This window comes from Crotalus tigris, unplaced genomic scaffold, assembly GCF_016545835.1.
Source record: "Crotalus tigris isolate CLP2741 ecotype Arizona unplaced genomic scaffold, ASM1654583v1 scf7180000018970.2248101, whole genome shotgun sequence".
NCBI classification, from domain to species: Eukaryota; Metazoa; Chordata; class Lepidosauria; order Squamata; family Viperidae; genus Crotalus; species Crotalus tigris.
Window position 1 is genome coordinate 582,342 of NW_024097302.1, and position 288,358 is coordinate 870,699.

At 36.8% G+C, this 288,358-nt stretch overlaps 1 protein-coding gene and 3 long non-coding RNA genes across 20 annotated transcripts; 2 read left to right on the forward strand and 2 right to left on the reverse strand.

Moving 5' to 3' along the window:
* Nucleotides 1–10,211: 10,211 nt before the first annotated feature.
* MBNL1 (muscleblind like splicing regulator 1) lies at nt 10,212–205,311 on the reverse strand. Of its 17 annotated transcripts, none has more exons than XM_039357996.1 (13): nt 204,870–204,966; nt 167,712–168,691; nt 64,963–65,133; nt 62,087–62,179; nt 41,415–41,480; nt 41,086–41,286; nt 28,736–28,993; nt 26,216–26,269; nt 24,895–25,048; nt 21,438–21,473; nt 20,579–20,673; nt 15,283–15,357; nt 10,212–13,868 (listed from the first exon to the last, which is right to left on the reverse strand). In XM_039357996.1, exons 2-12 carry the CDS (start codon nt 167,883–167,885, stop codon nt 15,301–15,303), a joined length of 1,359 nt encoding a protein of 452 aa, XP_039213930.1. In that variant the 5' UTR covers nt 167,886–168,691; nt 204,870–204,966; the 3' UTR covers nt 10,212–13,868; nt 15,283–15,300. The 17 variants fall into 17 exon arrangements, with proteins under 17 accessions (XP_039213930.1, XP_039213931.1, XP_039213933.1 ...); XM_039357997.1 differs by lacking the exon at nt 204,870–204,966 and adding an exon at nt 168,831–169,260; XM_039357999.1 differs by lacking the exons at nt 167,712–168,691; nt 204,870–204,966 and adding an exon at nt 205,070–205,311.
* LOC120314678 lies at nt 150,001–158,281 on the forward strand. The gene is made up of 3 exons (XR_005558499.1): nt 150,001–150,052; nt 150,422–150,503; nt 152,905–158,281. It is a non-coding gene; the product is annotated as an uncharacterized LOC120314678 (long non-coding RNA).
* Nucleotides 205,312–215,552: 10,241 nt separating the features above from the next.
* Nucleotides 215,553–231,256, forward strand: LOC120314676. Its single transcript, XR_005558497.1, has 3 exons — nt 215,553–215,893; nt 229,906–230,008; nt 230,327–231,256. It is a non-coding gene; the product is annotated as an uncharacterized LOC120314676 (long non-coding RNA).
* Nucleotides 231,257–252,897: 21,641 nt separating this feature from the next.
* On the reverse strand, nt 252,898–257,129 carry LOC120314677. Its single transcript, XR_005558498.1, has 2 exons — nt 256,130–257,129; nt 252,898–253,438 (listed from the first exon to the last, which is right to left on the reverse strand). It is a non-coding gene; the product is annotated as an uncharacterized LOC120314677 (long non-coding RNA).
* Nucleotides 257,130–288,358: the final 31,229 nt, after the last annotated feature.

Here is a 288,358-nt window from a genome sequence, read left to right on the forward strand (position 1 = left end):
AATCCAGATTGAGCATCAGTCTGGCCAACCTATTGCAATCTGGACCGGAATGTCTGAAGTTGGCTTCAGAATCAGACAAAAATTGTTGTAAAATCATCCAAAATAATGAAGGAACTGGGACATCTCCGCTATGAGGAAAGACTGCAGTAATTGAGGTTTTTCCTTTGAGATGTGCGCAAGAGGTGGGGAGACAAGATTAAAGTATATAAAACCGCACATGACACAGATAAGAGAGAAAGTTATCTACCTCTCTCACAGTGTTATGACTTGGGGTCATGGACTGAAATTAAATGCAAGGACTGATGGAAGGAAATGTTTTTTACTTAGCAAACTGAGGAATTTGATGCTGGAAATTGTGGCAACTGGAGCCAATTAGAGTGGTTTAAAGGAGAACAAGACAACTTGACAGAGAATCAGGTTTTCAAAGACTACGGATATTGAGGGCCGCATTGTATCCCCAAATTCCTAGGAAGCAGCCCTTTCAGACTGGGAAGCAATGATGGATGGAGCCATTACCCTCCCTCCAATCTTGAGAATGATGCAAATACAACAAGCTGCCAGTTGCATGATGCAAAATGATAATCAGGCCTCTGGCCTGATCTGAGTTTTCCCCTCTGTTTTCTTGCAGTCTATCTCAATTCTGTGTTGGGGCCTGCAATACAGTTTCATGCATTTTTGATCAAAAGCTATAGGAAACCATCAGTTTTCAGCAATTGTTCAATTTCAGTGGTTTGATCAAAAAGGGCTGTAGAGAGTTGCATTGTACCTGTTCTACATGAAAGATCACTGAGGAACCTCACACAAAGTGAACACCGAGTTAAAGATATTTCTATGACAGTGGATAATTAACCTTATCCACAGGGAATTCCTATTAATTGCCCTCAGTTTTCTATTCAAACCATTCTAATTTCATTCTAAATGATCTTTCTCCTCATTCATTTCTTGTTTGCTGTATCATGGGGCTTGTGATATGTGACACACATTGTGTAGTCTTTCTCTGTGAGTGTTTGAGTGCCAGGCAGTAACAAAGGTAATGGCCACCTTTTGGTATGTCAATCTTTGACAACTAAAATGGGGACCTGACACAACTGCTGAGCAGATGGTGCCAAATCTGCTTTCTTCCTCCTGAGCTGGAGGTGAATTACCTCGAAAGAAACAATTCCACATCCAATTATGAGTCGCCAGGGATATGTGTGTCAAACCTGTTAGCTGCTTCACTGCATTTCCTGGCTCTAAGAGGTCAGCTGCAGGTACTGAAGTCAGTCAAGTGTCATTATATGTCTGCTGGAAGATCCAATTATCTAGGTTTATTTTGGTATGCTTTGATTTTTTAATAAAGTCATTTTGAGGCAACATGAAGAATCTACATTCAGGGCCCAGCATCCCTTTGTGTAATCTACAGAACACTCTCTGATTATCATTGCTGATAATACAATTCCCTCCAACTGTGAAGCAGAGAAAATACTTAAAAGGGGCTTACACTACAGTGTAAGGGGCTTTGTAAAGATCAAAGAAATACCTTAACATTCCCCTTACTGCTCCCTAAAAAGTCCTGCATGAAAAAGTGATAAATATCATGTACCTTGAGGGTCACCTCCATCAATGTTCTGTAGGGTCTTGGGTGATACTAAAGGTTGCACCCTCATTCAAGAGGTTGTCCTCTCCATTTGGAATAGTTCTTTGGCTGTTCAGGATTTTTTTTTTTTCAGTCTGAGATATGGGTGCCTCTATTCTTGCTATGTCTTTAATGTATTTTTTATTTACTGTTCCTTGGAAATGTCAATGATTGAACATATGCAACTCAATTCAAACATATGCAGTTCAACAATTGTGACTGCCCAGTTTTAAGCTGACAGATTATTTTTTCATAGGCCTTAGAGCTATGTAAGAGTAAACTCTTGAAAGTTCTCCAAGACTAATTTTATTACATTCTTCGAACAAAGTCTTACCCTTTGGTTATTAATTGCATACTATTGTTTTGACAGCCAAAGGTAGTTTTTCATATTGAGCTGTTTGATGCCTGTTTCCTATTGTGAGCAGGTGTTTGTTTTTCTATTGTTTTATAATTAGTTTTTAAAATTTGGAATGAACCATCCTTTGAGGGATATTATATAGTCCTGTGTACATTAAACTTAAATATACTATATTAAATACAATTTGGATTATATCTTCATATCATTTGTGTCTATTTGTATACCATCCAGTGAGGGAGATGGGCTGTTTATAAATGTGATATAAAAAATAAAATAATAAATAAAAGCAATGCTAAACCCAGACACCCCTTCAAAGCCCCACCTAGCTATGTTAGAATGCTTTTCTCCAAAGAGAGATATATGACAATATCTGAATATATAGAATAATAACAGTAGTAATAATATTTTAACATTTTAGCAATGTGCCTGCTACTATCCCACTAGTGAGGGCATATTCTGGAGTAGTGGTTAAAGCATTAGGCTAGAAACCAGGAGCATGTGAGGTCTAGTTCCACCTTAGAGACACAAAGTCACATGGCTGACCTAAGGCCAGTCTTTCTCAGTTCTAGGAAGCAGGCAATGGCAAACACTTTTGAAATCTTGCCAATAAAATTGCACAGACTAGTCCAAGGAAATTATTAAGAGTTAAGACTGATCGAAAGAGAGCACACATACACATACACATACACATACACACATTATTTGAATGATTGTGAACTGCGTGAATTGTGAAAAGAGGCTGCAGTTAAGTGCTGTCTAGACCAAGTAAAAAAAACTGGGGACTAGAAGGGAAAGTAGCATGGAAGGCAGCATAACTATTCAAAATAAAGGAGGTTTGGACTGTATTTATCTCTTATTTGTTTCAATGATTTTGCTGTCCCAGTCATAGACTGTGTGTGGCTCACAATAAAATAAAGCATCATGCAACCTACAGTAAAAATCAATATAACTGAGAACATAACATTATAAAAATCAGTACAATCATCAAACACAGTCACTCAGTATCATGGATATCATAACACATTCTGCTCCATCTGTTTAACAAAGACCTTGTGGTCTTCATCTTTTTTTTCCTGCAGAGAGGTGATTTTTTTTAATTTCTGAGAGGGAAAATATAGGATAGGGCTGAAGTGGCCACTGAAAAGTGGCCACTCTGAGCTCCTGTTGTGCAGCCTGGAGAGACCCAGAAGTGTTTCTTCATGGTCCAGATATATAATAAGAAAATTCTGTTACTTGGGAAAGATGGTCTTGCAAATGATGGACTTTAAAAATAAATAAATAAATGGCTTTGCAATTAATGGCTGGCCCTTTGAACTGCATCCCAAAATCTATTGGCAGCAAATGTACTGTAGCACTTCAGTATAGATATTATTTTGCTATATTTATTTTGTACTGTTAGCAGGTACGTTCCTGTATGAGAGAGGAAGCAGACCACCTTTCTTTGAAAGAAAAATTTATCAGTCCTTACATTCACTCATCCATTCCCTTCCTGGAAACTCAAAAGGGGCTATAAGGATCCAGCCCACAGGTGGCTGCACTTATACTATAGAGCTCCCTGGCCACTTCCTCCTATTTCAAATATTCAAACTACTATAGATGACATACAAGATATTGCAAAAGTCGTATTCGTGGAATTTGTTTTTGATGAGTTCAGATCTGAGCAAATGGGAGATGCAGATCATCTTAAACAGGCTATTGCACCGCATATGTCTTTCTCTCCACTGAGGGAGAACTGGACCTTACTTGTGCTGTATGCAAGAAATACAAATTTGATAAACTTTGTTTATATACCAATTCATTTCTAGTAGTGCTCCCATGATTTAGCAGCAGTACTGGGGAGTTTTGAAAAAGATGTCCCTTTAGAGTAACAGAGTTGGAAGAACTTTGGAGGTCTTCTAGTCCAACTCCTTCTTAAAAAGCTCCAGTGTTGGAGCATTCAGAACTTCTGGAGGCAAGTTGTTCCACTGATTAATTGTTCTGTCAGGAAATTTCTCCTTAGTTCCAGGTTGCTTCTCTCCTTGATTAGTTTCCATTCATTGCTTCTTGTCCTGCCTTCAGGTGCTTTGGACAGTACCTTGACCCACCCACCCCCTTCTTTGTGGCAGCCCCTTAGATATTGGAACACTGCTATCATGTCACCCCTAGTTCTTATTTTCATTAAAATAGACAAACCAAATTTCTACAAATTGTTCTTTGTATGTGTTTTGGCCTCCTTCTCAATACATCTATGCATTCTATTCCTCTGGTTTCCATCTAACATTATTATTCCTTTCTCCCCCCCCCCTTCCCACCAGCATACACTACCTGGAACTTGCTCTGCTATTAGCAGAACTGCAGCATCTTCCAACATTTTTAAGCTCACAGAAATGACTGGGAGTGCTGCAGGCTGAAGAAACAATTATTCCCAACCTTTTGATTTCCCCTGAGTGCTTCTGGCCCCAAGTCACTCCTAGGAGCAGTCTGGCAAAAACAAATACACACATGCTGGGTTTGACTGCAGGCTCACTGCACAGTATACCTGACTTCCTTTGTGGGGAAAAAAAAGATGTTCAAGACTATGAAAACCTATAGTTACACATGGAGCAGGTCTCCATGGGTACAGTATTTCTGTATATGTGGATACATACATATACATGCACACACATGTACAGATGGCCCTGACAATTCAATTTCAAAAATCAAAACAATATATAAGGACTCAATATTTGAAATTAATATGGCTTTTTTGACTTTATTGGGGAAAAACAGATGAAGACTGCCTTGGCTCCTTAGCTTTTAGATGCATGTAGATGCTTGGTCGTTCATATGGCTTCCCATCCAGGGCCCTGTGAAACCGGAGAATAAGCACAGAAAGCCCACTATGATGCATGCCATATACAAATAGTACATCAAATATAAATATCACAGGGACAGTTTTCAAGGCAATAAACAATACATTACTGACATTAGAAAGAACATCAGGCAGTGTGTCTTATATCAAATCACCTACTTTTCAGATCAGTCTTTCATCTGAAAGTATCTTAGCTAAATATCTATTCTGATTTAAAGGAGGGTGAGATGTTGCCATCAACAAAAATTTGAATAGCACAATAAGCAGGCATGGATATCTTGAGGTATGGTTTTCCCATTATATTGGATATAGTGTTCTGAAAAAAAATTAAAGCAATTAACTCTTTGTATACAAGCATGGATTTTAATGAGCTTACCTCTTCCTTTGTTGGTTCTTATTTTGAAGAAGCATAAATAGGTTTAAATATTGCCATGGCAGTCCAAATTTCTTAAATCAAGGATTTCCACGAATACATCATTTTCTTCTTGATAAGCAGTTTTATCTCTCTTATTCAAATAATGTATTTCTAATTCTCACCATATTCCAATACTGACATCTGCTGGAGCAGTGTGTTGCATCAAGTCACTCTTCAATGTTAGTGTGAATGTGCTTATGTTTTAAGGCAATGTATCTGTCTATGTGTGTGGGTATGAAATACAGGGAGGAGAAAACATAACTATTGTACCTCATTACATTTTTTTAAGAAAGCACTTTCAGACAATTTAACTTTATATCTAGATTCAGATATATAAAATCAAAATATAATGTGGATTGTTTATGAAAGAAAACACAAGAAAAAGATTCTCAGGGATGGAAGAAGCTGGTTAACATAGTCTGGACTTCAAATATAAACAGGCCTAGTTAAGACGTGGGTGAGAGATGAGGGCTATCAACTAGAAAATCAGAAAGCATTCTGAAAAGCAACAGCAAGCAATTTCAGTACTGTTGGTCCCCAAACAGTAGGCTTATAATCACCAGAAATTTAACAGAAACAGAAAATACGACCGTCTGGTGAATATTCATGGAATGAATACTGGGAAGATGTTTGTTTTAAATTTCAATTTTACATCTATCCAGTAAAGAGCAAAACTAGGATTGCTGTATGTAATAAACTGTTTCCTGTGTACAGTGTCACCTTGTATACTTTTGTTACAGTTGGGAAGTTTATATTGGAAATGAAAAACCAAATCAAACTAAGTTTTTTTAAAAAAAAAACATTTAGCTGTAAAGAGTTCTATTGTATTTTTCTTGATGTACCCGTTTACCAGTGTTTATTTTAGTATTTTTTTACATGATTAGATTAGAACATAACAGTAATAGGTAACTTTAGGCTCTTCTCTAAAAATCTGTTAGAACAGATTCTGGCCAATGATAATAGTTTATGACTGAAATAAACAAATAAGACAATAGTTTTAAAAGGAAAGATTTCTGTTTATTGCTCTAACAGAACATAATCTTCCATGTGTTTATTCAGATATTATGATATATTCCTAACAATATAATACTGTGCTCAGTAGAGAATGCTTCTCAGTATGTTTTGAAATCCCAGCCCTGATATAAATGGATGGTGTTGCAGAAATAAATAATATTAGCACACAATTCTGTTATCATGGGAACAAGAATAAATTGTTTATAGTGTATTGTTTATTTATCAGCTGCCTTAATTGCTGAAACAATATATGATGATATACAAAGACAGGAAACAATTTAAAACAGACATAAACATAGCTATCACTAAGAAAAATATAGATCAATCACATCTGGGGGGAGCGAAGAGGGCTGGGTGACAAAAATGGTAAAACAGAAATCTCCAAGTATGATCACAATTTATCATGTCTTAGGGTCAATTGAAAAAGCCAAGTCTTCAAAGCTTTCTGGAAGAAGAGGGTGAGAGCCATGGAAACTTCAGGGGAATTCGTTCAAAGGGCACAGGTTGGTTTTATGGCTTGCCATTCTGGTTTTAAAGCCAGATTACTTTTATAGTTAAAGCAAATATAAATTCTAAAGCTCAGTAAAGCTAAACAATTGATTGATGCACTATTTGGATATTGTCACACATGGCTCATAGCACAATAAGCTCAATGAAAGATGGGCATCTTTTATTTTACCTTAACTGGGGTAAAATTTTCAAGCTAGTCTCAATATTTGAAGACTTAATGGTTGCTTTCAACTTGGCAAGGAAGTGATTTGCCATTTTCTTCAGGATTTTAACTTTTTAAAAAGACTTCTCAATCTAGTGGATGAAGAGGAGCCTCCAGGAGTAAACAGAATTAAAATTAAAGATATTTAAGATGGAAATGAAGTCAGGTAACATAGGAAGGAGTATTTTAGATCTGTATGTGTATGTATGTATGTTAGTGATATATTGAAGATTAGAATTAAAACATATATTAGTACTCAAAAACATGTGAAAATGACTGCGTATTAATAGCATTCTTTCCCACTTTATCACTATGAAAAATGGCAGAAGAAACATAAAACCTGAATCAAGTAAGAATGAGATAGCTATTATTTGTGCATCATAAAAGAAGAGGAAGCATCAAGACTAAATGGATGATGAATGTGAATTGAATACAAAAGTAATTAGTCTGAAAATTGAGGTAGTTTTAATGCTATAGAAATGATTGACTTGAGAAACAAATATAGGTAGTCCTTATTTACTGACAGTAATTGAGACTGGTGATTCCAAGGTGTGATGTCATGTGATCATGCCAACTTAAAACAGCTGTTCTGCCAGTTCCAGTTGTCATTGTTAGGCAAATCTCACAGTGCTCTGTGGTCACGATTATCATTTGAGACCTCCTGTAGGCTGCCCATTGACTTTGCTTGTTGGAAGCCAGCCTGTGAAGGTTGCAAATGGCGATTACATGACTGTAGGACACTGCCAAGTACTTGAATTATGACCATGTGAGTGCAGGGATACTGTGACAGTCACCATGATGAGGACTCATTGTAAGTGCCCATTGTTCAGTACCATTGTAACTTTATACATTTGCTGAATGAGTGGATATTAAGTAAGAACTGTCTGTATATGAAGGAAAATCGAACTGCTTAAGAGGAAGTCTAAGAAAATCATGGCTGGGTCAGGGTCAGAATAATATCAACAAAACAAGGTGAAAAGTACAAAAAGTAATATATGAAGAGGTGTATAGACTGATTCCTATAGTTGTTATTTAACATTGTTTGTGTGCGTACGTGCATACAGTTGTTAGTGAAGCAATGGTACAGTGGTTATATGTAAATACTGGGTGCAGACTGGATGAAAGGGAGATAGCAATGAGCCATTTAATGTATCTGGTAACTTATCTTTGACTTATCAGTTCATTTAATGACCGTTCAAAATAGCAAACAACACTGAAAAAAGTGATTTATGTCTGTTTTTCAGTTATGACCTTTGCAGCATTCCCCATTATCATATGATCAAAATCCATGTTTGGCAACTGGTTCATACTTATGATCACTGCTGTATCCCAAGGTCATGTGATCACCTTTTGCAACCTTTTGATAAGCAAAATCAATGGGGAAGCCAGATTCACTTTAACAACCATAACTTATCAACTGCAGTGATTCATTTAATAACTGTGGCAAGAAATGTCGTAAAATGGAGCAAAACTCACTTAACAAATGTCTCACTTGACAGAAATTTGGGGCTCAATTGTGGTAAATCAAGGACCACCTATACAGGTAGTCCTTGACTTGCTACCTTTCATTTAATGACTGTTCAAAGTTATAACACTATAAATTGTAACTTATGACCATTTTTCTCACTTATGATCATTGCAACATCCCCTTAGTCACATGATCAAAATTCAGACACTTGGCAACTAGCTCATATTTATGAAGGTTGTAATGTCCCAGGCCATGTGATCACCTTTTGCAATTTCTGGTGGGCAAAGTCAAGGCGGGAAGAAGTCAGATTTAATTTGCAACAGTGTTACTAACTTAAACACCTTCAGTGATTCACTTAACAATAAGTCAAGAAATCTAAGTTTGGGCAAAAACTACTTAAAAACTGGAAATTTGGGGGTCAATTGTGGTCGTATGTTGAGGACTATTTGTACTTACATACTATGAGAATATAGCCACAGGTTAACTCATATACAGGGCTTATAAAGAAGCAGCACATTAATCTTTTCTAGTAGAAGAACCAGAAAGGAATGATTTCACTTTTATCTGTTGCTTTTGAGCACTCTCAAAATCTAATAAGGACTCAGTAGATTTTGAGATTTCAAGGAGAACCATAGAGCAGAACAAATATGTTCTATTGAGCAAATGGGTTTATGCTTGCTAACATTGGATCCTACCTGGTTCTTCCCTTTTACCCAAGAAAAGTGGTATTTATTCTTTTATTCACCAGAAGCAGGTAATAGAAAGAAATAGAGATAAATCAAAATGGTTTGAAATCTGAAGTTGGGGAGTCTCATAAAAACAAATTGTTGAAAACTTTGAGGCTGTTTAAAACTTGAAGTAGCTATTTGCATCAAGTCTTCTCTTTTTCCTTTACTTTATTTACAGATAAAGTACAGGTATAAAAGAACTTACAGAGTGTTAAAACTGTGTTTCCAACCTTCAATTGGATGGACTAGTGCATCATATCTATCTATCTATCTATCTGTCTGTCTGTCTGTCTGTCTGTCTGTCTGTCTGTCTGTCTATCTCATGGTTCAAGATTCATAGGGTAACAATTTTTGAATCTATGTACCTCAGATGGGCTTACAGAATATGTCCAAAATCTAGGACCCACAACTCCTATGGTTTGAAATTTGGCAAAGTTGTGGTCATATGATCATTTCCAACACACTCTACTACCTCCTACAAGGAAAGTCAATGGGGAAATTGGCAAGACATCTGAAGTCACTCCTGCTCCCAGTGGTTTTTCACCCACTTATGGTCACTGTGTTTCTCTGTAAGGGTAAGGAAATCTCTCTGAAACAATGACCCAATGGGTCACAGATTGTCTAGTAATAAATAATTCATGTTATCATTGTGTTTAAAGTTCTACAGAACTAAGAGACCACAATTTTATGGCAATATTTTATGAACATTCACGAGTTCACTAGAGCTCCTGTATCACCTCCACGGGTCTCAAGATCAGTTCATACACTTGGGTTCACACAAGGGTATTGCAACACACTATCATGAGTAATAATGAACTTGCCAGTGAACTCAGTCCTACTCAGAAACAGAATTGACTATGAGTAATTGAGAGACATGTGTGGTTCTTCACTATGTGAGTGTTAACATCATATTTGTAGATGCCTATACCAAAACCTAGACATCAGCCTTTACATAGTGAGCTGTACCAATAGAGATGGTGCCCTCCCTTGCCCCAACCACAAGTGAGAATGACAGTAAAGAAACCCTCTTCTCCCAAACTTGAAAACAGAAAAAAAGATAATTAAAAGAAATTTTATTAGGGCAATTTAACTTTATTTTTTTTTTCATACAGCTATAGCAGTAATAATAAAATAAGCTTAAAAACAAATTGCAGCCCAGGACAGAATACATAAGTAGGAGCAACTACCAAGCAAATTTAAGTCTGTGATTACATAATAGTAAAAACCAAGCACACCTGTCCTTTCAGCAGATGAAAGTTATAGGGTTGCAAGGAAGTGCAACATGTACTAATTCATCAATATGAATTATGAGACAGAATAGATCCAATCATTGGTTCCCTCCCCCCTCACTTTGGCTTCATGTAGTACATGGTTTGTCAAGTGCTTTAGATTAAAAATGGTAAATTTGAAAGGGTATTTGTTTTTCACCTGCTAAAAGAACTGATCACTACAGCAATAAAAATAATTACATAACAACTACAGCTATGATGGTTTTGTTTTGGTTTGCCTGTTGACATTTTTAAACTTTAGTGTGCATGTGAAAGTCAATATCGCTTTCTCTGTGTATGTGTGTGTGTTTACGCTAGTGTGTGAATAATAAAACTACTGAAAGTTTTCAGAAACTGGTTTGAATAGAATATATATTTTATATCTATTTATATTTTCTTTTTCTTTCTCTCTCTCTCTCCTTGATACTTGAAACATGCAGTAGTTGTTTTGAGTAATGTAAGACATATTAGATCCATGATTTACCTTTAATGGTTGGAAGTACCTGTTTTTCTGAAATTTCATTTTTAAAAAAATAATTTTTATTTTTCTTGTCTCATCAGAAATGATCTTCAGGCAGATTTAGACCAGTGCAGCTTTTGTTAGTCATGAGAAGGATGGCCAATCTTTCCAGCTGAAAGAATCCTGGCAAACTAGAAGCTGTTCACATAAAGCAAAGCCACTTTTTCAAAGGGGTATGGAGTGCTAATTCTGTGCCACTTTTTTGCAAGCAATTTTGTTCAGCCTGTCATTTTTATAAGCCTTAACAAAACTCCTTGTATTTATAGACATTTTTATTCAAAATAAGATCTTACTATTATACAGGTTTCTCTCTTTATTTTTATTTGACTATATACAGAAGTGCAAAAGGTCAACCTTCTCTCTCTATACTTTCCCACATGCTAAATTGCAGCATAATCATCCCTCAAGAGTATGCACAAGCACTCACACTTATTATAATTCTTGTTATACGTAAACTTTTTGAGTATTTGGATTATCAACAAAAAGTCCCTTGATCTACTGATTATGCAGCTTATTTATAAGAAGGCCTGATATTCAGGGATTTCAAAAAATATTTAAACAATATTTTAACATTTGAAATGGATACAGTAGAAAATAAATTTTATTCTAATATCTAAGAACTAGATTTTTTCTTTTATAATTAATTACAAACAAAATAAATCATCAAAATATTACTCAGTTGTCTGCCAGGATCATTTCAATAGCAACAACTTAACTTCTTACTTAACAATGATTATATAAGATATCCATATAAAAGATCTTTGTTCTTTTAATGAAAACTAGACAAGAACTAACAATGACTGATATTCTTACATTGTAATATTAAATCAGTAAAATATAAATCATTTAGTTAACAAGAATACGTATATTCATGACACTACAAGTAAATTCAAAACTGCATATGCTATGAAGAAAAAATATTTTTAATTTTTTTTCATATTTTGAAAAAAATGCATCAGTAAAATCTAATAAAACAAAATTCTATAAACTTAAATGGCATTCATCTGGTAATAGAAAATGAAAATGATCTAATAAATGTATGAAATTAAAAACTACCATTTTAACAAGGAAAAATAAGTCATATTCTCTAAAAGTAAGTAAACTACAATAACATGTGAAGTCACCTATACTTTCTTAACACGATTGAAATTACATTGGTATGGGTTTTAACCCGTAATGTAATAATCTAAGGCTTTAATAGATGTACAGTACAATCAGTAAAATCAACACATCATTCTTTTTTTTTTTAACTAGAAAGCATCTCTCAAGCATAAAAACTTGCAAGTAAACTTGGAAGTATGGAGAATTCTAGAACCGAACCCTCACCTCTCCCATTCTACGCGACGCTACCAGAGACCTGGCCCCCACCTTGAGCTTTGCTGAACAGAGCAAAATATATCCTTTACTAACTGCAACATCCAAACCACACAAAGGATTTCCTTTGGATGAATCCATCTTAAAAACTTGAATGCACATCTATTTTTGTTTCAATTTGTAAAGGCTTTCTAAGGCTATAAAGCAGTTAAATCTCAACAGAAGAAATCACATATAAAACTCACCCGATATTTAACCCACCCAGCACCTACTCTAATTAACATTTTCATTGATCGTTGATTATTTTGGTTTTCTTTTTAATCAGGCATCTGATGTCAGTGCTTTTTCCATGATTAGAGTCACATATTTTTTTAAGTGTGTGACTTTGAAGTGATGCATTGGATCAGAAAAGCAAAACCCATCTCCTTCAACACATTTAGAGTCACTTGGACTTTTGACAGAGGTTAGAAAATTGAAGCAAAATAAAATTATTTAGACTTTTTCTAATATTGTCTCAGAAATGGCTCTTCCCTTTTTAAAATATTGTTTGTTATACAGTATACTTTGCAAAAACTATTGCAACTATAATGGTTTATAATAATTTATAGGTTTATATATCCAGTATGTGTAGGAATGATCCATATATATCCACTCTTATTTTTGCTTTAAAAAAATAACAAAAAAATGTGCTGTCTATTATTAACTGAGGTGGCCATTTCTGAGACAGCTTTGGTTTGAAACGGAAGGGTGCCCTTTGACTGATTACCTACTAGCAAAACAAGCAAAAATGTGGCTCTTAAAGTAACACTGAAGAAATAATACTCTACTTTGATTACAGTCTATGGCACTTCATGAAAATCTTTAACAACATGGTACTTAAAGCCATTGATGTGCTTTAAAAATATACACAGTTGTGGTTTTACTTGGCACATTCATCTCTGTCAGATACCTCTTTTACCACTTCTTACAATCTATTACATTTAAAAATATTACTCTTAAAACAAAAAAGGAAAAAATTATACTGTGCATGCACGGTCTCTTCTATAATGGCAATTTTAAATACAAGGTGCACCTTTTGTTATTTGTAAACCTTGAGATAATAAACTTACTTTAAAAATTATATCTTGGTCTACAGACGTACCAATACATTATAGATCTATGGCTACATCACAGTCTGTCTTTTCAAAATGACGTACATGATTATGTAGGAAAAGAGTCTACCAATGCATACGTCAGCTTGGTATGCATTGCATACTTGTGTGCTAGAAAAGATGGACAATGCTGTAGTCTTTACACTAACATTCTCCAACCTGATGCCCTTTAGCTTTCTTGGGTCTATAACTTCCAGGATTTATAGATCAACACAAATGGAGGGCATCAAGTTAGGGAAGGTTGTTTTAGACGATATGATCACCTCAGCACAAATATCTATTCAATGTACAAAGTATATAGGCAACAGTGTGCAGTGAATTTCCAAGTTGTCATTTCATCTTGTTAACATGCAATATGTGGATGTCTTACTGCTGAGGAAATTTGGGTGCTGTTATTTTACGGTATATACATTATGGCTAATGACCTGTCCTGATTCTTCACTCAACCACGCTGTCCTCTTCTCTGTCATATGATCTAGAAAAACAAGATTTTTTTAAAAAATATATCTTAAACAAGTAGTATATTAATGATTCAATCTAACAGAAATATTCAGTCAGAAGCCACTTATTTATATAAACATATATGTAAAAGCCCTTTGTGAAGACCATGTCCCCTTGAGAATGCTGGGAAAAATAGAAGAAAGGCCATCGGCAAGATAGATAGACTCAATTAAATACAGGGGGGAATGTTGAAAGACCTGAAGGACCAAGAGAGGACAGATCATTCTACATAAGTCATTTTACTTAGTTGCTAAAAGTCAAGACACATAATCAATTTAAAATATCCTTCTGAATAGTTTATGAGTTTATGATTATTTCCCCCAGCTAAAACTAAATTAGCAGTGAAGATATGAACTTTATATTACTTGTGACTAACTGCAACAACATCTACGTAATATTTCATTACGAAACATTGATGAATTCCATTTCTTCATATGTTGCTATAAAAATGCAATGGGGACAGATGGGCCATGGCTGACTATATACATGATGATCAACCACGGATCATTATGGTATGTCATTTATCCATGCATTAAAATTTTACATTGAGTGTTTAAAAAAAATCTTTCAGAGTACTTATTGATGTACTCTGGATACTGGGCCAATTAAAAATAAAATTTAAAGCATCATTCCATAATAGTATTTCTTAAGAACATAAAAAAAATCCCTCTTTGTAACCAATAAACATGTTCTTTAAGGAAACTTCTAGCCTCGGATTTCTGATTTGTTTGGTCTTGTCTATCAGAACCTTGAAACCCTCCTGATCAAATCAAATGGCTTTTCCCCCCCTTCCTGCATTATGAGCAGGACATGAATAAAATATCTATTTTCTGTTGCTGGCTAGCAAACATTATTGAGGCTCACATGACTATTGTAACCAGCAGGAATAAATAGCAAAATTCTCACTAGATTTGTCTAATGCTGTTTTAAAATTCCTTTGTCAACAAATTCCATAGTATATTCTTTCAGATTGCATGGATGAATCAAGGATATATTTCCTTCATTTGCATAAAACTGTTCATAAAAAATTAGGGCTAAACTCATATATAGATATATTTACCACAAATGCAGATGTATTGATGTTTGAGTAAGCATATAAAATAATATCAAGGAACAACACTTTAACCTCCTATACTTTCTGAGATGTCAACTGTTAATATTACAAGTATTTTTGTATCACTGAACTCAACCTGAGTCTTGGCAGTTTATAGAAAATATAAAAGATAAATTTAAATTTGAAAATATTTAATAGAAGAATTTAATGCAACAGACATCCAACTAGTGAAACACAAAGATACATATACAATCAACAATCATGTACAAGGACAATGGAATGCAAATCTTCTCAAAAGTATCAAAATACAATAGTATGCATTTGAGATACTTACTGTTTGATGATTAAGTGTCTACATCTGTGTAACATACTTGTGGCTAGTCAGATGTTCGGCAGATATTATGGGAATCTATTAAAAATATAAACTTTAATTGATATAATAATACATCAAATGAAAAACTGCAGAGCTATGTATCATGTAATATATGTTAACAGAAACATAGCTAGCAATTAAAATGAGAACATTCAGCTAAGTAGGAGATCAACCATTTTTGGCTGTTTAAAAGAAACAGTTAAACATTTACAGTTAAACATTCATGCAGTTCGGTCATTTCAAACACTCTTTTTGTTGGCCTACACAGAGATTATAAGAACTAGGGTTGTTTTAGTTTTCTGATTTTAACAGTTGCCTTCAGAAGCAAACTCTTGTCCTGTGCATTTTGCCTATTCAATGCAAAATTGAGATTATTATTATTGTAAAAATAACTGATGTCATTGACTGTTTAAAAAGAACGGAAATTCAAGTGAAGGGCTCAGCAGAATACAGCACTGGGACCTTGAACTACACCACGTTTCACACATTTTCTTTAGGGGTTGGTTAGAAAATCTAAATATTTGGCTATCCATAAGAACAGTTTCTTTTGTTGCATAAATTATCTGTTTAGTAATTAGAGCAATCAAGAAAAATCCTGCTGTAACAATACTTAAAGAATAGCATCAATTACCGTATATGCCGCCGTATTAGGCGACCCGGCGTATAAGACGACCCCCGTCTTTATAGCCGGGCCGCATTCCTAGAACATCGTCTTATACGCCGGAAACTACCAGTGTTTCCGGTGTATAAGACGACTCGGCGTATAAGACGACCCCCGTCTTTGGCGCCGATTTCAGCACTCGCGGAAGTCATCTTATACGCCGGCATTTACAGTATATCAGTCACCATAACAGAAGTTCTAAATTTCATCCTGCCCAACTGCCAACAAACATTTTTAACAATAAAAATTGCTTTATTTGGTGGTTGTATTTAATCAAGAACTGACTACTTTCAAAATGTATCTGTTTTGAAAGTACTTTGGGCAGAAGGCAAGCACTTTACCTTGCTAATTTCCTGTGATTGATCTAGAGGGGAATCTGTTATAAGTAGTAGATGTTCTTCCTCCAATTTCAATGGAGTGTGTGGATTATATTGCAAATCTTTTCATTGTAAAACAGCATATATATATGAATATTATAATACCTATGAATATTATAATGCCTGCTTGTATGTGTGTGTAGACACACACACACACACACACACACACACACACACACACACACACAAAACACATAGATTTCTCCAGGAGCTATTATAATATTCATATAGAAATAAATATAAGCTCTCAGTTTCTTGAGAAGATAATAGTTCACGAGCATTTACATCAAAAAGTTAAATGTCAAACAAGTTCAGATAGGATAAAAAACAATACATTCATAAAAGAGAGGCTCAGATCAGCTTCTACTGCATGATTTACTTACTTCCTGTTGGCTTCTAGTACTAGAGCACAGAAGTTCCAAAAGTAAACAAAATCTTCTAATTCAGCCCAATCCATAATATTCTTTAACTATATTCCATAGAAGCCTTCACCAATTTGACTCCAATACTGTCCAGATATGCTGGGTGTAATTCCCCAAATCCCCAGCAAGTAGAATTGGAATCCCCCAAAATCTGAAAGGTTCCAGATTGGGGAAGACTAATCTATACATTTCTAAATTCTCTTTTTGCACATAAATGTGTCCCAAGTGTAATGAAGCTTCTCATACCATTGGTTTGCTACTGCAGCAGAAAGAGATGTTGCATCCAGCTGTCTAGAAGCTTCAAGAGTAGTGCTGTCAAAACAGACCAAGGAGCTTCAGCGCCAGTCAGTAAAGAGGAAGGGGGCCAGGTCTCAAGTACTTATGCATGCATGAACATTGCATTTTGTGGCACTGCATTATGTCAGCATTGCTCATGTATTATATACATATATTGCTTATATATGTATATACAAAGAATAGGCTACAAAACTTGACTGGAGCGCATTATGAGGTTCCAGAGAGATATGCATGAAATGATCAAATTGTACAACAAAAACAAAACCTCCAGAATCTGTGTGGGAGAAGCCCTTGAAAAAATATGGAAAAAATATTCAGAATCATCTGTACAAAGAGACGGGGGAAAAGGAAAGAGGAATTTTCCTCCATCCTTCCCTCCCTTCTTTCCTTTCTCTCAGAAAAATAACATGTCTGATGACTAAACTTTTCATTATTAATGCCTAATGAATACATCCAGGACTCTTTTGTATACTATGTTAGTCACTCTTTTCTTTGCCGTAAATTAAACATCAAATTGCTATATTGTAAAGAAGATAGCACTTTTGTTTTTAAATCTTACTATTCAAAGATATCTGGAATGTGCTTTTACCTTGACCCCTTTGTTATTGGCATTATGTAAAATCACAATTAATGTGAAAACGTGTTATCTTGGTTTACCCAAAATGGAAAAGGGTTATCCTGACTTATCTAAAATGGAAAGTAGATATATCTACTTTATATATGAAAACAAGACAATCTGATGGTTGCTCTCTGTCAACTGTTTAGCCATCAAGATAAAACTTTGATTCATTTAACAATGATTCATTGGCCTCAGAAAAAGTGACTTACAACCTGTACCTGCATTTATGATTACCACACCACTCCCTATGGTCATTGGCTCACAATTTGGGTGCTTGGTAACTGGCTCACATTTACAACTGGCTGTGTCTCGAGGTCATGTGATCACTATTTGCAACCTTTTTTGCTGATTTCCAGCAAAAAAAAAATGCTCATTGAGAAAGCTGAATTCACTAAAGTGCCATCATCATCATCATCATCAAGTTGGAAGGGACCTTGGAGGTCATCTAGTCCAACCCCCTGCTCAGGCAGGAAACCCTATACCATTTCAGACAAATGGCTGTACAGTTTCTTCTTAAAAACTTCCAGTGTTGGAGCATTCACAGCTTCTGGAGGCAGGTTTTTCCACTGATTAATTGTTCTAACTGTCAGAAAATTTCTCCTTAGTTCTCGATTGTTGTAAAATAGGATTCAATTGGACTTATGACTACAATGACTTATGATGGAAATTCCAGTTGAATGGAATGTGTTTGTTAAGTTGAGGACTAATTATATCCAATTAATCAGTCCCTCCCAAATTCCTGCTCAGTATCGATGTTCCAAAACATCTTAGGGCGACAGTTTGGGCCAAGAAACTTGTATTATAGCGTGAGCTGTAAGCTATCCTGTGTCATAAGTAAAAATGTGTAATAAGATCATAACAGGCAATCTGGGCAATTAGGAGGCTGATGGAATTATTTTTACTTGTTTGTGGATTGTCTTTCCTATTTTCCAGCAGAATTCTGAAAATGAAATTGAAACCTTTTATGAGGGGGTGAGTGGGCACTACAATGTTTTATGATATTTCAATAGACCATGCCTTTTCCCATACATAAAGGGAACGAAGGAACTACTTATATAGTATGATTTTAGGACTGAGCTTGTAAATTCTCATATACTTCTTATCAGGTGGCAGTGTGCTTAAAAACACACAGAGAGAAAGCTTTTCTGTCTTTGTACTCCTTCAGTGCTGCATCTGAATAATTATCTTCTTGACGTCATTGAGGAACTTCTCTTCTTAGCTTACATTCCTTACATTTGTACGGAGGTAAACCAGGGACCTGTGTTCAGATGTACCACTTAATAAACCAAGAAAGATGAAACTTTTCTTGCTTGTTTGCTGCTTTGTTGATGAAAGAAGCCAACCAAGAGCTAATATACTGGCTTATTCTGACATGAAAACTAGTTCAATATCTAGTATGGTCCTAAGGTATAGTAGGAATACACCCAGTAGAATTTTCACAAACTTTCTTCTTTTGTAGGTTATATCAAGTTCAGAATCTTTATATTAATTTTATCAGCCTGACTTTCTAAATACATTCATCTATCATTTAACTCCAATTCTCCTTTTGGAGATAAAATTTGGAAATTAATTCACTTAAGCCTGATTCCCACCCACCCACTCTGATTTTTAAGGAAATAGATGTTAATGGTATCAAATTCTTCCTCACTGCCTGGTATTGGTTAGATGAAGATGGGGAACCACAGGACCCCAAAATACTACTTAAATACAACTGCCAGCAGCTGTAACCAGCATGACCATGATTGGGGATGCTGGGCATTATGTCAACAGTAAGATGATTAGAGATTCCTACTCATTCAGATATTGATTTCTTGTACGTGGTGTTCTTTATCATTTTAGCGCCTCAAGTTCAAAGATTCTAGTATATTAACTTTAATGCTCTGGAAGCTTAAAATTAAAGAGTTGTAAATTTGAGATCTGGCCTACTAAGTGGATAATAGCAGCATTCAGAATTCCAAAACGTAATACTTTCTAGTTAAGTTCAACAATTCTATCATCACCACTCAGCATTTATGCAATCTGGAGAACAGCATGTAGGAAGACTGTTCTCAAATATTTATTTACTTTCTTGTCATGTGTTTCTCTGATGACCTCAGCCAAGCTAGAGCCTTTCTGCTTCGGCAATCATTTTGTAGAAAATAATACTGGGCTACTTTAAAGGGATGGCATTTGTAGCTTAAGTATACAGCATACATTTAGAACATCCTTTAGTGCTTTGTGTTATATCAAGCTTGTTTTACCATCGACTCCAGAACAGCCTCCAAAAATTGCCACTGAAATATAATTTTAATACAAAATGTATGTACAGAATGTATTTATGTATATGTATATGACTATGTATGTATGTATATAAATGTCTGTGTGTATACCTATTTAATTTAATTTAAATTAAATCTTTATTAAACTAAACCAAATTTAGTTTTTTTTCCCCTTGGCTCTGTCTATTTCTTTCTTCTGAGTCTGCCTACTCTTTCCTTCCCCAATTTGCCATTCTAGATTAGATATTGCCTTGGCTTGCAAAAAGTTAACTATTCCACATAGAAAAAAAATGTGATCTTATATCCTCATCTTTTGTTTCTATACATCTGTTCTTGTAACAGTGAACGTGGAAGTGGGGGGCAAAGGCATAAGATCTATCACATGTTGATCAATTCAGGAAAGTCTTATTATTGGAGAGCAGGGAGAGAAGCCCAATTAAGCTATGCTGCAAATCTAAAGAGAATGTGTAGGCCAACAAGAAGTATAAACCAACAAACAAAACAACAATAAAAAACCACAACCAAACCAAAATAATAATAATAATAATAAAAGAAATCCCCATGCTCCTTAAAAGCACCGATTCTGAGTTATGTTTAAGAAACAAAGCTGTAAATTAGCAAACCTGGTTGGCTGTGGCAGTTGCAGCGAAGGGGACGCTTGTGGCAGATGTTGTTGCTGCAGACACAGTGGCGGGCGTAGCGCCGTGCACCATGGGAACTTTTGGAAGGAAAACCATATAAGCAAACATACAGAAGAGTGAAGCAGTATGGGAAACCATGGCAAGAGGTGGTAAAATGGTAAAGTATGGTATTTATATCAGCAGAATAGCCATGGGGCGAGGTAGCGCCACCAGCGAAAAGGACATGCAACCACAGCGCAAAGCAGGGCAACATTCCAGAGAGCAGGTTGGAAGACAAGGTAAAAGACAAAAGGAAAGGAGAAAAGGGAAGGGAAAAATGCTCATTACCACTGAATAACCAAAGTCAATACAATAAAGTTCAACTATTTCATTTTAGACCCAAGAAACTACAAACAGCACTCTCTTTAATAGTTTGAAAATCTTAGGATAACCATATTCCCAATCCCTCCCATTATAACTTCTGATATTATTAGAATCTGCTGAAATAAAATTCTAATTCTGCATTTCTTGCATAAAATGTGTAACTGGCTTTTTCTGTTTTAAACACAAAATAATTTTCTAAAACACTGGAACTCAAAGTCCAGTCAAAATCCACCAGAGCTGATAAAAAGGGACGCGGAAAATGTGGCACAGAACAACTTGATAATGGTAGGAAGTAAATGGCTTCTAAGTAAATTGTGTCAATTAAATAAAGCAAATGCATTTAATTGACAAGTGTTAGTGCAAGGGAAGAAAAATGGTTTTTCACAGTAACTCTAAGTTAAAACCTAGTAGTGGATTTTGAAAGTCTGTGAGCTGCTAAACAGGTTTAAGATAATCAAGAAACAAAGCTGGCACCTACCAACACTTGTAGCGGGTGTCATGCACAATATTGAGCCTGCCCATCATGCATTGCAACAGGAAGGTGGATTTGCAAAGGGAAAAGAATTAAAACAACCCATCACACGTGTAATTAGGAAAATCTCATTTGAACAAAGAAGGAAAAATTGGTTATTATGGGAAAACAGTGGCATGTAATCAACAGCACAATCAAATCAAACAGCAAAGTGGTGGTAATTAGAACTAGACTTACATGAGCAGGGCAAGGAGAAAGCAGACTGAACTGTGTGTTGGTATTTTGATTAAAATGAACTACTAAGTTAAAAGTAGACACTAATAATGTAAGGAGAGGTTTCAGTTGTCCAATTTTGACATTTACTCATATATTGTTTTATATTAAATTTGATTTACAGGTACTTTTTATATGCTAATTCATGACTAATGTGGATGCAGAAAAAAGCAACACTGTAGTAGTGCCACATTAAGCTTTGTGTTTTGTGTGCTGCCTGCATCCCACAGATGGGGCTTGTTTGTGCAGACCGGTTGCTGGCATGCCGTGGACTGGTACCGGTCCACAGACTGGGAGTTGTGGACCCCTGTCCTAGAGAACTAACAGCTATCAAGATCTTGTTCCAGTGCCTAAGAGTTGTTGGGATTTGTTTGAAAACCAATAGGCTCAGATTTAACCCGAGAAAGACTAAGTGATTATGAAAGAGGAAGGTTCTCCTTCCAGTTCTAGGGAACTTTTAATCTTTGACTGTGAATGGGGTTGTATCTGGAAATTTCCTGAAATTCCAGGTCCTGCTGAGCCAGGAAGGAAATTACATGCAACAAGCTCAATGTATGCGCCAAGATTAAGAGGTCTTCCTTTGTAATGCTATATATGAAAGACCTTGGGAAACTGGGCCAAGAAATGCTACCAAGGAAACAGTCAGATAAAAAAAACCAGCTAGATAGTGGGTAGGAGAAGAGGCCCAGAAGAGCCCTTCCTAATTTCTTAGGCTGTAAATGAGACTTGTATTTTCAGACTTGCAAAGTTTTGTTATTGTAGCTTTATAATAGAGTAGAAAAAGCTCATTTGGTTGTGTTTCCACTATGGTCTACCTACTAAGACTGACATCAATTTTCTTTACAGTCATTCATGGCTTGGTTATCTCCCAGAACACCTCTACTGTAACACTCTGCAGATGTTGCTCTTGAAGACTACTCAGGAGGTGTATTTGGTTCACAATGAAGCAGTTTGCTATTCCCATGTATCATCTTGCTATGTGAACTGCAATGGTTTCCAGCTGGCTTCTGAGAGCAAATTAAAGTGCTGATTACCTTTAATGCTCTAGGGCCAGCTAAGGGGGATTGCTTGGCTCCTATAGTATTGGCATGTCCTGTGTTCTGGTTTGCTTGGAGTCCCATCAGCTAAGTTATGGCATCTAACAGGACTCAGGAAGAGGGCTTCATCTGTCAGAACATTTATTATTCAGAACAGCATCCTCATGGAGATTCATATAGCTGCCACTTTCCCTGCTTCATGAGCTTTAAAAATTTGTTGTTTTTATTCTTCCAGGCTTTGGGTCAGAGTGCTTGGACATAACCCTTTGATTTGTGAGCAATGAGGTAGTTGTTATGTTGTCTTTTGACAATGGTTCTTACTTGTGAAGCTACCCAGAATCATTCTGGAGTTAGGCAATCTAGAAATTCATAAATCAATTACCAAATAAACATAGTTTGAAGCTGCTTTAACTAATTTAGTACATTTAGATGAGACCTGTTATTGCAAGGAAATATCTGATCAAAGCATTAGCTCAATTTTTCCCCATTCTAGTTGTTCCCAGATATATTAGGATTTAATTCCCAAAATTTTCAGAGCAATAGAGGCTCAGAATTGCTCATATTGTACTCCTAACACATCTGGAAGCAGCCATATTTTTTAAAAAAATATTTTCTGGAAATAAAATCAATTAGACAAAATGCTATGTATTTTTTTCTATAGATTTCCCCCCTCTAGAATTCTTATACACGTAAAAAAATTCAATTAAATAGATATTAAAAATTATGGCTATGACGACATTGAACATTATCAACCAATATAACCTTACCTAGTTATCTAACATTTAAGTATCAATGTTGCTAGACTGAGTCTTGATATTCAAAGTGGACTTTAAATTTGAAATAATAATTTTAAAAATTCAAATAATATGCATTAATTCATTTAATTCTTGGGACAGAGGTGTCACTGTTAATTTGTTATTACTACTTTTGTTATTATTATTGTTATTCATAATCCATACAACTAATTATGGTACCCATGCAAGAATATAAAGGTCATTTTAGTTGACCATCATGTTCAAACTATAAAACTAATATATTTTCAGTTTTAAATGTCAGTCATCCTCCTTCTTCATGTCTGAAACCAACACACACTTTTGCGTAGAATGTTTAGCAAATGAACATAAGGTAGCAATGAAAATCTGTTGTGCTTTAACTTGCAGGAATGAAAGTGTAGGACCCCTTTGTTGATTAATCAGTGAAAAATGAAACGCCATCACTACAATGTTCACCCTGATTTCAAAAGATGTAAAACTAATTTATTACTCCAAACCAGTGGTTCTCAACCTTTTTAATGCTGTGACCCCCAACCGGTCATAAGTCGAGGACTACTCAACTGGTCGTAAGTCGAGGACTACTCAACTGGTGCAGCACCGTTTGCAGAATGGGACTTTTGGCGGGCTCAGCAGGGCAGAGACAGCCTGGACAATTCCTATTGGCTTTTGAAAGCCAATAGAATTAGACTCTATTCAAGAGAGTCTATTCTATTGGCTTTCAAAAGCCAATAGAATAAAAGGGAGTAGCACAGCTAAGGAAAAGGGGAAAAAAATGGTGGACTGCGTTGTTTGGCAACCCCCGTGAAATGGTCGTTCGACCCCAAATGGGGTCCCGACCCACAGGTTGAGAACCAATGCTCCAAAGCTTATCTTGCATTTTAGTTGAAGACAAAAATTTGAATTATAGTCAGTAAAAAATAAATAAATAATAATATAACAATATTTCACGACTAAGTACTTTTCTAGCACAATTCAGCATATGAAAAATATTATTCTCACTGGGCTATGCATATTATACTCACTTGAGCAAAGGGGTCTTACATCAGTTAAATATATGTGTGTATATAAAACAACATAAGAGGTGTAAAATGAAGGTTTAGAGAAGAGAGAAAAAAGATTTCAAATGCTGTTTTGAAACATGATTGCACACTTCAGAGATGCAGATTTTCAGATTATGCTGAAAAGCACCCAACACCTTGCTTCCAAGAAAACATATGCAGAATTTGCAGTTTAGCAGCCTCTTTGGGCATCCTTGCATGTTACCCTTCCTGTGCCTTCTTTTTATCATACTTAAGAATGAAAAGCCTAGCTAACCCATGGGAAATTATTCTAACGACCTCACTGGGGTCTTTTTCAAAGGATATGGAAAATGCCACATACCTGGTGGAAGGAAGGCTGTATGCTGTTGCAACTGCATGTTTGCAAGAGCTTGCTGATATTGGAAAATACCAGTATTAAAGACTGCAGTGGCACCATTGGTTTTTTCAAGCGCAGGCCTCTTTGGTAATGGGGGGAGTACAGCTTGAGGAATCCCCTATTGACAGATGAGGATAAGATAGCCCAGTTAAGAAGAAAGAAAAGAAAGGAAGGAAGGGAAAGAGGAGTAAAAAAGAGAAAGAAAGAAAGAAAGAAAGAAAGAAAGAAAGAAAGAAAGAAAGAAAGAAAGAAAGAAAGAAAGAAGGAAGGAAAATAGGAAAAGAAAGAAATAGGAAGGAGAAAGAAAGAAAGAAAGAAAGAAAGAAAGAAAGAAAGAAAGAAAGAGGAATAGGAAAAGAGAAAGGGGAATAGGGAAAGAGATAAATAGAGAGAAAGAAAGAAAGAAAGAAAGAAAGAAAGAAAGAAAAGGAAAAGAGAAAGAAAGAAGGTGGAGTATGGAGAGAGAAAAAGAGAGAAGAAATAGAACAGTCAGTATAAAATACAATAATTGAACACCACCATCTTTTTTTTTTTTTTTTTTTTAACATCCTTGAGCAAGCAAGCAGCAGAGCAGACTTTACAATTCAAAGAAAGAGCAAGGCCGAAGCTTTGCACGAAAGGTTTCTTACTGTCCTTTCAATATGGCATTGTAAGTGCTTGGGAACAATAAACTAGCACTTTTTCACTATAAAAAAGGTTCAGGTTTTAGTAAAGAAACAGGAATACCAGGGGGGGGGGGAAAGCTGCACTGCTAGCTCCATGAGGATTGATAAGTAAAAGCCATGTTAAAGAGAAATTTTATAGAGTGAATGAAAAAAGATTAATATAATATTAAACTTTACTCCCATATCCCCAAGTCTATCTAAACATGCAAAAACAAAACAAAACAAAGTACCAAAACATGCTTGCATTACAAATGTTAAATCTACATAAGAATATTGTTAAGCCATGCCAACCAAACAGATACAAATATATAGATCATATATATTTTATACATTTAAAAAAATCCTTTAAAAAAACCCATCTTACTAGATTTAGAAATGTCTACAAGGTGATTAAACTGAATGTAGAATCCTCCATCTTCAGGAGGGTTCAGGATGGCAAATAAACATTCTTTCCATCACCTTCCCACAAACCCAACAAGGAAACCACACTCAGTTTTAATTTGAGCTCACAATACTTTATAACAGGAAATAAGGAAAAATTACTTAAGAATTTAATTAAAAAATAATTTGTATCTACAGTAAAGCTACATGCCAAGCTAAAAGGTGAAAGGTCATAGTACCAGGTCAAAGGTTGCCTCGAGGGGTCGCTTCAGTGATTTGACAGCCGACTGAGTCTTAATTAGCAGGCAGCGAGCACATGATGGCAATGGGCCAGTGGGGTTCAAGCGCATTAACATAAACAGCAAGCAGAGGTGCATCATGGGGGCAGCAGTGCATTTTGGGTAGGTGAGAAAAAAACAAATAAAAAACAAATCATCGGAATGCCATATACAACGAATAACAAGACTAAGCATGCACAATAAAGGCACTATTGAGTTGTTATTGTGAGGATACACCTCTATGTAGTTAAGTACAAACAAGATATTCTAATGGGGAAGGGAAGGTTGAAAGAAGGAATAAGAGTGAGAAAGAGTCTCCTTTCTGTATTTTTGTGCTAATCTTCATAAACACAGAAAAAGGTCTCTCTCCTGTAGTCCCTTTCTGCACTGCAAATATTGTACCACAATGTTTCATGGGAATATTTAATGGTCAAATCATATAGTTATATAAAAAGAAATACAGGATAATGTTAAAGTAAAGGCAATTTCTTTAAGCTGGGCATGATTTCTGGTTACTTCATATCATTTACCTGACAAGAATTTAGAAGTAGGCCTTTTCCTCAGGTATTTTTTCAACTTCAGCCTACAGTCCTATGATTTCTTAGTAATGTGCCATCCAAATACTAACCAGATTGGTGTTTTCTATCAGCCAATGCTGGCTAAGAGCTAGAAACTAGGAGTATCACTTAACGTTAGCAGCCGTCCAAAGAGTAAAAGTGGAACCATTTAAACAGGATTTTCTTTTATCCCCCACCAGAAATCACAGTTTAGGCAAATGGTTCATTGTCTAATTTCTCCCAGTAATGTGATTGTGCTGATCCATGTCACAATCAAAATTCCAGTAATTGTATTGTAATAATTATAGTATTGTAATAGTATAATAATAGTTATTAATTATAATAGCTGAATTCAGAGAAGCACAATACACATGATTTTATTCAAGTTACTTTATAGTCCCATTGCTAGAAATGCGTGTTCTTAAATATTTCCATAAATTGCCCTCAATCCACCCCTTTCAATTATGTTTATTAAAGTTATTGCACATAATCCAAGTAAAAATCCATCTTCCAATTCCTAAAATTTCCTCTCTTTTTCACTTGTATCTTCAAAAGATTCAGAATTTCTTTAGAAATTCTTCTGTTGGTATTTTTGACCATGCTTTATTATTAGGAGGTAGTGGGGAAGTATTATTTGTCTTCCTTTTAAATATTTTTATAAAGCTCTAGTCTCCCAGGCTCTCGTGTTTCTTGGGTCTGAAAATGCCTCATGGAATGATTTCTGTCATGTCTGTCCTTGGGATTTCACCAAAGGATGAGATCCAGATAAACTGTGCATTTACAACATATGACTGCACTGAAAGGCAGATATTCAAACATATTCCATGGCCACCTCAAAACTAAGTAAGTGCAAGCATATCCCATGTGGAATTCTATCAACATTTTCTTTCCCAATGAAGAAAAATAAATAAATTTCTTTGCCTTTAAACTGAGACTGTTAAACGCGTAAGAAAATGAGCTTAGACATGTTTGTCAGGATATATTCTCAAATGCATACTTAGTGTTCAATTTCAATGAGCTAGATCACTAACACTGTGTCCTCCCATATGAAACAAGAGTGAGGTTTTGTTTGGTATATGTAAATTTTGGACATGTGTTGTTGCAAATCACCTTATACATAATAAACGTCAACAGACAGAAAAGAATAAGTCATCTCTAAAATAAGTTTGCAAACTGTAGCTATGTCCAGAATAATTAAACACTTATTTTGAGTTGCTGCTAGCTAAATGTAATCTAAACTATTCACTAAGCAAATTCATTTGTTTATTAAATTTGTTTGCTGCCCATCTCACTTCAAGGCAACTCTGTGCAAATGAATGTACAAAATGAATTCTAGGAGAGGGAAAATCTCTTCCAAGGAAAACAGAAGTAAAGGTAAGTCAGTATAAGATCAATTCTCTCAAAGATGCTTTTTCACGAGGCAAATGGACTTCCAGCTATAAGATCAATTATACAAAAATTTGCACCTCTCTGATGATATAGTTCTTTGCAGATGGAAATGGAGTACAAAAAATGACAGATCATGGGATCTACTGAAGAATGCATCAGTTCCTTGTGTAATTCTTTTGTAGCAAATGATGTAAAAACTTGCCAGTCATATGTTTATATGCATGCATATCAATAATATCGATGTAAGGTGACCCATAATAAATTACTGTTTCTCACTATGTAATATAGGCACAAAGCTAATATGTACATCTGGCATTTACATCTATGCACAATATACACATAGACAAACTGACTACATGTTTTAGTAGAATCTGACACTATGTAAGAGCAGACTTGGCATCACATGCTTGTCAGCTTAGTGAAGTGGAATGGGATACTCAAACCGTCCTATCTTTAGTAGGGAGGTTCAATTCATTAACAGAGCTCAGTGGCTGACAATGAGATAGATATATTTGATTTGTTTTTCTGGACTTACCATGGCTGCTGCAGTAGCTGCTGCCTGAGCAGCTGCTGCTTGATTGACCTGGTACTGGGCAGCTTTGATCTTAGCTTGCAGATGGGCTGGAGGGTGAAAATATTTGCACTTTTCCCTTGAACATCTCCCTTTGATGTAATCCATACAGACAGTAACAGTATTGTCGTTGGTATCAATCATTGCACTGTCAGCAGGGTGAGCAAACCGGCAATCATTTTCTCCTCTGTTACAGTTGCCACGCTGATACTCTCGACATACCTACCGGCAGAAAAAAAAAATGCAAGTAAAATTACTTCAGCAAAGAAACTAAACCCAACAAGCTGGAAGTTATTCTGGAACAACTGATAAATAATTCTCAACCACTCTGTTTTGTTTTACTTTGACAAGATAGCTTTGCTTTTTTATGCTTGGATGAGCTTCTTAATTCTCATTCTGATTGTTTGGCTTATGTATGTAACTCAACAGCTTCCCAAATTTAAAAGCAAAATAGTTCCAGTTCAAGCAAACTACACTAAGGGTTCAAACGAGTTAAATTTTTGATGTTATTTCTGAGAAATTCTTCTGAGAAATTCCCTTGTATTCAATCTAATAAAAGATAATCTGTTCTTTATGGTTTTTAATGGACAATATTTTGGTTATGTCATCATCTTGCATTTATTTAATATCCCACCTTTATTTTTTTGTAAACAACTCAAGGCAGTGAACATATCTAATACTCTTTCTTCCTCCTATTTTCCACAACAATAACCCTGTGAGGTGAACTGGGTTAAGAGAGATTGATTGGGCCAATGTCATCCGGCTAGCTTTCATCGCTAATACATGGCTGGATTAGAATTCATGGTCTCCTAGTTTCTAGCCTGGTCAACCACTAGACAAAACTGAATCTCTTTCTATTTATCTATTTATTTATTTATTGAGTTATTTGTTTACTAGATTTATCCCCATCTTTCCCCAAAGTCCTTACACAGCTTTACTTCACTTTGGTCTCTCAATGGCAATGGCAACCCTATGAAGTAGATTCGGCAGAGAAACAATAATTAAGTGGTCATGGCTAAGAATGGACTCTTAGGTTTTTCTATTCCTAATCCAACATCTCAAATACTTTTGGGTAGTGTATCCTTTAATATACAGCCATCTCTCCAGTAGTCTCAGAGTTCAATTAACATATCATGAAGCTTCAGGTTGTTGGGGAAATCTGTATAGCAGAATATAACAATAGGAATGGTCCTTCTACCACCTTAAATAATATGTTCAAAAACATCTCCAAGAGAAATTCCAAAGAATTTCTATGCATAGTGAAAATAAGGTAGAAAACAGATATATCTTTTAAAAAATAAAGCAACCCTTCTAAGAAATTGCAGTGTAGATTTTGACACAGCATTTTCTGAACTCTATTAGCTAGCTACACAAGACATCAGCTGCATTTATTATCACTGCTGTTCACAATTTCGACACATGAGGGGGCACAAGTATATGTAATTTTTTAAAATCTTGTTCCTCACTTCTAAAATTAATAGGTTTTTTCATTATTAAGATTAAAACTGTAATTTAACATGCAGAAAGGGTTATGATGAATATTTGAAAGTGAACCAAAGAAAATAATGTAATGTGAATATCACTCTCTTGCAATTATTTCAGACTTTATTGTGAATCATACTAAATGAAAGGTAAGCAAGCATCAATGAGAGGCATAAAAAGGTTTCCTTCAATCTGTATGTCCAAGGCAATCACGTCTTTTTCTTTCATTCTGAATTCAATTGCCCTCAATTCTCAGAAACTGCATGGTCAGTCCCTATAGCTTTCTTGACAAGGTTCTTCAGAAGTGGTTTGCCTTTGCCACCTCCTAGGGCTCAGAGAAAGTAACTGGACTGGCCCAAGGTCATTCAGCCAGATTTATGCCTAAATCTGGATTAGAACTCAGAGTCTCACTACACCAAAGTGGTTCTAATTAGGCCTTAAGAGGGAACAATCTGCAGCTTATGTTCTAAATCTCTTATAATATGCATTGATAAGAAAGACAGCCAGTTTGGTGTAGCAGTTAAACTGGGAAAAAATTCTGAAAAACCTCACCAAAGAAATTGCAAGGACTTATCTAGGCAGTCTCCAAAACGCAGACCTGATTGAAAGGAAGGGAGAAAAAAATAGAAAATGACATACTGATTTCATATCCAGTGTGAGATTTATGAAACAGGCTTCCTGAAAATTGTCTGAGATGGCAGATTCTCCTGAGATTGCCTTTCAGGCAGCACAGTGAATTGCAGTGTGCCAACCGATAATTATCAGTTTAAAATTTACATTGATTGCTAAATACAGAAGGGTATCTGACCATGTGTGAGGGGTCCTGTGTCTCTTAAAAGTCAGAAAGATGACCTTCACAGAGATGCATAAACTCTCTTGCCAGGATGATGGATTTTCCAAATCCAAAACTACCAGATAATACTTGGGCACAATTCATTGAATTCAACTATAAGGAGAAGGATGTAAAACACAATCAGACTTGCAAACCTGATGTTAGTCCCATTGGTTAGGCCAGACCAATCAATTTCTCAGGAAGGCTAACCTTAGTTTTCTATATAACAAGAAAATGGACAGACTGTAGATGGCCAAAGTTTTCTTAGATTCATTTCATTTCTGGGTTGTTAACTTGTGTTTGGATCCAAGGGGTGATGTTGACATCTGAGGGAGGAGGTAGTTTCTCTGAACTTAAAAGAGGCAGTAATATGACTACCTCTCAAAAGCGATGGACAGAGACAACAATTATGGAAAATACCTTATGTATCCAGTGTCCCAATTTTCCTTTTCATATCTTAGAAGAAATCCAGATCCATTTCACATCAGGGCACAGAATGGAAATAGCATAGATCAATCTTGCCAATGACATTTGGTAAACACAGAATGGGAGCAATATGATGGTGCTCCTTGATATAAGAGGATTTTTATATTGTGCGGATCTGCTATGGGGACTGGTGTGCTGGGCAATGGGTTATGGTGGTTCTCCTGCTTTCCCTATGGGTGGTTGACAGGAGGCAAGAGATTGGCCTATAGGACCGCATCTGTATTTGCTTTGAGGCTCAACACTTGACCCTTCTAAATCAACATGACTGTGGATATCTGGACTCTCCAAAATTGGGACTGTCCATCTGTAATCTTGTATGGGATTGAAATTCTCCATTTAAGCCAGTGTATAATCTGAGGATCTTCTTGAACACTCTTGATTGAAGAACACGGGGCAGCTCTAGCCAAGAAGGTCTTTGCTTATATTCATCTAGTGTGCCAGTTACACTTGTACCAGTATCAAGAGCTCTCCAGTTTATCACTCATGCTCTCCTCACTTCAAGAGTGGACTATTGGAATGTAATACAAGGACCTGTCTTGAAAACCATTTGGAAGCTACAGCTTGTTCAGCATGGGACAGAATGGGCAGATCACAGTAGCTTCACTTCCAGGTAAAGTCATGGTAGTGGTGACCACCATAGAGCCCTTGGTGGCATAAGATCTGACTAGTTGCGGGGGGCCCTATCCCTAGTAGTCTCTGTCCTTTGATTAAACAATATTAATCTTTTGGAAAGTAGGAAGCCTTACTTCTTTGTGGTAGCACGTATCCTCTGGAACAACCCACTTTCATGAGCTGTATCGCTCCAACCCTGATGTTGTGAAAGGTCTTGAAAATTTAGACATTCTTTCAGGCGTTGAGATAGGTTGGGTGAATTAAGAAGTCCTCTATAGTTTATTTTAAATCTATATATGTCTTTAATTTACGAAGTGTATTGTCCGTGTTATTATTGTTATTTGCTTCCAAAGCATATCCTTATGGACTTGGACACCCTATAAAAACACTGCCAATACAGTTCTTCCATTTGGGAAGGAGCTTTCCTTATGTTCACCGAAGTGAACATTACAGTGAAATGGACAATGAACTTGTCTACGCTTCTGGCAAAATCAAAACATTTAAATTCTGAAAACCACCGTTTGTACAAGACAACCAATCAATAAAGTAGCATTTTTGTTAGACTTTTGTTTCAGCATTTAGCATGAACCTGCCATTGTAGTGTGTAAATCATGATTTATCATGAATCAAGCCAAATATAACTGGTTCATCTAGTTTGAGGGTACTATGAATATGTCATAATTGATAAAGTCTTTGTTTTGTTTACAAGATAAATAATTTCTTTAGTTGGACAACTTCAGAAATAGTTTTCTATAGTTGCTTTATTTATTTCAATTAAATCCCTGTTCGTTCATATAGTTCTCAAATGGTTTCTTATCCATGTACTGTTTAACTTTAATAAAAGTTTATACAACTTCAACCTGTTCTCGATACTATAATGTAAAAGAAAGAAAGAAAGAAGGGAGGGAGGGAGGGAGGGAGGGAGGGAGGGAGGAAGGAAGGAAGGAAGGAAGGAAGGAAGGAAGGAAGGAAGGAAGGAAGGAAGGAAGGAAGGAAATAGTATCTCTCACTCTGTGGGATATCCAGAACTTTAGAGCATATTAAATAAACGCTAAAAATGCACTTTATGTCACTGTTCTCCAACCTGGTATCTGATCTTAACTATTTTAAAGTTACTTAACTGGACTGATTTGTGGAGCTATAAGGTTATCTCACTGCTTATTTAAAAGACAAACAGTGTGAAGTTGAACAGAATTCATACTACTAATAGAGACCACAATTCAGTTATATCAATCAGCTTTCTAGAACTGGTATCCTCAGAACACTCTAAAGATAGAAGGTTATATAGTTCTGTCAACTCTACAAATGAGCATGGCTGCAGCCAATTTTCATACTCATTTTCGGTTGCCACATAGAACGGAGAGAGGGGGGTTGCCAGGTGCTTCACTAGTCAAAATAATATTTTGTCCCAAGGTCATCGGCTGCTCCTGGGACTGCAGGCTTGGCGTTGCGTAAAAAACCCACCGAGAATATGTATTGGGGAACGTAGTTGTTTGCATAGTTCTATGGGTGGGATTTAACTTTGTATTGGGGAATTGTTTCGTGTTGTCTCCAGACTTGGTTTCACTTTTGGGGAATTTGCAAGCCTTGGAGTTCTACTTTATTTATCTCTGTCTCTGTCTGTCAGAACCTTGAAAGTTCCACAACAAGACAATGCTAACTATTGTCTGATCTCACATGTTGTGCTAAGTGATTTGTTTGTCCATTGCTTGTTGCACTATGTCTATTATAACAGCCAATTCTAATAATACCAGGCTAGATGGTATAATAATACAGAGTAAGATAGTTTTATCTTGGAATTCTGAGAATCCATCCAGAATGCAGACTGAGGTCTTAAGTGAAGTCATTTTTTTAAAGGTAAAGACATCCTCAGGCCCAGCTATTATTGGGTAAAGGTTACAGCTGTGACCAGTTGCCTTTTCCAGGATATTTCTCAACTTCCCAATTCACCTTTCATTTCAGGTATTCCCAAATTTATTCCCACCCTCACCCATCGCCTCATGTTGCTTAGTTTCTGGGATTAGCCGTGACTGGCTTGATGATGCTACTGTCTGAGGCATTTAGGAAATTTAAATGGAAATATTCTTGAACAGGAATGAATAATCTACTGCATAACTACATCACTACAACACATTCAATGTGTTGATGAAAATAAAATTATTTTGACTTATTTCTCACCAATGTGATCAGGATAATAATAATCTACTTAACAGAATGGTTGTGAATAGAAAAGAAATTGGCAAATTTAAGACCACTATGTAAATGTTAGCAATAAGATGTCTGTAGTTGGAGGGAGACGTTGATCATGTCCCACACAAATAGCTGCTGCCTATTTATAGTGGGTAAGATGTTATGATAGTTGAACAGGCAGACCTGATTCATTATCAAAATAATTGTTCTGAAGAATGGGGACTGCCTGTCTAAAAGTAAGAGCTCCAGCTTCCAAAAAAGTTGCAACTAATGCCCTAGAAGGGGAAAAAAAAAACCTTGGTTCACTGGTTGGTTGGCAGGACTTCCTTTGAGAGCTGTGAAAATGACAGCAGAATGACTGTGTTCCATTTCCCTACTTAACACACAGCAAAGCAGGAATCCCACTCCAGAGAAAAGTCCCCTGGACTCAGCAAAACAAATAATAGCAGATCGAAAATTGCCCAATTATCCCTGAAAAAGAAAAGCACTTTCAGTCATTCCTCTCTGTTTGCATCATCCTTGCTGTGCTTTCTTCCAATTACTAATCAATATTGCAGACACTCCACAGGCCCAGCTTACAGTTACAGCTCCTCCAGTGCTGCCTGCAAATGTCAACCCTGGAGAAAATGTTTACAAATCGTTGTTCTTCCCCTCAACCTGCCCTCTGAAGCTGTCCTCAATCTATGTCTATGTCCAAACAGGAAGACTGATTCACTATGGCCAAAGTCTTACAAAACAATTCAGTATTCCATAATTGTTGGAATATTATTTTCTCTAACTACTGATGTTGATATACAGATAGTCCTTGAATTATGATAGTAATTGAGATCAGAATTTCTGAGGCTAAGCGATGTGGTCATAAAGCATGTCATATGATTGCTTCACTTCCGAGGGATAATTCTGGAATTCTGTAAAATTGCAAGCTGAGCTGGAAGGCAGGATTAGATGTATCATCAGTTTGGAATCAATGTGTTGTCACAGAGACCCAAGTTCAGTCCCTGTGAATTCCGTTGACCCTTATCTAGTGCCAATTTAGCTTTGACCATTACCTGACTAGATTTTTATATTAGAAATAGCAATAACAAACTCTTCTGGGCTTTGAATTTAAAAATGTTCCTGGTTATTTGCACCTGACATCTTCCCCGCTACTATTGCTAAATGGATTCCATTGGTTGTTAGTAAAGGATCCACTCTGATCCAAGCTATTCCAAGGTTTGGTAAGGGGCGGCTTCTCTTCAACAGTTTCCCCCTACCTCCTGTCCATCCTTTTTGTCTGCCCTGCACCATGATTTGTGGGGTGTCAAGCGGCCCTGAATTACGCAGCTCTGATGCTGTTTGTTATGTAGTGACTCAGGGGCTTCTTAGCATGTGACAACTCTGGAGCTATGAGATGGTCCTGAGTTGCAGTTCAGTGCAAACTCCCAGTCATTCACACAGTCAAAATAAGTTAAAGCAAAGCCATAGTGCCCCAGGAAACCTCAGCGGCCTTAGCCAAGTCCCACCTGCAATTGCTCTTGTCAGCCTGTATTCTGAAGTGCCTGCCATCCTGCACTCTGCCATCCAGCTGACTTTTATCATTTTCTTGCTCCTGCTGCTGATGAGGCATGCCCAAATCTTATACTTCATGAAGCAGCTGCAGGCCATATGAGGCTATCTTCCCTGGTCTTACAAGAAAACTGCTGTGTGTGACCTTGGTGGGGGGAATTGAAGTGCCCTTGCAGTCCAAATGTGGGTGGGCTGTTACATGCCTGAATTTTGATCCTGTGATTGCAGGGGTACTGCAATGACCATACCTTGTATTTGATGGGCCACCTCTCCCCAATTATATCTACCCAATCCACTGGAGAAGAAAGGCAGGACATGTTGTGTGTCCAACTATCAAGAAAGTACAGCTGGTGGGACCTAGGAAAAGGGCCTTCTCTATGGGGGTTCCCTCCCTTTGAATAATATTTTCCCCAGAGAAAAATTAGCTCCCACCTTATTGGTTTTCTGCAAAGCCTTGAAGACGTGGTTTTGTTAGATGGTCTGGGGATCCCATTCACTGCTGAACAAGTTGTCTTTTGATTCTTTTGTTGCCATGGGGTAGGGGCTGGGGTGGGTTTGTAATTGTGGATTATTTTTAACTGTGGACTTTTAATGTTGTACACCAACTAGGGTCACTGTATGTGAGGCTATATAAATTTGTTTAATAAATAAACAAATACACTTTGGGGACTAGCTATCCCTTAATTCAGTGTCACCACAACTTCAAATGGTTGCTGAACAAATGATCTGAAGTCAAGGACTAACTGTACACTGTCTAATTCACTTCCAGTTAGCTCCTCTGACCAGCAAAAGTGACTATAGCATTTCAGATGTTTGCCCAAGACAATAATTATGTTGAGCCTCTTCCTTCCCAAATCAACCAGAATATGATGAAAAGTAACTTACATTCCTTGTCTATGTAGGAATGAAAAATCAGCAGGAATCATTACCAAGGAAATTAGCATGTTTAACTGGGACAGTGAAATTTTATCCAAGCAGGTTCAGTTATATACAATATTAAACTAACTCCACTCAGTAAGTTATTTCATGGGAACACAAAAGTCATTCAGTTGACCTGTTTTGCAGATCTAGTTCTCAAAGAAAAAGGGGTAAAGAAAAACAACCCAAATGCCTTAAAAAGGAAGCTACTCCAGTATAGAACTCGCTGGCCGCACAAAATATATTTCCTATATACTTATGTATTATAGTACTGGAACCACATCTATTCTGCTTTTCTAGTCAATGGGGAAGAATTAGTAATTATCAGAAAGGATTGATAATACTCTTTCTTAAATTTATGTAGATAGACTAAGAGCCAATTTGGCATACTGGTTAAGCACCAGGCTAGAAACCAGGATTATAGCTCTGACCTAGGCACAAAGTCAGCTGTGTGACTCTTGGTCCATCTAATCTCTCTCAGCCGAGGTAATGGCAAACAACTTCTTGCCAAGAAAACTGCAGGAACTTCTCCAGCCTGTTGTCAGGAGTTGATGCACAGGCAGACAAAGAAGGGAGTAGATATTTTTTTTTAGTTTCTGGAAGATGAATCTTGCTAGTTAATGTAACTATGTATTGCCAGAATCATTGTAAAGAGTTCTGAGTTGGAGGTTAACTTGTGGGTTGAAAATATTGTTAAGAACAAATGCTGCACTGGGGCAATTGTTAAATAATCCCACCTGGTATAAAACAGCCCTGTTTCTCTCCCCCCACCACCACCACCAGCCAAAGGTGTAAAAAAAATGATTCTGTTAGTTTCTCACTTGTTTCACTCATAGTTTCTCATATTTGACACAAACATAAAATAATGGTTTTTCTCATGCTACTAAGAAATTTCCCTTTACAATTTACAAGTAGTAGGGTGTTATATTAGAAGTCTTACAAGAATTTTCCAGAAGCAGAAAGCTTTCTAATGCAAGTAAATTTGCAAAATTAGATTTATATGGCTGTTATTTTTAAATAAAAATTGTTATTTACCTTCCTTGTACAAACTCCCTTTTTATAACCCTGTAATCTCTTAATTCAGGACAGAGTCTGGATGACTAGAAGTTGCCTTTGTTTTCATACTGCTACATAGAGAAACAACATCAGATAACATTTAAAGCTTTTGACTAAATAATAAAAGTAAGAACAAAATGTGAATTCAACAACAAGATGGCCCTTTGTAGACATAGGGGGATATGTGATATGTGTAGGGGGATATGTGATAAGTATGTGTCATGACTTCATCATGCAAATGATGTAAATTAGATATCTTAGTTGTTGTCTTTATATCACATAATTCATATCACCAGTGCAATGCAATTGTGATGCACAAAATATCCACATGGCTTCTGTCAACAGACCATGTTAGCTGTGATGGCTTTCTTAGACTTTCCAAGCTGTTAATAATACAGGAAGTCCTCATTTAGTGTCCATAATTGGGATCGGCAGTTTTGTTGTTAAACAAAGAAGTCTCTAAGTGAAAGCATCCCGAGCCACTGTTCAATGCCTCTCTTGTAAGGATGTGCTGGCATTTTTTTTTTCTACAGCCCCTGGTTAGATCCATCTCATTTTCAAACTCCTTGCTGACTTATTCCTCCATACCAAAATAGATCCTGCTCTATTTCAGTTATTACTAAGCTGACTTAGAGAGTTCTGACCCCTTTAATATAATTTCTTTCCAATACTCTGTGGATTGCAGAAAGAATAAGCAGCATGACTAAGCACTATGCTTCCCTTCTGTCTGTGTTTAAAAGACAAATCAGACAGAGTGTGGACTAGCATAAAGAAGACTTCATTGTCCAAGCTGCAGCTGAAAATTGGCTGAGGGCTGGGTTTACTACAATGTGATAAGATGCTGAAAAGGCCCATCAAAATCTCTCAGATGAGAAACTATTCCTGGAAAAAGAATATGACTATGACTAAGATGTACAGATGGCATAAAAGAATATGATCAATAACTATAGGAATTCAAATGTACCAATGACATCTTGGTCATTCTAAAATAAAGTCAAATTGAAATCACTCTTCAAAACTTTAACAAAACATGCCTAGGGATGAAATTCACCAGCGATAGAGAAAAGACAACATTCTTGACATCCTCATGACTACACTGTATAACGGCAGAATGCAAAACCAAGTATCCCAGAAACCCACCCACATGAACCAAAACTAAAACTTCAACAACCATACCTCGCCACAAATAAAATAAGCTGTACAAAAATCCTCATCAACCAATACAAAACATATTGTCGCTAAGTAGCACTGAGAAAAGCAGTATTCAGCTACTTCTATATAGTATAATGAATAAGAACAACTCCCCCCACCTTTCCCCAAAATTTCAATTAAAAAAAATTGCATCAGGGAAAAAATGAAACAAACACTATAAAGCAAGGTATCAAACTGGCAGCCTGCAGGCCACGTCCACCCCAGCTCTTCACAGGCACAAAACATCACAATAAGTCATGATACATCACGTGATGTCATCAAGTTTTACATCCATGCTATAAAGCTATTTGCCAGCTAAAATATCATAAACTGAATAACCTTCATAATTTAACTCTACAGATCTTGATAAATGTAATTGGAGATTTTTGTACATTTATACCAGGTTGGGAACATATTGTCCTAGAGAAAACCTATGTAGGTAGTTGCTAAAAACTGACCCTGGCTTGATGCCATATAATCAATACCAGCGCCAATAAAACTTTAGGTGGCTAGAGCCATTATTTAAAATCAACAACGCTTTTTCGCCCAGCTGCTGTGTAGAAAGGTGGCTGATGTTATCAGAGAGAACAGGGACAGAAGTTTGAGTCCTTTCCCTTTCATTGTTTTGGGGAAGGAAGGAGAAATTGCCTTACAGGTACTCCTCAACTTACGACCACAATTGAGACCAAAATTTCCGTTGCTAAGTAAGATAGCTGTTAAATGAGTTTGGGCCCACTTTATGACCTTTCTTGCCACAGTTAAGCAAATCACTGAAGTTGTTAAGTTAGTAACATGGTTGTTAAGTGAAATCTGCTTCCCCATTGACTTTGCTTGATCACATGACCCCAGGACACTGCAGCCGTCATAACTATGGGCCAGTTGCCAAGTATCCGGATTTTGATTATGTGAGCATTAGGATGCTGCAACCATTGTAAGTGTGAAAAATGGTCACAAGCCATTTTTTTCAGTGCCATTGCAGCTTTGAATGGTCACTACATGAATGATTGTTAGTAAAGGACTACCTGTAATATTTTTCTTTCTCTAAAAGAAAGATATGCGACAACGATTCATCATTTGATATAAGATTTTAAGGATTTAACTACAGTTATGCACTCTGCAGGGCGTTAAAAAACTGGCTAGATTTTGAATGAAGTTCATTAATTGCCTATAAATTTATCAGATACAAAAATGTTAAGATAAGCAAAGGATTCAAATCATGGAAGGATGAGTAACCCACGACCTTCCTGTGCTTCTGAAAAAAGTCTGATGGAATTTGGTCACAAAATTGCCAGCTTTAAACCAATATAATTGACGTGGGGGGGATTGATTTTAAAGAATGTTTTTTGTCTTTGAGGTTTTCTACACTCCTCTAACATGAAAACTACAAGAAAAAAAGCTGGAAAAAAATAATTTATATGGGCCACCCAGTATACTGCTTAGGCTACTGGCCTAGCTACTTTGTCTATGCAAAGACTTAAGCATATTCAGCTCTGCATTGGACTCCAATATCCAATACAACTTGCTCTATTGGGCAAGTTAAAGACCTGGCATCTTCACCACATGCTGAGCTGAGTTTTAACCTTATTACTATTATTTTTTGTGAGCCATCGTATTTGAAGCCAGGTTGTTTAGTTAGCTTGTAATTGAAAGTATTGTGCAAACACAGAAGATGGTTTAGTTCAATAAACCAATTCAGCACATTGTGTGAATCTAATCCTAGTTTATTGCAGATGAAGATCTATTTGCTTTTAATGTTGTTCTTGTTAGGAATAATAATGTTTTGATAAGTACAGAAATTGGTGGGGTTTGAAATCCATTAGTTCCTTTTCAAGATTAGGCTGATATGTTATAATCACATTATTATACTGCTGATGGGCAAAGGCTTTTCTCCGAATAGCACTTTCTTCCACAAAATATCCCAAGTAGGATTACATTTACAGAACCAATGAGCCATACCTGGCTGATCAAAACAACCATAACTGGGATCCAAATTATTTCCTACCTCCAATCTGTCCGTCCGCATTAGCTTCTGTGCTGCTGCAGCAGCAGCAGCAGGAACTGGCACACCAGGATTCCCTGCAACCAGCATTGGTGCTGTTGGCAAGATCTCTGCTGGGACCAAGCCAGGAGAAACTGGCCCCAAATAGGGGTTAAAGGCTGTTGAAGCATTGGTGGCTAGGCTTGGTGCAACTGAAAACATTGGCTGGAAAAAAGGGAAAGAGAGAGACAGCAGGAGAGTCAAATGTAAATAGTAGTCCAAAAAAGCTTTATACTTTAAATCATTTTGAAATAACGCAACATTTATGCATGCAGACAATAATATTAACTAACCCTCTCATAAATGGAAGAAGCTCCCTGTTCAAGGAAGGCATTTGAGCCAGCAACTGATCCCAGGAACTGTAAGGGAAGGAGATAAAGTTTGCACACTTCCCCTGTTCTGGACAATCAAGTCATGCTTCTACAGTAGGTATACAAGAACTGGTGCAGAAAAGGGCAATCAGAAGGGTGCCTCCTTCTTCTGGCAAAGGCATCCCAAGAGGAACTCATCCCAAGGCACAGAAAAACTTAGGATATATACTCTTGGCCTTCCTTTGGAATAATCTACAATGTGTATGATTCCTGCTGCTGCTAGAATTGTAATGTTTATCCTAAAACTGTCTTGCAATTGTCAGTTCAAATTCTCAAGTAGTTTTCTGCTGTGAAAAGCTGGGAGTTTATTTTGTCTTTCTGTCTTATTCTTAAAGCGCTTCAGCATTTTATTTGAATTTATTTTGGTGATGCTTTTCAGCTTTACTTTTGAAAATGTTAGAGGGTATTAATGTTGTTGCCACTAAGAGTTCTTTTTGTCCCTCTCAAGTCTCCTTGGCAGCCCACACTTTTCAATCAGTAAATGCCCACTTAGAGAAGATGCTTTCTAATGTTTTGCCCTTATCTAATAGAAATGTGAGAAGCTAGGATGACAGTACAAGAAGAAACACAAAACATTTACAGAGCCTGGAATTTCTGTCGTTAAGTCGTGATGGTCATAAGTCAAGGCACCTATGTGATCAGCCTGATTTTCCAACCTTTTTTGGGGTGGTAGTTAAGGTAACACTATGACCATAAAGTGAACACTGCATTCTTAAGCCAGTCAGTGCATTGTTATGGGTGGGTTTTTTTTTTTTTTGTTGGAAACTATCCTTTTCAGCCAGTTTCCTGCGAGAAAATCCATAGTAAATCATGTCACGTGACCATGGAATGGTGCAACTGGGCATAAAGATAAGGCGGTTGCTATGTGTCCATAATATGTACATGTGATTTTGTGTGTGTGTGAATGTGTGTGTGCGTGAGTGCGTTCCTATGCCACCAGAACTTTAGAATCAGGTCATAAGTACCTTTGGGGGATCCATTATAAATTTGAATGGTTGCTAAGGAAGGACTACCTGTACATACATCATTTGAACTCTTAGTATTTCAGAACAAGAACACAACATTTCACCTACGAGAATTTCTTGAATTTCTTGTTTCTTGTTAAGGTTTAGATATACTAATTAGTAGCCAACTGATGGAACTGGGCAGGGACCATTCATATTGCACCAATGTAATTCTTACAGCAATTATAAAAGAACATTTTTATTGTTTTCATAGAGCAATTAAATTGTAAAATACACATGTGTTAAAATGGCATCTCTTGAAAGGTCTTTTTTTTTTACAAAAGCTATTTATAATATAATTTGTAGGTAACCTCATAGTAAAATACAATTAAAAATTGTCATTATGATCAGTGTTGCAAAGTAAAACCATAGGAAGTTGCTGTAGACTGTATATATTTAGGCCACTGCTACTGTTTAGATTAATCTTAAAGACAGAGAGAGCATAGCAAAGACAAACAACAGAAAATTTTCTTTCCTAGTCTCTTCTCTACACAGACGGGATAGATAATCTAATGTAAGAATTAAAAATACTTTATTGTTTTGATTTATATCCCACCTTTACATCCAAGTGAAATTATCAAAGTGGGTTACAGGTTTCAAACACAACCTAAGGTGAAAATAGTTCAAATGTTCTGGATGATTTATAAAGTCAGGGGATAAGATTTCGCTCACAAAGCAGTCTGCATTCCAAAGCTGGATAATAACAAAGAAAGTTTAACCTCTGCCCTCCTATTACAGGGACTGTATTTCATTACCAAAATGTGATCCATCACAAATCTTAAAAAGCTCTGGCCAGCATGTTGGTTCCTATTCGCCTTCCTATACCTACTCTAATTCAAGTGATCTAGTGTCTCAAAGATGCTTTTTCAAAAGGCAACTGGACTGTTTTTCCCAGGTGGAGGAAGATGACCTTTCGCTTCTCATCCAAGAAGCTTCATCAGTTTTGGTCCAGTTGCCTTTTGAAAAAGCACCTTTGAGACAACTATGACCTGGATGACTGAGCATCCCCACAGACATAAATGATCTGCTGTTCTCTCTTTCCACAAATCCCAGCTAGTTCCTTAGGATTGTGGCATCTGAATTTAAATCTATCTGGGGAGAACTAGGTTCAGCAAGGCTGCTCTACAGTTAAAAAAACAGAGTGAAAAGAAAGACAAAATTCTAACTTTTATCCTTGAAATAACAAGATTTTAAACTATAGGTAGTCCTTGACTTATGACAATTTGGACCAGAATTTCCACTGTTAAATAAGGCAGTTGTTAAGTGAGTCACACCCAATTTTATGAACTTTTTTGCTATGGTTGTTAAGCAAATCTCTTGCAGTTGTTAAGTTAGTAACATGGTTGTTGAGCGAATCTGGCTTTCCCTATTGATTTTGCTTGTTGGAAGCTGGGTGGGAAGGTTACAAATAGTGATCATAAATACATGTCAAATGCCAACAAATTTTGATCCTGTGACTATAGTCACAGGACTGCTGCGCTACTTGTAAATGTGAGTACCAGTTGTAAGTAACTTTTTTCAAAGCCTTTTAATTTTGGCCATTAAATGAATGGTAGTAACTTGAGCACTACCTATAACTTGTAGCTTATCCTTCAATGTCTTTCTATGGTTTGCAGACCAATTTTCTTGTCTGTTTTTTCTCTGGTTAGTTTTGCATATTTCTTCATTAGTTTTTTTATCCTCTTTCCAGTTTTTTTTTAATTCTACATGAAAATTATGTATGTGTACACATAGATACATACATGAGCACACAAACACATGTATATATTTGGTGCTGAAGGCTACATTCTTGCCAAATTCATATCCAAAAAAGAAGCAAATTTCAGTCTTTATAGTGATACTGGAATATCAGATGAGCTTTGAAATGTAAATTTAATACAATTCCAGAACAATCTTATTCCATTCCCTTCTGAATATACTAGGATTGATCAAATGACTGCTACTATTCACAGCTCAATAAATAAACAATGATGTATCTTTTACCTTCAGAAATAATCAGAACTAATTACTGAAGAAACGTATGGATGGACTGCACTTCCTATGGAAGATCTCACAGCAAAGGAATTATTAAGAGCTAAATGTTATATTGAGTTTCTAGAAATGAAAGCAAAAAAAGCCAATGTTTTGTGATAACCTAATTGCCCAGCTAAAATGTTTTCTAAAAGTTAATAATTATTTATCTCATTAACATGTCCCGCATTCTTCACAGTGTCATTACCTTCCCACTCTTATTACTAATATATTACTGCCTCAAATCCTTCTTGTTATTATCATATGTAAAATGCAGTAAAGGAATGAGACCCAGTGATCAAATATGCTGATGCCAACTGGGAACAAGAATAATAAGACACTGGTAGCTAAGGCCTTACCAGAGAAGTTGCCATACAACCAAGTTTGGTATAGTGCTTAAGGTCCAAACCAGGTGGCTGAGTTCTAGTCTTGACTTAGGCATGAAAAACTGGTTGGATAACTTTAAGCCAATCAGTCTCTTTCAGCCTATACAAAGTTATTGTTGTGGGGAAAATAAAAGGAGGAAAGAGTGCCAAGTACGTTCACCATTTTGAGTTACTTATAAAGTAATAAAGGCAAGATAAATATCTAATAAAAGTAAAGGTTTCCCTTGTCCAGTTGTGTCCAACTCAAGGGGCGATGCTCATCTCCAATTCTTAGCAGAGGGAGCCAGTGTTTTCCAAAGACATTTCTGTAGTCATAGGGCCAGCATGACTATATGGCAAGGCACAGGGAATGCCGTTGACTTCCCCTCAAAGTGGTACACCTATTTATGTCCTTGCATTTGTATGCTCCTGAACTACTAAGGTGGGCAGGAACTGGAGCAAGGACGAGCAATCATCCATTGTGTAGCGCTTAGGTCTTGAACCTGGGCTGTCAGCATCTTTAACCACTGAGCCATCATGTCACCCACAAAAATCTACAAATAAATAAATAATGCAAGACAGTCAATAAAGAAGTCACAGTATTTTATATAATGAGAGAAAAAGATGATCAGAGTAATTCTGTACCAGTTGATGTGGATTAGAAAATTTGGTCTAAGTTACTGGCTACCTTTTTTTTTAAAAAAAAGTTCAAAAATCGTTAACACTCTCAGAAGTCCCTAACATTTGCATGAATCAAAATGGAATTTTATACTGATTAGTATAACAGTTTTGTTAAAAATGTTTCTTCACTGAAAATTCTTTTGTTTTCAGCTCTTTAACAAACTCTCAAATTTTCAAGAAAGATTTTGTGGATACTTTTTAAAAAAAAAATCGATACTCCCAATTCCATCTAGGCCAGAGGCCTACACTGCAACTGGCTTTGCTTTATGGAATGTGTCATTTGCCATGAGTAAAAGTTCATTTTAGCATTCTTTTAACTCCCTAACTCTCAGTTTTCTGGACTGACTAAGTAGAAACTCTGCCCACTTTAAAACCTGAGTATATATGGTTTTTTTCTGCTGCTCTCCACCTTTATCTTCCTTCACAAAACTTTCTTCTTGGATTTACTTACTGTTGAAAGATGCTTTCTAACTATCCATAGTCTTCAACTTATAACTACAATTGTGATCAGAATTTCTGTCACTAAGCAATGAGGTCTTAAGTGAGCCATCGTGTGACCGATCAATTTTACAACCTTTTTTCATTGCAGTTGTTATGCAGATTTGGCTTCACCATTGACTTTGTCCAACTTGGCTAGGAATATCACAAATAGTGATGCCACACCGGGATGTTGCAACTGTCGTAAATACGTCAAAGTGCGATCATGTGACGTCAGACATGAGGCAATGGTCATAAGTGTGGGGACTAGCGACAAGTCACTTTTTATAGTGCCACTGAACTTTGAATGGTTGCTAAACAAATGGTCTTATATCAAAGACTACCTATAAGACCAAACTATTTCCTTCTCCCATCCTCTTGCCCACTTTCATTCTTGCCCAGGGAGGATGAAAACAGTGAAAAAGACAGGGGAGAGAAAAAAGAGATGGAGTAAAGAGTACATATGTGGAGGAAAGTATATATGCAGGACATCTTGCAGGAATAAAGAACTGCATGTAAGTACTTGTACTTGTAAAGATGTTTATTGCACCAATAAAACTTTTGCTATAACTGCAGAGAAAGGGACTGATGTTTACTAGTTTCTTGGGAAGAAAAGGGCACTCTGTTCTCCTTGGAAGCACTTTATGCATTCCTGCTGATTAATATTAAAGATTATTATCTACCACAACTAATCTACAGATCTCTGAATGTATGTAGGAAACATCTACTAATAAACGTAAACATCAAATATTCATTTTTTCACATTGGCTCATTTTTTTTACTTCAACAAACCAGTAACTAAAAGACGGAAAGCTAAATCATCAAATAAAAGTATCCAAGGCACAGCTTATGTGTAGTAATAGATTTAGCAAGACTTTATCTAAAGTAATAGCAATTTATAACTTTATTTATGCTATTAAATTCTATTCCACCTTTGTTTTGTACAACTTAAATCAGGATACATAATGCTTTTGCAGCAACAGCCTAAATTTCAGTAGGAGAGGCTGATTCAGAAAGACCTTATACTACCTCATTGGGATATTTTCTCATTTACTGTATGTATTGACCAACACTGATTTTTCACGTTCTATGGTGAAATTCAAGTTGGGGCCTGCACTAGTACATTCAAGATAAGTGTATAGTACATGATGTTTACTCTCCCTCCCTTTGAGAATAAAATAATCCAATGACTAGCATAAAGAAAGAGGTTTATGCATTTATTTAGAGTGGTGGTGGTGATGAGTCAACATTTAAATAACCTGACAGAATATATTTGTCATAGTACAGAATACGAATGAAAATAATCCAACCACATTAGTATCATTTTCTTTTCCTGCACTGCAGGATATTTAATATTTTAAGCATCATTGCCCTGTGGTCTACAGTCAGTTGGACTGAGCAAGAATGAAAAATTTACCATGCTGTTAAAATGCAGCAGAAGAAAGAAATATTCACTTCAATGACTGCTGAGTCACTGTGTGTGCTTAGTGACTACATCACTGATTAAAATGAAGGTCCTTGATTCCCTTTCTACAATGCAGAATCATCCTGCTTCATTTTGCACAACACTCCTCATGTATGAAAGATAATTTAGGGTTGGTTTTCCCAGGTGCAATTTCTAACCAAGAAGAGCCCTCTCTATTTAACTATGGAGGCTGAGGAAAGACAAAAAAGAGAAATCAAACTGTTTTATATAAAGGCCTTCCAGACATTAGTTTACCATGACAGTGTTGTAAGAAATATGATGCAGTTGTAGTATATTTATCATTGAAAGAGAATGGGGCACTATTTTTGATTGATCTCCTGTTTTCTGGACAGAGGCTTAGGTGAAAGACAGGTTTCTATAGCTATTTGATATGTCCAGATCTCAATAATAAGTGACGATCTGCTCTTTAAGGATCTCCTTATTTCCACTCTGAGAAAAAATTATTTTGCGTCCAAAATAAACCCGTCTTGACACTGCTCTCAGCTACGGAATGCAGAGCCTTGAGAATTCAGCATAACTGTTTTGGATACATAAGCATGAAACAGATGTTCTCCAGCATGATTGGATGGAGAACCCACGGATGGGTTGTCTTAATCTATCTGCTCCAATTAGACTAAGTCTGAAATTTAGTACCGCCCCCTCTGTGCCAACTGCACCCCAGTTTTAGACTTAGTCTCTTTGCCCCAAGACGCGTTTTGTCTTCGCTCCTGGAGCAGAAGACTGTTTAATTCTATTTAATTACTTAGCTCAGGCTATTATTATTATTTGTTATTTTATTATTGATTCAGAATCGATTATATCTAGAAGAAAGATCAATTATCCCAGTCTGAAGCCTATTCAGGCTGACAGACTCACAATCCTCTCCCTCTGGGGGGGGGGGAAACTTTTCCCTTCTTTGTTTTCCTCAGTTAGGGACAGCAAGATCAAACCTTTGATTTAGGTCGTTTTCAGAGCCTCATCAAGCCTGGAGGGAGCCTTCCCAGGTCCCTCAGCCCCAGCAGAGAGCAGCAGGTGAGAATTTGGGCGCGGCCCAATTTTTGGAGCCGGGAGGGCCTGTCAGGCCTTGGACGACAGCTTTTCCAGCCGGCCTAATCACATGCCACCAGCTGCTTTAGGAGCCCAGGCGATTCACCTGAACGAGGGCTCGTTGCAGCTTAGACCCTAGGCCTCAAGGCCTTCTCCCAATTTTCGGAGCCGGGAGGGCCTGTCAGGCCTTGGACGACAGCTTTTCCAGCCGGCCTAATCACATGCCACCAGCTGCTTTAGGAGCCCAGGCGATTCACCTGAACGAGGGCTCGTTGCAGCTTAGACCCTAGGCCTCAAGGCCTTCTTCCAACGGCCGTTTTTTAGGGCGCGAAATTGGCGGCCGCCATTTTGAATTGCCTCCCAGCAGCCATTTTGGGTGTGGCTGAAGCCCCCGGTGGCCATTTTGTATGTGGGTGAGGCCCTCGGCGGCCATTTTGTGAGTGGCGGAAGTCACTGGCGGCCATTTTGTGGGTGGCTGAAGTCGCCGGCGGCCATTTTGTGTGGGGCTGAAGCCTCGGCGGCCATTTTGAGTGTGACTGAAGTCACTGGTGGCCATTTTGTGGGTGGCTGAAGTCACCGGCGGCCATTTTGTGTGGGGCTGAAGCCTCGGCGGCCATTTTGAGTGTGCCTGAAGTCATTGGTGGCCATTTTGTGTGTGGCTGAGGCCAGACTGCCTGGAACTTTCTTCTGAAGGCAGTATTACATCATCGGTGGCAGGATCGTCGAGAGAGCAGGTTCGACCGGGGAGGGCCGGATCGATCCCAAGTGATCGGGGTGCCCATTAACTCCCCGCCCATCCCCCTCTTGGGCTGAAGTATCTCTGTAGACTCCCTTGGTGAAGTACAGCGCCGAGGGGGGCGTTTTGCCAAGGTTGAGACCAGAGCAACTCATCATGGCAGAGAAAGGCACCGAGCCGGCCAAGAGGAGTCGCCAATCAGAGGCAAGTGGTAAGAGCACCACCAAGCGAGCCCGGCCAAGCAGGGAGCCACAGAGGGAGGAAGGGTGCCAAAGACTGAGAGCGGCCTCCCCAGATCTGACAGACACGATGGGAAGGTCTATTTTGGAGCCCCTTTCTTCGTACAGTGCCTCAGCCCCAGGGGCCTGGTCTCCCCCCAGGGGAATTCCTGAGTCAGATTCAAACCTAACAGTGGCTTCAGGGAGGGGTATAACCGGTCAGGACACCTCAGGGCCCCAGGCCACATTCACTCCCACTGCAGCAGGACTTCGCCCTCCTGAGAACCAGGCCCTGAACCCAAACCTCCTCCAGTCCATGATAGCCCAGGCTGTGGCTCAATTTATGGCCTCCAACACCACAGACACCCCCCCCAGGCCACGTATCATCCACAATCTCCAGATTTGATGGAGGATCCCTCATCGGATTTGGAATCTACAGGGGCTGAACAATCTGGCCTGATTTTGTTTGAGGACGAGGGCATCACTCCCTCTGACCCCACCCCTCCTGTCGGTCTCTTTGACCATTCATTCTTTAATTCCCTGCTACTCAGGGCCTGCACTAGTGCAAACCTCCCCCAAGAACAGGAGACCCCACCTCCAGGGGTCCCCACGCCATATACACCAAGCCCTCAGTCTCGCAGAACAATATTCCCTGCCCTCCCCTTTTTCTGAATATAGTTCAAGAACAATGGGAGAACTTAGGATCCTTCTTAAGCCCCGGTGCAGTAGAGAGAACATTATTCAATGTTGCCCGTTCCCTGGCCTCCCTATTGGAGATTCCTGAGATTGATGAGCCTTGAACTCATTGTCTCCCAATGTTAACATCCCTGGGGACATAAATGAGGCACTTAGGGCGGAGGATAAAAAGATTGACTCCGCATTGCGTAGTTCCCATCTGGCATCAGCCTGGGCAACAAGGGCGGCAACGTCCATGGCCTTCTTCGCTAGGGCTTCAGCCCTTGGGTTACGTGAGCTCCAGGACAGGATCCCTCCAGACCAGCTCAGAGCTCACCAAAATCTGGGTAAGTTAGTGGCTACATCCCAGTACCTAGCCGACGCTTCTCTGCACATGGCTAGATACACTGCCAGACCATCGCTGCAGACATCTCAGCACGAAGGTTCCTTTGGCCCAGGAATTGGCGAGCAGACACCAAGACCAAGTGGCGTCTGGCCTCTAAACCTTACACAGGTGGACATCTCTGTGGTAAGGCACTAGGACCATACTTAACTGAAGGTAAGGACAAACGTAAAACTCTGGTTAACTCATGTCACAGAGCAGTTACAGGAGGCTGCCTTTCGACCAGCTCCATCCTGGGACTGGGCCCAGGCATCCCTCTATTCCTTTCAGAGACAAGAACGACAGCAGGATCGTTCAGCATGCAGAAGCAGACCACAGATCCAGGCCAAGCGGCCCCTTCAAGACCGAGGGGCCGTTCCTCTGAACGAGGCAAGTGACCTCACAGTCTCACTTCCCATAGGAAGCCAGCTGGCCCCTTATTCCAGCACTTGGGCAGTCACCACTACAGATGCCGGCTGGTCCCTTATTCCAGCACTTGGACAGCCATCACTACAGATGCATGGGTGTTAGACACTGTCAACAGGGTTTGAGACTAGAAATTGTTCTCAACCACCTGACAATTCCGCTCTTGCCCTATCCCAACGAGCAGGTCCAGGGCTGACTTTATGTCAGATGCCATAGCTCATTTATTACAAATATGAGCAATTGAACCAGTACACAAGACCAAGAAGGACGAAGGTTTTACTCAAACCTCATCGTCATCCCTAAGACTTGGGGGGCTGGAGGGCAATCTTAGACTTGAAAGGTCTAAATCTTACTTGAGGTATAAGAAGTTTAAGATGCAACCACTTCAATCAATCCTGGCCAGCATCAGGCAAGGTGACTTTCTTACCTCAATAGACCTAACTGAGACATGTTTCCTAACCACCGCAAATTCCTCAGATTCAGCTATGCCCATTACCAGTACAGAGCCCTACCATTTGGCCTCTCATCGACACCGAAGGTATTTACAAGGTACTGGCAGTGCTCGCAGCCCACCTTAGACAAATTCCAATCAGAATTCAATGCTATTTAGATGACATACTAATTCAGTCATCATCATTCCGAAACGCTCAGTCAGACCTCGCCCTAGCCATCAAGGTCTTTCAGGAGCACGGGTTTTCTGTTAATTTCCAGAAAAGTCATACAACAACCCAGGCTCCTCCATTTGGGCGCTGTTATAGACACGGACAATTGTACGGTCTACCTATCTCAGGACCGAAGGAACTCTATTCAGACTCTTGTATGTCGGATCCTAAGGGCCAGAGTAATCACATTGGCCTCCGTATCACAGCTACTGGGGAAGACGGTGTCCTGCGTGCAAATTGTGCCATGGGCATACCTCCATGCCAGAGAATTACATGGCTTCTCCTTCCATTTCAGAGACTTGAACTCCCTTCAATGGTGGGACTCCCCGGCACTGTCACGGGGAGCAGTATTAGAACCAGACAGGATTACCATTACCACAGATGCAAGCCTGTTTGGGTGGGGGCACACCTTCACACGCACTGGGCTCAAGGTCGGTGGTCCAAACAGGACCTAAGGAACAATATAAACTGGCTGGAACTCAGAGCCATACATATGGCCCTAAAGAGATTCACCGATATAGTACAGGGCCAACATGTCCTGATTTTAACCGACAACATTACAGCCAAGGCCCATGTCAACAGACAAGGGGGGACAAGGTCCAGGCCTCTCATGCAGGAGGCCAAATTGCTGGGGTCCTGGGCGGAACTGAATCTTCCCTCCATCAGGGCGGAGTACATATCTGGAGTGACCAACCAGCAGGCGGACTCACTGAGCAGAGCAACCGTGGATCATTCTGAATGGCAGCTGGATCCGAAGGTGTTTAGAGAGATCGTGGACAGGTTTGGTTCCCCAACCTTAGACCTTTTGCCTCCCCCACCAACTCACAACTTCCCAGATTCCTTTCTGGGTTCCCACCTCCATCAGCAGAGGGAACAGATGCACTCCACAGTCCCTGGCCCAGGGAACTGCTCTGTGCCTTCCCTCCTCTGCCGTTTCTTCCTGCCACGATCAGGAAGATCCTTCGCGAACGAGCAGAGGTCCTCCTGGTTGCGCCGCATTGGCCGAGACGCTCTTGGTCACCGACCTGATGGAGCTCTCCGTATCACCTCCATGGAGGATCCCAGCAAATCACATCTCCCACATTCAGGGGGAACTACGCCATCCAGACCCTCAATGACTCCAGTTAACCGTCTGGCACTTGAGAGGCAGGCCTTAGGCTGAGACTCATATTCGTCAAGGGTCATAGCTATGATTCAGCAATCTAGGTGACCCTCGACGAATAGAATATACGATGCCACATGGAGAGACTCCTGTAATTGGTGTTCAGTTCGAAAAATTGACCTTTTGGCGGTTTCAATGCCAGTTATCTTGGAGTTCCTGAGGGATGGTCTAGACAAAGGGCTTTCCACAAGCACCATCCGCAGGCAGGTAGCATCACTTGCCACAGTTATTTCCTGTGGCAATGAATCCTTAACACATTACCCTATGATACGCTCCTTCCTAAAAGGAGCTAACAACGTCAGACCATCAACTGTACATAGATACCCCTCGTGGGATCTTCATCAGGTTTATAGGTTCTTGTTTCGCACCCTTTGAACTATTGACACTGGTTTGTTTAAACAGTTATCGATGAAGGTGGCATTTCTTGTTGCTGTAACTTCAGCGAGAAGGATATCTGAACTGGCTACTCTTCAGTGAGGAAGGACCTGTGTACATTCCATAAGGACAGGGTAACCCTTAGGCTAGGCCCCTCCTTCGTGCCTAAGGTCAAGTCCTTGTATCCTAAATCTCAGGAAATAGTTTTGCCGGACTTCTGTCCTAACCCATCTAATGAGATAGAGGTTCAGTGGAACAAATCGGATGTGCGCAGGGCTTATATTGTTATATACAGAGAACCTCATCTTTCCACAGAACAGAGGCTCTGTTTGTGTACTATCACCCTTCATCACTAGGTCAGAAGGTTTCTTCAACCACAATACGCAGGTGGATTAGAGTTTGTATTTCTCTGGCATACCAGTCTCAGTCACTGCGAGATCCCAGGCACTACAAGAGGGATATATATGCATCTTCTACGGCTTCATTTGGCCGCAGGGTCCTAGAACACGCATTAACATTGGGTGGGAACCAGGCCCAATCTAATTCCCCACCCTAGGGACACAGGGCTTTGGTATGTCCCATCCGTGGGTTCTCCATCCAATCATGCTGGAGAAAGGGGCGTTGTCTTACCTGAACGCCTTTTCTCAGCATGATGATGGAGAATCCACTCCCTCCCATTAGGTCAGTTGGCCTGGTCCCCATTTGTTCAGACGCGTCGGACTAAAGTCTGGGTATCGCCTTAGCCTAAAACTGGGGTGCAGTTGGCACAGAGGGGGCGGTACTAAATTTCAGACTTAGTCTAATTGGAGCAGATAGATTAAGACAACCCATCCGTGGATTCTCCATCATCATGCTGAGAAAAGGCGTTCAGGTAAGACAACGCCCCTTTTCATTCGCTGCTCACCCTACAATTTGTTTGCCAAAACTCTGTTTACTGTTTGTTTGCTATCTTTACCCTTCCCTGCTTCGTTTTAGTCAGACTTAGTAAAAAGGAGCAGGTGTACTCATATAACACAAATGGATTCATGGATTAGGCAAGGGAGTATTTCACCTCTCTTTCAATGATTTGGAAGTCACTTTCTGTCAGCCCAACTCAAAGTTGTTGTTGTGTATAAAATAGGAGGAGCAAGGAGTATTTGCCACCTTGAGTTATTTATAAAAATAATAAAAATGGGATAAAAGGGGTGTTGTCTTACCTGAATGCCTTTTTTCAGCATGGAGATGGAAAATCCACCAATGGGTTTTCTCTGTCTGCCTGCTCTTGAGACCAAGTTAGCGAAACTTGACATGCCCCCTGTTGCTAGGAGATCCAGTCTTGACGAGGGCGAAAGTGGCTGATGCTAGGAAGAGGTGTTGGCTCTCAAAACCCTAATTCCGCCCTAACTGACCTTAAGGGTGGGCATGGATTGTCCATCTCCGTGCTGAGAAAAGGGGTTCAGATAAGACAACACCCCTTCTCCAGCACAGGAGATGGAGAATCCACCAATGGGACATACAAAAGCCTCACTGTCCCAATGGGGGGGAAACAGAGGAGGCCGGATCTGCATCCCCGGAAACCACCTGCTGAAGGATCCTCCGACCAAAGGAGGCATCTGCTGAAGCAAAGCGGTCAATCTTATAATAACGTACAAATTGAGAGGGCAAAGACCATATCACAGCCCTGCAAATCTCCTTGATGGACGCCTGAGTGGCCCATGCTGCAGAGGTCGCAGCCCTGTGAGTGGAGTGGGCCGTGATATGAGTTGGAGCCGGCAGCGAAGATGACTAGTATGCGTCTGCGATATAAGCTCTGATCCACCTACCTATGGTGGAAGCAGACACTTTCTGCCCCATAGAAGATGGGAGGAAGGAGACGAAGAGGGCCTCCGACCTGCGAAAAGATGCCGTGTGCTTGATGTATTGTCGTAGTGCCCTGCGGACATCCAGTTTGTGCCACTGCCGCTCCAAATCATGGAAAGGATTGGGACAGAAATCTGGCAAAATAATTTCCTGGGCTGTATGGAAGAACAAATTGACCTTGGGCACGAATGTGGGATCCAGTTGAAGGACCATCCGGTCCTGGTGGAAAATACAAAAATCATCCCTGATCGATAGAGCCGCCAGCTCAGCAATGTGCCTGGCTGACGTGATAGCAATCAGGAAGGCGAGCTTGTGGGATAAGGACCTCAAAGCTATAGTAGCGACCGGCTCAAAAGGCGGTCTAGTGAGAGCACGTAGAACTCGTGGCAACTCCAAGATGGGTATCTGTGTACCATGGGTGGCTTGGTGTTGCTGGCGCCCTTGAGAAAGGTGTGTATTCTGGGATGATGAGCCAGAGGAATCGAGTTGGCACAGGTGAGTAGGGTGGATAGGGCTGCCACCTGTCTACGGATGGTTGCAGGGGCCAGGCCTCTATCTAGGCCATCCAGAAGATAGTCAGTGATCTGAGGGGTTGTCAATTTTGAAATGTCCAGTTGCCGCCCTGCGCACCAATTGCAAAAATTATTCCATGTAGCGTCATAAATGCGATTGGTCGCCGGCCTGCGAGAGGCCTGAATCATGGAAATCGCCCTTGGTGAGAACAACTCCTGAGTCATGATTCTGTGTTCAAGTGCCAGGCGGCTTGTAGGACCCCCTGGTGCAGGGACACGCGATCTGGGGGAATTTTCCACGGGGAAGAGCAGGAGAGATTCACCAGGTCAGCAAACCAGGGCCTCTGAGGCCAGTAAGGGGCCATGAGGATCACCTCCGCTTGCTCCTGTATCAGCTTGCAGATGGTCACCAGAATCAGCAGGAGGGGAGGGAAGGCATAGAGTAGGCCCTCCGGCCACGGAGTTCATAAAGCATCCGTCCCCTCCGCCCCTGGGGAGTAATAGCAGGAGAAATATCTTGGGAGCTGGGCATTGCTCGACGACGTGAATAGGTCGAGGACCGGTTGTCCGAACCTTCGGGACATCTCGGTGAAAAGATCCGGGTGTAGACCCCATTCCGAGGGATTTACGGTGGAGCGACTCAGAAAGTCCGCTTGCTGGTTTTTCTCCCCCAAGATGTGTTCGGCCCTGAGAGAGGACAGGTTGGATTCTGCCCAGGAGCCCAGTAACTGGGCCTCGGACATGAGGGACTTGGACCGGGTGCCCCCTTGCCTGTTCACGTGGGCCTTTGAAATATGTGTCGCCTCCTGATCTGGTTGTGGAAGTGGCGCAGAGCTAGGTGAATGGCCCTGAGTTCCAGCCAGTTGATGTTGTGTCTCAAATCTGCAAGGAACCAATGGCCCTACACTAACTGAGACTGTAGGTGAGCTCCCCAACCGAACAGACTGGCGTCGGTTGTGATTGCGAGACGGTCAGGCTCCTTGAATAGCGACCCACTGGCAACCGCTTGTGAGAACCATCAGCGAAGAGACATCAGGGTTTGGACCGGGAGCCTCACCTATTGGCTGGATGAGCTGACATTCAACCGCTGGAACGGGAGAAGGAACCATTGAAGGCTCCGTAAAGGCAGCCTGGCCCAGGGAACTATGGCTATACAGGAGACCATTTTCCCTAGGAGTTGAGAAATTAAGGTCAGGGGAACGGTGCGGTCCCTGTACACCTGGCGAGCTAGGTCCCTGATGTTGCCCAGATGCTCCTGGAAGAGATAGACCATGCAATTTGTGGTGTCTATGATGGCTCCCAGGTGCAGAAGTCTGGATGAGGTAACCATCTGGCTCTTTAGGAAACCCGTGCTGTTGGAGGACCTGGATGGTTAAGTTCAGGTCCAACTGAGCCGTCTGGAAGGACGATTGAATAAGAATGTCGTCCAGGTAGCCTGGATGCATACAGGTACCTTCCGTAAATAAGCAGCCAGCACAGCTATGATTTTGGTGAACACCCTGGAGCCGAGGACAGACCGAACGGGAGGGTCCTGTATTGGAAATGACGGCCCCTGTAGCAGAACCGGAGATACCACCAGTGGTCCAGAAGGATGTGGATGTGGAGATACGTTTCTGTGAGGTCTATGGACGTCAGGAAGTCTCCTTTTCTGATGCCCCCTAAGATGGACTGGAGTGATTGCATCTTGAATTTTTTGTATGCAATGTGGTAATTCAGACCTTTGAGGTCTAGAATTGCCCTCCATCCCCCCGAGGCTTTGGGAACCACGAAGAGGATGGAGTAGAATCCCTTTCCCTTCTGATCCGGCAGTACCGGTTCTATGTCCTGTATTTCCAGAAGATGGAGAATGGCCTCCTGCATAAGACCCCGTTTGGCTGAGTCTCGGGGCTTGGGACAGGAGATGAAATGACCCGGGGGACTGGATACAAATTCAAGGGACAGGCCGAATTGGATAGTTTGCAGTACCCAGGCGTCCGTAGTGGTTAGCTCCCACTGATGGAAGAGAAGGGATAGCCTGCCACCTATGGGAGGGTTGGTTTGGGAGTCACTTGGACCTCCTGAAGGGACGACCGCTGAGATCCTGGTGAGTCCATATGTCCTCAGGAGGAAGCCTGGCCTGAAGCTGGCGGAGCCATAGGAGGGTAGTCCTGGCAAAGAATAACACGCACGTGGCCATTTTAATTGCCCACGCAGCCGCCTGATGGGTCTTGCGGAAGGTCAAGTCCCATTTCCTGTCCCCTGTCAAGATTTTGCAAATCAAACACATAAGGAAAGAAACATGCCATGCTGCTTCTGCTCACTCAAGGTGAATCCAGATGTTTGTTCTTGAAGGTTTTTTCCCAATCCCAACACACATACATCCCTGCAGATGGATTGGGAGTGAGGCAAATCCCATGGTTCCCAGATGTACTGGATCTATAGTCCCAATATATTTAGAGCTACCAGGCTAGAAAGAAATGGTACAGAATTTCCTTTTGATCTCATTTTTTCATGTCCTGTAGCAATTTTGTTTATGCATTTTTTTGGATATGGTAATACTTTTTCTCTAGATGATGACATCTGATTTTACTTTATGATATTAAGAAAGAATTGTATGCACTACCAACACATTTAATTCTTTTAAAAGAAATATTTAATTTATATAAAAAAGAAGAGAAATCCCCTAATAATACATTACCAATTAATAGATTATCAAACTATTTGTGTATGATTTGAAATATAGAAATTCACTAGGTTAGATACAGATGACATTATGCCTTAAACTAACCTACTAAAGCCAATGGGATGTACGGTAAGTTAATCATGACAAAATTAAGCATTTTAGTATGTCTCTCTCTCTCTTCCCGTCCATTTATGTATTTTTTTATTTATCTTAAGTGTAGTTCTGACTGGATCAAATTAAATTGCTGAGTTCACCATTGTGTTAAGACCTAATGTGATTTATTTCGGTTTGCTTGTAATCCATCCAATATGGTTTGTAAATTATGGTTTACAGGTTAAGATTCTTATTCAAGTGCAGCTCTTTTATTCAATAAAAAAAGTTAGGCAGACCAGGGCATAGTACAATGCTTGAGCTTAAGTATAATTTACATAAAGTTAAAGGACCTTTGTAATTAATAATAAAGGTAGGAGAATGGAAAAGAACAGAACTGATATATCACAATGTGCATAACCTGTAATTCCTAAGCACATGTTGAACCTAAAATATAGACCTCATGAAGTAGAGCACAAACAATGACAGAACCAGGGGTGCCGCTTGGACTGCACGCCTCTCACTGTAAAAGTAGCAAATTAAAGGACCCAGATTATGAAACTTCTATAGTTGTACATTGATCAAAATCAAACTACTCTGATTTTTCTGTAATTTTTCTAGCACTGAGAACATCACTAAACAAACAGGAAGAGCAAACTATGTATTAAGCAAATCTTAACTGTATGATCTGCATATTATTTTCATGAAAATAAAGTTGGTAGATCTGCTATGTATCTTCTGCTCTTATCCTAAAACTGCCAGGCCCCAAGTGAGGAAAATAAAATATAAATGAGTAAAGTCCCATCTGCTTTCCTTCAATTCAGTCACTTATTGCTATCACAAATAGAGACTTTGCTTTTATTTGTAATTAAAGGGAAAAATCTGATAGGTATAACATGTTGCCCTTATAGGTAGGTATCAATTCAAGGCAAGACACTTAGAAAATAGGAATCTTTTGAGTGAAATCTGAGGTTTTAGAGTGAACTGAGAGTGCATCACATAAATAATCAACCTATGCCTTGGGCTATATATTTCATAACCTGTCTTACTGCTTGGCTAGAAATTATGGAGACACAGTGCTGTCATTGCCATATATTACCCTTGCCTTCCTTGGAAAGGCTAAATAAATCATGTATTTATAGCGTGTGCTGGCTCATCTATGTCTCATATTAAAGCCAGCATCAATGGGCACCTGCTGCATACAGACAATGAAAAGGAAAGATAAACACCAACCACTGTCTGCTCATTTGTTTTGGCTTTTTGTTCTTCTGGAAAGTAGGTAGAGGACAAATGGCTGAAAAAGAATTACTTGAAAAAGAAAGAAAGGACTACTTTTGGCCTCTTGACTAAATTCCCTCCATCCCCTGCCTCAAACATAAAATCCCCTACTAGAAAGGAAAGCAGCAACAATGTCAGAATGCCATGACATACATAGCTTTATAGAAGACAACATCTTCATAGAGTTCATGATCAATATTGGTAATGTAATGATTCATTGATTGCATAATGGTTGTTAAGGCACCAGCTTAGAAACTGGAAGACCGTGATTTCTAATCCCACCTTAGCCATAAAAGCCAGTGGCAGATCTGAGCCAGTCATTCTCTCTAGCACCAATACATCTCACAGGGTTTTGTTTTGGGCAAATGAGGAAGATCTATTGGATATGTTTGATGCCTTGAATTATTTATAAAAAAATAAAGGCAGGATACAAATAAATAAAATGAGTATTATATTTGTTTTACATGCATGTTCTACTGTATTAACAAATGTTTCATGTGAGGCACCTCTGTGCTCGAACAACTGAATTAATTGTTAATAAATGAATATATTGTTAATAAATGAATCTACAATAAACATAATGTATTGATTTATTAGTTTATTATATTTACTCTGTAGGATTTTATGTAAGCAAACTCACTAATTTTTGGCTATAAAATATAGCTATCCAAATGTATGGAAGCATATAATTAGTAGCTGGGATTTTCTGACCTGAATATAGAAAAGCCAGGAGTTAACGTAGCTTATAAACAAGACAACTGAAATATGAAAGGCAAAGCAAGATATTTTAATCATAATAGCTGCCAATCTAGGTGTTGCCAATCCTGGAACAGATTTTTTTTAAAAAAAACAAAAAAACAAAAACTGGTCCTGGAGATGCAAACAGGGCGAGGAATGAGTTTGCCATTCTTGTATGATCCAAAAACAAACAAAAAAAATTGGCTGGATGTTATTAGCTGGTAGAAAAATATCTGGCTGAGAAATGAAACTGGATGTTTTCCTAGGTCAGGGGTAGGCAACCTTGGCTCTTTTATGACACGTGGACTTCAACTCCCAGAATTCCTGAGCCAGCATGGCTCAGCTTGGAAAACTCTCCCTTTCTCCTCAGCATGGCTGGCTCAGAAATTCTGGGAGTTGAAGTCCATGAGTCATAAAAGAGCTAAGGTTGCCTACCTGTCCTAGGTGAACATGGTATCTTTCCATAGAACTTGCATTATATTCTGAAGGAGTAAAACACTGGGCAAGGGATGCATGCAAATAAGTTAATTCCCATTTAAGCTTTTCTGAGTTTGGGGATTTCTATTAGTAGGAGCATAACAGAATAGCCAAATATATTTGGAGGATACCAGAGATAAAAGGCCAAATTGGTGTTATATTTTGATCAGAGCCTTCAGAAAGCCCACACAATCATCCAAGAGAAGCGAAACGTCTTCTTCCTCAAGGAAAAAACATACTCCAGTCATTTTTGAAGAAAAGGCACCCTTGAGACAACCATGACCTGGATGACTGAGAACCTCCACAGATTTGCACAATCTTGTATCTTGTCCAGTCCTGATTTGTTGACTTCCTGATTATAAAAGCTGTAAAGGGACAGTGTGTTTCCTCTATTGTCTTGCTAATGACAATCCAATGATGGAATTCTATTGACAAAAAAAGCATGGCTTCTAACAAAATAATATATTCTTTATGTTCTTAGTCTATTTGAATATGATTACAACTCCCAATTTTTATCGGATGCTTGTCTTCCATGGTTCTTCTGATAGCCTGCTATCTGTTAGCTTTATTGGACACTGTCATTACCATTTAATATAAGAAACTATACCCAATAGCAGTGTCCAATAAAGCTAACAATGGAAAGAAGTTTCAATGGGTTCATGCAGAAAACTCAAAACCTAATGAAGGCTGGTTGTGGTGGTGTTGATAGGAGAGTCAAATTTATTTCCAAAACAGATCGAGGCTCTTTTAATGCAGGCAAAGGAAGTTGTTACCCCTCTCTTACTTGTATGTATCAAATAAAGACCAGACACTATATTATACTAGGAAGAACAAAACAATGAGGCAAATAAGTTAGATACAATTTGCAGTAGTTGGATAGTTCACTGCTAAATCTGTGAGAAACCATTATATTATACCTTGTAGCCCTGATTTACTTGCCTAAATGCAAAAGGCACATAAACTATTTTTCATCATAGAAGAAAAGGAACTCTTTTAGTGCTATACCCGCTCAATTGTTTTAAGTTTTTTAAAAACAATCTTAGTTTTGAAAAATGAAATTCGTGCATTGAATAAGATAGTATTGTGGACAGTGTTCTAGTAGCATACCACTATTAGCATGAAATCAAGGCTTACCTTTAATTCTGTCAATTTTATTCGCTAACTGGTATAAAACAAATAGTTTATTTGACGTAGAAATGTTAATTCTCTGACATTCTATGAATGTACATTTAATCAGTTAATGTGAGGAACACATTATTTCTAGCTGACAAAGGAAAACAGAAAGAAGACCCAAAATGATAACAATTTCTCACCTTTAGTGTTTGGTATTGATAAATGGAATCAGTGTCGATGAAATATGCAGATCCCTCCCCCCCTCTTTTTTGGAATGTCTGAGGGATATGGTTCTATGAAGAAATAATAATATAATAATAATAGTAATAAATTCACTACTTAAAATGTTAAACTTAATCATTAATAATCATTTAGTTAAATGATAAGGATAAACTGATGATACTAAAGTTTCAACTGTGACTAAAAGTTATAATTCTAATAAAACAAATAATAAATTATAAGTATCAGAATGGAAAACCTAGGCTTTCTAGATATTTTTAGACTCCAAACTTTATCTTGCATGTAGCCTTCTTCAATTGCTTCAAGATGTGCTTAGCTACTAGTGAGATTTCTGGGACTTGAAGTTCCCCCTTGTGGAAGGTGTCACATTTAGGGACAGTTGCTTATTCTAAAGATATCTGCAAACCAGCATAGGTTCTCCACTCCAGATTAACATGATATCATTGGGAAAATGTTGCATCAATATCCTAGCCGATCACTAGAGTTTTGCAAGTCAATTTAAAACAGGGAAATATATAATAAAAAATAGTTTGGATTCACCTCTTTCTTTAAATCCTGTTACTTTTCCATTATGATCTTAATTTGATAATAGCATTTTGCAATAGGGGCTTTGTGTGGCAAACATGTCAGCAAGTGCTTTTAAATCTACATAGGAGATTATATCTGCATCTTCTAGCTGCAGCTAGTTTTGCAAAGCAAAATTGCAGCTTGCTTTTTCAGGAAATTCTGCACAGCAGTCTGAAGAAAATTATTTGAATTACATTTCAAGCTGAAATATAATTAAATTACGTTTAAATATTAGCAAGATAGGACTGTGTCTATTTTTCTTGTGATTCCCCCAGAATAAGAGACTTCTTCATGGGGAAACACTACCACAAAATAACTTTTCTTCCAGTTATGTCCAGCAGTAAAAATTTCTTTCACATGCATGAAACACCTTATTTGATTTTTAAACTTCAAAACATTGCTATGCTTAAGAAGATATAACTGTCATAATACTCTTTCATTAACTTCTTTCTTATTTACAACATTCAAAGAATTTTGTTGGCATATCCTTTATTTTTTTCTTCCAACTTGTGATTACAACTGGATGAGGATATCTGTTATCAAACTGTTTTTCATTACTCTCTTAAGCTACAATAAACAAGGCAGATATAGCTCAGTAACAAAATCTTAATTAAAAAATTCTGGAAAGGGGTACTTGAGTTCTTTGCCATAAACCAGTCAAAATGGAATACAGGTTTAGCATAAGGATGTCCCATACAGAGTTTATTGGTTTCTGTGGAAATCTCTTCTATCATTTAGGAGAAAGACACAAAAATATATATTTTCAACCCCAGTCCCTTAAATGTTCCATTTAAAGTTCTTTTTAAAAACTACGTGCACATTTTAGAAAAATTCAGGATGTTAAACATCAGCTGCATTGTCGTCACAGTGGAGATTTCTGACTAGTTGCCTTATTATTAGTTTAAAGGAAGCATGTTTCAGTTCACTACTCCTGCCAAAGCTGATTTGTTTATCCTGCTCATCAAATTTATAAACTAAAAACAGAGGATTTAAGCCAGGCTTTCAAAGTTGCATGTATAACTCCAATTTACCAGTCTAAAATAATTTGTGGAAAACTTGAAGTATTTATCGCTGTGCCCACAAATCAGATTAAAATCAGGACGTTGCTTGCTACTTTTCTTATAGGTGGATACCTCAATTCTGCATATGCTTTCATAAAATTAAATTATACTTGTCTTAACCAGACTTACACATAGGCCATTGTGCAAAAATATCAGAGCCTAGGACAGCCTTATTAACCCTATTTATCATGCAGAAATTCAACTAAACTCAATGGATCTATTTTGTAATAAGTCCAAGATATGTCTAAATCAATTAAAGCCAAGGATGTAAGCTACTGTTTGTCCTGAAACAAATCTAAAATTGGATGCCCCAATTTAAGCATCTTCTTCATGAAGGAAGAAAAAATGCTACTAATGGATACTACATTACATTAATCTTACTTACCACTCAACAAACTATTCCTTGGCAAGTATCATATTTGCAACACAGTACTAATCCTCCCTCTGAAATCCTTTCTCTTGATATCATTATCACAATACAGTCATTTGATACCATGCTGTATGTATTCTTAATTTTTCTTTTGTTTTCTTTTCCAAGTATGAATGAGCAGATGTCATAGGCTAAAATAGTTCTGTATTCACCAACAAAAACCGCAGAGGCAAAACGATGTGGAAAGACGGTGGTAAAGATAATGGAGGACTGATACTAAAATGAAGACACGAAGGGTGGAACAAAGAAGAAGAAAGTGGAAGCAGAAACAAAAGGGAAAAGCTTTTGTGATTAGGTGGGTACAGACTGGTGCCTCTACAAAAAAAAAAAAAAATAATAAAATGATTTTGTACTGCCAGTTATTCTGGAAACTGTATTGCTAATTACTCTTTCTTGCCAAATGATGTAACTGGAGTTGGATCCTCTGGTGTTGTCTAAAGCAAGGTGGCCCAATATTACTACAATTGTACAACTATGTGATAAAGACAATACATAGCACAAGTGATACTAGTGCAGGTCTTTAGATAAAATTTTACCCAATTTGGGGCCATATTTTACTGTACATGAGTTGCTTTTATATTAATCAATGAAATGTACCGGATGCTAGATACCTGAGTTGCATCATACAAAAGTGTTATTCTCCCTCTTGTGTTACTTATCTATGATGTACAATTTCTGACCGCAGTTGCAACTTTTGCAAGGCTATTTTTTTTCCATAACTGAGACAATAGCTGTCACATCCTGGAACACTAATGAAGAAGAGTAAAACAATGCTCACCACTGGTTGTAACTGGGCACCAGGCATCATGGCATTGGCTAGTTGCATTTGTTGGGCCAGCATGGCCATGTTCTTCTGCTGAATCAGGTTATTGCGGCCATTGATCTCCAACTGTGTTTTTAAGTGTGGTGGTGGGTGAAGATATTTGCAATTCTCCCTTGAACATCGTCCCTGAAATACAGAAAAGCAGAAGAAAAACTATTTGTTTTGCTTTGTTTGTTATATGAACTATTCTGATATCATTAGATGCACATAAGCTACACATATTACCTCCTTGTGTACATTTTATTTTTCAGCCCTGTTTTAAACATAGCTATACACAATGAAAACACAAATAATACAGATCTTTACAGGAAGTTGAACAACACTAAAAAAAACATTGTGATACTGATGAAAAACCATACAACCAGTTATTATCAGCTACTCTTACGTCTGTATAATAGTAGTAACGATAGCAATTTTAAATTGTGGGTGCTTATCACCAAGTGCAATACAGTTAAATGAATAAATAGCCATATAAATGAGCGAATAAAATATTTATAGTTAAGGTTTTAAAGAAATGCTAATTGTAATGTTTTTTGAAGTTCAATAACTTCAGAAAAAAAGAAAAGATTTAAAACTGGATCATTCTCTGTAGATGGCAAAACAAAAAACCATCACCCTTTCTCCAAATATTGACAAAAGGCAGCTTTGGGATGAGTACAAATATTAACAATTGGCATTCTATGCTGGCTGAAATACTTAAGAAGCACAACCGAGAAGTCCATGAAAATCATCTGGATTAAATTAAGTGCAAAGTAGCTCAGCCATCCCGACACTGACATCAAACTCCATGTTAAGTCCTGCCAGCTCTCTAGGTACAACCCCATTTAACATGTGAACGCTAAATGACATAAATGAGGCATATATCCTGAAAATAGCAAGCAGTCAACAAAATTATTGTTTTCAATTATCATAAGTAAATGTGCAGGATCCAATCTGAATCGGTCACTGGGACCAGAGGTTTATTCTTCCAAGCTTTCAGGCTTGTGCTGGAGCCCATAATCAGGGAACTTCTCTCTCCATGATGATGGGCTCCAGCACGAGCCCTAAAGCTTGGAAGAATAAACCTCTAGTCCCAGTGACCGACTCAGATTGGATCCTGCAACATTATCCTGTGCCTTCATTCAAGGACAATAATGGCATCTATTTCTCCAGAGACATACTTCAGATGATGGTATTAAAGAAACCCAAATGTCTTTTTGGCTGAATAAATAGCATAATCTGAATAATTCTCATTCCTTTCCTAGAGCAAATAATTTTTAAAAAATAATGGTGGCCATGTTCTGCTCCCTTGAGGTTCAAAGAGTCATTAAGCAAATAAATTATCATGTTGCTCTTTTACACAGAAAGCTACCACACTTATATTTGTTGTTGTCGCAATAAACCAACTCAACACTCTTTTTTTGTGTCCAAGTAAATTGTTCATTTCTCCCCATTTGGCTCTGCTCTTGCCAGACAAATATATTTGACTAGCCAGTTAGCATTTGCACAACAGAATCTCTGATCATGGGATTTTATATAATTCTTCTGATTTTATGGGAGATACATAATTCTACTAGAACTTGTCAATCCAACCAACTGTATCAATATGATTTTTAAAGCACTATAAAACGCTATACATATGTTTGAAACAAATGAAAATAAGATATGCAACAACATCATGAAAAATAGAGAACATCCACTATATAATAAAATGAATCTTATATTCAAGTAAAGATTATTGTTCACAGTATCTACAATCTATAACATAGGAATATTATAGGTATAAGGTATATTAGATATTGATAGATTAGATAGATAGACAGACAGACCGAGCATCCCATATATAAAATTTTATATACACTGACTAGTGGAAAACCAGTACCTGAGTAACACAGTCAATAGTACCAAGTTTAATATTGTTGTATTGCCACAAGTATAAATACCTGTGCTCTTAATCTTCATATGGTTTTCCTTGTATCTATTTTACTCCCCAACCAGTTCTGATTACACCATTACTTTATACCTGTGCCATGGTTAAAACTCAGCAGCTGGTTTCTGCTTCTTTGGAGGGAAGGAGGTAGGTCACTAATAAAGAAAATGCTGGCCTCATTCATGAGTGTGATTAGGCCCTAACCACTTTGCAACCTCTGATCATGCACTGTAGCTCTCACTCCATGTTATCTAAAGATGATATTAAATTTGCCCTCCAGATACAAAATAATAATCTATTTCTGCATCATAATATGCAGCAAAAATGTGATAAGGCACATTACAGAATCAAAATTCTAAAAGCTAATGGCTTGTAAGTAGCTTCCAAATACAATATGTAAGGTCTATATTCGGGGTTCTTTTTTGTTTTTTGTTTATCTGAGGACCACAGAATAGTTTCCAGAGGAACAAAGATAAAATTCTTGGCAATAGGCTAAGTTCCCCCCCCCTTAATAAAGAATAAGTATAAGTACAAGAAAGGTTGGATGCTGACATTCAGAAGTCCCACCTCACTTGATCAGAAGTTCCAGGAGTTTATTTTTAATGAAAAAGTTCTGCAGCCTGAAAATGTTTGAGAATCTTTAGATTAGCTCACGTCCTATCACATCAGCACTGAGAGCTAGGTATTAATAAAACTATTGTGCAACCCTGTAAATATATATGTTTGCAATATGACCTAAGAGACTAAACAAAACTTCCCTGCCAAGTTACCTTAGGTATACAAATAAATCTAGTCACCTGAACATAGACGCACATTTATACAAAATGTGTAAATTTAATACCTTGAGGTTATCATGTCTTGTTTCTTGGACACAATTCTTCAGAACTGTGATCTTTTACCATTCTTTAAAAAAATTCCTCTCATCTTTTTTTCCAATGAGAATTGTTAATCTATTTAAATTCAGAAATATATCTTTCTTAAAATACATTTTCTTTGGCATAAAATCCATACATTTCCAAGATGAGCCCTATAATTAAATGGTCATTAGAGATGACTGAGGGGAGATACAATAGTAGTTTTTCAGTATCTGTAAGACTGGAAGGACTTATTTTCTATTGTTCCAAAGAATATAACTAACAGGTTTAAGGGTATAAATTAGTAGGGTTAAGATAGATAGCAGTTAAACCTCCCTGATTGAACAAGATATCATTCAGTAGAACAAGCTGCCATGTGAAGTGATCAGTTTTCTACAATTCGAGCTCTTCAAATAGAAGCTGGGTGGTTATCAAATATACTGTAGTGGATTCTGCACTGAGTAGGGGAGCTGAATGACCTCTAAAATATCTTTCAACTCTATGAGTCTAATGTACTAATAAATATTTTAAGTTCTGAGTTTAGCTGAATAATGCTCCGAAGCCAGTTCTTTTGAAACTATCAAAAGCATTTTTAACAACAATAACAAACTTATCTGGAAAAAAATCCACTGAATCTGGAGTTTTGCCAAGAAAAGTAAGAAGAAAAAAATTGGCAGCAAGATTTTATGACCTGTAGGTCAGATAATATGAACAAATCCAGAAAGATAACAAATAACATTTATAGATTGTTACAGAAGCTTGTTCCTTTTCTTATAACCTATAGCTACAAATCATCTCAATTTTAAGATTTCAGTGCAAAAGGCCTAAAAGCAATGTCACAGATATCCACATTTCGCTTTAGACTTTAACAATGATTTCTCTGAATAGATAGATAGATAGATAGATAGATAGATAGATAGATAGATAGATAGATAGATAGATAGATAGATAGTCTTTAACTTATAACAGCAATTGGGACTGAAATTTCTGTCGCTAAATTTTGGGGTCATAAAGTCTGATTGTATCACTTAGTAAAGGCAATGCTGGCAGTCCCAGTTATTAACTGAATCCCAAGGTCTTTAGGTGAGACCACTTTCTGCCAGCTTCCTACAAACAAATTGTAAGGAATCTGGCAGAAAGTTGCAAGTCTGCAGGCTGGCAGGCAGGTAACTGGCTGCTTCTGGGGGGGGGGGGAGACTCAAGTGAGTATGAGGATGCAAGAGAAGGCTACAAGGGGTGCACTAGAGGCATAAAAAGGCTTGGGGAGGGTGTGAGGGATGTGAGGAAGGCACAGCAGGGCTCAGAAAGGTTGCATGCATGACTGGTGCAATGCAAGTACAAAGAACCTGGAGGAGTGTGCATGGGTGGGAGAGACTTACCCCAGTATCTTGCAAATTTCCTTAACTTCCCCAGTGATTTCCTGGGGAAGCTGGCAAGGAAGGCTGCAAGTGGCAATTATGTGATTGTTGGGCACTGAAATTGGTCATTAAGTGCAAGCCCCCAGATTGCAATCCATTATTGTAGGGAGCGCTGGGATGGCTGGAATTCTGAGAACTGGTCACAACCACCATTCATTTGTGTCAGTGCAACTGCTGGGATGGCTGGAATTCTGAGAACTGGTCACAACCACCATTCATTCGTGTCAGTGCAACTATGGTCACTGAATGAATGTCTATAAGTCAAGGACTACTTGTAGCCACTATATATCCACTTTGAACAAATGGAAGAGTTAATAGTAAAACAGTATAGCTTCTGGGCTCTTAACCTGATTTGGAAGCAATTTTCATCTTCTATCAAGCCATATGGATATAGAGATACACAGTTGTTAATATTGATATATCTGCAATGTAGAATAAAAGTACTAGTTAACTGAAAATGTATTTGCCTCTTACTCATCGTTCAATTTATTCTGAAAGTTCCTTATAGTTCCAAAAATTCAAATAAATTCAGATAACTATTTAAGAACACAGAATACAATCATTTTGTAATGAAGTAAATGCTATATAAAATCAGCTTGAATAGCCATAGTAAATTCATTTGCATTATTGTTTTAAGACTGGGCAATGGTGGATCTTATTTAGATAAATTAGAAGGCAAGAAGATGCGAAGAAGTAGAAGAGATTCCTTTTCCTGGTCTACAAACATGCAACTATATACCTAAATTCTGTTTTTACTATTTACCCTTTTTTTAACGACTATGCATAAATTTATGATCACAAGAATGTGGATAAAAGAGCATGTCCCACTGGTTAATGATAGAAGAAATATTAGCAAATGAGATTTCTCTATAGGATAGTGACTATTATAGAATGGCTTCCCAATTATAGGATTTCATATTCATATAATATTGTCATTTTTATTCTAAACATTTCCACAAGAAAGGTTGATCAAATCCCTCCATAAATATGAGTGCATCAGAGATATTTGCAAACAATTTCTAAAATAAAATATGTGTTTCCATTTGAATAGCTAATTTGTATTTTTTGCTGTCTCTAGGAAATATGTAAGTTCTCATTAGAAAATGAAAAGGTAGCCTGTATGGTCCAAAACATGTACTTCAGAACAGATAGAACATAGATTACATTACTGTATTCAGGAACTTCTGCAGAAGGACATCATTAAACTTTTTCTAACTCTCAAAGTTAGATGAGCCATTGATTTGACATCACTGTAAAAAGAAAAGTTATTGTATCTCCTATTAAAGAAGCCAAATTTAGAATTGCACATTTTGCTAAATTAGGTTCCTCCATGAAGGTTTTCATAATGAGCCTTTTCATTCACAGAAAATGCTTGTTATCCAATAAATGTTTCCACAAACAGAAATGGAAGAAATATGCCAATCCTGAAAGCAAACTGTACGGTGGTTGGAATAGGTGAAAATAACTTTTCCTGTTCCATGAATGGAAATCTACTTGAAAAACTCTGGATTTAATCAATTGACTCTCTTCTGGCTTTGCTCAAAATTCATCACATATAATCCAGGACAGCACTTTTAATTCCAACTTGATTTGGAATTAAATTAAATCTGGAAACAACAGTAACAGTGAAACTTCTCAAGTCCCAGTGCATATATCTTAAGGCTAGTCCCTATGTTAATCTTCAAAGGCAATTTAGAATACAAATTGCAAGATTCCAGTAGCAGAAAAATGTTGGGTCTCAGCAGAAAAACTGGGGAAACTGAATGGGAGGAATGGCAGATGGTAGAGTGTATGAAGTACAGCCTTTTACATAAGAACTTCATGGCATCCTTAAGATAACCTCCCTTTACCATATACTTACATTGTGCTTTTATATTGCATTAATCGAAATGATATACAGTACAGCAACCTAGAATCTGGACAATAAATACATTAAAAGAAGCAAACAATTTGTTAAGAAAAAAAGCTGCTTTTGTCTAATGGATAAAATGCTATTTTTATCCTGCAGAGAAGCTATCATATTGCAGGTGCATTAGCAAGTTAGTATTTCTGTTTGAGTTGCATATACTGCAGAGAAAGTCAGTGGCCCTAATATCTCAACTGTCATGTAAGTAGATTTCCCTGACTACTGCAGAAAATTCACATAACATAGCCAAAGCTGGTAAAATCACAACATATTTGTTCCTGACTTTGATGGATGTAAATTTTAACCTTGGCCTTTAAATAGTAGAAAATATTTTCAAAGATCATAAACAGAAGACTATTAAAACAGAAAAAAGCAGAAGCAAGATGTCCATAAGTAGCAATATTCACTGCTGTTACATGCTTTAGAACTAAAATAATGCTATTTGTGGAAATCCTGTACTCCAGGCTGGGTACATATACTTAGTACTCAACAGGAAGCAAAACAATTATAATGTAACTGCAACTTCACCCATCTTCTGTAGCAACATCATTCAACCTGGTACTCTCTAGATGTTTTAGGATAACTCTCCAAATTTCAACAAGCATGTTAGTGCAAGACTGGAATTCTGAAGTTTCTGCCCCAATACATCTGGAAATCATCAGCTAGGAAGTCTACTATCTGATTATCAATGTAAATAATTAAAGCTTATTTTGTTGATATACTGGAGGAAAATCCAGGGAGAGAAATAATGTTTTCATTATTGTCTTTCTGTGATACATAAAGGAAGCAAGGTTTTTCTTCTGAATTATGTGAGTGGGCTCCTTGATGGTAGATTATAATTACCCATTTTATTACACCACTTTATAACACTCAAAGTGCTTGACTCTTCCAGTAATGTTATCCAGAGAGCATAGTGCTTGATCCTGCAATTAGCTTCCATGCACAGGCTTTTCATAAATATATATTAAGGAGACACAGAAAACAAGGGAATGCTATAAGCTGCGCTAATGCAAGTCATCACAACCCTTTGCCTCTTAATCAAAAGGAATGACAAAATGAGAAGGGAGGGTCCAGATGGCTATCACATGATATTTTGTTCTAGTTGTCCTTTCAACAACATTCAAATTGGAAGCCCACACTATGAAAAACAGCCAACACTGCACTATGTAATTAGGACAGCATTATGTCTGCAATATTTCAATTTACTTCAAGACATGACAAAAACTGGGCAACAGAACAACCAAAATAACTCTTTGCAGTACTCCCCCAGTCCACAATGGAAGTGTTTTCAATCTCTCCACCACCCCCCTCGGCTAAACACATATGCAGTATTCATTTGCAGTTCAAATATAACCCAACCCCCCATCTCAATTTCCCATCTTTTTTATATATCCTGGTACATATGATGTAGATCCAAAAGGATTTGCAAGCCCTTTTGACTGAAACCTCATGTAAACTCTCCTTACAGCTTTAACTTATCATAATTTGGCCTGGCATGATTCTAAATCTAACCTCTCCATACTTGCAGTTCTTTACCCTGGAACTGACTGGCTGGTGCTAGACTCCTGGACATGACTTGGCTAGAATACATGTTTTATTGCAGACAAGAAGGAAGTCTTTTACAACAGATCTCTCTACATATAATCAAACCCTTTACAAAGAAATCTGCTCCAGATTTTAAACCCAAGGCTTTCTTCTCTGGAACTACTGACATTACAGTCCAGTTGAGGCCTGGGAACTGCTGGATCTCATCTTAGCAGCTTCATTTCTAACCCCATCTGCAGCCTGCTTCAATCAGTTTTCTAATCCTGGGCCTGGCATTACTAGTTCTTACAACTTAATATTGTTACAATCTTCCCTCCTTTTCTAATTGTTTTAAAGCATTAGGGTGAATGCTGGGGTCTTTCATGTATGTAGTTGCTGCCTCCCTTATTCAGCACTGTATGTGTTCCAGAAAAATGCCAGCGAGGAGATTGTCCAATGATGCAGTTGTTAAATTCCTCCTCTGAAGAAAAGCTAAAGGCCCAACAGGTTGAGAACTGACCATTCAGATTTGAATCAGGGGGCACAGAAACAGAACAAGGACTGGGATATGGGTGGTACTGTGGTTGGCTAAAGAAGTTCAGAGGATTTTTTTTTAAAAAAGAAAAAAGCATTGTACAGAGGTTAAGTTCCCTCAGCTGGAGGCACAGCCACTAAATTTCTACTCTGCAAAGCCAGAGTTCTACTTATCTTCTGATCTTGCAGCGCTGAGATCAGATTCTCCCCTCCTTGCCTGGCTACTGCTCATATTCATAGCCCAAGGCAGAGCACTGTGCCCAGGTGTAATGATATATGAGAATGGCCCTGGCAAATGAGGGAAGTAGATGGTGCCTAGGAAACAATCGGAGCCCCCAAGATCTTTATGGTCAATGGAGGAAACTTAAGGATCTGCCCTAACTGATCAGGGAGTTAAAAGTGGTGATAGGAAGTTTGTACCTTCAGATTGGAAATATTCTGTTAATGTAGCCTTATAAGAAGATAAAATTAGTAATCAGATTTATTTCCTATAGAGTTTACTTGTGAGGGCTGACACCAGGAAACAGGTAAAGGTCCTCCAAAGGCAGGATCCACAATGAAACCATCCCTCCCCTGCCCGAAGCCCATTATTCTTGTCCTATTTTCAAGTAGTAGATGAGAGCATTAGGATTATTTAACTGGTTAGTGTGTGTTACAATCTTGATGTCACCTATTAGTGTAATAGCTGAATACCATGGCAAGCAAGCACATGGAGAGGGCAGTGTTTTCTATGCATACCCATATTGCTAGTGAACACCAGTCCAGACTTCAACATTTCTTAGTGGAAATGACAAAATGTTTTGTCTTCAGGGGCTATATAACTCAACAGCAAAGCACATTTCAATAGGAAGGGCTCAAGTCAAAATCTTAGCATCTTCTGCTAGAAAAAACCAAGGAAAAATTTTTCCTGATATAATTACCAACCTAAGCGAGGACAATACTGAATCCACCAATAGCCTTGAATCTGTAAGAATGTGGCAGAAAGACTCTACAAATCCTCTCCCTTGGCCATACTATTCTGCTTTGCCATTCTTCCACCTGTTTATTTAGCAAATTTCTTTCACACTGTCCAGAAATGTTTTGAGTGTAAAATTCATTATAGATGAGCAGACTAAATATAGATGAAATGGCTTAATAAAGTTTAAAAAAAAAGCCTCTTACTACACAGCTTTATTCACCCACCATTAGCATTTTCTATTTTCCTAAATGTATTAGCAGGAATTTCTGTTCTAAGTATCAGGCCTAATATAGTCAAAATGGGATAATCAAAAGGAGAATATCTATAGGCATAGACCAATTTTAATTCTTGCAGTTGACAAAACAACAGAGGTACCAAAAAAATTCTCAAAGGGATTAGGAAATTCCAGATGAGTGAACAAGGCCTAGTCACGTATACTGACTACTGGATAGGGGGATGAAAAATGAAACTTACTAAGCAGTAAGAATTTGTTATATATTCCATTTATAGATATTTATGGCTAACTATTTTGCCAATTGCCTGTAGTCCAAAAGGAATCACCTGAGCACAGAGAGAGGTATCACCAACTTCTAGAAAAAAGTTACAGGTAGTCCTCACTTAATGACTGGTTGTTTTACAACTTTTTGAATTTACAATGGCCACAGAATGGGTGCTTTATGGCCCACAAAGCACCCACACACATTGTAAATGGTTGTACCACCTCTTCCTGAAGTCACATGACTGTATGTCAAGTTGGTCAGCTTTATGACCAGTCACAGTGTTCCATAACCACAATTTGCAATGTTTATTGCTGGTTTCCAGAATTTTTTGTCAGTTTCCAGTAAAAAACTCTCATTCAAATAAAGAGGTTCACTTAAGACTGCAGTATTTGCATAATGACTGTGGCATTTGCTTAAAGATTGCCATGAAAAAGTCTGGCAAATTTCTTTTAGTCATGTGGGTGCCTTGACTTATGACCACAATGACTTATAACCACAATTCCAGACTCAATTAATGTCATAGGCTGAGGACTACCTGTACAAATTCTAGAGAAGAAAAAGAAAAAGTTAAAGGGGGAAACCCCAAAACATTCCAGTGAGGAATAAGCAATTTTATCATTGATTAACTATATATATATAACATGTAGAGAAGCAATTGGAGGGGACATTCTAGTAGAACCCTAAATTTGATTACGTCACAGTGAAACAGCTGTTGTACTTGTACTTACCTGTACCATTAATCTAAAAAAATAGTCCCTTTCTTAAATTGGTTTTTGAAACATTATCAAAGCTGTCATTGGTGATACTTAAGGCACTCAGTGTAAGGAAAAGAATGGGAAGCACAGTCATGGACAGGAGTGTTGTCATGACAAAATGCTCCTTTCATCTGTCATGCTTCTAAATTTCTATCTTCCTATTTTTATCACTTTGCAACTTCTCATATCTTCAATTACATCCTCTTGTAACTTGTAGGTTTCACCAGCATGCTTTTTGTAGTCATCTACAGAGAACAACAGTACAACTCCTTCAGTTTAGCTTTACATCCATTTCAACCTGCTCCCACTGTGCTCCAATGCTGTAATTATCCAATTAACTCTGATGACAAGCAAGAGTAAATAGCTAACTATATCATGACCTGTTTCCACATTTCCCAAGGCTTTTCAATTAGGCAACACTGAAAATAGAACATTGATAGTGGGTGTGGTACAACGGTTTAAATTAGAAATGAGCACACCCAGGTTTCAATCCAATTCAGTAGATGACTTTAGACCAGGGATGTCAAACTGCCAGCCTGCGGGCCGGGTGCATCATGCGGAAGCCGCGCCCACTCCAGCTCTGGCAAGGAGAAAAAAGTTGTGATGCATCGCAACACGTCACATGATGTGGTGAGTTTGACACCTCTGCTTTAGACTCACACAATTCAATCTAACACATGACTTTGTTGTGGGAAAATTGGGAGCATGATTTACATTGTACACAATCTCAAACTGTGTAAATAGCGTTCTCCTATTTTTCCCACCACAATCTCATGAGATAGGGTTAGCTGAGGGTCTACAGCAGCGGTTCTCAACCTATGGGTCGCAACCCCATTTGGGGTCGATCGACCATTTTTCGGGAGTCGCCAAAGAAGGCGATCTGCCATTTTCTCCTCTCAGGGGGCGGCGCCACGCATGCGTGCTGCGCATGGGGGCGGTGCCATGCAAGCGCGGCCCCGCCCCCATGCACGTGGCGCCGCGCATGTGCAGAGCGTTTGTGTGACGGGGGTCGCCGTCACACAAACGTTGAGAACCACTGGTCTACAGTCATCTAGTGAGTTAAGGATATGAATCTAATCATCATTATCTTTTCCTTGATTCTTGATGCTTCCTATTCTCTTCAGGATATGGTTATTAAAACATCACAGGTTTTTCTTGTGCCTGTACACTGCATAATTTGAGATGCTGCAAAACTCCACATCCTCTAATAATGAATACACATTACAATCCAACATCTGGAAGCCACAGCTTTCTCAGCCCTGCAAATGTAAGCAAAAACATTCATATTTTGGGATAAATTTCTATTAGGTTTTATAAACAGTAAAAAAAAAACCTATCAAGAAGTATGTGTGAAAATTATGCATGTTTTCTTTCTCAATAACTTCTCAAAATAGTTAATTTTCGAAACTCAAAACTAAGATTTGAATATGTGTGTCCTTGGACAGATGCTTAACTACAGCTACAATCTTTAGGTATTTACATAAAGAATATTAGAGATCAGAATTATTTGGTGTCATGTTATAAACACGAAGGAGCACAGTGAATATAACATTATTGTAAGCTTTGTATAAAGTTATGCTCTGTGAAATGATATAAAAATAGCTAAAATAAACAGTCTCAGCAAACAGGCATGGCATAAACTGCAGAAACTTCCAAACACAGTGCCACTCATTCTTTTCCAAAAGGAACAACCTTCCAAAGTGAAGCATTTCCTGAATGAATGCTCAGATTTAATTCAGGTAAGTGTTTCTACAAAAATACTGTTGTTGAATTGGCTGAAGAAAGACCTTAACATTAAAGCTGCAATGATAGACTTTTTGTGTTTTTATTTTTTATACCATTTTTACACTAACTGGCTTACAATATATACTGTATGCTAAACTCTTTATATGAGAAGACTGAAGGATTTTTAATGCTGCTTTTTTAAGTCTGCCAGATGGAATCATGTTTTCTACAAATCAATCATGTAATCAGCCAGCTCTCTGTCATGACTTTTTGTTGGCTCCTCATATAGCTATGCTTATATATCCAAACAGAGTAGACTGCATTTGCTTTGCTAGTAAGCAGGAGAAGATATGTGCTAGTTTAGATTCTGATAGGAAACAATTCTCATCGGAGAAAAATAGGTGGCAGATCTGGAACGGCAAGGGGGTAAATCTTAGAAATAGCCAGATGGATTCCCGGAAGAACCTTAGAAATGGAAGTGATGGCTATGTGGGATAACATGGTTTTACACAGCTGTACTGGTTGCTGATGATGGATTGCTGGTTTCTGTGTACAGAAAATATGGATAAAATGGATTAGGCACTGTCTACACTGCTGAAGACCTGTTACTGTGTGAATGGCCCAAAGTCCACAAACTATTCAAGGGCATGATCTGAGAAAGAGCGCTGAAGATGCATAAAACCAATATGGATCCTAATTTATTTACTGCAGAGAACATTTGGTGGGACTGATGGTGACAGAAGAAAGAAGATTAAACATTTTATTTGTATAAGGATCACCAGCTAATCAAGGCCAGTTGTCAATTCATCTGACTGAACCATATGCCTGTAATGCCAGCAAGGCCTTTCTTAACTCTTATTAGTAGAAAGAATAGGTAAGGGTAAATTTTGAAAAGTGCACATATATGTTAAACCTGAATAATAATCTGAATATATAAACATCCTTAGAATTGACTAAAGCTGGACTTGAAGTTCAGAAAAGGGGCGTTGTCTTACCTGAACGCCTTTTATCAGCAGGATGATCTAGAGTCCACTGGATGGGTTCTATGACAGCCTTCCCGCCCGACAGACTGGGTAAAAACTTTGGCCACACCCTTCCTTTGGGCGTGACTCCAGTTTTGACTGAGACGAGAGTTGTTTGTTGAATTCTATATAGTATCTCCTTGTCCAATGCCTGCCTAGACCTAATACCTGGGAGGGTGTGGACTCTACATCATCCTGCTGAGAAAAGGCGTTCAGGTAAGACAACGCCCCTTCTCCAGCAGGATGGCTGTAGAGTCCACTGGATGGGACATACCAAAGCCCTCATGTCCCCCTGGGAGGGAGTGTCTAGGCCACTGAATCCTGAGCAGAGACAACTTGCTGTAGCACTCTTCTTCCAAAGGCAGCCTCCGCTGCCGCAAAGGAGTCTAAACGGTAATGTCTGACGAATACGGAGGGAGAAGACCAAGTTGCGGCCTTACAAATCTCTTCCACCGAGGCTTGTGTGGACCACGCTGCTGATGTGGCCGCGCTGCGTGTTGAATGAGCAGTTACCTGTGGTGGCACTGGAATTGCCTGAGAGACGTAGGCTTGGGCTATACAAGCTCTGATCCACCTTCCTATGGTAGAGGATGATACCTTCTTCCCCATAGTTGATGGTTGGAAGGAAACAAATAGAGTTTCCGTCTTACGGAAAGACGAAGTGCGCTTTACATAGTAACACAGCACTCTACGCACATCCAGCTTGTGCCATCTGTGTTCTAGCCTGTCTGGGATTCGGACAGAAATCAGGAAGGGTCAGTTCCTGAGATCTGTGGAAGATGCTGTTTACCTTCGGAATGAATGCAGGGTCTGGTCTGAGGACCACCTTGTCCTTGAAAAGGTACAGAGATCCTTCCTGACTGATAATGCTGCTAGTTCCGAGATTCTTCTCGCTGAAGTGATAGCCACTAGAAAGGCTACCTTTAATGATAGGTGATGGAGAGAGCATGAGTCGAGAGGCTCAAAAGGTGCTGATGTCAAGGCTTGAAGAACTTTAGACAAGTTCCAAGAAGGATATCTGTATATAACAGGAGGCTTAGTATTGACTGCTCCCTTTAAAAAGGCGCTAATCGCCGGATGTTGCGACAGAGAAGTTGAATTGTCCCAGGAAAGGACAGTTGAGAGGGCCGCTACCTGTCTACGAATGGTGTTGACTGATAGGCCCTTATTAAGACCTTCTAACAGGTAGTCTAAGATATTGGGAATAGTCACCAAAATTGGATCTAGGTGATGTAGAGAGCACCACCTGCAGAACCCCCTCCATGTAGCGTCGTAGATCCTGTTTGTCGAAGGTCGTCTCGATGCTTGAATGATCGATATTACCCCTGAGGAATAGGATTGCATGGCTAAACTCTGCCGCTCAAATGCCAAGCGGCTAGTTGCAGCCACTGAGGGTCTGGATGTAAGAGTTTGTCCTGACTGAGTCTTACTCGGTCCGGGGGAATCTTCCATGGGGGTGATATTGAGAGATCCACAAGGTCGGCAAACCACGGACGCTGTGGCCAGTGTGGAGCAATCAAGAGTACTTCTGCACCTTCCAGGATCAACTTGCGTATGGTTGCTGGTATTAATGGGAGTGGTGGAAAGGCGTACAGGGGTTGCGCCGGCCACCGACACCTGAGAGCGTCCGTTCCCTCCGATCCCGGAGTCGGGAATCTGGAGAAGAACCTGGGTAGTTGCGTGTTCTTCGGAGTGGCAAATAGGTCCAGGTGCGATCGCCCGAACCTCCGGGAGATTTCCTCGAACAGAACCGGATCCAGACGCCATTCCGACTGATCCACCTTGGCTCTGCTCAGGGAGTCTGATGGAGACTCAATTTGATGGAACCCAATTTTGCTTCCGCCCACCGAGCCAGAGCTGATGCCTCCTGCATCAATTCCACGTATCGTGTTCCTCCCTCCTTGTTGACATGGGCCTTTGCTGCTACGTTGTCGATTAGAACGAGAACGTGCCTTCCCGTTACTAGGTGGGAGAATTGACTTAAAGCCAGGTGAATGGCCCGAAGTTCCAGCCAATTGATGCTGTGAGTGAGGTCCGACTGATTCCACTGGCCCTGCGCTATCTGAGTTCCCAGATGGGCTCCCCATCCAAATAGACTCGCATCTGTCGTGAGCATGACCCGGTTCGGTTCCCTGAATATGCTTCCCCTGAGCATCATGGGCGATATCCACCAATTCAGTGATCTCAGTAAGTGATTTGGTACCAAGACCCTCCTGCTGGAGGTACTGAGGTTCCTCCTCTGATAGGGGAGGAAGCACCACTGCAACTCCCTTGAGTGGAGTCTTGCCCATGGAACAATGCCCATGCAAGATATCATTTTCCCCAGGAGCTTCGAGAGCTGTATCAAAGGTACTCTCTTGTCTCTCTGAAGCTGATGAACCAGCTTCGAGATGCTGCTTCGACGCTCCTGGGAAAGGTTTACCCTGCACTGGGATGAGTCTATCACCGCTCCCAGATGCTGGAGCTTCCTTGTGGGAGTGAGATGGCTCTTTTCTAGATTGATTGAGAATCCGTGATCCTGTAGAATGCGGATTGTGGTCTGAAGGTCTAATTTTGCTTGCTCGTGCGAGCTGGACTGAATCAAAATGTCATCCAGATAAAACTGAACACGCACCGGCATCAACCTGAGATGGGCCGCTATTACTGCTAGAATTTTGGTAAATACCCTTGGGCTGAGGAGAGTCCAAAGGGTAGAGCCCTGTACTGGTAATGCCGGTGTGCGTAGGTAAATCTGAAGAATTTGCGGTATTTGGGATGGATGGGAATATGCAGGTACGCCTCCGTGAGATCTAATGAGGATAGGAGGTCGCCCTTCCTGACACTGGCTAGGATGGATTTTAGGGACTGCATTTTGAACCTCCTGTAGGTTACATATAATTCAGGCCTTTTAGGTCCAGTATCGCTCTCCACCCTCCTGATGTCTTTGGGATCACAAAGAGGATGGAGTAGAATCCTCTTCCTTCCTCTTCCTTTGGTACCCTTTCTATGGCCTGAATTGACAAGAGGTGTGCAATGGCCGAGGTTACCAACCTTGCCTTGTGTGTCTTTTTGGAAATGGGGCATCTGATGAATCGGTTTGGTGGGGGAGAGCAAAAATCTAAGGTCAGGCCATGCCTGATTGTTTCCAATACCCAGGCATCGGTAGTGGTCTGCTCCCAGACCTCGATGAAATTCCCTAACCGACCTCCTATGGGAGTGTCCTGCATGGCGTCACTTGGAGCGTTTAAAGGGTCGGCCTCCCGATCCTCTAAAGGGACGCCTGGATTGGAATTGGCCTCTGGCTCCGATGTTTGGGCGATCCTGGGAACGATCCTGTCTTGAATAGAAGGATCGTGAGCCTCAAGACCAGTCCCAGGATTGCCCTGATCGAAAGGGCTGTCTCCAGTCCCAGGAGTTGCCTGGGTGGAAACCTTGTCTCCGGAATTCCTGAGTACCTCTCCTGTCTAATTTCTTTGATGGGTGGACTAGAATTTTTCTTTTGTCCCTACTCTCCCTTACATGTGGATCCAAAATGGATCCAAACAAGAGTGACCCACTGTACTTGGAGGTCGACAGACGCCACTTGGCCTTTAGGTCTGTCTTCCAATTTTTGAGCCACAGTAATCTGCGAGAGGCTACTGTGGCTGCAATTGATCTTGCTGCATACTTAGTTGCGTGAAGTGAGGCGTCAGCCATAAATTGTAAGGCAGCCAGTATCTTGGCCAAAGTTTGGTGAGTTCTGACCTGATCTGGAGGTACAGTGGTTTGTAGCTCGCGAAGCCACATAATACAGGCCCTGGCGAAGAAGGACGATGATGTTGCCGCCTTGGCCGCCCAGGCTGCGGCCATGTGGGAATGACGGAGGGAGTGCTCAAATTTCTTTTCCTCTGGTTTCAAGGCCTCCGCCATGTCTCCTGGAATCGCAGAAGTAGAGAATAATGAAATCCGGGGACTATCTACTGTGGGGACGTCTAGCATGTACGAAAAGGAAGGAGACACATTGAATAGTTTCCTTTCCACGCTGTTAGGTGCAGGTGGCATTGCTAGGGAAACCCATTGCTCCTCTACAGAGGTGCGAAAAACCTCAGGACAAGGAATGTACTTGTCCTGTGGTACTTTTTTAGCAAAGAGGGGGTTTGCCTCCTTGCTTGTGGAAGGATTTTCCTCCTGAACTGAGGTCAAATTGACCGTAGAGACTGCCTTTATCAAAAGTGATTTAAGAAGAGCTGGATCAAAGAGGCCAGAGCTTGTCGTCTGCTCAGGAGCGGTCCCCTCATCCTCCGAAAGGGGCATGTCAGTCATGTCTAGGTCTAGTGATTCTCCCTCTCCTATTTGAGAGGAAGTTTCAGAAATGTTTGTAGCCGGAGCCTTGTTTCATCCCTTAAGGGATGGTTGAAAGGCTACTTGGCCCTTAGAAGCCATAAACTGGGAAAAGGCTTCCTGCATGAATGCCTGAAATTGGGCAGACCATATGTCCTCCTGAGCTCTGTCCATGGACGCAGCTACAATGGGAGTATGGTCTGGTGAGGAGGCAGGTGAAGAGGAGTGGGAGGAATCCAACTGTTCGGTTTCCCCCAGAGGAGACCAAGTTCTGAGAACTTCCTGGGGAGTAGGTTCTGTAGTAGGGGCCACCAATGGGGCAGGGGAAACCATGCTTGTCCCATTGGAACTGGTTTTCTGGGCCCTGGCAAACTGTCTTTCTAGAGCCAAATGTCTCCTCGAGGCCTCTCGCTCAGCTGTTTTGGATGGTCCCCTTTGGGTAAGGTACTTTGTTTTAGCTTTCTTCTCCCCCCCCCACCTCAGATTCTGAGGATCTGCATTTTTGTTGTTGTGGAGGGGGCAATTGGGGACCCTGCATAGCTGAATGCGAGACATTGTCTGCCATTGTGGCCAGGTATCCCGAGTAGGCAATACCTGGAGTGGGGAATGAATTGTACGCAGATCGGTTGCAGATAATTGAAGCCTACAAGGCTTATTCTGCACAGAAGAAAAAACAATGGCCGGATAGACAGGTCCCTTTGCAAGGAAGGATCCTGTGGGGCAGTGACTAAAGGTCACCTTGAAGAACAGTGGAGCAATTCAAATTTTTCTCCCTCTCCTTCACCAAGGGCGATTGCAATGGCCCGGATTAGAAGACAAATCGTTTGTTGGCGTTGTGAGTATGTATTCCCCAATATGTGGCTGTAAAGACAGTCCACAGGGTGTGCTTATAAACTCTCTTTCGCTCTTTCTACCTCTCCCTCTCTCTCTCTGTCCCTCTCTCCTTGTGAAAAACCTCCAAGTATATGAGCCACCTAAGATGGAGGCTATAAGAAATACACTCAAAATGGAGTCTAAGTGAAGGCCACGCCTTCCTGCTAACTGCCAAGGAGAACCACGAGGTTCAAAATGGCGAGTTTGGCTCCAACGGTCGCTCCGTCGGCTGAGGAGGCTTTGGGGGGCGGCCGAAGTTAGGCGCGAAAAAACCTTCCACAAGCCCTCCGGAACGGACCGCGGCTTTCCCAGGCGATCTGGCGCACCGCGGGTTGAAATAAAAACGGCCATTATCCAAGGGAAGAGTTGCCATTTGCTGGCAACCTTGCTTTTAGTCCTGGGCGCCGCGGCTCTAACTGGCCCTGGGGGCTTCGAATCTTGCGCGCCCCAGCTGATCCAGGAGATAAAGGGCAGCCGGCGCTCCCTAATGCCTCTGCTGCTTCTCGCAGCTTCTCTCAGTTGTTTTTTTTTTTTTTTTGATACTCTCACCACTCCTCGGAGCGACGCTCTCAGGGAACGGCGATCTGTCGGCTGCTCGGAGCCCCGAGCCAAAGGCTGAGAGAAAACGACTCACTGTGAGTTTTCTAATTAGATTGTAAATTTGGCAGAGAGAGAAAAGGGTTTTAGGCCTAATTGTAAAATTTTTGTCAGGAGCTAAGATTCTAGCTGCTAACGGGCTTCGAGACTGAGTCAAAACTGGAGTCACGCCCAAAGGAAGGGTGTGGCCAAAGTTTTTACCCAGTCTGTCGGGCGGGAAGGCTGTCATAGAATCCATCCAGTGGACTCTACAGCCATCCTGCTGGAGAAGAAGAAGTTTTCACTTGTACTTCTGAAACACTGTCTTAACTGAAGAATGGAAGGGGGAACCTATCTACCATGCAATAGAATGCAGAGCAATTAGGAACTGTGCAAAACATAGTTGGCCATTAAACTACTATATATTTTAACAGCTTTGAATTTAACAAAAAAAACTTGAATATGTATAAACCCTTTAATATACTCAGTACCTAGATATATTTTATCATAATGTCTCCATGGGTTTTCAGAACAGTTTTCAGAACTGTCAACCCAAATATGTTAACCAATAATGGTGAAATATAAATTCATAGATATCAACAACATTTGAGGTCACTTAAATATAATGAGGGGAACTTGCCCTTCCAAAAGTAACACTGTGCACATAAACAAATATTCCTACTGTATTAGTGCAGATGCTTACTTTAATGATTTTCTGGAAACTCAAACTATAGTCTAGGTCAGTGGTGGCAAACCTATGGCACGCATGCCAGAGGTGGCACTCGGAGCCCTCTCTGTGGGCACACATGCCATTGCCCCAGCCTCGCCTCCCCCTATGACCCCCTCCTCACCAGCAGCCCCCCTGAGGAGTTGCCCCTGAGAGTGGCCCACACGGAGCAGTGCAGCCAAGACATGGCAGCCAGGCAGTATAAACAAGACTCTGCACTCACACCCCATCATGCACAGTTGATGCTGTGGGGCGCGGAAGAGGGCGTGGCTGCCATGGTGCTGCTAGGCTGCCTGGGCAATCTGTGGCGGGCCCTGGAGGCGGTGAGTGGTCCTGCAGGCAGGCGGGGTGGGGGACAGTGTGGGGTGGAGCGGGGGCAGGGAGGGGTGGAGCAGGGGCGGGGCCAGTGTTTGGGCACTCAGTCTCTAAAAGGTTCGCCATCACTGGTCTAGGTTTAGGGTTAGAATTGAAATTCCAAGGGGAAGCATCTTTTCTTCTTAAGTCCATATTCAATTATTTCACACAAACATCTTTATCACTGATTAGCTCATTGATTCTATACTTTCAGTTATTACTGCAATCAGATTTACTATATTTAGAATATGCCAAAGTCACACAGCTTTATGTTTTTTTAAAAGACCTGTATTCTGTTCTGAAAATGAGATCAAGCTGAAACTAATATCACAGAGAGTTATTTCTTCTGTGTATTTTTTCCAACAGTTCTTAAATCAATTTGATGGAAGAAAAATGTTTATTTCAAAGAAGAAAAAGCATTTAGTGAAATTCAGTGCTGTTAAGTTAAATGCCACGGAAAGGCAAAATCCCTCCCAGTGGGCTTTTTTCAGACTGTGGAAACTAGGAAGGGTTCAGAATGATGGAAAGAATAGATGCAGCTCCTAAGTCAGCTCAAAATATCACCAGGAGAAATTGGAAAGTACCCTAACAACAAAGCATAAAGGACAATGAAACATTTTCTCAGTGAAACATTTGAAGATCTGCAAGCCCAATTTTGGGATAATACAACGAATGTTTTCCAAAGTTTTGCATACTATGAAAGATATAAACCATTAACTTTTACAGTGACCCCAACAACACAAAGCATTCAAAACAGGATTGAAGCACTGTCTCCCTCTTTGAGCTGGCATTATCTTAATGACACATAGTCCAATTGAAGTAATTCCTAACAGGCTATGTTTAAATAATCCATACAAAGGAGACCAATTTAAATAGAGACACCAAACATGCTGAAAAAGTGTAGGAAAAGGCACTTACAAAGCAAATGGCTTTCAAACTCCTTTCTATTCACCAAAATGTGATCTTTTTGTTACATCCTTTTGTATATATTAGGCAAAAGCTTATTGAAGCTATCAATTTTTTTAGAGATAAAGAAAGAAAATACAGAAAATACAGAAAATTATGATACAATCATAATTCTCTCAATATTGGAAAGTTGTTCCAAATTTATAAAATGAAGCCTGTTAAATAGGAATATTTAACAAAATCTTATTTTGTGTTTTAAGTTTGCAAGATTGTTATTTTATTTAGGAATAAAGATAGTATCTCTACCTTTTGGTTTTAAAAACCTTCACCTATATCAGGGGTGTCAAACTGCCGGTCCCCGGGCCGGATGTGTATGCCGAAACCGTGCCCACCCCATTGCCAGCAATGGAAAAAAAGTCACGATACGTTGCGAGTTTGACACCCCTGACCTATATTATCTATGTATTACAGATAATACAAGGACAAAGCAATTTTTCTATTATGTACAGCTGACCAACAAATTAGATAAAATGCATTTTTACTGGCATGCTGAGATTACAGTTTCAGCTGAAATCAATGAATCTACTTGAGTCCAAGGTACAGTTCATTGATTTCATCCATTTCTGAGGGCACAGCTCTGGTAAAGTAAACATTGTTTTTGAACTTTTGATTCAAAAAGGGCATTTCAAAATTACAGATATTCTCCTGGTAAATTTACTAGGAGCTCAGGCTTAATATCCTGCTGGCATGTAAACTAAACCAGGGGTCCTCAACCTTGGCAACTTTAAGACTTGTGGACTTCAAGTCCCAGAATTTCAAATATGCCATTTGGCAAGGGTTGTAAGAATGATGGCACATTAGTTTCAATTCCTGCAATGAGACTATTTAAGGATGCTCTCAAAGGTGGGAAATTCATCATGTGTCTGGCAATTCCAAACCTGAATTAAATATACAAAACCTTCTAGTGATTCTTCAAGGAATACTTGGTAATGTCAGGCACAAATAACCGGGATCATTTACTGAGTTCAAAATACAGAAGAGTTTATTATTGCTGTCTCTAATACAAGAATCTAGTCAATTAGTGGTCAAAGCTAAATTAGCACTAGATAAAGGGCAATGGAATTCATATAGGGCTGGACTTAGGACTTTTGAGCCAATGCAATGACTCCAAACTGATGACACATTCAACCGTGCCTTCAGCTCAGCCTCTTCTGTCCTACATCTATATATTTATATCTTTTTATTATTATAAGGCTCAGAATGAGATTATTTTTAAAGATAATTGTGCTAGTTAATATTTTTAATTATTATATGCTATTATGCGTATTTCAATTCATGAATTTCAATCTTGCACAACTGGATGAGTCAAAATAAAGTTCTATTTTATGTACTTGTTCATTTATTTATTTATATTAGTTATAGACTGTCTTTGAGAGGCAGTAAACAATTCCAAAATGCAATAAATTAAAGCAGTAAATAGTAATAATAAACTATTATGGCTGTTCAACAAAACTGAAAAGCAAAGTTTGAAGCTGCCCATACACCTAGTGGGGGGCAGAACACACAGACATCTTCATCTTCCATATTAATAGGGCTTGCAGAGAAAAGATTCCAATTTCATTTGTTATACATTTCTGCTTCTAAAGTAAGATATATACACACATAATCTACCAAGATGCACACTGATAATGAACAACTAGTTAAATACTAGATAGTTTCAAATTACATGTATATGAAACTAGACAGCAGCGTCTCTCAAATCAACTGAAAACAACATTGGAAAAGAAGATATCTGGCTACTAGGATATGTATATGGTTTTGATTCAAAGAAAATCAGTCTACATAGATAGGTATTGCTCCTAGAAGCACGAAGCCAAAAACACCAGCCTGAAGATGACGAATGGGACTTTGTCGAAACATCGCTAAGACACTTCCAATTTTACGCGGGAGAAAACCCGAATAACCAAAGACATAAATACATACGTACATACATACATATGTGTGTGTTTGCACGCACAAACACACACAGACAAACCCTATGTATGTAAATTGATTTTCTTGAGCAGCATGGGGGCCTAGTGGCAAAGACATTCTCCTCCCACTTGGAAAGTAGAGAGTTCAATCCTAGGTAGCAACAGATGTTTCTCTCTCAGAGTGCAAATAAAAAATATCTGCTGCAAACCCCATATGACGTCAGGAAGTGTATCCGGTCAGTAAATGCTCAGCTCCATTCAGTTACTCTGACTCTATCCCAAATTAAGCAATTACAGGGCTGTAAAAAGGGAGCTCCTTTCTATAGATAGATAGGGAAATATATATACCGTAAATGCTGGCATACAAGGCGACCCGGTGTATAAGATGACCCCCGTCTTTATAGCCGGGCCGCATTCCTAGAACGTCGTCTTATACGCCGGAAACTACCAGTATTTCCGGCGTATAAGACAACTCGGCTTATAAGACAACCCCCGTCTTTGGCGCCGATTTCAGCGCTCGCGGAAGTCGCCTTTTACGCCGACATTTACGGTAGTTTGTTTTGAAGAAAAAACCCTGCGGGAAGGCCCTCGTTTCCTGGTTATGCTCACACCAACGTATTACAAAATTTCTTGGCTGAGATTTGTATTTAATTTCTTTTTTTTATCAGGTTTTAATTCTTTTGTTTTTATGACTGTATGACACCCATCGTCACATACATACATATCTTCTTTCAGGAAGAACAATTCCTAGTTTATTGAGAAGCTTGGTAAGATGAAGTGCCTAAGAACAGTGAAAGGGAAAGAGTGTCAGTGACTAGACACAAGGTCAAACCCAAGCTCAGTCCTACAGTGTGGCAGTAACAGCAAAACTGCGCTTCTTTGTGCCTTGTGTTGACAAGTAGCTTTATTTAGGCAGCTGCTGGTCCCTTTGAGCTCTGAGATACCAGAAGATCTTATCTGGATCTTTGTGAGCATTTCCCAACCACTCTAAGAACAAAATCACTTATATTTATTTATCAATTTATATGCTGCCCATTTCACTAAACGCAACTCCAGATACCTTACAATCATTCAATAAAAATACCATTTAAAACATTAACACATTATATTCATTCTTGTCTGGATGCTAGTAGGCAGAATTTCATCAGATAAAAGTGGTGAATTTATGAGAAATTCTTTCAAGACTGACATCTGAAGAAGTTGACATCTGTGGAATGAGGTCAGCCCCCTATAAATTAGATCCTTGCCTCTCCTCAAACCATTTGTATTCAGGATCCAAAATGGCATAGATGCATGATGAGTTGAATGTATCAGTAGGGGAGGGAATCATCCCAGGCGTTTTAAGTCTCAGTAATATGCCCTTCATTTTGGAAAGCTCTCTCTCTCTCTCTCTGAGATTAGACTTAATGGGTTTCAGTATTTATGAAGCAAGTGAAAACCTTCCTCTTCCACAAGTCTTCTGGGGAAATGAATTTTATGGAACACAGCAGCCAATTTTTAAAAATGTGTTTTTCATATTTTGTTCTCAATGTATAGTTCTAAGCCCCTAGGATTGTTCAAGTAGGCAGCATACCAATAAATGTAATAAATAAATATGGAATTTTTATGTTCTGAAGGAAGCAAAATAGAATAAGTATCTTTATGTAATAGAGACAGAGAGGAAGAGAGATTAATTCATCATCAAACTGAATTAAGTGGAAGTATTTTTATTATTTTTTATGTTTTTGATTTAGCTAAGCACAAGACTGTCTTGCAGTAAAATAAAGGATAACATCTGTATCACTCTTAATCAATAGCTTAGGAAATTGGTAGGCAGGATGCATTCTCAGAGCCAGAGCCAGTCTGAAATGTAAATCACCATTTTCTTTAATTTTGTCAGTCTGCTATTTTTTATTTATGCAGGATTGTAACATGAACTTAAAACTGTTGATAAAGATGACTAAAGTTTGCTTTAAACCAAGTTCTGCTCATGGCAATGTCATTGCTACATCTAATCATTTTTCTTGGTAACTGCCTTCTTCCACAATGGTTTTCAATCTCCCAGTGTCACCTACAGACCTAGAATTCTCAGGTAACTTCATATCCAAGTACTAACTAGGCCTATCTGTTTAGTTTCTGAGCCCAAACGACTTAGAAAAGAATAGTAAAATAAATATTTTATTGCATGATCCCCAGCTTGTTTTTCTGATCTTGCCCAGTCTGCTAAAATCATTATAACACTTAGCATTGACAAAACCATCAGGAAAATTGAAACATTTTAATTATACAAAATACAGAATATTATCTGCAGACCTCACAGAATGGGAAAAAAATTTATTGGAAGGTCTTCAGAAAAAGCCATTAGAACTAGTACATTCTTCTAATATATCTGTTTGATCTCTGGCTTCAACCAAAAAGGAGCCCTTTGCATCAATGCTCTACTGTTTAGTTTGTTAACTTTTCTTTTTTCTAATATACTACAAAAATATTCATAAAAATCACACTTCCCTTAGACAATTTTAATGCTTTGCTCTGCTTTGTGTGAAGCTGTATGAAGGGTTCTGCTGATAGAGAAAACTATGGAAAATCCTTTCCAGGGGTATTAATTTGGTATTTGTGCATGTAATTCAGACCGTTAAAATCTCATTGCCAACTCACTGCTTAACAATCAGTGGAACGACTTGCCTCCAGAAGTTGTGGGTGTTCCAATACTGGAGGTTTTTAAGAAGAGATTCATTTGTCTGAAAGGTTATAGAGTTTCCTGCTTGATCAGGGTGTTGGACTAGAAGACCTCTAAGGTCCCTTCCAATTCTGCTATTCTATTATTCTTCTTTTATTATTATTAACTAACCAACAGCTAATCCCCCCCCCAAAGGAAGTCTGTGACTCTGGACTACAGAGTTCAGGAAACAACAGCACAAACAAAATGATTTTGTGAACAAGCAATAATCAAAGAATGTTCTTAGCAGTACACAATGCCTTTTTGGACATTATAATTTGAATATTTATATACATTTGTACATAAAAAAATACTGAACGTAGAAGGTGTTAAGTCATTCCTGGTCATTCCTAGCATGCTGGCAACTTTTGTAATTAAGATTCCTGACCATTTATGATCATGTGCATCAATACAAAGGAAAAGTAAATACTGCATGTAGAATTCTTGGCAATAATATAGAACTGAGAATTTTTATTTTTCTGTCTAGCCAACAGCCTGTATTTTCTGGTGTTCTAACATCAATGTACATCCATGTTTACACCTCACCTCACCCTTCCCTTCCCTTGCAATCTTCAAAATCAGGAAAATTGATTATATCCTAACACAAAGAGCTGGTCACACATCTGCAAAAAGCAGGTATTAACTATAATGTAGAATCACCACTCACATTTCTCTATTTTTCTTTATAGTAACTTGAAGACCAAAAATGTGGCTTGCACACTTTTTATAATATGCATTCCATATGCATTCTGGATTCCCAGTGATGTTTTTCAACCTTATAAACTTTAAGATAGATAGTCTTCAACTCCCAGAATACCCCAGCCAGCATTTATCTTACAATTGCCAAAGTTGAGAAACACTGCTCTAATCAACGGCTGTGCCATTTCAGTCTCACTACTTCTGAAAGGCACCCTAAACAAACTCAGGTCAAGTTGCAACAATGGTGAGAAAAACATAGTCATGCTAGAAGCTCCCATTCAACATAAGCATAGCCATGCTTATAGTTATTTTTTCCTCCTTAACATTCTTTGCCCTAAGGCAAAATTGGATTATCTGCTTATAAACTACTCTCCAGTGATTCAGAAGATACTGGCATAATGTTTGGAGTCATTCATTGTGGTTTGAACATTTTTAATCCATACTTGCAAAAATACAGAAAAGTGATGGCCTCTGGACACAAATCAATGATCATGAAGATCAGACGTCCCATTAAATTCCAGGAATAATTCTATAAATTTCAATTACAAATGTACTTTCCATTTAGCCAATGACAGCCTCATCTATGGAAAATGATGAAATGTTTATAACTATCTCAAAACATAATGACAATCACAATGCTTGTAGCTTTAGAACAGACATGTCAAACGTAAGGCCTGGGGGCCGGATGCGGCCCGCAAAGTGGTTTCATGTGGCTCGCGAAGCCATCCTGGAAACAGTGAGGGAACGGCCCCCGCTGCCTTGGCACTGGCCCAGGCCGGCCAGAAGCCAATGTACAATTTTGTGGTGGCCATCTTGGCACTTGCCCCAGTGGACCATGCCTTGGCACTTGTCCCGGTCCCACACCCTTCTGCCAGAGACCCTCAGATCTGACCCATTCCTGCCCAGGCCCCCACAGGCATCCTCAACACGAATGATGTAGAACTGGCCACGCCCACCCAGTAGGCCACATCCACTCCATCCACACCCACCCAGTAGGCTGCACCCACTCTGGCCACACCCATCCGGCCCCCCAAGGGCAACCGCAATGCTGATGCGGCCCTCAGTGAAATTGAGTTTGACAACCCTGCTTTAGAAGAAAAAAAAACTACTGTTCAGGATAGTTTATTCTGTTGTTTTCTATTACATTCTATAAACCTTTCCGCCACTCAATGATTTTTCCAACAACTTGGCAAACTTCTTCCCAATATTTGCTAGACAACCATCTGTTCAAAGATCTTTCATCTTTTCAATGTTTTCTCCACCCCTAAACTTCTGCCAAATCTTTTTTATCCTACCATATCCCATGACCACTAGTGAAAATTACAGTTTGCTGTTCATCTGTTCTCTCCAATGTTTGACCAAGCATAATGCTATTGTACTTATCTCCTATGTAAGACAGCATTCTAACTGTACTCAAATAGTAATTGTGTGGGAGTGTAAACTTGTAATTTAATTTGTTCAAACCCATTTCCGTTGAAGAGAATTGGGAAAAGGAAACAATGCTTGACTGTCACTTGCTAAATTCTATGCAGTTACCTTGGAGGAAAGAAACATGTTTTTAAGAGAAAAAAAAGGCTTGACGGATCACAGACCAAATGTTGCAATTGCTTTTGTAAAATAAAAGATTTTCAGCTTGGTTTAGCATAAAACTGTGATATGCTTCTCTCTTTTTGTCCCACAGCTGCTTGCAACTAATCGGAAATATCAAATATTGAAAATTTTCTCCTCACTATGTCACTTCATTTTCCCTGCTTATTTTCTGTTTCTTCAAACACAGACTTGTCCTTCTATTTTGTGGAAAACATCCTAACATCCTTATAGTACCTCATCAGTTTGCAAAGTTAAGAAGGATCATTAGTCCACAGAATCCTAACTTTCAGCTCATATAATTTTAAATAATAATTCTTATTATTTTTTAATATTCCAATCAGAAAATGAAATTTATTTTATTTATATTTTCTCACCTTTATTTTTTACATATAAATAACTCAGCAAACATACATAAGACTCCTTCCTCCTCCTATTTTAATACATTAATATTAAAATACAAAATTAATATATAATTTTTCTTTATATTCAAAGTTCCCTGTGGTTGGATCACCAATGCACTCAGATGTCCCAGTCATCTAGAAGTTTGTGTATAAGCAATTGTAAAAGGGTTTTTCCTTATCTACAAACAGTTCATGAACATCTATTAGTGGGATCAGAGAGCATGCTGAAAACAAGAGGTACAGGCTGAAAGTAAATCCCATTTGTTGGATGCCCCTTGACACAGGAGGGTTATCTCTGTTAAGCTGAGGACAGTGCTGCATGCAACAGATAACTTGTCTTTAGTCATGAAATTGTATGCCACAATCAATCTGTTCAAGCATCTCAGGAGTGTTTGCTTTTGGTAACAGAAACTAACATCCAAAATTATCTCAAATATCTATACATGTGGGGGGAAAAATCAATATACATAAACATACTACTGAAACCCAGATTCTTCTGGGAAAGAGTTTCATGAACAGAATATCCAGTTAAAAGACAACTATAATTCACATTTTAAAAATACTCTTAAAATAATTTTTAAAGCTGGTGTGAGTTTATAATGGCTTGCTTCTTATCCTTCTATTTGTGTAGCCTCTGAGTTTATAATGGCTTGCTTCTTATCCTTCTATTTGTGTAGCCTCTTCCAGTTGAGTTATTTTTTGGTTGTTGTTTTATTTTGGCCTTTACTCACTCACATGACCATCAAGTTCCTGTAGAAATCTAGGGTTCTGTGGAAAACCTTTTGAATAACCTGTAGTTCAGCAAAAAAAAGGCTGAACATTTCTGCTCCCAATTTAGATGACCTCATGTTTTTTTCAATCCCATGATGGTTCTTGTTCACCCCAAAAAGTTAGATGAGATCCTCCAGCTATCCAAAAGTTATTAACTTCAACTATAAGCCATAGCATTCTGGAAAAAAAATTCTTTCTAAGTAACTAACTAATTCATTTATATTTAAAGTTACTGAAATAGGCATCTTGTTTAGAAATAATGTAAGACTGTTTCCTTTTCTAATATTTAGACTGCATTCAATATGCAATGACATGGAAGAAAGGCACATATTTTATGGGCAATATTAATATACTAAAATGTGAAAGTTCAGCAAACCTAAAATATTATCACAAAATTCTAAAATCAATAAGTAATAAATAAAGACTATGTACTCTTAGCCTATTAAGAATATTAGGAAGAGATGTTTTAATGAACAGAAGAAAAGTATGCTACTCTTTGCTGTTCATCAAAATAGCCCATCTGTTTTCAGGTTTCTACACAAGTCTAATGGTAGCTCCTTAAAGCAGTCATATCTTTTTTTCAGTTTCATATTATTAATGAAGAGAAGAGCGATTCTATATCCATGCAAGGCAGAAAGCCATTCTTCCTTGTAATTTCTGAAGCAAGCAGAGCCCTAGTATTGGCATTCTCATCACCCTAGTATCTCACATTTCTGCTGTCCTTCATAAAGGTCTGTGTACTCTAAATAAAAGTGTTCCCCAAAATGCTGCATTTGAAAGAAGAAATTATCACTCAAAATATAAAGAATTTTAATACCGGGTAACACAATAGAAAGAGATAAGAAACTGGTCATTCAGCTGGTTATGATTCAAGAGGAAATGTCCTTGTATCTTGCTGTCAAGAAAAAAGGATTTTAAGAAGTATTATTTTTACAACGGATTGCAGCTAACCATGGTTGATCTCAGAAAGCTAAACAGGGTCAGACTTCATTAGTACTTTGATCGGAAACCATCAGAAAATACCAGGGCTATATCCTAGATTGAGAAGTAAAAGCCAATTAACAAGCAAGCAAAGAAAAGCAGCCAATGACAAACCATTTCTATACTGCTAACAAGAAAACTCTATGGATGTGTTTAGATAGACACTTATTGCTAATCTTTCCCAAAATAAGAAAGACTAATGAACATGTCAGAAGGGAGAATGGCATTATTTTACCACATCTGTTTATCAAGTCTGCCATCTAATTTCATAAACTTAAAAATCTGAGTAGTACCATATTTCCTGAAAGAAGGGAACACTTTCATACATTCTAATAGACTGGCTAAAAAAATGGAATTTCATTTAATTGTGACTGCTATGAGTCTATAGTGTCAATACGTATATGAATAAGAATAGATAAGGTATAAGAGGATATGCATTTTATTTTATCTGAACTTCCTTATGAATTTTACCGACCTCGGTGCCCATTTATACCTGGATCTACATATCATTTCAAGAAAGCTTTTTACATTGTGTCTTTTGGAGCCTCAAATATTTACTCAAAATTCTATAGTCAGTTCCACTGTTTGCCAGTAAACCATGGGAAAATCAGGAGAGTTTTTTCCCCAAAGCATCCCAAATTTAAACTAATGCTTATTTTATCTTATTTTGGGGGGGGGGGATAGGGCTGTTATTATTGAGAGCCCCTCAGAATTGGTAATAAGACTGGCTGCTATATAAATGTTTTAAATTAAATAAATAAATAATTTGAATGAATACTAAATTAGCAACCTAGAACTAAGGAGAAACTTCCTGACAGTTAGAACAATTAGCCAGTGGAACAACCTGCCTCCAGAAGTGGTGAATGCTCCAACACTGGAAGTTTTTAAGAAGAAACTGGATAGCCATTTGTCCGAAATGGTATAGGGTTACCTGCCAAAGCAGAGGGTTGGACTTGATGACCTCCAAGGTCCCTTCCAACTTTGTTGTTGTTGTTATTGTTGTTGTTGTTATTATTATTATTATTATCATCATCAAATTCAAAGTGAAAAGCAAGGACAAGTGCAAAGGTAGACCAGATAAGTATTATTATTATTTGTAAGACATCTTGATTATATTTTTATACAAGTAACACATAAATAGAAGGGGGAAAGGAAAAGCTAGTGGAAGAGATGGAGAAATATTAATAAACACAATTTATTGTAAAAGAAAATTAGATCTGTTTTCTGTTAATCTCCTTTCAGATATCTAGAAAACATAGTTATGATTGGGAGAGGTATATTTCAATTGTTTATCATCAAGCAACAGGCATTCTATATGAATGGCTGATATTAGCTCTTTACTTTCTTATGAAATTATGTATATGTAGAAATTATGCGTATCCTAGCAGTGCATCTCTGCAATCAATAAAGAAAAATACAAGGTTAAACAAAGGATTTTTTTTATTAAAAAGTTTTATAAAAATTACAATATAACCCCCCAAGCCCCCCCTCCCTCCCCAACTTCCCAGAGCTGAGTACAGGGTTACAAATATGATAATCATAATCTAACTAACATTAACCAACTATATAAATAACCAAGTCCATAATGCACTTTAACTCCCCTTTAACATAAATATAAACAAATTGAAAATAAACATAATAATGAAAACATAAACAAGTTAATATCCTAATTATAAACAATACAATCTCCAAATTGTTAAACAATACTAATACTAAAAATAATAATATCATAATAATACTCTAAAATTCACTCATAAGCTAAATGAAACTTTTTAGTCCCATATTTATTCTGAATATAATTTATTCATCTTCTCCAAACCAAAGTGTATCTTTCTTGTGAATGATCCTTCAAGTAAGCAGAAATCTTAGCCATTTCTGCTAAGTTTGACACTTTAAGCGTCCATTCTTCTATAGTAGGTAAACAATCCTTCTTCCAATATTGCCCTACTAGTAACTTTGCAGCTGTTATCAAATTCAACATCAAATTAATTTCTTTAGCATCACAATCTGTAATAACACCCAATAGAAATAATTGTGAGGTAAACTTTATCTTTCTCTTGAAAATCTGTTGAATGTTCCACCAAATCTTAATCCAAAAGGCTTTTATATTTCTACAAGTCCACCATACATGAAAATAAGTGGCATCCAAACTACCACATCTCCAACATTTGGGCTGTAAATTAGGATACACACAAGATAACTTTTTAGGATCCAGATGCCATCTATAAAACATTTTATAAAAATTTTCTCTTAAATTTTGTGCCTGGGTAAATTTTACATTTCTGACCCAAATTACCTCCCATGTATCCAATGGAATCGGTTCTTGAATATTTTGAGCCCACTTTACCATACAATCCTTAACTAATTCCATTTCCGAATCCATTTCTATTAAAACATTATAAATTCTCTTTATATGTGCTCAGTTTTGATCTTTAATCTGTTTTACCAAATTCTCATCCATTAAAGTAATACCAACCTTTTGATCTAACTTCCACCTAACCAACAACTGATTATACTGAAACCAAGACTGTACAATATTTTCTTGCTTTAACTCAACTAATGATTTTAAATGCCAATCATTCCCTACCAATCTAAGTAATTCCTTATAAGAAATCCTATGCAAATTCACACCCCTAGATACCCCCTCTATCGCGTGTCCAGGAATCCCCCTAGGTTAAACAAAGGATTTTTATATAAAACAGAAATATAGATTTGACTATACTAAGCTCTTAGTTCACTGCATCAGTTAAACAAATAAACAGTAACTAGCTAAGACTAGTTATAGAAATGGGATAGCCATAGAAGAATTTGTAGTGCAGTATTCTTTTTTTCTAATGTACAAAATAATCCTTTGAACCATACTGGATTACAAAAGGAACAGATGCTTGGCAACATCCCAAATTATAAAAATTCAATACAAAATAGGTGCAACAATTTATGACTTATCTGTCTTGTTAGCTGTTAAAACTATCCATCAAATCATTATCCCCTCTGCCTTTGCAACTGCCTATTACTTATTACTGACATATCTTGTATGCATACTTCTCTTGTTTAGTTCTTATATTTAAATTGCCCGGTGAGTGATAGATCAATTCACTTCCCTGACAGATGAACCCTACACATTTTCTGCCTATTTCCTCAGCTTCCCAGACTAGCTAGCTGGCCTAGCTAATATGGAAGCTGCCAACAAAGATATGTCAGCTGGGCAGTTCAGACTGATTTTAGCACTGCTGAGAAATAATATATAATCAATCGATATAAATGTCCTTGGGTGATGTTGCAGTAAACTCTTGAGATACTAGCATTTGACACCGCATGAAAAACTGTACATATGTTTTCCAGATGACAAAAATGCCCACAAGCATCTTTATTTTCAACCAGTCTAAGTCTGCAGACGTGCTGTTCAAGTCTATTCAGAATTCAAATAGGAACAGAGGGCACATAATGTTTATTAAAACAAGTTTCTTGTGTGTTAATGAAGTTGGAACTGAATTCTACATAGCACACTGTGGTGTATACTAAGGAACAAACAGCATTGCACAATGAATTCCTCCTCCCTATCTTGCACATCATGCTTTTACTGTATTCTACGGGAAGTGCTAATAGATTTTAAGATTTTATATACAAGCTTTAAGTATTACTTTATTCATTTCCACCATCTCATTAGTATGTTGCCAATCTACAAGTACAGGATTCCCTTATAACAATAACAACAATAACAATAGTAAATCAAAACAATTTCAACAATTTCATCATTCTTAAAGCTCTTTTTTAAAATTACAACATTTATTTATATCAAAATTATAATGAAATGTTAGTATATGTAATAAGTTTTCAAGATATTCCATTATGGATATGTGTGCATATGACGTATTCATGTGAATGCACACTCGAATATCAGATTTGAAAATAGTTTTTAAAAATCAAGTGATTTAAAGTTTGAAAAATGAGTTTTATTAAGAACCAATAAAATAAATTCTTGCAATAAAGAAGAGTGTTTGTTTTTCAGCAATTAAAAAAAAGCAATTTGAACCTAATATCAAATATGAAGCACTGTGTAAAGATCATCAATATTTTTCTATCTCATATGCCCTGCATCAATAATTATAGATTCTGAATTTATAGGTAGCTTGTCCATTTGGCTGCCCACTTGCCTGGGAAAAATGTTGGAAAAGTCTAACCAAGAGAGCTATACAGCTATAAGTGGATTTTCTTTAGTGTCCTAAATGTACTGAAATACTTTCCAACTCTATAATTACATCTCTTAATCAGACCCATCAGTACAAATTAACTGTGTATTCGTAGTTAAGAAAGGTATTATCTGTGTAGATAACAAGGAATATACAACAAAATTCCTTCCTATGTTGCAGTATCATTTCTCTCTTCTCAATACTCAATACTCTACATCTTTCTCTCTTCAGAAAGTCAACAGAGTATGAAGCCTATTGTGGAAGCTGAAGAAAAAGATTAAAAATGTTTTTATTCATTACACTGAAAACACATTGCTAAGAATTGGAGTTCTTTATTCTGTTGATGGATACTAATGCATATTTAAAAATAGACCGTATTTTCTAAAATACTGTTCAGTTTTGCAGAATGACTATATTTTCTAAAATGTTGTTCTTGTTACATGTAAAATTCCTGTTTTACCACATTTTCTCAGAGAATGACATGAGTTTTCGAGATATTTCTTGCTAAAACTGAAGCCTTAATTTTATTTTACATTATTCCCCTAAAATTATTCTTCAGGTTTTGAAATTTATGCCCTTATTCAGTAGAAGTAGTGTACTAGTGTTACAGCTGTATTTTCTAAGGCAAAAGTAACTGAATGTTGCTCACTGCTTTCACAGAAAATCAGATAAACAGCGGGATCCTACCGTTGGTAACATTCACATTTTCTTTCATTTTTAAAAATGTATTTCCCTTTTTCTGAGAATTTAATCCTCTATCCAGCAAATAATAAACAGAGTATTATTATTGTCAAGATTTTCTTTTTTAAGCTTCAAATAAAGCTTTTATTATAACCTCCCTTGTGACATGCCACACCAATTATCAATTATGTTTTCTTACTTTGTTGCATTACTTCAGATCTGGTATAAGCATAAAAACATCATAAAAATTGTAATATCCCACAAATAACTTCCTTGTGGTTATTATTTTTATTTAGATTTCTGTTCGCTTTTACTATTTTGAGATCATAAACAAATTATTATGCCAAGTTAGGATGGATGGATGGATGGATGGATGGATGGATCGATAGATAGACAGACATATAGATAATCTCTTTTTGTCTCTCTCTCTCACTCATTCTCTCTCTCCTCTCCGTGTGTGTGTGTGTGTGTGTGTGTGTGTGTGTGTGTGTGTGTGTGTTGTATACTTGAATCAGGGTATAGGTAAAATGAAAGTCAAAATAACACCAAAGTTTACATTCCCATGCATGGCGGTTTACAGAAGACTATGTATTAACTGAAATAGGCTACTTAAGTTCAAAAGGCCAGTACTTACAATCCGAACACTAATACTCAAAGCACCAGTATCCATTGCCTTGTTTTCTAAAATAACAATGATTAAAAAAACCTTGAATGGTATTTAGCCACACCCCTACCCTGGTCAAGAACTGAAGGAATGTATCCATTATATAAACCTTTGTGATTTTTCATATATTGGAGATGCTGCAAGAGCAATATGAAATAAAATGGACAAATAATTTACTTTTATCAAGATCCTGAGAATCTTCCAGGAAAATATATGATTGGTTCCTCAAAAAGCTTTTCTAACTTTTTTGAGAACAGCACGCAAAAGCCATTATATCAACCAAGTTAAATACTTCTAACTCAATTATTTAAAATGGCAGCACTAAAACCTACAGCACTTACACTTTTATATTCATTATGCTTTTTCAGTAACTGTCTATTGTAATACAGAACATTTATTTCATCTGTCAAAATGTCTAGAATCAGTTAACATGGATGGCTAAATCAAGAGATATACACAGTTATATAAAGTGTGTACGTACAGGATGTACATGGTAAAGTACATATTTTGCTTGCAAAAGTTCTAAAACTGAATCACCAGCACTTTTAAAAGTCTGATTTGTTTAAAACCATAGACAACTATTGTCGATCAGACTAGATAAATCTAGATAGCCAGTTTTTCTTTCTACATCTAATATTTCATTAGGCTCTACTGAATTAAGGCAAAGATAATAATGAGGATTTAGATTTAGGCATACTTGAGGGCCACCATAATTAACAAAATGAGTTACCAATGAATTAGCTATGTTACATATTAATATGGAAACGCTACCATCCCATTCACAAAGGATTTTTCAATTAATATTATCCTGATTAGGATAATGCATCCAGTTATTCAGTATGATTTGGCCAACTTCCCACATTTCCATAATTGATGAATATCTGAATAACTGTAGCAGCTGCATGTTTGAACCATTCATCAAAAACTGAGACATTATTCAGTGTTACCCATGGCAACTGGAACCACAAATTTGAGGTATCAAGACAGTGGTAGCCATCTCTATTAATCCATATGAACTATAAAGTAATCAAGAAGAGAATCAATCCCAAATAAGGAGAAATTTCCTGACAGAACAATTAATCAATGGAACAACTTACCTTCAGAACTTATGGGTGCTCCATCCCTGAAGGTCTTTAAGAAAAGATTGGACAACCATTTGTCTGAAATGGTATAGAGTCTTAATCCAACAGAGGATTGGATTAAAAGACCTCCAAGTGGTAGAAACTTACATTAGTTTGTCATGGTTTACTAGACTTCTAGTTCCATCTCAGTGAGCTTGAACATTTCTGCTTGATTCTGACTACGAAAGAATATGGCTAAACAAACTATGAAAACTTAGTCCATAGATTGCTTTCAAATCACAGATTATAAATATTAGAAATAATTTGCATATTAAACATTAAGAAAAACAGAGATAATGAATGCAAATACAATTATTCTTCTATATTGGGATTCCCCAAATTTTGTAATACTGTTTCCTATAGGTAGTCCTCGAGGTACGAATGTAATGGAGCCTGCCCATTCCATTCGTAACTCAAGGACTTATAGGAGTGAATCTTGTACCTTGAACGCAATCACTCCCTGCTTTCGCCAACACATTCACTAATCAAATGCGTGGCTCATTAAGTGCACATGAGGTATCTCAGGATGGGAAACGCCATGGGGGGATTAGTGATGGAACAGACCACTTTCTTCAGACCACCCCAGGCCTCCCCGACCCACTGAGATATTTCATTCTCCCTCCCCTGGGGTCCCCACAATTGCTCTCCCCCCATTCTGCTGTACCAGGTCACTTACCTTATGAAGAACTGTCTCCTCTCCAGCCTTTCTGGGTTTTTTGCCTGCTCCCGGTAAGAGGTGAGAACAGAAGGAGAGCAGGATGAGCACACCCTGCTTGGCTTCTCTGACTTATCGGCCTGCCTGCCGCTTCTGGAGTGGCAGGCAGCCTCGGTGAGTCTCCTCCAAAGGCTTCCAGGCTTGGAGGGGAAAAGCATTTGAACACTGAAGGGAGGTTTGGGGCAGCAAAATCAGGTTGCTTCAACCTTCCTGTTTGTGTGCAAACACTTTTCATGCAGAGACTGGAAGCTTCTGGATGCCCTGATCTCGCAGGAACTCAAGCACCCATTCTCTGCAAAAGTGGATGGCTGACTGAGGTTGCACAAGATCATGGCCCCCAGAAGCTTTCGGCCTCTGGCCAAAAAGTGTTTATGTGCTGAAGGCTTGAAGCAGCAAAACAGGCCAAGAAAGCGAAGATTCTCTAGATCTTCGCAAGGTGAATATCCACAGGCCTAGTGCCTATGGAGACGCAGCATTGGGAGGGAAGGGAATAGCCAGGTTGAATGTTGTAGTGCCTCTGCGGTCAGTTGTAAGGGTGAACGACTACCATAGTGCTGCAACATTCATAATTTCAGGACTTGTTTGTAAACACTAGGGGGTGCTTATCACATAACTTCGAACATTTGCTAATGGAACGTTCATAACTCAGGGATTACCTGTATTTAAGAAATTTGTACAAAACCCACATATGAGAGAATATAGGAAAGAGACTATACAGAAGGCGTACTATGAAAATTTCTTTGTATATGTGTATATATATTAGAACAAATTACAATGAATAGGTATACATTTTCATTCAATAAAAATTACATAAATTTTGGCACAGCCTTTTCTAACAACGCTCACAAAGTAATGTGTAAATGAGATGAAGTAAATCTCTCAGCAATAAGATATAACCTCTACTGCAGTAAATTGTATAGTTGAGTCTCATTAAAAATGCACAGTATAAACCACTTCATAGTTAGCAATGGAAAGGAGACTCATTTATAATTCATCACATACCTATGGAATTCTATGCTAAGTTATTTCTAATCAACTAAGGAACTTTCATTCTAACTTGCCAAGTAGAGAAAAGCCATAAAATTGGATACTCTAGGAAATAAAATTCTTTATTGTTAGTGCAGGATACAGGAAAGAGCACATTCATAATTTCAAAAGGAATTATAATCTGGAAAGTTATATTCCACCATGTAACTGGAGTTTTTCAATGTTAATTGATTAAAAAAGCTATGGTTACAATAAATTACAACCCTATACCAAGATAATTTTTGTAGCAAAATTATTTTTTCTTTACATGGATAAAACAAATAGTCACGACAAAGGGGGAATAAAATGGTTAGTTTAGCATATTTTGTCAAATGTAGTTTATGAAAATTAATTCGTTTCTGTATCATTTGCATCTTAGTAACTGTAAATTGTTTTAACAAACAATTTTCCATGTTGTAACCAAATTCACAGCTATGCTTGCCTTTCTAGAATGACTGCTTTTTGAAAGCATTTAAGGAAATAGTTTCTGCAATCCTCCCTGTTTTGAAATCTAGTATTTTCTGTGCTGCACAAAACACTACTTCAGTAGACATTCAATTTTAATTTTTACTATTTTAATGAAATTCAGAATAAATGACATATCTTCTTTGCATTGTTTTAGCCTCTTGAGCAAAATTACTGCTATTACAAATTAACAGCTCAGAGATCCTATTAGTATGAGGCTCTTAACTGGGAGAGTATAAAACTTTAACCCTTCTTACTATAATCTGCTTTTACTCTTTATCAAATCTGAAGCTGCAATTTGTATCCTCTGAAATTTACAGGCATGAACAATGTTTTGAGATTAAAATGTCCCAACCCTTAAACATATCTTTCTGTGTATGGAATGGCCCTGTCTGATTTCAACAGAAGAGTCCCAGTGTTGGAATGTAACATTCTGACCTTATCGAAAGTGGCCCAAACTTAAACAAACTGTTTGGAATGGCCAAACCACTTCAATATAGGAATGTTCTGGTTTGGAGATAACGGTTCTGATTATAACAACAGCCTTATTTCAAGAGTTTTTGTTTAAAGGTCATAATGATGACAATTTGGTTAAGGGTTCCTAATATTCTGACATAGAGAAATTAGTCTTTTTTTATGATTTGTCTCATGTTGGATTTTTTTCCTGCCTAGTTTTGTGGAATCTATTGAGAAGAAACCAACAGTTAAGCAAATGGCCAGAGAGATTAGAGGGCCTACAAATGCATGTGCATGCTTATCGAATTATTGGATTTTTTGGGGGGGGGGATTAGGATATTATTTAACTTTGCTGACTTCTCTTTCTTGCTGACTCTGGACTTGTTCTGTTGTAAGCTTCTAAGAGTTCTAAGTTTCGCTTGCTACTTATAAAGCACGGTTGTTGTCCTGTGTAAAGATGATAGATATATGACAGACAGACAGGAGATAAACAGGCAGGCAATAAAAGTATAATTTTTGCTAGCTGGGCATCTTGTTCTTTCCAGTGACCTGGCACATCTGCTAAGAGGAAATGCTGAATGCTAAATAACTGCTATATATAAATTAAGTTCTAATGAAAATAATAAATTACTGGGGTTTTTTTCTCTGTGTTTGATTGCGAACCTGAGGGAAATTATTTAAAATTGGTTCTCTCTACACTTGGATTAGCATTTTTAAATATCTCTGCAAATTCCCATTTACAAACACCCATAATGCTTTGTTTCAGTCATGTACACTTCTGATCTGAAATAAACATGGCACATTTATTACACAGAAGTACCTGTAATTCTTCTTTGTAATATAATTCCATTGATCCCTCATTGTCACCAGCTCTAGCATGTCTCTTAAAATCCTAAAAGTTTTTTTAATAAACAGTCCTCTTTTCAGACAGCCTCTCCTCACAACCTTACCCACTTCTATGTTGATTCAACTAATTTCTTACCCAATTTTCAAATAAATAAATATAGCAAGAACAGTAATGAGATAATATATTAAACAGAAAGTTCATTGTAACTACCTATTCCATCTTTCCATTTCTAGGGCTTAGTTTAGAACAATGGTAGCTGCAAAATATTTTTAAGCAAATTAATTTGTATGGATTCTCATACTTCCTGTTATCCAGGAAGCATGCCTTCACTTCTCAACCATCACTGCCCCTTCCACCGACAGTTAGGGAAATGAAGGAGAGAAAGTTGCCGCATAGCACACATACCTCCTCTTTTTCTTATTCTCAATGTCCTTGAATGAAATGAAGCCTCCAGTCTAGCCTAATTTCATCTTGCACAGCTGATTCTCCTGTGTTCAGTTAAACAGGTGGTTCAGATATCAGCTGTTCTCCTGAGCTATCTAACTGCTGATGGCTGGCTCATTGCCATCATATTAACAAATAGGCTACCCACTGGCACAATAATAAATCCTGATATGTTTCAGATTCATGCAGAGAGCTGTCTGATTTCTATCTTGTTTGGTGGCTGGTATCAACAGAAAGAGCACCCAACCTGAGGCAGTCCAGCAGCAAATATTTTATATACTGCCGATAGAACCATTATACTTCTGCAAATGTGCATAATGATACATTTTCACTAGTTTTAAATCCAGTATAAGCACCATTTCTCAAACAGATAACATTTCTGCTCCTCGAGAATTTCAAATCTACAGAACCCCAGGTATTTGTTGATTTGTGTCCAATTGAACTAAAGGGCAGAATATATTCAGAGAAACCCAGAAACATGATAGCCATGAACCATTAGTATTTTTGAAATGTATTCTATTTGCTTTCAAAAAGCTTTTGTTATTTAATAATAATGTAACAGGTGAGCTGTATGGGATTGATAACTGCATTTGCTGTAGTACATCAGCTTGAAATATATAATACAAATCTATTTATCACTTCTTTTGATCAGTGCACACAATTCATATAGAAGCTTTTCATCCTAGCATGTATTTTCCCCACAAAATAACAGGTCTGTTAGAATAAGAGTAGGTTAAGTCTGTAAATGGAGTAAAATGAAAAGCAAATTTAAATAAATGTGTCTTATATCTCTTGACCTTTTTTATAAGTTCATTCTTAATGGCAGCCTTTCCATTGAAGCTATAAATTTAATTAGCCTTATTCACACTTCATTATAAAATTAGCTCTATACCCTTATATTTAATCAACCTTAATTACCCATATTTATCCATATTTAATCAATCTTATTCACTGGAACGATGTACAACCATAATTCTAGGATCAATTACAGTCATAAGTTGAGGACTCACCATATATGAAGACAGTACATGATTACAGAGATTTTTACATGTGTATAGTAACTTCTATTATTCAATCAAAGCAACCAGTTGAGTTTAATCCTTTTTTTCCCAACACTGCAAAATTGTCACTTTGGAGCAGCACAAGAATCAACATCATGTGAAGTATTAATACCACTTTACAATGCCTTGGTAAGGCCACACTTGGAATACTGCATCCAGTTTTGGTCACCGCGATGTACAAAAGATGTTGAGACTCTAGAAAAAGTACAGAGAAGAGCAACAAAGATGATTAGGGGACTGGAGGCTAAAGCATATAAGGAACGGCTGCTGGAATTGAGTATGTCTAGTTTAATGAAGAGAAGGACGAGGGGGGACATGATAGCAGTGTTCCAATATCTCAGGGGCTGCCACAAAGAAGAGGGAATCAAGCTATTTTCCAAAGCGCCTGAAGGCAGGACAAGAAGCAACGAATGGAAACTAATCAAGGAGAGAAGCAATCTAGAACTAAGGAGAAACTTCCTGACAGTTAGAACAATTAACCAGTGGAACAACCTGCGTCCAGAAGTGGTGAATGCTCCAACACTGGAGGTTTTTAAGAAGAGACTGGACAGCCACTTGTCCGAAATGGTATAGGGTTTCCTGCCTGAGCAGGACTAGAGGTCCCTTCCAACTTTATTTTTTTACTTATTATTATTATTATTATTATTATTATTATTATTATTATTATTATTATTGACATGGTTAAGCTAGACACACTGTTTATAATAATTTTTTGGAAGATGAGGCAGTTTCCTCCTTGCTACAGTTTAGGAGACAGTTTAAATGTATTTATTTACTTAAACTTTTATAACAAGCTTTTGTTTTCTTTTTTGTTCTGATCTTTTATGGTTTTAATATTCTTTTTATGGAAACAAAAAAACTACAATACAGAATGCAGGGATGAGGACAGTTATGTGTCCTCCTGGAACAGCATCTGTTATACCTCTGCTTTGCGATCTGCACTGGCTATCAGTTTGCTTCTGGGGCAGCTCAAGATGCTGGTTTTAATCCTTAAAACCTTTCATGGAATGAGGCTGGATTATCTAACAAACTGACTCTCTCTGCTTGTATCAATCCATCCCATTAGAGCTGGCAGAGAGGGCATGTTGTGGGTTCTATTGGCTAGTAACCTACATTTGGTGGATCCCAGGAGATGTTCCTTTTCCACAATGGTGCCCCCTTATGGAATATCCCTCCCCCTGAAATTAGATTAGCTCCATTCATTTTGATATTCAGAAAAGCCTTCAAGGGTTCCAGGTCTTGATGGCTCTATTGTAGAGCTAGCAATTTTTATCCCTCTTGTCACCTAGGGCAGAGTTCCCCAATCATTTCAGCTTGGTGGCCTGGAGCAGGGAGGGGTAAAGGGGGGATGATTTTGTGGGAGGGACAAGCGCATGCGTGCGTGAGTGCTTGTGACATTTGCAGCAATGTTTGCATGAATGGGGCCACAAGCCCACAAGGAGGCTTGCGTGAGTAGGGCCACAAGCCCGCAACGAGGCTCGCATGAGTGGGGCCATCCATGCACACCGGCTGGCCACTCACATGGCACAGTGGCAATTAGGCAACAGCTTGTAGTGGGCTGCAGCCCACAGGTTGGGGACCCCTGACCTAGGATTTGTAACTTTGGTTTTACATTTATTAATAGGATTTTCACATTTTATATCTGTGATTTCTTACATTGCTGTTTCATCTCATTGTTTTTGCACTACCCAGAGTTGCTTTTGGTAAGATGAGAGGCCATATGAATTTTATAAATAAATCTGTAAAATAAACAACCAAAATTACTAAAGGAATGGGCAATATATTGACTTTTGAAATTAATACATTTGTGACATTGTGGTCTTATTTGTTCTCTTGTCTTCTGTTCTCAGTATAGCATGCTCCCTCCATCCCAAGCTTCTTATAATGCATATATGATAAAAATTGCACACTAAGCCAACTTTCTGAAATGAAAACATAACTGTTTCAATTACAAGCAAAGGTTGCTACTTAACTATAAGTCTCTCTCTCTCTCTCTCTCTCTCTCTCTCTCTCTCTCTCTCTCTCTCTCTCTCTCTCTCTCTCTCTCTCACACACACACACACACACAGAGAGAGAGAGAGAGAGAGAGAGGGAGGGAGGGAGGGAGGGGGAGGAAGTTTGCCAAGTAAATTGAAACCAGCAGATTGTTAGGAAATAGAAAATCAGGGGACCTCGAGGCACTGTTTCAGGAAATGGTGTTAAAAAAAAATCTGAGCTTCTATGTCCTTAAAAAAAAGGACACAGAAAAGGCCAAGTAAATACATTCACACATATACAGGCACTGAAATTATATTATTATAATGAATATGATGTAGGGCATATATTATTTGTGCTCTGTACTTTTCAGCAACATCAAAAACATATTAGATCTCTATAGTAATATTCTTAATTCATTACAACCATTTCTGTTCAGCCAATAAAAATAACCCAAGATTTATAATTCACATTATAGGCTACATGTTGAAAGAATAAAGAGCCAGGAAACATCTATAAGACCTAATAACAACTGGTGCAAATCAAATAGGAAACAATCCTAATTTGGTCTAATGTTATTATTGACTTCTAACTGTAGTATTTCAAATGAAAAGCTATTATGTGCAGGATCTGGAAATTTGAAAAAAAGTACTTCAGGATGTTTTGTTCTATGAAAAAATAGGGACATAATCCCACTTTAAGGTCTGCTCCTCAACCCATAATTTATTGATTTTAATAGGAGAATAAAATATGCTGCTTGAAGCCAAAAGATTTTAGGGTATGCTTATATATATACTAGGTAATACTAAAAAAAAAATAAAAGCTCAAAAATATTTAATTCTATGAGCACTTTCAAGTATCAACTGTTGAGAACTGGGTGGCAAACAGCTTAATAAATTATAATTATTACCATTGGACATAGCAATTAATTTGACTAAATATGCATAAAATCAGATTTATTTCAATACAACAAATTAAGCAAAATTTAAAAATAAGTAGTCTTATTTTTGCAGAAAACTTTGAATTGCAGAAAAGCACACATCTTTCTAGTCTATATGTTATTTTAATGAATTAAACTATTCAAAATAAATCTGCAATATTTTGTAATCGATAGCTAGGACATGAAAAAAAATAATCAATGGAACATGGAGAAAATAACCCTGAGGTATTTATTATGGAAAACTGCATTATAAAGATTAGCATTAGTATTATAAATACTTTAAAAATAAAGTCTTCTCCAACTGAATTTTGCTCCTGGTGATTACTCTAACTTTAAACCAATGGAAAGAGGTTGTATAAAGAACATTGGGATTCTGTCTGTACATCAGCATTAACAATGGAAACTGAAATAAATTGGTGTGGGAGAACTAGCCAGCCAAAACAAGAAACAAAAATAACTGAGTACAAAAACTGACTTTATTGCATAACATAAGATACCAGGGGGGAAAAATCCCTAATCTCTAAATGGTTTACTATGGAGAGGTAGGTGGACAGCAGCTTGGAATGTAATCAAATCCTCTATTTTGAGCCCCTTCCTTATCTGATTACATGACCAAAAGTCCTACTTAAATGTTAGGATATATAATTCCAGGGTTTTTTTTGTTTTGTTTTTGTTTGTTTTTTCTTTTGTTTTTTGCATAATTTCCCTACCAGGTTTCAAAGGTTTGTTTGGTTGGTTTTTGTTAATTCATCAATCTTGTAGTCTACAGCTCAGGGATTTCTCGGTATAAATACTAATCAAGTCCAAACCTAGTTACCTTTTTTTTTAAAAAAAAAGAAAAGGCAACGCCAGCTAGTTGCTGCCACCTGCTGTGACTTGTACCATGAAAAACATTTTCAAAAGGGAACAAAATGAAGTGTTTTAAACCAGCAGCTGATTTTGAGAAGTCAGGTTTCAGTGTAGAAATAGCCTTAATATTTGGAATGATATTTCTACTGTTAATGAAATGGGGCTGGAAAATGATAATCATATCAAATGTTCTGAAGACTATAAGTTAATATGAGAAAAGGATCATGTTGACTATAAGTTAATATGAGAAAAGGATCATGTTGCCCGTGTTCATCTAATCACACACTGATGCTCATGTTCATCTAATCACAGCTAATCACATATTTTTAGGTTTATGTTCTGCTTCAGAAACCTATAATGTTTGTTTTATCTGAAGACTGGGCAGCAAATGAATGACTGATAAACATCTTACCATCAACTTCTACCTCAATCAAGGAGGGATTAATATATCTAGAGATACCCTTGTTTTTCTTTACCAGCTTGAAGTTTTCAAACTGTGAGTTAGGATCACTTTTTTAAAGCTTTTTAGTTGGAAATAAAACCCAGATTATGTTCTGGCAACCTTTTTAATTCACTTGTGCAAAATATCACTTTTGTTTAGAAATGAAATTGCGTAAATTCATTTTAGGTTTATCAAAGACTTTATAAAACTAGGGAGTATCCATTTCCTAATCAAACAGATTGGAATTCTAATTAGATCTAACTCTAATCAAATTCTAGTGGACCATTATAAACCCCAATTGTCCCATTCTATTGGGAAAAGATATTCTGACAAACAGAAGCAGCCTTGACTATTGTCAGATTAGATCAAAATCTTGAATTATGTGGTCTATGTTTCTTAATTCCCCTTCCTTCTCTTCCTCCTTTTTTTCTTCTAAGGCACGTCTGTACTGGAATATATAGAACTTTATTATGTAGATGCAATCCTTTCCCACACAGTACTCTGTAGTTTAGTACAGCAGCCCCCAACCTTTTGGGCACCAGGAGCCACTTCCATGGAGAGATATTTTTCCACGGACCCGAAGGGTTGTAGTTTTGTGTGCTGCCTGAATCACATAGATGGGGCTTCACTTGTTTGCAGAGACCGGTTTCTGGCATGCCATGGCCCAGTGCCGGTCCATGGACCAGGGGTTGGGGACCCTTGGTTTAGTATATAGATTTACAAAGGTTTATATTTGCAGGTCAGCCAGCACAATGAGGCAATTCTCATTATGTCTTGGATTACACTATTCAAACACTCTTGCATCTAAAACTAAACCTGTAGATAGAAAACTAGCACATCAAGTAAATGAGTTCTTCCTGACATACTATAATTTCTTAATTCAGAAAATTTAAATGTACCAGTATTCCTTTGGTTAGCCTTAAATTTTTATTAAGAGAATGAAAATCCATTTGCCTGTACTTCAGTAACATGTTATTATCACATACATTTCTAACATTGTTGTCTATTATATCCACTTTCATTGGAGAAAGCACAACCATGGAGCCGTTTTGAAAAAAACACATATAACTCATATTTTGATCTCTTCAGCACATTCAGCTGCAAAAGAGTCCCAGTTCTGCAGTTTTCCTTTAACCAGCCAAAGGGAAATGCACATATTTGCAGCAGGAAAAACAAATCAAGCATCTTTGCTATGATGTCAGCTAAAGTGTTCTTGGTTGCTAGGCATGCTGAGAGAGGCTATTTGCATGCTCACAGATAAGAGTTTACAAAAAGAGATTATTTTGTGTTTGGGGCTACATTCTTCACACTGAAAAATGGATAGAAATGCATAAACCCATGAGGTATCTATTTTGTGTCATTTGTCTTTTTCCTTAAACAGAAAGGGGAAGGGGGCAATAGTTTGAAAAATAATGGAAGTTGCATATATTACTAAATTTTTATCTTTTTCCCCTAATCCAGGGGTCCTTGGACCAGTACTGGGCAACAGCATGCCAGCAACCAGTCTGCACAAACAAGCAAAGCCCCATTCGCAGGATGCAGGCAACACACAAAACCATGCACCCTCCGGTCCACAGAAAAACCTCTCTCTCCACGGAACTGGTCCCTGGTGCCCAAAAGGTTGGGGACCTCTGCCCTACTCCATTGCTGAAATGCTAAAGAATTCAGGTTTTGAATTACCTTCTTGAATTATTTTCATTGTAAATATTTATTTACAGATAATAGTTTACCTGTGGCATGAACCATAGAAAAAGCATTTCTCTATTCCTGTCTTACAGTTATATTTAACCTACAGAAATATTGACTGTTGCGATATAGCACTACAGAGATGTTACGCTAACACACAGCAATCAGATGTCCCTAGCATTTTGTTTTTGGACATTTACTGGATGAGATTTCAAGGAGCACAGCTTCAGATTTAATTCTATTTTTTATTCAGCGCCAACTATCATGTTTAATTATTATTTGTTAAATATATTACTCAATACCCAATGAATATGAGTGGTTGAATAAATCCAATATATATTAAATGGGAAAATTTAACATTCTGCTCCAAATATTAATCAACTTCAAAATAGAATCATTTTCACATGTCAATTATTGATCACAATATACATCATGTGAAAAAGAAAGTACACTCTCTTTGAGTTCTATAGTTTCATGTATCAGGACGTAATAAATATCATCTGATTCTTAGCAGTTCTTAAAAGTAATTAAATACAATCTCAGATAAACAACAACACATGACATATTATACCATGTCATCATTACAAAAAGAAAGCCAAAATGGAGAAGTCACATATGAAAAACTAAGTATATATACCCTTACTGCTTCTATAGGTATGAAGAGGTGCTGCTAATCAAGTGCCCTTGATAAACTGATCATCAGGAAATGTGACTACTTTTATAAAAACCAAAGTTTTAGGAATCTGCTGGTCTATAGCACTGAGGTATGTGTTAATGCAGTGGTTCTCAACCTGTGGGTCGGGACCCCATTTGGGGTCGAACGATCATTTCACGGGGGTCGCCAAACAACGCAGTCCGCCATTTTTTCCCCCTTTTCCTTAGCTGTGCTACTCCCTTTTATTCTATTGGCTTTTGAAAGCAATAGAATAGACTCTCTTGAATAGAGTCTAATTCTATTGGCTTTCAAAAGCCAATAGGAATTGTCCAGGCTGTCTCTGCCCTGCTGAGCCCGCCAAAAGTCCCATTCTGCAAACGGTGCTGCACCCAGTTGAGTAGTCCTCGATTTACAACCAGTTGAGTAGTCCTCGACTTACGACCGGTTGGGGGTCGCGGCATTAAAAAGGTTGAGAACCACTGTGTTAATGCAATGCCAAAGGGTAAAGACATCAGCAATGGTCTTAGAGAAGTCATTGTTGCTGCCAAAATTCTGAGAGTTATTATAAGGCTACTTCCAAATAATTTAAAGTCTACAGAGAGAAAGATTATTCACAAGTGCAAAACATTAAAGACAGTTGCCAATCTTCTGAAGAGTTGGATGACCCAGGAAATTCCCCTAAGGTCAGACTATGCAATACTCAGAAAAATCCAAGAGTTATATCTCAGACTCCACCAGCCCAAGTTAGCATATTAAATGTTAACGTTCATGACAGTACAATTATAAAAAGACTAAATAAATTTGGTTTCTTTGGAAGGATTGCCAGGAGAAAGCTTCTTCTCTCTAAAAAGAATAGGGCAGCATGGCTTAGGTTTGCAAAGATACATCTGAACAAATCACAAGATTTCCGGAACACTGTTCTTTGTACAGATGAGGCCAAAGTGGAAATGTTTGACCATAATGCACAGTGCCAGGTTTGGCAAAAGCCAAACACAGAGTATCAGCAAAAACATCTCTTACCACCCTCAAGTGCGGTGGTGGAGGGATAATGATTTTGGTCTGATTTGTAGCCACAGGACCTGAAGCAATGTTGAAAAAAAAAAAAAGAGTGGGCCAAAATTCTTCCACAATGATGTGAGAGACTGAGTCAAGCTACTGAATCACAAGGGGTGCTTGGTTTTTCACAGATGGACTTTCCATTTTGGCTTTCTTTTTGTAAAATAAATGATAATATGGTGTAATATGTGTTGTTCATCTGAGATTGTATTTACCTACTTTTAAGAATTATTAAGAACTAGACTATTTTTACTATGTCCTTATACATAAGACTATAGAACTCAGAAGGTGTACTTTCTTTTTCACATGACTATAGCTGGTAAAATGTCCAATGGTAGCAACATTTTTGGGGAACACATACATCTTCTTAGTATAGCACTTGAAAAACCTAGTTATTTTAAGCCATGAGGATGGCTACTTAAGTCATATGTATCAAAGCAGATTCATGAGTCATTCTGCATGGTCATCCTTAGTATGCAAAAATAACTTGTTTACACTGATATTATTGTATACTAGCATTACTGCTACACTACACATCTAGCTAGAGAGATGGATAGTTTTTTTAATAGATTGTATTTATCTTAAAGCAATGGGCCACTTCTTCAACTCAATACAGTAAGGCAAAATATATCTTCCCAGTTGGTTCGTATATTGACCACCTCCGTATGTTAGCCATTTCGTTTAGTCCCTTGGGTGGTCAACTTTCAGAAGTTTTACTGTATCTAAAAAAGGAACTGAACTGAAACAAAGTTACAGAAATCTTAGAAGCTGGATTGCTTTCACTTTAGTGTATCTCTCAGCTTGTAATGTCATTTTTTTTCAGTTTTTTTACTAATGATCTCTCTGGAAATCTATGAAGAGGCTATTAGTTTGCCTGATAGCTAAAGAATGTGCAGGTGGTAAGGTTGTGACATTTACTTAAATTATGTAGATGCCATTACATGTAAGCATTCCAAAGGCATATGGTTGGTTGCTGCGAGAAACAAAATAGGTCTATAATGTTCTCACTCATGTTTGAAACTGGCAAAGCACAAAGAAGGGAAAAAAAGAAACATATGGTTTTCTTTCTCTACCATTATGTTGATCCCAGATTTTGCTCCTGGTGTCTGTTGTGAATGCCTTCTGTTATCTATTAATCTGTGGAAATCATTTTAAAGAGATGCAAGCAAAGTCTTTGTGCACAAACATACAAGAAAAAAGATTCAGAGAAGCTTCTGAAACATCCATGCAATTCTAGGAAAAGTTATGGGTTCTTTAAGAGAACTTTATATACATACCCAAATGTTCTGAAAACCCTCTTTCGTGGGATTTCTACAGTCCTAGTACCTATACTTCCATGATGCAAAAGTTTAGAATTGATTTCATATTTCAGTTGTGACACTCACACAACCAGTGGCCATTGCACTCACATTTTGAATATAAATGCTAATTCCTCATAAATGACAAAAATGAGGATATCTCAGTACTGATTTACTGGAATTCTATTGTCTCAGTGCAAAAGTCCAAAAGGTACAGAAAATAGAAATTATGTGTAAAACTATGAATATTTTTATTATACTATATTAACATTTGAATATCTGCTGTTCAGTGGATGCAAAATTTCTTCAATACTTTTTTTAGAAAAATGGTTTCAACTAAGATCACAGAAAAAAAATTCAGCTAAATCATATATAGATAGACACAGAGTATGCTACTAATAAAAAATAAGTGATGAAAGAAATTTGCTAAAACAGAAAGTAGAAGGAAAAACAGGGAACTTCTGAAAAAAGCTGCTGGAAAGCAAATTTTGCACAATATAAGAAGTACACAGTATTGGGGAAAACCTGACAAGAGTGAATAACAGGAAGCTTAGTCATTTCTGGAAGACATTAAAAAAACAATTAAGTTTATGTTTTTGTGAGGCAGAAATAGGAAAATATTGTATTCTAAGCAAGAATACCCATTAAATACCAACTTAAATTCAGCCAGTTCACACCAGTTCAGCAGAACCAGTAGCCTATTTTTTGTTGCCCAGGCCCAGAATGGATTTCCGGAAGCGATATCCATACAGAGAACCAGTTGTTCACATATTTGAATCCCAACACTGCTTAAATTGTAATGTTAGAATACTAATCACACTGGACTAGAGTAGATATTGGCTAGCATAAGATAGGAAATAACTGAATCTAAAGAGAGCACAGATGGCACAAATAAGAAAGCAAAAGAAGAATTATGTTCTTAGGGACTCGTAAAATAGAATGTAATTGTGACTGACAAACATCCAGAATAAGATACTAACAAAGCAAAAACACTGCAACTGTGATTATATATATATATATATATATATATATATATATATATATATATATATAATCACATATTTCTGACAGATTTTATTTTCTTATTTTGAAAATAGGTTGAAATGAACTAAAATGTGAACTGAAAGACAAGCAGAATTTGTTTGGAAGATCAATTCAAGCTAATGGAGTTTTTTTTTAGCCATAAAGACAATGGTTTGGAGTTTTTCTTTATCAGAAAGATTGACTCATCCTATAACAATGTTCCCCTAACCTGCCATTACCAATAAAAGCTCCGATATGTATTGTAACTTCGAGTAAGTGAAAAATTGAAAAAGCATACTGTGTAGCAGTACCCCCTTTTTATTACGTTTTTCCAAATTTACTTCATCTTTATTATGCCATAATAAAGTGCTGAAGGCTTCCTGTTCTATTAAATAATTTCAGTATTTTTAGACATTGTGTTCTCATTTTGTATCTTTTATTTTTTTATCTTCTAATTACTCTTGCTTTAATGTTCTTTATTTTCCTGCAGTTTCTGCCTGAATTTTGTACTTAGCCTGAAGCAACATTAAATCTTTGATTTAGAGAGTAATTGAGTAAAGAGAACAATCCTGTTCAAGTCTTCCAGTGAATGCATGAGAACTTAAGACTGGTAACTCTTAAAAACTGAAAATCTGATGGTGCTGCTGAGTATATCTGGCTCAATGCCTTAAAAGCCTCCCTGCAGCTAAGTAGTCTGATCAAGTTGTCCTATTCAGCTACTTAAAAGCCTCTCCAGCTTCTTTCCATATTAACATGAGAAAGCCTGAAATGGATCCAATGCACATGGGGCTGTAACCTGTCTCCCTCCTCCTTGTACTTATGTCTTCAAGGAAAAACCAAAATAAGACCCCAACATCAGGAACGTAAAATCTGTATTTCAGAAGCAAAATACCAGCCACACACATTCTAATAAAAATACTAAACTGAAGATTCTCGAAAGCTAAATCTAGTAATAACTTAATTCCTCTTACTATACACAAAGTGTTGTTTTTCATTATAACCTATTTCTAAATTATCTCAACTTTCTCTGCTGTATTTGCTCAGCAACAGAAGTCCTTCCTGCCAATTTTCCCCAAACAGGTAAATTTATTACATTTCTTCCAAAGGACCATAGAAAATATTTAGTGTACAAAGTCAAGGAACCTTTGTACAGCAAAAAAAGGAATAATGTTCACCTGTATGGACCCTATGGTCATCTGTGGTGTTAGGCAAATACAGGAATTTTCTGATCATCAAGATCATTTTAATGCAGTACAAAATATTATAAAATATAGATAGGCTGAATAACTGTGCTGCAAATGCAATAAAATCACATGTGACGTTTTTTATTTTAACCAATGACAATACAGATAAAAAGTTAAAGAGTAAGCAGGATTTCAGTATCAGCATTTAAAAGGTACAAAGAGCAGAGCTTAAGGCATAAAATACACAGAAATAGTGAGCAACAAACAGCTCCACACAAAAACCAATACTGTCAAACAAAATAGTATCTATAATTCCACTTCTGCTTCGATCCCTCAACCAAATCTTTACAGTCCAAAAAAGGTGCTCATGCTGTATTAGAACACCATGAATAAATTAAAAGCAATAGCAAAAGAGCCTCTTAAAATGAAAAATTCAACAATAAATTTTGATTTATATTTTTGAACAACTAAGTCAAGTGCTTATTTAACAAGAAATGTTTTCCCATACTAATAGAATGGAGCTACAACAAAAATTATTAAAAAATTGCTGTTTCTTTTCCTAGAATTCCTCATAAAATTCTTCAATAAAGATGTATCTACAGTATTACATAATTTAAAAAACAGACTTTGCAGTATCATTCTGCTCTCAAACATAGCATGAAACGTCTGATATGAAAAATGTACATGTCAGAATTACATTAGTGTAACAACAGCAACTATTTGTGATATGGCTGCTCTATAGTATTAATTATTCCCTAAATACATGGAATTTTTATTCAATATGATGACACTTAATTGTACCTTTTACCGTAGTCAATGGTAAATATATTAAAATATGTACTGGTGGAAAAGTGAGGCAAATCTTTTGTTCAAAATTTATTTCCTTCTTCTAAAAAATGGCTTTCCAGATATTCACTTAGAAATCAAAACATATAACAAAGAATTCATACAATGCAATATACTGTGTATATGTGTGTTAAACATTTAAATGTATTTTTTTTAAAAAAAGTTGTAAGATCACTAAAAACTCTGCTAAATAGAAAACTATCACAACAGTTCTGTGAACATTTGTTACAGTCTGAGTAACTTCTGACATCTAAGCTTTATTTTGTTTAGAAAAAATATGAACAAAGAATCTGTATTCCTTTCATCATAACTTATTCCAGATTCTTTAATAATGGGAGCTTCCCATTACTGTCAAAAGTGGGAGAGCCTTGCTTAACAACCATCCCCTGATCTCCATGATGCCACCATTAAATAAACATGTAGGTCATTAAGGGTGTATGAGATACCTCACGGTTGGGGGAAGCCCGGGAAACCCATTACCCAGGCCAAAGGGCCCAGTTAAATTAGAAACTAGTGCCTGCAATTTTCTCCTGGCTCTTGCTAGGCTTTGGGGAAATCAGCAACCTGCCTGCAAAGGTATCAGCTTAGGTCAAGCTTCTCAAAAACCTTTCCCTTGCTTAACTCCCCCCTCCCCCAGAGACCCACATTTTTTTTATAAAGAAAAAAAAAACTGGGAGGGACTTTGCATGCAGGTGGCTATCTTCCCCAAAGCCCAGGGAAAGTTTGCGGTCTCCAAATGGTAGGCTGATAGGGGCAGTAAGTTCTGAAAGCAACTGCAAGGAATTGTTGGAGTGCTGAAAATGGAGATTGCTTTCAGGAGATGTAGGGAGCAGGCCCAAGAGTTTAGAATCCTGGTGGGATGGGATGTAGGAGTGGGGGCACCGCAGCACCCTTGTGGTTGGTTGTAAGGGTGAATGGCTGAGAGGGTTTTGCAGCTGCTGTTAAGTTTTAAACAGGATTGTATGTAGCTTTTGGAGGGTCTGTTATAACTTCAAATTGCCGTTAAGTATCTGTAGGCCTACCTGTACTTCAAAGAGGGAGTGTGAAGGCAAAAATTTAAATTTGATTTAAGGCAAGTACCTTTATAGTTAAAGTTTATAAATAATATTTGAACATGTTAATGTACATTAAGCAAGCATAAATGCATTATAACCATTCATTGTTAATTTCTTATATTTTTATATCAAATTACATTTTTTTCTTCTACAAAAACTAAAATAAATAAAATTTGGGAACATCTTCTCAGACAAGGACTGCCACAGGTGGGAAAGAAGTGTCCAGTGAGAAGAGAGTTGGAATATAAAGGATTAAAAACAGAACCAGAATGGATTTATATTTTAAAACATTAGAAATTTTGCTAAACTGACAAATTGCTCTGCTGCTAGAGCAAATATGATATATTTGTATACTGTATAACATAATCATTACCATATGGAATTCTGCTCTGCCTAAACCATAGTATGCAAAATACCAGTTTATAGTTTTGATAACAAGAAAATATTAAATTAAAGGATTAGTAAAATCCTAATAATAATAATAATAATAAAGTTGGAAGGGACCTTGGAGGTCATCTAGTCCAACCCCCTGCTCAGGCAGGAAACCCTATACCATTTCGGACAAATGGCTGTCCAGTCTCTTCTTAAAAACCTCCAGTGTTGGAGCATTCACCGCTTCTAAAGGCAGGTTGTTCCATTGGTTAATTGTTCTACCTGTCAGGAAGTTTCTCCTTAGTTCTAGGTTACTTTTAACAGTATAATGTTTTTAATCCAATAAACCACATCAGCAAAAACATTGGTTTCACTCCACTGTAACAGTAATTTAGATAAGAAACAATCAACTAAATCTACCACAGATCTGCTGGATCTCCTTTCCTATAAAAAATAAGGGTGTTTTTTTAATAAAAATGACATCTGAGCAACATTTCATGGATTGTTAATGCCTAGTTTGAATAAGCCAGAAAGTTAAAAGCAATCCTGCCACTTTCAACCATACTAAGCCAGTCTTCCACCACCTGGAGATCCTCCAAATATGTGGATTTCAAATCAGAATTCTGCAATTAGCATAGCCACTGCTGTGAATTTAGAAACTGAAACCCATATATCTAGAGAGCTACCTTGCTACATTAAGCCATATTTCAAGTCAGAAATGCAGCAACAAAACATGGTTTCAATTCTTGGTTTAGTCATACCATTTTAGCATTTATATGGCTTTCTTCTATGAGAAAATGTAGGAAACATAAATAGGAAAAGGTTATTTTTATTGAATTCAAGCCATTTTTGGGGAATCTCAGAATCCTAGTTCACTATTCTGGAAAGTATAATTTCCTTATTATAATTTTGGGGGTGTGATCTAGTAAGGTCTTCCATGAGGTTATCAGCATAGCTAACTGGGACTTACCATTTGTAAGTTAGTTAAGAGAACATTTGAAATGTCTAAATATATTAAAATATCAACAGCACGATAGGTTTACTGCCTTCTTGTGATTTAAATTTAGTTTTTCATCACCTTCATATCTTATAAGGTACAGCTCTACCTTGGTCAGCTGTTCACATACAATTACTCATATAAATTCAATAGCAGTGGCCAAATCATTCACTTCTTTGCAGCCATACAATTAAAATTTTTAGTATAATGACTTTACACAAAAGATTATCCTCTAATGTAATTTATAAAGCATGTTATGCATATTAAATGATAAGAACAAGTTGAAACACCACCAGATGAGATTACAAAACGCACAAATCAGTAATCTGTTATTGGCATAAAATTCTTGACTCATTCAGCAACTGTTCAAAATTACAACAGAGCTGAATAAGAAGAACTTACGACTGGTCCACAAAATTGCAGCAGTCACAGCATCCCTATGATCATCTGGTAGCAATTATGGCACCCCAGTGCCTGGTTCATAATTGCAACATCACAGCAAGCTGTGATCACATGATCATGATTTGCCCTCTTCCCTGCCAGCTTCTCCAATGCAAAGTTCATGGGGAAGTTAGCAGGAAAGATTGAAAGTTGCTCCCACTGCTTTTCTTTCTGAGTAACCTCGTTATGGAATACAAGAGTCCAGGGATCTCTCAAATGCTGTATCAGCCCTGCCCACCCACATATCTTAGTGCTCCTTCTTGTTCACGGCTCCTACCAATCTTCCCATGGACCACACTGGTCTAATCACTTATCCACACTTAGAAGACCACAGCCAGGGCCCCTGCCAGCCTGGTTGTACTCCACAGTGCCTGCCTGCAACACACCCCCATGCTCTGTGGCAGCCATGCACACCCCACTTCCTAAACTATGAGGTCCTAAACTATGAGGGACTGTCTTTATTTCCATTACTAAGCAATGCAACCACCTGACTTTGCACTTTATGACCACATCACTTAGATATTAAAATTCCAGTTTTAATTGCTATTGGAAATCAAAAATGATCTGAACTTCCAGTGATAAAACCCTTTAAAGCAGCAGAACCACACCTGACAAGTCACAACTACCTCAATGTTTCAGAATAGTGCTCTGCTAATACTAACATGCTTTGTCAAAGCCCCCTTTGAATGTTTTGCAGAGCTCTAATTTAATCTACTATGGGATAATTACTGATTCAAATGATCTCTTTCATAACTGGATGGGGTAGCAACTGCACAAAAAAAAGCTAACTTATCTTCCTGTCATCTGAATAGCATAAACTGCCACTAGTGAAATCTGTAAACTTCAGTGCAAAAATAGTAATATAAATAATGTATTTACTGAGTACAATAAAAGCAAAACCAAAATAAAGCCCAGACTTAGACAAGCAAACAGAAGATTAGTTTAAGAATGTGCATATGTGATATTAGTGACAGTGGGGAAAAAACAAAGAAAGAGTAGAGAAAAGCTGGCAGAAATATTTCTCTGCACCTGCACTGGATTTGAAAGTTTGTTTTTGAAATCCTTCAAAGAAATTTCCAGGTGATTTCAAAGACAGAAGCAGAATTATTGCAAAGGCCATTCTGTGTGGTCTTTGTATAATAACATTATACTAAACCAATGTGTTCGCTCTTGGCTAAGCATTTATATGAACCAAGCTATTTCGATTTTTAAAACACAGTTATGACTTTAGAATGCTGGCAAATTGCAGCCAGTGTCTGATAGTAGTCTGTGACAATGACAAACAACTTTGCAGCAAATAACTTTACTAAGGATGACTTCATATAAATATTAAACTCACTAATCTTCACTCTATTGAATTTTTTTTTTAATAATCAGTGTTATACATGTTTAAGGGCTCCCCTTTAACTTGGATATACATCAGATAGATTTGGAGCAGTGTTTTTCAAATTTGGTAATTTTAAGATGTGCAGATTTCAGCTGCCCACATTCCTTAGCCAGCAAGGTCAGACATCTTAAAGTTGCCAAGTTTGAAAAGTAGAGATTCAGAGAAATGTTGAAATACACTTGGGTTTTTGTTTGCTTGTTTGTTTGTTTTTGCACAGGGGGCACATTCCATAGAGGTCATATGTGTACATTAGATTGCAGCATATCTTTTTAAAAAAGAAAAGTAAGCATTTTTATCTATTTCTCAGAATAATATCTCCAGCCAAGCCAAAGCATTTCAGGGGAACATTCTACAGAAAATCTCTCTTGGGTCATCTCACATTTGTCTCCCCAGAAACAAATCCTTCTAAATTAATTCTAAATTGAGAATATCTCTGAATTCTATAGGAACAGGAAGCAGGGAAGTAAATACAGAAATGGAGCATCACTCACAACTCTTTTGACATTCTTTGACATACTCTAATCACTGGGAAAGATTGAGGGCAATAGAAGAAGGGGACGACAGAGAATGAGGTGGCTGAATGGAGTCACTGAAGCAATAGGCGTGAGCTTAAATGGACTCCAGGTAGAGGACAGGAAGACCTGGAAGAACGTTGTCCATGGGGTCGCGATGGGTCAGACATGACTTCGCAACTAACAACAAACCAAATGTTTTTTATTATATACCATTTTATAATAGTTCTTGTATGATACTTGGTTTATAGAGGTTTAATTACTGTTAGCCACTGTGAGTGACACAGAGTTACTATAATGTTATATGATGCCCATTGTCGGAAATCCAACACATCCTGAAAGCATTAGATTGGGTGCCTTTAGATGACTCTCAAGAGAATCTACATACCTATATATTCTTCTGAAATTCCTAATATTATAAATGCAATACATAGCTTTCTGTTTCTATATCTTAACACAGGGGTATCAAACTGCCGGCCCACAGACTGGATGCATCATAGCAAAACCGCACCCACCCATTGCCGACAATGGCAAAAAAGTTGTGATATGTCACGACACGTCACGTGACGTTGCGAGTTTGACACCTGTCTTAACAAGTGAAAAACGAGAACATCTTCATCCCTTTTGAAATGATTCTTCATAGTATCCTAGAGATGGAGATAGTACTGAAATATGACAAATGTCTAAAAAAACCTTTTGCTTCAGTCATCCATTTAATGCCATTTTTTTTCCAACAAACAGTACAAGTAATTGCACCAATTTATGTTCTGCATTTTCTCAGTGTGAATGTTTATTTTGGTGTTACTCTTACTACAAATGTAAACAGAGTATAAATCAGACCATAACTACAAAATCAATTTGGCAATCATATAAGCATAGCAATACTTAGATTCAATGGGAAAGAAGGACAGGAACTACAATTAGCTAAAATTTAGAATATAAGAACAGGATTCAAGTAGTACTATCGGTCAGATTAACTACTGAATGTCTCCATCTTTTGTGGTCTATAAAGAAGTCAACTGTTTATAATTCATAACCTCATAGTCAACAAACTATTCTTGCAAAAACCATTGCTTTAGAATCCAACTGTTCTGTTAAATATGGAGTGTACAGTAACTTGCCATGTATAAGACTTTGATTAAAATCAGCATCACTAGTCCATTAATAAGTGAAAAAATCTAGATCTATCATAATTTTTCTTCCTATAGGGAAGACAAAATAATCTATAGATGAAATGGCTCTTCATGAGAAGGAGGGCTGGGCCTGATTTAAAACAGAATGCAGAGGAAGGGCCTTTAATAGAATGTTGTGCTTTAGTCATAATCACAACTGTACCCCTTCTTCACATGCCTGCTATTCACAATGGTGGGCATTTAAAATATTAGTGCCAAAGAGAAGTTTCTTTTCATTGAAAATAGTAAGCACACAGAAAGAATTACATCCAAAATCAAACCTTGGGACATATAATGATTTACTGTGGGATAAGAAACAACAATGAAACTTGGAATAATTGAAGCACTGTTCACTCTGAAAAAGTTGAAAAGAGAACACTGTTGCTTGATAACCTATAGGCTTATCTTTTAATAGGATAGCACAAAAAGTGTGGACAGCTCTGTAGACCTGAAAAGAGAATTCAGATTTTTAGTAAAAGCTGTTTATTTTCAAAGATCATGTTTACAACATTTTCATCCATGGTTAACTGGGGAACAAAGAGTTCTATGTAAATCTCTAACATGTGGAGCTTCCTAAACAGAAGCATCCCTACAGAGAAAGACATCTGTGTGAAATCTGCTTAAGCAAAGAGCTATTTCAAAACCAGCTGAGCATCTTAAAGAACTGTCAAGGGACACATTCACACCAGGCCAGACATGGTCACAAGACCACATGATGCAAGAACACCAGAGACAGTGAAATAGTCTTCTGTACAGTCAGTTGTCAATTGAAACTTTTGGAAATTCAAAAATTCAATTTAGTACTTTCAAAATTGAGTACAAAAATCCTGACTGATAAATACTTTTGTCATTTTCCATTTGGTTTGATTTTCTAAGAAATATCACACAAGATGGTCATAGGCTTGATGTGATTCTCCATTCACTCTAGTAGGCTTTGTTCAGGTGCAATAAGACATAGAAAGGGCATAGAAAAAAAAAGAATTGAAAACATATGTTAAGCCTAATCCTTATGCACATTGCGATGGGATAATATCAAGCAACTCTGGTACATGCTGCAAATCTAGCAGAGAAGATTGTAGGCATGCAAGGGATTTGCAGCTATTCTAACTATCTTTTAATTCCTAAGGGTTCAAAGAAGACTTCAGCAGTCCAGTCTAAACTCCATCCTAAATAATGAGGAATGTAAGGGGAGAGCAAGCCCAGCTCCACAGCTAACAGGATACTAGAAATCAATCCTGTAAATAGCAATATTCTATATAATTAGCTTTCTCTATATAGAAGTACAGAAACAAAAGATACTGCTTAAATACATTTTCCTGTGGAATCTGGTATTCCCAGATCATATATGGACTAAAATGTGAGACTGCAGACATACTAGAATTCAATGAAATTCTGTCTCTACATAAAATGCTTTAGTGAGCTTGCATTTTCACCATTCACTTTTAGAATGGATAATCATTAATTAGCAGGTACTTTTTTCAAATAGGAAAATTCAGTAATGGTATGTGAGACTGACCATCTGAGATAGAGGGAAGAGCTGCAGTCTCTTGAATAAGAAGGGGTTAGCCCACAGAAGAAATGTGGGTGTGACAAAACAACTCAGAAGGGACTCTCTCTAGTTTCTTGAGCTGTAAAGATCACTAGTGGAGGGGCAGGGGAACTATACTTCCAGGCTTGCAGGATTCTGTTAATGTAATTTTACAATAAAGTGGAATTAGTTTATCTGGGTGTACTTCTTGTCTGGACCTCACAAGGCTTACCAAAAGTTATAAACTTTAGTAAGTAAATACTATAGTATGTCAGGAAATAATTCCTTCATCTATGAAAAACTATAAATCATATGTGAGATGTATTCTTACTGAAATCAAAATAAAATTGTATCATTATACTTTTATTAATTTTATTAATAATTCACCTTTTTGGAAGGCTTATAGTATTATAACAAATACAAGAATATTTTTTAAAAAGTAGAATATAAATTTAATATTTGGTATTTATTTTTAACAATATGTATTACCCATTAAAAGATACAATTTCAAATATCAAGAATGTCAATGGGAAAAACTGGGAGGTGCTCAAATCATATCTGAAATCAATAGACTAGGTGCATGAGATGCCCATTATTTATTTGATTATTTCACTTACAAAGACATAATTAAACATCAACCAACAATTACCTTACACAATTATTAGTTTTAAGACAGAAATCTGACTATTTATCTGCTAACAGATGTAATTAAATTATGGATGTAATTATAAATTGAAAGAAATTCATTTATTTCATTCAATTGTAGCATGCCTAAAGTATCTAAATGAAAATGCAATAGATTCTGTAATGATAATTACTGTACTGTCTTTTGTTAGCACTGTTTAGTCTCAGAATTATGAAGCATGGAACACTATTTTATTTTTACTGGTTTTGCCTTATGTGTTTGACTATAAACTTTGAACTGAACCATAAATGGATTGATTTGAATTGGAATGTACCCAGTGTTCATTGCCAGCTGATAGTTCAATCCAAGGTCTGAAAGCAAGGCAGAATTACAATATTAATGAACAATTATGGGGCATATTGTAAGCTATTCAGAAGCAAGTTGTAAAAGATAAACTTAACCTGGTTTTCTTCTGGTTTCTATACTGAGAACCTCCCTCTGGCTCAGCCAGTAAGAATTGACTGGAAATATCTTCAGCTGCAAGCTAATATCTTTCTCTTGCTCTTTTTTTAAATATCCTGTATTAAGCTATGTATTAAGATTTAAAAGGAGCACAAGGCTATTGATAGGCACTATTTCAAAGGATAAAAGTGTCCAGTTCTGCACAAAAGAAAGAGAAAGAAAAAGGCAGATTTAAACTCTCAGTTGAATGCTTACTAGTACACAAAAAAGCAATAATCAATTTAATAAAGTAAAATACACAAATATATGTAGATTCTGTTGTAAAACTTTATTTTCTTTGTTCCAATATTTCAAACACATATTCCATGTGTTAATATGTTTTTCTGAGGGGAGGATAATCTCTATAGTAGAAACAAATTAGGATTCTAATATCTGCCCATTTTTTAAAAAAAGCTGTTAAGGGTTTTTCTTCCTCTTTCAAAGGAAAATCCTAACAGGTTTTTTTAAAAAAAAAAATGGGCAGAGATTAGAATCCTAATTTGTTTCTACTATAGAAATCACCCTCCCTCTTAGAAACCACATTAACACATGAAACTTTGTATTCTTCTAAACATGTCAAATGTAAACAAACTACATATCCTGAAATCAGGTTTCAGAACCCAAAAGGCTGAAAGCAGATATTACTTCATATAATATGTCCTTATTTACATCTTTAATACAAATAAAATTTAATAAAAATAAAATTATTACAGTCTTTATCAGATCTCTGATAAAGTGGAAATGGATGTAATTTATCTTGTTTATATTTTATGTTGCACTATGACTAAACATGTTTTTATTGTTGATATGGCTGAGAGAAGTCTTCAGAACACAGGAGAAGATTTCCAATTTTTTAAAAAAATATGAAGTTGTTCCAGAAAATCTTTCTCTGATTTTATTAGGCCATCTTTATTCTCTGTTTTAATTGTTTGTAATTTTATGCTTGGGTGAAGTTGTTTTACTACTTTTATGGATGTTACTATGCATGTTTTATTTGTTTTTATTATCTATGCACACCACTGGAAGTTGTCTGGAATGCAGTAGGTAAGAAATGTGGAAATTGAATAAATAAACAAGAATGTAAGATTGGTGCACAATGCACTGAATCAGCCATATCTTTTTTTAAGAGCATCCAGCTGCTGCAGAAAGATTTACTTCATAGGGCACCAAAATGGGAGAATCAGTTTTAGCACATACAAATTAAAGCAAACAATAGTGAAAGGGGGATACCCTATCACCTAACAGAAAGATTTATACACTGAATAGCCAAATAATGTCCCTTCAGTTAAGGCGATAAGAAACCTGAAGAAACTGTGTTTCTGTGTTTCAGACTCTACTTACAGAAAATAATTCCTGAAAGAAAGGCAGAATGTAAATATATCAAACAAGCAAACACAAACAAACAATAGACTATAAACCCAAATGGAAGAAATAATTTTAAAAAGTAATGTTTGTATATTTTTAACAGATGTTTTTCCTAACACTTTTCCATCTACAGAAGATACAAGAATAAATGACAGGTTGATGAGACAAACACATGGGAAAAATTAAGACACATTTACACTGTTATTCTAATTACGCACAATATTCAAATAAAGATAAGCATCCTCATACTAAAGGAATCTTATTAAAATGTTTAGTAATATATTAATTATCATGCAGTTTTAATTTTTGCCTCTGCTGTATAAATTTGAAACCAATTAAGAGTGTTTATAAGAAAACAAAGCTTGGAAAATGAATACAACCATTACTTCCCTCTCTGCCTCCCTCTGCAATGCGATTTGCAAGTTACTGTGTCAATGACCTCCATTCTGCTCAGAATGCCTCAGAGGGAAGGAAAGACAACATTGTCTGCATTCAAGCAACTGCACTGGCTTTCTGCCACAGCTACAGAACAATTGGGGGAGGGAGTTGCATACCATTATGTAGCACAAACTTTAGATGATGGACTGCATGCTCTTCAGCAACTTTTTATTTAGCAGATCTTTGAATATTTATATTACAGCAATGCACATAGTAAAAGAACTTTTATTTATTTTATCAAGGAACTCGATATAAGAAATTTGCTGAGACTGATTTAAGGACCTGGGAACTCCAGTCCATCAGTTACAAGGCAGGGTGTGATCAAAATGTGTAGTCTTGTTATTCTCTACAAATGAAAAGGTGCTTGCTATTTTTCCAAACTGATACTTCAGAGCTCGGTTACTCAAACTTGTGACTAATGTATGAAACTGAATCTAAAGATCCTTGCACTCAGCAGTAGATAGTTCAATAGTAGATCACATGCTGAAAATGTGTAAAGTTAACCCCCAATACTACCAGCATAAGCTGTGGCACAGGAGCAATTAAAACATTGAGATATGTTGTATTGTACTCTACCTATTATGTTGTTTCACATGAGATGTCATCTCAACTCTTAGACAAATATCCTGTTATCTCAGATTCATTTTATCTTCAGTTATTATCTCAAATTAATATGATTAATTAATATTCTACCTTATGAATTAGCACATACAATTTTGTTGTCTATATTATCTGCTATGGCATATCAATAAATTAAATTTTATGTATTTCTTTGCCCAAAGAAGCTGATTACTTATTGTTAATGATATTCTATTTTTAATTAGCCATATATAGGCTTCACAGTTTTGAATACTATTGTTCATTTTCACAACTCAATACTGGGAATTATATTTTTTTTAATTTTGAATTTATTTTTATGGTTGTAATAAACTAAACCAAACTGAACCACCAAAATAAAGGAATTTGGCAGCTTAACATTCTTTCCCAATCTACAAATGTAAAGAAAAGTGGGCAAAGTATAACTCAGTGAGACCATATTTAGAAATATGCTCCTGGGCATAAACTTGTGAAATTGCCAGCATAGCTTTTCTTTAACTGCCTATCGTTTCTAGATTTGTTTTCTTCCTACATTTGTGACTTCAGACCCTTTAACACAAACTCGAACATTGTATGTCTAAATTGTATGCTGCTCTCAACAAGGAATGATTATTATTTGATGTTTAACATTTTCTTGGTAGGGTCGACATGTCTACACTTCCATTTCTAGCAAATGCTAAATATCCAGTGAGGTGCGAGACTTAAATTCTCTGAGTTTATCTTCTGCTGCATTATCCCATTTAATGCACACTACTGAGCTTGTTATTGCTGTAATTCTCAGCACCTTTGGACAAAAGTTAAGAGAACCAGAATGAACAGTTTCAGTCATTTTCATGGTATACTTATGGAAAAAAATGCATTCAATCAGTCTTTGCCTAAAACCAACTAATCCATCTAGAAGGAAACAAAAGAAGAGGCCATGAATGATTCTCCTGTCAGCATTCTCTTTTAAATTATTACTTAAAAATTGATTATATTTTTAAACTGTCAGGAATTATTTTGTTAATTCTTGAAAATTATACAGCTCTTCCACAAGCTGGACCAAAGTTGTTTAACATATGTTTCTGTCTGTGTGTCTCTATACTTTTTACAAATTTTTCTATAAATAATGCATTTTGCACATAATAAAATTCAGCTTTAGAATTTTAAAAAATAAACAGTCACTAAAACAAGATAAATTCAAGCTATAACAAACATAGAAAGAATATAGGAGGGGGAGCCACATTTTTGTTAGCCTGAGATAACCATACAACCCACAGGATGTTTATCTGACATTTATTGCCAATAGACAGATCTAGAAATCACAAAGAGCAGGCTTCCTTATGAGGTTTGCGAAGCTTCCTGTTTCCAGAAAGGGAAGCATTTCATGATGGAAATTATTTCTTGCTTTTTTTTCAAAGAAAATCACTATGGTATGAAAAAATAAGCACCTATCACCACACTTTAAGCCAAATATATAAGGGACAACCTCACCTAAAAATAGTATAAAATTTATATTTTCTACTCTTGAGTGATTTAAGTGAGATTTTGAAGTACAGAGTACCCAGAATACAATAGGTTATTATTCTTCTTAATATATCTAACTAAGGTCTCAGCATGTTCGAACATTATATTTAAGCAAGTTAAATTTGTAGAATCTATATTTTATTAAACAAACTGGCATGCTTCCATATAAATGAATATACACAGAGCATGCATTCATGATGCCTGCAAACTGAACTTCAGTTAACTGAAGAAAAGATGAAAGGAAAACATAGATTGCAACATATTCTTAGAATAAGCTATAGTAATGAAGCAACTTAACCTAAACTGTGAGTACCTAAACTGTCCTTAACCCTGAAAGTCCTGGACGTTCCCTAAAAATAACTAGCAGCAGCACCACTTACTTACCACTTACAGAAAAACTCTGCTCTTTGTTCCAGAAAATAGCAATTCTCTATGGCCAAATTGGATAACTACCACAATATATTACTAGGGTATATATGATACCCAAGACAGACGATAGATATTTGGTCTTAAAATTTCAATCTATTTGTCAACAGATTACTATAGAGACAAGGATATACACAAACACACACACACATATATGGAGAATACATATATTCTTCATAATCCCACAAAATGCACATATGTAAATATATATATATATGTGTGTGTGTGTGTGTGTGTGTGTGTGTGTGTGTGTTTTCTGAGGTTTTCGCGGGTGTTTGTATGTAGGTCTTTATATATATATATATATATATATATATATATATATATATATATATATATATATATATATATATTCATATGTGAATTTATAGATATATATGTATGCCCATTTATGTGTGTAGAATATATATTATACAGCATGAGGGCCCAATTGGCAAAAGAAAGCTCAGGGATGGTATTGGTTGGAAACATGTGGAAAAGGCCTTCATCCTGCAGTAGACAATGGCTAAAAATGATGATGATGATGATGATAATATATACCTACATGTATATCTAAACATAATTTACATAATTCCACTTAATAATAATATTTTATATCATAATAGAATAATACAATTTTTAGAAGTGTGTCACAAAAGTAAGAAGTGTGAGATCTAAAGTGTAATTATGTTTGGAGAGAAGTTTAACTCCCACAAGAATTTACAAATATTATATTCTTCAAATATCCGTAGCACTCTTACTCAAAAATAGACTGTGTTAAAAATCTGAATGCATGGAGACAAGGCAGCAGAGATAGATAACTTCATCCCGCTACTTGATCTGTTCAGTATACAAAAAAAAAAACCCTTTTAAGAATACAATGACAAATGCAGGCGATTGGAGGTGTTGTGATCAAATGCTCTTGCTGGAACCTCACTCACCCACACAAAAATAGGTCTTTTGTGCTTTCCTACATATTATATAAGAGTGGAGGAGGAATTCATTTGCTCTAAAATTTTATATGAATTATGTGTAATAATTTCTCTTACATAGGGAGGGAAGAAGCTGAGTACCCAAAAATGTGAATATTATGGAAATGTGTCATAGTGTTTGGGAAAGTTGATGTTCGATCAATCTGGAATATTCCAGGTTGGGTAAAGCTGATGTAATCGTAAGATATTGATTGAATAGTACCTTGAGAACTTTTGTTGAAAGACAGGACTAAAAAAAGAACTAGACATATTATGGTGTAATGTAGAAGCTCAGAGAGTGGTCTATAAATCATTACCTCTCAGTTTGAATGTTGCTTCTGTTATAATCTTGATTAGAAGAACTTCAAAGTGATCAGTGGTAGGGAGGGGGTGGACAGATAGAAATAAATCCCCAGTCTCAGATTGTGCATCATATAAAGTAGTGAATGTTGCCAATCAGAAAAAAAAGATTTCTAAAATTCAAAGCCTTTGTTACCTATGCACTAACACTCAACTTATGGGAAACAAAGATGAGCCTGAAGTCTTAGTTCAGAAATGCATATATAATTTTCTAGATGTAATAGATACATGACATGATTACTTAGTGGAACATAGCATTTAAAATAAGTAAGTTGTTCAAAAGACACAGAAGCAACAGAAAGCAAGATGTTGTATGCTATGTTAAAATATTCACTCCTACTCAGTAAACTAATGAACATGGCAATATGATAGAAAGCATGTGGGCAAAAATAAATTAATGTCTCTTATCACCCAACCAATTCAGGAGATGTGGTTGAATTGTAGATCTTTCTAAGAGAGATAACATTATACGAGTTTAATCATTTTAACATTCATTAGAAAATAAACTCTACTTCAAATTCCTTTCAGGAAATTCCCAATGCATTTTGCTGTCAACTCCTTCAAGAGAAAAGAAAGCACAACCAGGTTAGATATCTTTTGATTTGATACCAAAAAGTAGATTTAATCAAACATGTACCCTGGACTTCAAAAAAGCAGACTGTACTGATTTCATACCAGTGATACATAGAATCACACTGCAGGAGAAGCTAGAGGAAAAATTGAAACAGTTATGAGATGCTCAAAGCAGAAATTTGCTTCCTGAATACTTTTGGTTGTATTTTATAGACTTTTGACTGCTAATCATGAAAACAGTCTGTAATTTAACCTATCACAAACCTTTTTATAAAAATCTTCTCTTTTTATACAATGGCAATGTATTACCCTTCAGCATGCATGAAAGAAACCTGCTGTAGAAGAACACCCAGTACACCAAGTACCTCTGTGGAGATGTAAAGGTTGTGATATGCTACTTGGATATACAAGTACTGTTGTTACATATGCAAATGACACAGCTGTGCAAGGGAGTTGCATTATATTAAAAAGAAATGGCCACTCCAAAAGAATTTAGTTCCAGAAGAAAAACATGGACATGAACCACTTGCTGACCCGACAAAGATATTCTTGCCTCCACTTCACATAAAAATTCAGATTGATGAAAAAGTTTTTGAAAGCAATGAACAAGGAAAGTGAAGGTTTTCACTATTTGAGACAGACGTTTCTAGAAATAATTGATGCCAAGATTGAGCAAGGCATTTTTGTTGATCCACAGATCAGATACATCATCAGTGATAAAAGATTCGAAGATCTATTAGTGGGGCTATAGAAAATGGCCTTTGGAAAGCATTCAAGGATTTTGTTGGGAATTTGTTTGAAAATTACAGAGCACCAAACTACATTCAGCTAGTTGACAAATTTCTTACAGCATAAAAGACCATGACGTGCAACATGTCTCTGAAGATTCATTTGCTGCATTCACACTTGGACTTCTTTCCCAAAAATCTAGGTGCAGTAAGAGACAAACATGGTGAAAGTTTTCACCAGCACATCACAATGAAAAAACAGTATCGAGGACGCTGGAATTGATTAATGCTGGCTGAATATTGTTAGATACTGCAGCTAGATTCACTGGACACGTAAAACAAATGAAAATCAGCAGCAAAATAGTTTTTGCCCTGTTGAACTCATGTAGTGTGTCAGTAACATTATACAATTAAATATCTTACAGTCATTAAAAGTTAATTTCATATTTCTTAAGATTCAGTTTTTCAGGAAGCAAAACTTTTGGAAAACAATTGTTGTCCAGTGAATTGTACAAAAATGCATACATAATATATTAAGATGAAACATATACCTTCCTAAATATATAAATATACAACAAGCAGATTCAAATTAAACATTAAAAACCACTTCATAAAGTTAAGAGCTTTTCAACAGTGTAACAGTCTATCTTGGTAAATGCAAACTATATTTCATTTAAGCAGAAACTGTCAAAGAAGCTGTATTTGAAATATAATGGAAGGTTAAATCTAAAATTTAAAGATAATAACTTAATTTTAAAAAAATCATCATATGTATACATGAACAAAAAGTAAAGATAACAATACTTCTGATTTTTAGTCTGGTAATTTTTCTAACTAGTGTCAGACATATAACATGCCATCAATAACAGCTAGTTAGTTGGACATGATTGAGATAATACATACTAGGAAGAACAGATAGAGGATATGACAGGAATGAGGCCTATTCCTCCTTAATGGGCATATCTGTCATCTGTTTCATAATCCTAGAAGTACTGACTGGCTCCTAAGCGGCCCTTGCAATCTTACAGAAATGCAGCTGTCATGATCGTCTCATATTGTTTACTTTGCACTTGGGAAGTTGTTGTTTTTTTTAATCTGGAACTTCCCTACTCTTATCTTGTCCTTTGAGACACTATGGGAGATTAGAATTACAGCATCCCTAAAGGCTCTATAAAAGTAGAAGAAGTGTGCAGTTTACTGCCAAATGTCAGTCAACTGGAATAATAAAAGGTACCTTTTTCCACAAAAAAACCCCCATGTAATTAAAGTAAATGTATAGGAAACCTGAATGCTATATAATTTCCCAATATGAAAAGGGGGGGGGAACAATTCTAGCACTGGCAAAACAACACCTATGTATGCAGGCCTGGGGCTCAGAAAATATTAAGGACTCCATTACTTACTTGGCTTTACTATTAGCTGATCAGTTATGCTGGCTGCTGTTTGTACTTATCTATTTTGAAGGTGTTTTTATTATTTTAATGTTTTTAATTGCTTTAATTGTTTTATAATTTTAGAATTGTAAACTGCCCAAAGTCACTTGGTTGAACTGGGCAAGGATAGGGGTAGGGATAGGGATAGAACAGAATAATGATGATGATGATGATGCCAATAAGAGGAGTAGTGAAACAGATGAGAAGGATAATAGTACACAGTCATACTACATGGGTAAATATACTTAGACATAAGACAGTACTGTGGGAATTAGGTGTTCAGCAGAGTAATGGCATGAGGGAAAAAGCTTCCTCTGTTTGGCATGCAATGCCCTGTAGAAGTTTCCTGAGGAGAAGAATTGAAACAGTTTATATCCAGGATGTGATAGGTATGTGGCTATTTTGAATGAATGAACAGATCAGATCCAAATTTTTCACCCCAATTGTATGTGAAATTGGGTGGATTTATGGTAGATTGAAATTGTCCTCTCGTCTTCTCCTAAACCATACTGCAATAACTTATTCTGAATTAAAACAAGGCTGTTAGTGGTGGGGGGGGGGAATATACTTAAGAGCCAAAAAGAAAAATAAGTTTTACAACATTTGCCTACTCTGTTCCCAACTCCTTCCGCTACTTACTACAGCTTCAACTGGAGGAGAAAGCTCACTCAGCAGCATATAGGTAGACCTTGTTTAAGAACCAGAGTTAGGACTGGCAACTCCCAATTAAATGACAGTCATTGAATGAGACATCATGGCATTCCCAACTATTCGCTTTACTGCCACTTTTCCATTGACTGTCAGAAGCTGGCCGTGAAGTGCCCAAATTGTGGTTAAATGACTGTGAACCACTGCAATAGTCATAAATGCCCACTGGTTGTGAAGAATCCAAATCCTGATCACACGAGGGACACTACAATGGTTATAAATGTGAGGAACAAATGTAAAGTTACCGTTTCAACACTGTTCGATTAGTTATAAACAAGGGACTCATTAAGCAACAACTACCATTCCTGTCACTCTGCTACCATAGCCCTGTAAGAAACAAAGTTCAGTGGACTAAGGCACAACATATAGCTAGTTTATTTATTTACAGTCCAAGATCAATAATGAATTTAATAAGCATATAAAACAAAAATACATACAAACATAAACACAGAGAGGAACTCCCACACAAAAAAGACCTCAAACAATTAGTAATTCAAAGACTGCTTCAGACAATTTCCTCTGATAAAAAAATCTGGAAGCTTCTGAGACCAATCTAAATATTGGTTACAATGAAGAAGGGTCATCTTATAATTATAAAAAGAAACAAGCTTTCTAACAGTAGCTATATAAGGTGTATTCACAATTGTATGTAAAGTGAGCAATTTAATAATATATGAGATATGGTTCCAACCTCTGTATCCGAGCATACACAAGCTTGATGTTCATAAGGAAACCAGTGTATCGGTTTTCATCAGAAGGATAATGTATCAATTTGCACCAGGGAGAAAAGGGGTGTTGTCTTACCTGAACGCCTTTTTTCAGTACAGAGATGGAGAATCCACCAATGGGTTTAGATGTGTTCCTGCCCAATCAGATCAAGTCAGCCAAAGTTGCCACACCTCTCCTGGGCCAGAAGGTCCCAGTCTTGACGAAGGCGAAACCATGACTGACAGCAAGACGTGTTGGCTCATAAATGTAAAAAAGCTAGGCCTAATACCCTACTAGGGTGGGAGTAGATTCTCCATCTCCGTGCTGAGAAAAGGCGTTCAGGTAAGACAACGCCCCTTCTCCAGCACTGGAGATGGAGAATCCACCAATGGGACATACCAAAGCTAAATTGTCCCTAAAGGAGGGAATCAGACCTGCCCAGTGAGGCACTTTGGGATATTATCTGTTGCAGAACCCTCCTGCCAAAGGACGCCTCCGCCGAGGCGAACCTGTCGATTTGTAATGCCTAATGAAGGGTGACGGAGAGGACCATGTGGCCACTCTGCAAACGTCTTCAATGGATGCTTGAGTAGCCCAGGCTGTAGAAGTAGTCGCACTACCGGTGGAATGGGCCATGATGTGCCCTGGAACCAGCACTGAATCCACCCTATACGCCTCCGCAATACAAGCCCTGATCCACCTGCCAATCGTGGAGGATGACACTTTCCTACCCTGGAAGGAGGATGATATGAAATGAAAAGGGCTTCAGTAGAGCGGAAGACAGCTGTCTGCGAGATATAATAACGAAGTGCTCTGCAGACGTCCAGCAGATGCCACTGCCGTTCTAGATCATGTGAGGGATTAGGACGGAAATCTGGTAACACAATTTCCTGAGTCCTGTGAAATAAGGAATTTACTTTTGGAACAAAGGTTGGATCAAGACGAAGGACCACTCGGTCATGGTGAAAGATACACAAATCATCTCTAGTGGAGAGAGCGGCTAGTTCAGAAATCCATCACGCGGAAGTGATAGCCACCAAAAAGGCTACCTTGAGTGATAAGAATCTCAACTTACATGTTTTGAGGGGTTCAAAGGGCAGATTGGTAAGAGCCCGTAATACCCTCGGTAATTCCCAGGAGGGATATCTGTGGACTACAGGAGGCTTGGTGTTGGTAGCAATCAAAGTTGATGTAGAAGGCTCGGGACCAAGATGGGCCGTGGAAGTGGCCTTTCGGAGCAAGGGAACAAAATGAGACGGATTAAAGAGACCCGTAAAGGATGGCATTTCAGGAGGGTCTTCCTCCTGGTCCGACATCGGAATCCCCACGTCCGCATCATACTCACGAAAGGATGAACCCTCAGAGTAAGAAGATTGTGAAGATGAAGTAGGTGCACCATATACCTCTGTCGTTGGCTGGTGAATCGGTGGACGAGAAACCGAGGTAGCCCTAGGTACCTGAGATCTAGCCTGAAAGGCGTGCTCTACCGCCTGAGCAATCAACTCATTTAGATGGTCCTCCGTGGGCAGAGGAACAGGCTCTGGTAGTCTGAGTCCAGCCGCTGTGGGGGTAAAAGTGGCTTCTGGGGCGGACTGCAGAGCCCGCTGAGCCACAGGCTGCAAGATGTGTTCTCGATGAGATGAATCACCCAGTAGAGTGGTAGAGACTGTGTCTCCTGTTGACCAGATTCCCAGAGGGAAAGTGGAGGGTCCCAGTGGTAAATCAAATGAAGGAACTTCAGCCTGAGTGGCTTCAGTCCTGGTCTCTTCTTGGGCTTTAGAGAATACCCTCTCTAATGGCCGGTGTCTCCTACTGGCCTGTTTTTCATCCTTTTTAGATGTTTTTCCTGCAGATCTAGCCTTGGCTTTAGCCTTGGCCGAAATCTTACCTGCCGCCTCTTGGAAGATTTCTGTCATTTTGAGGCTGATGAGAGAGGTGAAAATCCCTTCTTGGAAGAGCCAGATTCTTCCATCCTCGTGGATTATCACAGAAACACGATTGGGTACTCCTGGTATCCAGAGGCAGCTGTTTGTCTACTCTGGATAAGCACAGGAGCATGATAGGGTACTCCTGAAATCCAGAGACAGCTGTTATTGTCTACTTGGATAATCACAGATGCACGAAAGGGTACACCTGGTATCCAAGGACAGTTAATTTGTGGATAGCACAGGTGCATGCTAGGGTACACCTGGTATCCAAAGATTGCCAATTAGTGGATAACACAGATGCACAATGGGGTACACCTGGTATCCAGGGACTACTAATTTATGGATAACACAGGTGCAAGATAGGGTACACCTGGTATCCAAGGACTGCTGATTTATGGTTAACACAGGTGCACGATAGGGTACACCTGATAACCAATGACTATTAATTTGTAGATAACTCAGGTGCATGATGAGGTACACCCGGTATTCAGAAACTACCAATTAATGGATAACACAGGTGCACAATAGGGTACACCTGGAATCCAGAAATTTTGTGGGTAAACCCAGATGCACGAAAAGATACACCTGGAATTCAGTGCTGCTATACATGGAGAATCAAGGACCTACTGTGTGTGTAAATAATATTGAGTGTATATGAGGAGACACCAGTTCAAATTCTGCTAGAAGGAAAGTGTTACTAAGAATAACTGTTTTGAAAAAGGATTCAGTGCAGGCTCCAAACAAAAAAAAACAGATAATCATGAAAAATAACTGTTAATTCTCAAAATGGCAGATTGAATATGGCGGCCGATGAGAAAATTAAACTCACTGAGACTGTTCAACAACAGAGAATGGTGTTCAGATCCACAAAACAGCGGACGCAATTCTTAACAATTATTTGGTCACCACTATGCAGCTTGAGCCTCCCTATAGGATCCAGAGAACTCCTCCAATGAGAAAATCACTAAAGAGCTTCAACGGAGCAGTCGAAGCCTCCAAAAAGCAAAAGGAGCTCGCCTGCCTCTGCTGTCCTGCTTAACCGCCTAATTGAACTGCCAGCCAGCTGATTCGATGAAAAAAACCCGGAGCAGCATGTGCTCAGCCGGCAACAAGGGCTGCAATAGGGAAGCAACGATCCCTCAGCCCCCCAGAACAGCAAGGACAGCCCATAAATAACAAGAAAAGGCCAAAAAAAACCCCAGTGTTTTAAACTGCCGATAAGCCTGCCTGCTGATTAGCATTTCCACCCCCCCCCCTTGAATCGTAACTCTTGGAGCTGCGTTCCAGACCCCAATCAGGGAAGGAAACTAAAGCAAAATAGAAAGGACAACTATAGTTGTTCCTGGAGAATTATTAAATGGAACTGAACTTAATAGGAATCCAACAGAGAAGGTTAGGGAGGATAGAAGAAAATGAAACTGAAAGACAACAAAACGCAGAAAGAGAAGCTGATCCCAGCCTCACTTTAAGGTTAAGAGGGGAAGGAAGGTGGTTGAAACAAACAGCAATCTGACTCCAGTGCTGAGCCCAGCACTGATCAGAAAACTATTTAAAATCAAGGAAAGATGGAAAATCCACCAATGGAGACTATACCTGCATAAGAGCCAAACTTGCACATCTGTTCATGGGCAAGATCAAGTCAAGACTGGGACCTTCTGGCCCAGGAGAGGCATGGCAACTTTGGCTGACTTGATCTGATTGGGCAGGAACACAGTCTAAACCCATTGGTGGATTCTCCATCTCCAGTGCTGGAGAAATATCCTGTGTGGACATGTTAAATGTAAATATATACACACACACCATACCTTGATAAATCATGTTGTTTTGAAATGAGTCTAACTAACAAGGAGGCTCCCCAAAGTTTGCTTTAACCAGAATCTAAGGCAGGGGTTCTCAACCTTGGCAACTTTAAGACTTGAGTGATAAGCTTGCTGGCTGAGGAATTCTGGGAGTTGAAGTCCACAAGTCTTAAAGTTGCCAAGGTTGAGAACCCCTTATTTAAGGGGATAAAGTTTCAAGCAAGCCTAATCCCTATTGTACTGAGGGCCCTAAATTAAACAGAGGACATTATAGATTTTAGAAAAATTTGATTAGGTGCTTTTAAGTCTAGATCTGTCCTTAAAGAAACACAGCAGGGCACCTTACAACACAGTAGATGCAGGCAATGGGAAAAATCTCAGTAATCCCTTACCCTGATCCTCTAATCTTATTTTCATGCAGAACTAACAATGTGATAGCTATCTAATGTTGGCTGATTATCCCCCAAATACATAAGCAAACACATTGTACCAGTAAAGTCACCCAATAATTTTCAGTTAAAATATACTTCGTTTATGCAGACGTGAGGTACTGCATTGCTTTAAAATCAATCACAGCATTCCCAGGCATGCATATTGACAAGTCTAATGTCTAGCCAAGCTTTTATTTCAACTTTAAGCAACATAAAAAGGACAAATAATCAACATCTGCAACAACTCTTGAGTGATTTTTTTTTCAAATCCAGATGAGTAAATTCAGGAGACTCTCTGCATGAAAGATATAAGAAAGAACAGTACTTTACCAGCTTAGTAGCAAATGACACATCTTTTCCATACCTGAAACTTTTGCCTATTGGCTCTCTGAACTGCGACCTAATTAATAGTTAGAATTGTTCTAAAGTATAAATCCTATAGTAATCAACCACATTTGATTTTCAAAATGCCGATAATTATCCCAAACCTGCCTTGTATCTGATTCCATTTCTTTCTGTAATTCAGATGGGAAGGCCTATAAATGTGCTTCTTAAACAAATCTATGTTCTATTACAAGAGAAAGATTGCAACTATATCCCACTAAAAGTAATGCACAGTGTTAACATCTGCATGTTACCAAACAGACTCTGATTTATATCTAAACTGGAGGAGCTAGTCCAGGCAGTCACCAGGAATCAACATTGACTTGAAGCACCCGAAAAAAAAAAAAGTAGTAGATGAAGCAATGGGTTTGTATCTAGAAAATGCAGATTCAGGTTTCATTCTTATTAAAAAGTCACTATGTGAGTCGGCTGAACTTGGATGAAGAATAACAGATCCAACTCAAATCAAGGAGGAATTTTTTGACTGAGAAAGCTCAGTCTGATTTCTGGAGTCATGGCATTCTTTCACTAGAAGTTTTCAAGAAAAGAGTCAATAGCCATTTGCTGGAATGATATGAGGATTCCTAGGATTCCTGATGATTGGATTAGAAGAACCTCCAAGGTTCCTTCCAATCCTTTGTGTCTATAAGTCTCCAGCTATTTCTCCTCTCAGGATTTATAAGATCATATAGGGTCACTCAGCCATCCTCTATTCTCATTTATTTTATATTAACAAGGATAGTGCTGTCTCTTCTAAGTCCATTCAATAGTGCAGTCTTTTACAAGCCCACTCAGAAATGTACCACAGCCAGTTCAACCACATGTTTTTACCCAGCCATATAAGCATTAAATAATATTATTATGGGTATAAAAACTAAGCATAAATATATGTGAGTCCTGAGTATTTTTAATTTTTTTAAAGTACCAATTTAACTAATAGAATATTTGTTATAATACTTTACTCTATAGCCATACAATATATTGTCCAACTTTTTAAACAATGAAGATAGCAATATACTATATATCTGCAGATATTGTTTATCACGCTACATTTGTAGCTATAGAAGCAGTTAAATCCTATGAACTGGGACATTATGTTTATTTTTAACTAACATCCATACCGTGCAGCTTCAATGACTCTCCAACTAATTTTATCCACAGTCAAACTTGATTTTGAAGGAAACAAATATTTGCGCTATAAACTTAACTCATAATATCATGTGTAACACAAATCACTACATAGCAGAAAGAGAGCCAGTTTGTTGACGTGGTTAAGAACCCACTTCTCCTATATATTAAAGAGCATATAACCGAACCTAATAGGGTTCACATTTCCTCAAAAATATCTGCATTTAAAAATCACAGCCATTTGATAGTAGGGAGTTCTCTATTCCCTAGTTCTGAAATATGCTTCTTATAAGAAATTTAAAAGAGGGCATTTTTAAAAAAATATGCTACACTTACAACAAAATGGCAAAACATGTGTTCTGAGTAAGCTGACAGCACATTTTATTTACTTTATCTTTTAGATTAATTTTTAATTTTCTTCAATATTTTCCTGCACTCATTTTTCATATAATATGTGGCGTAATTTCACAGTACATGCTTTTTATTTAGAACCATCAGCAAACTAATTTGAAAACACATATGTTGGGAAATTGTTGTCCTTCACTTCAGCTCACAAAAGCTTATGCCTTTTTACAAAATTTGTAAGTTGTAAAAGTGGTAGCAGACTCCCATTTTTTTTTAATTTTCTCTTTGTAACAATTGTCAAACTGAGTATGTTTGACATAGTCAGTTATGCTGAATTATTTGTATGCTTACCCCATTCATATTTAAAATGAAATTTTAATTAGGTTCACAATACAAAAATCTGAAGCCATGCTGGGAAAAGAGGAAATGTCAGCACAGCAAAGTACATTCCAGAAGAAAATGGAGTTAAGTTTCCCTCATCTGATTATCTTTATAAATAGTCTTGGTACATATAAAAATAAATAATTGTTGTTGTCTATCTTGAAGTAAAGTTATAGTCCTAAAAGAAGTGTATTCTGCTTACTCCAAAATAATGCTATAAATGTCAACAGAATCACTCCAAGCTAATATAGTGTGTGCACTTTCAGCTATTAAGCAAATAAAGGAAGATAACTGTGAAGTCATGATATTTTTCCCCACACTGCACACCTGTACCACAATTTCAGACTACCACTGTGTAGGAAAAGTTAGTTGCAATTTATGTCTGTAGCATAAATACTATGCATCACTGGACACTTATCAAGGCTATCTCTCATTGCAGAATTAACCTTGAGATGGAATAATATTAATGACACTTTTTATGACCATATGTTTTGCAGTCTGCCAGTCCAACTTCATTAGAATGATTTGAAATAACATATCTCTACTCTTCTGAGTCCATAGATTAGAAGGAAAAAAAATCGTCTGCAGATTTCCTTCCCTCACCAACTCTCTCTCCATAAAGTCTGATTTGTATAAGAACTGAAAGTATGCATAAGGACTAAAAAAAACAGTATCCTCTTGGTTGCATGGAGATGATCTTACTTCTTTTTAATCGTATTTATTCATTCTTAATACAGTAGCCTGAAAAATATACGTTTACAGTCCTTATTATAAATCAAACACACAATCACAATTGTGATTGTGATACCTCTATATTGGGGCATATAAGCAAGTCAAAAGCAATATTACACCTAAATAAACACTAGACTTAATGTTGCTTGTTGTATTGCCTCACTTAAAAGTTTCAAACCACTGATTTTCTATATGCCCAGAGAGAAGAGCATTTTAGTTTTTTCATAACTTTTATTTTGGTTTTATTTTAAGAAAAGCCATGGGCTTTCCAAACCAGTTTGAGACTAGGACATGAGAGAACATTTGGGACCTCCCCCCACACGCACACCTTTTGTAATGGGAGCTTTTCTTCCACTGCATGTGGAAGGTGGGAAGAATCCCAATTTGCACCCAACCTGTGGGGGCATAAACCTCAACATTAATCTAATCTACACATTTTATAACAAGTCAGGCAAGAGCTAAAAATGAATGTCTCATAGAGTCCTAGAATATTCACTATATAAAAGTATACAATCTTTAAGAATGGAAAAAATCATTCTTTTTCTCTTTCTGATTTTTGACATCCTTTCTAATTTTTTAAAGCCTTTATTTCAATAACGTGATTAAATGGAGTGTTAGATAAAATTGTTAGGGTACCTATCTGATGATGCTCATTCACCTATATGATTAATTACTTATAATAATTCTCATTTTAACCCTATTTCCTCAGGTGGGTTGAAATTTAAAGAGCTGCCAGCTCTAACAAGAAACTAAAGGATTGTTATTTAATGAGAAACTCTCACTGGACTGAATGCAACCATAAACTAATCTGTAAGGGATCAGTTTTCTACTTGGTGAGCAGATAACAGATTACAAATTAGGATAAACTGATTCTCAATTTCTGCCCATTCAGCTTTTAAAGGAATTAATCTGAATAAAACAGCAAGAAATTGGGCTTCACAAATAAATAATAGGGAAGTTACTATTATAAATTACTATTATTAATTTATCATCAAATGAGAAAAGACACAGTTTGGTTTGGTAGAATGTAAATGATTTTTAAGTCACTTGTTTGTGAGATGGGTGTGTTATAAACTTGATAAGTAAATAAATACAATTTTAACTTTAAAAGAAGCAAGAAGCAAGTTATTTTGCTTGATTTTCTGGATTAGTACAGAGCTGTCATAAACACTGTACAAAACAAATCCCATTAAGGTCAATAGTGCTTACTCCCAGGAAGTTGAATGATTCCAACAAACAGAAAAGTAAAATTAGGCATGTTTCTTCTGCAATGCATTCTTGTGATTAAAATATTTAACTTTCTCCTTCAAAATTTACAGTGTTATAATAATGGCAGACTTAACTCCAGCATAAAACAAGCCAGATCAGGGATGAGATGGCATGGCAAACAATGCTGCCCAAAAGGACCTCCAAATCAGATTCACACTAGGGAAGTGGAGAGCCATAAAGATAATCAGGAATATCATTTCTAAAAATAGGATGACCTGCCTATACATGAATAGGTCAACAATCTTTGGACAGAGTGAGGAGGAAAGTGTAGTAGCAGCTAGTAATTTATCAAAATTTACTGAAAGCAAATATTTTTTCTTCTAATACTGATTTAATCAGATAAATGAAAAATCAAAAATGAAATAGTATATATGTCTCTATACATATTTAGTAACTTTTGTGGCAAGTCTAACTCCTCAAAGAAAACAAAAATAGTTTATTCATGTAGACACAGTTGTATGTTATTTCAAATGTCTTTGAAAACTCAAGAATATGTCCAGTTTTTATATTTAAATGCAAAGCAGGACACACATTTCCTTAGAAGTAAGAAACTGAAAAATGTACTTTTATCTCACATTAAGTTAAACTTGGACAAAAACAATTTTTAAATAAAAGCATAATATTTTGCCAATGAAATGAAATAAAATCTTGAGGTAGAGCCAGTCCTAGCTCAGTGCTAAAGATTACTTCAACATGTGACTAAATTCCTGAAAGGGGCGTTGTCTTACCTGAACATCTTTTCTCAGCATAATGATGAAGACTCCACGAATGGGTTTTGACTGTCTTCCTGCCCAATTAGACTAAGTCTGACAAAGTAGCCACACCTCCTGTTGTGCCCTCCATTTCCCAGACACGATGAAGGTGAAGCTATGACAATAGTCTGATGTATTGGTTTCCCTACCCCTAGCACTGGCCCTGACAGACCTAAAAGAGGGTGGGAGTGGAGTCTTCATCATCATGCTGAGAAAAGGCATTCAGGAAAGACAATGCCCCTTCTCCAGTATGAGGATGGAGACTCCACAAATGGGACATACCAAAGCTACCCTGTCCCTATGGGGGAGAGTCAGTCTGGGCCTGTGTCCCACTTGATGGCACCACTTGCTGGAGTACCCTCCAGCCAAATGATGCCTCCGTGGAGGCAAATTTGTCCAGTTTGTAATGTCTCACGAATGGGGAAGGCGAGGACCAGGTTGCCACTCTACAAATATCCCCAATGGATGCCTGTGATGCCATGCTGCTGATGTTGCCACATTAAGGGTGGAGTGAGAGGTGATATGATCTGGTCCTGGCAGGGAGTGTGCCTGGTATGCTCTTGCAATGCAGGCCCTGATCCACCTGCCAATCGTTGAAGATGAGACCTTCTCTCCTATGGAAGAAGGCTGAAAGGAGATAAATAGTGCCTCTGACTTACGGTAGGCTGAAGTCCGTTTGAGCTATTGCCGCAATGCTCTTCAAACATCCAAGGTGTGCCATTGGCGTTCTAGCCCGTGGGCTGGATGAGGACAAAAGTTTGGAAGAATCACCTCCTGTGATCTGTGGAACAATGAATTTACCTTCGGTACGAAGGAGGGGTCCAGTCAAAGGACTACCCTATCGCTGTGAAAAACACATAGGTCTTCTCTGGCAGAGAGAGAGGCCAGCTCTGAGATGCATCTGGCCAACGTGATGGCTATGAGGAAGGCTACTTTCATTATTAAGAACTGAATTGAACATGACTTAATGGGCTCGAACGGTGGTGAGGTTACAGCTTGCAGGACCCGTGAGAGCTCCCACGAGGCATACCGATGAACCACAGATGGCCTGGTGTTGTTTATGCCCTTGATGAAGGATTGCCCCATAGGGTACTGAGCCAATGGTGTCAAATTGTCACATGTGAGTACCGTGGAGAGAGCTGCCACCTGCCTTCGGATGGTGTTGGGAGTCAAGCCCTTTAGTCCCTCCAGAAAATACGAAGGGTTCCGGGTATGGTGATGGTCAAAGCTCGAGGTGGTTCCTTGTGCACCAGTTGCAGTTCTTCCAGGAGGAGTCGTAGATTCTGTTGGTTGAGGGGCGCCTAGCGGCTTGGATCATGGAGATAACGCCCGCCGGATAGGATTCTCGTGTCAGGAGACGCCATTCAAGTGCCAGGCGGTTAACTGGAGCCATTGAGGGTCCAGATGCTGGAGGACCCCCAGCTGAGTGGCACGTGATCTGAGGGGATCCTCCATTGTGGAGAGACTGAAAGGCTCACGAAGTCGGCAAACCACTGACGTCTTGGCCAGTGTGGAGCAATTAATATCACCTCAGCCCGTTCCTGTATTATTTTCCGGATGATCGCCGGGAGCAGAGGGAGAGGAGGGAAGGCATACAGTAGGCCCTCGGGCCATGGGCTGCGTAGAGCATTTGCTTGTTCTGCCCCTGGAGAAGGGAACCTGGAGAAGAACTTTGGCAGTTGTGCATTCGAAGGGGAGGTGAACAGGTCCAACACTGGGGGACTGAACTTCTCTGAAATCTCCCTGAACAGGTCAGGATGCAGGCGCCACTCTGAGTGGTCCACTATTGTTCTGCTCAGGGAATCCGCCTGATGATTCGCCTCCCCCGAAATGTGTTCTGCTTTGATGGAGGAGAGGTTGGATTCTGCCCAGGAATTCAGTAGTTGGGCCTCAGACATGAGGACTCTGGACCGAGTGCCTCCCTGTCGATTCACATGGGCCTTTGCTGCTACATTGTCTGTGAGTATCAGGACATGTTGTCCCCTCACCCTGTTGCCAAAATTGCATAGTGCTAGGTGTATGGCTCTGAGCTCTAGCCAGATTATGTTGTGCTTGAGGTCCACATGAGACCATCGGCCCTGAGCTAACTGTGACCCTAGGTGGGCCCCCCAGCCGAACAGACTGGCATCCGTCGTTAGGATAAGTCTATCTGGTTCCTTGAACAATGAACCCTTGGTCATTGCCGGGGAGGTCCACCACTGAAGGGACTACAGGGCTGAGGCCGGAACAGTTACCTTCCTGTCAGAGGGACTGGTACCCTGTCTCTGAAAGGGGAATAGAAACCACTGCAGATGTCTGGAGTGTGACCTAGCCCATGGCACAATCCCCATGCAGGATACCATTTTCCCACAGTGTGACGAGTGTGACTTTCCACTCTCTGGATATCCGTCTGACCAGAGTTTGGATATTGTCTCGATGATCTGGTGACAGATAGACCCTGCAGCAATTGGTTTCTATGATCGCCCCTAGGTAATAATAATAATAGTAGTAAAGTTGGAAGGGACCTTGGAGGTCATCTAGTCCAACCCCCTGCTCAGACAGGAAACCCTACACCATTTCGGACAAGTGGCTGTCCAGTCTCTTCTTAAAAACTTCCAGTGTTGGAGCATTTACTGCTTCTGGAGGAAAGCTGTTCCACTGATTAATTGTTCTCACTGTCAGGAAGTTTCTCCTTAGTTCTAGGTTGCTTCTCTCCTTGATTAGTTTCCACCCGTTGCTTCTTGTCCTGCCTTCAGGTGCTTTGGAAAATAGCTTAATTCCCTCTTCTTTATGGCAGCCCCTGAGATATTGGAATACTGCTATCATGTCCCCCCTTGTCCTTCTCTTCGTTAAACTAGACATACCCAATTCTAGCAACCGTTCCTTATATGTTTTAGCCTCCAGTCCCCTAATCATCTTTGTTGCTCTTCTCTGTACTCTTTCTAGAGTCTCAACATCTTTTTTACATCGTGGTGACCAAAACTGGATGCAGTATTCCAAGTGTGGCCTTACCAAGGCATTGAAGAGTAGTATTAATACTTCACGTGATCTTGATTCTATCCCTCTGTTAATGCAGCCTAGCACTGTGTTAGCCTTTTTGGCAGCTGCAGCACACTGCTGGCTCATATTTAGGTGATTGTCTACTAGGACTCCGAGGTCCCTCTCATAGTTATTACTATTGAGCATGGTGCCACCTATGCTGTACTTGTGCATTTGGTTTTTCTTGCCTAAATGTAGAACCTTGCTTTTTTCACCATTGAATTTCATTTTGTTAGTCAGTGCCCAGTGTTCAAGTCTGTCCAGATCCTTCTGTATCTTAAGCCTGTCTTCTGGAGTGTTGGCTATTCCTGCCAGCTTGGTGTCGTCTTAAGTGGGCGATCAGGACTGCCAATATCTTTGTGAACAACAAACATATCTATGATTTATATTGTACTTACCGTCAAGATATTTCATGCTTTTAACAAATCAATTTCACAACATAAATGGTAAAATGAGTCCAATTATTTTATTAAAATAATAATGTAGGCTGACCTAGATAAGGTTACAACACAGAAAACATTGCAAACAATAGCTTGGGAAACATATTCAGAAAAGTAATTCTTCAGTTCAGAAGAAAAGCACCAGCCCAATTTCACTCATAACTTAAAGCAAGATCATAGATTGAAAGAAGATACTGAAATCTGAGCATATGTTTCAAAATGCCTTTAATGTACTCTAAGGTTTGAACTGGAGAAGAGCCTATTCACTGGAGAAGAGCCTAATGCTGGGAAAGATTGAGGGCAATAGAAGAAGGGGACGACAGAGAATGAGATGGCTGGATGGAGTCACTGAAGCAGTAGGTGTGAATTTAAATGGACTCCAGAAGATGGTAGAGGACAGGAAGACCTGGAGGAATGTTGTCCATGGGGTCGCGATGGATTGGACACGACTTCGCAATTAACAACAACAACAACAACAAGGTTTGAACAACACACACAGTCAAGTAACTAAAGGTTTTATACCAGCATTCCCCCAACTTTAATTTTGGAAATGTTGTTTTGTTTTGTATTGTATTTTGGCTTTGCTAAAACTATGCCTAGCATAAACTATGTCTATTTGGTCAGACAATTGTGTTAAGTCCAGAAAGCAGAACATTTCAATATTTAGGTTGAGTGTATTATTTGAACTTGGCCAAAATCTATTATCACTTGGATTAGATAATTATTTTTGTTCTAGGATTTATAACATGATTCATAGGATATATCCCACATTAAAATTTAAATTACAAACAACTTGAGAATCTAAAGTGATTCTTGGTATTAAGTGTATTTATTTTATTTATTACACAGGTTTATTGAATGTCCTACTCCAACATAATCTAGGTGTCTTCCTATTAAAAAAAAAGCCAGAACAATAAAAAAGAAGCAGAAGGTACGTGACTAGAAATATCATATAAAACAATAAAAATAAAGTTTACAAAGGGTCATCCTATTACCCTGCCCGAAGGTTTGGGAGAACAGCCAAGTTTTCACTACCTTTGGAAACATCAAATATATATTTTCATCCCTTGGTTAGATGTCCTATTTAGAAATCTTATCTAATTAATCTTAATTCATTATCTTGAGGACATTACATTCCATCTCTAACTTGGAACATCAGACACAAAATATACCATGCATCTGTGCACACAGCAATCCAGAACTCTGGTAGCAGAGCATTCCACATCCTGTGGAAATCTCTATATGCAGTCCAACAAGAAATCTGGCAGTACATACAAATGCTGTGGGAAAGGCTATGTTAGATGGACTGCATCAGGGCAGAGCTGTTCTGCCCCAAGCACATGGCCTGAGGATATTCTGATAAAATAATTTCCAGGCAGAGCTTCAACAATCAGTCTATCCAGAATTCAATTGCTCTCACTAAAGGAAACTTTTTGCTGATTTATTTAGTGTAAGGAAAAATGTGCTGCATATTTGGCTGTTGTCCACCTATATGACTAACTGATTTGGCTTAAGTGTTGTGTATTTGAAATTCAGGACAAATTAAAAATAGGACTATTTCTCTGGGATTATGTTACAGATATCAACTTTGCTGTTTGGCACTCTTTGGAATTCTCATATCAGTATAAATAAGTGTGGCCACCACAAAGTATACTGGGATATTTACTGCTTGTAAACAAGATGTACTTCTAATCACGCAAGTCTTACCCCTCTCCTCCAGATTTGATAATTATGCTCCCATTTCTATAATTTAAAAAGCTTATAACTTTTTAAAAAAATAGTTAATAAATCAAATTCCTGCAAAGTTTGAGTCAGGCAGATTTTCAGCATAGAAGAATGACAATTTTAATAAATTGTTATTATATAGCACTGTTTGTGGTTCTCTGTGTTTATGTACACATACACAGGACATTCACTGTGGCAGTGAAGTAAAGGGATTGCACAGTCACAAGTATGTGGAGACAGCTTGGACTGCCATTCAAACCAGCTACTATGTCCTGGAAAAGATATAGCTGCTTTACCAATCTTAACAGAAGTGCTTCTTTCATATATATGCTGTGTAACACTTCTTTCAAATGTTTTGCAGAAACCTAGTAAATAGTCAGCAAGAGTAGTAGTACACAATTATAAATCTGTGTCTAATACTATGATACATTGAAAATTATATTACCTTAGCAAGGCATTAAGTAAACAAGTACTTTCTGACCTGGATCTTCTTTATTCTTACTGTTCTTCTCTCTTTTTGCAGAGAGCAGAGACAGATATTACTTTGTAAATGACATTAAATCTCTTAGAGGTTTCAGTTATACTTTCTGTTTATTTCAATTAACTAAGAAGTACAATCCAAGGTGACTTGGATTGATGCTGGAGAGCGCACATGTCCTCATGGTTTGGAGTCACAATCTGGACCAGTGTTTTTCAAATTTGGCAACTTTTAAGATGTGTTCACTTCAACTCCAGGGATTCCTCAGCCACCATGTTAAGAAGTCCACGTATCTTTAACTTGGCAGGCTTGAAAACACAGGTCTAGAACCTAGGCATGAAATGCATGTAAGTTGTTCTTTTCTTCTTCCTGTTATTACAAAGAAGAGGCATGGACCTCCATGCCGCCTAGTTAAGTCACCAGAACAAATTAAAATTAAGATTATGGTTCAATTATATCTAAGAGGTTTCTTTACATATGTTCACTAGGAAACTAGCTCTACTAAAATCAATAAACACAGTAGTGATTAGGCTATTCATTGGAGTATCTGTTATATATCAACTGCTTCAAAGAAAATGAGATTTATTAGGAAACAAATACACTGGAAAACATTGGATTTTTTTAAACATCTCATATAAATCAGAAATGCATGGATTGCAGGTTTTAGCTTAGTTTTTCTTAATTTCAGGCATGAGCAAAAAAAAGAGAGACAAACAGGCAAAATTTGATCATACAAAAATATAAAAATCCTCTAAAATGGAAGGTCTAATATACTACTCCAACTATTTTTTAAGTAGCTTTGGTCCAAGAAGTACTTAAAGAATAATATGGAACCAAATGTTTACTTTGAGTAGGCTCAAGGGCTCTTTTCACTTGTCAATTTGAAACAGAAAAGTTCATACTTGAATTCAATCCTAAACCTTGACAGTTATTTGGCTAGCATAAACTCAGCCTTTGTAATGTTTTTCCTTAATGAGATAAACCCTGAACATTTATGAGCCATAGGCTCATTTCACGGTTGCAGATGGGGAGAGTAAAGGAAAAGACAGAGCTTAGGCTTCTTCTGTATTTAAGATGGAGGAAGCTGATCCACTACATCTCACAATGTTATCTTTATTGTTTTTAATAGATTTATGATGGAAAAGAATCTGAAATACGCCAATAAAGAGCAACAGGCAGAGATATCAGTCCCTACTCACCAGGGCTTATTGTGATTTATGGAATGTAGCTGTCAATATAATTAATATTCATTGGCTTCTGAATAATTCAAGCTATGATGAACGTGGTCGGTGTTCTTTTAACTGTTTACTAATGTATGTGGTTCTTAGAAAAAAATCCATGAAACATATTTTTTCTTTCTAATATTTTGCCAGTTTTCCTGGCAATTCACAACAACTTTAACCCTATTAAGGCCCCAAATATGCTATCGATTTCTATGAATTTGCTGGTAATGATGTGATTGTGTACTGTGTACTTGTGTACTGTGGAACAGCCTTTCTATGAAAATCAGACTGACTCCCTTTTTGCTACTATTTTGTCAACTACTAAAGATCAATCTGTTTCAGAGAGCCTTGCCCTGATTTTATTTGAAATTGTCATCTTTTTTTATTTTCTTTCTATTCTTGCAGTGGACTTATACTTTTGTTCTTGAATAAGGATTTGTTTTATACAGTTTTTTTCCATGTGTGCCACTAAGAGTTGTTTTCTCTTGTGGTGGCACAGAAAATATGTTTAGTAAGTGAATGAATACATGATTTTGGTGATAATTTTAGAAAAGCCTTGATGTATGCCCAAGCCTGAGTGTACATCACCCACCAACCTACAATCACAAGTTATCTATCCCTGATGTAAACCAGATCACTGGCATTATCATCCATATCACAAATAAGAGAATTAAAGTTTCAAATAGAGTGATTCAGCTATGAAGCTTCCATATAGGTAAGATTCCCTGCATTGTATCAATTGTATATTCAGAATTAGATCAAAATTAAAGTTAATGGCTGGGTAGCAAGAGACTTCAATGCAAATACACACCTAAGCAGGGTTGCCCATTACTACTCTTATAAGCAATAACATTGTCATTAAGCATCTTTTGATCAAATGATAATATTCAGGACATCATAATTAAAAATATAAAGTATCACCTCTCACTAGTCCACCTATTCTATAACTAGCAAAAGTGAGCAACATCTCAGGAGATGTTTTTCAAATGAATCTGGAGCCATCTTCATTCAAAATATTGGCTGGTCAACCTGTGATCAATACTCTCTCATATAAATGCACACCTATCTATCGTGCAGAACAGAAATTCCTATGATTTCCTTCCTATATTAAATATAGTGATACCTATTAGCATTGTCCAACTCTGAAATCAGCACAACTAATAAATAGTTCTGCAATTTGAGAGTCCCACTCAGAAAGTGTAAAATATTCTAAAAATAGCAAAAGGATATTGAGATATAGCTGTCTCATAATTCAAATGTACCTTCTAAGCAAGAGTTAGAAGCACATTTTGCTTTAGAGCTTGTTCACTTTTGTAAGCCTACAGAGATTTCAAAAGGTTTCTTTAATGCATATTGTTTAATAAACTTGTCATAGTTTTGTTTTCATAGGGACAGGATTTTTTGTTAATTCATTTGCTTATTTTACTTAAATCCAAGTAACATAAATAAAGCAACATTTTCACTGTTCTTTCTAAAATGAAAGGGTAAATTTTAGGCACAGTTTTTTATTTGTTATGTTGTCATGCATTCCATTAAATATATTTAACAGATTAATATATTTTCCTACTTGAGTGTTAGCACAATAAATACAATTCAAGAAAATGACTCATCACTAAACTTTTTTTCATGATATGGAATATATAATTTATTATCATTATCGAGTAAAGTCAGATCTACTTCAAAAGAGTCTAATTTTCTTTAAGTAACAGATGCATTTACAGGAAAAATGTGCTAAATAGTTTTCATTTAACATAAAAAAAACATTTACAAAAAAACATAGCGTGAGTGTTGTACTTTACAGATATAGACTGTATTAATATAGATTAAAAAATCCCAATTATTCTTAATAGTAAACAACACAGATTAAATCATTATTTGGCATCAAATTTTGAATCTGACATAGCATTAACTTGGATGCACACCCTATATTTTAACTAATAACTTTTAAATTAGCCTATAGCCAATTGCTCTTCTGCCTTTAAAAATATGTAAGAAAACTGGGCTATTGCTGAATATGACCACTTGGCTGGACAGGATTTCTCATGTTTCACCTATTTTGAGATAGCTGCAGTGGCTGCCAATCCATTTCCAAGGCCAATGTAAAGTGCTGTTCTTAGTCTTTAAGCAGCATGGTGTGATTATCTCAGGCAAAATGTTCTCCTATCCTGATTGTGTGAATTTATGTGAACCATCCAGGATCATGTATTAGCCTGATATACATTTTTTTATAATTAAAAAAAGTAATTTTTACTGAACTCAGGTGATTCTACTAGGTATGCCCAGTGCACTCATACATTTCATGATTATTTTAGTAATCCTAACCTAACCTAAACTTGAGATTTCATATAAGAATTTTGAAACTGGCTTTGTTTTAAGAGATCCTGAAATTATTTTAAGACATATTTAAGACATATTGAGACCTTTGCAAAAGTGTTAATCTCTTCTTCCTGCTTTTGTTATTTACTTTATTTATTATTCTTGTGTTTGTGTGTTTATCAATCAGGATTTGATATGTCATCATCTGGTACAAAATCTGTTCCATTTGAATCTGCTGGAGCCTTTCAAACGTGTTTGCTAAAATAGCATAGAAATAACTTTCTTCTCTAAATAAGTTATGTACTTATCTGGTGACCTCTGTATCTTCCTGTATATGACACTTTTCATTGTAAAAGACAGTAATCTACTTGGATATATTTATTAATACAGACTTCTACCTAGATTTCCATAAGGGATAGGGGGAACAGAAAGATCAACAATTTCCTCAACTGAGAACAAGAGGATATTGATAGCCAAAGATTACCAGTGAATTCATGTCATTGTCTTGAAAGGAACAATGCTTAAATTAGATAAAACTTCAGCCCTCCTCAGGCATTCTGCATTAATGGGCTCTGTCTAAGTCAAATATTCCTTAAATTCAACTCAAATAACCCCTTCTTCTATAAACATGTACATGTTCAAAATAAAAACAAAAGACCCTGGTTCACTAAAAATTTCACTTGTACAAGCAGTTACACTGAAAGTATAAATATCCATGAGAGAAAGATATTATTTGTATCACATTGCCAATGGAGTTGGTTTACCTGGAACACTAAGTACAGTGGACACATAATTGCCAAGCTGGATGAAATCTAATCTAACCTCATGCAAAGCAGGAAATCCACATCAGTGTTACTGATAGGGGGCCACCCAGATTCCACTTAAAAGCCTCTATTGAAGGAAAATCACAACTAGTCAGACAGCATTTGAAAACATACACATTTAAATAGCTATTACTATCAGGAATATCTTCCTAAATTTAGTCAAAGTCCCTATTCCTTTAATTTACTGAATTACTTCTAATTGATGGTACAAGAAAAAACAAATTTGCATGCTTATCACACCTTCATCAAATTTATTAGATTAACTATCCTGTCATATCTTAATTATTGTTTGTCCAAACTTAAGGTACAAACTGTTTCAACCTTTGAAATCTACTCACAATATTTTCCACAACATTAAGTATTTTGTAATTTAATTCAGCAGCCATTTATCTGTTCAAAATAGTAACCCTTTACAAACCAGACCATTAAAAGTTAATTTGAGAGTTGCTTACAATAATATCAAGTTTCTATGAACAACAAATACTTGAGCTATTATATTTTTTTAGGCCTAGCAGGGAGACAATCACATTTGACTGGCATCTGCTATGCTCTGATGTACAAAAATAAAGTAAAATAATTCACCTTCAAACTGAATTATAAAAAATGTAACTGAATGGCTTATTACAAATATCCTCATCTTAGAGAACATAAGTATGCTAACATTTTGATTAGAGAGTTTCAGCTTTGAGTAAACTATATGATTTTTTATACACTTTCATTTCTAGTTCTAAAGCAGGGATCCCTGACCACCAGGCAATCAGCACCAGTCCAGGGATCACCAGGAACTGGGCCGCGCATGCAAGTGAAGCTCCATCCATGCACACATGGGATCCAGGCAGCACATGAAACCATGCCCCTCGCCAGTATACAGAAAAACCACCTGGGACCAGTCCTTGGTGCCCAAAACGTTGGGGGCCGCTATTCTAAAGCATCTAAAATTGACCATTTATCCTGTAATACTAATTATTAGTATGATTATCAGAATCATGGAAATAGCTTGAAATACATTCATAGTCCATAGCTAAATATTCATTTAAACATTATGTAGCCACACCAAAGAAGAATCTGGCTGGCATATTTATTAAAACCAAATGAACAAATAAATCAATCATAAAATTGAGATTTAAAAGTGCTATAGTGCACACACTCTAAGATAAAAAATATTCCATTTCAAATTACTGAGCCAAAAACAATTAATGACAAGAAGCAATGGTCTGGGTTAATCAACTCCTGTGGGAACATAAAAATATCCTCATCTTGGAGAACATCAGTATGCTAACATCTTGATTAAAGAGATTCAGATTGAAGGACATCAGGCTTGAGGCTACCTGGATCTCTCCATGGCATTTCCTCCCCCCCCCAAAAAAACCCCATGATTATTCTTATGATTATTTCATAATAATCATTGAAGGATGAATTCTAATTTTGTAATATAATTTGAAAAAAGTTATCTACAATACCCAAGTACTATTTATTATTTTTAGCAAGCTTTTCTATTGTTTGTCTGTAACTTGAGATGCAGATATATACTTAGGGCTGTGCATGCTTTGAAAATTATTCAGATATACTTTAAACCTCATAAAATAACAGCATCTCTGCTATTTATTAAAGCAATCCAACAATTTTTCAGATAACCTTCTGGGAAAAACTTACTTAAATGAATATAGTCTTTAAAACAGTGGTATCTTTTTTCAGGCCTGAGTGGAACCAGAAAACCAGCTTCCTTAATAAATAATAGAAAGATATCAGATTTGTGCAAGAACTCAAATACTTATTTAAATTATTTTTGAAACAGGCAAAGCTCTAGAGTACTTGTTGCATTTTATTGGGGGGGGGAGACAGAAGAATATTCTATATCTAATGCTCTGATTAAGCAAGAAAGTGAAAGTAACTAAATAAAAATATTAAATCTGAAAATATTTGGGGATTATATCTGCAGTATGTTGAGAACATTGTAATTAGCAATGAAGAGCCTTCTCAAAGGCCTTGCAATCAAAACAAGGTATGGACGTTATTTCAACATGTTTCTTGAGCACAATACTGATCTTTACATCCATGTATCCTCATGTTTGCGTAACACAGCAGCTAACACACATCATTTGTTTGATATTTGTGCCATATGTTCTGGCTTATTCTGGATTTATTTATTATATGTGTGTGTGTGTGTGTGTGTGTGTGTGTGTGTGTGTGTGTGTAGGTCTTTGGTTGTTCGGGTTTTCTCCCGCGTAAAATTGGATTTTACGCGGGAGAAAACCCGAACAACCAAAGACCTACATACAAATACTCGCGAAAACCTCAGAAAACATATATATATCCTTAATAGTTATAAAAATACGAATCCCGGGCATATTGTTCAATGATGCAATCTTCGATCTCATGCGTTAGGACATTATTTGCACGTATAGACACGCACTGTAACACCAGGAGGGCTAAGCAGAGGGAGCGTGCACATCTTTATCAAGTGTGTAGGTGGAATGGCTATCCAACTAGCTTCATTCGGAGATACAGCAAACGTCAAGAACCCCGCAGGACACCGAATGATCCAAGGACAATGGCCCAAACAACAATACCGTATGTCCAGGGAGTATCGGAAGCAACAGCGCGCATATTGGCACCTTATAATATTAAAGTTGCTCACCGGCCGGATCAAACACTCCGGATGAAAGTCATGCGCCCTAAAGAGCCATTGCCGAAGCGGTCGTATACAGAGTGCATTGCAAAGACTGCCAATGTAATTATACGGGGGAGAGAGCCAAACGAATAAAAACTAGGATACATGAACATAAATTGGCTGTCAGAAGGCAGGAGCAATACTCTCAAATATGGACGCACATGATTAATACCGGACATTCCTTTGATTTCAAGGAGGCAGAAGCCATTGCCCAGGATGCCTCCAAAGGAGGACGCTTACTAAAGGAGGCCTGGTTCTCCAACACAGACTCCATCAACCGATGTATAGAACTGCCCTCGGCGTACCAGGCACTAAGAGTGCAGGAGGAGCATGTCAGGAGACGGATGTCGATTGTCAGAGGCGAAACCAGGACTGGTGGGGGGGGTATTCACCACATGACTAGACATAGGGAGGATCCCATAGACACATCACAGGTGGGGACAGATGAGGGAACATTAGGGTCACAGACAGGTAAGGGTAGTAAAGGAAGAGGAGGGGGATATGATGGGGGATTGCAAGGAAAGGGGGATCAGGGAAGACTCTGGGGAACAGCGGAATTGATCGTATGGCCCAGAATACGGGGGAGGGGTATGCCCGACCCCAGGGGATTGATCAAAAGAGAAGGGGGGAGAGAAAAGAACAGAAAAGATGAGGCACGTAAGATTGGAAGCATATTCACGGATGGAGAGGGGATATTTGAGAAGGGAGTAAGAATGGAGGAGAATAGCCAGGAACATCAGGTAGAGCTGCAGATTAGAGGGGGGAGGAAATAGGAGAGGGTGGGGTGGATAGGAAGGGAGAAGGGCAGGCAGGAATAATAGGCAGGACAGCAGTTTGGGGGGGGGAAGTTTGGGAAGGAGAATCCAACAGGAATGCAGGTTGGTAGATGGGAACAGTACGTAGGACAGCAGGTAAGGGAAGGAAGAATGCTGGAAGTAACAGCAAACAGAGCAGTGGATTGGAGAGGGGGGGAGGAAACAGGAGAGGGGGGGACTGACAGGAAAGGAGAAGGGCAGATAAGAATAGCAGGCAGGACGGCAGATTGGGGGGGAGGAAAGTTTGAGAAGGAGGGTTTAACAGGAATGGATATTGGCATGTGGGAACAGCATGTAGGACGGCAGGTCAGAGGAGGAAGAATGCTAGAAAAGAGAGGATGGACAGAAATGGATGAACAACAGGCAAGTCAGCAGATAATGGGGAGGACATTGGAGAGGGGAAGATGGACAGTGGGGGAGGAGGGTAAACAGGAACAGCAGGTAGAGCAGCGGATCAGGAAGGAAAAGATATTGAGGAAGAGAACATCAATAAGTATGGTTGATGAAAGGCAGGAGCAATATGTTAATCAACAGGTGGGAGGGTTGAAGGAAGGGGGGGAGGATGACAGGAATGGATAACAAAGGGTGCATGAATCGGCAGGCTGGGAGAGAAGGGGGTTGGAGGAGGGAGTTGAAATAGAAACCAGCAATGGTATGCAAAAACGGCAGGCAGATTATCAGCTCAATAGGATTCGGGTAGTGCCGAGTCGGAGGAGGCACCTTGCATTGGATAAGGAGGAGGGATTGGAGAGTGTGCTAATGATAACAGCGCAGGGAGGGGGAGGCAGCACAAGGATGACAAAGCAGGAAAATACAATGTTAGAGTGCAAAAAAGAGAGGGAGGAACAGGCAAGGCAGTCACAGGCAATCAGGAAGAGTGGCCCTGTCACGAGGGCACTGAGTAGGCAATTGGATCAGCAAGGGGATAAAAAGAACTTCCCACCCCCTAAGCCCCACTCTGAGGACGCTGGCAGAGGACCAGCGAAAGCTAAGTTGTTTTAATTCTTGTATATAACTGTTTTTATTGTTTTAAATGTTGTTTTAACAATAAATAACTGGAGTATACTCTTCCCGGAGATCGAAGATTGCATCATTGAAAATATATATATATATATATGTAGGTCTTTGGTTGTTCGGGTTTTCTCCCGCGTAAAATTGGAAGTGTCTTGGCAACGTTTCGACGAAGTCACATTCGTCATCTTCAGGCTGGTGTTTTTAGCTTCTTGCTTTGAGCAGCAATGTGTGGTTTTAGCTGTTTCTTCCTTTTAACTGCCAGTGAGGGTATGAACTGATTGGATGGGAGCTTGGCTGTGTTCTGATTGGGTGGAGGTGTGTTCTGAATGGTTAGAGGCTTGGCTGTGCTCTGATTGGCTGGGGGAGTGTTCTGTTTGGTTGTGCTCAGGTTAGTCTGAGTTGCAGAGGGGTTTAAGATTTTGGGGTTAGGGAGTCGTTTGTCAATAAGGGCAGGTTTCCAAATGGCTGGTAGGCGGGAGGTATCATCTCGCTTGTTCATGCTGTGTGGGCGTTTTTCTATCTCGATGGCTTCTCTGATTATTCTGTTATTAAAATGTTCACTTTTGGCAATGGTTCTGGTATTTTTAAAGTCAATTTCATGTCCTGTGGCTTTAAGGTGTTGGACCAGGGAAGATGTTGGTTCCTCTTTTTTGACTGAGTTCTTATGTTCTTCAATGCGTGCACTTATTCTTCTGTTGGTTTGTCCGATGTATGTGGTGGGACAAGTGGTGCATGGGATTTCGTATACTCCTTGATTTTCTAATTCAATTTTATCTTTGGGGTTTCTAAGGATGGTGGATATTTTTCTGTTTGTGCAGAATGCTGTTTTGATGTTGTGTTTATGGAGGATCTTACTGATTCTGTCTGTGGTGCCTTTTATGTATGGGAGGAGGGCTTTGCCGTTTTCTTGTTCTTTGTCTTGGATTTTAGTGGGGGTTTCTTTTTGGATTAGGTTTGTAATCTTATTTCTATGGAATCCATTGGATGTTAGTACATTGGTGAGAGTGTGTAGTTCGGGTTTTAGGTGTTGTTCGTCAGCTAAGCGTTTTGTTCTGGAGATGAGTGTCTTGGCTACAGAGTTGATCTGTGCTGGGTGGTGGTGTGAGAGAGCGTGCAGATAGCGGTTTGTGTGTGTTTTCTTCTGGTAGATGGTGTGTCCTAGGGAGCCATTGGATTTCTTGTAGACTAAGACATCCAGGAAGGGAAGTTGGTTGTTAGCTTCTGTTTCCATGGTGAACTGTATTTTGGGGTGTAGGCTGTTGAGGTGTGTGAGGAAGTTGTCCAGTTTTTCTTTCCCATGTGGCCAGATTATGAAGGTGTCGTCTACATATCTGAGCCAGAGTTTGGGTTTGTGATCCGATTTTTCTAGAGCTTGGGTTTCAAAGTGTTCCATGTAGAGGTTGGCAATGACAGGTGAGAGGGGTGATCCCATGGGTGCTCCTTCTGTTTGTTTGTATTTTTGTCCATTATAGATGAAGTATGTGTTGGATAGGCAGTGGTTGGTCAGATCTAAGATGTGTTTGGGGGGGTTATATTTGTTTTGAATAGCTGTCAAGGCTTCTTTGATAGGCACTTGGGTGAAGAGGGATATGACATCGAAGCTCACTAGTAGGTCGCTGGGCTGTAAGTTTTGTTTCTTTATGATCTCTATAAACTGGAATGAGTTTTTTACGTGTGAGGTGATGGATTCTGCATAGGGCTGTAGTTGTTTGGCGAGAAATTTGGCTAGGTTTTGTAGAGGTGAGCCTATGGAGCTGACTATAGGTCTGAGTGGGGTTCCTTCTTTGTGTATCTTGGGGAGACCATAGAGTTTAGGGCATCTGGATGATTTCTCTCTGGGAATGATTCTTTGCTGGATCTCTTCGCTAATGGGGGAGGCTTTTATTTTGGTTCTGGTGGTTTTTTCCAGGTAGGTGGTGGGATCTGTATTTAGGGGTTTGTATGTGGAGTCTTGGAGTAGGTTGGTTAATTTGGTTTGGTAGTCAGATGTGTTCATAACCACCGTGGCGTTGCCCTTGTCTGCTGGTAGGATTATTATGCTGGTGTCTTCTTTCAGGTTACGTAGTGCTGTCTGTTCCTCTTTGGGTAAGTTGCTTTTGGGTGGCTTGCTGGTGCAGAGGATGTTGGTGATTTCGAGTCTGATTCTGTTAGCGTCGTCGGGGTTGATTTTGGTCAGGCTGGTTTCAACTCCACATATAATGGTTTCAGTGGGGATGTGTTTGGGAGCGACTGCAAAGTTGAATCCTTTGGAAAGGACATTGGTTTCGGCTTTGGTGAGGATCCTATCTGAGATGTTATGCACTGTTTGTTTCATGTGTGGCTGTGAGGGAGGAGGGGTTTGTTTCTGGCGTTCTTGTAGTCTTCGGAGTTTGTTGGTGTGTGTATCTGTCTTGAGGGTGGTCTGTGTTTCGGCTCTCCAGACGGCGAGTTGTTTGGATTTGTCCCAAAGTGCGGGGTGGATCTTGTTGCTGAGTTTGAGGTGGAGTGTGAGGAGATCTTTGTTAATTCGGTCTAGGAGGAATCTTTTTGTGCCATATTATAGAAAAGTTATTTACAAAATTATTTAGGGAAACTGAAAATGATAAAACACTACTGAATCAATAAAAAGAATAAAGCTCTACATTACTATATGCTTCTCATCAATTTTTAATTTCATCAACCTCTGCATCCTAGAATTATGTCTTTAGTATTGATTACTGAAGATCACTTTTCTTATACATCTGCATATTTGTGGTAATGGCATACTAATATGAACAAAAACTGAACTTCTTTCCATAAGTAAATCCATTGCTTGCACAGGCACATTAAGACAGCTGAGTCTTATAGTAATTCCAAAAAAGGGGGAAATGATAGTGAAGACATCCATAAAAAAAGTTCAATTATTTGACTACAATTGCATTCATCTATGATAATTATGGATGGCCTATGGTAGGTAAAGTGATGTTTTAATGCATAGGCATCCAGACATAATCATGATAATGGGGAAAAAATGACAAAACATGCCTCATGACATAATAATGTCAGATACAAGTACATAAGTGTTAGGATTAGCATAAGGACACCATAACATACATAATTTCAGTCAGGGTGGATCCGATTTAAATCACTAGTAAAAAGGCTTGATTTAAATCAACTTGATTTAAATCATAATTTTTAAAGAGCAACTGTTATCTCTGTCCCTCAGCAGCTCCTCCTCTGACCCGCTGTTGACTCACCAACAGTCCCATTCACTTTAATGGGACAGTTGGTGATGCGGCAGTAACACATCCAGGTAAGTGTGATGATTCAAGGCACGGCACAGAGGCAACATAGTCAGCTGACAGTTCAAACTGCCCCTTTATTGCTCCAATTGTTTCTCAAACACTCCCACTATCTGGCAAGTCCCAAAGTAAGTAACAACACACACACACACACACCTTCAGCAGCCTCTGGCTGCAAGTAGTTTCAAACGTTTTTCACTCAGGTAGGAAAAGTGTGTATATGGAAAAAGCAATCCTCTTTCAGGTTTCAACTCACATACAGTTGCTAGATTAGAACAGTAATTTACTCAAGGCCAAGTAGAAAACAAAGAAAGGAGCATACATCAAAATCTAACTAGTCTGTGGGAATACAAGCTTGCCTGAGTAGTTTCAGAAGAGAGGCCAAAATTCAATCTGAGGTTTGGAGCACCAAATCAAGTTTGTCAGCCAGTCTAATGGTCAGAGTTTCAGGGTTTACAAGTAGAAATCACAACACAAAACAGGAGATCAGAGAGTTGCTTCCAACATCAGCAACGGCACACAAACCTTCAATAATTCAGTGTTTGTTCCCAACAAATGCCCCTCCCCACAACATCTCCTTAAGTCTCAGTCCCCAGGTGTGCCTTGTGGAGAGGGGTGAGGCGCTCTCCTCCCGAGTAGTTGGGCCTGCCTGTGTTGTTCCCTCCTTCTCTCTACTCTCCATGCTCAAGGATCAGGAGGGGTGGCCCTTGCTCATTGCCTGAGGTCTGTCTCTCATGTTCATCCTGCCTGTTCCTCCCTGTCTTCAATCCTGAATGGCCCTGGCCTGCCTTGGCCTGCTACTCCCCATATTCCTCCAAAGCCAACAATGCCTCTCCCTCGATCTCCGTAGGCTCCAGTTCCAGCTCACCTTCCTCAGCAGATTCAGGCTCTGCAGAGGCATGACACTATTGCCCCCCACAGGGCCCCCTCCCTGGGACCATGCAGACTGAGACGTTGCGGGAACCGGGCATGAAAGTCATGGACCAGGCAAGGGGCATGGACGTCAGCAGCATTGACCCAGGTGAAGTCGAAAATAAATGAAAATAAAGTCAATTATGAAAGATTGTCAGCAACTTCTCAGGGTGACAGATTATTTGAGCCCTTTAAAAAATAGCCAAAAAGCTTCATTCACCCTAAATCTAAATATTTATAAACTTATTTATTACTTTGTATATTCCTGTCCATATACAAAGTAGGTGATTTCTGAAAGATTTATTTTGGAAGTTTGAGAGTGCGGTTAAATTGGGTCCTATCTTTGGAAATCCCACAGAATTTCTGTTATTTCAGTAGAGACTTCTTCCTAGCCAACAGGCTAACCAATATAAACAGATATTTTCTGATTATCTTAATGTTTAACTATTGTAATGTGATATACATGGGACTAGAAATTAACTAGAGAATGAGAGAAACTAAAACATTAACATCATTACACTGCAGAGTAGTCAAACAGGCTATAAAACTCTGGAATTTTTCAAAACCTCATTAATAATCAATTTATTTCCAAGTTATTGTTGATTTTAATTTGAATATTCTATATTTGTTGGCCTTCCAATAAAGTAGAGTTGAGCATCCATGATTCTCCAGATTTTGTAGAACAGAAAACTCCCATCATTCCTTCTTAATGATCCTGTTTTCCTCATTTCTCCTATAACCTATTTAATATTAACATGAAGTCTGTGATTTTTTGAGTTGAAACAAATACTCAGAGCTTAAGTGCTCTTTTCAGTAGTACCGACAGTTTTTTTATTTATATTAGTTTCAAAACATTTTACAATATTTATCATTTAAAGATGATATAGGGCAGGAGTCTTCAACTTGGCCCTTTTATGACTCATGGACCTCAACTCCCAGAATTCCTCAGCCAGCATGCCTGGCTGAGGAATTCTGGGAGTTGAAGTCCATGAGTCATAAAAGGGCCGAGTTTGAAGACCCCTGATATAGGGGATCTTCCTTCATATATACACATACATACACACACACACACACACACACACACACACACATATACATATATATGTACACACACACACATACACACATATTTATGCATTATAGTTAATTCTTAAGACAATTATAATTCATTGAAGAATCTCAGCTGAACTGGAAATAAGTTGTAAAACAAATACTATATTTACAAACATTTTTCACCTGGTACAAAATAGCAGGTTTTTACATTACTGAAGGTGATTTGGGGAAAAAAGGCTGGGAGAGGGACTGGCAATAAACAAATTATATTTTCATTTTTGGAAGGGCAGGTCCAGTCCTAATAAGATATTTAGTTCTACTGCAGAATTTGACTTAAAAAGAAACTTTAAAACTGTGGCATTAAATCTACTGTTTAAAAATTACAATGGACTTCAACAACGTATGAACTATAAAATCACCTGTTATGTATGAATTATTCCAAAATGGCAATGTATATAAAATAGAGATGTATATATCTTGCTTAGCAGTATCCTGTAGCATAGCACACCCAACTATATAGCCCCTAGCTAAAGCAAACAGATGAAAGAATTTGCTTTTCCCAGTGTAACAGGGGATGTCTACTGTCCAGTCAATATAAATGAATCCAGTCATACATGAGGCTGAGCTGAAAACCTGCCCTATTGCTGTAAAATTTCAAGTCCAAACATGTGGTTGTAATAGTAGTACTATTTCACTTTAATGAAAACAAGCAAAAGCACATATTTCTCTTCCAGTCTATCTAAGTGCATGTTCATATATTACAAGTATCAGTTCTTTGCAAATTATTCAACCAGTGGAAAAAGAGCTACATGAATCATTCATTTATTATTAACCACATCATTACACACAGGGCTGTCCTGTCTCTCAACCAAATCCAGTTAGCCAATGCAGTTTATGCTCTCATAAATGAACACTGTCTGCAAGAGCAGGATGAAACAATTCTGGGATACCAACGTCAGAAAACAGGGATGGAAAATACTGTCATCTAACCAATAAAGGTGTAAACATATTTGTAAACAGTAGCTTTAAACATTTTAATAATTATTTTCCCATTGAAAAAACAAGGAATAGTGAATAGTGCATTAACTATACATAATATAATGTCCATGATCTTCCCAGCTAACTTTTATACGAATGATCCTTCCATTGACAATATCAGTAAAATATTCAAACCCTACACAATTTCAGGAAAGGAAGTATTCTCAAATATTGAACTTCAACCCTGTTTCTCTTACACAGCAGAAATCCAAACATAATGGCACTAAGGAGCAACTAATTATTAATAGACATTACTTCCACTTTTCATTTTTATCCAGCACACACAAAGCATTGTATGAGCCCAGTTTTCCATTTTTCTTTTTGAAGAAAATTGTGCTGTCCCTAAGATTAACAAAGTTACTGCAGCATGAGGTTTCAAAATAGTACTACCATGACCCTTTGAGAAGGCCGGCTGCAATCTCTAATAGCACACACCTTCCGTCAGTTCATTACTATTTAAGATGCAATCTGACTTTGTTTATTTGTTGTTTGTTTTTGTTTTGCACTATCACAGATTAAACACGATTCCTCTTCTATATTAGCAAATAAACAACTTTTAAAATTCCACCAAAAATACAATGTAATTCTACAATAAGGGCATTTTCAAAAAGACAGAAACTGATCTTTTTGCAAATTTCCTACAGCCTTAAAACAAAATTGTTACATCATATACTCCTTCATAAAAGCAAACATCTGGATGCTTTTATGACCTGAAACTATCACATTAAACTTAATAATTTGACTAATATCAGTGTTCTGGTTATTGCTTTTGCCTTAACATCTTTAAAAAGAATGATAATATTTACTCACTTTCAATGAATCAAAGCAGGCGATTACGCGTCCATTTTCAACTTGGCAGCTTTTTGATGGATGTGCAAATTTACATTCCGTATCTGGTCGTGAGCAAGTCCCTCTTTGGAACTCTCGACATACTTCCAGTGTTAGCCATTTTGTGTCCCGGATTGGTGTGACACTTACAGCCATGTTTAGATTTTACAGGTAGTTAAAATTGTCAATGAAATGAACAAATTAAAAAAGGCCAAACTGATAAGACTGGAAATGATCAAAAATGTCACCTCAAAAATATTTCCCCAGTTCCCGAGCCCAATGGTAAAAGATGTAAAATTGTGTTGTTGCGACAGCAAGGAAGAGATATTCCCTGTAGAAAGTCACAGCATGAAACTGTCAATCAAAAGGGGAGGGGGGAGTTAAACTTAGAGAAATGCTAGGATCAAAAGTAAGAGGAGCATTTAAAAGTGTGCCTTCGAACTAGCCTTGTGCTCTCAGTAACCCATTCTGAATGCCGAATTGGAGCCCCAAACGCAAGCAGCAAAAAAAAGTGGCAGACCCTCGGACACAGAATTTTTCAAGCTGCTCTCAGGAAAAGTTGACTCCACACACAGCTGAATCTGCAATAATTATTCGTTCTTAATTTTTGGTGTGGTGCAATTGGTAATGATTAGTTTGGCACAGACAGATGCAGCAGTTTAGAGCAACAAATCAAGAAACAGGTGTGGATCTTTTTCCTCTCCTCTTAGATTTTTTTCCACCTTTCTTTTCCTGGCAGAAGACTGCTCACTTTTCCAGCAAACTTTTATTTCTGTAAGATTAACTAAAGCAGCCTAGGGCAATGCCTGATGCTTAAGAGGGGAGGGGTGGCTGGGCGAGAGGTGAGGGTGGATGTGGTGTCGTCGCAGTCTAGCTGGCAGCAAGCAAGGCAAAAGCAGAGACTGCTCTAGAAGCGATTCCAAGCAGCAGAGACGTCAGGAAAGGCACTTCTTAGTACCAACCTGTAGAAAAAACAGATAGGTTAAAATTTACCAAGCAGCATTTCACTGATGTCTCACAGCATAATCATGTTGCCATGTGCTCCTTCAGTCTACTACTTTACAACATGATACTCTTTTCCGTTTCCAATAAAATACTTACAGTATAGCATATTGCAGCCAGCCATCACAGATTTATTAAAAAGGGGCTGTTTTCCCCCTCTGAAACAAGGCATGATAGAGAGATAACCAATCACAGATAGGATTGCAGCAATAATCTGGGCAGAAAGCCAATAATGTAGGCTGTCTTATGAAAGGTCGCGCCTGTCAGACATTCATTACTATGCTGTAAGCAGAGAAAATGTCCATCGGATGCTACTTATTCACTTGCAAGAGGATGACCATGTGCGGGCTTTGAATTTACCCAACATGCAGTTAGAGGATTAAACCATGTTAGTTTTTAAATAGCTTCCAACTAGAGCCCAAGTTCTTATAGCATCCAGAGAGAGAGCGAAGGGAATGGAAAGAAAGATCGGGGTGAGAGGGGAACAAGCTTCATCCCAGCAGCTCGGTTTTAGATTGTTTTCCCCCTGCTTTGCATTGAGCGAGCTCGGCAGGCACAGAGCACGCCTACTCTATCTGACAGATGAATATAAAAGGAAGAGGGGAGTTCAGAAATGGTACAGTCTCCTGACCTATCTCATTCACTTCCTTCGAATCCTCAAGTCCTGCCTCTTTCTTCCAGAGAAGGCAACACTTTTTTCAAGTGCTAGAGAACTAGTCTCTTCAGTAAGCAGAGGCGCTGACAGCAGCACCAAGGCAGGTTAGCTGGAAACAAATAAAAAACACCTTCCCCACCACCCTAGGCAAAAGGCCGGCTTTAGCAAGAGGAGGTGGCCACAGGAAACCTGGCAACTTGCAGCGACAAGCCTATATCTGAGACTAAAATAACCTTATACTTGAAGTTGGCAATCTACTTTGAACCACAGGAGAGGATTTCAGATCATTTTCAGCAGCAGCAGCAGCAAATGCCAGCAAAGCTTCCTAATTTGCAGCAGAACCCATAGCTTTGCTCTTGTTGGCTTAAAATGGCTTCTATTTAGGGAGCAGTTCACTTTGCAAACAGGTCACTGTTTGCCCAGCGGGGAGGGGAGAAATGAAGAAAAAGTTGATGATTGTTATTATTATTCAAAATGACCAAGAGTTGCGATATTTCTTGGCCCCTGGGGGAAAGAACAGTTATTGTAACTTTTATAAACCCAATTAATTTGAAGGGCATCCAGAACGTTTGTATAGTTTTTTTGTTTGTTTGTTTAGTTAACTGGAGAAGCACTGCTCCTTCTGCACTGTCACACTCACTGATACTGTGCTTAATCCTCAGGATTCATTGTACCTGTCAAAAAATTCTTTACCTATTCTTTAGACCAAAACATCTAAAACTTCAGAAAAGAGTGGTACTTTTATATAGGGCAGCTCCATGCATGAAAATGCTTTTCTAATTCTCTATCCAAACTTCGAAAAGTTTCTTTTTGCTGGCTGTCAATTTAAAAAAAAAAAAAAGACTAGCAAATGGAGAACTTAAGCCCATGTTAAATACTGTCATCTCTTTCTTACGATAACCAATGGTGAACTAATAGTTTTGCCCTGCTCCTTTCCTTCTGCTGCATTTTTAAAAGTGAACATAAATCGTTGATACAAACACCACTATTGTACAATTCTTTCCTATATTTCAGTCTGTGCTTATTTATCAGGAATTGGCAATATTTTTGCACAGCAAGGACACATATTTTTAATAGTGCTATCTTCAGATTCTAGGCACATGGTGACAGCTGGGGGGAGGATCGAAATATGCTATAATTATTAAGGACCACTGGCAATGTTTATTTAATTTTTTAGAAAAAAGAACTTTTATTATTTTTATAAATAACTCAAGGTAGCAAACATATGTAATATGTGTTCTACCTTTTTTCCCACAACAACAACCCTGTGAGGTGAGTTTGGCAGAAAGAGAGTGACATTAGCCCAAAGTTACCCAGCCAGTTTTCAAGCCTAAGGTCACAGTCGCCTGGTTTCTTGTCTAGTGTCTTAACCATTTAGTTTAAATGTTCTTTAGAATAGTTCTCTTCTTTCAGAGATACAAGTTAACAGGCTGACCATTTCTGACTATTCATTAGAAAGTCTGCTGCTGTTAAGATCATTGTGTTTATCTTCCAGATAACACTGATCTGGATGTTACAGGACTGTCTACTAGCTTTTCCAGAAATTAATCCTCGAACTAGAAATTATTTATGATTTTCCAGGGTAGGTTTGCCTCTAAAAAGTCAATTTAATCTGGAACACGGTGTACAGCAACGGCCAGACGTATGTGGTCCAGATGCTCCATTCTGGTATTTTGGAAAACAACAGATTTTATACATCCTCACCATAAAATGTGTAATATGTTACTTGCAACAACAACAAAAAAGTGAAAGAGAAAGAGAGAATTTTGTTGAAAAAGTCCCTCTATATTTTAATACTGCTATAATGGTACTTTAGATATTATCAATTAATTACTGAGCTTCCTCAACATTTAAAAATAATGCTAGTCCAATTGAATACAATAAAATTTCATTTGCACTCTAAACAATAAAATGTATTAATATAAATATTAAATAATAAAAATTATTTGAACAAAGTAAGTGGAATTTATCTATGTTTAAACTTAATAAACCTAAGACTGTAATACAAATGTTCTAAAATAAGCATTTTATCTACTCTAGTATACAGCTTCTAAAACAAAACTGAGCATCCAAATTCCTGCACAATACCCATAAATAGTACTATCCTTCTTTCCACCTGTCCCTGACCTGCAATTTTATTTATTTATTTATTTTTATTTTAAAACATTAAATTGTTTAACTGGAACTTTTTTCTATATGAAATCAAGAAACAATATAGTTTAACTTTATAATTCTGAACGCACCAAGAACCAAAATATCTATGATCTTTATAATTACAATAAAATTCCCCTCTACCAATTTTTGCATGTTATTTTCAGCTTTCTATCTCTAAGATAAGATTTATTTATCATACTAGTAGACAATACTTTCTGGATTTAGGTGAACTTTAGTCATTTTGCAACAAATCCATGCAATTGTTTAATTTGTTTTCATTTGCCAATCTTAACTGAAAACCAGTAATGAGCACTAAGCTGCACAACTGTATTTTCATTGTTGCCCTTGTGATTCCTTACCCCCATTTTAAATCTGCCTGGACAAAGTCTGAAAACTCTTGAACTGCAAATATTTAACTGTCATTACTCAGAAATAAGTTCAAGGTTCTATCATCAGGATGTCCACTCCTTCTGATACGACTATAACTTTAGTGATATACACCATGTTGTACTCTAATGATATATACACTTAAAGAGGTTTAATAGGATAACAGCATGTTCATTCCCAATTTTAACTACATCTGCATAAATCAATTCTCCAAGTGCTAAAATGTTCCGATTATGTCCATACTTTCTATTACCAGAATTATGCCTCTCATTTAAATGGCACTACTTGTTTTTGCAAGTAATAAGAGATTAATTAACTTGAGAGAAGGTAAGCAGTACAGCAGATATCAAAAGAGAATCATTAGAAGAAGGCATGAAATTTTACTAGATATATTTCACAAAGCAAATTTTACAAAGTCATGGTGACTTTTTTTATTGGTGAACATTCATTACTGTTAGATGTGAAGATCTGAAAGTATCAAAAATAACACTATATTGTTTTATTAAATATTTGATACTTTTCAGTGTCCTACATCACAATGTAAGATCTAATCAATCATAATTTCCTCCCAGTTTTACCTAACAATGTAATTTAAGATGCTTCTTGAATCATAATAACGATGAATCAAGGTAATAAGTTTGTTGACTATGAATTTGTACAAAAATTGTAATGGTCTCTGATCTATGACTGTTGATCTGGTCTTTCTATCAAAAGCAGTAAATTATTATTGTGCTCAATAAAACTCTAACAAATTTAAACTTCTACATAACTCTGTATCAATGAATTTGGAACCAAATTACAACAAAAGATCCCTCATTTACCCTAGTTATCTAAAAGCATTTATATTTATATTTTTAATACTCTCAAAGTTTAGCAGGAGATAGCCCAGCTGACTTTTCTGAAGGGGTTTTTTTTTTAGTTTTTAAAAAAATTAGAAGTCACCAAGCTACAAAACAGAGCATTATCTCCTACTACTTAATTTGACGCAATACCTTTAGCTAACAAAAAAATTCTATGTGAAACTACAAAGCATTCTGAAGAACTTACGCACTTTCTGGTTTATGGATATTTTATAACTGTCCCAATGAAACATCCATTTAATAAACAGGACAGTTCCCTCATGCTCTCTAAACCCCAAATGAGTTTGTAGCTCAAAATGACTACCTACCCCTGAATTACATATTATTAAGGATAGGTTAGAAATGCTTGTCACAAGCCTATATTAAAACTCCATTACAGAATGTCACAGAATGCAATATAAAATGGACAGGCTCAGCTGGCAAAAAAATAATATAAAAGCAATATGTCACAAACCTTCAACAGTACAAAATGTAAAGGTTGTGGGCTAAGTGTCACAACTGGACTGCAAAACCTCTGCTGCAGGAGTGCTCAATCCTTTAGATAAAGAACATTTAGTATTTACAGGACAATCTTCTAAACTCTTCAGTGCAGTTTGGTTTGTTTACTATCTATGATGAATGGTGTTACCTAGTCAAATTGATCTAAGATACCATTCTGTTCATTCTATTATCTCCCACATAACTGGGCCTTAAGGCAACAGGGTTTTAAAGATAACTAACCAGTTTCTGAAATCCACACAGCAATTAAAGAACCAAGGTATCTGTGGATAAGTATAATCTGTTTAGATAGTTCACTAACAACTTTGCACCTGCATTCCTAACCAGTTTCAACAGAATTATTAAAGGTAACTCTATGTAAAGCATATTGCAATAATCCATTCAAATGCAAGTAAGGTGTGTGTTACCGTTGCTAGAGCCGATATGCTCTGGAAACGAAACAGCTAGTACAGAATTTTAAACTGGGTAAGGGAATCCTGGCTATTATCATTACCCATACATTTGAACTCCAACATTATATATATAGAAATATCCTCAAACTTCAAAGCTGATTCTTCAAGATAAAATTAAAAAGAGCTCAGTTCTTAACCAGGAATATTTCTGTCACCTAAATTAATCTTCCACCCATCCATTCCATGATTGCCTTGACACTGATTCAAGGCAACTGATAAATGTCATATGCAATTACCTACTATTCTGAAATTATTTCTCAAAAAAAATCATCTAGATAATATTAGAATAAAGAAACAATCCTGGGGGACACAGTACACCAACACTCAAAGCATTAAGCCACATTTTCAAGTAACTGATCTGAAACTACAAAGTGGTCAGACATTTTATAATAACATTATTTTATTTTACAATGCTTCTATGCTGCTCCAATCCTAAATAAATAGCTTACGTACCTAAACACAGTAACAGGATTAAAATATAAGCATCATAGAACAACCAAGCCAAATACAAACACTCCACACCCTGCAGGAGACATGAAGAAGCCATGTCTTAATTTACAAAACTCCAAGACAAATTGGGGCTGATTTCACAGAAGGTGTACAGCAACTGAGAAGGCTTTACTAAGTGATCCCTGATGATGACACACCTTAAGACTGTAGGGACAGAGAGAAAACCCTTTTCTTCTTAATGGAACCATGGGATGTAGATAGCAGAGGGTAGAAAACGTGCTAAATGAGATATGCAGGACATGGTCCACATCATTCTGGGAATACTTGTAGTTAAGGTAGGAAATATCATGGCTACTACTGTGGACAAACATAAAAATACTCCAGGGTGAAGCTGTTAGACAAAGTGTGATTTACAAGTTCAAATGAATCCCTCCAAACATGCTTGTCAAATGCTTGCAACGCCTCTGTTTTGTTTTAGAAAGTTTATAGTTCTTGATGAACCTAAGGCAAGAAGCCTACTGAGCCTTGAAGACATAACTTCTAGATTATATTTTACAGCCCATGGTAGGATAATTCAAAATGAATATTCTATATCACCTACACAAAAAAAATATTACTGTGTACTTTTTCTACTCATGGACTTTAAACAACTAAGAAATTCAGTGGAGAATCAGTTCCAGATTTTTCTAAGCAGTTCAGTTAATTCAGATTACTGCTAATCTAAGGTAAGGAGAAAATAAACTATTTACAGTAAAAATATATAAAAATTTCAATGTGTTTATTATTGTTAAAAATATATATTTTATGCTATTTTCATTTTTATTAAGAACCTTTATTTTTTAAAAAAATTGGACAAGTTCTTTGTTTATAGTTAGTTATAGTTAGTCATTCAGACTACTTCAACATTCGGATTACCAAAATAGTAGTTGCTTTGCTCTATGTAAAGTCACATTACTTCCTACCCATATAATCAAAGAAATGTTTGGACTTCTCCTATTTATCTAAGCTGTATTTTCGTATAAAATTAAGGGTTGTTCAAAGTTTTAAAGAGGTACTTTATTTGAAACAACATCTCTCTCCCCCCCCCCTCACACTTTCTAAAACTGAAACACCTCTATTACTCTGCACTGTTCTAAGCTCTTTTCCTGCTGATAAACTAGCAGGAAGTAACTTCAGTGCAGGTGCTACTATAACTGCCAGTTAGGCCTCAAAGCAATATTAGCACCTTCCTGACGCATATCATATTACATCCACCATGCAAAGCATACTGTAAATCATGAACAACTAGCATAGCCCTAAATAAGTAAACACACATGAATGCACACCAACACAACAATATTTTTTTACAACTGTAGTGGACAAATGTGTTGTATTACTTTATTTTCCAAAGGAAATACTGAAAATATATAAAACTAACTAGGATGCAGCATGTAGTTCAAGCTTTCTTTTTTTAAAAAAAAATCCCAACAAAAAAAAGTCGTTAACATTATAAAGGTTGCAGTATTATTGTTATAAAATAGAAGCAGAAAAAAGAAACAGGTTTTAGCGCTCCCTTAGGCTTGGAAGCCCACTGGGCAACTAAGGGCCTAGTCTTAGCCTTACACTGAAAATTTGAACAATAATTATCCGTTAGTCCACATTGGATCATCATGGTAGATCATGGATGGTAATCTTCACAAAGAAGCCTTTTTATTTCATGTATAAACACGATGAATAAATATATACTATGGTGGATAGATTTAAATTGCTGCAGATAATATGTATATATAAATATAAAATAACATAAAAAGCACTACCTGCAAGTTCTGGTTGTCAATATGTATCTAATATAAATATGCAAATATTCAACAAACTGTTTTACTATTTATTTATTTATTCAATTTCTATATCAATCAATCCAGATTAAATATACATAAGAGCAAGATACCTTGCCAGTTAGCTATACAATCAGGAAATGGGGTTCCGGGTTAATATTATACACTGATATTTCACATCCAATATGTCAAACCATAGTTCAACATCAGAAGCAGATAAAACCTAACCAAATTAAAATGTAAAGCTTCTGCTTAGTATCTAATGTGAAATGCTGATGCAAACCACAAGTTCAGATTTGAATTTTCATTTCATTTCAAAATTACATTTTATATGTAATAAAAGTTATATAATGCTATGAAATAATTTGCCATAAAATGAGATGAGTAATAATTTATGAAAAAAATCAGAATGACAGGTCACGGTACTACAATGTCTGAGTCTTGTGTGAATATAGTTTTAAAGATTAAAATACAGCATTCAAGATTAAAAATAGTACAAAAATATGGCAAGAATGTTCTGCATGAACTCAAAACTTTCTTATCCTACAATCCATCCAAATCCAAAGGATTCTGTAATGAATCTGTAAATGATTCAAGTCTTTATAAATTCTAAATTAAACTATAAATCCATTACCAATATAAATAATAGAAGCAGAAAGTTAACTTAGTATTAAGATTAAAACAGCATTGAAACAAAATCAACTTTCTGAAGAAGTGAAAGCCCTTGTTATTCATTTTCATGACTCATTTTCATCGGACAAGCACTTTTTTAATAATCTAGAAACCACCCTTTCTGGTAAAGACCTTCAACTGCATCTTAGATCTTACACTAAAAGTGTCATTACAAAAGTTCTACTTGATTCTTAAATATAAAGGCAGTACAAAACTGCGAAGACTTGTTGCAAAAGTCACCAGGAGTCAAGACTAGAAGACACAAAATGAGAATAAGAAAGATCACTGCTGTCAAGCATTAAGACAGGCAGATAGATAGATAGATAGATAGATTTCAACAGTGGCCATGGCAGCTGATGAATTCTGGGAGCTGAAGTGAATAATGGAAATTGACAAAATTGGGTAATCTTGCATTAAACCATAATGTGACATAAAAGAACCCAAGCAATTACTCACTATATCAGTGTTCTTCTTCCCAACATCTAACCGACTCTTTTCATTGGTGAGCCATAAGTGAAGAGGTTAATTAGTTCAGGGATTTGTTATGCTTGGCATACAAAGAAGGAAAGAAAGGAACTTTAAAAAGGATAGCAGCATGTCTTGGACATATATCATTTTAATAAAAAAGTGCACATGCAAACTGAGACTGTAAATTAATGTGACCTACATAAAATATATATTTAATAAGTTTTTTAAAAAATAAAAGTGTGGATTTAGTTATTTTTATTTTTAATAATTAAATAATTAAATTTATTTTAATAATTGTGCATATTATCTGAATGTACTGAACATCATATAATATACAGGTATTTTACTATATGAGACCCAGCTTAAAGGTCAATTATAACCTGTTGAGATGAGGCTGATAAGAAAGAGGAAGAAATAGAAGAGGATAAACCCAACACTATGAAACCAGATTCTAACCCTCAGATCTTGACAGAATCCTATTTTGCTGATATGACACTGCAGCTATAAATGCACATACTGAAATTGGATATATAGCAATAAAATCCTTGAGGGCACTACCACTCAGCATCAATATCTATGTCAACATCCTTATGAATATTCTGGGAACCAAAGCCCATTTCAACTGGATTTTTTTTAGCTTCTATGAAACTGATGGTAATAGTACTATACCCTTCACCTTCTCCAGCACTGGAGATGGAGAATCCACTAATGGGTTTAGACTGTATTCCTGCCCAATCAGATCAAGTCAGTCAAAGTTGCCACGCCCATCCTGGACCATAGAGATCCCAGTCTTGACTTGATCTCACCCAGGACAGACGTGCAAGTTTGGTTCTTAGGCAGGTACAGTCTCCATTGGTGGATTTCCAGATCCAGTAGTTGAGCAGTGTTGTATTCAGCACAAAAATTGGCTTTATATTATTAATTTGATTTCCATTCAGGCATATTCTAAATTTTACATTCAAAAGATTCCAGTTTTTTGGGGGGTAATAACTGAGGGTTTAAGGAAGGGCACCTTTCCTCTTTCCCTTTTTTACCCTTTCGTTTCCCCTCCCTGATACAAGACCTCCCCAAAGCCCCAAATTATTGCTATCATTTGTGGACTAACGACTGTTAGTTCCCAACTGCTTCTAAATCGATCTAATTCTCACCGGAGCTTGCGGTTGCAGCTCCGCGGTTAGTTGCGAATTTAAGCGAAGGGGGGTTGTTCTTCCTTAATCAAGCTGGTGCTCGGATTTTCAAGTCCTAATCGAATCTGGAGCTGCGGCTGTAGATCTGCTGCCCATTTCAGCCCTCACGTTCCTACTGTTTTTTTGCTTCTTTTGGAAGCTGCAATCATCCTCCTCTGGCCGCATGCATGCCGTGCGCCAAACGGCAACCGCCGATCAGCTGTTTAGCGGCAGACAGAGGAACGAAGAATTCTAAGAAAAATTCCTTTTTTCTGGCAATTGTTTGTAGTTCAGGGTGCGTAGTTCTCCCTGTTTTGAGGTATTACTCCAGTTCCCTGGGTCCATTCAATTAAGAACTAGTGGACTGTTTGTTTAGTTTCACTTAACAATACAGGTTACCCTTTGGTCATTCTATGGGATTGTTTTTTCCAAGAATTGGTATCTTCAGCCGTATCTTGCTCATACCAGACTCACTGTGATGGTGCTTAATTGATCACTTACTATTTTATCTGGATTCCAGGAGTACCCCATCGTGCATCTGTTCTTATCCACAACAGCCCTTTCCAGATTCCAGGCATCCCCTGTCGTGCGTCTGTCCTTATCCATGCATCATTTATAGCTGGGTTCCAGGCATCCCCTATCGTGCGCCTGTTCTTACCCATGCTGTTGCATTACCTGGGTTCCAGGCGTCCCCACTAGTGCGCCTGTCCTTATCCAGTGTATAATACCCTCTGCATCTCAGGGGGCCCCTATCGTGTCCCTGCAGTATCAGAGGATGGAGGAGTCCATTCTACCACAAAGGGCAACTTACCATTTTCTTCGACTCCAATGAATCCAAATTCACCTGGTCTGGTAAGTGCAGATAAGACTGTGACCAAAAGCAAACACAAGACTACGGTTAAGGCCTCTAAGAGGCCAGAAAAGCAGGCCATCCGGAGACACCAAGCTCTGGAAAAAGAGTTTTCCAAGGCACAAAAGAGGGTCAGGATAGAAAACTCCCAAGCAGAGGGGTTGGCTTTGGACCTACCATTAGGACCTCCAACCTCCCCCCAAGGCATATGGTCGACAGGGGAGTCCTTTCATTCCCCTGCGCAGAGTGGGAGTGGCTGAATTCTTCCAGTTTCCCAATCTACAACTTCATGGATTCATCACAGGACCCCTGAGGCGACATTCCCCTACTGCGGCCGGTCTCCGACCAAATGGACCCATTATCCTCCCTACGGAGGACCGTCTCACCTTGTTGATAGCACAAGCTGTAGACCGCGCTTTTGATGCCAGGGCACAAGCTTCTGGTTCAGGGGCCGTTCCTTCTCCCATTACACACCAATCGGTTCCTCAGATCTATTATGCCCCATCTTCCTCGTCGGGGTCTTCCTACACTGAGGGTTCATTCCTTCAGGCACACGACATTGAACAGGGGATTCCAATGTCTGAGGTGGAGGATCTTTCCCCAGAAGTCCCTTCATTTAGTGACCTCTTCAATCATTCCTTCTTTGGCACCTTGCTTCGCAAGGCCACATCCACAGCCCATCTAGGCCCTGATCCTTCCACATCAACAACCACCGTTTCCCCAGAATCGGAGGTGAATCCAAATTTCACCGAACAGGTGGCTGCTCAGCACCGCATCCCTTGTCCCTCCATGTTCTTGAATGCGATAAGGAAGCAATGGACATCTCCCGCCTCCTTTTCCTATTCCAGGTAACACAGATAAAAACCTGTGTGGCTAAGGATTTGGAGGAAGCGGTGAACGGGCCATTCGGGTCCCTAGTATCACCCTATGCCATTCCCGGGAATGTCTCTGAGACCCTCAAATCAGAGGACCGTAAGTGCAACCTCACCTATTGCAGAATGCATCAGGCTATTGCATGGACTATTAGGGTGGCCACTTCAGCATCCTTCTTCAACAGATCCACTCTCCGCTGACTCAGGCAACTCCAGGCCCGTATCCCAGCGGAGGATATCCGTACACATCAGGATCTTAGCAAAATGGTGGCAGCCACAGAATAGGCATCAGATGCCACCCTCCAGGCTGCCAGGTTTTCCTCCAGGGCTATGGCGGCTAACATAACTGGTCACCAGATGCTGTGGTTGAAGCACCTGCAGGCAGATGCCAAGTCTAAATGGCATCTTTCGGCTGCTCCATATCAAGGTTAACATTCTCCTTAGCAGACCCTTGGCAGATTCATCCGGAACGGGTCTCTCTCAGTCAAGGGGCCATCCTTCATCTGGATCCCCAATGGCTCCAGTTAGCCGTCTGGCACTTGAGCACTCGCTCTGCTCACCAGGGATCATAACGGTCACCTAGGCCTCCCATCGCCCTTCCACAAACCATACAAGGCCACATGGAAGAATTTCCAATCAGGGTGCTCTGATCACCACTTGTCACTTTCGGAACTCAAGGTTCCCCATATTCTGGACTATCTGTTACGGGGCCTGGAGAAGGGCTTGGCCACAAACACGCCACGCAGGCAGGTCGCTGCTCTTTCCACGGTCCTCACCTGCTACTCGGTGGGGTCCTTAGGACATCACCCCTTAATTTGCTCATTCCTTAAGGGGACTTCTAACACCAGGCCCCCTACAGTACACAGGTACCCTTCATGGGAATTACCATGGGTCCTCCGGGCCCTTACCAAGTTCCCTTTTGAGGTCCTGAGGATGTGCGATGTTCTCTACCTGTCTCAAAAGGTGGCTTTCCTGGTGGCAATCATGTCGGCACGAAGTATCTCAGAATTGGCAGCACCTTCAACACAAGATGATCTGTGCATTTTCCATCAGGATCGAGCGGTCCTTCGACTCGACCCTACTTTCATCCCTAAGGTCAATTCTCTGTTCAATAGATCTCTGGAAATAGTGCTGCTGGATTTTTTGCGCCAACCCATCACATGCTCTGGAACAGCACTGACATAGTCTGAATGTCCGTAGGGCACTTCAGCATTATATTTCACGGACAGCGGCATTCCGTAAGTCTGAAGCCCTCTTTGTAACCTTCCATTCTTCCTCCAGGGGTTGGAAGGTTTCCTCTTCCACAATTAGCAGGTGGATCAGGGCAAGCATTGCCGGGGCATATCAGGCTGAGTCATTGCCAGTTCCATGACATGTTACAGCCCACTCTACAAGGAGTGCGGCTACTTCCGCAGCATGGGCCACCCAGGCATCCATTGAGGATGTTTACAGGACGGCTACATGGACTTCACCATCTCCTTTCATACAACACTACAAAATTGATAGATTTGCCTCGGCTGAGGCTTCCTTCGGTAGGAGAGTTCTCCAACAGGTTTTACATCAAAGTGCCACACCGGACCAGTCTACTACTCACCCTCAGGGACAGTAGGCTTTGGTATGTCCCATTGGTGGATTCTCCATCTCCAGTGCTGGAGAAGGGGCGTTGTCTTACCTGAATGCCTTTTCTCAGCACGGAGATGGAGAATCCACTCCCGCCCTTTTAGGCCTAGGGTTAGTTAATTTGTGAGCCACAACGTCTTGCTGTCAGTCAATGACTACACTTGTGTCAAGACTGGGATCTCTATGGTCCAGGATGGGCGTGGCAACTTTGGCTGACTTGATCTGATTGGGCAGGAATATAATCTAAACCCATTGGTGGATTCTCCATCTCCATGCTGAGAAAAGGTGTTCAGGTAAGAAGGTGTTCAGGTAACACCCCTTTTCCTAAAACGTTGGGGCAGTTTGTCTCAATCCCTAAATTAATTCCTGACCATGCCTAAACCCGCTGACTTTTACTGTAAATATTCTAAGATACATTTCAACATCAGATTCTTTGATTTAGGTGTTGTTGCCCACTCCAGAAGATTCTGATTTATTTATAAAATCCAAATGGATATCTCACCTTGTTGTGTAACTCTGCAGACAGAACCACCCTTTCCAATGCTTTTCCACTGGCATTTTTTTTAAAAAAATATGTGTATGGGACAATTCAGAAAATGAAATACTTTAAGCCATGTGTTTCCTTCCTTGCCCCTCATAGAAAGTTCTAATAATTAACAAAGGATACTAATCTTGTCACTTATATGAGTGATGTATAGAAGTCAACAAACCTCTTATAAAATACTATTATGTCAGGAACAAGACACAATTTATTCTTTCAACTATGCCCTTTTGACATACCAAATGAAGTTGTTTCTTAATTATTAAGATCTAATTTATTATTATAGCAGAATAAGATTGGGACCAATTAGTAGAATTCAGAGATGATAATAGTTAAAGCCATGTACAGGGATCTTTTTTTGTTTCCCTACATCTGCAAGTAGATGGACAATGATTAACCTGAATTACAAATTATTCCCTAGTAAATACTGGAGCTTTCCTTGGACAGATTTTTGTTTTGAAGGGAATAATATCAAAAGTTCAAGCTTCATTGCAGCATATTTTTATTGAGCATTCCAGGACTCTGTATTAAATTTTTCTGTATACTCCAAAATATAAACTTTGCCATTATTTCGCAAAGTGTTTTTTTAATTAGATACATGGTTGAAATTGAAGTTCAAATTCCTTAAAGAAGCACTTGACAGTAGGATTTCTGAGCACTTTGGATGCCTGCCCAAATAAGTATGTTTTGCCTATGTGGCCCAGTATATTTGATAAAAGTTACAAAGACGTTCTAAATATTTTTCATGCTTGAATGCCTCCAATTGCTAAATATGGCCAAATTCTATTTTTCTGCAGCATTCAAACACTTTAAGAAGCATGCTTCCAAAGATGGTTTGGACTAATACTGAAATAATACTGCAATACTGTAAAGGTTTATATAAATTCAATACATTTCAAAAATGGAAAACATGCCAACCATAGCATAATATTATTACTATGGAAACAGTAAGAAAAAACAATATTCTTGGTGTGTATATTTGTATGTGTTTTAATACATACAATTTAATTCTCCATTAGCTGTGAAGAAAACGTGTTGTAACCTCAAATTTGATAACATTTCAACAACCAGAATATTGAAAGATCTTTTTATATATACATAAATCTGTAAAAACTCGGAGTTCTAAAAGAACTTGATGGGTTTTGAAAAACAAAAAGCTTTGGTTGTTGGTCTTAATGAAATATTTACAGCAGAAATCCTTTTGGAGGAACAGCAGGCACAGGAAGAATTTTGAAAATATATAGTAATAGTAATAAAGTTGGAAGGGACCTCATAGGTCACCTAGTCCAACTCCCTGCTCAGGCAGAAAGCCCTATACCATTTCAGATAAATGGCTGTCCAGACTCTTCTTAAAAACTTCCAATGTTGGAGCATTCCCAGGTTCTGGAGGCAAGTTGTTCCACTGATTAATTGTTCTAACTGTCAGGAAATTTCTCCTTAGTTCTAGGTTGCTTCTCTCTTTAATTAGTTTCCATTTGTTGCTTCTTGTCCTGCCTTCTGGTGCTTTGGAGAATAGCTTAACTCCCTCTTCTTTGTGGCAACCCCTGAGATATTGGAACACTGCTATCATGTCACCCCTTCTTTTCATTAGACATACCCAAATTCCAGCAATCGTTCCTTATATGTTTTAGCCTCCAGCAACGATCATCTTTGTTGCTCTTCTCCGTACTCTTTCTAGAATCTCAACATCTTTTTTACATTGTGGTGACCAAAACTGGATCCAGTATTCCAAGTATGGCCTTACCAAGGCATTGTAAAGTGGTATTAACACTTCACATGATCTTGATTCTATCCTTCTTTAATGCAGCCTAGCACTGTGTTGGCTTTTTTGACAGCTGCAACACACTACTGGCTCATATTTAAGTCATTGTCAACTAGGACTCCAAGATCCCTCTCGCAGTTACTACTATTGAGCAAGGTACTACCTATACTATACCTGTGCATTTGCTTTTTCTTGCCTAAATGTAGAACCTTATTTTTTTCACCACTGAATTTCATTTTGTTAGATAGTGCCCAGTGTTCAAGTCTATCAAGATCTTTCTGTATCTTAAGCCTATCTTCTGGAGTGTTGGCTATTCCTGCCAGCTTGGTGTCATCTGCCAATTTGATGAATTCCCCATCTATCGCCTCATCCAAATCATTGATGAAGATATTGAAGAGCACTGGGCCCATAACAGAGCCCTGGGGCATCCTACTACACACTTCCCTCCATGTAGATGCAGTTCCATTGAGGACCACACGCTGAGTATGGCCGGTCACCCAGCTACGAATCTATCTGTGGTGATGCTGTCTAACCCACATTTCTCTATCTTATCGAGTACTAGGTTGTGGTCTACTTTATCAAATGCCTTACTGAAGTACAAGTAAATTATATCCACAGCATTCCTCTGGTCCACTAACTTTGTCACCTGGCTAAAGAATGCAATAGGTTTTGCCTGGCATGATCTATTTTTGACAAAACCATGTTGGCTTTTGGTAATGACTTTGTTTGCCTCTAGGTGTTCGCTGATTCCTTGCTTGATTATCTATATCATGAAAGGTCTGTATAAAAATACTTTTTTGGCAACAAATTGAAGCTATCCTTGCCCCATATAGATACTGTACAGAGTTATACACAGAGATACTTTATATAGATATATCTGAGTTCCATCCCTCCCTCTCTCCCTTCCTTCCTTCGCAAGATTGCAATAGATTCTATTCATTAAATGGATATTATTTCAAGGTAAGTGTGAAAGATGTATCAACCTTAATGAGTAAATTGTAAAACAAGAAGGTGCTGGGTCAAATCTCAGCCTTCAATTGTACATTTGTGTCCCATTCTATTAGGCATAGACAGCAGTGTTTTTATTCATGTTTTATTTATAATTTTAAATAATAAGAATTTGTGATTTAGAACTTAGGTCTGAGACCAATGCTTAAAACTGGAAATCTATTTAGACAGCGTACTAAGCTATTGCTTTAATAATTTTGTAGAATAAACCTCCTGAATATATCTCTCTTGAAACATTTTATTAAGATTTAAAAATTCATTTTCCTCTCAAATCTGAGCTTGTAGCTGTTACTTTTCCCATGAAAAGATATGTGAAGGCATATCTATTGTTATACTAAAAGCTGATACTATTTATAGCTGAATTATTCTATGCTCTTAGTTGCATTCGAATGCTTCCATCAAGTGTTCATCTTTAATTCAGTATCAAATATGTACCACAATTCCTATGCAAAACAGGTGTTCTGAAAAGTTCCTCTTTAGATGAATTTCCAAATGGAATTGTTTTAAAGTACAAGCCATATCCAGATACTTGTACAACAACCAAGAAATACATATAGGCAACTTCAATTAATTATCCAAAAAGAAAAGCAATCAGAGGTTTGGCATGAAGGACCATGTTTATTCCTTATCCTTCCCTTTTCAATTAATTAGTTAACTAGCTAGTTATTTGATTTCTATACTATTTTCCATTAAAGTTTAAATTGAAAAAATCAGTGGAAAAAATCAAGTGTATCATCAGTTTTATCAGTAGCTACTATGTACTACATACAATTCCTTATTTAAGTTTAGAGCAAATGTATGTGTTTTTTAAATTGAATTGATAGATACCGGTACATAGATTACTTCATGCTCAAAAGCTTTGCCTTAAACAAATAGTGGACGGCAGAGAAGGGAGAGTGAAATAGTACAGTGGGTGATTTTGTTTACCTGGAATTAGAACAAAAGTTTTAAACAATGTAAGCTGCCCAGAGTCACCTTGTATAAGAGATGGCTGGCATAAAAATTTAATAAATAAAAATTTAATAAATAAAAATTTAATAAATAAAAAATTAATAAACAAACATTTTTGTTGTTACTTAATTCTACACTAAATCTTACTGTATTACTGTTTGACTTATTTTTTCAAAGATGTGAAAACATTACATCATCAATTTGCAACAAACATGATTACAGGGGACTCTAGGGATCATATAAAAGAGGGTCAGAGATTGCACACATGGAAGCACAGGTAACCCATTTCATAGAAAGCTCAGTGAATTAATTACATTATGCTCATATATGATTCACTTTAAGACTGTCCTCACATGCTTTAATAACCAACCACTGTCTTGCCACTTATCTACGCTAAAACTCTTAATATCATGTTAACCTTAATGTTAAAGTTTTCCTTTTGAAGTTCATTTTTTTCTACACTTAATTTAAATGAGATAGAACATTTCCCTATGAATGCTTTTCACTCCAATTTCAAGACATTATCAACATCTTAATGATGGCAGACATGAGATCTGTAATTTAATTCATAAAGATACAAGTATAACATTTCCATTTCCCCATCATTCCATGCTCAACCTTCATTGTACATTTGTCTTTCATAGAAAATGTAAAACTTCAAAAATTGCACTCTCCTTCTTTAAATCAGGTATTTTCCATTAGTGCTCACGCTTCAGAAATGTTCCATATTTCCATCAGCTATTTCTTTAAAGATAGTGTGCTGCATGCCACTCTTCTCTTTGCAGATGTAATTTCTTAACTACTTCCATGCTAGTTCACTATTGTTGTGGGGGGAGGGGCATTCACATAAATTAACAAATGACAAAAACGTGTGCAGTGGACAGAGGAAATATTCTTATTCCCACTTAGTTTAGGGTTTATACAGGTTATACTGGAACATCTCAGGAAGAGTAAGAAGACAGAAGTATTGAAGATACTGAAGTCTTATAAAATAGCTCCTGGAGGCTGTATAACACCTCCAACACGTTCAGTAAATGTTCAGTTCTTGGGAAAACGCTTTTTATGATTAGCTAGGAATACGAATTATTCTTTCTACCTCTGTATGTATCAATGACTGTCAACCACAAGATACAAAAAAATTGTTCTTTGCTGGCCCAAACATTTAATGAAAATTCCTAACGATAAAAGCTGTTTGACATTAGAACAGACTGTCTTGTATTTAAGCAGAAACTGGAGATCCATCTGTCAGAGAAGCTGGAATTCCATTTATCCATGAATAGAGGAAATATACTTTACTATAAATATTTTCTTTTTTTTCCCCTTTTGAATGTCCTTAATCAGTTTTAATTTAATACTAGACATCCAGTGGCCCATTGGGTCATTATTTCAGAGATATTTCTTTATCTAAATATTGAAACAGAATGATCATAGGTAGGCAAAAAAGTAGTAGGAACAAATATTCAATTGAATTTATTTGCTTTATTCTTTTTGTTAGATTAGGCATACCCAAGTCCTGCAACCATTCATCATGTTTTAGCCTCCAGCCCTCTAATCATCTTTGTTGCTCTTCTCTGCACCTTTTCTAAAGTCTCAACATCTGTCTGTCATTGTGTCATTTCCTTCCTTCCTATCTTACTTCCTTCTCTCCCTATTTTCATCCACCCCCCACCCACCCATCTTCTTTCTCTCTTCCATCAACTTCCTGGCAGCTAGCCCATTTATTTTTCTTGTGGGTATGTTACAGGGAGAAAAAACAACAGGAAATTGCAAGCCCAACGCCAATAGGCAAGTTAGTGACTGCTGCCAGGTGAGGAGAAAAGAAACCAATGGATGGGGTGCAAGTCAGAAATGATATGTGAAGGTGTGTGAGAGGTGCCATGTGGGCTGTGAAGAGTATATGGCTATGCACCAGAGTTGCCACACAGTTTCAGGAGGGTGCGTAGGTAAACAGCATAGGTCAGGAAACATGCCCAGAGATGTGCAAAAGGTGCTGTTTGGGTTGGGAAACATGGGTGGTGTGCACCAGCGATATCTTGTGGTTTGGGGAAGGCACGCACAAGTTGCTGGAACATGAGGGGGCAGTGGCAAGGGCTAAGAAAGCACGATGGTTCCTTCTTCCTTCTTTCCTTTTTCCTTCCATCCCCAGCAGACAGGTAAGTTATTGCTGCTGTGTGGGGAAGGGAGAAAGGGATGGCAAGACTGTCTGGGAAACTGTCACATACAGTAATGTTGAAAGTCAAGATCACATGACTTCAGTAGCAGCCTACCATATTTCCCCGAAAGTAAGCCCTACCCCAAAAATTAGCCCTAGCTTGATTTTGGGGGTGAGCCTAATACACCCAAAATAAGCCCTAATTTGGGGGTAAGGCTCATGCCTAAAAATCAAGCTAGGGTGGGAAAAACCACACGTCCACTTATCAGGCCTCCCATGAATCGACACCTGTCTCTCTTCGCCGGCCCACTTCTTCTGCGGTGGCCCCCAGCTTATATTTCACAAACAGAAGCTTTTCTGTAAGGCCTCTGCAGCCAAGAACCGAGCTATGGATTCAATCTGCAGCTCGGTTCTCAGCTTCAGAGGCGTCCCGGAAAAGCCTCTGAGTGCAAAATGCAGACCGGAGCTCCATTCTTACCTGCAGAATGAAGCTGCTCTTTCAGCTGCAGAAGAAGTAGGCCAGCTGAGCGGGGCTGTTGGTGCCGCCTCCGTGATGTAAATGGAAAAGACACCCCCCCGAAAATAAGATCTAGTACCTCTTTTGGAGGCAAAAAAAAAGACCGGGTCTTATTTTCAGGGAAACACAGTAGGAGCACAGCAGCCACAACATTTTCAAATTTCATTCCCTTGGGGCCATGGGGTCTGCATTTTGAATACATTCTATAAGTTGGCCCATTTGAGGTTCCCACGTTTAAAAATAATTGCCCTACAATGCACCATTTTGTCTAGTTAATAGTCATGACAACAAGAGTTTTTGTAGTATAAAGATGCTATTTGACATATGTGAAATACTTTAATTAAAAGAGTTCCTATCTTCCACCATTCAATATTAGGCTTACATTAGCTGGCTATGTTGTTTTCTGGTTTACAAGCTTCAAACCTAGGCAAAAATACCATCAATCTTTCTCAATTTGCAGTGATTATGTAATTCACCTTGTCAAAATATTTTACGATTTCAGGGATTCTTGTAGCTCCTGTTGCTTACCAACAGGAGACTACATTACTTCATGATGTAATTTTAAAGAAGTGTTTCTCTTGAACTTCATCAAATAGAGCAGGGGTTCCCAACCCCCAGGCCATGGAAGCGGTGGATGAAAGCTCATGCAACTCCTTTTGTGCAAGCAATGGGCTCACGCAAATGGAGCTGTGTGCACTTGCCCGCCACTCACACCTTTCCTCTCCCTCCTCCCTGCCACCAATCCGCAAAGTCCAAAGGTTGGGCTTGAAGTCCTATTCAACTTCAGACCATACCATTTTACACTCCCTTCTCTTAGGACACAGTTAAAGAAACTCCAATGCCCTAATAAAATTAAATTACTAAACTTTCTTATACCTAACACAGACACAGACACACGGATACATTTATACAGACTGTTCAACAACATCCCCAGTAACTAAGCAGAAAAAATATATACCTTATATTTTTGGGATGAATATGTAAATGACTGAATGACCTAGCATGAAAAAATTAACTTGTTAAATGAAACCTGCCCCAAGCAGAGAAAATGTTCTATTCCCATTTTTCCTACTTCTTAAGATCCTTTATCTTTTCCTAATTGCTAATATTTAATACTTTTTATGCTTTTTCTATTAGTGTAAGCTGATTAAATTCTTATTTCTAATTGTAATGTTGTGTTTCTATCCCTTGCTTGGCTATTGTTCAACCACTTATGTATTTAATATAGAATAGAATTTCAAATTTTGTGATGCCTTAAAAATAGCATAAAAATAAATTGTCCTTTTTGCCAAGGATCCATTTCTAAGGATTTGTGATCTAAAGTATTAATTTATCAGAAAAAATCCTAACCATAAGAATCTCTTCTGGTATTTTATAAAATGAATTATAAGTGGATATAATTATATCTAATGCAGTTTTACTGTAGAAGTTAGCAGACCTGATTTTGTAAACTGTGTGTATAGCAGAATGCCTGGGGACCACTCCAAACTTATCAAAACCTCTTGAGGATATATATAAATCATCCTCTTTTTAAATCAGGGTTAAGCAATAAGCAGATCAGTATCTTCTCTATATACTTTGCAGACAGCTACAGTCTAAAAGCTTTTCACCCACCCATTCACACATTTTCAAATTTAGACTAGATGAACAGTAAGTTAGATGCAGTTAGATAGTGATCCACACAACTGAAGACTGACGACTACAAGTTGTAGTTTGCACTACATATTATGGTCACTCCTACGTTGGATTTGTGAAGTGTTCATGATAACTGACTTACTCTGAGCTATTAATTTTCTAATAGATGCCTCACTGTTCCCATTAGTTAGTTTTAGATTGGTCGCTTAGTGAAACTGTAAACTAACTCTAGAAATTCCATGAGCCTAATATTTGGGTAGGTCTGTTTTAAAATCTCAAGTTGGCTTCAATACAACTTTGTATGGCAATTTAAGACATTAGAATATGTGACATGGTTAGCATTTAAGCATATCTGAAGTCAGAATTCATAATAATTTTTGCCATATTTTGTTATTTTTTTCCCAATATGAAAACTTTAAATTCAGTAAAAACATAACAAAATGTCAGATGATCATAGAATGTAAGTTTTAAATTACATTCTCTCAAGAATTTTGTGCAATCTTCCTTCACCTGGCGTTCTTCAGTTATATTGAGCAAACATTCCCCAAATTACAAGCCGGTATGGTTAGGTGTCACCATATATCACTATCCTTGGAAGAAATCAAATTAAGATTGTTGTAATACATGGAGAGGACCGAGTCAACCACTTAATCTTATGCCCTATGCAATCATAAAGTCTTGTCTCCAAGTGGATTTAATTGGCTATTTTTTTGGTTAAGATGACCTGGATTATTTATACTAAATAAAGAACAAGAAATAATGAGGATGGCAACAACTACACTACAAGTAGTTTTCAACTTACAATCACAACTGAGCCCAAAATTTCTGTTGCTAAGTGAGACAATTTTAAATGAATTTTGCCCCATTTTACAAACTTTCTTGCCACAGTTGTTAAGTGAATCTGTCTTTCCCATTGATTTTGCTTGTCAGAAAGTTGCAAAATGTGATCATGGTTGTGCAACTGTCATAAATATGAGTCAGTTGCCAAGTATCTGAATTTTGATCGTGTGACCATGGAGACGCTGCAATGATCATGTTTAAAATGGTCATAAGTCACTTTTTCAGTGCCTGTCACTAAATGAATTGTTATATTTGAGGACTACCTGTATAAAAGTAAATTTTCTGTTTAAAGATAATTTACTCTACTATATGGGAAAGGGAGGAGCGTAGAGTATATTTACCAGGTAAGTACAAAAGCCTTCTATTTAGTTCATCTGCAAACCTGAGTCTTCACTGTTTTCTTAACTAAGTCTCCTAAAGCTTTTAATGGTGCATTAGTCTCCTCTTTTCCCCTGCTGAATGTCTTCATTTCCAATTTCCTCTCAACTGACTTAATATAATTAGCAACTGTTTGATCATATTTTATACCAGTCAGTTTAAGTAATATTTTAAATTAGTCATCTGTAAATTAAAAAGGTTCTTTTTCAACTTCCTTCAAGAAACATAATATGTACCTCTGTCAAAAACTTTTACTCTGTTTTGGTCTGTCCTCAGAGGAACACCAAGAGAAAAGACAATAGGACTTATTTTGCTAAAGCTCACATTAAAAAAAAATAGGAATACAGCAAAGATGAAGTGCTTCCTTTCATCATCAAGAATAGTGCAATCATTAAACATTGCTATTAATGGGAATAAATTATTTTTCACTATGAAGTAAAGATGAACTGATAACTAGACAGCCCCGAGTTATTTCTGACTTGCAAACAACTCATATTGTATTTACAAACTGACTGGTCATTACTAAAAATGGTGGACAGTGTTTTTTTTTTCCTGCCGACAAACAGCTGAAGCTGTTCAATGTTTTCCTGAGTGTTATTATTAACCTTTAATAACAATCCTTTTTCTTTTTTTCTATCTAAACAAACTTATTATTATATTGATTCATTATTATTTAAATTATAGGTTGCATAGTCAGCCAAACGTTTAGACTGGATCTGGCATTTTGTCTATACAAAATGGGATAGACAAATGTCTACATGGGATAGACAAATGTCTACATGGACCTGGGATAGACAGATGTTGTTTAATGTTAAAAGTATCATCACAAGATGTAAGCTGTTCTGAGTAAAGCTGCCTTTTGCAATTGACTACAATTTGTCAGTGCTGATGATCTTCAGGCAGTGCTCAGATGTTTTGGAATTACGCCCAAGGAACCTGTTTTTCGCTTTCTTTTGCCACAGTCATACTTTCATTTGCAGGTCTTTATATTTTGTGATTTTCTCCAATTCTTTTGTTTCTGTTCTGTTCTCTCCAGGTATTGCAATGTCTATTTATCCAGACTTTTTAATGGATATTATTATTATTATTGTTATTCACAGTCAGCCAGATATTTCATTGAATTCGGCGATTTTAATCCATCAATAAAGTCCTTTCATTATTATTATATATAGGTAATCTTAAGATTCACAGTTTAGCATTGGTGGAAATTTAATAATTCAAATCCTAACCAAGGACCTAGGAATTATTTTGGTAGTGTCTTAAGATTATAAATAAATAAATACTATATACTAAGAAAAGCATTTGGCTAAATAACACTAAATAACCAGTTCTAATTAAATACAAATTAAACTTAGGGAATTTAAACTTTCTAGGTTCAGGAATGGATCTTGTTCTTGATCTGGGACTGCCTATTTCAAAGGCCAAGCCATAAGCCATATAGGCAGTTTATAAAAGCAAACAAGAGACATGAGACTTGCTATTAAAGCAGAGATCAGCAAACACCAAGTGCAAGATACAATCACACATTCTAGACAATCTTCCCCATAAAAAAAATAATTTGAAACCCCACATAACAATTATAGTACTTGGGTGGGTCCACTGATTTCATGTTCAAGATTTCATGCATTCTTACCTAAAACTCCACCTTTCTCTAATGAATTGTCCCTCTGACCTGAATAAAGAACACATGCTGAGGGTTCTCACTTAGCAGGACATATGACATGAGAAGGCCCAAAAGCAGATGTTCTCAACAAAGGCTCCCCTCCTATAGAATAGCTTATCACCTAAGGCAAGGATGTAGACACACACTTACACAAACATACCCCTTACAGTTTGCCAGAAGTCCTTTGGGATTGATTCTGGAGCTAGTGATATAAAATCTGTAAGTTCCTATATTAATATTGTTATCTATTCTTTATATTATTATACAACTACTATTATATAGTAAAGAACCAAAGCTGTGGTGGCGAACCTATGGCACACGTGCCACAGGTGGCACACAGAATCATCTCTGATGGCACGCGAGCCATTGCTGGGCCGAGCTGTTCCCTCCTCCTCTCCGTGCATGCACAGCTCTCCGTGCATGTGGAGTCTGGGAATAGTCCAGAGGCTATAAAAGGAACAACTTTCGGCGGAAGCAGCATTTGCTGCAGACAGCGAGAGCGAGCACAAGTCAGAGCAGACAGCGAGTGAGTGAGCACGAGCCGACAGCTCAGCAGCCATGCCCACTCGGTGGCCACGCTCACCTGGCACCCGGCGATGCATAAGTGGATTTTGGGTTGTAGTTTGGGCACTCGGTCTCTAAAAGGTTCGCCACCATTGATCTAGAGTCTAGGTTTTGTTTTGTTTTTGTATTTATTTTTTGTTTGCGACTTGCATGGACATAATTTATTGATGGATTGAAACACTTTTAGAGAATTGAACGTGGCTGTTCATAGCACTGAGTTTTGGATGATACAAATGTTCCAAGCTCTGTCTGCCTCTTCTGGCTATGGTAATTGAATTTCTTGTGTATATAAATGCTATATTTTCCAGCTAACATATGGTTGAAAGTGATTTTAAATTATTTCCATGTGACTTTTCCAGTGATCAATACTATATCAATGTCTTGGATTAGTGATAACATCTGTGTGTAATCGTTATCCTGCATTCTAGACCATTTAACAAACGGCAAACATGGAAACTTTTGTGCATGTGTATAATTGTCATAATAACTGCAATAATGTTGAAGACAGAAAACTACAGCATTAAGGGCAGACCCAGCAATGTGCATTCTTGTCTTTCTGAAGTCCACAGTCACAAATGAAGAAAATAATCTGATGTATGATTTCTCTGTAGCTTACATGAAAATCTCATTTGCAATGAAATCAGATATATGACCATTTATGTTACCTGTAGTTTATACTAAATGATAGCTCCTATGAAAAACATTGTTAGCATCTAATTATTAGCAAATAACAAGTAACAATGCAACTTATCTGAAGGCTTCAGAATTTAATTTAGTTTTTTTTTTTTTATTGAAAGTTTTATAAATTTTACAAAAAGACAAAAACAATACAAAACAAAAAACAACATATACAGAAAAAAACTAAACATCACATATAAAAAAAAACCCCATCCCCCACCCCTCACAAACACCCTCCCTTCCCCCCCTGAGCTTCCCAGAGCAGAATATAGGCTTAGTTAAAAATTAACAAATAAAGATAAGAAATTAAATTAAAAAATTTATATTTATATATATATAAAAAAATATCTATATATAACATTCTCTATATATAAAAATAAAACTTATGAAAAAGCTATGTGATATTTTCTTATACCCAATCTAAATTGTATAAATTTTATCCATTTGTCCCAAACGGCAAGAAACTTCTCTTGCGTTTGTTGCTTTAAGAAAACCGAAATCTTTGCCATTTCCGCCAGATAAGCTACTTTAAGAAACCATTCCTGCAATGTAGGCAAAGATTCCTTCTTCCAGTATTGTCCTACTAACAGCCTGGCGGCTGTAATCAAATTTAACATCAATACAACCTCCTTTGTATCACAATCTGTAACAATGCCCAACAAAAATAATTGCGGAGTAAATTTTACCCTCCTTCTAAAAATTCTCTGGATATTCCACCATATTTTGATCCAAAATGCTTTTATCTCTCTGCATGACCACCAAATATGATAATAAGAAGCATCCGTATAACCACATCTCCAACATTTGGGTTGTACGTCAGGGTACATAAGAGACATTTTTTTGTGGATCAAGGTGCCATCTATAAAACATTTTATAAAAATTCTCCCTAAGGTTCTGTGCTTGTGTAAATTTGACATTTCTCACCCAAATGGTTTCCCAGATGTCCAATGAGACTGGGACACCAAAATTCTGCGCCCATCTAATCATGCAGTCTTTAATTAATTCCGTTTCTGAGTCCATTTCAACTAATACCCCATAGATTCTCTTGATGTGGGTTTGTCTTTGATCCTTGACTTGCTTAATAAGATTTCCATCTTCTCTAAGAAAACCCAATTTACAATCCACCTTCCATTTATCTACTAGTTGCCTATATTGGAACCAAGAATAAATAATATTTTCTTGCGCTAAATCTTCCCGTAATCTTAACTGCCAGTTTTGCCCATCCCATCTAAGTAGCTGACTATAAGACACCATATCCATTTTTACACCTCTTTTTATGCCTTCTATCGCATGCCAAGGTATGGCCCATAATGGAACTTTAAAATCACTTTTATAATATTTTCTCCAAGTCCTAAGTAAAGAGATTCTTAAAATATGAGATTTAAAGACCCAATCCATTTTTTTATTAAATATTAAATAGGCATGCCACCCATAAAGTAAATCCCATCCCTCTAAATGAAGTATCTCAGGATTTGTCAAATTTACCCAATCACTAATTAGTGTTAAAACCACCGCATCATAATATAATTTCAAATTTGGTACCTTGAGTCCACCCCTCTCACGGAAGTCTTGCATAATTTTAAACTTAACCCTTGGCTTTTTCCCTGCCCAAATAAATTTATTAAGACCCTTCTGCCACTCACTTAGGTTAATCTCATTTTTCAAAATCGGTAACATTTGAAACAAAAAAAGAAACTTGGGTAGAATATTCATTTTTATCACTGCAATTCTTCCCATGAGGGATAATTGCAACTTCTCCCAATTCTTCAAGTCCTTCTGTACCCTGACCCACAACCTTTCATAATTATTTTTAAATAATTTTACATTAGAAACAGACAACATCACCCCCAAATATTTTACCTTATTAATTTAGAATTTAATTTAGTTTTATCATTTGATATAAAACATGTTTGCACCTTTAAAACACTATTCAGTGTCTCACACAAAGCTATGTCACCACCACTGAAATTACATATTATTTTCCTTTGAATAAATAAAAACTAATTCTTTGTAGAAATAGATTGAAGATTGAGCCACTTGCTTTATATAAATGCATATATAATTTTATCTACTTTTTTCTAGTCAAAATTAATGCAAAGTGTATTCAAAAATGCATAACACCCTCATCAAACCTTTTTAAGGTCAGCTCAACAAGGATTACTGAAGACAGTCAGGATATGTTTATAATATTTTATTTATCTTTCAGGAAAAAAATTATGGGAGTACAGTCCCAATGTTGATATTACTTTGTCAGATTTATGCTTGTCATGTGACTAATCACTTTGTTATCCTAAATAAGCTAAACAAACAACACTTTAAGTATATTTATCTTCTGGCACATGAAGTCTGAAATTCTAAACACAAAATATCTTTACTCACAACTCAGAAAATGTGTTTTAATAAGATAAAAGAGTATCTTTCTAATGTAGCACAGATGTATTTTCCTCAATAAATATGAACAAGTATAATAACATCTCATTTGCTTATTTGGATACTCTTTGCTTTTAGGACTTGTGTAGAAAATGGATCATGTTTTAGGTTTTGTTTATTTAATGTGCCACTCATCTCATTGTCAAGCAACTCTGGGAGGCTTACAATATAACAATGATAAGAACATTAAAAACTTTCAGCATTAAAAATAAAAACATTAAAATTAACTGAGAGTAGATAAAATGGACTAATACAAAAACAAGGTGGAATTGGGATCATCTCCTAATCTACTAACTTAATCTAAAGTGGGACAATCCCATCATATCCCCAACACAATATTTATGCAGTTGAAAATTCAAAAAGATTTACAAACTTTGAAGCATTACTTTATACTGATGACACTCAGCTGAACAGTGCCATCCTCATGCCATGGAAATCCCAGGGCGGTGCCAGGAAGTAGTCTGGCTGTAGGAGGGGCAAAATAAACTCAACCTGTAATTCTCCACGAATGAGTAAATATTCAGGAACGTTGGTCCCAGTAATTGTTCCTTAGTTCCCACTGAATTAGTTGATGCATGATTTTGTGGTTCTTCTGCATTCATTAATTGGCTCTGACTGGGGAAGGTTTATTTCCACTTCTATAATGCCCATGTCACCGAGGCAACTCTAGGTGGCTTAAAGCTATATAAATAAAACATGATATAAATATTAAAACAATAAAAACCATACACTATAATTCAATTAAAATTCAATTAACCAAGATGAGAGGAAGGTGTGAAAGTGTGTAAAAAAGGCCATGACAGTCAATTGTCATAATTGTAGCAGTCATTAATTTTATTACATGTATATAGATAAGGCAGCTCTGGGGGGCTGCAAAGCACTTTTTTCCATGCTGTCATAACTTCAAACAGTTGCAAACAACATAACAGTCACTGAGCGAGAACTACCTATAATGAAAAAGTCATGGCTGAGACAGCAGACCTTCTCCATGGCAGCTTAATTTTTTGAATTCCCTACACTTCCCTACACTTTCAGAGCATATATACAAGATCACTGCTGTTTTATTTCCCCAAGCCTTGAAATAGTTAAATGTTACTCCTGGGAAGAATTGACTTATATATATATATATATATATATATATATATATATATATATATATATATATATATATATATATGTTGCTGCATACATACATTTTAACATGCTGTAATCCAGCCCAGTCTTTTTATTTGGATCAGTTATGAAAATTATAAGATAAATAGAAATAAATTTACATGCTATTAGTCAAAACATTGAACATATTAAAGATGTAAAGAAAGATGTAAAGAATATACACCAAAATATACATCAAAATACAAACTTAGGATATAGAATCTTTATAGATGGAAATACAATCCACGCACTATATGTGAGATCCAGAGCTGTTTAAGATAATTTCAAAAAAGTTTGCATATGACGTAATAGGGTTCTACACTAATCCAGATTTGAAGACTCAAATAAGAATCAGAAAGTGCATACTTAGCACATATTGCCTTTTGAATCTGGATTTCTACATAAGGCCTGCTGCAAATTTCTTTAAGCATGGTAAGACAAAAACTTGAAAGTTACAAACATATCCATAAAAACTTAATTATTATAGCTTCATTCCAATTCTTGAAACTGACTTCATTTTTCAAGTCAAGGACTTGAACCAGTCAAGAGGCAATTTTTATCTGTTATATATTATTAAATTATTATTCATGATACTTATAGTGGATATTCAAAATTTGGTGAAATGTTCATGGTCCCAATTGAATTAAATGAATTCATTACAACTGATTTTTCCTTTAATGAAAAAGAAGAAATTTTACCCTTTTACTTCTGGACATATAAAATAGCTGAGATCTGTATCCACATACATGCCAGCATCTATCAATGTGTCTGAGTTGGCAGACATTCACAAATTGCCAGCATACATGTGTGAATCCTAAAAATATAGTAGGAAGGATTCACCAGGAGGTCTGTAGTGAACACATAGTACAATAAGCAATGGACACTCTAAAGCCAGTTAAGAAAAAAAGTCTTATTTGGACAATTATTGCAACACTAAGAATTGCACTGCAGCTCTAAATGTTACTTTTTTTGTATTAGAAAGAACTGCTCATACCTAATACTCATGTATGATCCTGTTCTTTGGCTATAATAAAGATTTGACTTTATTTTATCTCATGTATCACTCAAGAGTGTCTTCTCAGCACATAATGATCACAAGGGTCCTAATTTTTTCCTTATTCTATAATGTGACATTTAGATATATTTGTATGGGTTCTACAATTCCACATACAGCAATATAAATGAGGAATATTGTTCCAGGCTTTAATAGAGCACATTCTAATGGCTTCTTGAGCATTTAAGGGGCAGTCAGATTCCAAATCACTAGAGCTTCTGCAAGGAAACAGTATTTATTTTGTCACATTATTCACTCTTTAAGAAAGTAATTGTTTTAACTTAATCAGGAAAATGGAAGACAAAAACTAGTTCATGAATATCAGTTAAAGAACAAACCCAGGAAAAATAGGGACAGAATTATGTTTTGGGAAATGTGACTGCAACAGCTTAAATATTTATCAATATACTCTGTGAAAATATGGCAGTTTTAATAGACAATATCCAGTAGCTCAAATAATATACCATAGAGAACAATTGGTATTTCTCTAGAAAATAGACTGTACAAAAGCTCATCTTGTAAACTGACTGCTTACATTTAAAATGTTACGTAATTCTTTTCTTTACTGTAAAGGTCATATTTTAATCTTCAATAGCAAATGCATAAGAGTAAAGCATAGTACTGCATCTCTAGCAATAATAAATATCTTAATGGCAAATATTTTTAAGCTTATATCTGTTACTATTCTCGTGTGTGTTTCTCCCTACTTATTTTCAAAATGACAGTAATTGACAACTAAATAACACATCTAACTGGCACTAACATAGAGTTGTGAATATCAGGAGGTGTTAAGCCCATCCTGCAAATTATTGGGCTTCCCCACCTTCTGCATTGTCCATTACCTCTCTCTTAAAATTTGCAACTAAAGGTTGTACATAAAACAGACAGCCAAAGGTATGTTTGTACTTGCAGCCTAGGGAATGTCTGCTAATTCTTAGTCCCAAGAAGGAAGTGTTGCAGCTTGCTTTATTTAAAACTTTTTGCAGTGTTTTCTGTACAATAGTCCATCTCTTCTGGGAATCTCAAATTTCAATCCATAATCTATGACATTTCTCAGCAACCCAAAATAGTTGCTTTTTAGTCAGGTTGTTATTAATTAATGCTATTTCAAAAGATGTTTACTAAATCCTAAAACTAATGAGTAATATGATCATTTGCACTTTTTGTGCACAGTTAAAAGCTTTAAAGCACACACACTAATTGTCTAATATTTAGTATATCCATAAAGTAGTTTTAATTTGTTCCCAACTCATCTTGAAGAACTGAAGAAACAATGAGCACTTCTAAAATAAGGAAATGTTAAAGAGCTTTGTGTTTCTGATGCAACAATTCCTCCTGTCCTTTCAAAGAAGGGCAGGTTTTCACATGCTATCCAAATTATATTATTCAAAATGTTATTAAATAAACTTTCTATAGATTACGCCAAATCAAATGAAATTCTATCCAACTCAATAAATAACATGTTGCAATCAATTCTTTCTCAATGAAGAACAGAATGACCAAGTTCACACATCACACAAACCTTGATGTGGTTCATTTAATCATATGAGAACCACTAGATTTATGACTTCACAATTCAATAAACCAGTTAAATTGTGGCTTATTATGCTATGTGAATCCAGTGTCATTTTGCTGATCTGTAAATAATGAAAATCCCCTTTAATGGTGGACATTAACATTTGTGTTAAATGTGACATTCATATTCATTTCTAAATTCCTATGAAAAGGAAAACATTGTAAGGACTTAGCTCACAAAGAAATCAACAGTCACACATCAGATACACTGACGATATAATTTTTGCTTTGTAGTCTAAAAGAAAAATATTTTCTTTTGGCAATTGAGTATTTTTTGTTACTTAGTAGCCATATGTGCTACAAATAAATAAAATATTGCCAAAGCTAAATTGTACAATACGATTTTAAAAAATTATATCCAACTATATGTTTTTAACAAGGCATGTTTAACACTTGTATGTTAAAAATACTAACCAGCATGCGCACGCGCACACACAAATATACTTTCATTTAACAGCAAACAGTGGGAAATGGGATCTTTCAAAATTACTTTATTATAAGGTACGTTTAAATCAGAGGTGTCAAACTGTCAGCCCATGGGCCGGATGCGTCACGTGGAAGCTGCACCCACCCCATTGCAGACAATGGCAAAACCGGCCCGATACGTTGCGCGACGTCACATGACATTGTGAGTTTGACATGCCTGGTTTAAATAAAAACAAACATCCCAATATCATAAAAGACATGAACCATGCTTTAGAATTTATGAAAGTGAATTCTGAATCCTGATCATAAATAAAAGTCAAGAAATACTTTTCCAACATGTATAAAAAATTCAGCACTCAATAGGTAGGCCAAATAAAGAGCTCCTGTTACTTCCCTAGTTGTGAGTCACAGGGATGCTAGGTTGATGATACAAATTAGGTAGCCAAAGGCAATATCACTGATATTAAAAATATTGATCCAAAGAAGATGGTCTTATCACATAATAATTTGTTGTGGTGAAAAGTAAATACCAACAAATGGCCTCTTTAAGATTATATATCAGCTTTCTGAATTCCTTTTCAACAATCTGCTCAAGATACAAGATATTCAAGATCTCAAACTTAGAATAGTAGTTTTGCATGGCAGCCCTATACTTTACACCTTTAACAATTCAAGAAGGAACTGGTTAGCTATGAATACTTAAACAGCTGCTACATTAAAAAATGTTTTAAGGTAATAATGGTGGTTTGCCACATTTATAATACATCACAAACTTGAGCTTTCCTAACGTCCTTCTTTATATCAATCTTTTTCTAAGTAATTAAGATGTTCAATACTTCTAAAGAAGCTTCCAAGGCTAATATATATAACTCAATATGCTCAACTAGAAAAGTCAAGATATTGCACAGGTCACACATATATACCATGTCAGGCCTCTTTTCTGCATACGTAAGTCATGGGTCCTAGAAATACATCCCTCCATATCTTGTATCATTTGATTTTTGCAAGGGCTAAATACAATCTGCTTTGTATTTGGAGTGCATAGCACTCAAATTTTGTCAATTGTAATTACTTTTCTTCCTACTGTATACCAAGAAGCAATGTTCAGGATCAAATGTTACAGTGTAACAAACATTCAACCTTATTTGGTACAAATACAGCTCCTCCCCCCCCCACCCCACGAGCACACACACAAACACTTTTTGGACAAAGCAGTAAGGACAGCTTTCTGCAAAGCTTAAACTAATGTACACTACTTACAACTACAAAAAGTTTCTTATTTCTCTTGTTTTAAATTCAAAACCCAATTTCAAATTCTGGTTTATCAATAAATAATGGTTAGTGAATATAATTATTCCAAACCAGATGTCATTATAGTATTATATATATAAATCACAATTGGAGCCAACAGCCAGAAAACAAAAGAAAATATACAAGCTCAGGGGAAAGAAGAACAAGAAAAGAAAAAGGCAGACTCACTCTTAGCAATGATTTAGCAATTGCAGAGTGTGATGTCTAGACTAGGCCAACGTTACCCTATTAGATTTGTTTCATAAAGAACTAGGTTTTTAATTTGATATTTCCCTGGAAGCACTTAATATTTGATTGGTGCAACAAAGTAATCAGCATATATTCTACTGGATAATTAACTACTTTATTGTCTGCTGATAATTAATATACCTATCATTCATCTTTTCTTCCTTTCCCTCAGATTCTTGCTCTGTCACTTTTGACCTATCTTAATGACTGAAAGATACCTATCTTTTTGCTATCTAAATTTAAACATTTTGTCTTTCTCCTATAGATCTACCAAATATTGGCCAGGTCTAATAAATTATTTATTATAAAAGTGCAACAATTGTTACCAAAATAATATATAACAATATAACAAAAATAAATACTATTTACCATATATTATGTGTCTCTACAAAAAGAACCCACTGAATTCAATTAGACTTACAAATAGATTGTCACAGGTTTGCTACTTTATACTGCTTCAAAATCAGACAAGCAAATGACTTTCCATTATTTTTAAAATATCCTACATAGCAGTAACAAGCATACTTCACATTTTGGAAACTTCAGCCTCTGTCTACCTTTGCTAAGTCTCCCACAAGAGCTTTTCTCTAATCCTCTTTAGTCATGGTGGTCAATGCCACATTTTGCAACACGACTGAACAAACTCCTTTCCAGACCATTGAAAACTCTTTAAACAATCCATCCCTTGACACCTGTACAATCCAAATCGGACCTTTTACATAGCAACCATTAACTAATTATACTCACTTTTGCCTTGTTCTCTCTTAATACATATTCCAAGTCTTAGCCACTTAACTTTTCTATGTCTCAAAGCGTTTTCTGGATTTTGAAAATTCTGACAACTCTTCTTTGCCCATCTGGCTGGCACCATTACATATTTGGAAGCATATGTCCAGGCAGTACAGCCATTCAATATATATTATAACATGTTTATTTATCAAATGTATATTCATTCCTATAATTAAAAATATTTACACATATAAACTGTCAGTATAAGACTTTTTGTTTCTAAGAATCACAAACATTTGCAAATTATCCTTTTATGTTTGTATACAATCCAAATGGAATACTCTACCTAAACATATGCATTCAAAGGAGAGGGGAGCCCCTCTAACTTTTTTCCCTTGGAGTTTTGTTCATGTTAACTAAAATCAAATGCCTGTTGATAACTCACTTGAGAATGCAGAAGCTCTGGGTAAAGCAAGTGAGCTGGCTTTTTTAACCTTAATTGTGCCAGTTATCTACTTTGCAGACGCTACCATACACTGCACCACATTTAACATTCCCAGAAAAAACCCTAAATCACCACGTTTTCACCGGATTTTTTTTTCCGCACACATGAAGTACATTTTTCGTAAAAGCCACACAATTATCTGCACCCTACTCAATCAAAATACAAGCAAATCCACAACACTTGCATATAATTTAGGGCTCTCCAGAACTTGTAAACCTGAGCAAATCCCCCTGGATGCCAAATTATAGTGCTCTCCATATAAGGAAGTACAACTAAACATGTCACATGTTAATCTAAATGCGGTAGGCAATGTGTCAGCCTTTCAAAAACAAAAAACAAAAACCAGTGGGCTCCCGCTTTACAGCACACTTCAAATATTTCTTATTTTTCCCTCAACAAGGAAAAAAAATAGGGAGGAATCGTGCTTCTAATTTTTGTCATGGGAGGTAACGCTTGAGCCTCGGAGGGGTGGCTGCAATATGGAGCGCTGTGATACGCGAGGCCTGTCAAAGTCAAGTGTCCTACTCCGACAGCCAAGTAGAGCGGCGTTGGTCTAAAATAAGGGACACGCGGCAACAACGCCAAGTTCAGGAGTAATATAAGCCCTAAACAAAGGTCAGCGAGGAAAGGGGGCCTTTTCGTACACCTGCTTAGCCTCAGCCTTTGGGCGCGAGTGTGCATGTTTGTGTGTGCGTTTGTGCAGATTGCAAAACTGCACGACCCTGCAAAGCAGGGGCACCCGCTGACTCTCTCTCACACACACACACACACACACACACACACACAAACGGAGAACCCGCAGCAAGAGAGGAAACGGCGGCTGGAAACAGAACTGCAACTGCGACCTTTTGCCTTTCTTTTCTTTTTTTTTTAAGCTCGGCGAGGGGAGCGAGAAGAAATCCTTAAAACTGTGGCGGAGACCTTGACTCTCCACCGGCGGCGGCCCTCCTCTCGTGTCCTCCGCTTCCCCAGCCCCGGGACGTGGAGAGCCAAGGCGGCATATGCGGCTCCAATCTAAAGCGCAGTCCAATTGAAACGTAAAGCACTGCTTTCTCTCCCTCTCCCCCCCTCCCCCGCCTTTCCCCGCCAGTCTTGATCGACAACAAGGAAAGACGCCTTACCTCTCAACATTTTTTCAGAGGCAACCATCAGATCTTAGACGGGTCGACCAAGGCATTTTGGAGGTATTCGGGAAAGGATGACCCTCCCAAACCTTATTTTTTAAAAAAACAAAAAGCATAAATAAATAGAACCAAAACAAGCACTGGGGAAAAGGGGGGGAAGGGAGAGAAAAGGGGGGGAGATGGGACGCGCCACTCGCCTTGTCACAGCGGCATTCTCGTCGCCCTAAAACCTCCGGCAGCTGCAGTGCAAAAAGACTGTCGCCGACGGCTGTGCAGGGCGCGCTCTTATCTGAAGCGCCGAGTTTCCGCTGCTGCCTGCGCCGCCCCTCCCCCATCCAGTAAGCTCTAACCAGGAAGCAACTGGGCGTACTAACTGCAAGAATGCAAAAGGGAGGAAGGAAGGGAGGGAAATAAAATAAAATAAAATTACACGATATACATATTGCGCGGAAGGCTAGGCGGGGGCGCGCACAGAACCGCGCGAGCGAGCGCACAGGCGCGCGCGCGAAAGGTCTGCCGCGCGTTCCTTCCCTCTGGTGTCTGGGTCTGTGTTTGTGTGTGTGTGCGCGCGTGTGTCTGCAAACAAGGTTTGGAACTGGGGACTGGCGAATAGATTCGACGGGGAGAGGATGGAGAACGGGGGGCGGCAGGCGGGGTGGGTGCGGGGGGTAAAAGTGAAAAAGCGAACGCGAAGTAGCCGCCGAAAGCGCTCGGGATCCCCTAAAAGGCTAGCCTTGGTATCTCCCAAGTCGATTTGTACAACTTGTGAGGAAAAGAGGAACAGAGCGAGCGAGAGGAGAAGCAGGCACGCACGTAGGCACGCACCACATCCCTCTCTCCATCCCTTCCCCTGGGGGGTCGTAGTGTAAATGCGGCGGGTAGAAAAGGTCTCTTTCGGTGGAGCGTCTCTGGGGAAATGATAATTGGTCTCGCTCTGTTGCTGTGAAGAGATTCTGCAAAGTGGAGGCGCCGGATGGTATCCCACCCACAGACTTTGCAGCACTAACTGTAAAACTACTTAACATTCAAGGCACCTTGTCATTTCGCTCGATCATCATCAAATGGCATCTATAGTTCGGTTCTTTTTAAATACTGCGCATTTTGGGCTTCTCGTTTTAGGCCTAAGAATTTTAGGTCTCCCTGTTCTGTTGGAACCAATCCAAGGATGCCATACGGGGGAGGGGGGGAATAATAAACCAGAGGTGGGTGCAGAAGAGAAGCACTGCTTCAGATCTGAATTCTCTTACGTTCAGACAGATAGGGTTCTCATGGCTCACTAAGGTAAAATACAGTTTGATCTTGTCTCACATATTTACATATTTACCAGATTTGTCTCAAGTACTAAAGAAGGTTGTCAAAAAAGTAAAATGCTGCAACCGTTTTGGTCTGTAAACAGTAGGCCACAAACCTATGTTTATTAAGTGAAATATATTTTTTTAAAAACAGGAAAATATTAATCATTTGAGTCCCCACCTACAGCCTGCAGTGAAGCAATCCAAGAACAGGGAGAGAACTCATTTATCAGAAGTTCTGTTGAGCTCCAAGTTCATCCTCCAAGAATCATGATGGAGTCCTCTTCTATTTTTTCCACACATTGTTACCCACTGAAGTGTGCACCTATTTATATATTAGCCCAAAGCACTCTTGCAACATCACTACATCAACATCAGATTTGAAACTATTAAATACTGTTAACACAATGCTAGTATCAGACATGCTTAAGCTGAATGTGCATTCCTGCCAATATTAGATTTTTCATTTGCATTGGAAAGACAATTAAAATGCTGATGTGGGGTTTCATTTGTGAAAATGGCATTAGATACCCTGGGCTAGCACTTGTGCAAAAAGGTTCTTGTGCAAATCATTCAGCACTGGTAGTTAATGCCAGTGTACTGATCCTCTTGAAGTTTTGAGGCGTATAGAAAAAAAGGATGAGAGTCCATAATATGGGAAGATATCCATGCTATTGGTGCCTCTTCTGCATCAATTTTATGCTGATAAATTGTGTGGAGGCATTCAAAGGTTCTCTTCCCTTTATTATGAGTAAATGCTAGAAATAATTTTAAATCTCTTTTGTCTCAGATAAAGTAATTTATTACCAATTTATTTACAGAGGAGAAATGGTTAGTTTTTACAGATAATAAAGTACTATCTTGATCCACCAGTCCATATAAAGCAATTGGCCATTTCATGCCAAAGGTTATGCTATTATCTGTTGCCAAAAAAAAGGCACTTTCGGTCATCTGAAGGAACAGGACAAAGAGCACCTTAGATTCAATTTCTCACCAAAAATAGGTGTCTGTAGTATCAAAGCTAACTGTTGGCAGTTTGGTTGGTACACATATATTATAATCTCTATGTGTGCTGAGTAGACACTTTGTGTATTTGTGTGTGCTTGTGTAATCCCATAATAGTCATCTTAACCCAACTAGGATCTTACCCAACTGCCAGCTAAGTCTTGCAAAAAAAAAAAAAAAAAAACCCAAACCCATAAATGGGGCCCTGAGGCTACAACCGTCTTCTGCCTTACCCAGCAAATATTTGTCAATATAGCCACTGTATAATGCCTGCATTATACAAAACAACATATAAAAAAATTATTTTAAAAAAATGTTTCTATTTGTTGATTGCACCTTTGTTGGTTGCATGACTTCCTTTTGGGATAGATGTTTAAGCCTGATTAAAAAGTGCAGTGATAAAATATGTGTATTATGGTATATTCATAATATATATTCATATATTCAGACCATTTGTAGAGGCCATTCTTTTTGAATAAAATATTTCAAAATCCTTGTCGCAGAACTGAAAATACAAATAATGATAATCATTCACACTATATAGGTGAAAAAGTGATAGTCTGGAAGAATTCTGGGTAATTTCATTTAAAAATGAAAATGCGTTGGAAGAAACTATAAGACAAAATAAGATACAACTTCATGTTATAATATAATATATTATAAACTAATAACTAAAATTTTCTTACATATTACAAACAGAGACATGTCTAACAATACTTTTATTGCAGCCCAAATGTCACATAACAAGAAGTGAATTATTTTACCAATAAGAGAATTGCTTAAATATGCATTTTCCTCTTTTGTTTTGTTTTGATTGTTTCTATGTGTTACCATTTTTACTTTCTTTACAATATGACCACCCAACTGGAATCCAACAGGCAATTACCCAAAATACTACCAGGTCATTCTTTATAATATGTGGAACAGCTTAAAGGATGTTACTGAACCAAGACAAGATTTTACATGTGGAAATCATTAAGCAAGATCAGTTTCTGAGGAGCTAGAAACAGACTACTGTACAGACCAATTTAATATTTTTAAAGTAGGCTTTAGTCTGTCCTAAATTAATAAGTAGGGAAATATCTATTCAGTCAGAAAGATCTATGAAGTACTTTTATACTTTTGGGTGCCTGTAACTTTTGTTACAGTTTGTAGTAACTTTCAACTATCAGTTGGTTCCCACTAATAGAGACGTGGTTAGAAGCAAGTATTTTATGTAAGAGTTCCTGTTTTGGGAACAGCTTTCCCCCTACTAAAGCAAGGATATATCCTTCCAAACACATGTTTTGGAAGGCTTTAAGAGACTGATTGACATTAGAGTCACATGTGGGTTATTGTCATATAAATTATTTACATTTAAAATAACTTTTTACTGACACTACTATTACTCTTATAAACACTACTGGAGCCATTCAGAATGAAGCATTTTATCCATAACAAAATTAAATTTTATGAAATGTTTGCAGTACTAATAATACTATTGATAATATGAAATGCATGCTGTATTTTCATGTAGTCACAGCCTTGTCTCTCTGTATATAATAAATAAATGTCTATTTTATGGCAGAAGTAGATGTGGTTTCAAAAACGAATTACAAAAATCAGTACATACTTCTAATGTATAAGTGGTGCTTGGGGTCATTCCTCTAGGAAATCTCTCTTTCAGCATGGGAACAGCAAGTACTGTTTACAAACTAGATAGAAAGAAATCCAATAGGACTAAGATGTTCTTTCTGCTTGACATTAAACATAAGTATTCTGCCCTCATTGTTCCCATCTCTCAACATTTTAGTAACTAATAATATAATCTGCCATCAGATTTTTAGGCTGTGTGGAAGAAGTAGCAACAGTCTAGTAGTAAGGGTTCTTGTATGGATCACAACTTTATTGGTTCATCTACTGATAATTAGTTATTGGTGATTGAACAAGCTGTTCATGATAGTCTTTGTAAATAAATAAACCTTTCATGTTAACTGTTTCATGAGATAAACCAGTGATGGCGAACCTTTTAGAGACCAAGTGCCCAAAATGCAACCCAAAACCCACATGCATCATCGAGTGCTGGGTAAGTGTGGCCTATTGGGTGGGTGTGGCCCATTGGGGGCATGGCTGTGGTGACAGCAGACTGGGTGGGACTAAAAAGTTCAATCAATCAATTCCAACTTTGCAAGATTTTTTTTTCCCGCAAGAAGGTGAAATTGACTGATTGAACTGACTGATTTTTTTTTTGTATATGGTGGCGGAGGCCTAAAGCAAAAAGGTTTTATAAAACCCAGCTGAAGGCCTAGGACTGGGGTGAAGGCACGCATGCCCACCGAGAGGGCTCTGAGTGCCGCCTCTGGCACCCGTGCCATAGGTTCGCCACCACTGAGATAAGTCATGACATGATTAAAAAACTCCAAATGTGCCTTTTTGGCCCAGAAAATGTGCCCAGTTGTGACATAGCCCATTTGTTAGAGGGTCATACAATTTTACTGTTTCGTTGTCTTTGTTCTCTTCGCAAGATAGGTCAAGATAGATATTTCTTTCTATCTGCTTGAACAACCTGTACCATGAATGATGCTAATGAAGCATTAGGAAGCATTAGGAATATAAAATAAAGAGAACACTAGTGAACGTTTATTTTCTCATTAAATATTTCCCACAATTTTTCAGAATAAGAAGCATTTTGCTATTGCAAATTTAAGTTCCTGTTTTTAAATCAATGAGGTTATAACCATCTTGAAAAAAGTGAAGGTCATATTTGGGTGTGAGACAAATTCTTCATAGACTACACTCAGCTAAGCAAAGAAAAAAATAAAAACCCAATATTGTCATGAAGTTGACCTTGCATTTAATTGTGCAGGGACCAATTCCACCATCATCAAAATATTATATAAAAGGCTGGAAAAGAAATATTACTATACCAGTGATCCATGAATGAGCCATAAATTGTAAAGCTGCGCGCGCGCGCGCACACACACACACACGTACTATCTATACCGATTGCTGTAACTGCTACAACGTTTGTGCAGCCTTCAGAAGCTTTCAATTCTAAACCATAGAAGTTAGCTTTCATCAGAGCTTCTGTGGAAGTACTGTATTCTTAAGGAAGTTCTATTACCCAGTCAGTTTAATAATAAACAATAATCTAAGGAGAACACTAACCTGTTTTTTTTAAAAATTTGTACAGTGCTTTAAAATTCCAGCTGCCAGTTGTTTAGGGTAGGAGCAGGGTGCCATGGATAATACTCTATACGAGAGAAGATGTGGTTTATAATTTGCTTTGTACAGTCTGAATCATAAGAGAAAGACAAATAATGACATTGGTATTTTTATTTAAGAGGCTACGTGAGGGCAGTTATCAACAACTTTCTAACTTCCACTCCCTACCAGCAAATTACCTAAACTGCACTGTTGTAATGACTTGCTACTGCAATGCAAATAACACTGCATTGAGTTATTTAAAGAGGCGTCTTTGTTCCTATAAGATTTGTTAGTTTTATGTGCATTGAGTTCATATGCTCAGAACCACTATAGTGTGAGATATAAACTCACAAACATCTTAGCTGAGGTGTGCAGTTTAAAAGTCTAAGAGGGAAATATCTCTCTCCCCCCTCTCTCCCTCTCTTTCTCCTCTGTGTGTGTGTATGTGTGTAAGAAAGAAAGAGAGAGAATTGAACCTATACTGCACCCACTTATTCCAGAAAAGAAATAAGCAACTTCTTTCTGTCTAATTTAAAAGGGTATCTTTTTTTTCTCCTTAACTGAAGAAATAGATATTGATGTGGAACATCCAGCAACAGCTCTAGTACTTATGCAATGTCTATTCAGATCATTCGAAGGCTCCACGGAGGGAGGGAGGGCGGGAAGGAAAGATGGAGGGAGGGAGGAAGGAAGGAAGGTCTGAGAAGATGTTTGGTGCTTTTTTCATTTATATTATGAAAGTTATCAAAATTCTACATGTCTATGAAAAAGTAATCATCCATTCCAGTTCAATTAGAAGCATAGCAAAGACTATGAGATTAATAATTCTCTTCACAGGGAGGCTTTTACCACATGGGTTCTAAGGGTACAACATGCCCTGTTCAAAAGAAATTTCTGAAGATCTTCATGAAAAACTTATTATTAGCTAGAAAATGTTACCTTCATTTGTAAATCCATGGGGCTCCACTAATCAATGGTTAGAGACTTAATCTTGAGTTGAGGAAGTATAATGGCAATAATCTTTTTTTCTCAAAATGAATATTTTGTCACAATCTCTCCGATGATGAAATTGTCCAGGAAGTCACAAAAATTCCAGAACTACATTTAAGGATTGGCAGATGTCTATCATCTAATGTTTGTGTTCATGATTCTAGCATCAGACAAATGCTACATAAAAATGAGATTGACAAGAAAGTAACAACACATAAATCATTACACACTAAAAGAAAAACCGGTGTCACTATTTAGCTTGCATCAACTCACCCCAAAATCATTGAATAATATTCCAGATTTCTGGATAAACACTTGATGAACAGATTAGTTAATCTGTTAACTAATTAGTTAACTAATTAAAATTAATTAGTTAATTTTTAAATACTATATGGGTCCTATTATTTTTGAAAATATAGTAATTAAAGACCAAATTCTACAGTAAGAATCTCATCCTAATCATTAAGCATGGAGGCGATAATATTATGGCTAGAAGTACTTTTAGGAATTCAATGACTTACTATTATTGAAAAAAGCTATGAATCCTTTTTTGACTAGAGAATTCTATAGAAAAATATCTGTCCATCACCTGAAGATAATACATAGATGGGTTATGTGGCAAGGAATAGATTTCAAACCTATACACATGTATAGTGTTACAAAAGAACGGATGAAAAACACATTCAGTATTTAGGTATGGACAAATTAAAGCCAAAACCCATAAAACTATTACAGGATCTTAAATTAATATGTTGGTTCCTGCTAGTAAATTTTCAAATATTACTGAGTTGAAGTAATTCATATTGAGGAATGAAGCAAAATTCCTTCACAAAAATCAGACAGACCATTAATGAATTACAGGGGAAAAAAAATGACTTCAGTTCCTGCAGCTAAAGGTGAATGCAAGCAGTTATGTCTCAATCTGGATTTTTCAAACTTAGCAACTTTAGAATGCATGAACTTCAACTCCTAGGATTCCAGCTGGGGAATTCTAGGGCTTGAAGTTCATTGCTTAAAACTACTAAGTTTGAAAAACGCTGGTCTAAATCAAAGGAACATTACTTTTTCTGCATGGGCAGGCTGTACATTTGATGACTTTATTGATGACATACAAGAAACAAATATAAGCACAAAAGTTCTATTACTTGTTCGTTCAAACTTTTTCTGTTACCACTACTAACTAAAAGGGAGAAATACTTTTACAGAAGGATGTCACTGCTTTAAATTCTGTTACTTAGGAAAATGGCCATTATTAATTGCTGAACCCACCTGTTGCTTTCTCCTCAGCCAAAGATCACATAGCTTAATTTCTAGAATTCAAAAATGCATCCAAATGCATCTCTTATTAAAAAGGAGGTTCCTTCACTTTATCATGAGCTTAATTCTCTTGTCAATAGCAGCCTTTTTCTCTACAATGGATAACTACACTTCCCTATATATGAAATTTGTATTTCTCTACTTTCTCTCAAGCTTTTGTTTCCAAGCATTCCATGAAGTTTCCTAATAAAATTTGGTTGAGAAAAACTTCAGATAACTCTTTAGCCAAGGATTAGTATATCTATCTGGAAGGCCCCAGTGGTGGGATTTAGCCAGTTCGCACCAATTCAGCAGAACCAGTAGCTAATTTTTTGTTGCCCAGGCCTAGAATGGACTTCTGGAAGTGGCATCCACACAGAGAACTGCTTGTTCACATATTTGAATCCCACCACTGGAAGGCCCTGGTTGGTTTTTGTGAGATACAGAATTTATTCCAGAACCCCATGCAACAGAATGAAGGCTAAATTATTATATAAATTCTATTTTACTAAGGAAGGCATTCTGTATTTTTAAATCATTTTAACTACATAGTTTCTATAATGTATCAACAAATAACATTTTTAAAAACACTACAGTATTTTTTCCACTGCTCGGTTTATGTTATATAGTAATTTGCTTTACAGTAATATCTTCAGCTCTTTGTTAGTGTAAACCACTTGGAATTGTGGTCTGTGTAGGAGAGATAAATTTAATTGCTAAAGATAGTTGATTCTGTACAGAATGAACTTTTGGCTCTGCCTCTTATGTCCCTTTTTATTAAACTGTAGCAGTCTGATCTCCACATTACCAGTCTCACCACCTCTGGCTACACTTTTCAGAATTTAAACTTTAGGAAATTCAGAATAACCTATTCAGTATAATAATCAAGGCAAATTTTTTCATGCTACTTGTAGTATAGCTCCATTAAAAATTCTGAATTTGGTTTTTTTTAAAACACAATTGCTTAGTTTTAAAACACTGTTTTAAAATTCTGTACCTCAGAAAAGAAAATAAGACTTTGCACAATATATTAGCTCTGAAAGGACTATAATTGCATTGCTGTATTTTATCTATTAAAATATATTCTGTAAGTCAAAAAGGCCAAAAGGAATGCTAAGTGCTACCTTAACATTTCTTTCTTTTCTAAAATTTGCAAATAGACTCTCAATATCACATTCTTTTCCAATTTCTCTTGAGCAATCTGTTGAAATAGAGAAGCTGTCCAAGCACAGAATTGTGTAAAAAAAGAAGCAACTTTCTTGCATATATATATATATAAAAAAAACAACCTGTTTTGTCTTAGAAAAGCATTAAGAAAAGCAATAAAAGTTAAGGTCTGTGATGTAATTTTTCATGCATAAACCTCCATGATACACATTTATTTCAAGGCTTCATTGTTACACAAGTGTCTCAATAAAAGATTGCTAAAATTGGTTTCCTAAACTCCTTGTTAAAATACTGCAAGTCACTGTTCTGATAAACAGATACTGTACATAAACAGCTGAGCTTTAGGTTTGCATTGATTAATGTACTGAATTTATGCTTCAAGCAGTTAAAACAATGAACAGCTAGTTTCAAAATGTTATCGTTTTTCAAACCTTTGCCTTTCTCAGGCTGAAAAGCTTTAATACAAAGCATAAATCTATTTTCAACATAAAAGTGTGTATAGGTCTATATGTGTGTGTAGGGTGTTTGTGTGCTTTATTCTGCCTCAAACTCTTAATTTGCTGTTGAATCTACAGGGAGTAATTTGGATAATGGTTACTTGAATCCCTGTCTATAGCGTTCTCTATAGGGAATTCATTATCTTTCTGCAGAGGTAAACCTTAGCAGCATAGACCTTAAAACTAGTTACCAAAATAGTATTTTAAACAAGCAAAATATATCATATCTAATTTTTAAAAAATACATTGCATTTATATTCCTCCAGGTGGCTTGTAATGATCTCTCTTGGCAGGTAGGGCTAAAAAGTAATGACTGGTTCAGAGCCATCCCCAAGTTCCATGATCAAGTGGAGAGTTGATCAACTAGCTTCTAGTTGAAATTCAACCTCTTAGCAAACACACTATCCTGATTCTGCATGCATTGTTTTGCTATTACAAGTCCCCTGAGCAGTTCAATTGGAAGGTGAAAATTTCTACGTAGGTAAAACTGGAAAATAAGATTATTTCAGATTATTTGTCCATCTGAGCAATAGCCACCTCGGAGTTCTTTCTTTTTTTTTACTATACCTTGAGATTATTCTGTCAAGGCTACCAGATGTTGATGGCACTCTGAAAAATCAACAGTGCTATTTCCTGCCCCTTTGAGGAAGGAAACACATGAACACTGGAATGCAGGCAAGCTGTAACATAGCTTTAAAAAAAAAAAAAAACTTGTCACCTCCCCCAGAAGTTTAGAAAACAAAAACCTTGAGATCTTGGCTTTGCTGATGTGTACAGCATGTCTTTTCTTACATGCTTTGAACTATCTGTTGTATCTGTGTCATCCACCAATAATACTAAGTATAGCCCTTAGCCATTAAAACCATTATTGAATACTTTCACCATCAATGGGTCTCAAGAATCCCCTGTAATTTAAGTCTGTTTAGGAAGATTCTAACCTCTGGGGTAACAGCGAAGAAATTTGTACTATTAGCTATGTGTCACATTTTCAAATAGCTGAAGATACGTATAATCTCCTACATCAATGACCAATCCTTCAAACTTTCCCAAATAGCATTAAGTGGCAAGCACTTAGCCTATCTTGGTGAAAAAAGGCTCTGGATCTGATTAGTACTTGGATTTTGATTAATACTTAGTACCAGGGCTGTAGGTTGGACTGGGAAATTAAAAATACCTTCTAAAAGAAGGCTATGGAAAATCTCTTAGCCAAGCAAACAACATGGATGTCTCCATGAAATCAACAGGAACAGCTCAACTGAAAGAGACTCAGCTTTTATATTGGATGTTGGACCCCTGCCCTTCTTCATCATTGTTGTCCATATATGAGCAAAGAGCAGCTTATTAACATCCTCCTGAAGAGGCATTACTCATTTGATCTTCTACTGCTCCTTATTTTTCTTAATGTTAATATGACTAGAATAAAATGTTTTCCTTATTCGCATTCTGTCATGGGAGCAGAATTCAAAACAGTGATAAATTAGAATAACTGAATGATAGCCAGCATGTCCACATAACAGTTCTCCCCAGCAACCAACAGCTGTGAGCCAAAAGGTACTATAAGCAGACCAGCTTTTCAGAAGAACAGACAGTAAGTTTGTTGTATCTTAAAAGGGTTTTAGTTTTAAGAAAAACTGATGTGAGGAAATATCTCATGATTTAATTTTAAGCATGCATGCATGTGTGCAAACACACACACAGAATCAGTAAAAGGTTTGTTATTATTTTCAAATCTTTCAAATTTAGCAGGTATTCAAACAAGGAACAAGGAACTTTCTTGCCTTATGCTGAAATTTTGGCTCTTCCAGAGCCTCATTTAATGAACCCAAAATATTAATTTTATCGAAGAAAGACAAGCTTCAACATTTACATACTGAGAGATAAACAATGTCTGCTGCTTCCTTTCTTACAAAAGCATGCACGCATATAAATAGCATTGCAAAATTATAGCTATTCCTTGCTCCATAGCAGGAATTTTGCCTGAAAATAGACATCTTCTCCTGTAAGTAATTTGATATGCACATTTGATCTGACTCAGTTTTGTATAAATATATATTTGCGCAGATCCTTGATAATAGCATTACACCTGATAGCAGTTCACATTAACAATTCTTTTATTTTTACCATTGTTTTTCAAATAACAATCTGCCTTTTGGGGACCAAAGTGGATGAGTGATGATTTAGGACTGGATCTCTGAAGAGTTTTTATTTTAATTTGAAAGAAATGTGAAATAAGACAGTCTTCTCCCAATCTGAAGTCCTTTGATTATGATAAATATATTTCCCATTATTTCCATAATAGACAGTCTGGACTATATCAGTGTGACCTAAGTTGTTATAAACACATTCTTCTGATAGGGTGTGGAGAAAAGTTTACCTGTTTCTGTATTCCATTTTCCTAACCTAAATGCCTGCCTTTTGTTTCAAGCCAGAAAACTCATACATTTTTTTGCTATGCAAGCTTTCTGTCACAGGACTAAGAGAATCTCACACACAACACACAGCTGTTTAGAACACACCTCACAGAACTAAGAGCATTTCTAGAAATTTTTGCAGGTTGGAATTTATAAATATACTGTAAATGAAAGGCTCCTATGTATTGTGGTTAAATATTAATTAGAATTGGTAATAGATAGGCAGCTACTACTGAGCAAAGCTGACTGGACAATTTTCCTTTATTTCATTCTGTCTTGCTTGACTGTTCATACATCTTCCAAGGATCTTCCAATGAAACTCCTGAGTCTGTCCACTCATCCTATCCATTGTCTTCTGCTTCTTCTGTTTCCCACAATCCTGCCAGGCACACTTGTATTTTCTGCTTTATAATGCAGAAAATGTTCAAATGTACATTTGTAAATTCGTATTTATCAAAATAATAATAATCCTTGTAATATATGGCTAGAAATGCCAAATCCAGTTTAAATACTTGGCTGACCGTGTGACCAGCCATAATAATAATAATTTACTAAATTTATAGGCTGCTTGATTCCCAACAATTTCCAATATCAATCCAACTATGCATTTGAATAATTGAATATTTGTACATACAGTGTTCTAATGACACAAACTGGATGCTAAGATTTTACAAATGGAAAACATTGTCCAAGCTATTTTTATTATAAAAATATTACAGTTTAGTGGATATTATGCAACTGCTGGTTGGGTATTTTTAAATAAAGATGGTGGTGATGATATATTTTTTAAACTTTCTCAACTGTGGTGGAGGGAGTATTTCAATAGCAGAATAACAAAGCCAATCTTTGTGGATGTTGGTTTCATTTTAGCAGCACGATGGGTACACCACTGAGAAATTCACTGTAAGCAATCTATTTCATACCAGTAGATGAAATCATTATTAATGCTTTCTTAATTAATTTCAGTTTTCAGAGATTATTACCTTTTATGAAATATTGAGATGGGTAATGACCTACCCTGATCAACTAGCAATTAATCCAATTAAGAAAGGAGATCCTAATGAAGTACTGCTGTGATCCACTGTTAGAGAAAAGTTTTGGGGTAGCCTTCCTCAATCTAGTGCCATTCAGGCTGGTGATGTTGATAATTGGTAATAATAGGAAATGTACTCCCATACATGTACACACATCTCAGGAAACTCATTGAGGATCTGAATTTGCTAGCTATTTATTCTTCCTAAATAATAATAATAATAATAATAATAATAATAATAATAATAATAATAATAATGTTGAAAGAGACCTTGGAGGTCATCGAGTCTACCCCCCTGCTCAGGCAGGAAACCCTACACCATTTTGGACAAATGGCTGTCCAGTCTCTTCTTAAAAACTTCAAGTGTTGGAGCATTCACCGCTTCTGGAGGCAGGTTGTTCCATTGGTTAATTGTTCTAACTGTCAGGAAGTTTCTCCTTAGTTCTAGGTTGCTTCTTTCCTTGATTAGTTTCTATCTGTTGCTTCTTGTCCTGCCTTCAGGCTCCTTGGAAAATAGCGTGATTCCTTTTTCTTTGTGGCAGCCCTTGAGATATTGGAACACAGCTATCATGTCCCCCCTCGTCCTTCTTTTCGTTAAACTAGACATTCCAGCAACTGTTCCTTGTATGTTTTAGCCTCCAGTCCCCTAATCATTTTTGTGCTCTTCTCTATACTCTTTCTAGAGTTTCAACATCTTTTTTACATTGTGGTGACCAAAACGGGATGCAGTATTCCAAGTGTGGCCTTACCAAGGCATTGTAAAGTGGTATTAATACTTCACACAGCAGCACACTGCTGGTTCATATTTAAGTGATTGTTCACTAGGACTCCGAGATTCCTCTCACAGTTACTACTATTCAGAAAGGTACCCCCTAAACTATATCCCATATGATCTGCAACTTAAGAACATATTACTCATAAACAAATTCAACTCCATGGAGTCAGAAAAAGTATTACTAAATCCAACTTTAGACAAGAAAGAAAGTTTAATTAGTATTTGGAACACTTATATAAGAGAATACATTAAACCTATGCAACACTTTAGGTGAAATTCATTGCCAATTTTTATTCCATACTGAATGGAAGTTCTTTTTACCAACACTAACGTCTGACAATTCTCACAGTACTTTTTTGAGGGGATTTCCAGATGCAGATATGCAGAATAAGAAAGTAAGAGTGATCCATTTTGGTATGTAAATGAATTAGGTAATTTATCATTTATAATCCTCCTGTGAATTCTTGGTACTTTTTTAAAACTTTTTTTCTTTAGATTTTCATAGAACAGTATTTCCTTTATATTTTATTTTATTTTGTTTTGTTTTATTGTTGTTGTGTGCCACCCAGAGTTGCTTTTGATTAGACAGAATAGATAGATAGATAGATAGATAGATAGATAGATAGATAGATAGATAGATCTAACAATCTATGAAAACATACAGAGAGATAAATAGACACATATTATACATTGTGATCTTTGTTTAAATTGATCTTTATTACCAGACTCTCTAGTAGGAATGGATTGTACATGATCAGTGCTAATTCTAAACAATACAATGTGCATTCATTATAGTCCATAAGAACAAAAAAGTCCTGCTACTCAATTGCTATGAGACATTCACAGCAGAGTATAATAGCCACTCTGTAGCTTGCATTCATTGCAGCTTATGTTCAGAAGCACTCTATTCTCTTACAGAAAACACACAAACATGTATAGGCATTCATATTTATTTGTTTATTGCATTTACATGTATATACTCAGTGCAGCATATGTAGATTTCTGAGTTAAAATATCTGCATTAAACATAATCAGAAAAACATTCCTGGTGAACTGGATGAATCTAGGAAATTTGCTTGAATAAATCTTAATGATTTATAATGATAAATCATGGTGTTGTGCAACCACAGCTAGTATTTTTAAAATATTGCCTGAAAAGCTCCTTCTCTCCCCCCCCCCTCTCTCTCACACACACACACTGGAGTTTACAGGAATTGGAATTTTGCCATTCCAACTTATTAAAATGGAATTATGGCATATAACTTGATGAACATAAAGAGAAAATTGGACATCCCTAATAGTGTGAAAACTCTTTTAACACCTGTTCTTTGTGTCACAGGGCATGTGTCTTCCAATGTATATTAGAGACAAATTTAAGCAATTGGTAGGGTGTTTTTTTTGTTGTTGTTGTTGTTTTATGTAGGGAAATACTATATGTTCCCACTCTATCTCAGCAAAATTTGATTAATCCTGAATATGTTTTCCTCTAAGGGGAAATGAATCAAAGTTACTCTGGAAATTAATGCAACCTGCTTCTCAGTGGACATATTTAACATGTTATGACCTGACCGTATTCACTCTTATGAAAGACCCCCACAGCAGAAGCTGAATTTCAAGAGAGATGGATTTCTATCGCGAAAGAGAGAAACCAAGACAATGGCAGAGTAATTTGCTTTCAAGCCACCATCCTGGCTTCTCAGATTATGGACAAAAATAATCCAATGATCAAATCACTTTGTTACAGAACAAGCTGTCCTGTCTTTCAACTTTTAAATCTAATTGTGTATTTTCTCTTCATTACTAGTAGGCAGTGTCTGTATCAGCCCTGAAGGCAGCAAAAAAGATTATAGGATGCAGGGATAGTGTACAGATTTCTCCCATACTACTTTGCTGTTTTAACTAAAATCCACTACCTGGTTACCAAACTAACTCCCCTACTTTGCCTTACAGTAAAGCTGAATCTTCTTAACATAGTTATTGAGTATCACAAAATCTTGAGGCATGATGACTTACAAGATGAGAAAATCCAATATAAGAAATGAATTATTTTCTTTTTCTGTTTCCCAAACAAATATTGGAAAACTAAAATGTATCTCTCTGTCTCTCTTTCTCTGCCTCTCTTATTAGTGTTCTTTAAAATAATAAGAAATAATAGTGTCTGAAAAATTAACACAGCAGAGGAATCTTAAAATATATTTCAATTATAGTTACTATACACTGGCTAGAAATACTGAGCATAGGTGTTCAAAACTTTTGTATATATGCTTCCAATTTGTTTTAATATTACCTTTTGAACTTTTTTTTTTAAAATAATCATTTTGCTGTGTTTTATGTTGTAATGTTTTGTGGATGAAAACTTTGTTTTAATAAAAACAGGAAAAACAAGCAAAGTTATAAGCAAAAAATAGTGAAATTATAGAATACTCTTCTAATGTTTGGTACAGGGTTATAGTAAGTACATCCTAAATAATACATTTTTTTAAATTTTAGGGTTTAAATAAAATTGGTTATGTTTGCCAGTTTGGCTGAAGAATTGGTTTGTAGTATATATATTTTTTGGGGGGCAGAATCTTTTCTGGAGGAAAACTTTACTGAAATACAGTAATATAATTTCATAAATGTAGTGGCTGGAGAAAAACAAAGGATCACAAAAGCACATAAAATTGAGTTAAGCTTAGCCCCTGGTCCCTTCCTCCAAGTCCTGAACAGAAATCAGAAATCACATAGTACCCTAACAGCACTTAACATATCCATGCTTTTTATTCTCTATTTTTTCTTTATTTTGGCTATCTTAATCTACCCCATAACTGCTGCATTTAAATTTTAACTCAGGACTTGATATGCACCTCTTTTTTTCAGAACAATACCGGGATAATTTTGTACTTCAACATCATGTCTTGCTCTCTCTTATTTTTATCGTCTTTCTTGTCTAATCTAGAGGTCCTGAGAACTTAAAAATTTGTTTGCAACTTGGCAACATTTTACTTTGATGAAAAGCAAAGTCTTTTAACATATTTTAAAGGGAAAAAATATTGTAACAGATCAGCTTACAATGTTTCCACCTCCTTTTTTCCTCTCTAGGCACTAATTTGTGAGTTTTCATTTTATTCTTACAAGTGGAAATGTCTTTAAAGAATATAACCTTGCTTTGAAAATATGTCAAGAGATGCATGCATCAAGTTGTAACATTTCTTTTTGTTTTTATTAAGTTTTTATATCTATCTAGAAGGATTTAAAGAAGCAGAACAAAAAGAACTGATGCCTTTGAACTTGGGTGTTAGAGAAGACTCCTGAGAATATCTTGAATAGCCAAGAAAACAAACAGATGGATCATCCAGCAAATCAGCTCAGAGTTCTCACTAGAGACACAAATAACCAGGCTCAAATTATCCTACTTTGGACATACAGGCTCTAATGCTGGGAATGGTGAAAGGAAAATAAAAAGAGGATGATCAGCAGCAAGGTGACGGGACTCAGTTTCAGTGGCAGTGAGTGCATCATTGAGAGACATGAAAGAATAAGTTAGGAATAGATCATCATAAAGATCTATATATATGGTCACTAGGAGTCAATAATAACTTGATGGCACATCATCAGTCACCTTCCTACATTTCTATTGTGTTGTTCCTTTCTGGGTTGTGCAATCAAAAAAGAGAAAGTGGTAAGCAAAATAAATGAAAATTAAAAGGAGAAGATGAAATCTAATTAAATATTGTTCCCATTAAAACCACCACATCTTTCTGTCTCCCCAAATCACCCTTGTTTCCAACAGGCTTGGAATCTATATGCTGTCTTTTGTTCTTGAAGCTTCTCTTTTTGAATAGCTCATCATCAGTGCCCTCCAACCACAACTGATCTTTTCCTTCCTCTTGACACATTTTTTTCTTCATATATTTGTTTTCTAATTAAATCTTTATTTATACTCCACATAGAGAGAATCAATGAATTTCTTTTATTTTGGTTACTGATGTCATATTGAAGTCACATTTATTCATCACCTCCTTATTTTTCTTCCTATTTTTTCTTGTCCTGCCACAAAAATGACTTAAATTACCAATTTTCCATTTCTTTTCTTAGCTTCTTCTAACTTACCCATCTCTCATTTCCATATAACTGAGTAGGTAGAGGCACACTTATACATAGATATTTTTAGTTCTTTAAATATATTTTCTTTATATACGATTACATACTACCTACTACCTCTTTACAAGTATTCATATGTCTTAAAATATCTTTATTAATTCCTTCCATCTTTAGTAAACATTCAACTGTGGTACACAAATCACATAATTTCCTTTCCTTTCCACCATTATGTGTAACTTTCAATAATTCACTCTCAGACACTACTATATTAGTCCATCAGACATTATTCTTCTGATCAATATTCATTGCATCATACAATCTAACTAACCTTTGCTGCAGTCCTTTAGGTTGGCAGCCAATAACACAGCTTTATCTGCAAACAGACATTCACATCACTATAGCTATATGTCACTATTGTATCACTAAAAATATTCCTTATACATTTATTCATACATACATTAATAAATCAAGCAAATGTCACACATCCTTGTCTTACTTTTGGCTCAATGTTGAGCCATTAATTAAGCTTTCAGTATAATCTTCTACATGCCTGGCTTTCATCATATGCTTCTCTTATCACATTTAGAAAACAAACTTCAGCTTCATTTTTGTGCACAACAATAACTGGAGCCTATTAACTTTAACATATTTTCAGTCAATAGACTGGGAATAAACTTTATTGGATTCAAGGAATTGCAAAACACTAGCCTTCACATCCACTGCGCAGGTTAAAACAGTGCTGCACTTTATAAATGTTGCTCAGTGCCACGTCCATTCTTCAATCAGAATTCTGCTGAACATTTCCCCAACTTGCTTTCTTTTCATTTGTGTTACCTTCCCTTTGTATAGGGGAACAATAATACCATTTTTCCTATCATTAGCATGGATCCAACCAGCATATAGTTTAAACAAGCCATGCAATCATTGCATAAGCAGACTAGAATTGTATTTTAATGTTACTCACCAGTTGCATCATCTACACCTGCAACCTTTACCATTTTTCAAAAACAGTATTTTTGACTTATGATTATTAGCTTTAAAATATTCATTTCAGCTCCACTATTTCATATATCATCCCCATACAAATCTATAAAATACCCCTTCAGCATTTTCTTATTTTCATTTTATCCCAAATCATTTAATTATTACTTTTATTCACTCCCTGGAGACTCCTTCTTAATTCCTTTCACTTTCTTCTCTTTCAAAACAGTTTTTAATAATTTCCATCATTTATAAACAAACCATATCACAAGCTCTGTGATTTCTATGATTCATTTAATCTTAAATCATTCCTTGTTCTCTTTGACTAAATTCTGGACAGCTAACTGTATTATTCTATATATCTTACTCAATATCTTTCTCTCATCTTCATTCTACAGGAACCATTTTCATGCATTCTCATCCCCAACACTTTTTACTTCATATTTTTGTATTTTTCCCATTAGTGCAATATTACATTTATGTGGAATTTTCTAACACAAATTTGATTTTATTCAAAGCAGCATCCATAACTTCTTTCCTTATCTCCACTTATTATTTTTGTTGAGATATAATAATAATAATAATAATAATAATAATAATAATAATAAAGTTGGAAGGGACCTTGGAGGTCATCTAGTCCAACCTCCTGCTCAGGCAGGAAACCCTATACCATTTTGGACAAATGGCTGTCCAGTTTCTTCTTAAAAACTTCCAGTGTTGGAGCATTCATCGCTTCTGGAGGCAGCTTGTTCCACTGGTTAATTGTTCTAACTGTCAGGAAGTTTCTCCTTAGTTCTAGGTTGCTTCTCTCTTTGGTTAGTTTCCACTCGTTGCTTCTTGTCCTGCCTTCAGGCGCTTTGGAAAATAGCTTAATTTATGAATACATTTTCATATAGAAATCACACTTTCTCTTGTCTGCTTTCATTCTTGTTTCTTTCATTTATTTTCTCCCATGTTTTGGGTTTGTGGCAAGCTGCATTCTTTTTATTGTTAGATTATTTTATTTAGAAAACAACTCAAGCCATAGATATAGAGTGAGGGATATATGACTTGGAAATAGATAATAAAACATACAGTAAAAACAATAGCAGTAAAAGACAACGGTTAAAGTTTTAAAGCATCACAATGGAATTAACCAACTTATTAAAAAGTTCTAAGAACAAATCAAGACTCCAATAATATTTTTTGTATATATAAGGGCAAACCAAAAGAAGGATTTGGCTGTTGTTTTGCAAAAAGGGCAGCTCTTTTCAAATTGAATCAAATATAACTTTTCTAATATATCCCAACATCTCCTGTCTTTTATATGTATTTTTTCCATAAAATAGTCTTACATAATTTTTCACAGCAGAGTTCTAAAATTCCTTCTTGGTACTGAAAAAAACATATATGAATGAAAGCATTAAGGTCATGATTTTCTTTACACCTACTTTTTTATGAATTTCTCCCCCCTTCCCCCCCCCCCCACTCTTTAAGGTTATGATGATAGTGGCTCAGTGGTTAGAATGCAGTATTGCAGACTAACTCACTGCTTACTTCAGGAATTCAATTTTGAGCAGCTGAAGGTTGACTTAGCCTTCCATCCTTCTGAGGTCGGTAAAACAAGGCCCAACATGTTGGGGACAATATGCTGGGGACAATATGCTGACTCTGTAAACCACTTAGAGAGGACTCTAAAGCACTGTGAAGTGGTATATCAGTCTAAGTGCTATTGCTATTTTCTTTACACCTACTTTTTTTCTAAATTTTCTTTTTTTCTGCTCTTTTCTAAATATCTTTGCACAAAGAAATGGGTTCTTAATGATTTCACTGGTGTTCTGTTCTCTTTGGGATTCAGAGAATAGAGATTACAACTATTTAGTACACAGTTTTCAAATGGGAAGTAGCATTACATTTTCTCTTTCCTTCACATTCATTTCCAAAAGTTAATCACCTTTGGGAATGCTACACATGTTCATCCTCTTATATTTATATAATATCATTTACTTGGAAAATCATGGACATTGTGCATAGCATGTTTACTCCTAAATCCTTTGCGCTAACATTTAAATTGTTACTTTAAGTCTTCCTAGGAATAAAAGAATTTAGGAAAAAAATTGTGTCCCAATTTAAATAAAGGCATAGTAATGAAAAAAATTTGAATGGGTATGAAGGCTGATAGGGCTTGCCCAACTTTGGCTGATTTTGAACAAAAGGTCAATAATTCTAATTGTAAATTCTGACTCATACCTGAATGTCCAAAATTTTGCATGTTTCAAAATTTTGAGATAATGCTTTTTTATTCTTCAAAAACCTCTGTAATTCATACCATATTTGTTTAATACTTCTAATGTTAAGACCTTTTATGCCATCCAATCCCAAGATTCTGGGTAGTTTATAAAAAACAATATAAAACCGTTTAAAGGGACATTTTGAGTGCCTTAATGCAATTAAATAAGAGTTTACTGTAAAATTGCATGATGTCCACTGGGTATAATTGGCTACTTTAATTTGATTTTAAAATGAAGTTTTTCCACTTCTTCTTGAATGGCAAAGAATTTCAAATACATTTAACATTAAAAAAAGACACAGATGCCATATGACATCCTCTAGTTCAGGGGTTCCCAACCCATGGTCCATGTACTGGTACCGGACCATGGCATGCCAGCAACCGGTCCGCACAAACAAGCAAAGCCCCATCCACGAGATGCAGGTAGTGCACAAAACCACGCCCCCTCCAGTCCATGGAAAATCTCTCTCTATGGAACGGTCCCTGGTGCCCAAAAGGTTGGGGACCTCTGCTTTAGTTAAAAGCAATCCCTAGTTATAATGTGAATAGTTACCCCCTTTTTGCCAGAACTACATTGGCCCTACCACAACCATTAACAGCTCAGCAAAGTTTTACAGAAACAGTTTGGTTCTGAATTAGACATAGAATAGAAATTTATTCTTAATTCTCCTGCTTTGCTTCATACTTCAGATCCCTAATGAGAACAGGTTTGCTTGTTCAGCCCTTCCTATTCCCCTTCAAATTGATTTAAGTTAGAGCTATCCCAAAGTCAGCCTAAAGCACCATTTTAGGAGATAGCCAAGGAATTTTGAAGGAAGCATGGCATGCTTGTTTTGCCATGATTAGCAAAATGTCTTTAGCTAATTCTTCATATCCCCACATGAATTGTTGTTGGCATCATTGTTGGCATCCTGCAGGGTAGCAGGAGATGGTACCTACTGTACATTAGAGACTGAGGCACCATCCTCTAGCAGCTACTGATGAGGTTCCCAGAAATGCCATAAGTGTCTGCATTAGGAGAACTACATAATAAATTTCACTATTTTGCAACTCTCAGTTGGAGGAGAGAAGATGTTATTTTTGGCCATCTTTGAGGTATGGTTGAATTATTTATCCAACCACATGCAGTATTGTGTGTAGAAAAGGGCAGGCACAAAAGATCTTCAGCTGAGCTGGTAAGGAAGTCACAATTTGACAAAGGATTAGCTGCTACGTTTTTATATATGAAGTGAAGATAAATATTTCTTCTTAAAGGAAAGTTGAAAAGACCAAACTACAAGCAGTTGTGTGTACATTCTTTCCTATTTCCTTAAACAACAGAAAAAAGGGGACTGCCTCATGAAAGGAAGGAGTTAACATTTTCCACACAGTTATGAGAAAGATCACAAACACAGTCATTTGCTATTGTTTTAATAGCAACTTCCCTTCTAAATAGCAGTTAATATGAGAGAAATTTTTAAATGTAGCGAGAAGGAAAGGAAGTTTATTCTCTCTTCCTATGTACTGAAGGCCTAACCTCAATTAACCAACGGTCACTATTATAAAAAGAATGTGTGGGTGACAGAGTACTATACATGTTAAATGCAAATAGTTAATATATTAACTCACTTAGATCTGAATTGTTTTAAAAAGATAAAAATATTTTAACAGAAAAATTCTTGCAGAAGTTCTGAATAATGTTTAGAAAGCTCATTGGAAGAAAAAGAGTGATTCTTGGACTACCGTATCTAGGCTGGGAAAATCTGGATGATCATCAGATGTCAGTAAAAAGACAGAGACAATTCTTTGCAATCATAGAGTGGTTATTTGGAATTGTTGAATCCTGATACAATCACTTGAAGAGAGTTTACCTATGCCATATTAGCAAGTATAAGTAACCTATGAAGTTTATCTATGTCATATTAGCAAGTATAAGTAACCTAGGGAGGAGCAAATTTAAGATACAAGGCATCTGCGACAGTGCTCTCCCCTCAAAAAAATATATGTACAACAATATTAAAGGATTTAATACTTTTTTGTATCTGTTCAAATCCTGCTGAATATCACTCCTTCAAGCTAGTCTTACCTGAGAATAGGACACTTGATACAATCTCAGGGCTCTATCCATCTGGATAAACTATACATTTGGATTTGAGTTAATATACTAGACCATTCAAGGAGTTGAACCTCATACAATAAAACCCTTGTGCTAAAGTATATAAGACCCCTAATATATTTTAGACATTCCATGTGGCAAAGTTATCAAGAGATCATTTATAATATATCACAAAATCCTCTTTGGATTTTTTTTCATCATAGCTAACTATATTTATTGATAAATCTTTCTGTTGAACCAGGGATGGTTCTTAAGTCTGGGATCAGCCTACAGATTAAGTTAATATTAAAAATTGTATACAAAAGAGAATAATTGTTGCAGATAAATCCTTTAAATTTTACTATTATTAATATCAAAGAAAAAACTATAATAGCGGGAAAAAAGTCTTTGCTTTAAATATTATACATAATATATATCTCAATAAACAGAAAAAATGAACTATTTACATGGGCTTCGATCTAATTGTCCTTTGTGGCATTCTAAAAAAAAAAAGATAAATTGCCCTCAACTTCTGGAAAACCCTGCAGTTTCTTGGCAACATTACAGAAATGATTTGCCTTTGCTGTCTTCAAGTTTCTCTCAGGTTGACTAGGTGACTCCTTTTATTTTAATTGACTCAAAATATCAGAATGATATGATCACATATCATATTAGAGTGCATTTGGAGATTCAGACATGTTTATCTAGTCTCCAAAGAATTCATTCATATCAATTAAGGACTTCTTATTTGACTAAGTGTCTGGGATGATCATTCATACGCACACATGTGCACACACACACACATACAAGCATGCATATCCACATCCATATACATCCATATACATTCGCACGTACATGCAAATGTACATACATTTAGCTGCTTTCATCATTTCTGCTGCTTCTTTGTTGCATCTGACTTACACATCATCTCAACAGAAAGCAGAAAACTGACTTTATATTCATGACACATAACATTACTTATAGCCCTTTTGCTGACATCTGTAGCTTTAAGATCCTCCTTCTAAACATTTGGGGGATTATTACATATCTATTCTGCTTTCCTTCACCAATATATGTAGATTTTACATGACCTTTCAGATGATGTTATGAAATTAATTAAGAAGGTATTCATCTCACATTCACATCTTGTTTGGTATTGGTATTAATCTGGGGGACCTGACCAAAAGAATTATTCTCAACATACTTTATGTGCATCCTGATGTGAAAAAGTAAAGTCAGCATTTATTTGTTTCAGGCATAAGAGAAAAGCCTTAATTGCTACAGTAATTGGTAAATGGTAAAGACAATCTGTATTGTCTGTACTATATTTGTGTTTGTATGCATTAGTGGGAACACCGGATCAGCCAAACATCCACCGTGCTGAAATCTGCATCCTGAAAAATGGGTAGCTTCCAATGATGGCAATAGAAGGCCAGCCATAGGAAGGAGTTGCATCTTACTGTAACTCTTCTACAATACCAACATTTACTTCCATCAAATCTATTACAGGCAAAAGGGTAGTTTATACAAATTTACCTTCACGTATAGATGCTGGCAGCCTTTCAAACAATTTAGTGCAGCAATAACCAGTACTTCCTCTTCACAGACCAATTTGAAGGATGCTTTGAATGGCTTCACTTTTAAGTCTTTGTTCTTTTTCTCCTTCTCAGAGAGACGGCAGTTATGCTTTGGGGGAAAGCAGCAGAAAAGGTCAAAACAATTCTCTTTCCTAAACCTGTGGCTTTACGAATGTGAAATTAGCTGTTTTCGGGAACATAATTTAGTAGGAACTAAGCAAAATAACTGTGGATTTCATTTTTTAAAACAAAACTAGAAGATATTTTTATTCACATTCTTTAAAAAAAATAGAAGCTATTTTTGTATTTCACACCATACTTCTAAATATATAATTTAATATGCATAATTTCAAAGATAAAAATTATTCCACAATGATTTGTTTTTGTCTTAAACCAGGACTGTTTAACCTTGGCAACTCTAAGATCTGTAAACTTCAACTCCAGCTATGCTGAATGGGGAATTCTGGGAGCTGAAATCCACAATTCTTAAAGGACCCAAGGTAGGAAACTCCACCTTAGACCTAACCAATTCAAGATGTTTGTTATGTGACCTAATTGCTAATCTGACCACTGACATCTGTCCTACATTTTATACCAACCAACTGACAAGAGCGTCAGAAGTTCTTGGAAAAGCTGTATTTTCCCCTTCCCCCCGCTTTGTTCTGAGGCCCTTCCTTCCTCTTCATGTGTCAGCAACTGATAAACTCTTGCAAAACTGAAACTGCTACTAACTACAAGCTAATTCTCACTGCAGAACAGGTGCAATGCTTGGCAGTTTCTGCAACCTGATATTTTACAGATATTGAACTCTTTTACAGCCAACAAAGGCAGAAAGCGGAGAGAGAAACTGAGCCAAGATGGACCACTGAGAAACAAGACTAGATATTAGGATGCTCAGGGAAGTATAAATTTGCAGAAATGTGAACAGAAAACGAAAGACACAAACTGAACATGGCAATCTTTCCCCCTCAACCCCTCGCCTCACAAATCAACCCTTTCAGCTACAAAATGAAGATTGACAGTTAGTATGAAAAACGGAAAAAGGGGTGGGGTGGGGAACAAGTGTTGTTTGCCATGTTTCACTTGTTGCAGCTTATGCTACTATAGGAAAGAAAATTGCTGGCTAAAATACTAAAAAAGAAACTTCCTTTCTAATTGTAATCTACAATTTCCTACTTGTAGATTGTAATGCTTGCCTTATTTGTATGCTGGTTACCATGACAAGAGTTTGTTTTCTGAGCATGTGCATGGCGAGACAAACCAGAAGCTATAGCATCCCATAATTTCTAGTAACTATTAGTTTTCCTTGTCTTTTCAACAAAACACAGAATGTAAAAGACATACTGCATATTATTTTTAATATAGTTGCTGGCAGGCTAAGAAGGTGTCGTCTAAGCCATGCTGAGCATCTTGGGGGAGAAAGCCCCGCAGTTATGTGTCTCTCCCAAACTATTTTTGGAAACGTGCAACAATTGCCCAAGATCATTGAAATCCATAGCATACATTCTTGTTGTTTCCTAATGTATACCTAAAAAATGAATTAGATAAGCAAAGCATACATACTTTAAATATCACCCAGTCCCAGAACCTCTTGAAAGTAATAATGCAAAACAATTTTAGAAAAATCTCACCCATTTGTGTGATGTCACTAAGACCTCTGTAGTTCCCAGAATACATATCAAGAAAAGCCATGACATCATTGTACAAATTATGACATGAATAAATATATTTGCTTAAGCTTAATTACATAATTTGCATGATGATGTTATGTTGCACTTATAACTTTATTTCTGTGTCCATTTCTATGAATCCCCAGCTGCTGAAAATATGAAACAGCAGTCATTGGTTGCAAAACATTTGCCCATCAGTACTGCAAATGCATATATATTATAGAGGTTCAATTGAAGTCAAAGAGTTTTTCTTAACAAACTTTGGGACAGTCACTCTTTCTCAGTCCAACCCACCTCACAGGGTTACTGTTATGGGAAAAGAAAAGAGGATGGCAAAAAACCAGTTATGTTTGCTGTAATAAAAAATCTAGTAAATAAAATTTTGTTCAACTTCTGACACTTCTGTTCATAGTAAGCATATCAAGGCCAGCAATGAGAAATGTACTCTAGCAACACATTATAATTGTAATGTAATTTGCATAATATATTCTGAAATTTATGCATAACAACAAATCCATCTCTGATTGGCCATTTTCACATTTTTTATCTCTATACTGTACTATATCTCTGTGTCAGAAGCATTTTGGTGCTATGGTGAAAGGATTAGCCAGTGATATTATCATTGCCTGGGGACATTCTTTTATCACTATTTATAAACCCTATCACTGTTTCTTGAAATGTGATTGTTTGTATGATTTCAGAGTCAAACATTTAAACCAAGGTTTTGACAAAAGTAACAGAAGTAACAAAAGGGTTAAATTGATCCCTCCCTATGAATGTGCACTGCAAAAGAGTAATTTTAATTTTCTTCAGCAACCAACATCTGGCATAGATCTGCATCCAAATGACTAAATTTAGATGCTTAGTCATGCAAGCTATGATGATAAAGAAAATATAAATTAACTCATAATCCATCTCAAGTTTTAATTATAAAAGAAATCGAGTGACATATCTAGAATGGTTACAGCTTTTAGAATTAATTACCAATTTGGGTCTGCTGACCAACAAATATTACTGCAGTATCCTTGGGAAGAGCTACTGCAAAGACTATCACCAAAGAAATGTGTATCATCAACTGATCCGTGTGTAAAGCATTTGAATGAACTTACCTATAGGAAAGTGACAAGAATATGGCAAGGTTTTCACTGCAGACTTTTGATCATTGAAAAAAAATAACCCAGAAAAATATATTTTATAGCAGCCTCTGGTCTCTCAAACTGCAGCATGAGTTGGCATGGAAGCAGACTCTCTGGTATCAAAATGCTGGCAGAAATTCTGCAACCTCCTGGCACCTAATCTGTTGTTCTTTAATCAATGCTAAAGGCAAAAATGCAAACTAATTATTGAAAGTCTACAAAGCCTATTACAAAGGTTTCCTAGAAGTCATATTGCCATCAAATGATCTGTTCAGTAATCTCCTGCCCAAAAAAACCTGCTTTCCATTTTAGCTGTATTAACTGGTCATATTTCAAGGTTGTAGCTTACCTCATTACCAGCTGTACCCAAATATAGGTCTGTCCAGCCTTGTGCACAATAGTGAGACAGCTTAGTGCACACAAAATTCCTATCTATAGAGTTATCAGAGAATTAGAATTTTAAATCTTCTCTTCAGGTTTTCTTATTCAAATTCCTTACACCAGATCCCATTTGTAGTGATAACATGACATAGGCAGAAATTCTGCAAACTCCTAGCAGAAAACTTAATGTTTCTTTAATCAAAGCTGAAGTCAGAAATGCTGACTATTTATTAAAGGATTACAGAGAGAGTTGGATATCTCTGGGTTTGCTGGAAATCTGCCAAAGATGTACAAACTTGAGTTTACAAAGGGTCTCCATTCTCACAGACCTTTGATCAAGCCTTATATGTGAAATATTTTGGTCAATTGCTACTTTGTCATCTGGTCATTGGATGTGAAGGAGTGAGATATATGTCACCAGGGTTGATCAGCTGATTTGGGTGGCTAGTTGGTTGTCCCCTTTTTCCCTCACTGTTCCATGTACATCTTTCCCAAAGCTGCATGCAGGGTGGAAAAGCAGAATAACAGAACTGGAAGGGACCTTGGAGTTTTTCTAGTCCAACCCCCTGTTCAATCAGGAGATCCTATTCCATTTCAGATCAATGTCTGTCCAATCTTTTCTTTAAAAAAAAGCTCAGATCTAAGCCTTGGCTCCAAGATTGCCAGTAGCAGTTTAAATAAGTCCAATAATCCTAAATGAAATCTAGACAAGTTGTACATATAGAGTAGTTGCCCTGTATATTTATGTGTTTTGGGATTTCATTTTAGATGCATTAAAGGGGCACTTTGCTGGCACAGCTCCCTTGCAAATACAGAAGAAATATTGCCAGTGGTTGAAGATATGCATACAAATTTGAAAGCCTAAGTAGCTATGCTGAACATTCCAGAGGACACATGTGGCTCAGTGATTCAGAGAGGGCCACTTTGTTCATACAAACACCCTTTATGAAGCAGTGCTTCAAGTGCTTTACTTAGGCCTACATCCATGAAGATCCTCGAATTGTCTGGATATTGCAAGGAGCTGAAAAATAGTACAGAAGCATGCAATATATAGAAAAAGTGCATCTGTGGGTAACAGAGCTAAAGTCTCCTTGAAGTCAGACTTGTCTCTCCACATTTACTTAGTTCTCTTGGCAAGAAGGTTTACCATTGCTTTGTTTTGCATTGGTTTTGACTACCCAGTTCAGCCTACAATCGTAGTCATTCTTGGTGGTCTTTCATAAAAATTGTTATCTTGGTCTTAAGTTATTTTACCTTTCAAGATCAACCAAGGTCAGCAATTAACTATTCTTTCATTTTCAAAAAGATGAATTGCAGAATGACATAAACATTTGGTTGACTACAGTTGCAATTAAATACACGAAAATTTTATGGATAGATGTAGATGTAAAATGTAGACATAGACATGGACATAAAGATATGCAGATAAAAACTATTACAAACTAATATAAAGTATGGAAGAAAAAAAGAAAAAGAAAGAAAAGAGAAAGCAAAATGTGCATTTTTTTAAAAGGTTAAAAAAATAGAAAAGAAAAAAGACACAAAGAAATAACTTCCAATATTAGTCACACAGCAAAAAGTCTATAAGGGGTTTCCAGTCACTAATTAATATAGTGTCTTTAATCAAAAAAGTGTATCCATCTCAGCAAGATCTGTCCATTTCACCAATCATTCCTCCAAAGTGCGTAGTGTCAAAACGTTCCATCTCTGTGCATATAATAATCCTACTATATATTGATATAATCTTTCATAGCTTTTTTCTAATCATTCATCCATTAGTCCTAAAAAGAGAGGTTCTGACTTCAAATGAATAGTAATCTTTAAAATTATATGTATCAAAGTATGTATTTGAATACCCTTTTAAAATATTTTTTTACATGTTCACTTAAAAAGATAGAATGTCCTTTCATGTTGTTTACATTTCCAACATACATTTGAAGTGCCTTTATATATTCTAGATAGTTTTTCTGTTGTCATATACCAAAATACATCATTTTATAAAAATTCTCTTAAGATTATAACACGGTGTAAATTCTTAACTACATATTTTCCCATTGGTCCATCTGTATGTTATAACCAAAATTCTTAGTAAGTACATAAACACTTAGAATATATATATTTTATAGATCGAACCATAAAATCTAATTTGCACAAAATACAATTTCATCCATCCATCCATCCACTCACCCACCCACCCATCCATCCATCCACCCACTCACCCACCCACCCACCCACCCACCCATCCATCCATCCATCCACCCACTCACCCACCCACCCACCCACCCATCCATACATCCATACATCCATACATCCATACATCCACACATCCATTTTTTTTACCTTTGCAATAAATTCACATTGCTAAAGGACTGTAATTTCTTAAGTAAGTATCTACATAATTTAAGTTTCATTATCTATTACTCAGTTTCTGACCTTACTGAAAATATATGAACTCTGCTTATTAATGTGAAACAGATTTCCATGTCAGTTCAAAAGATTCACCTCTTAGTTTTTTTTAAATGCTGGAGAAAAAATAGATAGTTGAACTCAAATATCAATCATTATTCAGAAAACTGAATTGGCATTTGAAATCAAATTTATTCAGTCTTTATTGTTCATGTTCTCCATATAATAGAGGTTGAAGACCTCGATAATATTAATCTGGCTAGTTTCTGACAATATCTTCTCTATGGATCCAGGGTGATTACAAAAAGATGTTCATCTGTCTAGCTTTTACAGGACCATTTGACATCTTCCTCTTCATTGCTGGGATATATGGATGTGTCATAAATCCTGAGATAAATTCAAGCTTTGTCTAGAATTTGTTATCATAATGAATTCCTTTCTCATTTTGTCAAATTTGAAGGTCATTAAATAAATAGCAGAAAATGTGTATCTATTATTTCCTCCCACAAAAGAAATAATTTAAGCATTTAATACATTAAATAATAGACCATGCCAGGGTTCTAATTGAATCTAGAATATTTACTAGTTAATTTTTATTTATTCTATGACCTTTTGCAGAGCAAAGAGAAGTGTCCTTTCCTTCACAGAAACTATTGACATTTTAGAAATAGCTTTAGCCAGAATCAGGTTACCTATGCCCTCTGCCAAACAGCCTTCAGGTTTGACCCTCATGAGCATAAGCAGTACAGGTAATCCTTGATTATGACCCCAACTGAACCCAAAATTTATGTTGCCAAGGGAGAGATTTGTTAAGTGAATTTCATGGTTAATTGGATCACTGCAGTTGTTAAGTTAGTAACACAGCTGTAAAGTGAATCTGGCTTCCCAATTGACTTTGCTTCTCAGAAGATCACAGACAGTTATCACATGACCCTGGGACACTGCAACCAACATAAGTATGAGTCAATTGCTACGGGTGCCAATTTTGATCACATGACAACAGGGATACTGCAATGGTCTTTTTTTCAGCTTTGATGATCACTAAATAAACTGTTGTAAATCAAGAATTACCTGTATATTTGCAACCATCCTCAATACTCTCTTCAAAGCCAATTACAGAGTACAGTAGCTTGTGTCTACACTGTTCTGCCATCTTCAGAACTCAACAAGAAATCTGCAAAATTGTCTTTGCAGCATTCCTCTGAAGTAGCAGCTGAGTTTATTGTTTAATTGTCTTGGTTTTCTAAGTGTTGTAAAAGCCACACAGTGTTACTTTGGGATCAAGGTCCCAGAAACCAATGGCAGTGACAATGATTTTCCTGGAAAGTTTCCTGCATGAATCCTGTAAATGGTTACTTCTGATTTATCTTAACTTATCCATGATGGATTCTAGTGAATTGAGACAAACCTCAATATCCTAATGATTATCTATCTGTCTGTACGTATGTATGTATGGGATACAGAATTTAGATACTTTCTTCTCCCCTTGATATTTATCGTATCCCTTTCTGGTTTACATTACATACACACATGCATAGGCACACATACACTAACTCATGCTACTAATCAGAAGCTTTCCTAATTTTCTTTAACATCCAGGATAGTATATAGACTATGATAATCAAGAGATGTAATAGATAAAGATAATAAGAGATTTAAGCAGAAAGTTCCGAATAATATCACTCATTATGATTCACTGGCAGAACTATTTTTTCTTGTCCTAGTTGTGGGATTTCTGTAAGCATCTGGTAAACCATTGTGGGAAACAGATTTCTGAATGAGACAGCCCTTCGGTCAGGACAGCATTAGACTTCTTTATGTTCTGTTATTATGGAATGTAACTTTCATATTAAAATCACAACTTAGATGATATTAAATAAATCAGTGGAGAATAAAACCACCTTCAAGATAATAGTCTCATGTTGAGTTTATGGATTTTTTTTTTTGAGCAGTGTTTCTTAACCATAGCTGAGAATTCTGGGAGTTGAAGTCTCCACCTCTTCAAATTGCCAAGGTCGAGAAACACTGCTGTAGAAACATGTAGGAAATGTAATGTTAGATTTGATAACTGTTTTTTTAACCACAGGAACTTAAAGATGGGCGGACTTCAACTCTTCAGAATTGTCCAATCAGCATGCAAGCTGGGGAATTCTGGGAGTTGAAGTTCATCCATTTTAGAGTTGCCAAGGTTGAGAAACACTGGTATAACAGACATTTTTATTGTTCCAGCATGGTCTTTATGTTTTGTCAAGCAAAAAGAAAAAAATGAAGATGTTGTAATTTAGCTAAGATATTCAAATTGGGCAAGACCATGATTTTCCTTTCCTAACATTAGTTATATAGTCAGGGAGGAGGAGTGTTGGTGCAATACATTTGGAGGGTGCAAAGACGGTTAAGGCTAGAATATACTACCCTTAACACTACTAAGGGAGTGCCTAGTGTGTCTACAGCTGAAATAATGGTTCTCCTGTTTATAATCAAATAGACTTAGCAAAACCAGTTAACAAACATTACAAATGGAGCAGTGATATCAAACATTCTAGCTTACTTTCCCTGTATGCAGAACATTCATTTGCATCAAGTGACTGCAGCCTAGCAACAAACACACAGCATTAAATTACCAACGTGAATTCTCATTCACAGTGTTCTAAATATCTGCATTCTGGTCCAAGGATATTTTAAATATTAAAATATGATAAATGCCCTTGATTTTTCCCAAATAAAATAATTTCCCTTACTGTCCTACCCTATATTAGTCCAATGAACTGTTGCCACATACCATCTGTGATCTATATAAAATGTTTTGTTTTAATGGATGACTATAAACCCAAAGAAATGATTTGAGCTTAGGATAACCATCTCTTTGAAAGCACATATACAGAACTGCAGAGATTATCAGGCTAGCACTGGTTAGTGTCAGTCAGATTCAGTTCTCTTTAGATAAAGCAGAACTAACAGTGTAAAGCAGTGAATGAGAAGAGCAAAGTTGCAAACTTTTCTGGTGCGAGATATTGATCTCCACAAATGCCAAAATCTCACTATCCTTCAAAATTTATCAGAAAAGCACAGCCTCATAGATTTCAAGGATATTTAAAATTACTTTTACTTATGCAATACACTGCAAGTGCAGTTCCGGGTATGGCATTTGCAAGCTTCTCTATTCTCAGTACAGCAAGCATTAAGCAAGTCAAGTTGTCAGCTCAACTCTTCCCTATTAGAAAATAGCCGGAAGAGCAAAGTGCTCTGGAAAGTCATGCTCAGTGCAGGAAATCTAGCTTGTTCTTTTCTTGCCTCTTTTGGAGAAAAATATAATATTTCCCCAATTGGCTGGTTCTCTCTTTTCAAACAGATGGAACTTCTCATTTTTTTCTTTATACCTGATACAAATATAACCTTTTCAAAAGAATAATTTAAGTAATAAGCAAATCTGCATATATTTACAGGCTGTAGGTATGACAACAGCCATTGCTTCTATAAACTAACATTAGCACAAGCTAATGCCTCCACTGAGCCAATCCCTATAGTGAAAATATTTTACCATATTTTTGCAATTATATGAGTCGTGTTTCTCAACCTTGGCAACTTTAAGATTTGTGGACTTCAGTTCCATCCTGGCTGAGGAATTCTGGAGAGTCCAGAAATCTTAAAGTTGCTAATGTTGAGAAATACTGCTGTAGATGGTCAGATTTCTCTACTTGTGTACTCTGAAGAACTGTGAACCTCAACGCCCAGAATTCTGGGAATTGAAATTCTAGAAAGTGTACAAGCTGGAAAAGACTGCCTAGGTTTCTTGCTCTGCCTAAGAGAATGGTAGTAAACACTATCTGTTGTGTCCTGAAGTATTCAGCAGGCTCAGAAATGTTGCAAATGGTCCCGGGCAGACCAAAAACTGCCCGGGACCAGACTGGCTGTCACCAGCCATGTGCGCATGCGCAAGGCGCGAAAACAGCCAGCTTCTTATTGGGTGACACTCTCCGGGTTCAGGACTCTATTAGAGGCCTGTGTGCCTTTTACTGCTTGCTTGGTTGTAGGAGAAGAATAATAAAGAGCTTGTTGTTTCATCATGTGTCTTCGTCAATTGCCAATGAACGGAAAACACAACACTATCCCATTCCTAATTTTGAAAAAAAAAGGCTCAGGTTTCAGAATTAGTCAACTGTTGAACATAAGTTTCCACCTTTGGGCATTCTAGTCTTCAATGTCTCAGAATAAGCAGGTACAGTATATGCAAATATTAGATTAATATTTACTGTCTTCTTCATTGTTTTTCCCCATTTCCCTGTACATATCCATTTCTTTTACATAATTATAGAGAAGTTTAGTCCTGCTGAATTTAATAGAAATGCAATCTTTCATTTTCTGTATTTGTCCCATTTTTAGGTAGTGTTAGGTAGTGTTTCTATATTTTTAGGTAGTTTTATCTTTGATTAATTTAGTCCCCACAGTTGGTTGTTTTTTTATTTATTGTAAATTGGTTGTTTTTTTATTTATTGTATATATATTTAAGCTGCATTTTTACTTTGTATTATTCTCAGAGTTATCACTAAAGTGGAAATGTGTACAACCTAACATTGTAAGCTGCACGTGCCCTCCAAATCTTTGGGTGAAACCTGAAGCGATCGCCAAACATCACTAACAAGTTGCAATTAAGAACCTAGCTGCAAATAAATAAATGATTTTGGCAAGCCTGTTTCATATGAGCCTGGCTTCACACTATTTATATTTCTTTCCCCAAATTCCCATGGCAATTCAAAATTCTTTTTCTTCCTCATTTTAATCCTTAACAGGCCTGTAAAGCAGGCTCATATCTTACAATGAATCATTCCCAAGCAGCAGCAAATATTCCCACTGTTCAGAATTTCTCATTGTCCCTCCCTTTACAAATCCTAACCATTCACCCAGTGTTGATATTATTAAGGTCTTATTGAAAGCATACAGGTAGTTGACTACCTGAATGGTCACAATTGGGACCAGAATGTCTGTTGATAAACAAGATGGTTGTTATGTGAGTTATACCCAACTTTACAACAGAGTTCCATAATAAGGCATCATCATTATATATATATTATATATATATATCACTATCCATTTTGAATACATAGTGGAAAGAGGAAACTTGAGAGTTCACAAGGTTGATACTATATTCTTCTTTGGATACAACAAAGCCTCCTCCCAGAAGGTAACAAGGAAAACTGGTCATGGAGAGGACAATACTGTGGATCCTACTCAAGCAGCGCTTATATGGCATGTTCTGGATAGAAGGAAATGACCTACCAACAATCTTTTCTGCTGTTCTCACCATTCTGTGCACCGCCTTCCTGTCTGAAGCAGTAATGCTTCCAAATCAGACAGTAATGCAATATGACAGGATGCTCTTGATCGTCTCTCTATAAAGTAGTAAGGACAGGGGAAAGAAGATATACTTTTCTCATGTGAGGCAGAAAGTGGAGGCGCTACTGTGCCTGCTTCACCAGTGTCTCACTGTTGAGCGACCAATCCAACCTACTCGTCAGATGCACACCCAGAAACGTGATCCTGTTAATCATCTCCACAGTTGAATAATTAATATACAGAGGTGTGTGGCTGTGCCTGCTTGAATGTACACTTCCAAGGATAAAGAATGGTTTACAAACAAGGAAAAATACAATAATCAGGGAATAAAACCCAATTTCTAGTAGCATGTCCTTACCAGGGCAGCATAGCTGCATTGCCCACATATAACTTTAAATGTCACGTTGGAGGAGAACATGGAAAAAGTGGACAAGGCAAATTTAAATGTACTTCACACTAAATTACAAAGGCACAATGGAGCTGAGTGAGGGTATTCACAAGGCAATAGCCTCACTCCTCCTGATGAGCTGCACTAGCAAGCATCTATTTAATCAGATGAGTGGAATAGGAGTTGTTGGAAACAACTGCCCATTCTCTTGTCATGTGTGTGCTTCACCCTTGTGCTCTTGGTTTTCTCGATTCTGGATTGTGCTATGATCGACCATGTATTTTGACATTGGATTTGTTTGTGGATTTGGGAGCTTTGTCTTGACTTCAAACTGGAATTGGATTGTGGACTCTGTGGGCTTTGCATTTATCTTTGCCCTTGGACTTAGTAGCGTATAAGTGTTGGACTTTGCAAGTGGGTGCAAGTGGGGTCTTGGGGATTCACGTTAGGGGCTTGGATTTTCAATAAATCCCTTAAAACTTTCATGTGTGTTGTGCATGTGGACTGAAACAGGACAAAATAGCAAAGTATGAAAAAAAGAATAAACAATGAAAAATAAAATGAGAATACAATGATGTGAAAATAAGAGATGAAAGGAGTGAGTGGGAAAAGAAGGAGTGAGGGGGAAGATGGGGCTTGCTATCAGTCTAGTAGGCACCTGCACTGTGGTGCTCGCCCATTGGGTCCCCAGGCCAACAATTAGAGTTTGGTGGTGATTTTGGGGGATGCTCTGGAAATCTACCCCAAACTTCTGAGGGGACTGTATTTTTTTTTTACAATGTTTAATTCCAGGTCACTTTCCTCTAAGTTTGGACAAAGACAAGGTGTAATATTTCCTAAATGTTCCTGATCAGTACCTTGCTCAAAAGTTATGATACACTCATGTAGGACAATTTAGTAATAAATCAATACATTAGCAACTTGTATAGGAATCCTCTGTTAATTTATGTAATTTGAACATAGAACTATTACGATCTTTTGGGAAGACAGGATACAGATGTCTTATATAATAAATAAATTTTCTGTCCTGTCCATTTATTTAAGGATCAGACTATTCCGTTAGCTGAAGGCAACAGGAGAAATATGTTTTTTGAGGTAATTAGGTCATCTGTACCAGTTTCTGGACTATAGCCATAGCTTTGCTCTGTGTCAAGAAAATGTTAAGCTTGTACAATATTAATATTTTTAGTTTCAGCCCTTCCGGTCAATGAGTGCACAGCATTATTCTCTTATTTGAACATTTCAGTCCCAACGTATCAGCAAGTGAAATCCTAACCCTTCCCTTTTATGGCTTTTTTTTTTTTTTAAGAGTCTCCCTCCAACTCTGGAGTTTGAGAGAATCTCTCATGTTAATGTTTAACATCTGAAAGTTATGTCACTAAATATTTTACCAATTTTAATTGACATACAGGTTGAGAAGGTAGGAAAAGTAACAGAAGGAGTATCACTGTCTTTGCCAGAAAATGAGAGCTGTTCACCAGTGCTAAAAATGTAATTTCTCACCATTTTGCTCCTAATCTGGACATTCTGCAACTGCCAGGAGAAAAGGAATAAACAGTGAAGGTGAATGCTGAAATCTCTATCAGGATGTTATTTCTAAAATACTTGCAAACCACTCTGTGCCCTACCACTATTTCAGTACATTTTGTGACTAGCCAGAAAACAAACTATTTGGAAATACAGTATATGACAGTATCATTAAAGCCATCTGCTGCCCCCACATACATATGTTATACAGAACTAAATACCTGTTTTTTGGGGGGGACGAATATCGGAGATACCTGGAATATTTTTAATTTCAGCCCTTCTGATCAATCAATACACTGCATTATTTCCCTATCTGAGCATTTGAGTGACTTTGAGACTTTGATTCCCAGCCTACCATCTTTTCAGCACCCTCACGCAGTACTGGGCTGCATCAACAGAAAGATAGAATCAAGGTCATGCGAAGTGTTAGTACCAGTTTTACGCTTTGGTAAGGCCACACTTGAAATACTGCATCCAGTTTTGATCACCATGATACAAGAAAGTTAAGATTCTATAAAAAGTGCAGAGAAGAGCAACAAACATGATAGGAGACTAAAACATATAATGAACACTTGCAGGAACCAGATATGTCTAATGAAGAGAAGGACTAAGGGTGATACGATAGCAGTCTTCCAATATTTGAAGCCTGTCATGGAGAAGAGAGCATCAACCTATTCTCCAAAGCACCTGATGGCAAGGCAAGAAATAACGAGTGGAAACTTATTAAGACAAGATCCAATCTAGAACTCTTGAGAAATAGTAAGAACACTTGATTAGGGGAATAGCCAGAAGTTGTAGGTGCTCCATCACTGGAATTTTTAAGAAGACATTGGACAGCTATCTGGAATGGTATAGGATCTCATGCTTGAGCAGGAAGCTGGAAACTGGAAGACCTCCACGGTTCCTTCCAACTCTGTTATTCTGTATTCTGTATACCACACTTTTATTATGCTCTTTCTTCCTGAGCTCTATTTGTTTTCATCTATAGCTTCCAATGGTGTTGGTACTTAGAAACTTTTGGTTCTCAAGCTTACAAGTGGAATTCTGCCTTCTTTAAGTTATTCTCAACGGCTTGGAACTTGGGCCCCTAGGCTGGCTAGAGAATTCTTGGAGATGAAGTCCACACATCTTAAATTTGCTGTAATTAATAAACACTGCTGCAGGGAGTCCTTTGACTAGTGATGCCATTTATTGCCAAAGATATTTTTAACAAAGTGGTAAGCAGAATATTTCTTCATCTTGGTTTCTGTTTTTCTTCTCTCTTCATGTAATTAAAATGGACTATTTTCCTAAAACCAGTTGCAAAATGCAAATAAATAAAACTAAAAGAGCACTGGGCAAAATTACTTCCTGCTGGTGAACTAACCAATTCCTAATTCTTTGTCAGAACAATTGTGGCCCTGAATTATTTGTGCTACCACCAGATGAAATGTTCTAATAAGCGCTATAACTTGTTGCATTCTTTTTTGAAGAAGGCTATAATCCAGCTGAGATCTAATTTTGTGCAAAGTCTATTATTTCCTAAAATATATTAATTCTATTTTTCTCAAGGAAAGGAGAAGTTATGTGACTTATCCCTACACTAATACAATATTTCACTCCATGCTGTTTATTCAAGGACTTTCTAAAGCTTTTCTTCTATCCTCATACTTAACGCTTCTAAATCTTGAAGCACTTAAAGTTTACAATTTTTTTCTTCTTATATGGAGAACTTTCTCTCTTTTGCTCTACTTTTTTTTAAAAAAACCACACAGTGTAGTAATGCTTTAGCTATGTCAAATTGTGTAAAGGCTCTTGTGCATAAGCACTTGCCCAGATTTATTTTCTTTTTAATATGTTTACTCATAGTTCGATTGCACCCACAACATTAAAAAATTGAAAAAATAAACAATAGCTAAGGTAAAAGATGTTGATCAGAAGTTGGGCAATATACATAATAATATAATAATATATAATAAATAATATATACAGTATATATACAGCATGTATGTATACATTATATATATATATATATATATATATATATATATATATATACACACACACACACACACACACACACACACACACACACACAAAGTAGCTTATTTAAATAGGAAAGTATTTTAACATATTATGAAGCACTAGCAGAAGGTAATCACTTTCAGATATTAAAATGAGAACAGGCCAAAATAAGGACAACTCAGTTTTAAACTTAGAATTTTAAAGATTATCACTAACGTGTTGAATTTCACTGGGAAATTCTTTGTAACCAGCATAATTGTTACATGATGGATGCAATATGATCTTATAAGCATGTGCTCAGCCATATTTTTTTGCACAGTTTGAACTGTCTAGAGTTCTGAAAAATACTCAAAGATAGATTACTGTTGAGAGTAATGCCGTAAAATAATCTAGATGGAATTAAAGCACATGTCACCTTAGCTTAATTTTGTTTTGCTGGGGATGGACATTATTGGCACATTAGTCTAAGCCTAGTGAAAAACACTCTTCCTCAAATGAGATATAAAGATGCACCCAAAAGTACTTTGACAAAATAGCAGCTTTTAATCCTTTGGATCATGAATCTCACCTATCTTTGATATAAATATATCAAAGTGTCGCCAAGACACTTCCAATTTGACGTGGGAGAAAACCCGAATAACCAAAGACCTACATACAAACACCTGCAAAAACCTCAGTATATATATATATATATGAACGATTGAAAGTTTACATGTATATTTCAATTAACCTTGCATTATGGCTTAATCTTTAGTAAGGTTTATTTAAATAAAAAAGCTAAATCATGGTGAAGGTGACTTGCAGTAAGCTATAGATATGACCACATGAACTGATTATTAATTATGGTTGCTATTATGTTAATGGGGTACTGATACGCTTGACATTTATCAAATATATCAGTACCTGTATGAATACTGTGGCTAATCAAGGAAGCCATTGTTCTTCTGTGTGATTCATGTATGCTAAGCAGGTCCCACAATACAACAATTTTTTTATTAGAGTTCTTGGTTACTATATATGTTGCTGTATATTATTCACATTTGCACAGTTCCAGTAATTTCAGATGATGATGAGAGAATTTTACTGCAAGTCTAAATATATATCTTACTTCTGAATTCTTTTTCATGTATGTAACCATTAAAGTTCATTGGGCTTCCCCTCTGAGTTTTGGAACATCCAGAATTTTCCTGGACTTGTTAGTTGAAACATTTACCTGTTTCTATAATACATTAAATCTACCAAGTCCTCTTCAAACCAGCTGCTAAAGCATTTTCAGGACATTACCATCTGCAGCACAGGACTCACTGCATCAAAAATTACTTACATTTCTATAATGTTTGGGAAACATGAATCACATGGTTGGAATGGGAACAAATAATTACATCACGTTGCTTCCCACATGGTATTTTTCTCTCAAAATATTTATGAGCAGCTTATGAACCACAAGGAATCAGATTAATTTATTTAGTTTCAGTGATAAACCACCATCTAACAGAATAAGATTCTGAAGGGTTATTTTATTCCTAATATCCAGATGTAGGAAAAAAAAATTAGGGTCTTTCTCTTAAAACACAGAGAGAGACACAGGATCAGCAGACTTGGTTTAAGGAGACATCTAGTGTAAACTGAGCAAGGTCAATAACCACAGAATGTTGTTTGTGGGAGTAGTATGGAATGTGTGGAAGATGACCTGGCTGTCTGATAGAATTAATAGAAGTGATCCAAACCACAACATGGCTTGAGTGCTAAAATAATTGAATTAAGAAAATTTAGTAAAATCCTCTCTTCCTTTTTCAGCCACCAGTGCCACATGGAGGACTGAGGAGCCAAAATCACAATGTGGAATGAATTAGGTTGGCTAGTGAGGCTCCTGAAGCTCCAAAAAGGGATTTCTAATGATCTAGGTGGTGGTTTGAGAGAAATTTACTTCACAGAACTTCCTATAGTTGTTTTATCTTAGCTACAAATGAATCTATTTTTAAAAATCTGATTTAAATACACAATCCATTCAATCCTTGAGCCCAGTATGGCCTGTACAGGATCACTTGTCAGCCACTACCAGCCTTCAAAAATCTTACTTCCACCTCTATTTCTACAATCTGTGCTCTCCCACCCCTTTTTCCAGCTGTTAATCACATATGGGAACATTTTCCTGTTCAGAAAGGGTTTAACATATTCTTATAAACATACGATATTGCTTTTGACACTTCACCAGATATGTCTAACTATATTTACATTTACATCCACAGTATTAGTACTATCAGTCAAATGCTAATATGCTGATGGTATAAATTTTACAAAAAAAAATTAAAGGATACTTCATCATGTTATGTTTTAAAACTTGTGGAAAACACAGTCAATATTTATTCACTCAGAAACAGATAACAGCATGAAATTAGAAGAAGTGAGCCAACAATTATCTGATAATAACTGTTAGGATCCCCTGAAAATATTGGGAAAAAATCAGTAAAAAATCTCTGAAAAATATTTGACAATTAAACTCTATGAGTAAAAATAAAGTAGAACATTTGGGATATTCTTTTGATGCTATTTACTGTTTTTGATATGGTTAGAAATGTCATATTCTTGACTTTTACTCCATAAAGCTATATATTTTGTTCCTTTACCCTTTATCTAAGAATGTATGGACAAAATTGCTTAATTAAGATAAGCTGGCCATTTTTAATCCCAAACTGTTGAAGAGGTCTTCCACCCTGTTAAAAAAATTGGTCTGCAAAATATCCAGACCCATTTTTTTTCTTCCATTCAGTTGTGTCTTATTCTCAGTGACTGCCTGGATAAGTCTCTGCAGTTTTCTTAGTATTTTCAGAAGTGGTTTGCCATCGCCTCCTTCTTAGGGCTGACAGAGAGTGATTGGCTAAGGTCCAGCTGGTTTTGTGCCTAGAAATCATAGCCTGCCACTTCTTAGTCTAATGGCTTAACCACTACATGAAACAGGTTCTCAGTCCCAAATTAATACTGCACAAACAAATAAGTTATAGTTTTGAAAAGGCATCTCTGCAGCTTTAGAATAATGAATTAAACTGAGTCAATTTGAAAAGATTTATTATGTAACTGAAGTGAAGTAAAGCAACGATCTTTTAATTCCTCTGAATTGAATCAAGAGTCTTCTAAACCGTATTTATCAGCACACACACTTCTTAAATACCCCATAGGCGTCCACAGTTGGACACTTTGAAGATAAAAATGATGATATGCTTGTGGTGCTGTCACAACACAAACCCCTTTTGTTCCTGTATCTGAAGTGTATGTCACGGGTTTATGTTATGATGTCATGATTCGTGTTTTGTCACTTGACCTCCTCTACGAATCAGAAAAGTACTCCATTCAACTTATTTTTGTGAATCTCATGACTTACTTGGGGAGCTCTCATTTCAGTGTAACAAAATGGGCAGAAACATACTCTTATATTTTCATTTCATTCAATATATTTCCATTTCTCATAACTGACCATAGACTACTTGTGACCTTTCTATCTATGTTTCTTAAAATTTCCCTATTTCTCCATCTTTGGTAAGATTTTCTTCAATAATGTGTAACTAACCTATTCATCAATAATTATGTTTCTGGATTTTTGTGATTTCCACTGAGTAAAAAACAAAACCCCAAGAGAAATTACAATAAAATATTTACATACACTATTTCATTAAATGACATTTGTATAATACATGTATGCAAATTTATTACATTTACATACAGTGGGGAGATTATTTCATCTGTGTTAATGGTGCAAAATATCCTTTTTGAAATTTGCAACTTTTTCCGTCGGGGGGGGCACCCTTTCAATATATAAATAAACCTCCTTTTAAAAAATTGATGTATTTCATGCATTTATAAAATGTGTGCATCTCTTTGTTACTATAGAGTATGGACTGGTTTTTACAGAGGTGACTATATCTGCAAATACCAATTAATTCTGTCAAAAAAAGGCATGTGTTAACCTCTTGGTACAGAAATATAAAACCTTGAATTTGCCCAAACAAGGTTCTGATTCATCTTGAGTCAAACCGGGAGGCCTCTAAAGTGGTCTGAACTGAAAGTCTCCCTTCCTATAGCATTGAAACTGGGCCTCAACCAAGCCTTGTGGTTGCTCTGTGTCACTAATGAGGACAGCCTGAGCAACAAAACAACCGTTTCTTTTCAAAGCTCAAGACCAGTTGCAGGTTCTGAAACCAAAAACAAACCAAAAAGCCCACTGACAATTAAAGCTTAGTTTACATTTGATCAAGCACAAAGATCAATGGTGTGCAAGAAAAGATGTTTTTCCATTATGTAATAGTTTCTTTGCACTTCCCTTCTAATTCATTCTCAGTATCTCCATGCATTTCTTCAGCTTCTATTTAAATTTAACTACTTCTTGGAGAAAAAATGTAGGGGAAATTACAGCATGTGGTTTCTCACTGCCTTCTGCTGTGGTTTCTCACTGCCTTTTGCTACATGCTGCTGAAAGCTCAAGACAAGAAAGTCTTTAAAGAACGTCCTCTGTAAATGCCCGTGATGTTTCTAAGACATGAAGATTCATCAGAAAACTGTTTTCATGGGCTGTTATATATCACTCTGCTATGCTGTCATCTGTTGAACTGCCAATGAAGCCAAACAAATGATACATACAACTGTGACACTCACAATTTGGTCTTACCATCTGTATATTCCAAAAAGGCAAGGATGCTAGTGGGATGACTATACATGGAGCTTTCCTGTGGTCCATGAAATAGTAAGGAAACCTACATGCTCCAAGCTGAATCATTTACTGTATCTCTTTTTACAGATGGTGGAAAGCTCTCTGTAAGTCCAGCACTAGGAATGGTAATTCAAGCGGCAAAATTAAAACATACCAATGGCTCATCTAACATCTTATGGTAAGAGCTTGTAGGAAAAGCTAGGTTTGTAGTGCATTTCTAAAAGCTAGAAGGATTGGGACATCATAATCTTGGAAAGGATGCAGTTCTATAGGTCAGATGGATGTCTAAAAACCTAGGTGGCTTTTTATTTTTACCATGGCTATAACTAGCCAATATCATTTAATGGATGAAGGCATAATAATTTTATCGTCGAATGGCAGCTGTAAACTGAATCTCAGAAACCAGTTCTAACACATAAGTAGAAAAGTCACTTTTATTAACTACAACACATTTATAGAAAGCACATCCATTACATATCTGACAACATCCTACTCTGTCAAAGAATAATTGTTTGATTTAAATAAAATGCTATTCAATCACTGAATGTTACTATTCTCTTGCATAAAAATGTTGCTATCCAGTAAGGAAGATTTTAGGAGATATCCATAACAGAAGATATAAATGAAACACACATTTTAATTTTTTAGATAAGCTGATTTGTTCTCTTTTTTATTTCCACATGAAAGATGAGAATTTGGTTCTTCTAAATTTTTTGAAAAATAGGGAAATTCCAGAAAAAAGTAACTGTGAAAAAATAACAGTTAAGAAAGACATTTGCAGGAATCACAACCACAAATGAAGATTATAGTATTTTATAAAACTATGGGTAATGTGATATTTTTTTCTTCATCAAAGCATGAATGTACAGTACACAACTATTTAAAACAGGCAAGAATATTATTTGGCAATGTGATATGAGAATATAGATATAATGAAAATGGAAAAGTCAGTTATTAACATAGGCAAGCATGTATACCACATAGGTCCATGCATTTGATGATATTTGCACAATATCACATTGGGAAAAAACTATAAAATACATTGGAAATGTTTTGACTTAGGTTGAAAGTTTTTGTAATTGTAATCTTACAGGCTTCAGTAAATGGTGAATTAGAACTAATAATCTCCGCCATGATAGCATTTGTGCAGGAAATCTTCCTCTTGACTAAACATTGATTTCAATATATTTTGAATGCTATAGAGCCCTCAGTATTTTTTTCTTATTAGCCTCCCTAGGCTCTCACTCTTCCATTCAATGAGCTATCATGTGTGCATAGACAATCAGAGAATTTCAGTTTCCTTTCACTTGTCATCATTTATGTTTAGTTCAGCTTATTTCCAGTTTGTTAATTTAGGAAAACAAAATCTCATGTATTTTTTCTTCTAATGTACCCAGTTTTTCAGGTAATTCTTCTAGCACTCATAATTTCTGAACAATCTTTTCATCACAATGCACTTCTGTTCATGTCTTTTCTTAATATATTATTGCAATGTTGGAACAATGCATAGTACTACTTGCAATAATGTTTCAGTTGGGTAGCACTCAAATGATGCAATATGGGATCAAAGGATGCCATGTACAGAGTGCTGTCATACTGCTATGGCTAAACAAATTTATACTTCCAGGTGTACTTCCAAGCTCTTACAGAACTGACTGTGATATAAGCCAGATACATCAGGAACTGCTTTTCTAATCAAACCGCTCCTGGCTTTTGAGAAATCTTAAAGAACTCTGTGTAGTTACATAGAAATGTAAAGATTCAACTACTATCATGGCCACAAACTTAACTACAGTTTATTTCTGGACATTGTGTTCTTTCCTGTTTTTTAAAATATTTTTTTCATTTCTTTAGAAATAAATTCTCAAGAACAGACATAGATTTTACTTTATTGCTTTTGGATTTTAAGATGTTGATATTGGAATTTTGGGTGTTGCATTCATCTCATATGATCAAATTGGCCTCTCTCCAGATCTCTTAATTAGGCAAAGACTCTGAGATACAAGCTCATAGGACTTGATTAGTAAAGATAATTCACCTGTCCCCCTGTTCATTTAGGCATATATTATCAAAACAACTGGTGTACGGCCTCATATTTAACCAATTTAAACCATGGTACTTACCAGATCCTATTGCAAAGATACAGTTAAAGATCTTCCCATCATAGTTTAGAAAGATTCCAGGGCATATCTCTTGTACAAAGAGTCTCACTTATAACAACAGAAGTAGAGTTGGTGCACATACTTTGTGGTTTGTGGATTGTATACTGATCTAAGAGAAAAATTTATGTCTCTGATGGATTGTGCACCTGGATGGTCAGTGAACAGGAGTTTTGGCAACATAAAACTTTTCCAAAAAGATGCCAAGATTATGAGACTGCACAATTTCAAGCTGAATGGGGGAGGAAGGAAGAGTTCAGGGTAGCTACACCCTAGAACACAGGTCGGCAACATGCAGCTCCGGAGCCGCATGCGGCTCTTTGAGTCTTCCCTTGTGGCTCCCAGCCTCCTCTGCCTCTGCAGAGAGAGACAGAGACAGAGAGAGGCAATTGCACTTCTCTGCCTCTCTCTCTGTCTCTCTGTCTCTCTCTGTCTCTCTCTCTCTCTCTCTCTGTGTGTGTATGTGTAAAAGAGAGTGCACTCACAGTGTTCTCTGAGCAGCTGAAAAGCTTACTGGGCGGAGCTCCTCCCTTTGCTGAGTCTCTGCAGGAAGCAGGAAGCAGGAAAGGCAGGAGAGAGCTAGCTAGCCCAGCTAGGCTGACTCAGGAATTCTGGGAGTTGAAGTCCATGAGTCATAAAAGAGACGAGGTTGCCTATTCCTGAGCTTGTAGACAACAGCTTGAAGCTTGCCAGGTGAGCAGCAGATAGGAGAGGGGGGGAGAGAAAGAGAGAGAGAGAGAGAAAGAGAGAGAGAGGGAGGGAGAGAGAGAGAGAGGAAAGAGAGAGAAAGAAAGAGAGTAGGGGAAGAGGAATGGCAGACCAAGGGCAGATAGAGAGGGAGGGAGAGAGAGAGACAGAGAGAGAGAGAGACCCTTTTGACATCTAAAATGAAGATAACACTGCATATATCCTTTTTTTACCTGTGTGGGTGTGTGTGTATGTATGTATGTATGTATGTGTGTGTATACACACACCACACACACACACACATATATATACACACATATATATACACACACACATACATACACACACACAAACACACACACACCTATAATAAAGGTAAAAAAGGATATATGCAGTGTTATCTTCATTTTAGATATCAAAAGGGTTTTGCGGCTCCCGGTGTTTTGTTTTTGGTGGGAAACGGGTCCAAGTGGCTCTTTGAGTGTTTTGGGTTGCATACCCCTGCCCTAGAATCTCTCAGAATATATCTATTTGGTTGGAAGGGTATAGCTTTAGTCTGGCAAGATTCGGTTTATTATGTTTATTAGGCAAATAAAGGACTGAACTGGATTGGACATTGCTATGTCATCTTGGTCTTGAGCCCAACAATGTCCTCTTTATTGGTTTTTCAACCAGGCTTTTTAAACCATGTATAAGTACATTTTATTTTATTTGACCCAAATGTGACTTTGACAGTAGCCAAATTTTTTGCTGCCATGATTAGATGTAGGAAGAAACTATTTGCTAAATAATTTGTTTTCCTTGAAAGGTCAAAATATATGCTGTTTTCTTTCTTTTTTTATTATTCTTAGGTCCCTTGACTATAATAAACTTTCAATCATTCATTTATCTTATATTCGCATTGTGAACTGCAATAGCAGGTAACAGAAAGGGGAGATAACATTTTGAAAAATAATCTGTGGACTAAATATAAATAAATTTCCTGGTGCTAAAGGAAATATCAACCTTATCTCTCTTTTATTGAGAATGTTCAATATTCTCCATTTCCTATAAAACATTCATTCATAAAATACTAATAATTATTTAAAAATGGTAGTATTATCTTTTTACAGGCAGGTAGTTGATTGCTATAAGCATAAGAAACTTTGCCTAGCATGTGCACATTCAGATAGTCACGTGCACACATTCACACACACAAACATTGTTCTATTCTTTTTCTGAGGACCATAAATCCCCCCCAAAAGATGAGAGATATACCATGAGTTGCCAAAACTAGATTACATGATAAATAATGAAAAATAATAAGGAGCTGTAAGGTTCTAAAAAGCTCTTTGCAGATGCAGATCATGTTTTGTTGTGTCATGCTGATTTCTTCAGGGAGTGATTTCCCCATGGCTGCTAGGCAAAGGCCTACTTTGTGAATGATCACACAGGGAAAAGAAAAGTAGCAACAGAGTCACAGTTGCCATAGAGATGGTAAGCTTTTCCACCACTGCATCTTCTATTTTTGCAGAAGATAGGACCACCGTTACAAAAAACCTACAAGGGAAAACAAACAGAAGCAACTGAGTTGTATAGCTTGATCCTAGGCATATTTTCTTTGAAAATAGCTATGGTCAGTTCTGGATGGGATTTCAGCTTATTTCTTGTTAAGCAACCTTATAACCATGCTATTTCTATTCATGGAAAATTCACCAAGTATGACCTAATTTTCCACATATTTTTCCCCTCTCTAACTTGCTTTTCCTTTACTTCCATTTCAGGCCACAGAATTCAACAGGATTAATTCAGAAATCACTGGGCATAAAATAAAATGTTTAGCCTTTATATCAAAAGTATACAGCCTGGAGTTCCAAGGTTGCATACAGACCTAGAAAATCTTGAATTACTACAACTATAATTTGTAAAGTTTCTGAAAATTACTGCCAGTATTAATAACCTATAGTTAAAGTGAAATAACCTCAAATCAACAGTATATTGGACAGAAACCAATATAGTATCTTTCCTGTTCTTGTCCATTTTTTAAACCTCTTTTACAGAGAGTGTATATTGACACATCTCTCAAAGGCCCAGTATAGTCCCAGCTATTTTGCACTTTTAATATTTTCTAGGCTTATTCAGAAAGCAGGTCTACAAATTAGTACCTCCACATAATGATGCAGAAATGTGCAGCAATCTTTGCTTTCTTAGCTTGTTTATTTAGAAGTCAGATATTGTGATCTGTTCAAATCTACTCAGAAATTAGCATCAGGAATTCCCTAGGAGGAATAGGAATGTGTATGTATATATATATAATGTGTGTGTGTGTGTGTGTGTGTGTGTGTGCGTGCATGTGTGTACTGTATTATTCTCCATTCCGTAAAATGTATTTCCAAGCAAGTATGCCTTGACTGCAGCATACTGAATCACAATGAGTTTCACTTTTGTAATACACAACAGACAAAAATCTATAATTTATTTCTGGCCCTTCTCTTTCTCCATTTGTGTTTTCAGAAAGAAAAGACTACAAAAAGAAGAAAAAACCCCTATATTTCATACTTGCATTATCATTATTTTCAAAAAAGAGAAAAAAAATCCAGGGACAAGAACATTAACCACAGTGAAAGCAATTGATGATGAGTTTCACTAGCTTATTCACTCAGTCCCCCAAGCATAATTATGCATGCATTCTCATTAAAGCAATGCATGCCTTTTGGCTTTTGTTGTGTCATCTTATCTTATTTCATTAACAGAGTCATTTCTTTTCCACACTTATGGGCTCTTTCTATCTGCTTGTACTCATAAGAGACAGCACCAAGTTTGCTGCCGAAGTTGGAAGTGCTATGTCCACTGTATAAATGCCAAAAACATCCATTGTTTTCTTTCTTTCTGTTTTTTTCTTTTTGTCTTCTGCATGCACTCAAATCTTTTTGGATGAATCATAAACCAGGCCTCCTACTTTAAACAACTAGCATTTTTTGTATCTGTCATTTAAATAGCTCAAAAAAAGAGAAATATTTCATGGTTCCTCATTACATTGAATTGTAAATAATTATAAATGAAAATTATAAATAATTTTTTTAATGTACCTTAATGTATACATGAATTTTTTTGGAATAGATTAACTTCAGGAGTTAATCTCTTTAAAAAGAGACTGGACAGCCATTTCTCTGAAATGGTAAAGGGTCTCCTGCTTGAGCAAGGGGTTGGACTATAAGACCTCCAAGATTCCTTCCAAGTCAGTTATTCTGTTAGCCTCAACACCAGTTCCAGATCAACATTCCAATTTGGTGCCTAGTAAATTTGGTCATCGTTTCTGATCTGTCTTGAAAACAGAGGTAGTCCTTGAGGAACAAATTCTGAAATTAACTAATCATGATGAAAAAATATTTAAAGATAAATTAAGTTTTAAACAGTATCTTAAATATGACCCAGCAGTGTGCTGCAGCTGCCAAAAACGCCAACACAGTTATAGGCTGCATTAACAGAGGGATAGAATCAAGATTGCATGACATGTTAATATCACTTTATAATGCCTTGGTAAGGCCACGCTTGGAATACTGCATCCAGTTTTGGTCACCATGATATTAAAAAGATGTTGAGACAGAAAGAGTACAGAGAAGAGCAAGAAAGATGATAAGGGGACTGGAAGCCAAAACATATAAAGAACAGTTACTGGAATTGGGTATATCTAGTTTAATGAAAAGAAGTACTAGGGGTGACCTGATAGCAGTGTTCCAATATCTCAGGGGTTGCCACAAAGAAGGGTCAAACTATTTTCCACAGCATTTGAGGGGAGGACAAGAAACAATTGATGGAAGCTAATCAAAGAGAGAAACAACGTAAAACTAAGGAGAAATTTCCTGGCAGTTAGAACAATTAACCAGTGGAACAACTTGCCTCCAGAAGTTGTGAATGCTCCAACACTGGAAGTTTTTAAGAGGATATTGGACAACCATTTGTCTGAAATGGTATAGGGTTTCCAGCCTGAGAAGAGATTTGTACTAGAAGAACTCCAAAATCCCCTCCAACTATTCTATTCTATTCTATTCTATTCTATTCTATTCTATTCTATTCTATTCTATTCTATTCTATTCTATTCTATTATTTCTTTCAAAACTCAGGTAACAGCACAAATGTTTATCTCATTTCTTTTAAGCATAGTCTTAGCTTCAGTTCTGATGTGCCATCTCTTGTGATGTAGACATATTGAAACTTATGCAATAAATCCTTTAACCGCTTAGTACTTACATTTGTCCTGTAGACAGTTACTGCAGAAGTGCCAGGACTTGTTTCTGGGAAAGCAGATAGGTGATTTGTCTAGCACCTGGCTGAGAAGAATTTTTCTCATTCTTTAGCTCCTCTGTGTGCATTACTCCTTGGCAACACACTGGTGGTTCAATGTAAGGGTGAAGGAAAAAAAAAAACAGGGCAGAAAAACAAACTCCACTGCTTTACAAATGAGGAATGTTATAAATAAAATAAAAACAGAAACATAACTTTCTTTTTAGCACAACCCTAGAAGAAAAATGAGATTCCCACCCAGCTTCCTAAAAAAACATGTAATGGGTACCTACAAAGGAAACTGAGGAAATTGTACTTATAAAAAGGCTGCTAGATGAACTAACAGAGTTAAACACTAGAGAAACAAGTTAAAGAGTGTAGAATAGTAGTTATTGAAGTATTGAAGGCGATGGCATATAACTTATACTTATGTTTTTATAGTCAGTCTTGAAGGGAAAAACAGAACATTCTCTAAAAGTTTATAAATGCTAAGAATTTCACATTCTTGACATATTTGCTCGGTAGCATGTCTCTGAGAAGATGTATTCATTTAGTCAAGTATGAGAAGTCTGAACATTTATTTTTGGAAACACTGCTATTAATCATCTCAGCTACTCTGGAGTATTTGTTCTCAGTAGGCATGTGTTAAATCTGCTAGCAATGTTCTGTTTTTACTGTCCCTGATCCTGCCCTGTGAGATTCCACGGAAGACACAAGTATTTTATTGTAATACAGTGGCTGTATGTTACTTGGTTTATCATCAGATTTCTTCAGTTTAAAGCAAGAGTTTACAACCAGAGGCCATAGGATTGCTACTGCTGCTCATATATTTCCATTTCATCATTATTTGGGGAGCTCAAGGTGGTGTCTATAAAATTCCCTTTCATTTTATTCACAATAACAATCTCCAAGGCTGAGAGACAGAGTGATTGACCCCAAATCACCATGGAATGTGGGCGAGTTCCATGTTTTAATGAGGACTCAGTCAATAATCTCCTTTGATCTAGTCCAAGGTATTAACTGTTGTATTAATGTTTAAATTATCAAACTGACTGTCTATGGAGATTCTCAGTCATATGGGTCATGGTTGTCCAAAAAGTGCTTTTTCAAAAGATAACTGGACTTTCTTTGTTTTTCCTGAAGACATTTTGCTGAAGCTTCTTCAGTACTGACTGAAAGGACTGTGAGAAATATAAATCCTTCCATTCTCCACTATTCAGATAGAACTGAAGAAGTTTTTTGGATGAGAAGCAAAATGTCTTCAAGGAAAAACAAAGAAAGTCCAGTTGCCTTTTGAAAAAGCACCTTTGGGATTATAAAACTAACTGTATTTTTTGGTATCTAGTCCATTTGGAACCTTCATCCCAAAAATGTTTATAATGTCCTACTTTGTAAGGCAATATTCAAATCATTTTATAAATGCCATGTTGAGCTACAGGTGCACAGTGTCATGGGCTATGTCATTTGGAAACTACCGTAAGTGATTGCAAACAACAATTTTTTGAATTTCAATAATAATTTAAGTCAGCATCTCCATTTCTGAAATCTCTTTAGCTTAGATATTCTTCATGAGGACATTGCTTTTAAAACAATTAAATGAAGACAGAAAAATAATTCTTAAAATTAGTGTATATTAATTATTCATTCTAAAAGTGTAAAATATACAAGACTTATATGTGTTTATAGGTAATAGCTTTGTTATGTTCATTATAAAAAATTATTTTAATTACAAGAGCAGATCTGACAGTAAGGCTTGCCAAGGAGTGAAAACAATGTGTACAAATTGTTTTGTCTTCAAAGAACTGTTCAGATATGCAGTACCGAGGGTCAGCATTTCATAAAGAGGGTAATCAGCATTTACCCTTTCAGGAACAATCTTGCTTTTATTCTGGGAAGACAGCCAAATGACAAGTTATAGAGATTGTCTATAACTCAATGGGACAAAGGATAAAAGAAAGAAGACCACTCCACATCTTGTTAATGCAGAGTTAATGTAAACTGTGCTTGGTACACCTTACTCTTTAATAAGTCAATCTAGAGTTAGCTGAGTTTTGTGAAGATTTGTCCTTTATGAAGCAGCTTTCTAAAGTAGAAACCATCTGACAGTGTATTATAGTTTACAACTCTCAGCTGAAAATAGGACATTGTGGTTTAAAGTAAATATTTAGAATTACTCAAGCTTACTATTATGGGTCTGAAGTAAAGTTCAGTAATGTTATGACTGGAACTACACCCATATTTCTGAAGATCTTGAAGTACTCTCTTGAAATAGTTCCCACAATTCACAGGGCATTAGAATGTATTTTACTTTAAAAATGTTCATGCTTTCCAAATATGCCCAAATTAAAACATATATTTATCATTATTTTGTTCATTAAAAACATGTTGAATATAATCCTTGTCTTATCTGGTCCTATATCTGTAAAACTCTATAAATATCCTTTCTTGATGTGGTAAGAAATGTTGGTACTCATTCGTTGCTATGTATGGGTTAAATTCACTAGATCATTCTGGATATCTATATGAGGTGAAATAACAAAATCCAAATAATATGTTTTTAGCAATTAGGTAAACTGTAAACTATAAAACCACCATTGTCTGTTTTTTTTTTGGCCTGTTGATCTATTATGTTAACACAAGGCATTTCATTTTGGTTTTTTACTTTTCCTCCAGAACCTGAAGGACTTTTTATCATGAACAAACTTTATGTTATCAGGACTCACATCAATGAAACTTCATTCTAACTGGCTATGCCTAGGGCTGACTTCCCCATAAAGATATCACTTGTCTCTAACAGAAGAACTTGGATGGAAGGCAGGTAGCAGAAGCATTGTGGAAGTATCTTTTTCAGTAACAACTTGCTCTTCTCTCCAGGCTAGCCTGTTCTCTTCCATTTGATCATGTATCAAATTTAATCCAACTAAATACCAAATAGGAGAAGATGCAATCTTGTTCTTCTTAGGCAACAAGTACCAGGATCAGCTCTACCTCACCATGTAACAGTAGGGGATCTTGAATATGAAATATCATACATACATATAAATATCATAACATACAAAAGTAGTTTCACTACCCTGCGATGAAAGGGAGATCATTAGAAGTTAACCCAGTTCAAAATAATTCTGTTTGTAATAGCAGGATAAAAAAAGGTGGTAGACATCACTCCCTATGAGTTGGAAGATACTTGTACCTGAAAGGAAAGTACTATGGGCTGGAAAAATGGTTCAACTTTCTACAGCAGTAGAATAATCAGTTCTCAATGCATGAATCTAAAATTTATTAAAGTACAATATTTGACTTCAATTTGTTATTTTTATCTATTAACATTAATATTGCCATTTTGTTCACTACTATTTTATTCACATCCATCTATTTTGATAGTATGCATAACATAAAGTTTTCCCTTGTGGCAGATAAGCTAATGATGATTCATTTTGCACTAATAGAGCTGTGATTTTTAGATTTTGTAAATGTTTATTCAATTTTATTTTAAGAAAATATTTTAAGATGTGCTAGGCATCTCCTCTGGTTTACACATATTTTCTCTTTTGCCCACCTATGTATTATTATTATTAATAATAATAATGATGATGATGATGTTGGAAGGGACTTTGGAGGCATCTAGTCCAACACCCTGCCAGGCAGGAGGCAACCTGATTATATGATTATAGAATGGAACTCATCATTGCATGAATTATGGGCTTATATTACATAGTTTCTTTTCAAATTCTCATGCATTTTCTTGCTATGTCCTTACTGGCCTCCCTCAAATGGAATAGAGGGGAGAGATAAATGTTCAGAGGAAAAACAATATTCAAATCATAATGCCATATACATTTAAATTTCTTCTTTAATATGTTTTAATAACAGGAACAATATTAGCTCATAATAATCAGTTCTTGATCCTGGGATGAGTATTTTAAGTGATCCAGTCCATACAGAGAAAATTATCTTTGAATACAGAATTCTTTGAAGACAGAATTATTAATCACTTTTATAGATGAAAAAAAAATACTCTATTTTGGTTACAATGGCCAGGTCACACAATAGGAAAGCAAATGACCATGCCCAATATTAGTTAATAGCCTTCAATGTCTAATGATACAACTTCTGGGGATTGGGAACCAAGTAACAATGTAGTTTTCTTTACACATTTGTGACTTGACCTCAAATTTCTGAATGGCCTTCTCTTCACTGCAATTGCCATTTTCCATTTCTTCCAAACATAACTGGCTGTTGTTTAGACCTTTCAGGAAATGGTTAATTCCCCTGTCTTCTGACTCTGCAAAACTTCAATGAAAACATTGCATGACCTTGGAAAATCTTATTGCTTGAGTGCTTAGTATGTATACAAACTGTCTTAGATTATATGCCCCAGAGATTCTTAAATAAGAAAAAACAAACATTTGATTAGCTTCTTGTAGTAGTCTTGTGTTGCTTTTTCCAGTGTAGATCCTTCCCAATCCAATTACTTGCAATTCTCGTAATTTACCTATAAGGATTGGCTTTCCGTATTATTTCAGGTGTGGACTGAATTACTTCTACTTGTTGTTTTGGAACCATAATGCATGTGGAACAGTAACTATAATTTCCTCTACCATGATTAGTATAGAAACATTACTGTCATTTATTCCTTTTTTAAAATTCTAGCCTGCTCATTATTTATCACAGGTACATTTTTGGCGAGATAAAGAAAACAGGACAGAAAAGAGAGTGAGGGAGAATATTTCCTGTATCCAATTCTTATAAAAGAAAAAGTCAAGACAAAAAATATTAGCGTAAATGCTACTAAAATAGTTTTCCCCATTTTTTAGGATATCTGTTCCACTTTCTCTAGTGTATAAGTGGTTTTGATTGGAGCATCCTGATCACTGTTTACACTAATCCAAAGATACAGATTAGTTGTCAATATTAACTGAATAGCCATTGTAAAAGTAAAACAAATAAAAACAGAAGCATTTCCTTACATTTTCAAGCTTACTATAATATGATATTGCTCTATTAATTTAATCAGAGCATATAAAACTGCAGCAACAAAAATATCTTCAAGAACTGTAAAAGTTCTAGTATTCTTTCCAAGTTTCAGCTCTGGGTATCCTAGTCAGATGTCTGTCTCCTATTTATGTTGTTTTGCTCCAGCATTTGGAAAACAACCCTTGAAGGAAATGTGTTACCTCTTAAGCTGAAGGAGTCGGTAAATTACTGAATGCAGCTCTTGTCCAATAGGTTTCAAAAAGAGCAATAGTGCTTTTGGATGGCACCTCTGTAGCCCAGTCTGATCTTGGGACAGAGAAGCCTTATTATTAAGTTTCTCATACTTTGCTCTGCTATGTTTCAAATGGATACTGTGTGCTAAATTGGGATCTATTTAAATAATAGCCTAATGGTAATGACAAAAGACATCTATTACCATCAGGCTATTATTTAAATAGATAGTTACATATTCAAATATTATACAGACCTGTATCTTATATTATCTTCTCTTTTTTTGGGGGGGTAGTGCACAGCTAGCTGTTAATCAAAACAAATTTCTATTTAAAGGAAGGAAAGAAAGAAAGAAAGAAAGAAAGAAAGAAAGAAAGAAAGAAAGAAAGAAAGAAAGAAAGAAGGAAAATTCTCTACTCTAGGTCCTATGAGGACATTTTTCAGAGAAAAAAACTTTCTATAACTTGTTTAGAAAATGCCCTACACCTACAGTAATACATAAAAGAGGGTTTAGTGTTTTAAAACTTCAACTATTTCTTTAGACAAACATGGAATGGGAATTGGACTACAGCAAATCACATTCCCAATTATAGCAAGAGAGGAATTTTTAAATACTTTTAGTACAATCCAAAGCATGTAAACTCAGTAAGGTAATTTCAGTTCAATGGGATTCACTCCCAGGTAATTATGCTACTGGGGATTAAAACTATCATTTCTTTTTCTAACAGAAAGTTAATTCAGTGGCAGCATGTTTGCTTTGCATGTAAAATCTGTAACCTAAGCCCTGGGATTGCCAACAAAAAATATCAAGGTTTTTTTTTTTTTTTTTAAAGTGATTTAAAAGGAAGAGCCAGTTTGATCTAACGGTTAAAGCACCAGGCTAGAAACCAGGTGACTGTGAGTTCTAGTTCTGCCTTAGCCATGAAAGCCAGCTGGGTGACCTTGGGCCAGTCATTCTTTCTCACACAACTCATCTCACATGATTGTTGTTGTGGGGAAAAATAGGAGGGAAATATTAGGTATATTTGCCATTAAATTATTTGTAAATTATTTGTAAAAATAATAAGATGGGATATAAGTAAGTAAACAAACAAATAAACAAAGCAAATGAAAGAATTGAAACCCATCATCAAACTCTTATTCTTGTGGTTAGGGCCACAATTTAAAGTGGTAGGAATTGTAACCTATAAAATTTGGAGAGCCAAAATTCCCTACTTTACTCCTATGTGGATGGATATACCTGCCATTCTTTTAGTTAATCCAAAAGCCAAGCAAGCAGCACTTTTCCATGTGTTGGAGAGGAGCTGAGGTAAATATACCACTGTTTTTGATGACACAGTTTGTCTTTAGCTACGGTAAAGATATAATTTAATTGTCAGATCTGCTGACATCTTGATAACTTGCTTTTAAAATATTGGATAGGAGAAAATATAAGTCCAATCATATTGACATCTGAAAAGATTTAAACATGGTAGAATAAACTTTGTCAGATGACAGCATTATTTACTTTAATGGCTAAGCTCAGTAGGGAAAGGGATGAGCAGTATTATTCATATCAAAATTATCTGTCTGTCCAAAGATAAATTACTCAAGTCATTCTGAAATAAATGGAAGTATAATCAACAAAGTTTCTCTCTACAAACACAGACACTATTTTTAAAGAGTTGATAGAATATTATGCATATGTTTAAAGTCTATCTGAATTAACTGAGAAATAAGAATTTTAAATCTAGATTAGCTCCATTTAATGCATATCATTTTTTTAAAAGGCACATGCATAAACTGCTTTTTATCTTGCATTTTTAAGGTTAGCAGGCAGGCAGGCAAACAATCTAAAGGGAATATTTCTAAACAGTTAACAGGTAAAACAGTATCATAAAGCCTTTTTACAACTTTGAGGTCCAACTGCATTAGTGAACTCTGGCTAGTTCTTATAAAGTATTACACATAAAAGGACATATTGGAGAAAATTATACAAAAGGGCAATGAAGATAAGCAAGGAGCTGAATCAATATGTATTCTGTATTAAAGATGGCATTATTACAATTTGCTAAGATATGTAAAACTAGAAAATCGTGTCAACTTGCTAACATGTCCAGATAATGCTTAATCTGAACACACAAGGCAAAACCAACCTTTTGGAACACTGTAGTAGTTAAGATGTTGGTCTAGGAAAGTTCAGATTCAAGGCTACTCTTAGCCATGGAAACACACTAAGTGATTTTGGGTCCGACATTACCAAACCTACTTCACAAAGTTTGTTGTAGAAGAAGAAATGTTATTGTGTTGCCTTGAACAGAATAAATGAGGCATCCATTTGATTCAGCTAGAATGGAGAGAAGGAATTTAGTTCTGTAGGCATAGTCTAGGAATGACATTAGGAATAGTGTTAGGAGAAAACATTAAGAAAGATTAGGGGAGCCAGACAATTTCTTGAAAATATGGTCCTGAAAACATGCTTTTTGAGTATGCTCTTCATTTTTTTTTCAAAAGGAAAAAATTGGGAAATGAAAAAATAAATTAGAGTTGGATTCCAATATCTATAGAAGTAATATTTAATATTTTTATTTATTTAGTATGAACATAGAGCCAATTTGTTGGCTGCATGGACTAGTCCAGGCAGTCACCAGGAGTCAACATTGAATTGAAGTACCAAAAAAAGTACAAACATATTTTTATATTGTCCTTCTTGCTAGAAGCTAGCCAAGGGATATGGAAGATTCCTAAAATAAAACCATAAAAATATAGGAATGAAACCACTAAAAGCATGAAAAAGTAGAAAACTAAAAATAATTTTCCACAGTTAGCTTTTTGTAGAAAGCATTTAAGAACACCTCTGTAGGATTGACTGTAACAATGCTATTATATAATAGTAATACTAATTATATAGCTATATTCTAACAACTCTATAAAACTACGTACCTCACAAAAGAGCCTCTAGCTCAATATTTCCCAAACTTTTTCCTTTCATTACCCAAAACCACTTACCAAAAAGTCCTTTATTACCCAGGGTACAAAATATAATGCCCTGTTGTGAATGGGTAATAGGTCCATGTGTCACTACTCAAAGAAAAACCACTTTTACCCAATTTTGAGTAATTTACCCAAGTTTGGAGAATGCTGCTGTAGCACAATGCAGGTGCACATTTATCATAATCATCTGTCTGTTAGCAGCACTCCACTATAAGTGTCACTAGAAATAAGAGCAGTTTTGCCTTGTAGCTACTGGGAGCACAGACATTTGACATATAGGAAGTATTTCATTCTGTAATCAAAACAGCTGAAAAACAGAGGGAACCCATCTAAAAGTTGAATCACTGGTTTATACCACTAGAATCATATATGGAGATGTTTCACTTCTTATCCAAGAAGCTTCTTCAGCTCTGATTGGATGGTGGGGAATGGAAGGATTTATATTCCTTGCAGACAGTTGGTCATTTGCAGAACTGGTCAGTTTTGACATAGATGGCCTCTTTGACCTCTCTTTCAAACCAGCACTCCTATCTGTTCAAAATGTGGACTTTGCTGTCTTTGGACAGAGAGGACCATTGGTTTGAAATAGGGGTCAAAGAGGCCATCTATGTCAAAATTGACCAGTCTCTCTCAACCTTCAATCAATAGAGGGGGAGGTATACAATATCATCTATCTCCAGTCCACAACACAGTCTTTTCAACAGTTTTAAGAAGACTCCACACCCATTTGCACTACTCAGATGACCCTGAACACACAGTTAAACCTCCAGGTGGCCTCAGCGACTCTCTAAAACAGGGGTGTCAAATTGCCAGCCCATGGACAGGTTGTGTCATGCTGAAACTGTGCCTCCCCAAGCTCCGGCAATGGGGAAAAAGTCATCATACATCGCAACACGTTATGTGATGTTGCACATTTGATACCCCTGCTCTTAAAAAATGCAAATGGCCAGCTGTCTGCAAGGAGTATAAATCCTTCCATTCCCTACCATACAATCAGAGCTGAGGAAGCTTCTTGGATGAGAAATAAAACATCTTCAAAGAAAAACAAGAAATTTCAGTTGCCTCTTGAAAAAGCATCTTTGGGACAACTATGACCTGGATGACTGAGAATCTCCATAGACATTCTTTTACAGAAGAGATTCCTGGAGCGTTAGATGGTAAACATCATTTGGCTGTTAATGTTGTTGTGACTAGGAGTGAAGTTGTGTTTTGCTGTCTAAAGTTTTTATTTTTTTTAGAAATTGTATTAAGATGATAACGTACACCCAAATAAGTCACCACCATCCCCACAGGAATATCCCATCTGAATTGAATTTGTTGTTTCTTAAGTTCATCCGCCAAAAAAGCAAAATCTCTCCTTCCCCTAAGGATTTTTGAAGGTATTTCTTTTAAGATTATCACATCTTGAGTTGCTATCTGAAATCTGTGCTTATAAAAAGCCTGAATAATTTCATTCCGCAAAGATCTTCTAGCAAAGTAAACCACCACATCTCTTGGTAGCTTCCTCTGTTTTGCGACCCATGAATTAACTCTAAAAATCTTTTCTATATCTCTCAGCATTGCTTCAGGGTCGCATTCCAAAATAGAAGCCAATTCAATTGCAATTTCTTCCTTCAGGTTTTCCTGAATATTCTCCTTCAAGCCCCTTATTCTCAAAGCGAACTCCATTTCTCTATATTGTGACATTAAAATCTCATCCTGAATATTGTCTGCATTATCTTCTATCTTATCAACTCTGTCTTGTAGTATTTCAACCTTCCCCACCACTTCATCCACCCTGTCATCAATTTTTTCTACAACTCCAACAAGCCCCTTCAGTGCAGAAATAATATCTACTCTCATCTGATCATTTTTTTCCTCAATAAGTTCTGCTGTCTTTTGTATAGTTTTCTCATAAATGTTTTCCAAAGCATCTTGCAAATCTTTAAGTGTTATTGACTGCGGTGGTGGTGAGGGTGGAGAAAGTTTAGGTCTAGGTTGTTGTTGTACAGTCTGAGTTGCTGAAGAAGGAGTTGCAACTTTAGGAAGAGAAGCAGGTCCAGGATGTTTTGAGGCCATTTTAACAAAGAAAAAAAAAGTTTTTAAAAAGAATTAAAAACTAGTAAAAGTAAAAAGAGCAAGAACAGCAAAAAAAAAAAAAAAACGAAAGAAAGAAATTTACTCCTTAGAAAGAAAGAATTCTCTTAAACAAATCAAGTCCATTATGTTGATAAAGCTCAATCAATAAAAAAAATAGAAAATGAAAGTGTTCAAACAAGAAGAGTAACAAAGAAACAATGTTCCTCCGCCATATTTCTTGCTCCAGCAATTTGTTCAGATAATAACAGGAGAAGATGTTAGTTTCTCCGAGTTAAGTTAAAAGTAAAATCCAATCATTGTTCTCCTGAGAGCTCTGTCTGCTTTAAAAGTCACTTACAGTTTTCATTAGCAAAGCAGCGGTGGAGGCGGCGTCAGATTCATTCTCAAAGAACAAAGGCATCCCAGGAAATGGACCACACCCGGACTATGGAGGATCTCTCACACTTCACCTCCCGAGAAAAAATCCCTGGGAGGTTGGTGAGGTTCAACTCCTATCCAGGAAAAAGCTCACCTTCTCCCCTTCACCCGGGAAGAAGGTTTCAAGCCATAAAACAGCTGGCTGTCACTGTTTAACCGGCTTTTACGATCTCCCGGGAGAGGCAGCTGTAAAACAGCTGCTATCAACACTAACGCAGCCACCGGAAGCCCAAGTTTTTATTTTTTTAAAGATTACTCCTTGTTAATCATATCATTGCATTTCTTTGCAGTGGATAGAATGCAGTATTGTACTGCCAGTAGTTCAATCCTGACTGAGGTTGACTCAACTTCTAACTTTCCAAGGTCAGTAAAATAGGACCCAAATTGTTGGGGGCAATATGTTGACTCTGTAAATAGCTTAGAAAGGGCTATACTTATATACTGCTTCACACTGTGAAGCAGTATATAAGTCTAAATGCTATTGCTATTGCTTTTGTTTTGCAGTGTTACAGATTCTGCTGAGTTAAATACAACTCAGTGTTGATCTGAAGAGTTAATGGCAGAATTAGGTGTTCTAATGCCTATGGACATAAACTATAGATGCTTGTCACCCTTGCCACCCACAAAGATCTCACTTGAGTTCACTGGGAAAGACTAGTGTATATACCTAATCTGAGTAAAGGAAATGTGAGAAAACTATTGGAAATTACTATACAATAGCACAAATTTCTCATGCAAGCAAAGTTTTGCTTAACATCTTACAACGAAAAATTGAACTATACATGACAAGAACAGTACCAAATGAATAGGTTTCATAAGAGGGAGATAACCAAATCAAATATCTGATATAAGGTGGATGCGATTCACATTACTAGACAAGCTAGGAAATGTTTTAGAAGGATTGGCTGTCAGACTTAATGTCAACATCCAGTTTGAGAATCCAAATAAAATTCCAGGTTCATTCCATCTCCAAAAATCTTACAGTTTATTGAATACACTACATGGTAATGTTGAAGCAAAACTAACTCTGAGGTTCCAACACCAATTCATAGACAATAATTTTCTCAGCCAACGTCTTATATGGTCCATATAAACAAGTTCACTTTGTTAGGGGAACCGTCTGCTTCAAATCCACACCTGTTCTAGTGTCCTTGAAAAGGTTTCAGGCTCTCACAGTCTTCAGCTGAATTGTAGAAGTTTTGTTTCTCCATCTAACCCACTTGAAAGTAACATATCCTCCACGCTTAGTCTAAAGGCAAGAGGCATTTTAGCCGCTAAAGTTTCATCCTTGACATTTACTATGCATGAAAAATCTCTGGCTTATAGGCTTCTCCCATTATAAGCACATTTTGGTTTAATATATGTCAAAAGCAAGTATATTCTTGCTTTTGACAATATCTTTACATTTGTTAATACCAAGTTACAAAATAAATATTATTTAACAATGTGAATGTACAGCATTTTATATTAAATAGCAAAAGCTTGGAGTGCATCACTACAGAAAGAATTATAGATTTATTGAGCATGGACAGCAAAAAATATTACTCTTCATTACTGAGAAGATAATGCAGTTTAAAATCTTGGATTGACAATATGCAATCATTTTCTCTTTTTGAACTCGCTCTCTATTGATATCATAGGAAAAACTGATCAATATGTTTCCATATAGGCAAAGTTTAATAATGTACATGAATGTTCTTGTTTTCTTTCCCTTTTTTAAAAGTCTGTATTTATATTGTTCCTCCTCCTCCTCCTCCTCTTGAAATATGGAAATGTTAGAAATTCTGTTTCATTGTTCTATAGCTGTCGTTCTCAACCTTTTTAATGCCGCGACCTCAACCGGTTGTAAGTCGAGGACTACCCAATCGGTCATAAGTCAAGGACTACCCAACCAGTCATAAGTCGAGGACTTTCCCTGCCCGGGAGCGCCGTGCATGTGTGGTTCCGCCCCCTGCACCAGCCGAGGCATAGCTGGCAAGCAGCAGAGATGGCGCATGCCGACCACCGGCTGGGCCACCAGCTGGCCCAGCCCAAGGGAGGTAAAGCACCCGCTGGGCCCCACGCATGCCAGCAACCCTTCCTGTGCTCGCCGGCCTCCAACCTCCCATCCCTGGCCCTCTTTTACTTACATTTTTAGTAGTTGCTCAGCAGGGAAGGGTGGAAACTTCCAGACAGCTTGCCTTCGCTGCAGACAACTTGCAGCACCGTTTGCAGAATGGGACTTTTGGCTGGCTCAGCAGGGCAGAGACAGCCTGGACAATTCCTATTGGCTTTTGAAAGCCAATATAATTAGACTCTATTCAAGAGAGTCTATTCTATTGGCTTTCAAAAGTAGCACAGCTAAGGAAAAGGGGGAAAAATGGCGGACTGCATTGTTTGGCGACACCCGTGAAATGGTCTTTCGACCCCAAATGGGGTCCCGACCCACAGGTTGAGAACCACTGTTCTATAGAAATGGTAGCAGAGGATTATTATGTACCCATACAGATTGGTAGCAGAATATACAGTGTACAGTCACCATAGGCCTTGCTGCTTAAGTGTTTCAACGGTCACAGGAAACTCTCCTAAGAATATAAAGAAACCATAGATTATAACCATAGATGCAAACTAAAAAATATAAGAGGAAAATATTGGATCATATGAATGGCAAGAATTAAGGAGCTATGACCTTAGTAGAGCTACAGATTGGAGATAGCTGAAGATAATATTCATTTACACAATATAGGTTGACATGATTGCACCTAATTAACTAAAGTACTCTTTGCTTGTAATAAAGGAAAACTGAGGCTCAGAACTGCATCATTAGTTATGAAACAGCTGGATCTCATTATTACCTGCAATAATTTTAAAGTTTTGTGTTTCATTGGTACATAATCCACACTCCTGTGGAAACGTAAGATATTTAAAAATGTGTTTGTTAGCAAATGGGTGATATATATATATATATATATATATATATATATATATATATATATATATATATATATATATATATTAAAAATTACATTAAAAATTGAAGAATAGCGATTCCTGGGTACATACATTTCAGTAAAAAAGGAAAGCGATCACCAGGAAGTAAAACACCTTGGTGTTTTACTTCCTGACAGAATTATATCATACTTGTGTTATAAAATAAACCATTCAAAATTTGTAAGGCTTTGAGGGCCCCATAATACTGCCATCTAGTGACTTCCGGTGGTTAAAGCGGTGGAGATGGCGGCTACTTTGTAGCCGTCCTCCTGAGATGGTGTCAGATCCGCGGAGCACAGCGTTCATCAGCTGGCCCGCGGCTCGCAATCCCCTTCCCGGGCGAAGGGAAGGGGTAGAGATCGCATGAATAGAGGTAGAACCTCTTAACCCTCCCTGGATTTTTATTTTAGGGGGGTAGAAAGAGTGCTCCCTCGGAGTTCATTGCCTTCTCCGCCTCTCAGCTGTCTTTGTTTCTTTGGAAACAAAGCGAAACGCCGCTACCATCTCCGTATTTAAAGTAACCGTGAGTAATCTTAAACCGGACAGAACTGTTTAAAGGATTTTATTTATAGTTTAGTTTTATTTTATTTTTTTTTAGTTTATTTAGTTTATTTAGCATGTGTTGATTTTTTCTTATTTTTTGAGCTTTCTCTTTTTTTTTTCCGGGCGGAAAAGTGAGAGTGAAAGTAAAATGGCGTTTTGAAAGTTTTTTTTTCTTTTGAAAGACGGACTGGCTAAACTGTTGTTTAATACTGCTTTCCTTTTTAAGTTTTTCTTTATCTTTTGGGAGCTTTTAAATTGATTCCATTTTATCCTATTTTACCTTATTTTTAACTTTTGGACTATTTATTTTTTATTGGTATTTTTACGAAGAAAGAAAGATAAATTGAAATGGCTTCAAAACGACAACCAGCTACTACAGCTCCTAAGGTAACTTCTTCTCCTGCCACCTCTACTGTGCAACAACAACTTAAAATAATACCCTCAGTGCAGCAACCTAAAACTACTCCACCCTCACCTCCCCCATCTGGCACATCAGCACAAGACATTAAAGAAATAATGGTAAGTGCTGTGTCACAGTTTAGGGAGGAAATGAAGCAACTTTTGGAACAGAATAAATCTGAAAGCAAGGAAGAAATGAAGAAAGAGATGAAGGAGCTTTTAGAACAGAATAATACTATATTGAGGGATGATATACTTCTAGCTTTATCTGGAGTGGCTTCAGTGGTTGTGAAGCTGGACTCTAGAGTGGAGGAAATTGAAGAGACAGTAGAACTTTTGGACTATAAATTCCAAGATATGGAGAAAAAAGTGGAAACTTCACAAGATGATATTCTTATGTTCCAGTATAGACAGATGGAATATGCTTTGAGAATAAGGGGCCTGAAAGAAGATAAAACTCAAGATCTGATGGAAATGGTGATTAATGATTTGGCTGTTATTTTGAATATAGACAAAGATGAGTTACGTGGGGAAGTGGAAAGAATTTATAGAGTTAATTCTTGGATTGCAAAACAGAGGAATCTGCCTAGAGATGTGGTGATATATTTTGCTAAGAAGTCCTTGCGAAATCAGATTTTGCAAATTTTTTACAATAAAAGATTCCAGATTGCTGCTCAAGATATTATTATTTTAAAGGAAATTCCACCTAAAATTTTAAGAAGCAGAAAAGATTTTTCTTTTCTAGCAAATGAACTTAAAGCAAGACAAATGCCATTTAGATGGGAGATTCCGATGGGCATTGTTTTGAGCCATGCGGGGACACGTTATAGACTTAACACAGTTGCTAAAGCTAAGGAATTTTATAAAACGGTCCTGGGTGCAGGCTCACCTTTGCCCATGATGCACAAAGTTCTGAGTGATAAAGAGATGGAACAGAAAACTGAAGATACAGGTGCGATGACTGCTGGACAGGTGGTATGGATGTCTCAAGTAGAGGTTAAAGAACAGAGAATGACCCGTGCAGCACACAAACGTAAAGAAAAAGAACAACAGAAAAAAGAAAAAGAAATCAAAGAATCTACTCAGCAAATTGTTTCAGTGCCGGTGGGAGGAGCAAGACCCAAAAGCTCTGCAACATATTCTTCAGTAGCAGAATTTGAGGGGATCTTCTCCAGGCTTAAGGCCAAGGGAGATGGCAAAGCTCCTGACCTGGAATGTTAATGGATTAAATATTCCTCAAAAGAGAAAAAAAATCTACCATTATTTGAAACAACACAACAATGATGTTATCTGTTTGCAAGAAACTCATATTACATCTAAAGACCAAAAATACTTAAACAATCCTCGTTTGGGATCTCATTTTGTATCTCCCGCCCCTGGGAAAAAAGGGGGTGTGGTAATTTATGTTAAACAGAACTTATCTGCTACCCTGTTAGAATCAGATCCTCATGGAAGATATGTTATGCTTGAACTTGGTTTATATGGCAAGAAAATTCTTATTGTGGGGTTGTATGCACCAAACCAGCAACAGGAGCAATTCTATAGGTTGCTACATCAGAAAATAACTTTGTTGGATTATAGATCTGTGATTTTAATGGGAGACTGGAATGGTGTCTTAGACATACAAAAGGACAAAAAAGGCTCTTCTACCTTTTTTAAACAGGCTAAACTACCTAAAGCCTTTTTTGACATGAAAGAAGATTGGGAATTGAGGGACTATTGGCGTGAACGCAACCTAGAAGAAAGGGATTTTACCTTCTTCTCAGATAGACACCAATCTTTTTCAAGAATTGATTTCTTTTTGATTACAACAGACTTATACAACAGGGTGAAGAATGTAAAAATTTTTCCTAGGACATTGTCTGACCATAGTCCAGTATGGATGGAACTGTTTGCTGAGAAAGAAGACAGGAGATCCTGGAGGGTGAATGAGAATTTATTCAAACAAGAAAAAAATGTTCATAAATTAAAGGAATGTTTAAAGGAATATTTTGCTTTAAATATGAATAAGGGAACATCAATGTCAATGGTGTGGGATGCAAGTAAAGCTTTTATGCGTGGTATTTTGATAAAAATGAATAATTGCATAGACAGAAACAGACTCAGAAACGTAAAGATTTAGAAGAGGAGATTAAATTAAAAGAGAAACTTTTAATTTCAAATCCTTTAGATGAAAAGGTGAAAGGAGCTTTAAAACTGTTAAAAACACAATTTAATATGTTGATGGCTGATCAAGCTGCAACCAATTTATTATTTATGAAACAAAATACATTTTGTAATGCTAATAAACCAGGGAGATGGTTGGCTTATCAGTTAAGAAAGAAACAGAAACAGAGGAATATAGATAAAATAAATTATAATGGTAAATTGGTTTATCAGAAAGAATTGATTAAGAAATCCTTTTTAGAATACTATCAAAAATTATACAAGAGTGCCAATATTCAAACTACAGATATAAACAATTATTTAGGTAAAGTTAACTTTCCTAAATTAACAGAAGATCAGGAAAAAGAGATTAATGGCTTAATTACTAAAGAAGAAATTGTTACAGCTATTAAACAATTGAAATTGGGCAAAGCGCCGGGTACGGATGGGTTGACATCTATCTATTACAAAACTTTAGTAGAAGAGATGACTCAACCATTGTGTGAATTGTTTAATAACTTATTACAGGGTTTAGAGATCCCTCCATCTTGGCGTAATGCATTTATATCATTGATTCCAAAAGATAATCAAGATCTTACATTGCCTAAAAATTATAGGCCTATATCTCTTTTAAACCTGGATTATAAAATCTTTGCAAAAATTTTAGCTAATAGGTTTATGGGGATCTTGCAGCAGTTTATACATAAGGATCAATCGGGTTTTATAACTGGAAGGTATATGAAAAATAATGTTAGACAAATTATTAATTTATTAGAGTATCTAGAAAAGAATAACCAAGTCTCTGCAGGCCTGATATTTTTGGATGCTGAAAAAGCCTTTGACCAAGTGAATTGGCAGTTTATGTTATGTTTAATTAAGGAGATGAATTTTGGACAAAATATATTACAAGTATTATCTAATATATATCAAAAACAGACTGCTCAACTTATTGTAAATGGGGGTTTGTCAGAGGCTTTTGTAATAGAAAAAGGAACAAGACAGGGATGCCCGTTATCTCCGTTATTGTTTGTTTTAACATTGGAAATTTTGTTGATTAAAATTCGGGAGTCTCAAGAAATAAAAGGAATAGAAATTAATAAAAAAGAATATAAATTAAGAGCCTTCGCAGATGACTTGGTTGTTACTTTGTCTCAACCTACCTATTCGGTGGAAAAATTATTACAATTGATTCAACAATATGGATGTGTTTCTGGTTTTAAAATTAATAATAATAAGACCAAAATATTAGCTAAAAATATGACTAATGGTGATAAACAGGTTTTAGTTAACTTAACAGATTTTGAAATTGTTGATAAGGTAAAATATTTGGGGGTCACATTATCTGCTTCTAATGCAAAACTGTATAAAAATAATTATGAAAAGCTGTGGATGGAGGTACAGAAGGATTTAAAAAACTGGAACAATTTACAGTTATCCCTTATGGGTAGAATTGCAGTTATCAAAATGAATGTCCTGCCAAAGTTTATTTTTTTGTTTCAAATGTTACCTATTTTAAAGAATGAACGTAATTTAGATGAATGGCAAAAAGGTATTAATAAATTTGTTTGGGCAGGGAAAAAACCAAGGGTGAAACTTAAAATAATGCAAGATTTTCGTGAGAGAGGCGGACTCAAGGTACCAAATATGAAATTGTATTATGATGCTGTAGTATTAACATTGATCAGCGACTGGGTGAATTTAACAAATATAGAAATACTTCATTTGGAAGGTTGGGACTTACTTTTTGGATGGCATGCCTATTTAATATTTAATAAAAAAGTGGATTGGGTTTTCAAGTCTCATATTATAAGAATCTCTTTGCTTAGAGTGTGGAGAAAGTATTATAAAAGTGACTTCAAAATACCATTATGGGCTATACCTCGGCATGCCATAGAAGGCATAAGGAAAGGGGTTAATATGGATATGGTCTCTTATGCACAGTTACTTAGATGGGATGGCCAAGATTGGCAGTTAAAATCTTTGGAAGAATTAACGCATGAAAATTTAACTTATTCATGGTTCCAATACAGACAAATAGTGGACAGATGGAAGATGGATTGTAAAATGGGCTGGCTTAGAGAAGATGAAGCTCTTTTAAAACAAGTAAGAGATCAAAGGCCAACCCATATTAAGAGAGTTTATGGGGTTTTAGTGGAATTGGACTCAGAACCTGAATTAGTTAAAGATTGTATGATTAAATGGGCACAGAATATTGGTGAAACGATTTCAATGGATACCTGGGAACTTATTTGGATAAGAAATGTTAAATTCACACAAGCGCAAAATTTAAGAGAGAATTTTTATAAGATGTTTTATAGATGGCACCTTGATCCAAAGAAAATGTCCATTATGTACCCTAATCTGCAGCCGAAATGCTGGAGATGTGGACATTTGGATGCTACTTATTATCATACTTGGTGGACGTGTAAGCATATAAAAGCTTTTTGGATTAAGATATGGTGGAATATCCAAAGAATTTTTAAACGGAGGGTAAAATTTACTCCGCAATTATTTTTACTAGGTATTGTTACTGATTGTGATGCTAAGGAGGTTATATTGATGTTAAATTTGATTACAGCCGCTAGGCTGTTAATAGGGCAATATTGGAAGAAGGAATCCTTGCCTACTTTGCAAGAGTGGTTTCACAAAGTTTCGTATCTGGCAGAAATGGCAAAGATTTCGGCTTTTTTAAAGGAGCAATCTCAAGAGAAATTCTTTGCAGTATGGGAAAAATGGATAAATTTCATACAATATAATTTGGATATGGAAAAATATCATTTAGCTTTTTTATAACTTGTAATGATTGTTTTTTCCTTCTTTCTTTCTTCCTTTTTTCTTTACGTATTATTACTTATATATTTTTTTTATATATATATGTTCTATTTTTCGTCTACTTTTTTCTTTTTTCTCTCTCTCTCTCTTTTCTTTTTCTTTTTTTTTCTCTCTTTCTTAGTATATATTATTCATTTTAAAGCTTATGTTATGCATATTATTATTATACATATTATTATATATATTATTATTATGATCTTTATTATTTTTATTAATTATCTTATAAATTGTAAACGTTATTTTTTAAAATTTGTTAAATAATCCTATATTCAGTTCTGGGAAGTCGGGGGGGGGAGGGTGGGGTGGTTTGGGAGGGGGGGGATGTTTATTTGTAAAATTTTTGAAAAATTTCAATAAAAAAAAAATACTGCCATCTAGTGATGGAAATAGGTGGATATATGCATTGTCATTTTTAGTATAAGCATTATAGTTGGGTAAGTCTCAAATTTGGGGCTAGTTATAAATTCCAAATTTTCAAAGAATCTATTTCCAAAGCTATTAGCATCCTTTGCAAATAAATTCAGGAGAAAATGTAGGGAGAATTACTCAATTACTGAATGGCTGCAGATCAGAAAATAATCTTTTCATTTGAGCCTTAAGTGCCAGACCTAGTCCTAAATGACTGTCGGTCTGTTATGGAATTTTTGGATCTGATCACTTATCAAACATACCTTAATTATATGGGGCAATCTCTATGCTTACCTATGGGTAGAATCCCAGCAGAACCATTACTACTGATCTCTTATATATGGGCAAATTCTTATTTAATTTTTAATTAATTATTTAATATTTAATTTTTAATTCTACATCTTCCCCAGAAATCTCATATGATTTCTCTCATAGAAAATAATTTACTCATAAGTTGTTTACAGAATTACTGGAAAGCTATATCAAATCTAATTGTACTCAGGTCTCCTCAGGCCATGCTTTAAATAACCTTGTTCTATTAATTCTGTAGCACCAGTCCTGTGGAAATATATCATGACTAAAAAGAAACAGGCTCATTGGAAAATCTAAGTTTTATTCTTTTACGCTTTGTGGGAACATCTTGGATTTCCCAAATGAAATTAAAGTCTTTTTCATTACAATAATAAGAGTGAAAATTATCTCAGTGATGATATTGGACTAAGAAGGGCCAAACTAAACCCGGACTCGTCTTTACTTTTAAAACTGTTTTCTCATTTCTATAGTTTATTTTCTCTCTTATTAGAACTAGAAAAAAAATCAGATACACATTTTTCATCTAAGGTTATATTTCTTAATGTTACTTATGAAAATTACTTTTATTTTAATAAAATATGATATTCTCAGGAGATTTAAGGCTACCTTATTTAGCTGCAAAAATGTGGATGATCAGTAGTTGGAAACAAAAACAATTCAAACATTTAATTGAAAATATATCTTTCAATAATAATAATGATTCACATTAATAATATGGTTAATTATTAATATGATTATTGTTTAGATTTAACAAAAACTTTTCCTTCAACAAACAGATCTTCCTAGAATAATTTTGACTGTTCTTTACCTTCATTACAGTAAAATATAAATTTTGCATGTTTGGAAATGATATCAAGAATCCAATTTCTGAAATATATAGTTTGCTATGTGCAGCATTTTCAGATGTTCCAATTTTAGTAAGTATGCTGCAGAAGTGGGTACCATTTTCAGATGTGAGAAATATTTCCTGATGACATTTATTGTGGCTTTCTAAGGATTAAAAATCTCCAGATGCATAAAAAAATAATAATTCTGAATTGATCTCCAAATGCTAGTTGGGGGGGGGGGAAATCCAGATGTTAAGCTACTTTTGAATGCATAAACTTAAGATTAAAAATATCCAATAATGATAATTACTATGACAGTTAAATTACACCAAATGCTAAATAACTGACATATATTAGTAAAAGCAATTTTATAAAAGGTTTTCCATATAGTCTTACAGAGATTTTGTAAACCAAACCATCAATTGAGAAATTAGTATTGTAACATAATCACCATTGCCTAAACAATGTTATCTCCCTGAACTTCAGAACCTCATAACATTCCTATTGTTTAAAATTATAACTGTGACACACTAAAAAAAAATTATAATCTAATAATTATAAATAAATTATTTATAAACTTACTTAATTGGTAATGCCGGGTTATAATCTAACATTCTTTTAACTTATTTGGTTGAAAAATAGGGTGAGAATCCTTTTCTTCTCACTCATACCTGTGGGCTCACCATAAACATGCTTCCCTGCAGGTCAATTGAATAGCCCTATCCTTGTTTCTCCTCTCAATTGGTGTGGTCTTTCTATGTGATGGACCGGACCTTGGTATATATGCTGAGATGCCTGACATGAAGGCTTTAGTCACCTTTCAAGTTGCCCAGAAGTGCTTTGCACAAGAAAAGCTGTCATGAATTGTTTTTGAACATAGATTTACAATCTTCTCAAAAATTGGTGGATCGCTATGCCAAAATATCAGATCAGTAAGGCAATTGCATACATATCGAGAGGGCTTGATCCATCCCTTGCCTTACAAGTTCTACCCTGTATTACATATGAAATGTTGTTAGATGCAAGCCTTCATCATTGGTACACATCACAGTTCAGTGCACATCCTATGAGCAAGTCATTTCCCCAAATTCAGGATCTAAAGAAAAATGATCCTCAAATATAATAGTCAAGTTTATTGAAATGAAACTAACATGATGCTGGAGGATTAAATGATTTTGCAATGCAGGTCTTCTTGATTATTTTTCCAGAACCTGTTGAGAATGTAGGTAATAATTGATTGTTTGCTGAAGACTTAAAGACTTAATTGGTTTGGAAGACACCAGAAAATAAATTGAACTGTAATCTGTCTCTGACTTCTTTACCAAAGATAGGATCATTTTAGGCTATCTGTTTTCCTTTGTTCTCTTCCAGGCACTTAATGAATATTCTGAATCCTTCTTAATGAATGCTGTTTAGAATAATGGGCAAGCACTATCCTCAAAGGCAACATCAATTCTTATCTTTGAAGCCATGCTGAAGTCAAGGAAATGTGTCCTCAGTATCATAATTCTAAAACTCACTTCATTATGAAAATAGTGTTTGCATTTTTTTCCTATAAGAACTATTGGAGAGAATTGGCTTTCCAGCTTATTTCCTTTTTTATGTCAGTCTCATCTCATAATTGCCAAACTGACATTTCACTTATAACTTTGAAGAAAATATGATAGATATATTTGCAACAGTAAACCTTTTATATTAAAATTCACATCTGTATAAAAGTCAGTTATCTGTCATGGATTTTTTCTATGAGCAGAATTGTGAAGTTTATTGAGGCAATTCCCCATTTCTGCTTAGCACTGCACTAGATTAAAATATCAGATAGTTGTCTAATATCTACTGTAGTTGAAAAAAGTGGCTATATCTCACCATGTCCCTCAGTTTTCTCTAAACATACCTAGTTCCTTCAACCTCACTTCATATAATTTAGTTTCTAATCTCCTGGCCATTCTTTTTGCCCTTTGTTTAACTTGTTCAAGTTTATCTTAATCCTTCTCAATTATTCTAGAAATGGACATAGTACTGAAGATACAATCTGACAATGCAGAAGAAAGTGCAATGATTGCCTCCTAAAGTTTGGGAATTACAGATGCAACCTAACATTGCATTTGCTATTTTAGAAGCCTATTATTAGGGCTAACTATATTTACTTTGTTATAAACGTGTACTCCAAGATTTTTGTTTTTTAATAATTGCTACACTAGAGATCTGACTTCTGGCTTCTGTTAATTACTGCATTGTTTTCAAGGTACTTACAAATCAATCACTTTAAATAGCCAGGATACTGTTAGACTATATATAGAAAAAAAGAGGCTAAAATTAAATCTAACAGGACAGAGGTATTTTTTATCTATCAAGATGCTCTGCATGGTCATTGCTTCTGAAGGAATAAGTTGGTAACTTATGTCCTTCTGGACTCATGTCTATTGGATGATGTGCAGGGAGAGGCCATGATTCTGACAAAGGGAACCTTTGCCCAATTTTGTGAATATTTTCCCAGAAACACATGGTAAATGATATCAGAAAAAAAAATGCAGCTTCTTTAAAGAATTGCAGTTTGAGTGCTGAAATACTATGGGGGCTCAAACCCAAAATACTGCGTAACAATAGCAATAGCACTCAAACTTACATACTGCTCCATAGTGCTTTAGAGCATTCTCTGCACTGTTTACAATGTCAGCATATTGTCCCAGCAATCCTCATTTTACCGACCTTGGAAGGATGGAAAGCTGAGTCAACCTTGAGCTAGTCAGGATCAAACTCCAGCTGTGAGAGAGTTTCCCTGCAATAGCGCATTCTAACCACTGTACCCCCAGGGCTCCTGCATCAGTGTAAAATTGGCTAATCTGTTGTTTGTATTGCTTTCACTTTGGTTTGGACATAAAGTAAGTTTCTTCTCCAATTATTTGACATTTTACTGTTGTCTAGGACTTTTCAAAACTAATACATAGAGTTTCAGCCAAACTATTAGCAAAGTTCCTCTGGTATACTAAAATAAAATTAATTTAATCAAAATCAATTTTGAAATTGATAGGTGTTCCCTGATCATATTTTAAATCTTGCTGTGTATCTCTGATGTTCATAATCAACTGGTAGAACACATTCCCTCAAAATAAGAGTTTGAATAGCTTTTTCTGTATTGTTTGTTAGCATTTTGCTGTCTATACTGAGCAGTTGATTATTTTCTTTCTACAGGTAGTTCTTGACTTACAACCTTTCATTTAGTGACTGTTTGAAGTTACAACAGTATTGAAAAAAGTGACATGACCATTTTATACAATTATGACTATTACAGCATGTATTTAAGATGGTTGCGGTGTCCTGGGGTAATGTGATCAACGTTTACAACTTCTGACAAGTAAAGTCAACAGGGAAGCCAGATTCATTTAACAACGGTGTTACTAACTTAACAACTGTAGTGGTTCACTTAACAACTATGGCAAGAAAGGTTGTAAAATGGGGCAAAACTTACTTAACAATTGTCTTGTTTAGCAATATAAATTTTGGGCTCAATTGTGGTCATAAGTCAAGGACTACCTAAATGTTAGTCCTTTTGTTTGACTTACTCTCAGTAACCACAGCTCATTCTGAGCATCAAGACTATAAGAACTACTGAGACAGACTTCATGAAAGAAGAAGGCAGCACTGAATAGATTTTACCCCTGCCCAATCTTTCTTCAGTCAGAATCTGCAAAACAAACAAATATGCATGGGGATACAATATATCCTACAAAGGTTATACTGAAAGCTGAGAGTAGAGAAAAGTTGTTCTATCTTAAAAAAAAATTACTTTTAGAATTTTGCAATGGAGAAATATATTGTGTATAAGAGAAAACATATGGGGAAAAAAAGCATTTACATTAGAAATGACATTAAAAAGAGTTGTATGGAAGCAGACTTTTCAAATAAATTTTAAAAAATGCATTAAAATCAAGGCAGCCTGGAATGTTTTCCTACCATATTGAAAGAAAATGAAAGGAATTGATATTGATGGGGACATCCATAATTAATAGATGCTAGCTGGCTATCTTCTTTTGCAGTTCAATACAAGTAAAGGTTTTTGCCAATCCTGGCCCCAAACATTTTGCTTCCAAAAGCAGAATCTAAACTGCACAGATTGTCCTTGTCATTAAGTAGTTGTAAGATGCCCTATGAAAGAAGATTTCTTAAAGATAAATGGAAACAATCCATTAATTTTTTTAAAAATAACTTCAACAGTAGGAATAATCCTGGGTCGGGAAATTGAGGAGAAACACTCAGTTAAGTTGCACTCTTTTCTTTTCTTCCAATGAAACGTTTTATGTTCTTGCTTTTTTCAGGGATAATCATTACTTGCAGTTTTGAAAGGTCACTTAAGAAGTATGTGTAGCAATGACTATATTTCAGTGAAGTAATATCATACAGCACACTAGTAACTCATAATTACCAACTTGAATATACAAAACTCTACCTTTACTAATAAATTGAAAATCCCAATGGAAGAATACATTTTTATCTTAACCAAAAATAATTCCACTTAAATCCCAATATTTATATTTAACTCTTTTAAATTAACCAGGCTTTATATATAGGAATGAAAAATCAAGTAAGTTGTAGTTATATGCTGTTTTAAATTTTATGAAGGACCATTAATAAATCAGTGTTTCACACATATGAAAGATGGAAGGTTGACGTTTTTTTTGGGGGGGGGGGGAATACCATCTAGCTTTTGCATTGTTTTACCTTTCCCACCTTACTAACAAGAAGTCTTTATCAAAATTCATATATAGATTTGTATATACTTCTAATACATTCATTTGTATACATTTTTTTCTAAAATGTGCATGCTTTGTAAACAATTTTTTCTAATGTCTATACTTTAGGCGGGCTTTTTTAGACTGCGGAAACTGTATCATCACAAAATTCAGGTAAGAACAAACAAGGAAGAATATTTTCATTGCACTTTATATTTACAGCTACAGTTTGAAAAGTGCAAATTTGGCTACATATATTTATATTTCATATTCAAATGTGATATGAACATTTTTTCCCATTCCTTCTATTGCTGTAGCTACAATCTAATCAGAACAAATGATGTTCCACATAGAGGCTATATGACTTGTAATTATAATTTAGGATATAACTTTACCAAGGCTTTCCTTTTATATTCTTTTTATTTATTGTGATTTCAGGAGAAAAATTCAGTGTGGGTTTGCCAGAGTGCTACGATAAAGACTAAACTTATTATATCCCTAAGTGATGTCTCAGCTTTAGAAAAGCGAATTTAATCTCTGTCTTTTTCTCTACCCACTCACCTACAACTTTGTATCAGATTTGATTTGCCACTGAATATTATTCAAGGTTTTGCTGATCACCTGTAAAGCTCTTTTTAATTCAGGCTTGGCTAGATTTGAGCAATGAATGTCATTTACAGCAACTTCCTAGCCAAGCTGTCTTAGAATGGTGTGCCTTCTGTGAAACAGCTTGCCACTGTTTTGTCCTCTTCCTCCTCTTCCTCTTCCTCCTCCTCCTCTTCCTCCTCCTCCTCCTCCTCCTTCTCTTGAAATCAAGACTCTTGATAGCATTTTGTGGCAATGAAAACTGACTTATCCCCATTGGATGCACTATTAGGGTTATTTAGTTATTTAGTTTATATTGTAGCAATAGCAATAGCACTTAGACTTATATACCGCTTCACAGTGCTTTACAGCCCACTCTAAGTTATTTACAGATTCAGCATATTGCCCCCAACAATCTGGATCCTCATTTTACCAATCTCGGAAGGATGGAAGGCTGAGACAACCTTGAGCTGGTGAGAATCGAACTACTGGCAGTCAGCAGAACTAGCCTGCAATACTCCATTCCAACCATTGTGCTACCACAGCTCCTTTTTATGCTATTTAGATTATTATTATTATTTTATTTTTTGTGTTTGTTGCTTAATATAATGTATGTGTGTCTCTGTGTAAGTATGTCTGTGTATGTCTGTGATGTTCCCAAGCTAGCAAAGGGATTTAATTAATGTAAGTGTGGGTAATAATAACAATAATAGTCAAAAAAGTCTGAAGAAAAGTGGATAATTTTTAAAATTAGTATATGATAAAACAGTTTAATGAATTTTTAAAATACCGGTAGTACATATTCATAAAACATTTAAAACTCAAACTTATTAGTAAAGACCTTGTCTTTTGTTTTGTTTTGTTTTGTAATATGTCGCTGTGACCCTTGCAATGTTAGGATTTTTATCTGACAATATTTTAACATATTTCACGAATTCAAAATTACTGGTTCTGATTTTAAAATAGGCCCAATACTATAAGCTCTAATAAACTCACAGTAATTAAAGATGACTCATAGTTTCGCCAATATTTTTGAGGATAGACAATCTTCTGAAATCTAATGTATAACATATTGGAGGGCAACGCATTTAATCTGCAAAGGCTATTCTATATTTACTTAAATGTATAGTGCTAAGGTATATAAAACGTGAAAAGTAAACTTATAATTCATTCCAAAAATCATAATTCCTGGATTGAGTTGTCCCATAATCTTGGTTTCACATAATAAAATACCAATGTCTATTCCTGGAAAATAAATGGTTGGCATCAATATCAATCTAACCAATCTTTTGAGTAACCAGATTAAAACTTGTATCTGCAAATCAGTCATTTGGAATGGCATTTAGCTATTCTTGTTTCTGAAAATATATATTTCAAGCCACAATTTAATTGTACTTAGCCAAGTGTTTGTTTTTAGAGAACATTGCCCCATTACCAGGAGAATAACAGAATTTAGAACATTTAAAAGAGATCTTAAATTCTTTATCCACAATTGGATTATGTTATTGACAACTTTGACCCAAATTGAAGGTCTGTATGAGAACTACAATGAAATGTCTGCAGTAAAGATTTGTATTGTTATAGGGACAGATTCTGCTCCTTCTGTTTTGACTAAATGCATCAAAGCATAGTCATCACAGCAGCATTTGTTTTCAGAAACATCAGCTTGAAATTTTTATGCCAGGACAGAGCATGATAGTCTAAGGATATCTATGTCTAGATTTAATTCAAGAAAATGGATTGAAGAAATTATTGACCATCTTAATTTAACATTATGTTTTATGTAATAATAGTGGTTGTATATTTTCTACTTTTCTGGAGTAATAGATTTCTTTAAAATGAACTTCTATTGTTCAGTTGGGAAAATAAAAAATGCAATTACTGCAGAGATTTCTCAAAATAATCATCTAAATTTCAGTTCGATTTCCTCTTGTATTTCTTTTATATGCCACTTAGCTGACATTTTATTTCACCCAACTGAAATAAAAAAGAAATGCCATTATGCCTATTTTCACTTTGCAAATATAATTTTACCCCTCCCACATACCTCAATGGATAGAATAAAATGTCAAATTAATGATGTTATTAGAGCTGGGAGACAGAATTGATGGTTCCTTAGTATCTATGCATAACATTTCCTTGCACTTATGGGAGTGACAATATTGTCATTTTCTTGATGTCACCCTTGAGGATAAGTCTGCAGAAAAGCAGAATGTTCTGGCAGTTCTGTTAAAATACTAACAGGTTACCTCAGGAGATATTCTTGACGGAAAACCTATTTTCGTAATGGATCATGCAACAAAATTATATGTAAAGGGATGGACTTAGGAAAAGTTATATTTGAAATGAGCTTTATATTTTATTGTTCAAGTACTAATTTTTCCATATTTTTTCCATATTTCTTTATTCTCTGAAAATATAGGCTCAGTTAATCATACTCTTCTATATTGTCTTATTGCTCTAGAAGGCACTCAGATTGGATTTCCATATCCTGACATGAAATTTCTGGAGGAAATGCATCCTTCCTTAAATTATAAAACAAAGCTAGAAGTTAAGTCCTCGTGATAAATCCAGGATCAAGGAGCTGAGAAGTTGGGACAAAAAAAAAAACACAAACAAAAGATATAGGATGGGGCATATTAAAATTCGGAAATATTTTGATATTCAAGTAAAGCTTACTTAGAACAGGAAGCATCTGCTTAATAGATTGAATATCTGGCGTGAAATATCTGGCGTGAATTCATGAGGCCTACAGAGACTCCAGTGTTCAGATCAGAGGTTCACCTTATATGATAGTTATAAGCAACAATATTCAAGTACTAGAAGATATTGACATCCTGTTCCACCACTATATCTTTTCTTTTTTCTTTTCTTCTCTTTTCTTTTTGGAAAAATGTAGGCATCAGAATGGGCTTTATTCATCTCAAAACTGCTGGAAGAGGTGTTGTCTCATTAATCTAGGAAGTTACCAATGCTGCTGTGCTGTAGACTAGACTATGGGTGCTGATTCTAATCCAGATTGAACAAATTCTGGTCCATCCTTTGCTGACTCAGAAACTTTTGAATTTTTAGAATCATGTCCATGTGATACTGTATATTAAGTATGATATTCCCTTTGACAGCACATAAACAAACTTTTGTGACTATAAATTTCTTCAGTGAGTTTCAGTAATATGTGCAGTCTGACTTTGGGATATTTAGTTGTAACAGGTTGCAAAAAATGACACAGACTAAACTATTTCCGCAGATAGATAGTTAGATGATAGATAGACAGATAGACAGACAGACCGATAATCATAGATTTTATTAAACACTTTTCTAAAATTTAAAGCCTGAAGATGTTAGGATACAATACATAGGGATCATCTATAAAGACAAAAAAAATCAATCATAAAAGTGATTCATACAGAGAAAGTGGTCTATTGGTAACCTTTTAAAAAACTTTTTAATTTACTGTCATTTTACTTTGTTTGATTAATGTCTGTGTATAATAAAATTGAAGAAAAGCTAGAAACAATTAGCAACACAAAATTAAATTGGATATTCTAACAGGAGAGTATAATCACTACCTTTTAGTTGGAAATTAGTCAATTAGGGAAAACATTAAAATATATGAAATATCACAATGTTATATATTTAGATATGGGTAAAAACCTTGTCAATTTTCACCAATTTTTAATCTTTTTCTAGGCTTTTGAAGATCATCATGATGTTTGACGTGAAATATCACTATTCACATCCATTCACATATTTTGTAATGTTTTTAAAAGGGAAACCATACCTGGAGTAATAGAAACATTGTTTGAATGCATAACGTTTCTGGCTCTGGGGTAATCACCTGGGATTGGGAAAATTCTGAAATTGATGAACAATTTCAAGTTAGTAGCAATGGAACCAACCAATTATCTTATTATTCAGTCATTATTATTATGGTTGGTCACACAGTCAGTCAGATGTTTAGACTGGATTTGACATTTTTCTCCATCTTTCAAGTCTGTCCCAAGAGCTTCAGATAAGCAGATGTTGTTTATCAAGAGGTGACAGAGAACAAGCCCACTATATAAAACCCTTTAAATATCTGAAGCCTGCTGTCATATCTCTCCTAGTCTCTTCTTCTACAGGCTAGATATATCACCATAAACTTAATCAAGTTTGTCAATTTCCTTTATAGAATTTTGTATCACAAACCGGTCACAGTAATCCAAGTATGTCCTGACCAAGGCAGAATACAGCAGAACAATAAATTCTTGTAAGCTCTATTCTCTTTTCAATATACTCAAAATAGCATTTGCCTTTTAAACAATTGTTACTTCATTTATTTAATTATGGTCCGCTATTTTTTTTTATATGTATTACTTCACATAAAAAACTAATTTCATTTTTTTTCTTCACAAATGCAGAATTTCTGGTTGTTTAACTCATTCTTCAAGATCCTATCCAGATATTTTAGAATATGCTGTCTGAATCTTCTCTTTATCTTCTAAAATACTGGTCACCCCTTCTGGTTTTGTGTTATCTGCTAATTTGATAATACCCTCAACCTCTTCATTTAAGTCATTAATAACAATACGGATCAGTCCAGAGTCCAGATATTACCTTGTAGGAGTTCTACTCAATTCTGTTCTCCAAACTGACATAGAACCATTTATGAGTTCTCTTTAGGCAAAGCAGCTCAGTCATAGTTGAAGATCCTTGTATATGCAAAGCTTAATCTTTATAACTGAGTATGCCTCTTTCTTGAACATAAAATATTTCCAGGGATAACAATATCTGTGTGAATGTGTGTGTGTTTGTGTATGTGTATGTGTGTTTGTACACACCACATAACGAAACAATCTCAAACAAGAATATTTATTTAGAAAAATTATCTGGTCAATCATCTGGTCAATCTACATGGAGGAAAGTGTGTAGTGGGATGCACCAAGGCTCTGTTATAGGCCAGTGCTCTTCAACATTTTCATCAATGATTTAGATGAGGGGATATACAGGGAACTCATCAAATTTACAGACAACACCAAGCTGGCACAAATAGCTGACACTCCAAAAGATAGGCTTAAGATACAGAAGGATCTGAACAAACTGGAACACTGGGCGCTATCTAACAAAATGAAATTCAACAGTGAAAAAAGTAAAGTTCTACATTTAGGCAAGAAAAACCAAATGTACAGGTATAGTATATGTGGTACCTTGCTCAATAGTAGCAACTGTGAGAGGGATCTCGGAGTCCTAGTAGACAATCATTTAGATTTGAGCCAGCAGTGTGCTATAGTTGCCAAAAAAGCCAACACAGCGTTAGGCTGCATTAACAGAGAGATAGAATCAAGATCACATGAAGTATTAATACCACTTTACAATGCCTTGGTAAGGCCACACTTGGAATACTGCATCCCGTTTTGGTCACCATGATGTAAAAAAGATGCTGAGACTCTAGAAAGAGTACAGAGAAGAACAACAAAGATGATTAGAGGTCTGGAGGGTAAAACATATAAGGAATGGTTGCTGGAATTGGATATGTCTAATTTAATGAAGAGAAGGACGAGGGGGGACATGATAGCAGTGTTCCAATATCTCAGGGCTGCCACAAAGAAGGAGTCAAGCTATTCTCCAAAACACCCGAAGGAAGGACAAGAAGCCTTCTCTTACAGGAATTTTGTTCTTGCAAATTTTGTTTAAAGTACGCCTGGCAAATATTTTTATTTCAACAATGAAGAAAAGTCAGTAAGCTTGGAAGATTTCAATTTCAAAAATTTCAGATTTCACACTTAAATTCT

Coding starts and splice junctions, on each gene's coding strand:
- MBNL1 (XM_039357996.1), bottom strand. CDS start 167,885: ATGGCTGTAAGTGTCACACCAATCCGGGACACAAAATGGCTAACACTG. Junction 41,481..62,086: donor ATCAATACCAAACACTAAAG/GTGAGAAATTGT, acceptor CTTCCCTTACAG/TTCCTGGGATCAGTTGCTGG. Junction 21,474..24,894: donor TACAGCCTTCCTTCCACCAG/GTATGTGGCATT, acceptor CATGATGGGCAG/GCTCAATATTGTGCATGACA.